General features: G+C 41.5%; 21 protein-coding genes and 1 long non-coding RNA gene across 38 annotated transcripts; 8 read left to right on the top strand and 14 right to left on the bottom strand.

Annotated features, from left to right (window-relative positions):
* Positions 1-2,099: 2,099 nt before the first annotated feature.
* On the bottom strand, positions 2,100-7,045 carry LOC101475170 (uncharacterized). The gene is made up of 15 exons (XM_004559545.6): positions 6,580-7,045; positions 6,348-6,424; positions 6,046-6,155; positions 5,037-5,180; positions 4,910-4,955; positions 4,731-4,793; positions 4,540-4,624; positions 4,340-4,426; positions 3,871-3,936; positions 3,644-3,724; positions 3,461-3,517; positions 3,315-3,368; positions 2,902-2,982; positions 2,515-2,599; positions 2,100-2,415 (listed from the first exon to the last, which is right to left on the bottom strand). Exons 2-15 carry the CDS (start codon positions 6,403-6,405, stop codon positions 2,359-2,361), a joined length of 1,074 nt encoding a protein of 357 aa, XP_004559602.2. The 5' UTR covers positions 6,406-6,424; positions 6,580-7,045; the 3' UTR covers positions 2,100-2,358.
* Positions 7,046-16,084: 9,039 nt separating this feature from the next.
* ppap2d (phosphatidic acid phosphatase type 2D) lies at positions 16,085-32,254 on the bottom strand. Its single transcript, XM_004559544.6, has 6 exons — positions 31,638-32,254; positions 21,526-21,683; positions 21,061-21,350; positions 20,901-20,958; positions 17,846-18,022; positions 16,085-17,629 (listed from the first exon to the last, which is right to left on the bottom strand). Exons 1-6 carry the CDS (start codon positions 31,843-31,845, stop codon positions 17,525-17,527), a joined length of 996 nt encoding a protein of 331 aa, XP_004559601.1. The 5' UTR covers positions 31,846-32,254; the 3' UTR covers positions 16,085-17,524.
* Positions 32,255-38,722: 6,468 nt separating this feature from the next.
* Positions 38,723-43,322, top strand: LOC105941098 (uncharacterized). The gene is made up of 4 exons (XM_012921363.4): positions 38,723-39,537; positions 40,788-40,838; positions 41,316-41,382; positions 41,629-43,322. The coding sequence occupies exons 1-4, from the start codon at positions 39,421-39,423 to the stop codon at positions 42,000-42,002; spliced, it is 609 nt and encodes a 202-aa protein (XP_012776817.2). The 5' UTR covers positions 38,723-39,420; the 3' UTR covers positions 42,003-43,322.
* Positions 43,323-47,480: 4,158 nt separating this feature from the next.
* On the bottom strand, positions 47,481-50,485 carry LOC101474602 (TNF superfamily member 14). Its single transcript, XM_004559543.6, has 5 exons — positions 50,286-50,485; positions 49,916-50,126; positions 48,787-48,820; positions 48,634-48,699; positions 47,481-48,489 (listed from the first exon to the last, which is right to left on the bottom strand). The coding sequence occupies exons 2-5, from the start codon at positions 50,108-50,110 to the stop codon at positions 48,098-48,100; spliced, it is 687 nt and encodes a 228-aa protein (XP_004559600.1). The 5' UTR covers positions 50,111-50,126; positions 50,286-50,485; the 3' UTR covers positions 47,481-48,097.
* Positions 50,486-53,953: 3,468 nt separating this feature from the next.
* Positions 53,954-57,065, top strand: LOC101468316 (transmembrane emp24 domain-containing protein 1). The gene is made up of 4 exons (XM_014408887.3): positions 53,954-54,270; positions 55,245-55,342; positions 56,398-56,584; positions 56,700-57,065. Exons 1-4 carry the CDS (start codon positions 54,076-54,078, stop codon positions 56,916-56,918), a joined length of 699 nt encoding a protein of 232 aa, XP_014264373.1. The 5' UTR covers positions 53,954-54,075; the 3' UTR covers positions 56,919-57,065.
* A 124-nt stretch (positions 57,066-57,189) lies between these two features.
* dnm2a (dynamin 2a) lies at positions 57,190-91,746 on the bottom strand. 8 transcript variants are annotated; one of them, XM_076883268.1, is made up of 22 exons: positions 91,274-91,746; positions 80,539-80,612; positions 80,169-80,318; positions 78,812-79,015; positions 77,780-77,878; positions 77,525-77,685; positions 77,278-77,420; positions 76,923-77,058; positions 75,701-75,768; positions 74,860-74,998; positions 72,911-72,997; positions 71,104-71,174; positions 69,721-69,774; positions 69,434-69,485; positions 68,407-68,418; positions 66,080-66,190; positions 63,920-64,029; positions 63,680-63,791; positions 63,279-63,443; positions 61,858-62,081; positions 61,465-61,728; positions 57,190-58,050 (listed from the first exon to the last, which is right to left on the bottom strand). In XM_076883268.1, the coding sequence occupies exons 1-22, from the start codon at positions 91,432-91,434 to the stop codon at positions 58,020-58,022; spliced, it is 2,628 nt and encodes an 875-aa protein (XP_076739383.1). In that variant the 5' UTR covers positions 91,435-91,746; the 3' UTR covers positions 57,190-58,019. The 8 variants fall into 8 exon arrangements, with proteins under 8 accessions (XP_076739383.1, XP_076739381.1, XP_076739382.1 ...); XM_076883266.1 differs by lacking the exon at positions 57,190-58,050 and adding an exon at positions 58,625-61,143; XM_076883267.1 differs by lacking the exons at positions 57,190-58,050; positions 68,407-68,418 and adding an exon at positions 58,625-61,143.
* LOC143418382 (uncharacterized) lies at positions 65,383-66,371 on the top strand. The gene is made up of 2 exons (XR_013098380.1): positions 65,383-65,426; positions 65,853-66,371. It is a non-coding gene; the product is annotated as an uncharacterized LOC143418382 (long non-coding RNA).
* Positions 91,747-91,899: 153 nt separating the features above from the next.
* qtrt1 (queuine tRNA-ribosyltransferase 1) lies at positions 91,900-96,895 on the top strand. Its single transcript, XM_004559539.2, has 9 exons — positions 91,900-92,223; positions 92,343-92,411; positions 92,524-92,662; positions 92,776-92,970; positions 94,526-94,664; positions 94,966-95,041; positions 95,140-95,249; positions 95,578-95,662; positions 96,366-96,895. Exons 1-9 carry the CDS (start codon positions 91,945-91,947, stop codon positions 96,516-96,518), a joined length of 1,245 nt encoding a protein of 414 aa, XP_004559596.1. The 5' UTR covers positions 91,900-91,944; the 3' UTR covers positions 96,519-96,895.
* A 1,235-nt stretch (positions 96,896-98,130) lies between these two features.
* On the top strand, positions 98,131-141,384 carry kcnt2b (potassium sodium-activated channel subfamily T member 2b). Of its 2 annotated transcripts, none has more exons than XM_076883265.1 (30): positions 98,131-98,740; positions 113,712-113,791; positions 114,521-114,623; positions 114,877-114,939; positions 115,668-115,716; positions 116,105-116,164; positions 118,258-118,332; positions 118,593-118,676; positions 119,153-119,247; positions 119,959-120,139; positions 122,370-122,534; positions 123,822-123,958; positions 124,496-124,559; positions 125,521-125,629; positions 129,898-130,006; positions 130,156-130,212; positions 131,742-131,894; positions 131,973-132,226; positions 132,587-132,911; positions 132,986-133,091; positions 133,170-133,342; positions 133,821-133,892; positions 133,977-134,111; positions 134,207-134,318; positions 135,048-135,146; positions 135,246-135,329; positions 135,412-135,540; positions 136,083-136,428; positions 139,602-139,686; positions 139,785-141,384. In XM_076883265.1, exons 1-30 carry the CDS (start codon positions 98,652-98,654, stop codon positions 139,900-139,902), a joined length of 3,711 nt encoding a protein of 1,236 aa, XP_076739380.1. In that variant the 5' UTR covers positions 98,131-98,651; the 3' UTR covers positions 139,903-141,384. The 2 variants fall into 2 exon arrangements, with proteins under 2 accessions (XP_076739380.1, XP_076739379.1); XM_076883264.1 differs by having other exon boundaries at positions 135,045-135,146.
* Positions 141,385-144,714: 3,330 nt separating this feature from the next.
* On the bottom strand, positions 144,715-151,995 carry trim35-12 (tripartite motif containing 35-12). Its single transcript, XM_004559534.5, has 6 exons — positions 150,231-151,995; positions 149,729-149,824; positions 146,503-146,733; positions 146,399-146,421; positions 146,184-146,302; positions 144,715-146,034 (listed from the first exon to the last, which is right to left on the bottom strand). The coding sequence occupies exons 1-6, from the start codon at positions 150,768-150,770 to the stop codon at positions 145,475-145,477; spliced, it is 1,569 nt and encodes a 522-aa protein (XP_004559591.1). The 5' UTR covers positions 150,771-151,995; the 3' UTR covers positions 144,715-145,474.
* A 142-nt stretch (positions 151,996-152,137) lies between these two features.
* gipc1 (GIPC PDZ domain containing family, member 1) lies at positions 152,138-157,887 on the bottom strand. Of its 2 annotated transcripts, none has more exons than XM_004559535.5 (7): positions 157,672-157,887; positions 155,505-156,073; positions 155,221-155,406; positions 154,876-155,056; positions 154,066-154,178; positions 153,903-153,984; positions 152,138-153,813 (listed from the first exon to the last, which is right to left on the bottom strand). In XM_004559535.5, the coding sequence occupies exons 2-7, from the start codon at positions 155,802-155,804 to the stop codon at positions 153,662-153,664; spliced, it is 1,014 nt and encodes a 337-aa protein (XP_004559592.1). In that variant the 5' UTR covers positions 155,805-156,073; positions 157,672-157,887; the 3' UTR covers positions 152,138-153,661. The 2 variants fall into 2 exon arrangements, with proteins under 2 accessions (XP_004559592.1, XP_004559593.1); XM_004559536.4 differs by having other exon boundaries at positions 155,505-155,811.
* A 2,855-nt stretch (positions 157,888-160,742) lies between these two features.
* Positions 160,743-166,087, bottom strand: dnajb1a (DnaJ heat shock protein family (Hsp40) member B1a). The gene is made up of 3 exons (XM_004559533.4): positions 165,507-166,087; positions 164,040-164,623; positions 160,743-163,928 (listed from the first exon to the last, which is right to left on the bottom strand). Exons 1-3 carry the CDS (start codon positions 165,715-165,717, stop codon positions 163,698-163,700), a joined length of 1,026 nt encoding a protein of 341 aa, XP_004559590.1. The 5' UTR covers positions 165,718-166,087; the 3' UTR covers positions 160,743-163,697.
* Positions 166,088-175,182: 9,095 nt separating this feature from the next.
* tecra (trans-2,3-enoyl-CoA reductase a) lies at positions 175,183-181,996 on the top strand. The gene is made up of 11 exons (XM_004559532.4): positions 175,183-176,071; positions 176,746-176,797; positions 176,976-177,020; positions 177,102-177,205; positions 179,739-179,854; positions 180,092-180,197; positions 180,328-180,400; positions 180,489-180,532; positions 180,622-180,679; positions 180,778-180,866; positions 181,168-181,996. The coding sequence occupies exons 1-11, from the start codon at positions 175,904-175,906 to the stop codon at positions 181,339-181,341; spliced, it is 1,029 nt and encodes a 342-aa protein (XP_004559589.1). The 5' UTR covers positions 175,183-175,903; the 3' UTR covers positions 181,342-181,996.
* Position 181,997: 1 nt separating this feature from the next.
* On the bottom strand, positions 181,998-190,743 carry samd1a (sterile alpha motif domain containing 1a). 3 transcript variants are annotated; one of them, XM_004559529.3, is made up of 7 exons: positions 190,115-190,743; positions 187,148-187,496; positions 186,659-186,798; positions 186,472-186,535; positions 184,705-184,783; positions 184,143-184,257; positions 181,998-183,899 (listed from the first exon to the last, which is right to left on the bottom strand). In XM_004559529.3, the coding sequence occupies exons 1-7, from the start codon at positions 190,475-190,477 to the stop codon at positions 183,753-183,755; spliced, it is 1,257 nt and encodes a 418-aa protein (XP_004559586.1). In that variant the 5' UTR covers positions 190,478-190,743; the 3' UTR covers positions 181,998-183,752. The 3 variants fall into 3 exon arrangements, with proteins under 3 accessions (XP_004559586.1, XP_004559587.1, XP_004559588.1); XM_004559530.6 differs by having other exon boundaries at positions 186,659-186,795; positions 190,115-190,741; XM_004559531.6 differs by having other exon boundaries at positions 186,472-186,532; positions 190,115-190,738.
* A 3,538-nt stretch (positions 190,744-194,281) lies between these two features.
* prkacaa (protein kinase, cAMP-dependent, catalytic, alpha, genome duplicate a) lies at positions 194,282-214,849 on the bottom strand. Of its 3 annotated transcripts, none has more exons than XM_004559527.3 (10): positions 214,054-214,849; positions 202,856-202,917; positions 201,662-201,790; positions 201,033-201,131; positions 200,841-200,923; positions 200,631-200,757; positions 200,419-200,514; positions 200,133-200,255; positions 198,630-198,794; positions 194,282-197,443 (listed from the first exon to the last, which is right to left on the bottom strand). In XM_004559527.3, the coding sequence occupies exons 1-10, from the start codon at positions 214,097-214,099 to the stop codon at positions 197,318-197,320; spliced, it is 1,056 nt and encodes a 351-aa protein (XP_004559584.1). In that variant the 5' UTR covers positions 214,100-214,849; the 3' UTR covers positions 194,282-197,317. The 3 variants fall into 3 exon arrangements, with proteins under 3 accessions (XP_004559584.1, XP_023008711.1, XP_004559583.1); XM_023152943.3 differs by lacking the exon at positions 214,054-214,849 and adding an exon at positions 211,727-212,769; XM_004559526.4 differs by lacking the exon at positions 214,054-214,849 and adding an exon at positions 206,263-209,199.
* Positions 214,850-215,384: 535 nt separating this feature from the next.
* asf1ba (anti-silencing function 1Ba histone chaperone) lies at positions 215,385-219,716 on the bottom strand. Its single transcript, XM_004559524.3, has 4 exons — positions 219,332-219,716; positions 218,610-218,725; positions 218,304-218,480; positions 215,385-216,129 (listed from the first exon to the last, which is right to left on the bottom strand). Exons 1-4 carry the CDS (start codon positions 219,438-219,440, stop codon positions 215,938-215,940), a joined length of 594 nt encoding a protein of 197 aa, XP_004559581.1. The 5' UTR covers positions 219,441-219,716; the 3' UTR covers positions 215,385-215,937.
* Positions 219,717-224,833: 5,117 nt separating this feature from the next.
* Positions 224,834-230,125, top strand: crb3a (crumbs homolog 3a). 4 transcript variants are annotated; one of them, XM_076883261.1, is made up of 6 exons: positions 224,834-225,103; positions 225,314-225,544; positions 225,632-225,725; positions 225,996-226,200; positions 228,984-229,030; positions 229,112-230,125. In XM_076883261.1, the coding sequence occupies exons 4-6, from the start codon at positions 226,059-226,061 to the stop codon at positions 229,319-229,321; spliced, it is 399 nt and encodes a 132-aa protein (XP_076739376.1). In that variant the 5' UTR covers positions 224,834-225,103; positions 225,314-225,544; positions 225,632-225,725; positions 225,996-226,058; the 3' UTR covers positions 229,322-230,125. The 4 variants fall into 4 exon arrangements, with proteins under 4 accessions (XP_076739376.1, XP_076739378.1, XP_076739377.1 ...); XM_076883263.1 differs by lacking the exon at positions 225,314-225,544 and having other exon boundaries at positions 225,632-225,719; XM_076883262.1 differs by lacking the exon at positions 225,314-225,544.
* A 1,457-nt stretch (positions 230,126-231,582) lies between these two features.
* tubb4bl (tubulin, beta 4B class IVb-like) lies at positions 231,583-234,346 on the bottom strand. Its single transcript, XM_004559520.6, has 4 exons — positions 234,174-234,346; positions 233,281-233,389; positions 233,041-233,151; positions 231,583-232,950 (listed from the first exon to the last, which is right to left on the bottom strand). Exons 1-4 carry the CDS (start codon positions 234,228-234,230, stop codon positions 231,893-231,895), a joined length of 1,335 nt encoding a protein of 444 aa, XP_004559577.1. The 5' UTR covers positions 234,231-234,346; the 3' UTR covers positions 231,583-231,892.
* A 1,343-nt stretch (positions 234,347-235,689) lies between these two features.
* On the top strand, positions 235,690-240,172 carry LOC101468718 (zinc-binding protein A33). The gene is made up of 6 exons (XM_004559519.4): positions 235,690-236,311; positions 236,515-236,610; positions 236,702-236,932; positions 237,017-237,039; positions 237,364-237,482; positions 237,579-240,172. The coding sequence occupies exons 1-6, from the start codon at positions 235,919-235,921 to the stop codon at positions 238,115-238,117; spliced, it is 1,401 nt and encodes a 466-aa protein (XP_004559576.3). The 5' UTR covers positions 235,690-235,918; the 3' UTR covers positions 238,118-240,172.
* Positions 240,173-240,444: 272 nt separating this feature from the next.
* On the bottom strand, positions 240,445-241,410 carry LOC106675061 (G-protein coupled receptor 183-like). The gene has a single exon (XM_014408863.3). It carries the CDS (start codon positions 241,408-241,410, stop codon positions 240,445-240,447), a length of 966 nt encoding a protein of 321 aa, XP_014264349.3.
* A 6,794-nt stretch (positions 241,411-248,204) lies between these two features.
* Positions 248,205-249,170, bottom strand: LOC143418270 (G-protein coupled receptor 183-like). The gene has a single exon (XM_076882796.1). The coding sequence runs from the start codon at positions 249,168-249,170 to the stop codon at positions 248,205-248,207; it is 966 nt and encodes a 321-aa protein (XP_076738911.1).
* A 10,302-nt stretch (positions 249,171-259,472) lies between these two features.
* Positions 259,473-261,486, bottom strand: LOC105941095 (G-protein coupled receptor 183-like). Its single transcript, XM_012921354.3, has 2 exons — positions 261,317-261,486; positions 259,473-260,468 (listed from the first exon to the last, which is right to left on the bottom strand). Exons 1-2 carry the CDS (start codon positions 261,398-261,400, stop codon positions 259,476-259,478), a joined length of 1,077 nt encoding a protein of 358 aa, XP_012776808.3. The 5' UTR covers positions 261,401-261,486; the 3' UTR covers positions 259,473-259,475.
* Positions 261,487-263,394: the final 1,908 nt, after the last annotated feature.

The raw sequence follows: 263,394 nt of genomic DNA, 5'->3' as shown, positions 1-263,394 counted from the left end.
CAACATTAGACAGCCTTTAGCACACTCCAGAGCCAACTACACATTGTGATCAGCTACATCTGTCAGGTATGACACACTTAAGTGTCTGGGTTATTGCAGCCCATTTACTGCAGCTTCTCTTAAGCCCACTTATCCCCAATGTGTGATCAGTGTTCAGCTCCTACTGAGCTTTGTTTCCTGACTGGTCATAATCCTTTTCACAGTGAAGACCCATTGGTGAGTAATATCGAATGATTATGTGCATCCATCCATAATTATAACATATCTGCAACTTTACCTTGGCCGTTACAGTATGATGTAAGAAAAAAAGGTATGTCGTACATGTATGATGACCCACCCCCAACCAGTCCACCCATCTGCCCAGCCCCTACCTCGCTCCTGTCCTTTCAGTGAAACTCCCTGAGAGGGGGACGCTCTAAAGCCTTGACCATTCAATCACCCTCTTTTCACTGTTGCTACAGTAACACTTTCACACACTAACATATCAAACACGAGCAACAAAGCCTCTAACCCTAGCCACATTCACTTCCTGGCACTCAGTCTGTCTGAAAGGTAAAAAGAGGCTTTTTCAAGGTCATTGCACATTTAGAGAAGCTTAAAATAGAGTCCGATATTGACAAAACAAGACTCACAGCAGCTGTCAGCAGATCCCGGGAGATAGAGAAAAGAGATGTATTAAGTTCAGTCTGAACTGCTCTGTGTTCATGCGTTAGTGTAATTACTACCATACATCAAGCCACAGGGGCAACCAGTTGTTTAAGTGCTGTAACATACAGTATATAACACTTAAATTATCAAGTGAAGTGCAGCGCGTTTAATATCCCAGTAGTGGTTCATTACAAATCAGAGCACTATGTTAGAAAACAGTGTTCAGTCCAAAAAACCCACAATGACTGCACTGCCACAGCACTGTGACGGAGGCTTGATCTATTGAAGAGCATGTTTAGCTCCACCCACAGTTACGGATCATAGAAAGGTCATACGTCTAAATATATTTTGATGGTGATGGAAGTTAGAGCAATCTGAAATACACAAGCATTAACTGTGTTGCCATTACTCAACAAAAGTAATATAACTTGTAAATTGCTACCGTTACCCCAGTGGCACAGGACTTGTGACTATTTACTGCCCCCTTGTGGTTTAATGCTGAAAAGTGTTGCTTTGAATAGGAAACCAGGAAAAAACACTCAATGAAACAGTCAAATCCAAGTTAGAATTTATTTCAAACTTGAAGGACAAGAAAAAAATTTTTTTTACATGAATGTTAAGGCAATTATCACACTTAAACTAACCTATGCAAAAATGACAATAGTTTTTCCAAAAAAGGGAAGAAACTTATAATTTCTGATTAAAATGTGCAGGGAATTAACTAATGCAAAATAAGCTATTATTCAGAATTTGGGAATAGATGCATGCAATGATAGTAGAGGAAAGGAAAGCTAACTAATATAAACTCAAAAAAAGAATATATATAGAGAGAAAGACACAGCGCAGGCTATGCATTATGATAATTATCATAATAAAGCCACTAATTATAATCATTTATAATATAATATCATTTAATTTTTGGTGGGGTTATACATATTTATATGCACTTTAACAGTATACTTGTATTATACCATTATATATCATGTTATTACTTATTTATTATATAGATAATGTTAACATAGTGTTGTGCCACTGTTGTATATGTGGTATGTTTTCTAGCATCTTGGTCCACCCATCCTTTGGTCAAGTCAAGCTGTTAAAATAACAAGTAAGAAATCTCCCACTGTGCAGTATTTTAAATTAATCTACTGCCTTCTATTTTATTCATCAAGCCATAATGTAATTGTTACTTTACTTTTACCAGTTTGTGCCAGTTACTGCAATTATCTGGCAAATAATTATTGCTCGTCAGAAAAGAACGACCCTAATGAATATTATCTGATCGGCTGTGTTGAATTATTGCCTAAATTTGTTTATGCAAATGAAAAAAGATATGCACATTAAATACTTTTAGATGTGATGTAATCACATAACACAGTGAGATCATATATATATATATATATATATATATATATATATATATATATATATATATATATATATAATTTTTAATTTATTTATATTAGTTATTTTTAACTAATATTCAGCTAAAAATATATTGCAAGTTTGTACTTTGCAAAAAATATTGTAGGTTGACAGTAATCATTTAAACAAAATGCTGGACTTGATCCCAAAGGTAATGCAAGCAAACATACATATAGTGTGACAATGTCTTATAATAATTATTATTAAAATAATATATGCATTATTATTATTATTATTATTATTATTACTATTCTTATCATCATTATTATTATATTGTTGTTGTTGCTATTGGTTACTTCCTGTTCCTACTTCTTGTATTTCTTGTGACTCCACGTCAGTGTTCTGCAACAAAAAAAGAAAAGAAAAAAAACATCTCTTAAGAACAACAAAACAAAGAGAGGATATAATAAAAAAAAAGTACAAAGGAATCTTCCTCCTCACCGGTACAGCTGAGCACCTGCTGACTCCGTCTCGGTCAAAGCCAGCCTTGTTCGCCAATGGTCCGGCTTCACCTGTCATGTCAAAACTGGAAGTGTTGGAGACAGAAAGAGAAGGAATAAAGACGTGAACCTCTTCCCAGTTACAGCACAGCTCACTTTCTGAGTGGGTGTCAGACAAGCTCTGATGTTCAGTCTGGCCTTTTGACATTTGGGATGTGTAGGCAGAGACCTGTTAGTAAAGTTAGTCCCGACAGTGGAACATATAGCAGCAATAGGCCAAATTAAACAAGGTATGAAGGAGACTGGAAATTGGAAAATCACACAGATTTCTTCTCAGTCATAGTTACTATGTGAGAGCTCAGTGGCAGCGCAAGCAAGCAAGTCTCACCGTTTACTGGTTAGCAGTGGTTGTCCTTCAGTCTCATCATGTTCTGCACGATTACCAGCAGCACCTCCAGTGTCCAGTTCGCTGAAGATGAAGAAGCATTCACAGCCATTATCAAATGGGCGTGATAAACCCTCAGGGTAAGCTACTCAATTCTCTATAAAGTGGTGCATGTGTACGCATAAATGTTGCAAAACTGTCTGTTTTTTCATCTTTATTGCCGTTGGTTACATCGTTTTATAAACGCATGATGGCATGCAGTTTAAATGTATGCTGGTTATTATTTTTGTATGTTACTAACACCTTTGATCATCATAACATGCAAACAGCCTGAACCGAAGCTATTACAATCTCTTAAGATCTAAAACAAGAAACAAAAATGTGTTCTGCTTTGATTTAAATCATCACAGACTTACCTAATGTTTTGTCCTTTGTCGCTATTCACCCCTCCTGGTTCTTTCTTGAAGTTCCTGAAGGAGATAGGGGTTATGTAATAGTACACACTGAAGGGAAACATAAAAATATGATAGAAACTTGCACCCAACCAGAGACAAAAGTGTACCTGTTCATAGAGCGGTGATGAGAGATTCTGCTAACATTGTGGGTACTGATGTCTCCACTGCAAAACAAATAATAGATAAGGATGCCACAAGAAAAAACAGCATTTACTTGACATAAACCTCAAGAACAAAATAGGCTCTAGGCACAATAACAAAAAAAAACAAAACCCAATTCTCATTCTCACTTTTTAGTTAGCTGAATTCTCTCTGTGCTCAAGTTGCGGTCCACGCTGGGGGATTGAGGAGTATTGACAACAGCCTCAGTGCTATGCAGACAAAAGTAGCTTTTAGCACATTAGAGTCTAGACTTCACATTGTTATAAGAAAGCACAGACACAGACAGTGTCTGGACTGAAAGATTAAAAAGAAGGTTATAGTGGATAAAGTTTTAATGCTAAAGTGTCAGGCTAACCTTTGAACAACTACACATTCAAGTGCAGTGCCTTGCTCATTATCTATACGCTGTCCAGGGGGAGCTCTGCAGAAGAGAAGAATGGCAAAGAATAAATAACAAAGTATCAAAGAACAATAAAAATACAAAACAGAAGCAATAATTAGAGCCTGATAGAAATTCATTGTCACCAAGCTGTGGTAAAACGTCACTTCCTTCATCGGGTCTTAAAAGAAGCATTTTCTAAATTAACACCGGTGACATCAACGGGCATCCAGTTTAAATGAGTTTATTTAACATTAAGTGTTAAACAAAGTACAATGATTATTGTCAATGATGTGGCCCTTTTTAACTTTTAATATTCATTCATTTTTATATGTTAAGTTGGAGGCACTGAAGGGGATTTAACTACCTGTAACACAAATACATTCACATACTTTCTGGTAAGCAGGTAAGCTGAAACATGCAGTATGTTAAAAGTAAGACAGACCTAGTTTCTTGTCCCTCTCCTGTCTTTTGGAGGCAAGTCAGTAGGTACATTATAAACCCAGAAACACTGGCTTCACTGTGCTGCTGCCTGAACAAAAAGAAGCATAAAAAAGTTATTAATCTTTGCAAAACATTATATAAGTTAATCTGTAACATGGCAATAATAATTTGATTTTTTCAGGCCAAGGCCATAGAACTCACTCCAGATGTGCTTTCCAGTTGTGGAGAAGAAGACCAATCCCAATTATGATTATGATTATCCCTAGAATGGCTGGCAAAATGTAATCTGTATTAACACAAAACACTTGAGTTATAATTCATTCACATCCATTTATAGTACTAACAACAGCTATGCAATAAAGCAATAAAATGAGCACACGGGATCCACTCACAGATGAGGGTCGGCAACGCCTGTGACTCGTTGGGATCGGTCTTAATTGGAGCTGTGACATCAGCTTAAGAAAAGGAGATGATTGATTTGTGCAGTATATTATGTAAACATGAGGCATATTTTTTTTTAAATTTGAAAACATTTATTAATGTATTCTAGTATAAAAATAGGTTGCCTTACCGATAATTTTGAAATAGGTGCAGTGTTCTTTGACAAAAGGCTTTCCCTAAAAAGAAACAGAGGAACGAGTTAACATTTTAGATTTACCCCTAAACAGGACTTTCTCTGATTTAATTCATACAAGTACCTTCCTCAATCCATCAGGAACTATGCTTTGAATTGTGATGTCTCTGCACTTCACTGTCGTCACTGAGTTGTTGTCCATGTGTACAACTTCAGATGACAACCTAATGGAGGGTGGATTCCGCAGTTCAGCATGGCCAATACTTGTCTGTTGGGAAAAGAAAAAGAAATAAACGTCAAAGGTGGAAAGTAACAAAGTACAAATACTTTGTAACAAAGTAACAAAGTACAAAATACTTATTACTTATATTATACTGTTACAATTTTCAAGTATACTTTGTGTATTCATTTTTCTGACCCCTTTTTACTTTTACTCATTACATTTTAACACAAACATCTGTACTGTCCACTCCAAACATTTTCAAAACAGGCTTGTTACTTTACGCGTAACACATTTGAGGGAAATTTTTGTTCCCCAGCACTGCACACCCACAATCATTAAACCAGTCTGATGGGAAAAAGACAATCATATTGGTGTAGCTATCACACAGGGATTTGGGGAAGACATATATGCAATTTTTGCATCATTTATAAATCTACTGGACCTTAAATTAGAAATGTTGTGATTCTTTTCTCCTCACTGCGCCACTACAAGCGATTTTAGGGTTCCCCCATCTCCCGAATCCCACTGTAATCCCCGACTATAGTCACTGTTCTGTTTATGTATGGAGGCAAAATAAAAAGAAAAAAAGTTTGCATTCACATGTACTAATATTTATTTATTTATGTATTTATTTATTATTCAAAGACCTGCGTTTATTTTCTTACTATGAGTACATTTGACACTTATATTACATATTTAACACAGATCTGTGTATTTCTACAAAACCAAATAATATCTGTACTTTTGCCCCCTCTGATGAAAGTTTCGCTGCCTTTGTACGTAAAGTAGTGGTTTACACATTCACTTCGCAAGCTTGGGGGCTCGGCAAATCAAATAGATCTACCTGTTGTGGTGTAAAAGGGAGAAGCCTAAAGTGCTTTCACTTAAAGTCTGAAAGAGGCCAACCTACCCCGTTGTCGTAGACATAAATCTTACTTCCCTCGGGAAGTGATCCATGTTTGAACGTGAATCCACCGAGGGTTTTAATGTCGGCACAAGAAGCATTTATCTGATGACATGCTGCGAGACAGTAATTAGGGAACCGTAAAGTTAATTGTATTTTAAAGTTAAGCAAGAAGAAAATGAAAAGCAAACGGAAACATTAAGTAAAGAACCAGGAAACGATGACGCAGATGTTGCGAGAAGAAAAAAAGAGTGAAAATAAGATATTGGTTATAAAGAAATACGTATTTACAATGCTGCATCACTTACCTAATGATTTCCCGGTGAAGAATAGAATTGGGAAAATCAGGCAGCTTCTAGTAAGCATTTTTCGAAGACAACCGAACCTAAAGCAGGAAGTTCGTACAAGGAAATTTGAAAGCTCAAAATCGAAAATTTAACCAAGGACAACTATTTTTAGAGTTAATCGCTGGCGGTGCCTTAAAATACACACAAAAATTTATAAAGGCCAGACGGGGCTTTTTGTATATTAGACACGTACCTTCAAAAAATCTTCTCGATCGCTTTGTGTAAAAAAAGGAAGTTCTAATCGACCGGTCGTCCACTTTTACACTTCGAACAAGACTGTAGGCCAACTTTAAACCACAGCACAAGTTGCCATCAAGTGCGAGATTTACCAAGACTCTGTCCCCACTGACTTCAAGACAAGGAAGCTCCTTCTCTGAGACAGCATGCAAAGCATGTAAGGTCGCCGAGGACTAGTGAGTGTCAGAACCATAATCCAGGATGAAACAACAAAGATCTGTGAGTGTTACAGGAAGATGGCCACAACTGATCATGCGTTTAGTGAATACCTCAAACAGCAGAAACCTGAAAAATAAGGAACAGGAAGTGGAACCATCATGGGTGGACAGGCCCCTGTATTGCATCACCATTCGAGAAATCCCACGAATGGCACGAGAAAGCTGAACTGAAAGACAGCACAGACACGCCAATCATGGCAGCATAGGAACAACCTCTACAGGCCGTAATGATATATGTAGCCAGACCAGAGATAGCAACATCAAAAAGGAGGAACAAAAGGAGCTAGGGAAATACCAAGGGCTGAGAGAGAACTAGACAAGATGTGGAACATGAAAGCAACAGTGACCCCAAAATAAGAAAGTGCTCATGGTCATGGTATTGAGATTTCCAAAAAAAAAAACAGAGGGGGATTTGTGTTTCTAAATATATGCAGTGATTGAGGGGTCTAAGGGTCTTCTTCTGTGTCTGAGTGTAAAGTCAAACAACTTATAGTTCAGCTAAAGGTGTTAAAGCGTTTTTTTTATGTACGTATGGTTATTTTTGAAACTTTTTAGCTCTTACTAACCTAAAGTATCTGTAGTATCTGAGTCATTATTCATTGGTGAAAGTGGTAGCATTCAGTAAATAGAAGGACATAATATCCCAGCTTGAAATTTGATCTCTTTGGGACCATATTGGAACTTATTCCAGCCCAGAAGTGACCTGAGACCCTGGGCTGAAAAACAAAAATCTAAACAAAACAAAAACAGACCAGCAAGGCAAATTGCATTACTTGGTGAAAAGGTTGTGTGTGGTTAAAAAAAGAACCTTGTAATTTATGTTGCAGATCACTTTCTTTGAAACTGTGAAATATATAGTCTCAGTGGAAGATGCACTCTCTGAGTGCCCTTCTCATTTGTAGTTTTGCACACTAAACACAAGGGGAGGCCCTAGCCATGTGGGTCAGACACACTGAACAGCCTGTCGTGAAGTGACATGAAATCACCACAGAGGGTTACTTTCATTATAAACAAAGCTGAAAAACATAAGACATCAAACATAATTGCTTACATGTTGTAAGTCAGTATGAGTTCTGTATTTTAGCAGGATGCTTTTACCATACAAACGGATACATTTGAAAAATTCGTGGCTAAAGTTATCCTAGTGTAATCTTTGGAAATTGTTAGTGGATGGAGTCCTCCCAACATATTGGAACCATGAGACAACAGAGGCCTCAAAAAGGCCCCTGTCATTTCACTTTCATGCAAACACACAGAGACACGGTGCAAAGATAAAGCAGAGGCCGCCATGGTGCAGCATGCTTCATTTGCACTGCATCTTCTCTGGTCCACCGAGAAAACACAGACTGTATTCTGTGTCACTCGATACGGGCCCCTCTCTCTTTCTCTCCCTCCAGATCTGTCATCTTCTACCATCTCCTAACCTCTCTTTCACCCTGCTCCGTTTATTACACGGCAATAATTCGCCAGCATATTCTAGCAAATTTCAAAAGCACTGTGGAGTTTTCACCTTAAACATAATTATGACATTGGCTTCAGTGTGGAAAAATCTAAAGGGACAGTGAAGATGAAGAAATTTGCTTATTAGCCAGTTTGGCGTAACTAACTAGCTTAACTCTGCATCACTCTTCATCACCTCTTGACTACATCCTTAATGAATAAAGATGACAGCATCATAGCGGGCATGAATGAAAGAGTAAATGAACTTGGCTCAGCTCCCTTTGGGGGGAAATGTGTAGAAGCGAACTTGTCCAATCATCTGATCCATTTCCCGTAAATATCAAGTGACAGTGGGAGGGGTTGGATATTCTGCTGTCCCTCTATATCCATGGAGCCTCTGCATAAACACAGCAGAGCAGAGATGACGCAGGACAGCCTGCAAACGCACACAAAGCTACAAACATGGCCATATGACACGGGTTTGCTCTTACAAACATCATGCATCTAGGTCTGACATCTCACTGAATAGATTCCAGACAGTTAAAATGGGATTTTTAGTGTGAATCAGTGATTACAGTACTGCTGCTTGAGTCATCTGACTGCCCGTCTGAACTTTTCCCTTCTTGCTCCGTTCATAAAAGCCGTGATGAGAGATAAACAGCTTTCATCTTGCTGCATAAACTAAATACCATCTCTTCTGTTCTGTTTTACCTCTTTTTAGCAGACTGTTTTCAAGAGCAAAAGAAAAGGTGCAAATCAGCCTAATTAAAATGCAGTTTATTATTCTAGACCTCGGGTTAAAACAAAATCTGAGCACACTATGGGGTGTGTGGTGTGAATTGTGGAGTCAAAGCTGAGGCAAAGCGACATCCCAAGAATCCTGAGTAGGTCTGAAACAATAGCGCTGGCTGCTCAGTACCCCACTTGTGTTTGCATAGTTCCACAACGGTTTTAAAATACCCCCACGGTAAACCGAAACAGTATATACTATATAGACTAAGAGTAACTGCTTTTAAGACAACAGTATCATGTTCGCAATCTTACTAGTTATATTAGCCAATCATAGTTTAAGATCACAGACATCTACATGGCATTTTCCATTTTCCTGGGTTTAAAAGGGAAAGCAAAGAGTCAGCAGGGGTGTATTCACATAAAATGGCAAAAAGTATCATCTCTTATTCTCAGTGCAAGACCAAAGGAGAGCAAAGTTTGGAGAACTAGCATGTTGCGCTGGGATTGCTGCAAAACTTTAGTCTGTCCATTTGGCTCAGTGTGAAGCCTGAAACCCCCACTGGGACAGGTTTGATATCACAGAAGGAAATCTGCACACTGCCAGCACACCAAACACCTCAACATCAACACATACTCCCCTACAGAGAAATATGTGCACAAATATGACATCCATCTCGTTATTTACAGTGTAGTTATGTATCACTGTGCTCTGTAATACACAAGCATGCAACGAGGTTACATAATGGCACTTCAAAAACCAACAAATGAACAATTATCTAAAGTAAATTTGCAAATCTAAACAAATATTCTTCACATGTGAAAGGAATGAAGCTGTCACTGGAATATATGACTACGCTTAATCACAAGGCCTCACACAACGTTCTGCACACCCAAACCCACTTTCTACAATGTGCGCATATTAAAGCCCCTTCCACAGTCAGCCAAAACCACAGCTCCCCTTTGCAGAGTTTGGTAAGATCAGGCACAGCAACCTGATCCTACTGAGAAAGTCTTATAAAAGGAAGCAAATAAAATGATCCAATAAAAAGCACCTCTCCTCCACACTGCCAAACCTCATATATCTGGCAGATGTTTGCTTACATTTAAATCTCAGCCTGAGGGCCTATCAGTATTCTAATACAAAAGCTTAGTGGACCTGCGTTAGGCTATGCCACGCAAAACAGTCGCAGCACAGCATGCTATGATGCACAGCAGCTTTTGTTCACATGGTGCTGAAGCACATGTTGCGCAACTTGGACAGGCTCTATAACTGCAATATGTTTTCCAGCCAAATCTCCTGAGAGGGATCGCTGTCAGAAAACAAACCCCTGTTTGAGGCATGGCCTCCAGTTGAAGTTGTTCAACTCCTGCTTTTCTCTGTGTACTTCTCTCCCATCCTTATTCTGTGTATTCTTCTCCGCTTTCCCTCTCAATCCACTCACTCGATCTAGTGTCGACTCTTTGCTCTCCTTCTCCCCTGTGTTTCTTTTTTCTGCGCTCTTCATTTCCCCCCCTTGTGATTCGCTGCTGGGGTAACTCAGGATTCTTAGTATTTGGCTGGGCAAACCCAGGGCAAGCGTGTCTTGTTACAGCAATCGAGGCTTTCTGATAAAGCTGTGCATTGTGAAGGATAATCCCTCAGAAACAATCAGGATTTTTATATCCTGCCCTCTGTTGTTTCTGTAGTCTCTCTCTCACACACACACACACACACACACACACACACACACACACACACACACACACACACAACGTCACACACAGCATCCGTACATGCACATAGTACAACACATTTCACAAACACTACCATTTGTTCTGAGACACACACGCACAAGCACATTTACAAGCACTGGCATGCACTGCACATTAAATGGACTCCTGAGAAAGTATGCAAGAAATTCACATCAAATTACCCATTCGGTTAATTTTGTTTAGAAGCTGCTCTCTGTACTGTTCCCTGTGATTCACAACAGTATCCAGCCTTTCTTGGACACACTGTGAATGGAGTATCTGGGGTCGGGGATTTGTAAACAGGGGGCTGCTGGTTTGCTTTAAAATGTCAGTTAAGTCCGTATGTCTATCAGTGTCATGTTTGGTTAGGCCAGCTCTTGTGTAGCTGTTCACACTTGGCTGATCCTTATTGTTAAATAAGCAAAGCCTTGTGTTTGGCTGTGCTGCGGATCAGCGAGGCACTCACCTGAAAAACTGGAGAGAGAATGGAGAGTAGTACAGCAGAACACTACATAGAAGGCACATTTTAAACCATTTAAAGTTTCTCATTAAAACCAGTGTGCCACTTGGCCATTTTCACAGCAGCTACTTTGACACGTAGCAGCTTAAAAAGCCCACATTAACATTAACAATGGATACGTGTCATTTAGATGCCTTACTTCCAGGGCTCTGGTACCTTACCGGGATATTCCGATTGAGTGGTGCTGCCATTTGTGTTATTAGTTCACCTTTGAATTTTCTCCTCTACATGTCAAATATTTATGGTGGGGAAAAAAAGCCAGTTTTCACTCTTAAGTTTTATGGTGTTTGAATAGCACTCAGTTCAGTGAAATCCATGAAAGCAGGTGATTCACACCTTCAACAAGTTAAATGTAACCACATTACATTTTTAACATTTTTCAACGTGCCACTTCTAGCCAGTTGTTCAATGTCTAGACAGGTAGATGCCTCTGTGATTCCTGGCCTGGGATCATCTGCCTGTCACTGCCATCAGTCCTCATTTTCCAGCAGGAGGTTTTTTCTCCTGGCTTTTCCACCGCTGTCATCATCTGCCACCAAACCAAGGGGAAGGAGAAACATAATTATAGGACAGAGGCAAAGAGCAGAGTTGTAACTGTCAGACTGACACTGTTCGACAATTATATGAAATAACTGTAAACAATCCATCGTAAAAGTGCGTGCAGTCCATCTGTTGTCCGGTAGTGTTGGGGAGGGAGGAGAGGAAAAAGCTTTCATTTCAAGAGATGCTTGAGACACAAATTACAAAAGAAGATAAGACCATGCGACAGATATGATAATGAGTCACTGCTGTTGCTGAATATAATATCAGCTTCTTACTGTACTCTAATGAGTGTCCTCAATCTGCCAATTATACACAAGCTTTCCTTGGCAAGTGATGCTAGTGGATCAGTATTACACACACAAGTTACTCACAAGCTCACCTCAGTCATAACTAGGAATTAGAAGAATATTGCCTGTGTGCTTGCTCATTAAACTAGTGGCACTAAGCTATCATCATACTTACATGCACATAAAATAGATGAAAGGATACACACATACACACTGGGGCGCGAAGACAGAGAGGCCTACACTGTACTTAGCAGTTTCCTGAGCACCAGCGAGTGCCTTTCATTTGCTCCCTGAGGTACTGCAGAGCTGCGTGACCTCAGCACCTCAGGTTTTTAATTTTCACTCGTACTGTCCACACTACACTGCTTCACAAATAGTGTAATTCTTTCTCTTTACTGTTTAATCCTGCACTGACACATAGTAATCCTCTCGTATGAGATAGTTTAACAATGTTCTTCACAGAAGCCACATTAAGTAAAATAGAAGGTGTAAGGAGTCTATGGTGGATTATGATAGCATGTGTAAGGCAAGGAGTGAGTCATGGCCTAAATGAGCTTTTAAAAACAAGCCAATGTGTGTATGTGTAAACAAACCGAACTCATACAGAGATATTATTGCATAAATGAAGGCAATGACGTGATGTATATTCCCCCAGCGTGTTTTCTTCACACCAAGTGATATCTCATGTGAGACCAGCTCCCTAGACCTGTAGTGGTGAGGTATAACATGCATCCAGTGTTACTTAACTGATAAATGAGCTGTTGCATGATTCCACTGCGCGTACCAGCAAAGACTGAGTGTTATGTCACCATCATATTACCGCCACTCGCGAATGTGCGTGCTGCAGGAGGCTGAGCGTGTTGACCTTGAAACCCAGGATCCTCCTCCCACCTTCCCACCTCTCTGCTGCGGTCGTCGTCACTGACACCTCACAAGTCTCGACTAATGTTTTTAGACGAGAGATGTTGTTTTTACATTCCAGTCTGTCTTCAGGAACCAAACACTCATCCACACGCACACACACTCACTTAGCATCCCTCATTCTTCAGGCTGCAAAACAAAACGGTTGGCTATCTCTATTGACAACAGGTCTTGTCTCGACCCTGTTAGATAAGTTTGTTTTATTGGAGAATGTTTTGTCAAAGTCCACCCGGCTTGTTATGACTGTGAGCTAGATTTTTACATGTCAGATTTATCCATCTAGAATGGGCATGTACTTTAGGTTTGTTTTATAGATGACACAGATAATGAGAAACAATCCCTGGCTGAAGACTCCTCCACCTCAGAAAAGAGAAGCTCCAGGTAACCAAGGGCATCCTAAGCTTAACACTAAAATGAACTCAACACACATTACGATGGGTGGCCTTTCCGATGTGTTGTGCTCTTTTAACTCTTCCTTGCTTTTGCGAAGACAATAATATGACCTTTAAAATGGTAAATAGTGGCTTAAGGGCAAGTTATAAGCTATGCGTATAATAATGCAGAGACCACATTGCTGCTTTTGAACAAATATACGTATGAGGAATCCCGTGTTCATTTATTATTTAGCAAAGCTAACAGGAAAAAAGGGTCTCAGTAGGCAGGAGCTTGTTTTTTGACTCTCTTTTAATAGAGCCCTTTATAAAAGTCTCCATGTGTGGTTACCAGTTCATATAAGCTTCAAAAAATAGTGAATCTGAGCTCCAGTGCTGTATAGTTAGGTGCATAACAGTGGCAGGATGTGACAAGGGGTGCTATCTTCATCAGCCGCCACGATTACGCTGATCTCGTCAGATATTCCATGCCTTATCTATGTGTACATATGTGCCTGACTGATAAATAAGGTATGCATTTTGCTTTCATGCATCAAAGGGAATGCACACTAACATAGGTTTTCCCATTTGGGAGTGATTGCACCCAGCTGTCCACCTGTAGGTCCTCATTAGTACTTTGTGGATCAGTTTAAGTGCTGATTTCTTAGCTCACTCAGTGAGTCAACGTGGCTGGGCACATCTTAATCCCTGAGGAGCACAGAGAGAGAGGGAGAAGAGAGGAGAAGCAAGACAATTTATCTAAGTGGGAACAGGCAAAGTAATGTTTTTCATAAACTCACATCAGGACATGATGTGCCTAATGGCTACAGCTTGTGCATTCACTCACTGTCATTACTATAGGAGATTTAAAAATGCGCATAGCAGCGAGGCTGGGGGGAGCAGGCCTGAACTCAAGCACACTAAAGAGCCCATTAATCCTTTTTAATTCTATTAAGAATTGGACTACAGCTGGATAAGAGGCCAGCGGAGTTCCAGAGACTAAGTCGGTAATGCCTCGGAGACGTATGGTAAATTACTAACGAAAACTCCTATGCAAGGAAATTTCTTTTCCTCTTTACAAACAGTTAAGTCAATTTTCACTCCTAAGCAGCTTTTACTTTGTAGTAAACAAAGACAGGTTACATTAGTTCTGTGAAAAGAGATATTTCGTATCTCCATTAGGCGCCAAGGGCTATTTCATCACTTCAAATATGGGCCCATAAAATTTGGATAATCTACAAATTTCTTGACGATGTTATCGTTGTCAGAAAAAAAAACAAATATGATAACTTTACTCCCACGTGTACTCTATTCCTCTCACACAAAGAGATACGCAGGTGAGCTACGTGCCTTCCACAGCACGCTTATCTCTGTGTTGCTGAGAATCAGCACCGCCATCTGCACTGCTATTTTTGCTCCCGTCCAATTTCACAAAAATCATAATCTTATCAAGGAATTGCCCAAAGTTAAGTATGAGGAAGAAGGAAAAAGTGGTTTTAATTTTCTTTCACAGTCAAGCGTGTGGACAATAATGGCTTTCACCTGTTGAGATAACAGTACAAATACCACGGCCAGTCGAAATGAACAGTGCTGACCTACTGTGTGCACAATTGCGGCAGTGCAAATAGCGAGGCCCTTCTGACCGGACCTCAGTAATGTGAACACAGAGAGGAGTCTGCCTCTGCTTGTTGACTCCCATTCATTTCCATTAGGGCTGAAGGGTTACCGAGGAGCAGGCCAGTAACAGTGTAAACGAGATGTCATGTTTGACAGGGCGTGTAAGCTCAGCTCGGTCACACACACCTAAACGTTAGACAATAACAAGTAGTGAGGCAGACAGACAAGGAGCTGTCACAATACCACAGCCATATATGTATTGCTCAGGAATAAAACGAGGCTTCTCAGTTACAGTCCTATAAAACAAAACAGGCCTGAAAAACGGGATCACATTTGTTCCCACCCTGATGCCCACAACCATTACCCTTACTCTCCCCAATCTACCAGCCCATCTGTTCTGCCAACTGCTCCGTTACGCTTCCCCCTCATTACTGGACCACTTTTCCTGCTCGTCCCCTTACCTTATCGTTATGCACACAGACATTACTGAAGCTCTCGCTTCTTCTCTCTCTCTCTTTTGCCCTCTCTGTCTCATCTGAGCTGCTTTTTTCCCCTCCCTAAGCCTCGAAGTACATTGGAGAAAGAGAGTGAGTGAGTGAGTGAGTGAGTGAGTGAGTGAGTGAGTGTGTGAGAGAGAGAAAAAAGAAATCAAAGAAAATGCCTCAGACGCCCTGACCTGTATCTGGCTAAGCATCTCCATGGTAGCATGACCCCCCGAAACAGCCCATCATGCTCCACTGCACTTGAAAAGGACCGAGTGCAGAGAAGGGGCAGAACGAGGAAGGGTGTGAAGGAGGAGAGAGAGATGAAGGAAACTACGAGGGCACTGGAGTGGAAGCTTCAAAACCCCACATGGTTAAATCACTTTTTCTGTTAAATGTTTGTTTTATTTTAGCTCATGATTTCCTCACCTCCACACCATGTTTGGTATCCCCCGCGTAAATAATGAATGCCCATATGAGGAAAAGGCTAAATGGCTTTTTTTTTTTAAAAACACTGATACATTGACGTTCAGTATGTGTAGGTGTGCTAGGCACTTTTCAGTCTGCTGAAGCTAAACATGAAAAAAAGACAGAAGAACTTTGAAACATTCAACATTCGATGGTTTAATGGTTTGGTTTTCTTTTGAGTACAGTGGTTATTTCTGCCGCTGTGGCATTCACAGACAAATCAAACAAACAAAAATATCTGGGAACACAAAAATATATATAGCTTTCTGATAACATCTGTGGCTCAGTCTAGTAGTTACAACAGGTACAAGAGCAACTCTCTGTACCCGATCGACAAAAACGTAAATACAAACACTTACATAAACATGTAAAAACGGTCCAAAACTTGAACTAATACTTGAAATTCTGTGGTTCTGTGGTTTATAAAATGAAATTGCTATTTACATTCAGTTTGAATAATTATCTTTTCATGAAAAGAATATAGTGTATGAGTCAGACATTAACAAAAATAAACACTGATTATTCAAACTTGTGATAAAATATATAATATTGATTATAATTAGAGGGTTCCACTATGTTCAAGTGCTATTAATAAAGACGCACAGGAGGACCGCTGGGATCGCGGCTGCACGGCTCCTGTCTGAGTGGCATAAATCAAGGTGCAGCTCAAGAGTTTGGAGTCCAGGGACAAAAGGTCAGAGGTTACAAAATTCAGTCAAAACCTCCACCTCTGAGACACAGTCAAAGTGGTTAGTAGCAGGAAAGTGGCAGTGAATGGGAAGAGAAATTACCTGGTCAGATTGCTCCCAGTCACTGACTTGGTTACTCAAAAGAGAAAGATGGCATTCTATCACAGCTCAAACATTGTTGTCCTTTGCTTACATGTGTTTTATCATGTAGTCACAGTGGTGTAGGGTCGACTTTTTAGGTTAGTGGCACGTCGTGCGACTGAAGGCAAAGATCGTTAGGAAGCCTGTGCTTGTTCCGTCACTTTGCACAGAGCTGTCTTTACATCTGAGGTCCGATGGTCTCAGTTAACAACTGCTGGCTCATGTTTTCCAAGCTGAGCAAGGAATCAAAAACCAAAAACCGAGGCTGGTATTTTCTCATCTCTAACCCGTGACCAAAGGGTGACTGGCTCGGCTTTGAAAGCTAAGCAAACGCACTTGCCAAAGCCCTCCATACCAGAAGAAAACAAACTAGCTTTCAACTTTAGCAGCTTCTACAACTTATCTTGAAAAATAAACACTTTTAATCTTTTTTCATATATAAAAAAATATTTCTAATATTACCACAAAGTTTGTTCCACTGGACGGGTTTGACTTGTAGTCTTGTTGCATTTATCTTATGTCTATATGTGTTAGATGACTGTATGTTTGCGTGTATATCAATATACCAAAAGTATAAGCAGGTTAGATTGTACTCTCAATATTTTCTTAGAATGATATCCTTTCTTCTAAACTAGTTCCTCAGTTCTTTGTGCTCCTCACCTGTGCTATCTACTGCTCTCCCTGTATTTCTGCAGTTCACTTCTCTGATCCTCCGATTCCTGAAATGACTGCATGCACCTGCTAACAGACAGTTTGCTGGCTGGACAGTGGACTCTCCAGGGACATGCTAGTGGGAGACCTGTCTGGGCGGGCGCAGGGCTTAAACATGGTGGAGATATAGAAGGCCTGCAGGCACAGACAAAAAAAAACAATTGTCAGGAAAGACACGCAGACCACAAATGCTGTCAATCACTCACTGTTTATAAACAGAGAGTGGAAATTGAGGGAGAAAGCATAGTGTTTGAGCTAACACAGTCAGCAGAAAGCAGCGAGAAACAAACCCTGCGAGGAAAAGGATAACTGGTATTCAGGCCATTTAGACAACAGTGAATTTTAACATACCACCCAGTATGCGGTGAGCCCTCCTTGAATAAAGCCTGTAAGGACGTCAGTGGGATGGTGACGGTAGTCTGAGATGCGGCTCAATCCGGTGTAGACAGCGATCATTACTAAGAAGAACTGTATAAGTGGGCGCAATAGCCGAGCTCCTCGCCACGACAGCCGTGCCTGCAGGTAGAACTGCAAAAAAAGAAGATAAATACCATTATTATTTTCACTACTAAGTGAATATATGGCTATGGGCACTTATGTGCTAATGTATGCCCCCACAAACATAAATTTATGGTTATGTCTAATGACTGAAGTTCTATAAACTAAGTGGAACATGAACATCCATTTAATCTGCTGCCCAGAGGGGGGAAGAGAAGTTTGGCATGGTTTCATTAGCACTTTTTAAACCCAACTTCCTGCTTTTGTTCATCCTCATCCCGTGCATCAGCGCTACAGTACAGAGGTCCTGTTTGTGTGCGTGAAAATGGGGTCACAGGTCGAGCTGAATGCAGATGCAGGGCTCGCTTTATGAGGTGGCTGGAGGTATGTCTGAGTCAAACAGCCGCTGGGGAGCATGTGGTCTACATTACTGCTGGCAAGCCGATCCTCGCTGTCTCTCCTTTTCCTATCTTAACTGAGGACAGGTGTCACTATTCCTGCTGTACACACAAGTAGCTGGCAAGGTCATGGTGGCGTGTAGCTGCAAGTCTGACACATTCTCACTAGGTTGTCTAAGCTCTGTCAAATAATTTGTAAGCAGCAACTTCTGTGTGTGCGTGCTTGTGTGGAGAAAAAAAACACTAGGTTTTTGTTTTAGTCACGCCACTTCTTCCTTTCAGTTCGCTACCCTTTCATTCCTCTCAGTCAGTCCCACAATATTCATCCCTTTCTTTCTCTTTTGGTTCAAAAAGGAACATTTTGCTGTGGACTTGTAAAAAAAAAACTGTGCAGTAATTATGAGCCACCCCTCATTTCTTTATCTTTTGCTAGGTAAAGAAGAAATAGATGTAGTGATTTGTTGAAAGATAAATTGATATTTTCTTTATTATTTTTGAACATAGCCTGAACTCTCTTGGGCAAGCTTCCCTGTAATTTCTTTAAGTAGTCTTCAAGAATAGTTCTCCAGGCATCTTCAAGGATATTCAAAGCTCTTCTGTAGCTGCTGGCTGCCTTTTGTTCTGTTCTCTTATTATTATTTTTTTGATTTGCTCTTGTGAGGTCAGTCTATGACTGACAGTGTTCCATTGTGAATTTTTATATCCAGGTATGGTTTTACTGCACTGCATTGTCACACTGAAAAATGAAACGACTGCCAATCAGATGCTTCAGAAACAGTATCCAGCGGTGAGTCAAAATCTGACGTACTTTCTTCATTCATATTTCCATCAATGCTGACAAGATCCCCAACGCCACTGGCTGAAATACAGCCTCAAACCATGACAGAGCCTCCACCATGTTTTACAGATAGCTGTAGACACTCACTGTTGAACTTCTCTCCTGACCTTCTCTGTATGTACTCACAATGACTTGAAGACGTGACGTTTTTGTCTAATTTAGCATACTGGAGCATTCTCTTCCCGGTTTCCTTCTTGAAAGCAAACCTTCCACTGAGACTATCTCTAACAAGGTTTCAGCCAACAGTAGGTGGACAGGGCCAGCTGTGTCTCTGAGGTACTGTGTCAGGTCTTTGCTGGATTTCCCCCCCCCCCCTATTCTTAGGACATGACTTTCAAATACTGCTCATCTGCTGTAGATTTCTTTTAGTTTTTTTAGGCTTGAAACTTCGTATTTTGTCTTCCATTTATCTAGTTTCCTCAAATATTTTAAGGAAACAGTGTACACCATGCACAGATATGTAAAGTTTTTGAGCTAAATGCTCTTTGAGAATCACCTTGTTGGTGCAACTGTTATTTTTCCCTTTCGAACATATTTTCCATAGATTCGGTTAAAGAAATGGGAAGAAATTATGTGTTTTGTCACAGGCCGTTAGTAGCAAAGTACCTAAAAATATAATTTATAATTGGTTATTTGCTAGACTGTGACTAAGATAGGTGTTATGCTTGAACAATTCATAGGTCAGTGTTACAGTAAGTGGTCTGACGAACAACAACAAAAAAATCTTTCCTCTAGTCCCAGACAGATGGACTGAAGTGAAAATGAAAGAAGACTTTCAGAGAGTCTGGAAAACTACTGCTTAAGACAAAACAAAAATAACAACCTGCAAGTCTGGCTCTTTATAACTGAAATATACAGAAATAAGACACAGCACTGTACAAATAGAGAAGGTTTTCTCCTCACTTTGAGTTTTGAAAAGCAACAAATTATTTTCATTCATCTCAGATGAATACAAATATTTATGTCACCTGAAAACCATTAATTAGCAGCTAGCGATGATGGTTATGTGAAGTATGTGAACGTTTCATAGACAATAATGTGCTTTTGTCTCCCTCTAACTGTCACTTCTCTCTCACAATGCGCCCATGACTACAGGGCAGTGTGCTGTGAGAAAAAAATGAAGAGATGGGGAGGGAGGCTTGGAGGGTTGAGAGGGTGTCTATTGCTGAAAGAAGCCTGTCGATCTCTCAGCAGGCATATTCAGCTCTCCCCCCTCGACTAAATGAGACCCACAACAAGGCCTCCTCTGTCTGCGGAGTCTCTTCATCTATTCATGTTCCCTGTGGAAAACATTCTCCCTCATTCTCTACCCCACTCCAAATCCTCCTCCTCCCTATCTTTCTGTCTCACCAGCCCTTTTGGTTGGAAGCTGGCTGCCTGTAGAGAATTGGTTCTCTCAAAGATCGGGAACCGTGAATGTATTTAACAGCACATGGCTTGGTGTGTCTTTCCACATGTTCAATTAGCATTGTTCTCGGCCTCTAGGGGCTGGTGTTGTCTTTAAAAACTGAAAACAAAGCAAGAACTGTAATCTTCCTCTGATACTATAAACACTGGGGTGAATACAGTAATTACACAATATGAGCTCAGGTGTATGTAGAGGTCAACTTTCCAGATTTGTTCGCCGATAGACTGGGTGTGTTTGTTTGTTTGTGAAGCAAAGGTGACTTACTGCCAGATAAAGCATTGTGTACATCGCGAAGGAAGCATGGCCGGAAAAGAAGGACTTCCTGAAAGAGAAGATCCATAAACGCAGCCAAATGTTACACATTAACTTGGGTTTCTGTATACAGCACCCTGAGAAAGCAGATAATTGCACATAAACCACACACCTTGCCTCCTCCTCCAACTTCTTCTCCGCACTGCAGACTATGGACTCTGCAGGGACATAGATGCCTTCCTTGCAGTTAATGGATGCATATGTGATGTTGCACACATCCAGGAAGTTGGGTCTCAGGCGACCTACGCTTAGCTTGGCCATGTTGGTGAGAGACTGACCAATACAACAGCCAAACAGGAAGCTTCCCAGTTCCTTGTACAGGCATGACACATAGCAGTTTCTAACAAAAGCTCGTGAGTGCACACCTCGGAAACGCACACGATAGCATTCACCTACAGCGATCTGAAAGAAACAAAGACAGGAGACAACTTTTAACTTGCCATACTGCCCGGCTGAACAAATACTGTGAAAGTATGTTTGTTTTACTTTTAAGCAAACACAAGCACATTTACACTATAAGAAGATGATGATAGCTTTAACTCACTGTCCTTACACATAACATCAATTACTGTCTTACCGCTACACCAGTGATGGCGATGCCACCAGCGATGAGCAGGCTGTCGGGGATGGCCTCGGTCGTTATGTTGGGATAAGTGATGCTGGGGTCTCCGCAGAAAAAGCCTCGTTTGTAGGGAGTCACAAACTTCATCTCGCATGCAAAAAATGGGATGGAGGCTGTGGGGGTCGGGGGGGGAAAAGGGAGTGGAGGCAGACAAAAAAACAAAACAAAAGATGGCTTGATGAATATCTATGATGTGGTCTGTGTAACAACGATGACAAATAAAAGAGACAGCGCGATACATGGACAACGGTACTGTCTACTCATATGAAAATGGCCTAACATAATAAAGGGGGGTAGCATTAAAGCGTCAGTCATTTGGTGATATGAGTTCCAGATTCCTGGGGATCAGGGAATTCCACACATAGCTGCTTTCAACATGGGAGCAGGGAGAAGGAGAAGGCTGACAGACATGAAAAGATGTGAAAAAATGGAGGCAGCATGACAGTGGAGAATTCAGATGAGGAAGGAGGAAGAAGTTATTGAGAGCATGTTACACAAAAACATCAGTGTGCTCAAAGAACACAATAAAGTCACTGTGTATTGTTAAACAAGTATGTTTTCTTCAAGCCAAAAGCAGTGACTCACAGTTTAATCCAGCTTAACTTATATTAACAGCTGTCTCACATTATGTTTACTGCCTGGTCACTAATTATAAGAATTTACGCTATCAGGTGAAAGTGGCCAAGGTCTGGTTTGCTTAGGTAAACATCACCACGCAGTCTCATGATCAAAGTTCACTGGGGAAAATTAGCGTTTTAACCAGTTTTTAATGACGAATTGGAAGGTGGTGATTGTAGCTCCACAAACGAGGGCTGAGCTGCACGGCTTTTGTTCTGCATTGTACTTAACACTAATAGCCAATATCCCTCTAAAGTCCCAGCATGCTCCATTTCTCTGTCCCTTATCCCATGTCCCCTTGTCACTCCATGGAATGCAGCGAGGACATGGGACTAATCATTAACCTCTGTGCCTTTCCCTATCATCCCAGGCCTGCTTGTTGGTTGGAACGCTCCCAGGCCAAAACACTGCTCCTGCCAGAGAATCTCTCAGACTACGTGACTGAAAAGAACACAGGATACACATTTAAAACCAGGCCAGAAGGATTCTCACTCAAACACATAAACAAGGGTCTGAAAACATTCCTTTAATCATGATAAATCACCAAATTTTGAAAGAAAAGAGTGGGAAATGAGTATTTGATGAACAGCAGGTAGCTACAGTTTGTCCACTTTGAGATCTGCCAAAACTGGCTCCGTATCAGCTTTAACCAAACACAGAGTCAACTAAACTCCCATGCTGTTCATTCAACCTTACTGAACTTACTGATAGGCACGGGAGACGTGATTAAGGCTGAAATACAGTAAGACATAGGTCAAATGTGTGTGTGTTAAAAAAAAACTCTGCAGTCAAAGTCAAGCTGCCCTCCCAGAAAGACAAAACAAAGACTAAAAACAAGCTCGCGTCCATGTATTTCATGAGATGTTACGGCAGGGAAGGAGAGAGGGAAACATCCTGTAGACAGATAGCAGAGCCTGTGACGCCAGCACACAGAGCAAACGCCTCACATCTGACCCCAATCTCTCACTCATCCCATCCAGATAACACATGTACAGATTCTTCATATGGAAATTCAGCTCACTGATGTGCCTCATATAACATGTTTTGCTAGTAAAATAATCTATTAGAACATCTCCTTCTTCTTCTTCTCCTTCTATCTTGTGGTTATCCTAGTGAGAGTTTACATTAGCTAAGATCAATGGAGTACCTGTGTTTGCTTTTGTGCTAATTGGTAGATAAATAAATAACCTCAATGAGAGTTCATGTTTGCCTTTGTGTTACCTGCATGAAATGCATCTTTTTGAATCACTTGATCATAATACCCCTATGCATGTCATACCCAAGTGGAGACGTGAGGTATTTGATTCCACACCCAGATTTTTTTCTCCAGTACAGTCAGCTCCTTTCAAATAAGTGTTATGCAAAAGCCCCAACATAACAACAACAACAATCCACTAAAATAAAACGCTGATGACATTTTATAAGGACTTTTAAACTGAGAGAGACATGCTGTGTTTGGGGGTAATCAAACACTGATGATACATTTTAGCATTTAATAATGAAACAAATACTTAAAACAACAACAAGTACTATTTTGTGTTGAACAGGGGCTTCTTTTGACCCTTTCTGGTTTCCATATAATCCATTAAAAGCCCCTCATCTGATTCCAGAAATCAGTATTTTGTTGTATTGACACAGAGATAATGGTGAGAAGCTCCATTAAAGTCCAAACACTTATACTGTAAGACTTTTTAAAGGCGAAGGAAGTGTCACGTCAGTCAGAGACGGCTTGTAATGCTTCCCCATTTTTGCATGCAATAATCACTAAACATGACAAAAGTGGTTTAGTGGTTTAAAAAGCTCCTTGATAATATCACAAGAGAAAAACTGAGCAAACATACTTGAAACCACATTAGTTATTTAGTTTGTGAACAATCCTAAAGAAATTACAAGCTCCTATGTCACAGTCAACCTCTATGCTTTACAACTACATTCAAAATGTTTTCACAACATGACTGAAAAACACTCCACAGACTCTCACTTCATCTGTCAGGCAGCTGTGAGCCAACCTCTGCACCTGGCCAAGACATGCTCAAAAGAGAGCCAGACCAGGAAGGCCTGCAAGAGCACACAAAAGGAGGCAGAGGAGTGGGCTGGCTCCAAGAGCCAAAATGTGCTGCTCACTGGGCCTAACATTCAAAGCAGGAATGCTTTCAAATAGTCAAAAGGATAGAAAGAAGAAGGGGAAAGAGGAAGGGAGGAAAAGAGGGGATATGTGCCTCTCTCTGAGAAACTGTTCTGGTTCTAATTTACACATCTATGACCACAGCCCAGAATGAGCTCACTGTGAGAGGGGAACAACAACAACCAAAAGCAACAAAATAAAGAAATAAAAAAAACAGCAAATGAAAAAAGTGGTTTAAGGAGGAGTGCAAAGAAAAGAGGGCAGATGGTAGGAATTCATCGACATACTTTCAAGTCATGTTGCTCAACATCTACTGATCAATTCATTGTTGGACTGAAAGCTAGGCTGCGATGCATGGCCACAAGGGCGGAGAATTGACAAATGGGTGTGTGTGTGTGTGTGTGTGTGTGTGTGGGGGGGGGGGGGGGGGGGCAGTAAAACTGGGGTGAGAAAAACTGGAAAGATGGAGCCAAGAGACATGCAGCAAAGGTTCCTCTTTAAAGAACAGCAGACGGAGGCGATTAGTGGTGGTTCTGGAATGTGAGGGTCAGAGATCTGGGCTCTGATGGGACCCGCTCTGTAAACACGACCCCGCCTCAACAGGCAGAATACCCCCCGACACACATACACATTAAAAAAAAAAAAAAAAAAACCTCACTGAGATGCAGACAAACCAAATCCACAGCCGCATAGATTAACAAGACAACCAAAACACACCGCAAAAAAAAAAAAAAAAACACCTGGAAAAAATTAACCAACCATGCCAGAGCCATGAACCACAGAAAAACCCCCTAACGATCCAAAACACAGCCATTAATGCAGACACCACAATCACTATCACAGAGCTAAATTCACTCGTATGGATGCTGCTGCTTCTATCACTAAAAAACAGCCTGTGTATACTCATGGATTAGCATGACATATCCTAAAGCTATCTCCAAGCCACAGTAATGGTCATCTGTTTCCATCACACTCAATAATATTTGACTGCACAGGCCTCTTTCTACTTTTGCCCTTTGATAAAGCTAGAGGACAGACTGTTAGTGACCTGTCAACATAGAGCCATGTGGCCTGCAGGACCTGGGACCGGGATGAGCGTGGCCTGTGCAGCACCCTTCACGGGTGGTCCACCCACACTGAGCTCTTCACCAGCTTGCATGTGCCAGGAGATCACAACTAAATTTTAAGGTGCTTATTTACCTTCAAGTCAACCTTTCAAAAATAATAAGCCAGTGAACTGTATCGCGCAGTGTTGGAATTTGAATCTCTGCGAGGTTCATAATCCCCAGTAACAACATTACAAGGAAGCAGCGTGACGGCATTCCTAGTACGCTCATAAATGGCAGTCTGCAGATGGACTGGGTGGGTTTTTGCAATTATTTGTGCAATAATGACTGAAGCCGTCTTCATAAGATCTGTTATTTCATCTAATCCCTTCTCAGTTTGAGATCATTACAGGCAGAGTTGAGAATTTGTACCTGAAACAAAAGACTGTTTTAAAAGTTAGTCCAGAGAGAGTCTGTGCGCCTCACTGCATAATTCTCTATCACACAAAAGAACAAACACACACAGGCAGTTGTACTGTAGGGCAGGTAAGTCAGCAGGTGAATTCATTCGCACCAAGGCTGTGATTATTATTGGCAACCGCGGATGGCAAAAAACTCAATTAAAGTGCAGTGTGTGTATGACAGGTACATCCTGTTCTTCCTTGGTGGCCCAATCCAGGTAAGGGAGGAATGGGGGAAGAGTAAGTGTTAGCCTCCTTACTGACACACACACACCCACACACACTCTTTTACTTTCCCATAATTGGCTGGATTGTTTTGGGAGATGGGTCTGTTTTGTCTGCCCTGATGGCGTCGACGAGAGATTTTTAAGTGAAGAACAAAGGCGGGCTGAGAAGCCGCAACAGAGTTTTGTTAACCATCTGCTATCATCAACATCTGCTGCAGCTGGACTCCACACACACACACTGTTTAAGTACACCCACTGCTTCATTTATCAGCCCATACCCAACTCATTAATGTAGGCAAAAACAGGGGCCCCAGAAAGAAACAGTCGACCGCTCAAAGTACCTCGCTGGCCAAAAATGTTAATATTTATGGAGGTTTAATGCACTACATTAATAACTCAACACAGAGCAAATGCAAACCCTACGTCTCCATGACCATGAAAAATAAAACACAATGACGCTTAAAAACTTAGCTTTTTCAACTCCTAACAGTGCACCAGGAGATTTCTTGCCTGCCCTTTCCACTGTTACTGTTGCCACTAGCCAGTAGAGACATGCTTCCCACAGTTGCTTCTGTTCTTGCCACACTTCAGTGCCTTGCTTCCTGGAGCCTGACTCTGGAGTTCAGGGCCGGAGCGGGGAAGTTTGAAGCAGTCTGTCTGTCTGTCTGATTCAGTAAGAACATAAAGAACCCGCCACTGTGGTGCATATCTTGGAAACTTTAAAGAGTTCCCCAGTGGTTTTTGTGGCATGAAGGTAAGGGCGTGCATTGTGAGATGAGAGCTGCCAGTCTGCAATGTGAAAATGACACAGGATTTTGGGTTAGACTGCTGGAGAGGTATTTAGCATGGTACAGCATGATTGCGGTGGCACTCTATGGATGGAAAAAGTTCAAACCTGCAGGGCTGTTTTGTCAGAGTGTTCGGATTTGCAGGGGAATGTGCTGTTAGGACAGTCAGAGCTTGAGATGATTAAGGGAGGATGGTCTCCAGCAGGTGAGATGAGACACACTGATAAAATGTACCCGATGATGGGTAACTATGCAATGGCGCCAAGAGGGAATGTCTAAGTTTTCTTATAGGGAGACAGACAGAAGACAAATCGTTAGTTCTAACAGACGAAAAGGCGGAGTTACAGCCTGTATTCGGAGTCAGGTAGACAGTCTTCTGGTATCCTCTCCAGGCCCATTGGAGCTAATGAGCGCTGAGGATTAGAGCGATACACACATCTTTATTCGCTCATTATAGCTAATACCTATGGACCACCCTGGGCACTTATGGAATCGTCATCTAGGAGAAGATTACAGCTCTCATTAAAAGTACATTTGAAGCTATCTGCTGTCTGAACATTTCCTATCTGGTTCTGAGTACTACTTCCTCATTGAGACATAAACAGACAGCTGTGTATAGGATCCCTCGAGCAACCAAGGGTTTGACCCCTGACCCCTACTGTAGATTCTGCCTCCTCAGTCTTTCCGGATCTTACTCCCCTCTCCACCCTTGGGGCTTTTCCTTCATTCAAGTTCTTACTTGCCCCTCAGCCTATAGATACGTGGGACTTAGTCGATTCCAGCGTGCTAATGGGTGAAGGAAGATGTACCGAGAAGTGAAGTGAATAGGCCCATGTGGTCTGTCTGAGCAACAGCGCACTTAATGGATTCCTGTAACTCTGCAGCACTGTCAAACGGGAAGGAGATGCATTAATAGACTAAGAGGGGACAGAAAGCGAAATCAGTTCTTCCACTAGCTAATGATTTGACTGAGCCATTTTTAATGGCGCTCCATCTGTCAGCCGCAGACTGACGCCAATGTTTTCCTTAACTTCAGAGAGTCAGGGCCTAAGACGCACAGCAAAACAAGACCGGCAAATTTGTCAACAAACAGCAAGCACATGGCAGCTGTAGTAGGGTAGTTAACAGCGATGACTCATACACATACAAAACACCCACACCCACACTTTTACACATACGCACACAATTTAATATTTCGGCGCCTATACACAACTGCACGCTCTGACATGTCAGCCTTTTACTGCCTGACTCACTTGGCAGCTTTCTCTGCCAAATAAGTATAACCCAAAATCCTCTAACAAAAATCTGACACCCGCCCAAAACACATGGAGACGTAAAACACACTCACACGCCTCACTACATCAGTGGGACACCTTTGGTCCCAAAGTAGAGCTCGGCTGAAGAAAAGATAATAAAAAGAGAAGAGGATATAAGCGGATGTAGGGTAGAAAGAGGCAGGCCTTTCAGTATTCAGATCACTTAAGTAGATACCAGTCATCTTGTTCTGGCAAGCTGCTTCATGTCTTGACACACATACAACAGCAATCAACTGTTTCCAGCTTTCTCTTTCTATTGTACACAAAAACACAATCCATGTAAACTGTATCATTTTAACCACGGCTATGATCTTTTGCATTTCAGGCATGTGTGAAAATGGCATAGCTCTGTAATTAACCTCTAGAGAAAAGTCGTGCCTCATAACATTCTTTATGTTTCACTTATATTGTATGAGCTTTTGTTGTGCAGCAGGCTACTCAAGTGCTGTTTTCATTCAGTTACCCTTAAAGAGAGTTACTTTATTATGGCGATGATAGAGTCAGGGCCACCTGCGCAGGAGGGAAATAGCAGCATAGTCTAGAAGTCTTGTCCCTGCACGCTCGTCAGATATGACAAAAACCTCAAACCTCCTGACATGTGCGTGGCTGGGCTCTACATAGTACATGCAGCCACAGGGTGAAAAATATTGTCATCTCTCTTTGAGTCCCAGTCCCAGCAATAATGCATGCACACACTTTAGCACACAGGCAAAGACTTGAAAACAAATTGCAGTTTGCAAATCACATGGAACTTACTGGCACTGAGCTTAACCAAAACAATCCATCTCTGTCAGGCATCATGTGCATGCCCGAACACCCCCATAATCAACACTATGATACGCAAAGTACAACAATATTAGACAAGCCTGGTGTTGAGAAAGAATCAGGTCAGGTAAACTCAGCCAAAGCCTCAGTTAATGAGTTCAATGTCACCACATTCCACAGACAGATTAAAGCTCATTCAACACCACAACATACTAGTTTCACGTTGCCACTTCAAATGTGAATTAAGCCCTAAAGAGACAGCGATAACCTCAGAACATTGCAGAATCCCTCTTCAGCTGATTGCATAAAGAGTGGCGGTGCTTCAGGGCCAAATTCCACTTTTACAGTTGTGAATGAGCCCCTTTAAAGGATGAATAATGCTGGTGGGTCAACTGTCTGAGGGAATCTGATAAAGGCACTTTTAAGGGAAATTTTGATTAGTCAGACATATGAGGGTCAAGAGAAATGAAGGGTCCAATTCATTTCCAACAATTGATGACATTCAATGCCAAATGCCCATAGATGAGTCAATGTCGGGCTTCTGCGAGACAGATACAGTCAGGATGGAGTAATCCAATAGCCCATACAGCACTGTATGCAACAATAGGGGGAAATAATGCCTTGTACTGTAAATTACATCTTATTTCAGGACATTTGATTGTTATCTGTGACATATAATAGCTAGTGTTGTGGTCTCACTGTGCTTAATAAAACTGAAAAAAAAAAAAAGACTCTACTTCTCAAAATCAGTAAGATAAATCTCTTTAATCACAAACTCTAATACCTTGTGCCTTTGCATTATTACTGCAAGTCATTATTTGAAAACGTGTAACAGTATGTTCTCAGACACGTTTGCTGCCAAAGTGTACCAGGAACATATCAAAGAATCAAATCAAACCGGGACTTTAGAGATTGCTGAGCTTTGACTTGAACGTTTTAGTCCAACAAACTTTATAAATCCGCTCAGCTGTGTTCAGCTTGATGCCCAGCAACACAGGCTCAGAACTGTTATCGGTTCAGACCGGGGCTAAGAAGGGTCAGAGCACACAGTTTTTTGAGAAAGCTAGTGGCGTGCTTGGTTTATGTCTTAGGGGAAGAACTGAGAGAGCCCATTTCCTATACTTTCCTGACTGATGCTCAGTTGCTAGCCACTTCCTAAACCCAGAACAAAGCTGCAGAAAAGTGCACAAACTAAACAGCTAATAGTATACCTGCAGGGGTTAAGAATAACATAGTACAGAATAGAAAAGTGACTACCTCGACCTGTCATCGAGTTTGCCAGGCAGATTTAACGGCCAAGCCTGAGACCTGTCGGTCTGCCTAGACGGGTTTTGGCTTCAGTTGCAGCTGAAACACTAATTCACACAACACTGGTGCTCCCGTCCCTTTCGCAGTCATGTGAGATGACGGCATGGAATTTATGAATTATGTATTATTACACAAACAAACAAACTCTGTGTACAAATTTTAGGAGGATTTCTACTAATAGAAAGGGGCTGAAGTACAGTTAATGAAACAATTACAAGCAAAAATACCTTTCTGAGGTATTTTACAAATTTCAGGTAGAAGTAGAACTCTTTTTTTTCTTCCTTTAACTTTTCTATATTCCCTATACCCTTTGTGGCTTAGCACTGGCCCTGAAAACAACACAGAAGCATTAAAGTCCTTAGATATGGTTCATTGCATCATTAGAAGAAAAAACATGTGATTCGGTTCTACTATCTTTAAAAAGGTGGCACTAAAATCAGGCCTAAAGCACATGTCAACATGCATAACAACCTTTTACTTTGATTCTGAACAATTATAACTCTTCAACTTGAGTGTTTGAGGTTCTGTTTGTTCTGCTGCATTGCAAGTTCAATCTCACGCTGGCCATAATAAGTAGATTTTAAGAATACACTGAGAGAGTATTCGACCAATCTTAAAGCACTTGGAAGAACAGAATGACAATTTGTTTCCCTTTTACTGAATGAAAGCAATCTGGACAATCACGTTATAGCCTGAGTTAGTGACTATTACTGCTTTTATCGTTTATTTGATATGAATCTACTGCCAGTTTGTTTTTCTCCATAATAAGTTAACTTTTTTGGGTTGTGATTAGTATCTCCGTTGGCTCTCATTTCTGTGTTGATTGTGGCCTTGGCAGTTTTTGTTTCTTGATGTGAAGCTTGCTAGTTATATAAGCAAGGCTTCTGTGCACACTGTGGTGAATTATTGGCTACAAACAGTAAGCTAACCCTGAGAGAGGCTAAAGAGCTCTGCATAGAGGTAATTCAGCACCAGATCATACGCACGGGGCACGTTTTTATCCTTATTCCCACGTTCTTCTCCCGGGAAATTTGAGAGTTACCATGGGAACTGATGAATTCCCGGGACAACTCAGCTGCTGCCAGCTGAGCCCCCACCCACATTTCCCCCGGTTCTTCCCTCCCTCCTACCCCCACGTGCATGTAGAGGGGACCGAGCTGAAGTTTTCTGCTCCAGTCTGAGCAGTTTCCACTTGACTTCTGGAAAAATGCTTTGCAGCTTCGTTAACTTTAACAAATCCCAATCCAGCGTTGGATAGTTTGTGCTTTTTTGCCCCTTGTCTGAAACCAACTTTGTTTATGACATTAGGGAAAAAGCAAATACAGAATTCAAGAGTCATTAAAACACTGATCTAGGTATTTAAAGATTTAAAATAGTACACTTGTTAAGTGAAATAGTAACACAAATTCTTACCAATACAAAGGCACAACACATCCAAACAAACAAGCATCTTCCTCTTGGTGCAAAACGAGCTTTCCACCTCAGGTTGGGTGAGGAATTGTTTCCCAGCTCCGTTCTCCCTCCCTTCCCCGGATCCTCCGCTGTCAGCTAACCGCCGCTGGAGCTCCTCATCCTGGGGGAGCATGCTGCTGTGAGTACCGGTGGAATTTAACTTCTGCATGTCTCTGGCTGGTTAAAAGTTAATGACAACTTGTTCGAATGTGGTTCCAGTAAGTCCTTTACGTTTGTAGTGGCTGGCAAACGATGAAAATCCCAAAAACTTTAAGTCCATCCGTCGTCGGTGCGCCAAATCATGTCAACTAAAGTTTGACAGCAGGAGACCCTGGTCAAGCAACCGGCCGCGAGGTGAGGTTACGTCGGTCATCCAAAGGCAAGAGAGAGGGGGGGCGAAGCAAGGCAGGAGAAAACCAGACAGAGGAAAACAAGCATCCGACTAAACCGAGTCACAACAAACTTCTACCGCTGGAGCGTGCTCTACAGACTACTTTGAAACGTCCCGAGCGAAACATGTATGCAGCAGCGCACATTAATGGAACTTCAAAATAAACCCCGTGACTGCTCCTCCTATCCCAAGTCGAGTAGTGCTGATGCGTTTAAGTTGGTTATTTCCGGTATGTGGTAGTGGGTTTGACTTTACGCATTTTGTTGGGGCAAGGAAAAAAAAACTTAGAAAATCAATATGTAACGATCAGACTGGAGCTTGCTAACAAGTTCGATCCATTTGACCTCATGACCGGGTACATGTCCATGCCTTAAACTGCCTCGCCAGTGTCAGGACGTGTCCCACATACAACTTCTGGAGTTCAGAGGACATGTGGGTTGTTGTTGTTTTTTTTTAAGAGTTTGTTGTTCAGAAATTTTACACAATCAAAACAACAAACCAAAACCAAACAAAACGAGGGTATAAATACATTCCATAATAATGATGTGTAGTGTGTCCTTGTAGAAAGTAATCTTATATCCTTTGTTGTGATGACTTTTTAATGGCATTTTTATTGCACTGAGCCTTATGCCTTAATGGGCACACGACTTCCTCACTATAGAGCTAATTTAATTTCCATAATATTGACTGCTGCTTGATTGTCTGCCAGACCACTCAATAAAACAATCTGAAAGCGTGATATAAGTCTAGTCTTTGCCCCACTGGCATAAGGGCTTTATGAAATATCATGATATTTCATTTGTTAATCCAAAGCTGTATAGGTCATTTGATTCCTTTCGTTATTAAAGCGTTTGTTCGTTGGAGGTATCCTGCCACCTGCTGTAAAGATTAAAGTACTACTGCTTCGCCTCTGAAAAGTTCATCAGCTTTTTTAAATTGATACTTTAAGCTATTCATCCATCTGCTGATGCTCAAGCTGTTATTTCTATTATGAATTATTCGTCTACCTTATTCATTAGTTATTAGGCTTTGAATGGCCAAAAGCACCTATTGTAATTTCCCATCTAATATTCAAAATCTCTCATTTTCTATAGCGCAAACGACCATCAGCCTGATGGAAATGGAGACTCCCTTTTTTTAACTGAAAACTGAATGTTACCTGGAAAACATACAAGCACTGTTTTAATATTTCTCCACTTTTTATGCTTCTTTCATTTTTTTTACATACTGTAAAAAGTAGACGTTAAAGCCTACCGTGAGACAAAACCTTGAAATCATTGATGTTCAGATGGTGCATTAGTGCATTCATAGGGTTACAGGTAAACAAATATATGTCACCCTTGTTTTTTCTGACTCAGTTCTTTTATTTCATAACCTTTGATGCATCTGCTGGGCAAGTAAACGGCACAAAAAGTTCACGATATGGATCTAAACTGACTTTTGGATTAGCAGGTTAACCCTTATTGTCTAGGTAAAAGCTTTGCACATTTGCAATGAGCACCAAAAGCTAGATTATAACTGCATCACATATCACTCATTGCTTCATTTCAAAAGCCTTCCAGTAGTGGTCATTTTTATGGATGTTTTCAGAGCTCTTTCATTTTTACTGTTTTTTTTATTTTTGTTAAAAAAAGAGAGAAAATGTGTGTTCATATTTGGATAAACTTTTTAAGAAAAGGAAAAATGTCAATATAGGAGTGTGGTCCCAAATAATAATGGATTATCTTGTATTTTCCATAATTTTTTTTAAAAATCTGCTAAATCTCTGTAAACTAAAAATGTGGATCAGTCCATCGATGCATTTTCTTAGCTGCTTATCCATTTTACAGCTGCAACTTATCCAAGTTGTAATTAGTCCATGCTCACATTCACACCTACAGTACTTCATCACCTTCTTGAGTCACCACTAATTTCTTTATTTAGTGACTTACTGAAATATGAAAACATCCAAGGAAATACAATATATTAGGCAAAAACAGAGTTTGTACAATTCTAATGAACTTGAAAATCAACATTATGTATGTCCTGAACTCTCTTTCTTGTAATTTCTTCCATTTTAAGTGGAAATGAAAAAACATCCCAGGCTACACGAAGGACATTCAAAGCTCTTTTTTTGGCGCTGGCTGCCTTTTAATCCATTTTCTGTCATCGTGATCCCATGCTGCTTCAATAATGTTGAGGTCTGGGCTCTGGGGAGGCCAACCTGTGACTCATAGTGTTTAATTGTGTAGTTTTCTATCTATGAGTGCCTTTACTGCACTGACAGTGTGTTTGCAATCATGCTAAAAAAAATGAAGTGGTTGCTAATCTGAGACTTTCCAGATAGTTTTTTATCTGCTGGATTAAAACTCTGATGGCACTTTTCTGCAATTCCATCAGTTTTGAGAAGATCCCTGACAGCACCAGTGTTGGGAAAGTCACTTTGAAAAAGTAATTAATTATAGTTACTAGTTACTTCTTCAAAAAAGTAACTGAGTTAGTAACTGAGTTACAAGATTCTAAAGTAATTAATTATTTGAAAAGTAACTATTGCATTACTTTAAAAAAAATGTTTAACCCTCTGGGGTCCAGGGTATAATTGGCTATTTTTAACTACTTTTGATGTTTCCTCTACATTTCACCTTTAAAAACTATTTACTTTGCCTTGTTTGGTATCATCAGCACAACCTCCCATGTCTGAATTTACAGTTATGTTTTCATTTTGACATACTGTATTAACACAATTGATCTAAAATCAGACAAAAAACATAACATTTGAGTAGAAAAAAGTTATATTTTTTACTGTAACAACCACAAACATGTTTAATGAATCATATTTCATCACTTTAAATACAAATATAAATTGTTCAAGTTTTACAAACAACAAAGTTATTTGCAGCCATTTACCTTTTACCATTTTTTATAACCATTTCAAACTGCATTCAATAAGATGCCACACAAATTATTTGTGCCACTCCAAAAATTTCTGTCCACTATAAAGGAGAACAGCACAGCCTGATACCTGCGGGTCTGACAGCAGGTGTATCACTCCTGTTTTCTACCTGGAGACAGCAGTCGCCTCATTGTTCTGACACACAACACAAAACTATCCACAACACTACACACTAACTACACAAGACAACACATTAACTACACGCTCCAAACACGCTAAACGTCACACATCTCTCACATCTCAAAACTCAGTCTCTTTCTTTTTCTGCTCTGTATTTCTCGCCATCACTCCTAAACCTTCCCCCTCTTCCTAAACAACTAAATGTCATGTTGTCATATCATTTTTGATTGGTCGACATGGTGCATTTTTCCACCAACACGAAAGGGCTGTTTTTTGTTTTGGTTTTTGGGGGGTTTTTTTGGTCATAAGCAGAGAGTGCTTGCTTGCGCTTTTCCTTAGACAGTAAACGTGATGAAACTATTCAGGAAAAAACACGCGTATGTATTGTTTATCATGACTCTGGTTTTGCGTGGCCTATCAACACAATTTATAAACTGGTATCTATCACCTTGTTGCTTTGTCTTTAAGTGGTCATGTGATTGCCTTACCACGACTACTTTATTCTCCCTCAGTCAAACAGCAGCACTCATTGGCTCCAGGTGTTGTGCCAGAAGCTACTTCCGTGCAACTGATATAAGATGCAGTAAGCTGAAGACAGCTTCAACCTTCTGTTTGTTGAAAAATAGTAACGCGACCACACAGCATTTTCTTGTTAGTAACGGTAACGGCGTTGTAATGATAGAAATAGTAATTAGTTAGATTACTCGTTACTGAAAAAAGTAATGCCGTTAGTAACGCCGTTACTTGCTAAAATGTAGCCCCAAATCATGACAGAGCCTCCACCATGTTTTACAGATAGCTGATACTCACTACTAAACCTCTCTCCTGACCTCCTCTGTACACAATAATGACAACTTGCACAAAAATTACAAATTTGGGTTCATCGCTCCATAAGACCTGCTGCTGCTGATTTTCAGTGCAGTTTTGTGTATTTTTGTATACCTCAGTCTTCTCTCCCTTCTTGACTTCCATTGTTCATCTGCTTTAGATAGTTTTTTTTAGGCCTGCCACTTTCCTCAGATGTTTTAAGGTAGCAGGGTGACTGTTGGAGGCAGAACTTCCTGACTGGACGGTTGGTGGTCTGATCTTTGGCAGTCTGCATGCCAAACTGTAGCCAAAGTTGCTCTTTGATGCGTTCATTGGTGTATAAATGTGAGCAACCAGTCCATTTACCATTTACTGCACACCATGGCAAAATATTCCATGTTTTTGCACAATAGCTGTTTGTTAGTGTAAAAACACATTTTATGCCTATCAAACTGTGTTATCAATTGTCTGTGTCAGAGATTCAATTAAAGAAAAAATGGGGGAGAAAGTAAAAGAAAGATTTAATTTAAGATCCTGTCATATAGAAGGACTGGGCTGAAAATAAATGAAATGAACCCTAAAAGCCTGAAGAAATATTTCCCATGACTAACCTTCTACAAATTAGAAGTAAATCTGGATCCTTGGAAGTAAAATACAAAGAATTCAATACAATACTGCACAGCCAATCTTTCAACCACAACAACAATCTTTCAACCACAACCATATTTTTGAACTCGGAAGAAATGGAGTATTCAGAGAGAAATGAAAGAAAGCAAAAGGAAACTGTTTCTCTATGTTGAATTGTGTATTTTCTGTGGGAAATTCTACAGTGATGCAGTAAAAGTAGTAAAACCCCATCTTCAGTTGTCTGGAACACAGTATCACAGCTTTGCATTTACTGTAGGACAATAATCATAACTACTAATGAAACTAAGTACGAGCTTTTGTTAGTCGTTTAACTTTTTCTTTCCTTTTTGCTGATGGTCTCAGTTTTGTGCATTTTTGATTTATGGCCACTAGATGGCTGTAAGTCATCATAAATCCTCCTGAGACCCAGAATAAAATTTTGTGATATTTAGATTTGACAGTCACATGCTACAGCAAATGTTGGAACTGGAAGGAGAGTCTTACTTAGTCAGTTTCATACTTAGTGCTGTCAGGAGATGCAGGTGGAGTGGGGTCTGATCTTACAGCAAGAAGGTGAAAGTTCAGAGAAGGATATGTAAACAGTGGACGGCAAAATAATGACACAAAGTCTATTACTTGTAAGCTAGGGCTATGAAGTTGTGGGCTCAGCAGATTTAAGCTGTCTTGCTGTATTCAGTTAAGAGAGCTCTTCAAGATGTCTCTTATCATTAACACCAAGAACATTTGTTGTTTTGATGGACTGCCTAATCTTAAAGAATCTGTCTTATTAGTTTCTATTAGCTGAAAACAGGAAACAGTAAATTCAAATCCTGTGTTATCTCAGTCATGCCGTGAACACAGATATGCTGAAGAATGTTTTTGCCTTTCATGTATTGTTTAAGCTGAATTCAACTGATAAAGACAAGACACATAGACTTTAATGCTTTTTTCCTCATAAATGTAATTCATTACAGAAGTGAAACTTTAAGTGTGTGTGTGTTTTCTAGAAATCAGAATGCCTAAAGATTTCAAATCCAATGTGGCAGTTGAGAAACCACACCAGACAACTTCAAAGCCCTCGCACAATATTTCTGGAGTGCCATTATTTTGCCCTGACTCAGACTCCTCAAAGGCTGGTATGTCTTCCTCTGAGCTTTCACCTTCCTGCTCTAATGGCTGGCCTTGCTCCACCTCATCTCCTGACAGCTGTAAGTCTGACTCTCCTTTCACAGTTCTGAGTAAATGTCCTTTTCTCCTCGTCCTGCCCTTTGCTTCCTGAAATATTAAAATAAGTTCAGGATGTGAGGCAGTAAGACCTGCTGTCCACTACAAAGGGCACTGGATAACACTTTTGTTCCAGAAGGGTTAAAATTGCTATACAATTCTAAAATCACACTAAATCAAAGACACTCAAATAGAAGAAACAAACAAAAAAAATCACTTTGTCTCCTTTGTGGCTATAAAATGTGGAAGCTGCAATTCTTGTACAAGAAAATCCATGTGCTCTGTTAGCCCAGCTCCCACAAACATAGCATTGATAAGATCAGAATGTGACATAGATTGTATGTGCCTCAGAAGTTGTACTGTGATTTATCATGAGTTGCGCACTTTGTTTTGGCTTATGTTTTGGAAAATAGTGAATCATCAACAATGCAGAAGTAAGCTAGTTGCATTGCAGAAAGAATCATTGCTTTCATGTCATCATATTCATCACACAATGAGAGACAGCAGGGGTTTCTCACTGTCCTTTAAACATGCACATGACTCGATACTGCTGACTCCTAAAAAAAAAACAATTGCTCATCGGCTTTCCCCATCTTATCAAAAGAAAAAAAACATAACAATCTCTTGTTCCTTTTTTGCTTCTCATAATTTCATTTAACTAAAATGTATCCATGTAACAAGTCTGGGCATGTTGTTTACAGCTCTGTTACTTGACCATTCCCAGTCATAAACACCGCATGCATCATTTTTTCTGAGTGATTGAGTTTGATGACGCATACCTGAACCAAAGCCCATCCTGTTTTTGCTGCCATGAAACTTTCCCCTGTCAAAGTACAAACAGAGAAAGTGAAACCACATTTACTGACCACAAGCAGAATTTAGTTGCAGGTGGGAATTTTTAAAAAGCGCAAATAGTAAACAGCTCATCACAACATTTTTAGAGTTCCACTGCTAAATTTTGCAGTGACATTCTGTTATAAGATCAGACTTAAGATAAGTTGTTGATAAGTCAACAATATGTGGTTGAATTATGTTGCGACAGTTCTTTCTTTTATATTCAGTTTACTATTTTTATCTCTGGTTATGATGCTTGCGTCAGTTCCAAACAAATATTTTTAAGGATAAACTGTAACAGAGGCATATTGTCATGTTGGTACACATCTTTACCCTTCCATTTTAATATTAGTGGAGAAATACACATAGAAAAAAATCAGCAAAGTAATGATTTTCAGTGTTGTAATAACCACGAAAATATCCTAAAATTTTCACTTTAACAGTCTCTTCATAAATAAGGAAGTTAAGAACACATTTCAACATATATTTATGTCAAAGTTTCACTCCTTCCTTTTCTCCCAGCTGTCAGTATTGTTCCTGTCTGTGTGACTTGTGGTGAGTAGGAGAAAAGGGCCAGTCCCTTTAGAGATATAGATATAATCTGGCTGTGTCTCCCTTCAGTAGCATACAGGGGAAAGTACCATTTGGATACTTCAGATACTTAGGCCACACAGTGAGCTCAGGAAGCGAAGTAACACATCAGTGCACAGCAGAGGAAACTCAGGACTTGTACAGTCGTCGTTTCTTAACATCTATCTTCCTGCGTTCCCCGGGCTAAGAGCGCTCCGAACCCTGCTGTTTGACTGACGATGCCGGAGCCTACCCAGAATTTACTGATCCGTATCCTCGTGTTGTGGAACACCGTAATCACCATATTCCTAATTGTGTTCTTCGTTCTATACTTCACAGCAGGACATAAAGGCTTGGTGAGAACTCTTTGAATAATACTTTAACTATAGTGATTAGCGATTAGACAAAAAAAGGTAACTTCTTTTTAAAACCGTTAGTGTAGCATGAACATTTTTTTGAATAATAACATGAACTTCAGAAAAAGTCAACATCTGTGCCGTACATCTGCTCTTATTTGTGGTTTTGGTAGTAGCTGGTAACTGGTGAGAAAGACACCTATGCCTGTGGTCTACATTTGGTTACAGACCCCCGTCATAACACCCAGTCACAGCTTTCTCATAATGTTCAGTGTTTTTGAGTTAAGTTGGTTTCCCACAGAATAAAATAAGATACAGTAATACAGCACCAGGGATGCCTTACTTCATTCAAAACACAAGTTTATTACTGGGAGAAAATATAAGTCATTTGAAGTTTTATAGAAAATAAACATATTTAAATGTTTAAACAGTGAAGAAGGCATCTTATTGACAAATGATTGCCTAAAAGAAATTGGATGACATCTGGTGCTTTTGTAGAACTATGTTAACCCTCCTGTTATGTTGGTTTCCAGGAACACCAATTATGCTCCTGGGTTCATTTGGGCAAATTTACTCATCCAAAAGTGTCAGAAACACTGGCATTGATTATTTTACAATTTTCTTTTATAATTGTGATTTTTTTTTTCATTTTCTGTAGTGATGCAGATGACATGTGACATCTCTTCTGTTCTGGGTCAATCTGACCTGCAACATAACAGGAGGGTTAAAACATTACAATAGTATGATCATTTTTTGAATAAATTACACGAAGGGCAGAAAATAATCAACATCTGTGCCGTACAGCTGTTCTTTTTTGTGGTTTTTGTAGCATAGCTGGTGAGAAAGACACCTATGCCTGTGGTCTACATTTGGTTACAGACCCCCGTCATAACACCCAGTGACAGCTTTCTCATAATGTTCAGGTTCAGGTTTAGTTGGTTTCCCATAGAATAAAATAAGATACAGTAATACAGCACCAGGGATGCCTTACTTCATTCAAACGCAAGTTTATTACTGGGAGAAAATATAAGTCATCTGTAGTTTTATAGAAAAGAAACATATTTAAATGTTTAAACAGTGGAAAAAGGCATCATGATTGCCTAAAAGAAATTGGATGACAGCTAGTTCTTTTGTAGAACTATGTTAAAACTCACAATTGCACCTAAATTTCAGAGTTTCAGTCAGTTTCCACCCCGAAATCCTCTTACAGTATTTAGTATAAGCACTTTTGTTTCCTTTTCCAATCTTAGGAAAATAGTGCTGTAGAATCATCCAAAATTTCCTCCACGGAAAAGAGATGGGTAAGCTATCCATCATTTCTAAGATTTATTCAGAGTTTGTGTTTCTCTCCTGACTTTTGTGTTAAACATTCACCCTCTGTCCATTTTCCTTTATTTCATGCCACAAAGACGTCCTGCTGATGTTACATGTATTTACTATAAGTACACATGTTTAGTAAGCGAGATAGATGCTGCACTATGTATGTCAGATTAATTCCATTTCTTATGAGTTACGTATGTCTAACCACTCTCCTCCCCTCTTGGAGGAAGCTCAGTGACGTCATTGCCACATTCGGGGAAATGCCACTAAACTCAACTGTTGTCTCTTCATTTTCCTTCTGAAGTTAGTACACAGTCTATGCTGTAAGCTGCTGTTGTCTCACGTTGAATAAACTGCAGCCTCTCTGGGCCTGAGTGTGTGTCCCTGGAAGTCATGTTTGCACCACATTTACTGTTACTATTTTGAGAGTGATAAATCCCTTCTTCTTCTTTCAACAGACAACCACCGCCCCCTCTAGCCTCTCCTCAATTACAGGAAAAATGCTCAGCTTTAAGTTTGAGGAAGGTAATGTTTTTCTTATTTCAATTTATTATCTGCACTTAAAATTTATCATATCCCCATTCAAATATTGCTGTGTTTATACTTTCTTTGTCAGAAGAAAAAAAATGTAATCCCATGAAATACATACAGTCAGTAAATAAATGAATACAGTCAAATGTACTTTACTTCAGGAAAAAAATTTGATTTAAAAACTGAATATAGAAAAAACAAATTTAGCATCTATAGCAGTCTATTTTATGTCCTCCACAGATGAAAGTGATATAACATGGAGTCCAATTCGTTCAGATAAAACCCTGATTTCAAAAGTCAACAATGGCCTGAGCACGAACGTGGATGGATACTATTTCCTAAATCTTCAGGTTACAATGGATCCCAGCGTTTCAGGCTGTTCCACAGCAAATCGATCCACTGTGGAGCTGGTGAAAATACAGGACGGCACAAAAAAAACTCTCCTAATGGGCTTAATTAACAAAGAAACAAACACCACAGGTATTCTCAGCAAGGTAGTGGAGTGCGGTGCTGGAGCAATACTGAAAGTCAACATTAGTAACTTATTACTCAAGTGTGTTGATAAAAATGAGAGTAAAACTCACCTGGGTATCATCTTCATGCCACGGCTTTAGATGTAAGTTCATTATTTTTGGCATAGTGCACGACACCTTTCCAGCTTTGGAACCCACACTGAAGCAAACCTAGTCTGAATCTTGTTGGGTGTACTTGTTCACTTTGGATGGATGGTCTGTTGATCGCCAGATTAGCAATTTACCAAACAATTTCTGTAAAAGATGCATAAAAAAAAGCTGAATTCAATAAGAGGTTGGATGAAAACCTCGTCTCTTTTTACATTCCGGTCTGCAAAAAAAGAAAGAGCTCACCTTAAACAGGGTTTATAATGATCCAATGATGTTCAGTTTTGTAAAGTAGATATAGCAGACTGGGTATTGGTCTCAGGTTGTATCATCACTACAAAATCACACTTGAAAACAGCGCAATGTATGTAATGTATTGTGTATTTAATGGATTAGAACCAAAGCTGGATTGTTTTCATTGTTCTCAAATAGCTGTTTTAAACAGAAACTTTGAAGCGTTGTTCAGAATTGACAGATCTCACTTGAGCTTTGCATGTTTAAAATATCTAGTAGTTGATTTCAAGAATTTATTGTGCTGAAGTGTCACATTTTTCAGCAGGAGATTGCTTTTGATGTTTGCACAGATTATACTTTCTAATTTCTGATTCATTTCTTGTTTTGTTAACATTGTATGAATTCTGTATTTAAGTTTATTTATTTATTTCTCGCAACAAAAACCATGTGCAGCATATGATTTAGACACATAATGGATGTAACAAAAAACCCCATGGCAGGTCAGCTAATAATCTATGAATGTTTATTTTCTCAGTGATAATGTTTCACAGGGTGTACCAGTCACAAACTGGTAGTGAGTCACTGGAATCTATGTAGAGAATTGACTTTGTTTGTTAAAAGAATGTAATTCATATTTGGAAAGAACAAAGGTGTAGTTTTGATTTACTTGACCAATAACATACTTGAGTATTTCATCTCTTTAGTCTAAAGATAAGTGTGAAATGACTTGATAAGCTCCAGACATCCTTGACTACATGTACTATACATTGTGACACGTGAAAACACAAGTCGCAGTGGTTGTTGCGGTAAGTTTCATGTGTTTGAGATTTGAAAGAAATACTGGGTTTTTTCACTTTTTGTAATTTTTTTGATGTTTTAGTGGAAGAGGAAGCTGCTTATGCATTTGAAAAGATTTCTGTGAGACCTGCTAAATGTCTGTGTTTAAATTTGACTTTAACCATTGTTATGAAAAAAATAAGAGTACGTCTTAGTTAAAAATGTTCACTGTCTTTATTGTATTTGATGTGACTGTAAAACAAAAACAAACTCAATATGAATCAAAGGACACGATAACAGTGATCAAGGGCTTTTGGGTTTGAGTCATTTATGAGACCCTACATATGAAAGTGAGAGGTCATGAGTTAACATTGGATTACCACATAATCACTAATAGAAAGATACAGCGGGACCCTCCCTGTCTATATGCTGTCGAAGAATATGTCCTCTTGACTCTTGACAAAGCAAACAGAAGAAATGCTTCTCATACAAAGCATTCAAAGTCACATCCAGTGACCTAAATTGCAGTGACAGAGATACAGTAAAGCAGCAAAAAAGGTCACTGGAACATTAGTCATCACAGTCAAGAGGCACATTTTCCAGCTTTCATTTGAAAACTTTTGTTTTCCAAACCTCAGCCACAAACGAGTCCCATATCTCTCAGTGCTCTGTCAATTAGTTGTTGCTACCACAGCTTTCGATTGCAGCGAAGAGGTCCAGGATGTAAAAATTGATAGCAGACATAGCAAACTACCACCCACTCTGTCTCTTTTATTAGAGGCCTTAGATGCATTTGCATGGGTTGATTTTGGTTGCTCCCTTCCTACTGCTTTCCACTGCCCAATGTCAAGATAATAAATGGTGTATCCACACAGAGAAAGTGTATAACCTCTACACATCATTTTTGCCCAGACATCATGGAGAGAACTTAGACATTAGAAACATGTTTACAGCATGCACTTTTTGAATAACAATCTTCCAGTTTCTTCTTGTAACCCTTATCAATATGCCACCTCTTACAATAAAAGATTTGTCAGACTAGAAAATGTCTGAAATGAGTAAGCTTGTAAATCCAGTCACAGCGGTTTTTTTAAACTTGAATCAAAATGATAGTGATGTCAAATCTTTAAAAGTTCAAATATTTCTCACTCACATATTTTTCCTTCAGCCTGTAGTGTTAAATAGCCATGTAGAGTATTGTGTGTGGGTTACCCAGTTTTGGATATATACACTACTGTGCTACAAGAGTGCTATGCGCAGACACAAATTTCTGATATTTAGCAAAAGACTAAAACAATAGAAGAATTTTTCTTGTTAAAATTCAAGTACAGATCTCTTGGATGGTTACCGCCGCACAACAGGCATCATTATTTAACAGCTAATCCAATTAAAATTCTACTAAAGACAACAATAGCACAAACACAGTGGAAAGGTCACGTTTAATAGCAGAGGTGAAGCCTAACCCACACACACACAGGTCAGTTACAGCTGTCTGTGTCCAGCGGCTGAGCAGCTCCTGTATCTCCATAAAGCTGTTATTAATTAACACTATCCACACAGTTCTAGACCATTTTTGAATCAAGCTGTAAATATGGTGTTTTAAAGCTGCAAAGTTGGGTATTTTTGATCTGATCAACTGCAGATTTTTGATCTGATCATCTGCAGAGGAATGGTTTATTTAAAGAGTTTCGTGAGGTTTCAGAACTCATCATTGTACAGAAACAGCATAATTGAAGGTCATGAATGAATCATATCTATCTAATGGATTCCAATTGGAAAGAACATATGATTTGTTTGCATAAAGGGACAGTCCTCTTCACACACACTTCATACACTAAGGTTAATTATGGAGTTCCGCAGGGTTCCATGCGAGGATCAGTTCTGTTGACTTTATACAGCCACTATCATTAAAAAGCAAAGGGTACATTTTCACTGCTATCCAGATGACACCCAACTTTATCTGCCCATGAAGCCAGATAACACTCACCAATTAGTTAATTGCAAGAACAACTTAAAGACAAAAAGACCTGGATGATCTCTTATTTCCTGCTTCTAAATTACGGCAACTGGTGTCTAACTGGATACTTAGAATGGCATTACCTTGGCCTCCAGTAAAACTGGGAGAAATTTTAGAGTCGTTTTACATCCTTCAGTGTGTATATTGAGCTAATATGTAGGACTGTTTTTTTGCATTTGTGCAATATCTTTACAATTAGAAACATCTAATTTTAGAGTGATGTTAAAAAACTAGTTCATGCATTTATTACTTCTTGGCTGAACTACTGTAATTCGTTAGGACGGGGCTCTCCTAAAATCTCCCTGAAAAGCCTTCAGTTGATCCAAAATGCTGCAGTAAAAGTACTGACAGGGACTAGAAAGAGAGCATGTTTCTCCATTATTGGCTTTTCATCATTCATTCTCCTCATATACCAGTTCTAGAAAAATCAGGCCCTGTCTTACCTTAAAGACCTCATAGTACCATATCACCCCAATAGAGCACTTCAGTCTCAGACTGTTGGCTTACTTGTGGTTGCTAGGATATTTAAAAGAAGAATGGGAGGAAGAGCTTACAACTTTCAGGCCTCTCTTCTGTGAAACCAGCTCCCACATTGAATTTTAGCAACATTTTAAGACTATTTTCAAGACTGAGGTTAAAACTTTCCTTTTTGATAAAACCTATAGTTAGGGCTGGATCAGATGATCCTGGGTTCGTCCTCAATTATGTTGCAATAGGCCTAGGTTCCTGGGTCATTCTCATTATGCAGTGTTACTTCAGCTCTTTTGTCCTGTCTCCCTGCCCCAACCTCCAGTCCCTGACCCTCCATGAGCCTGGTTCTGCCAGAGGTTTCTTCCTGTTAAAAGGGAGTTTGTCATTCTCACTGTTGCCAGGTGCTCATAGCTGGTCCTTTGATTGTTGGTTTATTTGAAGAGTTTTAGTCAGGCTTCAGAACTCTGTACAGACACAGCATTAGTGAAGGCTTGGTGTTTTCTGTGTTTTTGCAGGGTCTTTACCTCGTGATATAAAGCAAACCAAAGTGATTATTGTTATGATTTGATACTAAAAAACTGATCCCTAACTCCAGTGGATGAGTTACAGTTCACCCCACTCAAAGTTTTAGAGTTGTTCTGAAGAGGGGGGAAAGCCCCCACAGAAGCCCAAACTGTTATTTGTACCAACACAAGGGGACAGCATTTAGCTGCGGACTGTTTGCTGTGCTCCTCTTTCAGTTTTGCTTTGCATAAAAAAATATATTCTCCATAAACTATGTTGTGTGATTTTAGCCAAAAAAAAGGTTCAATTTAAGAGGCCATTTTTGCCTTATTTCAAGAGTTGATTGTAAAAATCAGCAGTGCTCAAGAGATCAATATCTCACACAGACCTGCTTTATAAATGGAAAATGTTGATTTCATATACGGAAGTGTAAAGATTTTGGTTCATGTCATAACCGGTGATAGAGTACTCTCAGCCCACACAAATTCTCTATACAAGTCATGCTTGGCCTCGAAACTACACAGCTGATACAGCTCGCGCTGCTGCGCTACCGTCGTCTCTCACACTTCACAGGTCAGCCAGCGCTGGAAGATCATGACTCACACATGTGAGACCAGAAGACTTGAGCAAACATCATTCAGCTCATGGATAACTAAACTCTGGACTGGAGTTACACTTTCAGCTCTCAAGTGTGTTTTCCCAATTTGAGTAATCCATACTTGGCTGAGGGAAAATTAATTAGAGAAATCACTCAGCCTACACACCCACCCATAGAAACACATACATGCACATACACATATTCATTCACATACACTCACACACACACATGTTGCTTCATTTTCACCAGCCATTTCTCTCTGGGTCTGGGGTTGGAAAGTGAGTCAGCCAAGCAATCTGCTGCTATCACCCCCCTCCCCCCGGCAGCCCCCACTACCACTTCCTTTTCAGTTTACAAATATACAACTCTGTGGGTGTCTTCTTCGAACACACATAGATGAAGGGAAAGTATAACAGTGACTGCATGGGACATACAAAAAAGGGGAAAAAGAAAAAAGCTTCAAAGAGCTTCTCGTTCGCACAGACCTTGTCATGGTTGCACGTTGTGCCGAGATGTGACTTGAAAAGAAACTATGTAATCTACTGAAAAAAGTAGTAAATAGAAAAGTAAACCAACAATGAAGACGTTGACATTTTTCACATCCACTTTAAACCTTTAAAAAATAAATAATGTTGCTGCCAGTATACATTCAGGTGAGAAGCAGCTGACATGATGACACTTTACTTTTTGGGCCATTGTGGTATTTAAAAAAAAAAGTTCCTCCAGTAACTGCTGTGTGGTTGGACTGAGTGGGCGACAACATTTTTAATACAGAGACCACTGAGCCTGTATCACGGTCTCACCTTTCACGGCAGGAAGTGAATACACTTCCCTTACTGTGCATGGCTAACAAAAAAGACCAAACCAAACAGGTCTTTTAAATTATTATGTGTTTATTTCATTGCACTGTATGACTTAATGTATATAAATACAGAAAAATGAGCTTTTTTCTTTAATAATAAAAAACAAATTCATAAATAGTGTGCAGTACGTGTTACAGCAAGTAGGAAAAAGAAAGGTTACAGTCTTATTTTTGATATTAGTATGAACACTCAGCAACAATCCGAAGTTCAATCTGTGAAAAATTATATATATATATATATATATATATATATATATATATATATATATATATATATATATATATATATATATATATATATATATATATAAGAAACGAACTGTTAGAAATCATATTTTAACAATCAAAGTTTTGTTTTAAAGCAAATACACAAGCATATAAGCATATCAAATTTCCCTGTTGTCCGACTGTTCGTTACACTTATAAAACAAAGTTGAGAGTTACATCTGCAGAAACAAAGCTGTCAGCACAGCCCTGCACTTTGCAACGTGCAAAGGCACAAAGAGGATTTGACACTTGCCTTCCTTGCGGTTACGGACCTGCTTTTTCATGTCAAAGAGAATCACAAACCCCTGAGAGGACTTATAGGTTTTAATTTACTCTCATTTAGAGCCTTTATGTGGCATCTATATCATATAGGCACCAAAGACATTCTCAGAGGGTTTGTGGCGTACAATTTTTGCAGTGTCACTCACGTCCACAAAAATACCATCATCCTTATAAAGGTGAAACACTCCACCCAGGTAACTGTTGGATTGTGTTTTTTGACTGACTTTTGAATGTGAAGGATATTTCCTGGACTGCAGGAGGGTGATATTCCCTGAATACCTGTCAGTATGCATGCTAATACGGTGCTGAAATCCGTTGCTGTCTGAGAAGAAAACCTTGGAATAGACATAGTAATAACCCTCTTTCTCAATTTTAAGCTCTCTGTCTTTGTAGGTCATTTCATAGAGGAGAGGGTCTGCATTCATGCTCCATGCCATTTTGTTTTTTGCATGAGCTACATCTTGTCCATCTGAAAAATATAAGAACAAATGTAATCATTCTAATAAAATAAAGTGCAAACATCACACTGTGAAGAGCAATATGTACTTAATTATGCATCTTGGTAATAACTGAAACATTATGTTTCTGGCAGTTAGGGAAATGCTGTTTTTACCTGTCAGATGTGCAACCGGTTTGGAGGGAGGAATAGCATAACTGGGTTGTTCAGTGGCAGTTGTAACTGTGAGAGGACGAAACATTATTTATCTAGTGTGGAATAAGTAAACGGAAGGTGCTCGTCATCTGTGTCTAAAGTGCTGAGACTCACCTCTGATGAGCTTAGAGATCGATTCTGAGTCGGTCTGCAACGAAAACGAAAGAGGGTTAATGTATTTTTAATGTGCATTTGCATTTTTGAGCGTGCACATGTAGATGCGTAGATGCAATCGGCTCTTGTGGATAACAAAGTTGTGAAAATAGAAGTTTAACAATATTAAAATGTAATTGTAACAGGCATTGTTTTTCTGCAGAGAATGGTAGGACAGAAGAAAGTAGATTGCTATCATGATACCGGAAGTAGACCACTTCCTTTTTGCCATCATCCCTTGTTTGTACACTGTGCACACACTCAAAAACGCCACTGCTGTTATTCTGTTCTATAATACGTGACAGCTACACAGTGCATCAGTGCTGTACAGGAAACTGACTCTGTATGTCCACCGCCTCAGAAAGTATGTCTGCCCCCTCCCCACATGCACGTCATTAAAGTTGTCCGTAAATGAGCTGGACTTTAGAGTACTTCTCCATGTGTGCTTGGCCCTCTTCCCCATAATAGTGAAATAAATTCATGATCAGCAGTTTTTACTGAAAATAAATTCATCTCAGCAGAATTTCTATCACAAGAGCCCCTGTGTTTGCGTCACAAACCCTTCCAGATACCCAGACATACATATTGCATAAAGAATCTCTGCAATAGGATCTTCTCTAAGTCAAACTGTTATTCTATTCTATTCTGTTGTGGAAATTTACATTTTTAATAACTTTCTCACATACAGCTCAAAGTAATCTACATTTTTATGCCTATTTATGCATCTACATGTTTAATTATGACAATATCAATGATATAAAACAAAAACTCAGGTTTAAAGAAAATCAAGACCTGTAGCAATCTGCTGTGACCTTTAACCAAACGCATTTCTGATTACAAATACTTCTGATTGAGTGAAAGTGTTATTAAAATGACTGACAGAAAATATGTAGGAGAATACTGTGAAAAAGTACGAAAAGAAAACTGGAAGTGAGAACACTGTGGTAAACAATGAATAAACTCTTACAATGAAAGCGAGATTCAGAGGCGTTGAAACAGATATTTAATGGAAAAAAGATCTACCGAGACAATGAGCTAATAATAAATCATAGAATGAAATTGCAAAAGGTACAGAAATGGTGATACTTACATGTTCGGCCTGGTAGAGTCCATAGATGAAGCATGCTTCTATGACCATGCCGCACAGCGCCACGCTCACCAGCATGAAGAGCAGGATCTGAGCCACCCCGGTCTTTTTTCGCATCTGGATCAGCCTGGGGGGCACTGGAGGCCTTGTGGCATGGGTGTCCACCACACACACAGAGGGATATTTAATCTTCTCCATACTTTCTGGGTTTTTTCTGTAAATGGAAAAGAATTCAGTGAGGCGCTCTCACTGAAGTAGCTGCTGCTACTTCAAAAAGACAGTAAAGACAGAGAGACCTGAGAGACAGGCAAGTGTGAAGAAGTTTCAGAATGGGTGGGCTTACTTCTGGTTGGTTCAAGTGGAGCAAACTTACCAGCAATCAGAGACAGAAGTCTTGAGATGTATCACCAAAGCACCTTTGAGAGCTTCCAACGTGCACTTGAACTGCACGCACCCAAAGGATACTCCGAGGTTATGTCACTCTTTCCAGTGTAGTCAATAAATCGTTTTTGAAGTGTCACGGTTGAAGGCGACATTCAGTGAGTGGAAGACCCAGAGCAATGCATTCTGACCTCCCCATTTACACCCTCCCACTTCAGTGCAGCAGCAGTGCAGAATGTCTCCAGTCCCACTTCCTCCCTCGTTAACACTCTCTTTGGTCTGACAGTTACAGTAACAGACCAAAGTTGTACACACATGTCCTTTGTCACTTTAAGCACATTTGTGAAAGACCCTAAAAGGTCACAAGCCACCTTAAGTAATGGGTTTAAAATGTATATATTTTCTCCCAAGGCTTGGTTATTTTACGAGAAAGTATTTTGAGGTTTAAACAGTATGCATATTCCATCCAGTCAGTGCTGGTAATACGTAGCACTGGTTAATATAATTTTTCATTATCTTCACTAGCATCTAATTAGTAAACAGTTAGCATCCCATTGGTTAGCAGGAAAAAGTCGTTTAGCTTCTACATGAGGGTGATAACAGTCATGGGGAAAAAAATATGCACACCCAATGCAATTTGTTGGACGCTTTCCCTACAGATAAACATTTTATGCTTGGACACAGGGGAAATTAGTTAATTTAAAAAATGTATAGGTGTAATTTTCCACCAATCTGTGACATAGTCTTAGCGTAAAATGCAAGAACATGTCATTTCAATCTTGCCTTTGACTTAACTTTCCACTTCACTTCTTCTTTTTGAGTGATTCCTTCTTAAGTCGTTCCTTGGTGTAAAGGGCCATCGCTGTCTTAAAAGTCCACTCAGCTTTGGCACAGATGGCCTCATGTTAAGCAGAATGCAGAATGAATTCAAAGCTGAATGGCAATGGCAGAGAGCCGTTTATCCCCCAGGAAACAAACAACCACAACACAATAAAGTTTCCATCAGTATGTGGCAAAGCTGTCCTTGGTTGGTCTGCTGTTAGTGCTGCTGAACAACTCTAACTTTGATTTGTGTCTCCAGAGCACAATATTCCAAACGACCTGTAAGGTCATTGCAAACTGCTGTTTTGCTCTAAACAGCTGCAACGGTTTTGCAATGTAGGTCAAATGTGCAATCTCTGGTTGATTCGAGATGCATGCACTCTAACCCTCATACCTGACCTACAGTTCCTGTAATGGCACTTTATAAAGTGCCAGCAAGAAGAACCCTATAGGGTTCTTGCATCAAACAGTTTGTTCTTGGGATGATGTGGTGGACTAGTTTTTGAAAAATCGACATCGCTTTTTTAAGACTATACTTATTTTACCTAAAATAATTTAGGGATTTGTTTAAATTCTTGCCAGTCTCATAGGTAAAAAAAATATTTTTTCTGAAGGCCACACAAAGCTTCTTTTTTTTTTTTAAGATATGGATTTAATAGTGGAATTTCTTTCAGTTATTTACCTACTTCAATTTTTGTTAAATGTCATTAGAAGCACCACCTTCCCACTCCACCACCCACCCTTAGGGGGTGGAGTGGGTGTAGATGAGTGTCAGGGATGATTCTTGACAGAAGGATAGCGGCAACAATGGAAGGGAAGGTTTACAAGATGACAGTGAGACCTGCTATGACAGAGTTAGAGAGGCAGGGCTGAGATGGTTTGGACATGTCCAGAGAGAAGCTTAATGGATGGAATGAACGGAGTACATTAAATGTATCAATATTCACCATTTAGAAGATCCAAGAAGGTTAAAACTCAGTTTTAGTGAGATGTACTTTGTCACTGAGGCTTCAGTAGGTGAGGGGCTGGACAATTTCACATTCTGATGAGAAAAGATGTGATGGACATACGGGGAAAGACATTTTACCAGCTTAGTGCTGAAAAGGATTCCCGACCTTTGACCTTGTAGTGGACTATACACGTAAATATAACAAAGTACAAGATTACTGTTAAATACTGTCACTAATACAGTTCCAGCATGTCCTACAACCCAACAAATACCATCATCATCATCAAATACATCCTCAATTAGATTAGACAACATTTCTTGTAAGAAAATGGCAGATGGAATAAGCACAGAGCCGAGGCTACTGTTTGGAGAAGCCCTCAGAGAGGACTGATGGAGGCTCCCTGACGAGGCAGATCCCCGTAAACTAATGAGAAGCCTGAGAAATGAGAAATGAGAAAGGGGAAGGAAGCGTGGGGGTACATCCTTTCAATAAAACTTCTGTTTAAGCATGTTCCAGTGATCTACCAGCTGCTTGGATTGTATTAGCATATTAGTGTATGAGCTTACCATACCATCCTTTTAAAGTAATGTGTGTGAAGTGGTTCTGAAATATGCTAGTAATGGACAATATGATGAAGTGGTTTCCATTTGATCATTCTAAACACCTGCTTAGGAATACATGATTAATGATGATTTAATGTGTACATGATGCAATGAAAGTGAGAGAGCAACGATGCAAGGTGAATCATAGGATGAAAATATATATATGATGACAAAAGTATGACAAACAGAAACAAAATATGACACAGAGCACTATAGAGGAAGTGAACATTAATTTGAACTTCCTTTAATGCTGTTTGTCTGCTGACCCAAGTGGACCTAAGACAGTTTAATTAATTCCTAATAGCAGTGGTAAATGTCTTTTATTTGTCCTATCATTTTCACATCTTCACTTTGAGTGTTTCTTGGGAGAGACTGGCGGGGGGAACAAGCACAGATCTAGGCCTGAGACTGTGGTTTGGGGAAGGCCTCGGTGAGGACTGGTGGCAGATCTCCATCTACCAATGAGAGGTGTGAGAACTGGGAAAGGAGAGGGAAGGTTGGGCAAGAAAAGTCAGAAAATAATGAGCTTTTCATACTAAGATTTTATTACTCACTCTGAAAAGAGAGAAGTCACATTTAGTCACATTCAGTACAGTATTACATAATTTTCCTTTCTTTATCTCTTTATTAAATTAAGAAAAGTGTTTGTTCAGTCTGTCGCCCTCCAGTGATTTGTAAATTGGCACTTGCTCTGTGGTTTTGGGTTTCGTTGATTTGTTTTGGGGGTTTTCTTCTTCTATATATCAAGAATAAACTAATAAAGTGACAGAGAAATAACATCACATAGTCTCTAGGCTGTAAATAAATGATCTTCCATTGAAAGACCGTTCAATGGAAATCACTCAGCAACATTTTCTGTGAACACTAAGCTCAGCAATCATGGACCCAGTCTCCACAAACTCAAAACTTTATGATACAACGTATATTTATTTATTCATGAAGTCATCATAAATCATGTTTGTGCCTCTTTTTTTTAATATCAAGCCTGCTTTCTATTCTTTTTTTTTTTTATCTCATCAACAGCTCCACCTAAAGGAAAATGTCAGGTAGTTCGCCTACAACGTTAGTGATCTTACGTGTGTAAAAACCAGAAAATTAAGAGAAAGGGGAAATGAAATGTGAAAAACATAGCACTTTTGTCTTCGAAGAAATTTTGTAGAATTTTTTTTTTTTTTTTTTAAACAAACCAATTACTTCATGTCAGCTTTGTCAGCTCTGCTGTTCAGACCGCAAAGCGCTATTGGTCGCAACGGTGGCTCCACTCATTGAGCTTTTAAGGGAAGCGGTGCTATCTATTGGCTATTCTCCAACTGTCAGAGTGCGAGTAAGCAATTAGAGATATGCAGAAAACTGTGTAGCAAATGTGTAACAAGTGGCTCATAGTTGGTGAAAGTAGAATAAATGGACTATGCACTGCCACCAAAACATGATGACTGCGTCTGCACAGCTGTGTTTGCTGGCATATTTAACTCTGACTTTGGGATTGACTTTGGGTTTGGGCCCAAACAAAAACATGGGGTTTACGTTCCTCTTACCAGCTGGAAGCACAGAGTGTTTTTACCAAAGGACGGCGATGAACGACAGCATGGAAGTTGAATACCAGGTGAGTGGAAACTTCTCTCTTTGGTGTTTGTCTGTACACGGACAGTTTATTCTGATGTTTGCTTTAGCCGGAAAAAGTTTGTGTATAATATGTAATCAAAAAACAAGAAACGTGTTGGACTTTGGCATTGCATAGAGAGAGATAACAAAACCACTGGTGCTGCAGAAGCCATAACACAGAGGGGGAGCAAAATAACCCACAAAATGATTCATCTATCTTTATGCATTATCTCCCCACCACCCACACACACACACACACACACACACACACACACACACACACACACACACACACACACACACACACACACACACACACACACAACAATGCATAAATCCAAAGAAACTTTCATTTCAAAAATTCAGAATAACCTTTGGTTAACTTCCTATAATCAGACCACAGTTAGTATCGCGGTCACTCTGTTACTGCAATCTCTTTGCAGCTGTGGTGGTGTGCTGGTTCTGAGTCATGACTCTTTATGTCTCCGTGTAGCATTAATGCATTCATTTGGAAACCTAAGTCACAATCATTAAACAACATAACTACACCTTCAGTATCCTTAAGTTCCAGTCCTGCTTCAGAAGTAAACATCTGACAAAATCCTTTTTTTTTTCAGTCAGTCACTGATAAAATTCATCAATTTCCTATCTTGGGTGTTAAACTTGTCTGACCCTGTGCTTTTCATTAACTAGTGGGTTATTTAGGTGCTGAAATAAACACTTTTAACTGCTGAGAACTGTGTGGCTAGAACTCAGACAGTGGGATAACACGTGAGCTAGGTTGTCGCTCAGGCTACTATCAGGGTTCTAATTTGAATTTCAGGCAGCTGTTGCAAATGAACCTGTAAAGTAGAGAAGCTTCACATGTAAGCTGCATGTCTAGGATGAAAAGAAATGAGCTGTGTTAGTGAATTCTGTGTGATTGTGACTTCAAACCTTTGCAAATACTGACTTCAATCCCTGTTTTTGTTACAGGTGATCGCAGGGTCAGGTCTGGATGTTGGGTTTATCCTCCTCTCACCCACCGGACATCGGCTAGTCTCTGACTTCAGGAGGTCTGATGGTATCCACATGTGCGTATCTGTTCAGTCTGAGATGAGCAGTCTCTCTTGCTCTTTGGTATTTCTATTAAAAAGTAGTTAAACAAATGTACGTAAAGAATGACTTAGATACACCTGTTCAAGTTCTTTTTAATGCAAATATTTGATCAGCTAATCACAGGGCAGTAAATGAATGTGTTTAGGCATGTAGGTATGCTCAGGATGACAAAGTAAGCATCATTTTGGGGAAGAAACGTTATTTAGGTGACTTTGAATGCAACACTGTTGTTGTTCCCAGATGGGCTGGTCATAGTATTTCAAAAACAGCTGATCTGCTGTGATTTTTGCTTCATTTCAATTCAGTTCTGTTTATATAGCTCCTTCATGACCACTGTCATCTCAAGGTGCTTTAAATTGTAGGCTACAAACCCTAAAATGATTTTAAAAAAATTTAAAAAGCAAGAAAAAAAACCCCTCACAAACATAAAACCATCTTTTGGGTTTACAGAACATAATGTGTCCATCTTCCGATGGCTGCTTCTAGCAGGATAATATGCCATGATGTCACAAAGCTGTCGAACTGGTTTCTTGAATATGAAAATCAGATCACAGTTCTCAAATGGCCTCCACAGTCACCAGATCTCAATGTAATAGAGCTCCTTTGGGATGTGGTGAAAGGTGAGATTCACATCATGAATGTGCGGCTGACAAATCTGCTGCAATTGTGTGATGCCATCATTTTAATATGAACCAAAATCTCAGAGGATTGTTTACAGCGCCTTGTTGAATCTGTGCCTTGAATTAGGCACTTCTGGAGGTCAGAAGAAATCATTCTGAAGGCGCCTGTTGTGATTTTTGCTATACAAATCTGAACTGAATTAAAGGGAAGAAGGTCTAAAGTCTACCTAATAACGTACATTTTAGCGGACATTGCGTTTTCAGTAGGAGAAATTTTTCATCACAGTTTTTCGCAGTTGTCCAGATAAACTCTTTCTTGCCCGGATGATTGAATGTGTATCAAGACATATACAATGTGGGAGATTCATATCGATCGGCCACCTGTCTTCAAAATGTTCTTTTTCCTGTAGGGTGGATCCCACAGTTGATGGAGACTACCGGTTATGTTTTGACAACAGCTTCAGTAAAATGTCAGAGAAGATGGTGTTTTTTGAGGTCGTCATTAATAATCAGAACAGCAAAAACGGAGGCCAAGATGATTGGTTAGAGACTGTAACTTCAGACAGCATGGTGGACTACAAAATGGAAGACATCAGGGTGAGAGCAGAAAATAAAATTATGCATGTCCTGGATCTAAATTTACTCTACAACTGGTTATCATATCAGCGCCATTCGTTTAAATCCACTTAATGTCTTTTTTGTCCCCCTCCAGGCGAGAATGGACTCTGTGCACCGGCACCTGGAGAAAAGCCATCAGGTCCAGGCCATGCTGAGGGCATTTGAGGCGAGAGACCGCTACCTTCTGGAGGACAACTTGTGGCGAGTGTCCTTTTGGTCCTGCGTAAACCTGTCGGTCATGCTCACTGTTGCTGTTGTTCAAATTTACACCCTCCGACGCCTCTTTGTCAACACCAAGCAGGTCCGCACATAACAAAACCATCCTTACCTCCATCGACGAAAGACTAGCAGAAAACACTCAACTGACATGGGAGCTGAATTTAAAGGAATAGTTTACATCATTTTAAAAAGCTGGTTTTTGCACTGGATTTTTTTTTTAATTGTCAAAAACTGTTCCCTTTGATGCATTGTGGAAACCACTTTCTGCTTTTGTGTCATCCCTGAAATCACATTTATAGCACAGTAGTGGATGCCTGTAGCACCGGTATTTGTTAAAAGTTTCATTAGGGAAGCTAGAACGTCAGTTGTTCTCCCTTGAAAGTTTATTGAATTACAAACACTACATTTGGCACATCTAGAAACTAAGATTATCAGAACACCAAAAAACTAATTATCAGATACGTCACCTCATGAAAGCGCATGATGAAGCTTTTTAAAAGCTTTAAAAACAAAAAAACAACAAAATGATGCAAAAGAGTAACTGTAATAAATAAATATTTATAATCATAAAAAGAAAAGTCCCTGATTAGATTTACTATATGACAGTTAAATATTACACAAAACAATAACAGTCAGGTGGCTGGGGAAAAAGGCATCAGAGTCACTTGTTTCATGCAATTGCACTTTGTGGTACTAAGGTGGAGAAGTCAGTAAAACCAGGTGTCTATTTTTATAACTGTGAGCAGTTACAGACTCTGCCATGAATCATTTTATTGTGGTAATGCTCCACCACTTGAAAGGCATTCTCTCTTTTGCATCACCGAGCAGATACATGAAAAATTATAATACAATTCTCCTGCTGCACTTTGTGAGTTGGCACCAGAACTGAAATGATACAAAACAAATGCTCTAAGGTCTTCTGGGGGATTGGGAACAGAGAACTGAAAGTACACCATGAGATTTCAAACTATTTCAGCTTTTTGTGCCCACAATCATTAGTGTCATTATCCCAAAGAAAGAAACAAAACCCTGAACCATGCCACTCAGTTTGAATTCTTCAGTTAGGCTGCAGGACTGTAACAGCGTTATTGGGAGTGCCTCTTTGTTTTGATGAAGTGAAATTAAAACGTGCTCTTCTGCTCCCATTGTTGTCATTGATTGGAGTCATTTCACATTCACTGCGGAGCGGCCAAGGTCACTGCTGGTTTCGACGAGGGGCCGGGCGCCTGTTCAGGAACAACTGACATTAATCTCTTGGTGACACGCAGTAAAGAATTGCCGTTGACATGTTAACCCTTCAGGATCCAGTTATCAAAACAGCAAGGACACTTGTACTGTGGCGGGTGCCGGCTGAGGGATAGAAGGACCTTTTGTTTAAGCAAAGGGAAATACTAGGGAAGTGCATTTCACATTTGAATTTTAAATACTGCCTGGAAAAATCTAAATACTAAAAGCAACCTTTTATCTTTCATCAGTGTGAAAAATGTATGATTATATCTCAATTTAGTGTTGCAAGAGAAAATCTGAGAAGCTGTTATTGGAACATGATTTGGCCCACAGAGAAACAATGATTAAAAGTTAATGTTGCAAAAATGTAGTGTTCCTGCTCATCACCACAGGATTTGTCAAGATGCATTTCTGCAGGCTGTTAAGTAGAAGGTTGCCATAGGAATATGGGCTTGTTTTAGCCCGAGAGAGGGAGAGCGAAAGCAAAGAGAAAGGAGAGGACCACCAGGAAATGCTCTATACATTATCTGAGAGAAAGAGAGAAGACCACACAAGACACAAACAGACACCAACCACCAGAGCCAGTCCCTTTATTGTACACAACACCTCTTTATTTACTCGCCTTTCTAAATCCGTTCATGTTGTTTATTCAAATCAATTAATTGCTACAGAGGCACTTGACAAGGTTTGAAGAAAAAAAAAAAAAAAAAAAAATGTTTGCAGGTTGTTTCCAATCCCCGTCTTCCAGATCCGAGAGTTGGGTTCGAAGAAAGATGGGTACGTCCATTAGGGAGAAAGGCAGTTTGCTCACAGCCCACTATATGACAAGCCATTTACAGGTTAGCCTTCCCAAGGGCAGGTCTAAGTGACAATCACAGAGATTTAAACTCTAGACCAATAAATATCTGTTTTAGTTGTTTAAAATTTGTGTACCATGGGGAGTGTGGAAGATCCATTATTAAAGATCTTCAGTAGAAAGACCGGATAGGAATATTTTATTCTTCCTGGTGCTGTCACTGAAAGCCAGACCTTGAGAAAGGAAGAAAAGGCACATTTTGTCTCAAGAAGCAGTGGTTTGGGATCTTGCTGCATTTTTTTTTTTTTTTTTTTTTTTAAAACAGCTTTTTGATTTGTCAGTCTGGCTAATTAATCATCTTTCCTTGATGCAGACTACCATCTTAGGGAGCTTCTCTTGACAGGATGTGCCTTTGTAAACCACAAATCCCAGCACCTGCTCACCACTACTGATCAAACAAAAAAAAAAAAAAAAAAAAAAAAAAAACAGAAAACAAGTGCCCAATGTAACTTCCAATTTCCCCTTAAAGACTTAAAAATATATATATATATTTTTTTTTTATTATGGTCAAATACGTTCAAAGAGCAATCAAAAGATCATCATCAAATAATCACAGCTGAACCAAGTGCACGTCCAAGTTTAGACAGATAATCCCTGTAGCAAAACCCCAAGTAACAGTCCAGGCGAAGCTGGGGGGCTGAGTTGAACATACCTGTACAGAGATGATACAATTGCTACCAAAGCATCAAAAGAAATGGGGGAAAATAAAAAATAAAAAAAATGCCCAGATTTTAAATAAAGCACAATGAAATAATCTCTTTTCCCGCCTTTATTGAAGTCTAATCTATGAAATGAGTGCTAGTGCTTTCTTTAATTTGATGACTACCGTTGTATTTTGACATTTTGGGCTTGGATTATGATCGATAGCATGCTTTGTCATGTACCCTATAATAAAATGAGAGATAAGCTAACTCCCCAGAATAGGCCAGCTATATACAGGATCATTTTATGCATGGAAGCATAAGTGAGAGAAAATTTCCTTGAAAATTAAGCCCAGACAGAGACGTAACATCTGATCTATACTTAATACCACCTTTACGCTCTGAATCACAGATCTGTCCACACACCCCTCAGCTTCATCAAGTTTTATCCTCTCCGAGAGAAAACTGTACCGTGTGCGCCGTTCTATTTAAATCCGCTAATCCAGGAATTAACTCTCCTCCAAGGCTGTAGGCCTCACTGAGGTATGACTGAGACTAGAAGGATTAAAATTCAAGACGTGATCATCTCCAAAATAGTGGAGAAAGCTTCCCAGAAAGTGCAGACAGCATCCATCCCACCCCTCCCCCCGGACTTTTGTGCATAGTGTTATGGTAACAAGCTACAGCATCCCCGCTATGAGTGGCTTAATGTAAGGCTAGGCGGTTAGAAGTGCTTGGATTATAACGGTCAATGAATAACATTTCATTGAGGAAAATAATAGTTGACGGAGGAACCGAAGCTATTTCTCTCAGTGTCAAACAACCCTGCTCTGTATCTTTTTTTTTTCTTTGTTTTTACACTCTGTTGAGATTAAGATTTCATTTTAAAGCTACATGTATAACTGTCATTTAAAAAGGACAAATTCACTCAAATAAAGCAACACAAGGGAAGAAAAAAAGAACAGTGATAATAAGCCATTGCTTTTCCAATATGAAATCAGGAGACCCGAGAGAACAGCTGGTTATGGGTGTATATTACAAAGACTTGAACGTCCAGGCTCATTTTGAAGGGGAAAAAAAGTAGGGCGGAGGGGAGAGAAAAACCCAGCCTGTACCAGTTAATAACTTAATAAATGTACTTCTGCTGAGAACCTTGCCAGGAAATAAACTGTAAAGGAAATTAACCAGTTATTACATTTAAAAAATATTGAATCTGACACATCATCTCCTAATGACAGAAGCTGAATGCATCTCACAGATGAGCCATTTGTTTTCCTCTTTTAGAGCAGTCAAATGCAATATTCAAGTGGTTAAGGGCTTGCTTTCTTTCCTGCGCATTTATAAACACATTATTAGCAGCTTATTAACATTGCTTGAACAGACATCAATGCGGCTGGATGTTGCATGTTATGCACTACTATCAGTCAGCCCCTCCCCTTGAGCCCCCGCCCCTGCCTATATTGTGCAGATACACACATCCACACACAAATACACACACTCTTAGGTGGACTCGGCCACAGGTCTAGTCTAGCAGGGAGGGCTCAGCAGGGCGAATAATGGTGGGCCGGTGAGAAGGAGCACCAGGGGGTCTTCGGCTGTAACGAGGAGAGAAAAACCAGGACAAGAAGTGAGATGTGCTCTCAAAGAGGCAGTGAAGAAACCAAACTTCCCAAACAGAAGCAGAAGAGAGAGAAGAACGGAAGAAGAGTGACAAAGAGAAACTTGAGACTCAGGAAAGAATGACGCATACAGAAATAATAGGTATGTATACAAACGACAGACAAACCACAAACCATGCCTGGAACTCTCGAAAGAAACACGATGATGTGACGTCAAAGACAAAGTGTTAGAGAGTCTGTGCGACAAAAATCACAGTAACACCTTCCACGCATTGCTGGTCACATCATAAAACTTACCTGGGAATATTGGGAGGGACACGAGCAGGCCGGGAGGGGATCTGTGGGGGTGCACTGAAGGGATCCTGACTGCTATTGAAGGCATTGATGGGCGGGCCTGGGCGGGAGGGGATTGGGGGTGCACCAAAGGCCGGGGAGGGATTGAGTGGTGCTCCAAATGCAGGGGAAGGGTTCAAGGGAGGTCCTGGTGTTGGTCCCCTCACAGCAGGTGGACGGCTGGGGGGTTGGGATGATGTAGGAGTTGGCCTGCGCTGAGCGGTCGGACTGAGAAAAAGTTTAGTGCATGACAAACGGAAAGGAAAATGAAAACCAACACAAAGATCACATGAATTCTCCTGTGTGATTAGAGAAAGAGTGTTTCAACTATTACATTCACACCCCGTTAACCCTCACCTGGCTTCCTGCATCCAGGAGTCATTTACAGGTGGCGGTACTGGGGTGGAGATTGTGTTGGCACTGATGTCGCCAATAATGACCAGTGCTTCCTTGAGTGCATGATACATGCGCAGCATTTCGTCTCTACGCTGGGCCTGGTCAGCCGACTCCTCCATCAGGATGTTCTGATCCCCAGATGAATAGAGGTAGGCCAGAAGCTCTGAGTGGATGAAGTCCTTCGCCTATAAGGAGGACATATTAATCAAGACAGAATCTTTAGATATGGAGCAGGAAAATGGCTGTAGTATGTGGTTCCAATTAATAAGATATTATGGGGTTAATACTTACTCATAAAAGAAAAATACGCATATATCTGTGACCAAAAATATTTGAAAGTCTTGGCAAAAGAGCTGCTTACTAGACAGTCGTGTAGGAGTTTGTTACAAGTGTGTGTATGTGTAGTTGCTGGACTGCTAGAAGATGTCAAAGTAGGCTCACTAAAATAATAAATCAGAATAAATGGACAGTGGGCAAGTTACTGTGAGGATGCCTCATAAATTCTCTTAATTGCTTCAAGTTTAGGAACTTGTGTCAAAATAAAATGCACGACTAATGCCAATAACAAAAAACAAGAAAACTAAAAACTGTTCTCCATAGTTCTACAGCAAATACACTTAGTACTGTAAGTACAATTAAAAGCTTGTTTTAAGAAAGACAACGATCAACAGAACTAGTAAAAAACATGCTACGTCCTCCCACAGTTCACAGAAATACACTTTGAGTGCGTAGGAGGGATACTGTGTGGAAGTGCAATATTTTAGGACATGCAGAGTGTTGCAATAGTACATGCTCTCATTTAAAGTTTAGGTTGAGATACAGTTACTGTTGGCATTTTTCACAGGACATATCCTCACAATTAGGATCCGCTTTAACCAGAAACTGTGCTTGAATGTATTATGCACTGTATGAAGTGGCTGTCATAGAGAATCTGCAGAAAAGAAGCCAATTAAGCTCTAAGTGAAATACAGTGCAGTGTTGCAGTAACAGACCCAGAACATGCAGACACTGTCGGGATATATATTCTTCTCATATTGTATTTCCGATGGTTGAATAGTGCTGGAAAACACCACACCTTTCAGGCATTACACAGTATGGGTGTGGGCACCAACTGTTTTCTGCAACTATCAACCGATTGAACCCATTTCATGGTGCAACTGCATAACTTTGTAACTTAAATACGCATGTCACTTCCCACAGTATGGCCCACCGCAACATGATCACTGCTCCGTCAGAGAAATTGCACACTGCTATGCCCAACTTATAAAAACAAACCCTTCCCCCCAAAAGAAATTTTCCAATGTGATTGGATAACTCTACTTCTAGCGTATTTCGAGTCTAGTCAATTACTTTGGTCTGGTGGTGAGAACTGCTGAACTTACGCTGTTGATCATGAGATGCATGATGGTCTTGGGCACAAGATCTCTGATAGATTTGTTTATGATGCTGATGTACGAGTCCACCAGGTTGCGTATGGTTTCCACCTGCCGTTCCAACTGAGGATCCATGGAGAATGTATCTGCAGGGCAAGGCTCTTCATTCTCCTCCTTAACCACAACATCAAAACACAAAACAGCAAAGATGAAGCAGAATTATAGCCTACACACATCTACTTCCTGTAATAGGAGCAGATATGAAAATTCTCCTGAAAATGTAAAGAGAGAAAAAGCGCTATAGAGTGTTTATAGTTGCACAGTAAGTCCAAACTCTGTGCTTGATTATGAATGCTTTCTGGTTCTTTAATGGAAAAGAACCAGTCAAACAGAAATACTTTGTTACATACCTGGTCCTTTTCTGGATAAACTCCAGCCCTGAGGAAAGACGCTTTCCAGCTGTCCACATCGTCCTGAGTATCACATGCCAGTTCTATTTGGCGAAGATCCTTGTACACGTTCCTGTAGAGATAAATAAGTGGCTGTGTGTAGCCTCACTCCAATACACAAATTCATGCACACACAAGGAAAAGATAGGCCTGCAGGAATACCGGTCAACAAGTACGGGTTTTATTATTAACACGACTGACCTCTGTTCAGTGTTGAAGATTGCAAAGATGTGCTTTGTGGACATAAAGCCTTTCTCAACATCTCTGAGCTTCAGGTTATCCAAGGGAAGCATATACTTCTTTTCTTTTTCCTAGCATGAGAAAAAAAACGTTTTTACACACGACACAAAGTAATAATAACAGGCAAACCTTGAACATATAACAGAGAACACATAAGGACTTCTACACAGTGCTGTAGTGAAATTTTTTAAACCTCCCAATAGTCAAGACATTTCTCATGATGTGAATAACATTTACTGAAATTTACAAAAGCATTGAAAAACAAATAAAATTCAAAAATAAATTTCAGAGTCAAGTTTTCAGAAAATGACCGATGGTACTAAAACATATGAAGCTTTCCTCAAAGCAGACTAGTAGAAAAATTATTCATCAGGTTGGGATTTTATAGAGAGCCTTCTTTGTCCTTAATGGCATCAAATTTTTCTGGTATTCCCCCCAAACTTTGGAGGCCTTTTCAAATTCTAATTTCTCTGTGGGAAACAAAAACCCTTACTCTTTTTCAGTTCTTCATTTGCTTTCTTTAAATACCACAGAAAATGTTCTCTGTTTGAATATTTCACTTAACTCAAAAATGTTACTTATAGAACTTCTAAATGATTTGATGTGTAACCCCTACATACTATGTAGGGTCGAAGAGCTCTGATTTCAACTGTAGGCTGTAGATGAAAATCACAGAGCGTTGCTCTGATACTTCGACACCAATGAGCAGACATGATGGAATGCATTTCCTCTGTGTGGACGACCACCAGGCTGGTGGGATGAAGAAATGCATGATGAGTGTGAGGAGGAGGAGCATGAGGGAGCTCTAGGGGGATGGGGTGCCAGCTTTCGCTGTTGAGCAAAGACATCTGGAAGCATTTATGTCTGCACAACCACAGAGAGCGGGGTGCAGGCCCAAGAGTTACATCACTCAGTTCCTCATGATTCCCCGCCCTCACGACACATACACACTCGCAAAAAAAGAAAAGAAAAAAAAAAAAAAACAGGGGCTAAGTCTTTAACTGCACGTGCAAAGACAAACAAACAGACAAGCCTGACTAAAGCGAACAAATACATAAAACTGAACTTTGTGCGTGTGCATAACGACGCACTTGCACAGATACACCCAATTCCTAAATCATTTAGGCTGACTCATGTGAACAAGTGTCTACACACATGCACACTTGTACACACAATCACCCCCTCCCTCTGCTCTGGCCCCCGTAACCCAGTACGATTTCCTGCAAATTCCAAAGTCAGATCCCGGCTGGAACATTTCAGCCCGCCTGCCACGTCAGTTTGCCTCCACCATCGTACCGCTCCTTTCTCTTCGACTTTTCACAAAAGGCTACCAACGTGAGGACGCCCTTTCAGTTAACGTTTGTGTGTGTGTGTGTATATATTTTAAATGACTTCTTTTTAAAAAAAAATAATAATAATAATAATAATCTTGGTGGAAGAATGGATACAACTAAGGACGATCAAGTGGGTGAGCAATGTGATGATTTTTTTTTTATGAATTTCATGCTATTAAAAGTATTCAAACTTTCATTTTAGTTAAATCAGTTAAGTCTGATCATTTTAAGTTTATCCATCAGGGCACGCATGCTTCTTGGAGTGAACATTTGTCTCCTTTCCTTGAATTCGAGACTCAGTACATATCTTTTCTACAAAACATATTTAGACACTGCTGTTTAGCCAAGAGGGGCTGGCACGAGTCACTCGCCTGAGTCACTTTAAACATATTGTTGTAATGGTTAAAATGTTTCATGTAATGCTGCATTTTCACACAAAAAACTTAAATTTTAAGTTTTCTGTTGTTTTAGTAATAAGCAGTTCCTATATACACGTGGCTTTTTCTTCATATGTATGATTACTGAGATAATATTTACTCTTTGTGTCCTCGGTCCTACAGTTGCAGCATGCAGACGTAATGACCTCTGGGTCCTTCCTCCCATCAGAGTCCTTCTCACCCCTCAACCCCCACCTCGCCTGCCCAGTGTTCAGACTACCTGTTCATCAGGCTGCAGCTGAACAGTAGTCTGCACATTGGTTAGGCTAGGCTGGGAAATGACACCAAATCCTCATTTGGGATAGTTTATATTAGCAGCAGCGTCTTAACCACACAGCAACTCTTCTCACCTCCTCATTTTTGTACCAGGACAGGGACTCAGCAGTCAGGACAAACCAGTATTCCTTGGAGCCTCCTTTCATGATGCTGATGTTGATGGTTAGCCAGCCTTTCCTGATCACCTGTATGGTCAGGAGAATATGACGGAGAAGGGTTGTAGGGAGAGAGGGGTACCAGGAGGATTGAGGGAAAGCTTTAACAATGAGGTTCATGCACTGGCGAAATGTGGACCCCATAAAGTTCCATTAATTATGGGATTTAACAACAATAAAACCTTACCCGCTTACCTGCTGGGCCTTGGTATGTTTGTGTTTTTTTCTTTTTATGTACATATTAAACATTGTACCTAAACAAATCTAATTTACTTAACTAGGTATCACAAAAGAGAGAATCTGAAAATGCTAAACTATGACAAAATGGAGTGACTAAAGAACAGAAAAACATGCACATTTATCTAGTATATACACATGTAATATGGATGACTATATACAAAAGCATTACAAGGTTGAAAAGAGGGATGTAGGCCTCATTGTCTATAGTCCACAGTAAGGAAATGACCAAATGGGTCCTGATAGTACCCACAGCATGGCTGCTCTGATACAAAGTCAAAAACCAAAGGTCGACGGTGGTATGTTAATGCCAGCGGGTCAGTAAAGCCTAGCCTATGCACTGAAGTTAGAGAGCAGCATTGTTAATGGGTTTAGCTGAACTTTGAGAAAAGAGTGTTAATTACTTGATTTTAAAAGAAAGAGGTAAAGAAGGAAAAGTGATTTGTAGCGAAGGAGATTAAACACAGAGCCAAGCAGATGGACGGAGTTAGCAGAGATCACAAGCGGAACAAAAAATTTAAAAGCAAAGAAAAATCTGAAGTGGAGAGCTGGAGAGGGAATCAATTTAGGAAGAGTCCATGCATTATGGAGAAACCAGTGTAACCATGGTCTCTCCATTTTCTCACACAGAGCTTCATGCATTTCAAGTGCAGTATGTGAAACTATCTTAGAGAAGTGTGCTTTTTCGCAGACTGCATCTAAGTGGAAATGTCCATTTCAAAACCTGCTTTAGACCTCTCTCCTGCACTCCTTTTCCACCCAGGAGAGGACTGGAGTGAGCAATGGGAAATAAAGGTTAATTGGTTCAAAAGCGCCAACATAAACATGGGAGAGGAGTTAGGAATGCAGAAGCTAGTCGTGGTAGTTTGCCTTGGCATGAACATAACGTAACTTTTCAGAGCAATAAAAGGACTTAAATCCAGAGGATTTAAGGCAGGTAGAAATACTGCTTCCTGTTTTAATGTAAGCTTGCATAAGCGATGTGAGGATTTCACAGGTGAGATGTTCTTGTTTCTGTAGTCAGTTAAATCTAAATTTTTGTGATGCAATGGTTAATTAAAGGTGTTAGATTACATCAGAGTCAAAGGAAAGAAATTCATAGGATTGGTGTAAAAAAATAAAAATAATGACATTTTGAATTTGTCTTGTCAAATATTAAAAAAAGAAAATCAAAATGACCAAAACCCCCAAAACATTTCATTTAATTAAAGAAATCCCAAAGTCATAATCAATCATAGTACAAATACAGCTTTGATTAGTAAGAAGGTATCTTTTAGAATGTAATGAATTTAATCTAACAACCAATCCATAAAGGAAATGAGTAATTATTATTATTATTATTATTTGTTCCACTCTCAATACCCATTTTGTCCCCAGTGACACTTCGGATGATTTCCACAAGGCAAACTTTTGAGTCACCATGCATGAGGCAGCAGCAGAGGTAAAAACCCAAGGACAGGAGAACTGACGCCTCCACGGTTACTGGTGGAAGAGTTCCTTGTTATCTTTCTCTGGTCCTTAACAGAGAGAACAAAGCACTGCCAAGTGCCAAAAGCCTTTATGGGCACAAAATAATTCATATCTTTTTCATATTATTCAATAGAGAAAATGTTAGTAGCAACCAAAATGTAGAATTAATGACAATTACTGTCATATTAAAGTGATGAATTACAGAAGTCAATGTGCTGAGTGTTACTCTAAAGATAGTCCAAATTACTGGACTGCGTGCTGATGTCAGAATTGTAATTGATATCACTTTAAGTCAGTCCTGAGACTACCTTTTCCTCGTAGACCTCTCCTAGTGCGTCAAGCTGCAGAGAGGTACAACAATTCATTATGATGAAAGTATAAAGTGCTATTTGCTATAGCTAGCTGTTTAAACAGTTATTTCATAGCAGCCTGTTTTTGAAGCCTAACTATACCAGGTGACCTTTCTGTGATGGCCTCAGTTCTTCTGCATGAGTTACCCCTACTGCCCCGGGCAGGGTGTGGGTTTGAGGGGTACTTACCAGAATCTCACCCTGCAGTAACAGGAGGGGGGGAGGGGGGAGATTAAAGCCAAAAAAAAAAAAAAAAAAAAAGGGGGAGTAGTATAAAATCAAAGCCAAAATAAATAAGGTAAGGAAGCAAAGAAATGAAGATGAAGGACAAGATGTAGGAGGAAAGAGGAGAAGAAGAGGAGTGAAGCAGTAATGAGGAAGGTTGAAAAGAAGATGGTAAAATGGCAGGAATGACAGTTTGAAGGAAGTGCACACACACAGGAGGAAAACAGAGGAAATCCATTTGGCAACCAGAGAAAGGAAGATGAAGAGAGAGGAGAAAGAGGTATAGAGAGAAAGAGAGAGCAAGAGAATTACATGCAATTAGAATTACTTCAAGTATACCACAATTTGGTTATGTCATATTTGTTGCTCAGTTGATAGGTGCAGGATCCATGCACATTCTGTATTCTGTAGCAAAGGATGCTTGTGAGTTAATGGGAAGGCAAAACAATCAATATAATTTGGGGATCAATTGCTACTTTGCTTCACACCATCATGCCTAGATCACATGCAAACAGCAATTAATAACAGCCAGAGACAAATGCTCGTTAAAAATAAATAAATAAATAACAATAAAGCAGTGAAGCAGGGTCTTCTTTAAGTTCACTAAGGCAACTCTCCCCTTACTGAAAATGCCATTGAGGCTAATTAGCGGGAATACAATCATATTAAAAATTGCCTCAAATACACTTTACAATTTAAACAAACTTTTCAACAAAACACTGAATAAAATAGAAAAGGAGAGGTACCAGCTTTGTAACAATATTGGCAAAGACCAGCCAGTTGAACATGAGGATTAGAAAAGATTGGGACTGGATACAGTCAGTGTCATTAACAGTTAGGTAGGTCAAGATAGATTAATGGCCAAGGGTCTTTATCACTGCTAAGTTATGTCAGGTATGCTCACTAGGTTTATTAACAGGTTGGTAATGGGAGGCGTCAGTAAAGGAAGATTAAATCTGGGATTGGTGAAAAGCTGACCGAGCAAACATACCTGGTTCGGTATGGCCCTCTTCTTGTTCGCAGCCGTGTTCCTCTGCTGAGCACTGTCATCACATAAAGAGATCACAACACACCTTATACCACATCTCTAAAATACACAAGTATTCACAAGTGACTTGTGTGGGTTTACCTAAGATGTTCATGGCGTCATTATTATTGAACCAATACATACACACATGGATGTGGAAGTAGGCTGGGGAAGAATTTGCACTACATGGGGACTATAATGGTCTTACAAATGCTATAAGACAAAACCCTCAATCTTTTCTGTTTGCCCACCTGTTGTTGCCGTACACTGGGGAGCTACCATCATCCAGCCTTCTGTAGTCAAGACTGAAAGTGATGTCATGAGAACCGTTAAACAGCCCTTGCTTACCGCCGACAAGTTTCATCAATCCGCTTGCCATGCAGAGGATAAACCTTCACACACGCACACACTCTGGGGCTTGCTTTGTTATTGGTCAATGAAACAACCCACACAGAGCAGGGAAGCGTCACTCAACTACATGCTACTGTAACTACTATGCTAAAAAGAACACGAATTCAACCACAAACTGCTTAGGGATATACCACAAACGCAGTGAACACTTTGCAATGTGCAAATTAGTTTCCAGTGCACAAAAGCATCTAAAGTCAATGCAGTAAAACGTCAGCACTTTCTCTCTTCATTGCCAACATAAGTAGTGTTTATAGTCAAGCAACCGAGCATGCTTGACTTTGTTTGGAGGCTCAGCAAGTAATGCTGCATGCAGTGGGGAGAAGGCGGCATCTAAAGTGACCTTGATCAATGTAACATCCACTTTACTGAGAGGGAGAGATATGTGCTAAATGACTAATTGGCATGCTGCACACTGAGGCACAGTAGTTTACAACATGTATGTAATTATAAGCTGGAGCTCTGCACTCAATAGTCCAAATCATCCAACTGCAACCCTGTAAGCTTGCTAACATCCAATACCATCAGCGGGAGGTAACACGGATGTTCGGTTTGGCTTAAGCCGCCTACTTTGATTTGACACAAACTAACACTTTTTGTGAAGTCTTTACCCACTCATCGACTTGCTGTTGACTCCAGTAATCTTTACCCCATCTATCGCTCCTCTGCTTTTCATTGGGACTTCTCCACAACCATGTGACTAGAAACTAGAGAGCAGAAACTAGTTTCTCTAAAAATGCATAATTACCTCACTCTCCAATTTCAAACCAAACCAACGGGTTTGCTCTCTCATAGTTAATCAGTATACGACACATGCACATTCTACTGAAAGTGTGCAGAGCTGTGAGCCAGACTGCTGTGTGCGTGCCATTTATATGACAGACGCCACGGAAAACTATGGAAGGGAAAACAAGCTACATAGTGCCTTGGCTAGCATTTTCAGACAATCATCTATGGACACAAACTTATTATAGGAAATGACTGGAATCAGGAGCAGTGCAGTGATTGTCAAGGGTCTAAAGTGAGAGCTGGATTGCATGCGTATTGATTGCTGAAAGTTATCGTATTACATGTCTTTTCTTTTTAAAAAAAAAAAAATCAATGGAACCACACGTTCGGACAAAAGGCAAATTAAAGTTCATCAAACTTGCCCTCAGTGAGACACTTGTCACAGACAGCAGGCTGTAAATTGGGCTGGAGAAGGTGGAGGTGAGAGGGGTACTTACTTAGCAAAGCCTATGAAGTCCTCATGGTTGGTGTTGATGTAGGACAGCTCAATGTCAATCAGCAGCAGAACCTTAGCAGAAAGTTATGATTAAGAGGGAGAGGTCACAATTAAACACCAATTACAGTGAGCACAAAATAGAAAGTCTCCCTTGTGATATTACACACTGAACAAAAATAAACCCTGACATTTAAAACTAAATTCACACAGTCATTGTGATACAGCCCATCAGTACTGCATTAGTGATGCAGTGGAGTTGAGAATAGGAATTTCAGCTCAACTTGTTTTGATTTCTGGTTAAAAGTGTTGCTACCAGGACTGAAACTCTAGCGTGGACAATTTAAACCTGAAACGAAATAAATACGTTTTTCCTTCTCTCTCAGAAGCCAGATTTCTGTGAAAATTTAGCAGAAATGAGTCAAATTAACAGGAAGTTGGAATATATTTAAAGCACATGTGGCCAATTAAACTTTTTTCCCCTGAAGATTAAAGAGATTAGAATCTATGTTGACTCATTTGGTCAAACTATCAGTTACAAATTCACTTGCAGCACTAAATACCAATGATGACTAGGACTACACACACACACACACACACAGTTGCAAACCTTATGGAAAAAAAAAAAAAAAAACCTGATAATGCATGCAGTGTTCTAATATACAGGATATAACAGGCATCTGTTTTTTTTCTTAAATGTATGCATCCACCTGCAGCTCTGATAACCACAAATATGAATAGACTTGAGACAAAACATTTTATAACATGGTTGTGCGTCACTGGGAAGAATGCATGCAGACACCAAGAGGGCAACTAGCATAGCATGACCTTAAATTACCGATAAAGAATTGCAGGGAGATTAAGGGTGTTTTTAAAAAGGAAAAATGTGCTTCTTCGTGTTTCAGATGGAAGATCAGCAGATGTAGAAACTAAAAATGCTCGATGAGTCATTGATACAGTTAATGCTAGGTGTTAAAATGTTAAGGTCAAGGTCAAATTTATTTATATAGCACATTTCAAACAGCCGATGCTGCACAAAGTGCTTAACAATATAAAAATGGTATTAAAAAGCAACAATGTAATACAATAATAACAGTAAAAAACAACTATGAACTTCTTCACATTACAAACTATAATATTTATTAATTATACTTATATCATAACTTCATGTGTCACTCCCCCCCCCACCCCCCCACCTCCTCGTGCGCTTGGTGGCTCTGGGGTGCGTGACTGGGCATTTTGGTGTGTTTGCTGGCCTGCCCCCTTGGAGGGTCTCTGTCTTTCTCCCTGTCTGTCTCTGTCTTTCTCTCTGTCAGCAAAATGGTATATCTGTTTGTGTACCTCCCTCTGTTTTGTCTTTTTGGTGCCATGTATCATCAGTGTGTGCTTTGTTACAGAAACAGCAGTTGGAGACCCAGCGTGTCTGTTTACTTCACTCTCGACCCCCCTCCCGATCCCATTCTTTGCTATTTTTTCCCTTCTCTCTTTTCTTTTTCTAGTTCTCTGCTTTCTTCTCTCATCTTTCACCTATCTGGCCTTTACCCCCAGTCTGCTCCAGCGTAACAACCACAGGACATTAATATGAATAATAACGTAAATAAATAAAATAGCATACACAGTCTACTGTGCTCTACTTGGGAAAGCAAAAATATGTTCGGCACAACAAAGAAAAAAAAAAAAAAAGTTTGACAGGACAGGTTTAAAAAAAACAAACATACAACTACTGGACTGAGGTTACACAGGAACTGTAGATGCATTTTTTGCATGTGAAAAATGATAACTAATGTTTAATCAGCATGCCAGCATCTCACCTGGTCCTTGGCCTTCCCTTCTCTTTCTCTGACATGAGTTGTGACAATTCTCTCAGTCTCCTCTCTCAGTCTGGGGTAGGAGTTGAGCTGAAAGGCAACAAAAACACATAACTGCGGCCTTGAACTGAGACACATGCACACTTACATGTGAGCTTGAGCTTAATAAGACTTACCAATAAGTATCAGAGAGAAACAGGAGTGAGAAGTGAAAATAAGTAGGAAACAAAGAAAAGGGAAAGAGATAGTCAAGTGACATTGCAGTGTCACACATATCCAGGCAATCACAATCCAGCACACGCACATAAACAGACTTTAAAGCCACAATGACCGTCTGTTATATAAGGTGGCAGAATCAGCCAGAGATGACTTCACAAAAGATCCAATTTTGTCGCACTCGATATTTGTTGTTGGCATAATCCTGTATTTTTGTGAGTGTGTGTAAAACAGTCGTCTCTAGCTGACTGTAGTAGTTATATTAATGAAGACTGGATGAGAAATAGCAGGGTGGGTGAGGCAGAGAAAAAGACAGGGACTATGGATGCCTGGGTAACAGAGCAGATTTTTTTTTTTTAAATCATGTCTTTAGATGCAGAGCCTTCATCTGTCCACAAGATGGTAGTGTAGAGTTGTTGCTATGGAAACGCTTCATTCAAGCTGTCACAGCACCCACAGAGCCCTTAGGGCTCTGAATATCATCTCAGCTCCCCCACCCCGACTCACATTGTTCCCTTTCCATCCGGTTCAGCAGATAACAGAATGTCAGTCTGTCATGTGGGTCAGAAAGGGAGCAGCGGTGGGCTCGCCTCTGCTCAGACAGACCAGAAGCAATGTGGAGGTGGGGGGGAAAAAATGCTCTAATGAGCTGATGCTTAGGTCCAGCAGCACGTGGGAGACAGCTGGTGGAAATTTATAGTTGTGTTTAATATTTCAAATGTGAGCAAATCTGACGCGCCAAGAAGATGCCAAATGGCGTGGCAACTTCTAAAAGTACGAAGACGGCAGGGGGAGGATGCACACATTCAATGCAGTGGACACAGATGGTGTGGTGGCAAAGAGTTGTCTGGAGTTGATTTCACTGGGGTGAAAACTCGATGACGGTGATACACATTTACAAAGAAAATGAATCCCTTTTTTTAAATGCCATCTTCCTGGCTGGTGTGTCCCTGGTTACCTTAACTGCACACTTCATGACGAGTGCGGTGAGCTCAGAAACCACCAGGTCCACACATTTAAGGCTGGGCTCTTTGAGTTTGAGGATCTGCTTTTTGACAATCGCCTCGAAAGCCAGGTCAGGGGTGAAGAGCCCCGTTCTGAGAGGTCATTGGGTCGATTGAATTTGGTTAAGGAGGTAGAGAGACAGCAGGAGGCAGGAATTGAAGAAAGAAAAATTGAAAAGAGAGGAAAGGGAAAAAAGAGGAAATAAAAAGAGAAGTTGTTGTTCAGTTAGTCATTTCTAGGCACAAACAGACAAAACCAAGCAGCGGTTAAAGACAAGCTGCAGGTATACTTCACATCCCTTCCTTCACTAGCTAGTCGCTCTTAAATGAGGTGAATATGGTGATGACTAATGCCAAATTTGCACCTTACAGACCACCCTATATTTCACTGGCATTCTGCATCGAGTTGTGAGACCTGCAGCTTGTCCAGGAGAGACTTGAGATGTTCAGTCCAGAAAACATCTCTTATCCACAACAACACGTTACCCGTCACAACACTCCAAAACACGACAGCGCTGCCTGCACACAGAGCTCATGGGGCTGGGTGAAGCCAGGGCAAACTGCACAGAACTTTCCTCTTTATCCTCCTTATAAACACTGGTAGCTTAGCAGAGGCTTCTCTACATCTTCTAAGAAGATGCTAATGTCCTGTGTCAGTTCACCCTCTGGCACACCCATGCTTTCCCCCGCCCAATGTCTCTGGGTCGGGAGATGCTGGACCACCTGCAGTACCTTGTTGGTGCACTGCCTGACTGTGTTGATGAGCTCCTGAATGACCAGATCGATACATTTGAGACAGGGCGTTTTCAGCTTAACGATCTGCTTTTTCACGATGGCCTCAAACGCCAGGTCTGGAGTGAACAGTCCCGTTCTGAGGATGCACAGAGAGACAGAGGCACAGCGGCAGACAGATGGGACAGTTAACAGAGATGTTGGTAAAAAAAAAGAAATAAATAAAATAAAATATAATTTATACACACACACACACACACACACACAGATGATGAGACACCCCCCCCCCCCCCCCCCCCAAAAAAAAATTTAATAAAATAAAAAATACTAAGTAAATACTGACAAACATGACAGGAGAAGTGGAGATGAAGTGCCAAAGACGGCCGAATGTGCGTATAATTAAAAACACACAAGGACAAATGAGATAAGACAGACAGAAGATTTTCATTAAGGAATACACAACAACACAAATGCAGCTAATACAGATACATGTAACACAAAATCGCATTATAACCGAATACTTTGGCAGGCAGTAACAAAAAAAGGAGTGGGTGGCTTTGCAGTGAGGAGATAAAGGGATTGAAAGAACACTGAGGAAAAGTAGAAAAATTTAAAATTCTCATACAACACTTACTGAATACACCAATTTTAATTGGTACTTTTAGTCTATGATTCCAAGGCTTGATTATGGAAATTTGAATTGCAGTAAAATAAAAGCTCTGATGAAGGGAGAAAATCAAGTGTGTGGCTACAGCAGTATTTAAGGTTGAAGCAGAAAAGAGGCAATTATTGAGTTTCTTTTTCGAAGGGAGGAGGATGTTTTTTGTCCCATTCCACTTGCCTGACACCGTGGACATTCTTGATTGCATGGCTGATTTCTCGCCGTAGCTCCTTCTCATCAAAAACAATCTGGATAAAAGAAAAGATATAAAGTTGTTTTGGGGTTTTTTGTATGTAAATCAAACCTAGAAGCCAAACTTTCCAAGTACATGTTGATCTAAATATGATTGATTCCCTGTGTCCGACTTAGGGATGGGTATTGATAAGATTTTCACGATTCCGATTCCATTTTCGATTCTGTTTAACGATTCAATTCTTTATCGATTCTTTTTAAAAAAGGAGAACACTGAGGTCAATTACCTTAAAACTTTGTTTTATATATTCTCTTTGAAGAAAATAGAAATTTAGGAGTAACATGGCCTTACAAACCCAACAGTGAGATCTTAAGAGATCCAGCCTACGGCTCTTCAACGGGGTGTCACAGGGTCCCCAGGAAAAAGAAAAAAAAAATTGTAAATGTAAAATAATAAAATAAATATTCTTCTGTAGCAATAACAAAGTATAACATAAATTATTCTGTAGCAATTACACAAGAATATCCAGTAATGTCCCTGCCTACAATTAAACACATTCACTTACCGAAAATCGGGGGCATCTGCTGTGGCAAATGGATGCATGACATTTGTATATCCTGGCCTGAAAGGAGACGCTACCGGTAAACTGCAATGAGAACTGCCAGCATCTGAGCCAGCCAGACTCTGTCTCTCTCATCATGGTCACCTAAATGCAGCGCACAGTAATAGTAGGTTTTGTAATAAGGCAGATCTCACTAACATAATATGCACTGTTAGTTGATTATTTACCTGCCGCATTACCGTTACCGCTGCTGGGTTGAGATTCACGCGTCCGGAGCGGAATTAAAAACGTGACATTCATTTAAGGTCATCGCGTGTTTTGTGAGCAAATGCTTTTGCATATTCGTAGTGTTTCCTCCTTTAAATGAAATATCTACTTTGCAAGTTGCCCTGTTGACATCCGTTCTCGTAAAGTATAACCAAACTTTTGAGCATTTGAGCCGCCATGTTTCCTGCCAGGTAAATGACGCTCCGCAACGTGGTGACGTCCTTCGGGACGACTGGAATCGATAAGGAAATCGTTTGCAAAAATGGCAAACAATTCTTAGGAATTGAAACAGTGGGAACCGGTCCTCAACAAGAACCGGTTTTCGATACCCATCCCTAGTCCGACTGCTTGTTTTATGCATGTTATGCCACAGTACTAACCTTGACCAGTTCAAAGGGGAAGCGCTCATGAAAGAGGCGGTTGATCTTGGCACCACCCGAAAGCTCATTGGTGTCCACCTGGTCCCCGGAGCCTTCAATGCACTTCTCAAAGTCCACACCAAACTGCTGCACCATCCTGATGAAGGACACATGTGGCTTTGTGAATACCCTGCTTGCTGTTCATTAAAACAAATTTATCTGTAATAACAGCACTTAACATCAATGGTACAAAAAAGTGGTATTGATTTTAAGTAAAACAGGCATTTTATCACAACCTTTCTACTTTTATTTCAGCACAAGATAATTAATGATGCTGTTTGTATTTCTCTCAGGAGAAATATTAATTTGCACGTACTGCAACAAAGCCTTGGTCTTCCGTGTCGGGTCATCTGGACGGAAGTTCTTGTACTCCTCAACCTCCTTCTCTAGGGAGAGAAGCTGACTCTGCAACTTACTGCGCAGACCAGGCAGGGTATCCCTGATGTGGTTGGTCAATTGCTATGGAAAAAAAGGTAGCCTTTTATTTTTAGGATATCGGTGGCATGGCAGAGATAAGATAACATTTTTTAAAACAAAATTTAAAAAGACAACCACTAGCAAACCTGGTTAAGTGCTTTCTGTAGATGTGGTGTACCCATGCGTTCTGCCATGTGTCTATAGGCTGGGTGAGACAAGAAGAACTTTCTCTCAGCAGCCAGAGCAGCACGAATGTCTTTCCTCCCATCAATGTCTTTCTGACTGCGGTTCACCACACCTATGTAACCTACACACACGCACACGCACACACAGAGTCATTCCAGGTGTAAAATTAAAGCCAAGTAAATGCATATTCCTGTAAGTATGTGCATAATCCTCACCCCTTCGCAGTGGCAGAAGTTTATTTTCAAAAATATCCTTCGCATCTGTCCCTTCGTCCATCAGATCCAGTTTTGTTATAACACCAATGGTACGCAGACCTGCACATAATTAAGTGTAGTTATACAAACGTTCAGAAATGTGATATTTGTAACCAACATGGAAATAAATTCTTATGATTTACAAATCTCAGAGTGATATTTCATTCAGATAAGACTATAAAAACATGTTATGTGTCTAACTGGGAAAAGGTACTAATTTAAGGGAAAAAAAATAAAATTAATTTGATGGCAGCAAATGTCCAACAACAACAACAACAACAACAACAACCTGAGACAGGGCCATGTTTACTACGGTGTAGGATCCCTACTTTGAACTTTTAGGAATTCAGATGCTCATCAGTCCTGGGTCTTCTTTACCATATTTTTGATTTAATGATACAGCAAATGTTTTTAATTGATTTGCCTGACCTCAGAAAAGTTTTTCACTTTGCCTCAGTCCATTTTAAATGATCTTTGTTTTGTGTTCTATTGTAAATAAAATATAGGTTTATGAGATTTAAAAATCATTTCATTTTTTTAAGTTACATTTTACACAGCGTCCCAACACTTTTTGGAATTGGGTTTGTAACCATAGTTCACTACACATTTCAAGCAACTAGTCAATGTGCTCTCCATTTACATGAAAATTAGGGGATTTTTGTGTTATTACTTTAGTGAGGTGATGTTTGTGTATAACTATGTAATGATACTCAAATCACATGTTATGTGTAATTAAATCACAAATCCTGGTAACTCCAAACAGTTCACAACAATACATATTACATCAGTGTCTTTCATCACTGGCAGAGGCCTTTGGCGAAAAAATAAGATGTGGAGACTTGCTCCACACTAAAGTGCAGATGAAACAGGAGTAGCAGATTAAAGGTAAGGTAATAGGCATCATAACATGCAATGTTAAAGTGTATTAATTAAAACTTTGGGTTTGGAGGCCTGCTCTTTGAATGTTAGACTACTACAAAGATGCACGCTTACCCTGTGGGTCCACCTCCTTTGCAATCTTCAAAGCATCAGAGTTGGCCAGATCAGTGTTGGCAGGAGTGACTGCCAGGATCAGACAGCTTTCCTTGGTAATGAATTGCAACAGCATATCCCTGATCTGGTGCTCTATGTCTTGTGGCTGATCTCCTACAGCAACCTTAGTCATTCCCGGGAGGTCAATCAGTGTCAGGTTCAGCACTGAGTCATAGAAGGACAGAAGTCAACATAAATCCTAAACACATATTTTTTTTCAGATGAATTAAAGTAGATAATCAGGTTTCTTGAATGGAAAATAGGAAACACCCATACATATCATTGTTTGCTCAAGTAAGGTGTTATTTTTAAGTTCATTAGGACTAAGCACTGACACTGGGTCAGTTCTATTTATTAATACTAGCTAGGCCTGTGACACGTTTTAAAAATTCTTAATTCTGTATTATTTTAAGGGTTTGGTAAACACGTCACACATTAAGAAGTACAGATAAAATTGTAGGCAAGTCCTAAACCAAAAAGGATATCCACCATTTTGAAGTCAAGAGTAAATTTTAGTGCCATTTAGTAACCAACTCAAATGCACACTGTCCAATCTGCTCCACACTAGGCATTCTTGATAAGACTCCACGCATAAATACAACTAAATGCCAATGCCAGGCCACAGTCAGAGCATCATGTACCGGTAACAAGAACAGACATTGTGCGCAAAAGATCATTCAATGTACATGATATTTTCATTGTGGGTTCTACACATGATAAAGGGCAACATGACATATAATTGGTGTGTTGTCCATTACCAACTAGAGGCACAAGAAGTGATCTGTAACTTGACAGCCCTGAAAACATCTACATGCATGCAGGAAATTGCTGCAGCATTCCCTGATTATAGCACACCATCTCAGCATGCAAAGTTGCAATAGCCCTGCAGCTTTACTTTACATTTTGTTATTTACATTAACATGGCTTATCATTCACATGGATGCAACAGTGACTTTTATTTCTTTCTACAGCTGACCCAAAGGCTTTTATTATAAGAACCATCCAGCAATAAGAGAATGACCTTTGGAAAGCTAATTTGTAAAGTTCAAAAGTGTGCTGTATAAATAAATTAACCTATCAGACAGTACTGTGCTAAAACAATGATCAGTTTTAAAGAGAAACAGAGGATTAACATTCACACTCACAGTATGAGCAAAATGCACCCTGAAATAGAATTTATGGTCGTATCTGCAATGGCTTAGAAAAAAAAAGGGTGTGGGGGGGTAATGGTCTTAATATGTACATGAGAGCAAAGAGTTTTAAAAAATGATTTTCTGGACTTTGTGATTAAAGTTTCAAAAAGACTTGTGTCCATTACCGTGTGGGGAGTACACCCTCAGGTTAATTGGGATAGGAGAGATGCCTTTGTTGGAGCCTGTTATCCTGTCGGTCTCTGCCTCAATTTCTGCCCGCACTTCATCAAAATCCACGAACTTCTTTCCTTTGCAGTGCAAGAATTCAGCATATTCTACACACAGTGACAGGGTAACGTTTACAAGGGAGATGGGGAGACAGAGGACAAAGGGAACAAAAAGGAAAGGGAGAGCGAGAGAGAAAATATTAAATGGATGAAAGCAGCAAATAGAAGACAGTGTGCCTAGCTTGAGGCATTGTGACCGAGAGGCCATATGCAGGGCAGCTACAAAAGGAGATTGGGATGTGGCTGTGTACAGGACTGACATACTCACCTGCTTTATTGTTGATCAGCTGCAAAATTAGAGGTCTGCGGGTCACAATGCCTGAGCCACGTGGAAGGAAGTCCCTGAGTGAAAGAGACAGAGAGAAAAAAATAAAAAAATAAACACCAGATACTTTGTAAAGGTGACACAAAAGACATAATACAAGCAATCAAGATGAAAAGAAAGAGACAGGAAGAAAGAAAAAGTTACATCAATTCTTTACTGCACTCAATGTCCATTTCCCCACTGTTTGGCCTCTGGTAAATTGATGGGCACAGGAGAATTTCACGCCTCCAACTTCACTCACAACAAATTAAATGTGACAAAGTCATTTTCTCTCATCATTACAGCAAGACAGACCAATACAGGCAAACCCACTGCTGCTAGTTAGAGCTGGGCGATAGAACGATAACGATATGTATCGCGATATAACTTTTACTCGATAGAGAAATTAAGCTATCGCGATAGACCTCGCCGCTCTTGTCCTCTTAAAATAAAAAAAATAAAAAATAAAAAAAGGTCAGCCAATCCAAACTAAGTAGCGCAGAGCCGAACCAATCACAGCCGCAGCGTCACGTCGCGTGACTTGTTACGTACAGCACAAGTGCCAAGCCGCACGTGTGTTTGTTTGGGAAGCAGCCAGCGGGTCATGGAGGAAATGAGTGTGCCGACTAGAAAAATCAACCGAGCGTGACCGAAGAGAAAACAGATGATGGTTCCAATGCCGGAGAGATTGTCGAACGGAAGAGCCATAGAAGTTCCGTAGTGGGAAGGTATTTCGGCTATTTCAAGTCTGACAGAAAACAGAGTAGCGTGCACTGTAAATTGTGCCGAAAGCAAGTCTGGAAATACAATAAACTGGTGCATGCGTCACACTGTGCGCCACGTTATTGTTTCGGTGAAATGAATTTCTACAATACTGTTACTGTTAATTCTACTCTCTGCAGTGTTTAAATGCTTACATATACACACAGTTACTGTCCCTCCACACATACAACTCTGTTCTGCTTCTATGCCGCAGCTTTGTTTACTTTTTCCCACCGAGGCTTCTAGACTTCTGATTGGCCAACATTTCTGGTTAGGAATCTAGCGCCACCTGCTGCTTTGGCATGTTCATAGCAGCGTTTTCCTTCATTTCTGCCTTTATGTGTGGACGGGATTATTTTTTAAAACGAAAACGGAAAATCTCCGTTTTCAAAAATACCCGTGTACGTGTGTACGTAGCCTCAGTCTCTGACTGGAAGTCATTCGGCTTTTGTCAGACTAAAGTAACTGTTAAAACTGTTTGAAAAGCTCAGCTATACAACAAGGAGAGATTGAGAATTTCCTTTTAGTTCTCAGTTTATTTGATATTGACAAAAGTTAGTCAGTTTTGTCTGTTCTTCTGTAAAACAAACTAAGATTTATTTTTAGAATTAATATTTTGTTTCTAAGTGGAATTGACAATTTAGTCTGTTTCGTTTGTTCTATTTTGAAACTTAAACGCTTTAGCGGCTGCCTTTTGTGTAGTTTGCAATATTTGCCTTTATTTATCTGAAAAAGTCTCATGTTCCTTAAGTACATCTACCCTGTTGAACTTATTATGGGAAATAAATATTTAAATAAAAACAAGCTGCTGATTATTTCACATTTTACTTGTGAGCAACGGCACATTTAAATCTTACAAATATAGTTATTTGGCTTATATCGTGATAGATATCGTTATCGCCTGAAATGAAAAAAAACATATCGTGATATGAAAAAATCTCATATCGCCCAGCTCTACTGCTAGTATGAGCAAAATGCACCCTAAAACAGAATTTATGGTCATACCTGCAATGGCTTACACAAACTTCATTTTTCAATTTATGGATCTCCTTTCATAATGAACCAAACAGCGTGTAATTATAATGCCATCTAAGAACAGATCCCCCAGGACGTCCACAGACAGTGATCCTTAGAACACAATGAAGGCACCTGTGCTTATCTTACCGCTTTAAATGCATTTGCGATTCACAGTTCAATGGTTTGCAAACAGTTAAACTAATATTTGATGCAATATCTTAAAAAAGAAAAACAGAAAAAAAAAAAAAAAAAAAAAAAACTAGACAAAGAGGAAGCACACATTAAACCAGTAAAGTCTCACAAAGGCTTCAGTGTGTCCTCAGTAAACGGAGGTTTTCAAAAGCTTTGAGTCACTATGTCGCAATTAGGCTAAGAACACAACTTTGAGTCCCCAACTTTCTTTGTAATATTTTTAAATGCCAGCATCGACCAATAACCAGCTAAGCTTTTATTGTAACACAGGAAACAATGTTTTATCACTGAAGCACAACAGCTTTGGAGAAATTTCTAATTAGATTGTCGAGTTCATGGGCTACAATTTAAAATTTGTTGTCTGACAAGAGAAAAATATGACTACAGTTTCAGTCAGAAATATTCAACCTGTAAAACCTGGAAAAACACTCTAGTGATGGGATTCATATTTTATGAAAAGATTAACTAAAACCTTGATGCTCCACTTAGAAATAGCACCGATTCGGAAGATAAAAATTGAATAGAGCGTGGCAGAGTACAAAACGGATAAAGAGACTGGATTAAGAGAAGATACCATTACTTGACTTGTCAAAAACAAATTATCCTGAAGTAAGTGCATTAAAAGCTTCACGACTAGCATTAATACTTTTAAAACCAAAGGTGGACAGGCGCCACTCTAAATGTCTGAAAGTGTGATGGCAGGGAAGCCAGTCTTGACAAGACCACCAGCAGGTCTCCTGCTGAGATATCACATAAGCCCCAAGACCAAGCACAGATGGACAGGCTTTATAGCTAAATCTTTAATTTTCATGGAGTTGGTAACTGTGGAACCTCGATCCCTCTCAAAGCAGATGAATAGGCTGAAAGACTGAATTTAAAAATAAATAAATGATAAAAATAAATATGAATCGACTAGCTCAGCCCTATGACACAGACCACGCCAGATACCCACAGAGAGTTGTATGGTTTACTGAATGCAGTTGTAGGTTCAATAAAATTATGCAACTTATCATCTGTATCAATAGTTCAGCAATTTTGGAATACATTTATTCTTCACCTCACCAAATAGTTTTGCCTTTTCTTCAACATCGAGAAAAGTTTCCCCCTGTAACATTTAAACTTGTGTATAATGCTTCCAGCCGTGTCTTGAAACTTTTTGGTGTAACAAGAAAATCTTTTCACTTCTGTTGTATGTTTCTTTTATGTTTAAAACTCAGCTTGAAGATGTGCATAGGCGGTGCATTTATCTGTATTACAGCTAAAGAAAATTCAGTGTTGTTATGATTATCCAAAAGCTTACTTCAATTCCAGGGGAGAAGATGTGTGGCAGCAAAGCTGAGGAGGCAACTTTGAGTTTCGACTTTTTTCCTCTGTAATGATGTCTTATGTTATTCTGTCTTGTGTTTTTCGCTTTTAGTGTGCTACATAGCTTGTGTATATAAAATGTCTGGAGTTTGTGTTTTGTAACATAGCAAAACACCTTGTCTGGAGTCAATCCCTTTCTTCTGCTGGTTTATCTACATGAATATAACACATTTACATAAGGCTGCCTTTAAGTCCACCATTACCACTTTCTACAGCCACTTGGATAACTCCACAAAGTGTCAGTGATGTTCAAAGCAGGCCAAATGGCTTGTCTTTTGGTTGTCTTTATGCACTTTTGGGCCTTCTTTGAAAGTGAGTTAAAGAGATGAGAGCCATTCTATTTTTGTTTTGTCTTTAACATTAAATCCTGTAAATCTGTTATGGTAGATGCCAAACACAAAACTATCAACAAATAAGTCACCATTGCATGGGCTTCCTAAATATGAACACGGCAAGGGACAACAACTGCAGACGTTAAACTTCATTGTATTGATTTTAACTGAGCATCATCACAAGTTGTAACCATGAAATAATGATTTTTGTTTGTTAGGGTCTTACAAATGTTGGCTTTGGATGTGCAGTTTTTTGACAAATGAAGAAAAGCACATCTCACACTATGGAACATAACATCCTGTTCAAAATTTCGACTGAGTAACATAAATGTAGTTTCACTATCTGTAAACCACTTGAAAAACAAGCCATTATCAGATTCAGATCTCCGGCCTACAGTTTCAGCTAGCAGTTGTTAGATTTTGTGTCAATGCCAGCAACATGTAATGCTTTTCCCACACTAGGCCCCAGGTCGGAGAATAGGTTGAATAGGTGCACCTACAACTGGCTTTCATCATGCCAACTGCAAAATGTAATGCAGTGCATAAGCTTTAGATGACAGCAAACAAACAACGGGTGCAACAGTGCACAACTGAGACACCAAGCTTATAGGAAACAACGAGAAGTTACTCAGTTACCTTTTTTGTTCCTCTTAAAGTGACAGAGTACCTATGGAATTTTTAACCACATGGATAACCCTGCTTAGTCAGCCTTCAGATAAACGCCTCCACCCAGTTTTCTGCAGACCCGTATAAATTTTGAATGTCAAGTCTGCTGCCCTACAAACATACTACATCTGGTGGTAATCAGTATTCCCAGGCCAGGAATACTGCTAGAAGTGATGAGTGCGTCACTAACCCACATCCTCTTTTTCTTCTCATTACCAGGCCTACATGTCTAAGGGCCCTGTGGATGAAAGCAATGTGTCACCCACAGGATAAAAGAGGGGAGCTTCCATACTACTCACTGCTTGTTAGGCCTAGACTGTGATCAAACAGTGGGGAATATCCCAAACCTTCTCACCAGTTGACCAGGGGTCAGCAAAAATCCACAGGTCAGTGGTTCACCACTGGTGCTGTGTAAGGCAGAAAGCTGTGGATCAGATTTAGAGAAAAAAAAAAAAAAAAAAAAAAAAGGAGGAGAGAGAAAAAGAAGAAAGCCACTTTGTGCGTTTCAGGTGTGACAAGATTAGATCAGATGTGGAAAATGGTATGAAGAAGCTGTCTAGGGAAGCCAGCAAGCATTGGTGGTAAAGGATACTCTCCACTGACTTCTCGGTAGTGAAATCCCATCTTACGGTCTCTACAAGTGGTCACTGGTAAAAGATCCACAGCAATAAAATAAAGTGCCCATAATGTTTGGTTCAAAGTGCTCTTTTGAGGAGACATACAGCAAGGACAGAATTGAGCCAGTCAGTCTGCGCAGACAGAATTGGATAAACTGCAGTGACATATTGAAAAGAAGCAAGAGGCCAGGGTTCCATTATTGATGCGCTGTAAATGATAGAAGAGGCTGAGCAGCTTGTGTATCATTTGATGCATTATGCATTGCCAAGCAAAGAGCATCAATCCATGCGCTGCCCTCCCTTCATTTGAACACAAGAGAAAGCAAAATCAAGAGTGACTAGGGAAGGGAGAGAATGAGAGCCAACTCCCCTCCCCCTGCCTGCCAGCCCCTATACCCTCTGCCTCTTACAAACAGGCAGAGCAACCCTGTCCTCCTTCTCCTCATGCCTATACAGGGCTACAAAGTCTCCTTTTCAAGCATACAAACCGAAATGAAAAATGCTAAAGTCACAGCAGGTCCTCCCAGGATGGCATAGCACACAAAAAAAAAATGTGTTTGTGGTTTGGTGGGACTTCAGGAGGTCTCTGGAGTGGCTATGAACATATAATTATGGCAATCCACATTCCCGCTCCGCAGTTTGTCAATGAGAGCACGAAGAGCCATTGCCAGGCAGCAAAGTCTCCTGAAGCACTACCAAAATCCAACTGCTTAGTGGAAAATCCCTTCACTCTCTGCCACTCAACTGAGTGTGCTCCTTCTTCTTTGACTGCACTACACAAAAGCATCCATACTTCTGCTTGAATTGCTCAATAATTCCCGCCATCATGCCAGAGTACTTGCAGAAAGGACAGCAAAGCTTGACCATCAACCTTGAGTGAATAGGTTTTATGTCAACATGGTCATATTTTGATAAATGTGCCATGAAATCAAAGCAGAGCAATGTTTAAAATATTTTATCAGATCAAGACAAAGTTCTAAGCTTCAGAGAGTTTCTGACAGTTTCACCTATTCTTGGGTGTTTGTGACGTGTACAGGATATAGTTGCTTGGTATCCAAATTTGCTATTTGTGAAGGGGTAGCTAATCAGAAGAAAGTCAGTTCAAAGGAAGGAAGTCCTTGAAGATAGAGCTAAAGTAGCTTGTTTCAGATGGCGGCTGAAATGAAGAGCTGCACAAAAGGAGATAACAACAAAGCCACTCTATTCTAGTGAGCATAATAGGTCCCCTTTAAACTTAACTGATCAAACACTTAAAAAAAAAAAAAAGTCTGTTTTTGCAGCGTAGTTGCCACAGATCTGATAATAACCTCCGCCCAGGCCAGCTTGCACTACAAGATATGACGTCTTTGCGCCCAACTGATACAATGAAATCACAACACACCAAAGCCAAAACAGAGACATGGGTGTGATCAGCATCTCTGAACTGAAAATACTTGCACTGGTTCATAAACATTTCAGTAGAGTAACACACACAGAAAGAAAATTTGCTTATTATTCAAGATAGTTCTTAACTACACAGATTACTTTTTTCTTTGTAATACCTTAGTATATCTTCTGGTAAGGACCAGTAAATTAACTCAAAGCAATACAGACTATTTTTTTTTATTTTTTCACTTGTATTTTTATATATATATATATATATATATATATATATATATATATATATATATATATATATATATATATATATATATATATATATATATATATATATATATATATATATATATATATATATATATATGTGTGTGTGTGTGTGTGTGTGTGTGTGTGTGTGTGTGTGTGTGTGTGTGTGTGTATATATAACTCTGTAACTTCTGTCGGTGCTGTGCTTTTTTGGAAATCGAATTTCCCAGAGGAACCCACCCGAGGGATTAATAAAGTTCTATCTAATCTATTGTAAATATTTATTTAGTCAATCAAGTCAGTGTTGCAGTAAAACCTGAGGTCACTCATTAAGTTGGCTGGGTGGATAATGTAATAAGATTAGATGCGTACCAACAGACTGAAACACAAGCTACCGTAATTGTCGGGCTATAAGCCGCTACTTTTTGCACAAGCTTTGAACCCTGCGGCTTTTAGTCAGGTGCGGCTTTTCTATGGATTGTCCGTGATTTTTGTCATATCATAAGACGATTTGTTTTGTGTGTTCCGCTGTTGTACGGCACTACGTTGCCTGGCGGAAGGATCGGGGTTCAAGAGTGGTATGTTAGTCACATGTCCGTCCGCCAGGCAACGTAGTGCCGTACGAAGTAGCGCGAAAAACAAACTTCAAAGTAGCGGTACGCGTTCAGCGGGAGGCGTGGATGATGAGCGGCGATAAACTTGCGAAAAGCAAGTTATGCTCAACTCCACCGGTGGATTCTGACAGCGTGGAAAAGTGTGAAAACATCCACGATCACCAACGGATTTTGAAGGGCTGGACTGCTGCATGATGGAGAGGAGGACACCGCCACGGCCCTTCAGAGGGTGTTCGACTCTGACACTGACAACGAGGATTTCTTTGGTTTTGAAAGTGACAACGAAGGAGAGAAGCGGAGAGTGGATGACGAAGCCATCCTGAGCCTGTTTGTATCCGACACTGGAGGAGAGGACTTTGGTGGTTTTAGTGCGCAGGAAGAAGAGAAATATGGTGGTGAATGACTGACTTTTCTTCTTGTTAAAGCTGTGTCACTGCACCTGAGCCTAAAAGGTAGTCCGAATCTATTTTTCTGGTGTGCTGTAGGTTACTGTTATGTACTACATGTGCAAATATGTACCTATAACTTGTTTTTCAAAATATTAATAAAAGTGATGTCTCCAAACAGCCATCTCTTTCCTGACAATTCCCTTTGTGCATATTCTCTTACATATGATAAGTCAACATTGAAACACCTGCGGCTTTTAGTCAGGTGCGGCTAATGTATGTACAAAACAGGATTTTCCCCTGATTTTAGCTTGTGCGGCTAATATTCAGGTGCGCTTTGTAGTCCGGGAAATACGGTAATTTATTAAACAAACTTCTCCCCAGCAAGAATGTGGATCAACCACGCAAAACATATTTGTCTTCCACACTAATGCTGTTGAAAGCAGAGGCCAAAAGAATAGCAAGTTAGGTCACATGATCCCAAAACCAGCCCAACGTTTTCCCTCTCCAGTGAAACCCGGAAATCTAAAGCAGAAACCAAGCAGCATCCGACGTGCTTTTTGTGGCGGTCAAACATTTGCTAAATTAACAGTGAGGCGGTGAGGTCACTTGGCACCTGTGGATCATGACATCAGCATGAAGTTCAGGTGAGAGAGAGAAAGCGAGCAGCTTTTACAGTCTGTGGCAGAATCATCACTCCATTGTCCCAGTTGTTTTCCCAGCAATAAGTGACACTGTTTCTATTGTTGCTGGTACCTCAAAAGGGGGGGAAAAAAACAAACAAACAAAAAAAAACAGAGGGATTATTTTCATCCCATAGGACACAGATATGAAGCCAGCCTTTTACACACAACATGCACCTCACCAAAGATCTCAGTCACTGGGGAAATTACAGATCAGCCATTACCGAGTGTAACAGAAGCTCAGTACTCATGGTGAAAAGAAAAAAGAACACCACAAAAAAAAAAAAAAAAAAAATTAAAAAGGCGAAACCACAGAGAATTGCAAATGAAGTTTTCCACAACACCATTACACGCATCATTTTCATCTGCTTTGAATTTTTTTTTTTTTTAAATGAGTAGAACACATGGTACAAGGTTTAGGTATCGGTTCAAACAAACCTTTTAGTCAACAATGACTCATGAGTTTGCCCAATGCTTTAGCAGTGTACAGCAACTCCTAAAGTGTGCCTAGCCTGACTTATTTTACTACTCTAAATGATCTGCACAGCAGAAGGAAATTAAATTTTCCCCAAATCAACCACTGATCTGTTTGAATCTCAGGACACCTATACGTAGCTTTGCCAACATACAGGTTTAGCAAGGGTTTTACAAGTGAAGTTAAAAAACAATTCAACATGTTCCTCCATTTGTTTCCAGTAGCCATGCCTCACAGGTGCCAAAAACAACCCAGTGTTAGCATCCCAATTGTGGTGTGTGGCTCACAGTGGCACTAATCCTGTACACAGCACTAATTGGATAATCAACAGTCCTCATATGGTTGTGTTTTTAGGTGTCATTTTAAAAATCAAGAAACAGCTGTTACATGTCAAAATGCCCAATGGAGGGAACAAATTCCAAGATCCGTGCTTCGAGGTTGAAGTAAGATTGTTTCAGCTGGTCAGCCCTCATTAAATTCACCCACACAGCATCAACATGCAAACAGAGTAAATGGTGTTCTTTTCAATATTAAGCACACCTTATGAAAGGTACATGAAAGTGAACAGCCTACAATGCTACAATAATTTGTCAGCACATGGATGTATGTTTGCCCTGTAAACACGCATAAAGTGGAAAACCAGCACGATAGCAAATCACGGTCACCATGAAATGTCTCAAGTTAATTGCTGCCGATTTGTGTTGAGTGTTCTCCCAGCACAAAGTCCCACTCGTCCAAATTACTGCACACTGAGTGGAAGTCTAATCTGCATGCATGTTCTTGCCCGAGAGTAGTTACAACATGCTCTTGTCTCCGTTTTTATAACCAAAAGCCTATGTGCATGCCATCTTGATAGCCAATGTGCCTTCTCCAGTCTGCCGACCAGCCTGCATACATGTGTGGGTTGGGCTACACACTGATTGTCTCTCAAAGGAGGTGAAATCCTGTTAAACAAGCTACTACAGAGCAAACTTGTTATGTTTCTTTTTACTGCAGGGTGATCTCACTCATTGCTGTTGCAGGCGACAACAACAAGACCAGCCTGATGACAATGATAGAGCCAGTCTGGTAAGGAGGACCGTAGATTAAAAGCAATGCATCTCAAAAAACAGTAATGTCAAGTCTGTTTCTATAATTTCTAAACGTTGGCCAAAAACAGAAACAAAAGAGGAAGCTGGTAAGGGAAGTTATGTCTGCTATGTTGAGGAAATGTCAGCACTGTAAAGAGAGACAGTCTGCTTTGAGGTCAAAGTTTTGTGTCAAAATGCAATAAGTAGCTGTAAAAATACAAGTTAGGTGACTTTCTGCCTACACTGCGATACCCCTTTTATTCCATACACCTTGCCAGTTACCATCCAATAAAACTCCCTCCCTTGTAAAACAAACAGTCATCCCTCCATCTTTTAAATTTGTTGGTAATATAAATTCTGCAGGACTCTCAGGGTGTGGCCTGTAGTTATCAATATGAGAACAAAAGGGGGAAAAGCCCATTAAGCTAGATTACAGGAAAGATTACGTGCACTAAGGTCTATTGAAAAAATGGCAACCCAGAACAAGCCTTTAATCATATTAAAACATATTGGGCAGGACAAACGAATTTATCAGCAAATGCAAGACAACAGTTGGTGGTCCAATCGAGTTGGGGAAGAAAAAAAAAATTGTATGAAGTAAAGAAAAGAGAGAAAAAGTAAGCTTCTTTTTAAGATCGTAACACAAATATCACACTACATAAATACACAAGAACAGTATGTATCTGAAGTTGTTGAATCTACAGCGCAAGTGCGTAAATCAATATTGACGTTACGTTCTGGGAAAGTGACGTTAGCTTAGCTTTATGCGACTGGCATTTCCAAAAGTACCGTACCTCCCAGACCAAAAAACGGGCTGTTTGACAACGTACGACCAAGCATGGCCTGTTAGAAGGGCGTAACACTACACTAGCTCATTTAACACTTATCACTTACCTGCCAACGAAATTCTCCAAAACCGAGCTTTTTCCAGCGCTCTGCCCACCGACCACCGCGATCTGAGGAAGGTCTAAATTACAACTCTGGCCAATGGAGCTGAATGCGTCTTGAAGCTTGTTGATGAGGGGAATCAGGTCTTCCATGCCCCGGTTCCCCATGGCTTCGTGAGCTTGAAGAGCCCCTTCAATTCAACACAGACCAGAGGCTAATGCTAGCCGCGCTAGCGAGCTCAGTAACGTTAGCTTAGCAGCAAGGTGCTCTCGGGTTACTCTAGAGTGCTAAAACCCCGCCTCTTCAGCTCGGGCTTTTATTCACTTTTTGAATACTTGTGCGCTTCCCAGTAATGCAGTTCACACCAATATCATATCGTATAATAACAAAACGCCTCAACTAAATACCCAGGCAGTCGAAACGGACGGAAAACTCGCAAGCAAAACTTCCTCTACACAAACACCATCCGGTCACAGAAGATGACATCCTATCGGTGCCGGTTACTATAGCCCCGCCTCTCTTGCACAAATAAAAGCGGTTTATTGGCTAATGTTGCTGCCGCTTCACCAAACTTCGTTTTGATTGGACGTCTTAACGCTCGAATCAGATAATTAATTTCTAATTGGTCGTCACGATTGTCAGTTGGAGGTCCGTTCATGTCACGTGATCGGTAAAACATGGCTGCCCCCATAGAGTGTGGGGCTCATACAGAAACTATAGAGAACAACATGTCCCTAAAGAAAGCTTTGTCTCCTCTCTCTTTGCGAATTGTTGCTGAATGCCCAGTAACTAAAGCGAGAGCCTGTGATCTAATACTGCCGCATAGCACCGTTAGCACCCCGGTTTTCATGCCCGTCGGGACTCAGGGGACCCTGAAGGGAATCACTGTGGATCAGCTGGAAGATCTGGGATGTCGGATTTGCCTTGGAAACACATACCACCTTGGAATGAGACCGGTATGCAGGTTTGCTATAACGCAAATTTAATTTTTATCTCGTGTTTTACTGGGCATAAACCATTTGTTGACGATTTCATGTCAGTTTTCTTGTGTAAATGTCTTTTCTGCTGCCTAAAGGGTCCCGATTTGATTGAGAAAGCCAATGGTTTGCATGGGTTCATGAACTGGAAGAGAAATCTTTTAACTGTGAGTTTAACTTCACATTTTATTTGTCATACGTGGATGACAAATAAAAGTACAACATGTGACTGGAAACTTTTGTCTTAAAAACCACGAGTTCCTTTTTCTTTGCTCACAGGACAGTGGAGGGTTTCAGATGGTGTCTCTCGTCGAGCTCTCCGAAGTTACGGAGGAAGGAGTCAAGTTCAGGTCCCCCTACGACGGCAAAGAAATCTTACTAAGTCCTGAGAAGTCTATCAGCATACAGAACAGTCTGGGTCAGCAAGGAGTAAAATAACTGACTCAGCATTAACCAGCAGATACTCTGAGCTTTCGTCAGTATTTCTGTGGCTGACGGACAGCACCTCCATGTTTCTTTGTGTTCTTCCAGGGTCAGACATCATGATGCAGCTGGATGACGTGGTCAGCAGTACTGTGACAGGACCACGGGTAGAAGAGGCCATGCATAGATCCGTTCGCTGGCTGGACCGCTGTATAGCAGCCAATAAAAATCGAGACAAACAAAACCTCTTTGCCATCATTCAGGGAGGATTGAATGCAGAGCTGCGCAAGGCCTGTCTAGATGGTAAAAAAACAAACAAACAGAGGCTGATGCTGACACTGAGATTCCTTTAATGATAAATATATTTTGGCTGATGTGCTTTACAAACGCACATTGATATAAAGGCTGAAATTTGACTGTTAAGTCCTTTAAGATCCCCCGTTTGTGATCTAATTGATCTAAAATTGGCAGGCATGCTGGAAGAAAAGCACACAGGGAAATGTTCTTGCTTTTTGATGGTACTATCTTATATATTCAGACAGTATGTAAGTTAGGTTAAAGTGGGGGAATTATTAGTTTTGTTTATCACAAACTATCAGTGAAATGTGAAGCTGCTGATGCATCCTCACCACTGTCTGCTCAGCTGATGTGCCCTTTGCTACATGTGCTGCAGAGGATATGTGCTGAGTTACAGCTTCTCGAAGAAAACAAAGCCATATTAGACATACGTGGGGTGGGCTAAAATTTGGCACTTTTCGTGGCACTATTCACTGTATTTTTCCAGCATTTTAGAGCTGAAATAACTTAAAATACAGAATATAGTCACATTAAATTCTCCGAGCTGAAAAAACACACTTGGGCTGTGTTTAAAAAAATCAATTTTACACCCGTTCAAATGTCAGAAGTCAAAATCAAATCTCATCTTTTTTCAGCTTGTTTTTTTTTTTATAACCTGCATTTGAGCATCAATATCAGAGAGACATAACAGTTTCAACACCACAGCGTCACCAGTTAATATGTTGTTAATATTCTTGTTAATCAAGTTAATCTTGGTACCCTGGGTTTTTTATGTTTTCTAATAATTCACTGGAGAAAACATCAAAAAAAGCACATTTGTGTAAACTGCACAGGGTTATATTAATACATGAGTTGGGTGTCTGGTCAAAACAAGTTACAGCAAATATATTTACCTAAATTTTGATACCATTTTCTAGCCATGATTTATTCTTTGTCAAATTTTCTAATGTCTTAAAAAACAGTATATCCACCAATATGTACTTTAAGAACCTAAAAACTGGGAAAACATTTCTTTTGGAATAGCTTCATAACACATACCAAGTTTTTTTTTTTTTTTTTTTTTTTTAAACAAGGAAATCTGTTGCTTCTAAGGAGCTCAGGTGGGAGGCACTTACTGGATTTTATTTTATTTTTTTCCATGGACTTACATGACTATATGCTGATGACCACTAGATCTATAATGTGCTGATACTGGTCAAACTTAACTTAATTAATATGAGTGGGTCTCCATTAACTAATCTTGCTCTTTCACTTTCTTCATGTACCGATATTGAAAATCAAGCTGAATAATTTCATCGTATTTATGAAGGCTGAATACATGCTAAAATGCCTTGATCACTTTTTCCTCTTACACTTATTTCAGTAAGTGGAAAAGTGGCAGCATTAACTAAAAAGTTTACATGTTTCAGTCTATTGAGGAAGCTTATGTGAAACAAAGATATCAGGGCGTGGTGAGGAACTAATCCGAGTTATTTAAAGGGCCATGCAGTTTGGAAAGGGCATCAGAATTCAAGATAAGGGATCAGACTTTCACTTAAGATATTGTTTCTTCTTCCTGTAGAAATGACTAAGCGTGATGTTCCTGGTTTTGCCATTGGCGGACTGAGTGGAGGAGAAGAGAAGGATGACTTCTGGCAGATGGTGACACTAAGCACTGATCACCTGCCTCGGGAAAAACCCCGCTATCTCATGGGTGTAGGGTATGTTTACTGGTTTTCACTGAAATCCATCATGAGAACCTGGTTGTTTACCTCCTGAGCCTGGTTCTGCCAGAGGTTTCTTCCTGTTAAAAGGGAGTTTTTCCTTCCCACTGTTGCCAAAGTGCTTACTCATAAGGGGTCATATGATTGTTGGGTTTTTCTCTGTGTGTAATATTGCAGGGTCTACCTTACCATATAAAGTGCCTTGAGGCGACGGCTGTTGTGATTAAATAAAATGTAATTGAATATTGGCTGTGGTACATTTAACCACGTAATAAATTCACATGGTCATGTGTTGTAGGTATGCTGTGGATCTGGTGGTATGCGTCGCCCTGGGATGTGATATGTTTGACTGCGTTTTCCCAACACGCACTGCGGTAATCCGTCTTTACCTTTTGAGAAATCGCATTAGGATCCACAACTGACTTCAGATGTATTTCATTCTGTTCTGACAGTCATGGTTCTTTTCTCTCAGAGGTTTGGCTCTGCCTTGGTGCCCTGGGGAACTCTCCAAGTGAAACATAAGCAGTATGCCAAAGATTTCCAGCCCATAGACCCAGACTGCCAGTGTCCTACCTGCAAGAAGTAAGTCAGTTTGCCAAAGCATTTTCTTTACTGTGACAGAAATTGAAGCCTAGAAAGTTCTTTTTAGTGCCCTAGAACAGCTCTTTTAGCCAGCTGGCTCTTATTCTACCTGTTTTCATTTTATATTTATTTATTTTGAGAAAATTAAATCTAGATAATAACATCTTTGAAGACTAGCAAAAATAAGTCCTTTGGCATCACTTGGTCTAAAATGTCCTGCAGACAAAAGCAGAGTGTTCTGTGAAAGGAGGAAGCTCAAAATCTGGGTAGGCGGGGGGTTTATTCAGCACTTAAATAATGTAAATAATGTCTGCATTTCCTCTTTCAGGCACAGTCGAGCTTACCTGCATGCTCTGTTTAAGAGTGACACTGCAGCCATGCATCACATCACTATCCACAACATCGCCTACCAGGTCAGTTCGAGCAAAATCTTCTATGACTGACAAAGTACAGGTTTCTTTATTTTATTCTGACAGTTTTCTCATGTGCTTCAAAGCAGGCGACATACTAAAAAGGCACATGCATGGAATAAATCTGACGATTAATCAGTTTATTATTCTCCTGTATCTGCCATCTTCAGTCAATAAGCTTGAAGTGCGACATATTTTTCACAGTATGTTTGAAAGTTGAATTTCTCTGGCAGAAATATGAAGAAAAATGTCTATCTTTTCAAATTTATGTGACGTGACGATACCCTTCTCTCAGTGATGGCTATTAAATCCTTCAGTATGGTTTGTGTGGCAGGGGCACAACTCGTTTTGTTGCTTTGACATAATCAGAAGCACAAAAAGCCAAATATTCTTACAGATATGTCGCCAAAATGGGTGTTAGGAAATCGTAACCAATATAATCCAATCGATTACGCATCCTATTTGTTTGCTGGTTCTTTTTTTTCTTTTTAAGCCACTTGTATGGTGGTTCTGGAGTGTCCAGGAGTGATGGTTGATGGTTAATGCCTCATTAACTTTTTAATGGATCGCTGCAAAACATTAACATACTACCTCAGAGGACACTGACCTGTAGCTGACCTTGTGCACAGCAGAAGATCATTTCCCACTGCAGATCAATAAGAATCGCATTATTTTTCCTCAGTTCATCAATCATTTGTCTTTGCAGCTCACGCTGATGCGCTCTGTGAGAGAGAGCATTGTGGAAGGCCGCTTCCCTGAGTTCATACGGACGTTCATGAAGCGACTGTTTCCTTCTGGTGACCAGTACCCCAGCTGGGCTGTGGATGCTTTAGCTTCTGTTAACGTTACTTTGGACTAGAAGCTGGGAGATGACTGTTCGCTATTCATCTCAACTGACAGATTTTATATTGTTTTAAATGACTTTTTTATGGCTGATTGTTTTCTACTCTTTGTCTGTATTTGTATATGAATTGCTTGTTTTGTTGGCGGTGAGGAGAATGGCTTTTGATCTACTGGAATAAAGCCGATTGTCCCTTGCAACAGGCTGCTTTACGCAGCCTCTGCAGATTGTCCTCAGAGTACACATTATGGTAATGTTAGACTGAATGCAGTTTAAATGAGGTTTGAAACACATGAACTATTTCCTCTGATATCCGCAGACAGTTTTGTGTTGTTACCATGGCTACACAGCCAGGCTCACCCACTTGAAATTAAATATTTTTGCCTTCCTGTCAACCTCTTTAATGTTTTAATGGCTAAGTGTATTACAGAGGTACCTTTTTTTTTCCCTTTTACCAAAGGCAGAGTAATAGTCGACGTGTATATATTCTCAGCTTTTAACTTTAATTTTAACAGACAAATTGTTGTCAGCTGTTTGCAAAGATGAATGAAGATTGCTTCCTGATTGGCCACCAGAGGGCGAAATGGATACAACTACTGCAGGCTTACGACAACCTGAATATGTTTGTGCAAGTTTCCTAATTGGGGAGAAAGTTAATCTGTCTGGAAGCGCAAAATAACAAACATTTACATTTAGATGAGTCATTTGAGTTTACAAACGCACTGACGCCAACGTGCTTACAATCCAAGCCCAACATCGATCAAATCAACCTTAGGTGGCAGTAAACCTTTTGACGTTTTGGTTTTGTGTGGAGCCCACGGAGAGGCTGCTTTATCAATATTAATCCATGAAAGTTAATTTGAATAACACCTGTTGTCTGCGGCTTTGGGTCAACAGGCCTCTTAAGCACCGTATTTGAATTTCATCACCTCTTCTGTTGTGACCAAGAGTTTCTACAAGATTAAACCCCTAAGAGGTGAAGTGTGACCGACTAATATATAGCACAGATGTTTGAGTACTGATTGAAACTGTAAAGCGGTAAGTTTGAAAGCTTTTATTCCCTTAATTACATATGTGTATTGATTATGTCCATTAAGGGAGGATACAGAATTCAAATGGTGGCCTGGATTCCCATTTTATTTATTTATTTAAAGTCTGTGATTAATTGTGTGGGTTTTTTTTTTTTTTTTTTTTTTTTTTTTTTTTTGTATCTTCTGCTTTGATTGGGTATTTTGAATACACTTAGCATATGTATACATAGTAAGAGAGCAGCAGCACTCAGAGCTCATTTGGTAAGCCGTGTAGAATCGTGTTAAGTGTCTGGAAATGAATATGCACGACCAAAGCCTTGCGCTAAATAAATTGCTCTCATGTATTTTTAAAGCAGAGCAATTCCCAACATGACAAACACGTCTCCTGATTGAAAACAACCAACAGCTGATATTTATGAAAAGAATAATACTGAAGAAAACTGTGGAAAACTATAGCGCCGAAATAGACTCACGACTGAGATCCGCGCTGGTCTCTACAGTGCAGTAGATATTTCTGGGCATCACGTGTGCGTATGTGTAACAGTTTAATTATTATTATCGTGGGTTACAGAGATCATTATCGTTCACAGTGTAGAGCAGATGTGGACGGAGAGAGAGCTTATTGCTGATTGAAAATAATATTAAAATCACAGTTTTTGTCGATGTTTATTTTGGTTAGACTAAGGGGAGGGGGGGAAAGTGGCAACAGCTTCTCCTCGACGTTTCTTTACACATTTGCAGTCAGTGCGTCCATGTGGAGCTCTGGGAGGGAGGATGCTGGTGTTAAAGAGAGACAACCAGTTGCTCTCCAGCTGTCACAGAAAAGTGGAGCCACCCCTACCCACCGACGGATGAACGTCTTCGACCTGTTGCCTCAGTGTGAAGAAAAGTAGAGCTGCATTGTGACGGGTGGCAGAGAAGAGAGATGTTTTTTCTTTTTTTTCTGAAGAAGGACGAATACGGTACCATGAGGTGTATCAATGTGTTCGTTACTGATTTATGTTCTGAATAGCAGAAGGAAGAGGAACTGAGTTGGTTTTGGAGGAGATCACCTCCTCGCTGTGGAGGTGCGGTTTGCGGTGGTATTTGTCTCTGTCTCTGGGTTTTGAGGAGGGGGACCATGGTCGAACTGGAGAAGGAGGTGCTCCCGCTGCCCCCTCGGTACCGGTTCCGAGACCTGTTGCTCGGGGACTGGCAGAGCGACGACAGGTATGAATGCAGCTGCTTGTAGCGTTTACGCACGGCGCACCGAATCCGTTGCGCATCAGTACAACATCAGAACATTATATCACTGTGTCTAGAAAGTACTAATTTCTTTTGCACCGCCATCAAATCACTCTGATCTCAACAGATCAGGTGCATGAATGTCTCGGAGAATTTTATGGTCAGCTTTGCAGTTCTGTTTAAAGGGCGCTGCTGCAACAGGTTTTCTCGTCTCCCTGTGTGCGCAGAGGCGACTGGTGATAATACTGTTAAGACAATACAGGCAATATGAAAGCATAGAAGAAAACATATTTTAAAAGACACCTTAATCTTAAGTTGTTGTTTTTTTTATTCTTTTCGTGCAAGAGGCGCGTTTGTGCAAATCTACACATATAAAGTGTTACAAAATAATCCTTTGATTGAATTCAAATGAGAAGAATTAAAGAACAGTTACAGCAAGGAATGCCTACATTGGGCTATTCCCTTTTTATGTATTCCCTAAAGCCCTCGTTTCTGAGATTTACAGTGAAACATCTGCCACCTGGGTAAGCAGTTTCAAATGGTCTCCCTCAGTAACTAGCAATTAACCTTTGCTTACTCTCCAGTAGATTTGATGTGCTATATATGATATGCATTGCTTAATTCTACAATTTCATTATGCTGGCTAATGGAAAAGCTTAACCTCCATCGTGCCTGTATTTCTTGTTGCTATGTGGAATTGAGGCCCAAAAACCCTTACGTGTGGGCTTGTGTGGGTGTTTCAAAACAGATTATTGGGGAAAGTTGTTATTAAAAACGCAGAGGACACGATCGGTCAATATTTAAGCATTGCCTGGATTTATAACTTGTATGTTTGGTCTTCTGTGGCCCTGACCTCTTAGGGCTCTTATTCTGAACAGCTAAAAAGTCTAAAAAGGCCTGTTCTCTCTGCTCCCAGCCTTCTGTAATTTGTCAGCTATTGCCCTAGGACAAATGTTTCAGTGCAGTGTGACCTCAGTCACCAGATTAGAGAGGTTATGATGCTTGTTTCTTAGAAGTCTATGAGACACGAGGACCCTTTTATAGGTCAGATACCTCATCTTCTATAGGAGAGGGGGGGAAACAAAACATCCAATGACAATGCAGTAGGTAATTTAACCAAAATGAATCTTTCAAAAGCCAAATTAATACACAGCTGAAGTGTGGATGTGAATAATTTGGTTGGAAGGGCTGCTGAGACAGTTGGAGAGGACTCTGTGTATGCTGGTGCCACAGATGTGCTGTAATAACTCGCAAACACATGATGTTGATTGGCGTTTCAGGAATATCCTTTAAGTGCCTTGGACGACACACAGGTACTGATTAATGGTGTGTGTACTGTGCATGTTATTTTGTCATTTGTCAGAGCTCTAGTGTCTGGCACACACACAAGCACTAGCTGTTTACCCACTGCCTAGATAATGAGCTTTTGTAAACAAAAAATACCTCCAATGTCTGTTTTTGCCACGCTTCATAGATTTCTCTTAGCATCCGCACGCCGACTTACACAAATGAAAATGAAAGAGCAGTCGAGTGGAGGGTCAGCATGCTGATCTCAGTTCCTCATTGGGAGCAAAGTGAGAAATATGACTGATAGTGACAGAGTTTTCCTGCTGTAGGCCATAAATCTATAGAAGTAGCCTCTGCACAAACACCCTAAATAAATAAGCAGACACTTCCCTTGGGCTCAGGTGCACAGATAGCTCTGTACAGTATGACTACATCCCCTAACTCCAACATATTTTCTCACATCAAAATGTCAGTGTGAGTATGCATAACTTATCTCCTTGACACATATGGTACAGTGTGCTCTGGAAAAACATGCATTACTGAGCCCTTTAATCCCTCTTCTGTCACCCTCCGCTGGCCTTTCCCTTTCCTCCTCTCTTCTGTTTGCATCGCTCTAAGTGTGTGTTTCCACCATCCCTCTCGTTTCTGATTGAAGTGCCTTCAATACCGTGTAGCCACCCCCCAGACTGCTCCTGTAACTCAGTCGAATAGATTTTACCGTAGCCACCAAAAGGTCCTCAAGTTAAGAATTTCTAGCAGGCTTTTAAAGATGGGAATCGATTTAATAATTTATTTCACACACAGGGATCTGATCTTTCTGACTATACATTTATCGGTGTGGTGCATGACTCCTTTTCTGTCTACCCCTGCTGGTCCTTCAGTTCGCTTCATGTTCGGCTTAAACTGCAAACATATCAGATTTTGTCTTGACAATTCAGCAGTGGCTGCATTTTCTTTCCTCAAATTGGAACAAGCAGTGAATAAAACGGGATAAGAATTAAGTCCAAGACAGAATTTGAATAGGGGGTCGGCTGTTGAAATTTTGTTTGCCGCAGCCAATTATTGTTAGCTCTATCGCTCCCATAACTCCAAAACCTAAATCAAGATTATTTCTGGTGACTGATCAATAATTAAATGTGGGTCATTTTGTCATTTGTGTCGGGAGCGAAGACGTAAAAACATTTTATTGCCACTCTTCTGTTTATATGGTTACCATTTATATTTTTTTTGGCAGCGAGTCAGAGGCTTCTGTTTAGAGGAAATGCCAGATGACTGAACAATTAAATACAGATCTTTTGCAGGCTGGCGGATTTTGCCAGAGTAAGGAGCTGTCTTGTTTTTGCTTGAAATGAATTTGATATTGAGTCCTGTAACTGATTAATTCATGGCATGGTTGTTATCACTAATCAAAGATTTACAAAAGGCTATGATTCTTTCACCCAAAATGATATGCATTATTATTCTAACATATTTTATACATTTTGAAAGTACATTTTGCTGTATTGCAGAGCAATACCGGTACTTTTTTTTCCTCAAAGTTGCTAAAATGGCCAACATAGAAGCACACATAACTATTACACTTCTCCACTTCTATAATTAATTTGTTTTAAAGGTGAATTAAATACAACAGTCTCCTCTGCTCCACAATAGAAATCCTCAGTGGGAGCTTATGTCTGAGTCCTGGATTACCATACAAATGACAGGCTTTTGTCCTTAAAACAATTTCTTATTGGCTGTCGCCTCCACATCTTCTCTCGCTTAATCTCCGTCTCAGTCTGCTCTCCTTTCTCCTCGTGTCCCTATTCCCCTTTCTTCTCTCTTAATTCTTCCTGTCAAGTCTTAATCTAGTAAGGCCAACGTGGCGCATGATCCATCAATACTGTCAATATTCATGTTCCAGTTAGTTTTACTGTCCTTTGATTTGGCACTAAGGTGGATTCCAGAGTCCTTTAGTGTGTCATTTAGAGCCCCTGTAAGGTTCATTCATATCTTTCATAACTCAGATTATAAAGCTGATGACTATCTCTGTCCAGAACTGTGGAATCAGAGATGTATTATGCATCATGGGTATCTCGCAAGCCAGAACTGACATAAAGCAGGCTCTTGGCAATAGATGGCTTTTATGATAAACAGTCACTTGAAAAAGTGATATCTATCAAATGTATGCCTGGATGAGAGAAAGGAGGTGAAGAGGGAGCTCATCACCTCATTTATGAATCCTGTACGTGTCTGCACATTTATTTCTGGAAAATATGTAAAGTGAACTTAGAAACACTTTGTTAATGGAAAGTAATTGGCGGGGTGAGTGGGAGAAGGGGGGGGGGGGGGGGGGGGTCTGAATTGTTAATGGAAAGCTTGGAACATAAAGTGAAGTGAGCTAATAAAACTAAAGCATCAGGTCTCATGAATTAATTTCTATTAATTAAAAAGGTGTTCCATAAATGACACTCTAATTAATATAGGAGAACAGGATGGGTTGCATGTGGTACAAACACAGAACTATTTTAGAACAAATGACAGGGTATGATTGGGGGAAAAGCAGGGTGTATAGGCAGTCTGAGCATAATTCTGCTGTAAACAATATTTTGAACATGAGCCGCTGCTCTCTTTGTGACAAGGCTGTCTGCACAACAGGGAAGACGTTACCTAAGGCAGAGTGAGAGACATGAGAGACATTTCATTTTAGTTGCAGTGTCATAGTTTATCACAGTCACATTTTAGTTTCTTTTTTGTTACTGTAGCAACCCCGCATATATATGTATGTATATATACAGAACCTGTCAGCATGGATTCTGGTACAGCGGTCAGTTAGTGTCAGCTTCAAGCGGGTGTTCCTCAACACCAAGTTGCAGCTTTACTGATAAAATGCTGAGCGGGATTTATTAGAAACTACCTCTAGAATTTGGAGTGGAGAGGATGGAATGGCCTCCATGAAGGTCTGACCTCAATCACTCTGAACAGTTGTGGGATCAGCTTGGGCATGCTGTTCATGCCAGAATGACCAACACACCCACACTGGCTGACTTGGAACAATACTCTTTAAAGAATGGGATGCCATCCCACATCAGTGTGTTACCAAGCTGGTGAGCAGCATGAGAAGGCGGTGCCAGGCTGTTGTGGCTGTGTATGATTCGTCCACATGCTACTCAGGCCTCTGTTTCTTAAATGAAGAAATTGTTAAATTACCAATATGCCTTGTTTCTCCAGACTTCAATCATCCAATCCAATAAATAACACAAAACAAGTGATAATAGTATAATAAGCTGTTTGCCATTGGCAGAGAAGATTTGGCAAGTTTTTTGCAAAATCTTTGGAAATAGACTCTCCAATGACATGATGGGTATGTGTGTGTGTGTGTGTGTGTGTGTGTGTGTGTGTGTGTGTGTGTGTGTGTGTGTATATATATATATATACACACACACACACACACACACACACACACACACACACACACACACACACACACACACACACACACACACACACACACTCACTTTGAATGTGGTATTATTGTTGGTGCCTATTGGCCTGGTCTGAGTATCTTCAAAACTGCTGAACTTTTGAGAATCTTCAGCAGAAGAGCATCTCTGGATTAAACCTTAAATGGGCTAAAGCAGCAGAAGACCACACTGGATGGCACTCCCGGCAGCTGAGAATGAGAAATGAGTGACCCAATTCCTACTGGCTCACCAAAGTTGTCAACAGAAAATGGAAAATACTTTACCTGTTCTGATGAGTCTTGGTGCAAAGAACATTTAAAAATGGATGTATGTTGCCTTCTATCAACAGTTTCAGGCTGTTGGTTCCCTTTTCTGATTACAGTCTGGCCTTCATCTAATGGCTGCTTCAAGCAGGGTAAGGTGTCATGTCGCTAAACCATCAGAATGGTTTCTTGAACGTGACATTGAGGTCACTGTACTTAAATGGCTTCCACAGTCACCAGAGCTCAGTCTAACAGAGCACCTCTGGGATGTGGTGAAACACGACATTCACATCATGGCTGTGCAGCCAACAAATCTGCAGCAGCTGTGTGAGGCTATTGAGCCAATATAGACCAAACTCTCAGAGCAACACTTCCAGCACCTTGTTGAATGTGTGCCATGAAGAATTAAGGCAGCTCTGAAGGCAAAAGGAGGTTCAAGATCTGCATATTAGTGGTTCATTTCAAATTAATTTCTAATCGTTATTCTCCTTCAAAAAAACTGTCATATTAAAATGAAAGCAGTTTTGGATCTATAGATGCATATAAAAAGAAACTCACAGTCAGCTAAACCTCAAAACCACTTTTTGATTTCTTTCTAGATGTAAAACTAATATAGTAACATAGTAATAGTAATCATATAGTAATTACAGAGGCAGTTTCTGCTCTGGTTTATTGTATTTGATATGCATTTTTTAACACTATTGAAAGAAAATGATGGCAGTTTCTCTTATGGTCATCTAGATTCATGGTTATTTGTTTTTATTTGTTTTTATTTTTTCCCCACCGCTGGAGCTTAGTAACCACAAGATTGAATTCCCTAACCAGCCTTTCAGTTTTAGATGAGTGCTGTCAACACTTAAGTGCCTTCCTGCTGTGGATGCTAACACAGCCATAGAGCTGACTAGCATGTGCCTGACCGCTTCTGGGCTCTTGCCGTGTTTGGATGTTGCTGGAAGGTCCCATGGCATCAGAGTGGGGGCAGCAAGCTGTGCTACACTATTGTGGGAGATCACAAATGCAGTTGTCCACTGATTGAAGCTCCCCTATTCCCAAACTATGTTAGCTTAATACACCTCAGGAGTTATCTTTGAAATCCAAGAAGCCCCAGGGACACCAGGAACAGTGAAGAGAGATGATTCCTCTCATGTTTCACTCTTCTTTGCATCTCACGTCGTCTTCAAAGTGGTTATTTGGCAATAAAAAAGATGAATATCTTATGTTGACATAATCAAATGCTAAATGTCTGAGCATATCTGAAACTAAAGTAATCTTAAGAGACTTGGGAGATAGGATGGCATTGCGTGATTTTTTTAATGACTTGCATCAATTCAGCCTATATTTTGTTTCATGATAAGAGAAATTAATGTCTCTCTTTTTTTTTCCTTTTTTTTTAGTGAGGAAATAGTGCCAAGGCAGAGGAGGTGCATTTCTCTAAATTCAACCTTTAAAATGAACCATCATGTTCTGTTCTTCCTTCAGGTGAACAAAACAGACTGCATCTATGTGTCAGCAGATCCTTTAAGCAATAAGCAGCAGATGATAATTTCAGGAAAGGGTGAGGTAAGATGACTACACTAGGAAGCAGCGGTGGATGATGGCTGAATCATGCGTACAGATAATATGTATCAAATGTTAATCAGTGGGAAACCAGAGTTTGCTCAGGAAATGGTTCAGACCAAAGACTCCAGTGCTATTTTCTTATTGTCAGTATGCTTTAAATTACCTTGCACATTTCTTGTAAACGATGGCCCCTTTGCTCCTGCTGTTCTTTGTCCTGGCAAATATCTACTGAGAATCAGTCATGGCACTGACATGTGTGGATTCTTTTCCCCCTCAGTTACAGAGTGAAAAACAAACAATAAAAAGACAACACTTTTAAAACCTCAGTCATAATTGAATGATAATTAAAGCGTAGCTTTTTGTTCATTGGAGTGGTAAAATCAATTTCACAACAGCTATGATTGGTATTTAGAAAGAGGGGCAAAACGGAAACGGCTGCATCTTTTATATCATTCCTCAGTCCGTGTTATCTCTTGCATTGAGGTCTTAGAGAAAAAAAAAACCTTTTAACCACAAGAAATGGATTTTCATTTAGCAAGGATATGGACACATATTCTCATTCCAATCTCTTCTGTATTCTTTTTCACCTCACTTCAAAATTGTCAAACACATGTAATGGCTGCATCAATGGGAACACCTTCCTTAAAAACCTTTACGCTGTATGTGTGCGCTGCTCTCATCCTTTTAGAGATTAAAAGCATTTTATTGATTCTAGCACTTCTTCTGTACGTCTTAGAGGTTTGAGGGATGAATTGACAGTTTTAAACCTCTTCAATTGTATGGGAAAATAAATGTGCAATGATGTCTTTTATGGCCCGCACTTGCCCCCAAAAAGCTGCGTAACAGCCAAGCCTGTAAATATCAAGCCAGTCGTGTTGCTGTGCTATGAAACACAAGCACAGTCTGGAGGATCTGCTGCCAGCGTGTCTGTGCCAGACACCACGGGACACCCCCAGAGGTTCCTCATCTATTGCCCAACAGGTCAGAGCTTTTTTGGAGGCTTTGATGTTTTGGCTGATCTGTGTAAATGTCACCTGCGTTTGGAAGTGCTTCAGGACTATTAATTGTCTGCCAGGACGATCATTTGCTCTTTGCTTAGCACTGTAGTTTTATCTGATGGACTCAATTTGGACTGATCAAAGTAAAGCAACTGTATTTATTAAATACCTCATGGGGGGGAAAAAGGTGTAATTAAAGGATGCATCTGTGGCCTGAATGGATGCACAACTTGTAACCTTTGTAAAGTGTTTTTACTGAGAGTTGTTCAGGTAAAGTAATGAACAGGTGCACCTGTAGTTTAGCAGCTTACTTGGTTTTTTTAGTCATCATGTGTCTGAATTATGCTTATGCCAGTAAAGCTAAATTGAATTGGACTGGATTGAAAAACCCAGTTCCAAAGAAAAAGGGGGGAAAAGCCATCACTGACCTTTTACCCAGCAGACATCTTGGCTTATCACAGTAGGGAAAGCACAGGTGGAATTAACAATGGCTCGGTTCTCTTTAGCATCCCACTAACTACGGCAGCATGCATAAAAGCAGCACCTCCACTAAGTAGAACTGAGCCATCAATAACACACCCGAGCATCCCTGCTGTGACACGAGGACGGAGCAGCCGAAGCTGGATTAACTCAAACCGACTGGCACAAGTGTCCACGGGCTCTCTCCTCTTACAGGCCTGTAAAATACAAAAGGTTTTTATTCATTCGTGTACATAAAAATTATTAACTTAGCAGGAGTATTATCACTGCCATTGAAAATGATCATTATTTACTCATTTAATTCATGCGCAGATTGGAGTCTGCTGTGAAAAGGTGTGACTCACAGTCTCTCGTGTGCGCTGGTAGCCATAGTCCTTACAGTAGGGAGAAAAAATGTGGTATAATAAGACTGATTATAATCGCTGGAACATCAGCTTGACAATTTGAGGAAAGATTTGACTGTGGAAAAAAAAAAAAGTCTGTGAACTACAGAATATCTAGTTTCCACCCTTCCACCCATTGCTTTAATGACAGCTTGTTCTCAGTCTGGTGGGACTCCACAACATGAGATAACCCATGTTATCCTAGCATGAGCTCTCATTGTTCTGGAAAGCTCTTTCCTTTTTATACTTATTTAACCTTTTTTTAAGCAGGAAAATGGGACTCTTGAGGTTTCAAATCTCTTCTGCAAAACTCAGCAGCTTGTTGAGATGCTGGGATGTTTGGCTTTTTTAATATTTAGGTGCAGCTTTAACCCTCATCCTACTAACATATCTAACTGGCTGGAGTCTTCCTGGGGATTTCTTAGAGCTTTATTATTGCAAAACTGAAATCTATACTTTCTTTTTTAATCCGAAGCACAATCCACTGTATTACTTATTATCCTGGTGTCACTTAGTTTTCAGTCATTTTAAGGAAACATTATTTGCTTACTTATTTGAAATTCTGTCAGTAAAGGATTATGAGCAGAATCTCTGACAAAGGGCTTTTTTTCATTGTGCAGGGACTGAACAAACAACTAAAATTAGCCAAAGCTAAACATACACTACAGGCAGCTCTAGCATACAGTTGCCACATGCATTGCTCAGGGCATGTTGGCATGTGACAAGAGGAGCAAATAGTTGCTGTCGTCCTGTTTGAGTTTTCAAACAGATTTTCCAGCCGAGCGTTGGTCGGTCACATCAGCAGGTGGATGTTTCCTCACTGCTGCTCGGATTGGGGCTTGCAATGTAGCAGCATCAGCTCGTCTATTCTCCAGCTGTTTCATGTAGCCTTGGTGATGTTTCCAATATTCTAGTAACTTCCAGTCTGGGCGATTCCAAATCCAGATAATAAATGCAGCAATGGAGTTTTTCTTCTTTAAAATGCCTGGCAGAGTACTCCAATCCTTGATACTGTCCGATGTTTTACTGTAAGACTAACTTTATATGAGGTAGATGTGCATTCTATACACACTATATAATCAGCCAATCACATGACAACATCTTAATCTACTGAGGCCTATAAACGTGCTCAAGACAGCCTGCTAATATTCAAAGAAAGTCAATTTAAGTAACTTTGAATTTGGCAAGTTTTTTGGTGCCAGGTGAGCTGTTATAAAGAGTTCAGAAACTGCTGATTTATGGGGAAGTTCCTACACAACCATCTTTAGGATTTACAGAGAATGAGTCTAAAGTAGAGATAATATCCTGCGAGGTACAATGCTCTGGGTGAAAATACCTTATTGTTGCCAGAGATCAGAGGAGAAAAGCCAGACAGCTTTGAGGTGATAGAAAGGCAATCGTAACACAAATACACACAATTTAAAACCAAAGTATACAGAGCAGCATCTCTGAATGCACACACGCTGAAGCATATGGGCTACAACAGCATAAGACCACACCCAGTGCCAGGGTTTCAGCTAAGAACAGGAAACCGAAGCTCCAATTCACAAAAGTGGTCCTCAAAATTGGAAAAACGTTTTCAGGCCTGAATGAATTATGACCACATTATGACATGTTATTCCAACAGTATAACATGAAATCATCTCTAATTGGTAACAGCCTCTACAGTCACCAGAGCTCAATCCAGCAGACCACCATTGGGATGTGTTGCAATGGGTAAATGCACAGTGTATGGTAGTAGAACAGGAAATTCTATCATGGATGTGCAGCAGTTGTGTGGTGCTACATGTCAATATGGGAATAAATATCTGATGAATGTTTCCAGCATCTTGCTGAATCTGTGCTGGGAAGAATTTAAACAAAAGGAGGTTCAAACGGTTACTATCATGGTGTACCTAATAAAGTGTCGGACGAGTGTATAAATGTCATTATATGTTATTGACTTTCATTGCAAGCAGCTAGTGTAATTTTTTTTATGTGTATTCCAATGAAAAACTCCCCCTCTCGTGTATTAAAGCACATTTTAATATTTTCTTTGGACTTAATTTTCCAAAGGCATCATCTTTTCATTCATTAAACATAACAAGCTTTGATTTCCCTGATAGAATCTTTGCCTCGATTACTTTATTTTCCTGCTTGTTCTCTGTCACTGGTATGACTATTATTTCAGAGTTTTAGTGTGGAGGTCGTAATGAGCCTATGTTGTGCTGCTTTGTGCGCATAGATTTGGGTTTCTTTAGTCTCTTCCACTGTGTCATTAGACGGCCAATGCTGTGTCATTATGGAGCTCAGGCATGGGTGGAAGCAGCAGGAGAACGAGGTTCAGCTCTCTTTCTCTCTCTCTCTCTCTCTCTCTGTGTTTCTCAGAGATCCTCCTCCGCATGTCCCCTTCTGTCTGTCTGTCCATCTGTCTGCGTCTGTTTAACTACATTTATCTGTCTGTATTTCAGTCCTCCCTCTCTCCCTCTGCCTCCCCGTCACACACGTCCATGCAAATGTGAAATCTCTCCAGGCTCGTTTTTGTTAAGCTTCTTTAGTCACGTGCTCTTGTTTCCAGCTGTTAAAGCTGTTAGTTTTACTCCAAAAGATAATTTTCGCTGGTTGTAAATAATTAGCTTGATCAATCAACGTTATTGAAGGAGCGTCAGAGCAGAGAGTGAGAGGAGAGGACCTCTATGGGAGTTTCTCCCTCATGATGAATCTCGCTGTTCCCCAGTTCAGTGACATATGTTATTTTCTGCACAACATGAGCCAAACCAGTTTTCCCCCACAATTATCTAATCGTTTATTTTCATTTCACTTTTTTAGAAGGCCTTGGGGCGGGAACGAGGCTATTGCCCAGGGGTATCATCGTGATGTGATTGCTTGTCTTTTGTTTTGAAATAATGCTCTTTATGAGTTTTTAATATGTTTTTCTCCTCCACCTTCCCCTTAGATTAAAGTTCCCGACTTTCAATCTATCCTACGGCTCAAGTCTTTATTGGGCTATATTTCCACTTTACTTTTCATCCTCTATTGTACACTCAAGTGGAAAAGCTTCTGCTTAGAGAAATACATCAAGGCTAGAATGACCTCTGAAATTATCCTCTTCTCGTCTCACAAAATATGAAGAGGCTTTGAGGACTTTCTGGAATGAATAAATACTCAGATGGCAGGATTTAAGAACGTATGTCACCTAAATTGTCCTAAGATGAGAACAAACAGGCGATAAAAATGTTTTGGCGCAGGAGAGCAAAACACTGTCACCGTCAGATCTTAAAGTGCAGCCTGAGATGTATGTGGTTGTAAAAGGCCAGATAAGTTCAAGGGAAAGTAAAAATTTGAGTGTTTACCTTTTTTGTTATGAGGATGATAACCAGGAACTTGGCACAGTGGAGCTTTTCAAAAGAAGCCCCACTCAAGAATGTAAGAGGAGCTGATGTTTACTAGAATATAGTGTAGCTTTAGACATAATCAGAAAGGTTACTTTTGAAATATGAAAGCAATGCAGAAAGTGTCTTAGATGCTGTTTGACCAATTTTAATTAACCCGTGTCTCATGTTTAGTTCCGGTAAACCTGTTTTCATTGTTTACCAAAAGGAAAAATGACACAATTTATTACCATTTTGAACCTCAGACTTCTTGTTTTTGGCTCATTTCCTGTGACAAACGTATAAAATAAAACTCTTTCAATGACTTTATACACACACATTGACACTACACGTGTGGTTTTCGGGACTACACTGATTCCGTGTACCTTTGTCCACACTCTGTCCTCCTTCTACATGGCCTGCTGTATGTCTGCAGAAACCATCTGTAGTTTGTCACGCTTTGTCCCTGCTGCAAATTGGTGGTGGGACACAATAAATAAATAGCTTTGCCTGAGTTGTTACTTATCGATCAGTATTTATCATTTATTCATTGTTGGGACTAATATGTAATATGGCATGAACATGATTCACTTCTAATTTATTTCAAAGAAATAAATTTCAGTAGGGCTAAGAACCCTTCCTTTCAAGATCAACACGTTTTTTTCCCTACCTGTTAGGATGGTTAGGTCAGGATTATTTTTTCAGTTTCTAAAACATTTTATCAAAAAAAAAAAAAAGAACAGCACTTTTATTCATAAATGTTATCTAACTGAGGCAAATTCCAAATATTAACCACTAATAAAATAAACATCTGTTAGTTTTTTTTGTTTGTTTGTTTGTTTTTTACATAAATTGTTGTTAAGGGGTGTATTGATTTAACACGAAAATGCAGTGGGTCCACCAGACCTGCCAACACTAGCTGACTGGAAATACTAAAAGTGACCCTTAAAAGATGGCAAAGTGCACAGTAATGTGACCTGACACTGGATATAAAACTTTAACCACAAATAAGGTTATTGTAGAATAGAATGCCTTTTATTGTCACTAAACACATGTACAGCTGAATTATCCAGTCTAACACTTTATAGTAGCCATTGTTAATAATGTGGAATATGTTATGTTAATTACACTTTAATTACACTTTATAATAGATTTTTAAATATAAATTTGCATTTCTTAAATAATTATTAGTTACTTGCTGAGCTTTGGATTGTTTTTCCAGTCAGTGCCAATCACAGGACAAAAAAAATAATATACTCTGAAAACTGGTTACGTATTTTTATCGAGATTGGTTCTTTCATTTTTGTCCAAAATGTGGAGCTAGGGTACTTTTTATCATGACGACACGCACCTCCCAGAGTTTTAAAGAGAATGTAAGTTGGCTAATGGGTGGAGGCAGCAGTCTACATCCAAAAATTCTAGATAGCAGTTAATGTACTTTTTTTTTTTTTTTACATACTAATTAGTTTCATTTTCACTCACCATTTAGATTTACAAACTAAAACAACTTGTCTGTGGTTTAGGAAAAAGACTTTGATGCTCAAGTGGACCCAGTAAATTGAAATACGATGCCAACAGTGCCGTGCCCAAGTGTCCACCTTTGAGGAGTTAGACAGGATACACTTATAATACAGTAAAACCTTTACTAGAAAACTACAATAGCATTGTAATCATTAAAAAATACACAGTGTTGAACTCTCACTACATAATATCGTAAATTGTAACATTACTAACGAAGAGTAAACATGTTATAATTTGTAAAACTAACTGTTTTTTGTTTTTTTTTTGTTTTTTTCAACAGTAAAACTAACTGTTGACTAAAGTTTAATTAACTAACTACACTGAGTTTGACTCCACAGGGGGAGACAGTATCCATATTGCAAACAATACGGTGCCGTTGCACATCTCTGGGCTTTCGCGAGCCCGTGCTCATCTGGATTTCTATTATTTTTGTGTGTTTTTCATCATGTATGTGAAAGCATTATTGTCAGCAATCTGCTCAGAGCGCAGGGAACCGTCGACAAGTTGCAGCGGGGCCATCAGCTCCGGTGGCTGAACACTTTCCACAAGTGTGTGTTTGCTCACATGTGCTCATAAGAGAGGCAAGGAAAAAGACACTGAATTCTGCGTTGCCATAGTAACAGAGACGACAATTACACCCCACCCCAACAAGCCCCCCCCCCCCCCCTTTGCTGGGAAGGTGTGTAGTTTTATCTTGATTTGTGTGCACCTCATGGTGGTATAACGTCACTCTGGAACCCCGGGAAGGCTCCCCCACAACCTCTTCAACCACCGCCACCAATGCCGTCACCTCTTCCTCTTCCTGCAGACAGGAGAATAGACCACAGTTGTTCTGCCTCTCTTTCATCTGCCTGTGTTGTGTGAGACCACCGGCGTGCCGGGCCTGGCGTTTTTATCCTCGACCTGAGTCATCCACTCTTCCCTCCATAGGATGAAAGGGGAGCTACTGAGAATTCTCCCCCGAGGTGGTCAGACAGGAAATACAGTCTATGTGTGACAGTGCCTGATTATGTGTCTGTACACATGTAAGAGGTGTCTGAAGAGTGGCTCTTCATCATATCTCTCCACAAGAATCCATGTCAGATGGCCACATGAATGGTCTAATAATACTAATGACCCAGTTGCAGGTGTGTGTTTCAGGGCCATGTGTGTACAGTAATGTGTGTGCGTGCGGGCCCCTCTAACAGGAGGGTGCCAGAATGAAAAGGGAGAAAGAGCAGTAATTATGGCCTCCCATGTTCAGCAGAAACATCAGAGGGAAGTAATTTGTTGCTCTATATTTAATCAGTGGAGATAACGAGAGTGACTGCAGCTGTCTGGGCCTATGGGCAGGCGGACAAGCAGGAACATCATTTCCTCCAAAACCCATTAGTCTTTAATGCAGCAGTCCACAGCATCTTATTTACATACTTTTCCGTGGTCACATAATCATTATCACCCTTTCTATGTCGAATTTGTTCAATTGTGTTGTTTTTCTTCATCACCTTTACCCTGTTTTATCTCATAGCACTTCACTCGCTTCCTCTCATCTGTCTCATGACTTGACTCCAGCTATTTTATTTCCTCAGTCACCTGAAGCAGTTTCCTAGTACTTTTCCTCTGGGTTCTCTTGTACCGTCGTTATCTCCATTTGCCTATTACTGACTCTGCCCATCTCTCCATCACCTCTCTTAGGGTGCAGGTGGAGTTTTATGTGAACGAGAACACTTTTAAGGAGCGCCTCAAGCTGTTCTTCATCAAAAACCAAAGATCCAGTAAGTTGCCCGTGTTCGGGATCACGCTTTCCCTGGTTGAGTGAATTTCTTGTCTGCTGTCTTCTTTTTTAAACCACTTGTTCAGCTGAACACGTGTTTCGTTTTAATGTGTGGTGTGCTGCCATTCTTGCTCTGCATTTCATCACCAGTTATTCAACTTGTCCACTCTCTGTGCCTGCTTAAAAGTCTGTGTAGCGGGTTTGATTATCAGTGTGCTCATTTACAAGGATGGTGTACAGTAATATTAATATTTCTACATTTCTACTGAATACACAAGTTGCTTTTTGGGGGGGAGGTAATTGGCTTATTGTGAATTATCAAGGGGTTGTTTACTAGTTAGGCAATATACTACACGCGTGCACTTCAGCTACATTAGGCCAAGCATTGTTAGTCCTAGCCAGAAATGCACATTGAAAAGATGAGATGAATCAACTTTCAGAAGGACTTTCAAGCTTTCTGGTAGTGATAATTAGTGGTATATGAAATACTCCTAGTTGCCCAGAGGATTTATTTCTTAAGAATTTGTGTCATGTCTTCATTGAAGCTTTAATCGTAACAGATTCAAAGAGCACTGCACTGCTTAAAAGAATCCTGCAGAGCTTTATTCGGTGTCACATTTTTAAATCATGCATCAAGGATATTGATAGCATTGAATAAATTGTATCTTCATAAATTCTGCCGTATTGGTGTTGTCTTTGACTCGCTGACTATTTCTTTTTCGAACTGCAGGTCTGCGAGTGCGAATGTTCAACTTTTCTCTAAAAGTGCTGAGCTGCCTCCTCTACATCGTCCGAGTCCTGCTGGACAACCCGCAAGAGCAAAGACAGGACTGGTGAGCAATATGGCGTGAACGATGGCTCAACTGGGTAAAAGAAGGTTCTCTGATAGCAGGAGCAAAAGCAACAAGTCAATAGAGGGGACAGCAGTGTGTATGTGTGTGTGTATAAAGTATCCCGTAACTTTATGGAGGAAGAGAAAAACAAGTCTGGAAACTGAACCGTTTAGTGGCTCAGTCCAGTTTTGATGAAAGCTGCTGGGATGAAGACGTCTTATTCATGCTGTTCATGTGGTTTTACCCCCTGCAGTGTGAGCGGAGTTAACTGCACCAAACAAAACACGTCATCCCGTCCATGGAGTGAGTTTGACTGGTAAGCATGCAAGGCTTTAATTAGGAGTGATGGCTTTAGCCTGCAGAATAGGACCATGAAACCATCCTGGGATACTTTGATCCACGACACCAGCTCTCCGGCCGGAAATGTTGTATAATGCAATCAATGCGACTTTGCTTAACTGATGCAATCCACAATGTTGATATTAAACATTACTGATCCACCTTCGTTTATCACGATTCAGCTGTATGGATTACCTGCCAACATAATATGCACGCAGTGCCTGTGCAGCCTAATCAACAGTGATCTAGTGAAGACAGAGTATCTAATATACAGGAGCAGAGAGAGAATCCAGGAGGTGTGTTTGGACCTGGGGCCTTGCCCTGTCTCCTGCTCAGGGACCTATTGATCTAATTGGTGGCTGATGACACTGGCTAAGCTCTGGCGCCAAATGAATAAGGAGCCTGACTCAGTGAGCTCAGGAAAGGGATGGGCCACCTCCTGCTCCAGGCAGTAGACTTGTAGCATCGTGCCAAGCAGCCTTAAGCCCAGGTTCTTTTTTTTTTCCTCTGGGGGAGTGGGGGGTTACTTTCCTTTAACCTCATACAATATGATAATTATCCAGTTATGATGATTATACAGTATTATCAGCACAGTTTAATTAGTCTAGTGTAATTTTAACATTGTCTGCCTGTTTTTTTTTCTCTTTCTTTGTGACATCTGTCTCCTCCACTTTGCATTCTTCCCTTTTTTTCCCACCTCTGCAGGAAGCTGATCATCTGGGTTGACAGACCTCTACCGCTGTGGGCACTGCAGGTTAGATACATCTGTAACATTCCCATGTAAACAAGGCCTCCATTTTTGTGTCTGATCACTTCTGCATGCACGAATGCACAGAAGTCAAAATATCTGCGTATGCTTTAACGGCTTATTGCCAATTCAATTTAGGTCACATTATTTCAGCTCATTCTTACTTGACATATATTTACAGTTACAATGTGGTTACCCACACATACATATAAATGTACATCAGACACCAGGCTGTCTCTTGCTTCACTTAAACCTGTTCCTTCTGAAGCTCAAACATCAGCACACCCACTGATTCCACCCACGCTCCCCATCTCTGCGACTCCTAATTTCTGTGTCTGCTCTCCCTCTGTCTGTTTCTCCACATTACTCTCTCTCTCGCTCTCTGTTTTTGCAGGTGCTTGTGGCTTTCATCAGCTTTTCGGAAACTATGTTACTCGTGTATCTCAGCTACAAGGTGAGCCACTCACACGACCCCATTGGCCAGCCTGTTTGTGGTGGTGTATGTGGGGGATTTGGATGGATTTCTGATGCTTGATGGTGGTGACTGTCCACTGGACATTTCTGCTGTGCTATTAAAGTTGAAGTGATGGTATTCTGTCTTTCAACCATAGATCATTTTTACATTAATTTTTAAAAAAAGAAGCTGAAGCTTACAAACTGTGACCTTCTTTGGCACCTAAAATCTCTTTAGTGGATTAAACAAGATTATCTCAATTGATAAAATGTCCTCAAATGAATATTATTTACACCTGCTGTAATTTTATTTGGGTGCCACAGCTCTGCTTTGGGAGCTTTCCTGCTGCCCCTAAATGCTAAGGTGGGGGCAAAAAACTCCATGTAGTCAATGTCCATTTGCTAAAAGTCACAGTCACATAGTCACAGTCAGAAGCAACACGAAAGGAGGATCTGTGATTTGAGGTGGGTTGCAAAGTGGCTTTCAGATGAACAGCAACTATGGCGTGGCACCCTCTATGAGATATTCCCCGGATGTAGAAAATAATATGGTAAATGAACTGTTTTCTATGCTACTACTACTACTACTACTACTACTACTTGAACGCTTGAAGCACTTTATATAACTTGTCTCACTGACCCATTTACACAAACGTTTATGCAAGGACTCTTTTGAACATTTTACATCACTCTGCCTTTAATCATCAGTTATTATTAAGCTGTGTCTGTCCTCCACAGTGTGTCTCCTCCCTTCAACCCCAATCATTTGCTGCACCTCCCTGAGCCTGACTCTGCTGGAGGTTTCTTCCTCATTACAGGGAGTTTTTCTTTTCCACTGTTGCCAAGTGCTGCCTCATAGGGGGCCGCCTGATTGTTGGAGTTTTCTTTCTGTTATTTTAGACTCTTTACCTTACAGTATAAAGTGCCTTGAGGCAACTGTTGTTGTGATTTGGCACTATATAAATCAAATTAATTTGAATTCTATTGAAGTAAATTCACACTCTTATGAATGCATTGTGAGCAGATCAAACCACCAACCTTCCAATTAGTAGACCACCTGATCTACCTCCTCAGTGACGTCATACCCTGCTTGAACTAATGCTATACCTGTTTTGCTGGTAGATTGAGTAGTTTCCATTTATGGTATAATTGAGCAATGAGTAATTAATTCAATTACTGCTGTTGTGCAACATGCATTAATTGGCACAACTCTCACCTTGGCAACGTGCACGGATGTACCCTGCCACTGTCTGACATCTGCAGGTATAAAACAAACCAAGAATCACCAGCTGGAAGCAGCAAACCTCATCTCCTGCTCAGTTGTTTGTTTGTGTCAAATTCTGGGTTGTAGTCATTTCTGGTGAGTTAATGTGACCTATCGAAGGAGAAGTCTTTTTCACCACCACTCTAGTTTTTTTTTTTTTTTTTTTTTTTATGTCATTGCTGTTTAGGGTAGTCCCTGAAACAGGAATCTCTTTTAGAGAACCAAAAGCAGATTTTCTAGGTACACTCTAATAAATTGACATTTTTTGTTCTCCTTTGATGCTGCTCCTTTGCTCTTGCATTTGGAAAGAACCTCAGAGCTCCTTGAGGCTTCCTCAGCATTGTCCTGTTATGGACACATTTGAAGCACTTTTGGGGAGGACCGCCCTTCTCCAGGCAGAGGGAAGGCAATTCATCAATGTGTGTCTGGATCTGAAACTATAAGCTTATAAGGCGCTCTCTCTGCAGATTGCTCTGGAGGCTAGAGACCTTAGCATTTAGAGCTGACTGATTCTTGTGGACATAGCCTATGCCTGTCCACCTACACTAGTCAGATTCAGGTCAGCCATATGCAGGCGGGAGAGACATAAAAACAGCTATGGCTGACATCTTAATTGAGCAGAAAGGCTTAGTGGAAACTGAGTAATGCTGCTTCCTTCCTCAAAAGACAGTCATACAACCCTAACACACACCCCGATTTATTGTATGGTGCAAAAGCTCATCAATTTGTTCCCCTGCACTTTGTGGTAACTGGGCCTGTTATGTGTTAATCTCCTAAGGTCGCCAAGACAATGGAGTTTCCTGACCCCTGTGTGTGGTTTGTGTTTCCAGGGCAACGTTTGGGAGCAGGTACTACGTGTCCCTTTCATTCTGGAGATGATCAGCGCTGTTCCCTTCATGATCACTGTAAGTGGAAGGATACGCATTACTGAGCACTGACGGCACGGGGAGTCTCTGCAGGCAGCCATTTGTTTTGGGCTTCAAGCACTGTAGTCCCACCCACCTATGAAAAAAAAAATCACACATCACTATCCAGTACCTGAAACCGTGAGGATATCCCAAGATGCACAGAACCCCCTTTACTGCCAGAGACCATGATTGTGTAACATATGAAAACAGAGCGATAAGAGCTAAGTAAGCCTAAGCATTTCTTTTTCTCTCGACAGGTGATTTTGCCATCCTTCAGAAATCTCTTCATCCCTGTCTTTTTAAATTGCTGGCTGGCCAAGCATGCTTTGGAGAACATGATAGTAAGTGGAGCGCAATGTCCCTGTCCATTTTTTTTCATCTCAGCATCTCTATTATGCTATTTTGTTGGCATGCAATTGCCCCCCTCTGTTTCCCATTTCAGCTCACCAGTTTTATCTTAAACACTCTCCTACAAAGGTAAATCAGTCAGAAAACCTTTATAATAATAACATGGATTTTATTTCCTGAGGCACTTAACATTCCCTCCCTCAGTCAGTCCAATGACATCCAGCTAACTAAGGCTGCTTCACATTATTTGGTAACCTCCCTCTCCTGCTGCTTTTTATATTCCAGCAATTGGCAATGCCTATCTCATTTTTAGTGCATTTCAATATTCCTGCTTTTTTTTTTTTCATTTAAAGTTGTCCTGCTGTCCATCAGCTACATTTCATCCTCGTTTTACACTTGCACAATGCAGCACTTAGCTTGTTGTCATTTGCATACATTGACTCCTATCTGTCTCACCATCTCTCTGCAGAACGATCTCCACAGGGCGATCCAGCGGACGCACTCAGCCATGTTTAACCAGGTGGTGATACTTATCAGCACACTGGTCTGTCTCATGTTTACGTGGTGCGTACCCTTACTGCTGACATTACACTGAGAGCTGGGGCCAAAAAAACACAGGCAAAAAAAGGACATTAGATAGAGGTTGAGTGGGAAGTGAACGGTGTCGCGGCCATGGATGGAGTGAGAAAGGAAAAGAGGGCGAGATTGACGACCATTAGTGTGATACATGCAAAGGCAAAAAAAAAGAGAGAGAGAGAGAGAGAGTGAGAGGAGAATGAAAAATGCAGCCACTGGAGCTAAGAGAGCGAAAGGCAGAGAGCAGAAAGGTAATCGGTAACTGTAAGAGTGAGATAGAGCTCTGAGATGACAACTGGCAATTTCTTCAGTGCACTGGAGGATGTGGCAGCTTGCTGGTGTGAAAGCCTGAGCTAATCCAGAAGTTCATTCACACAGTATCTCCGACCATTTCCGGGTTTGACATTTGCCTCTTGACTCATCTGTCCCTTAAAAATTATGATATTATGCCCAGCCAGGAGTCGCACACCTATTCATTTTAAAGTATACCATGTTCGATAAATGCACTCGGGCGTGCATTCACTCCCATTTCCACACATTCAAAGTCACACATATAGGCACAGGCGCGAAAAACAGTTATCTGTGGATATTGCCCCTCCACGAGCGCCCATACCTCGCCGAGTGAAGCAGGTGCCTATGGCTTAGGTGTGAAGTCTCTATCTCAACGATGCCCGCTCCTTTTTCTTATTCTCTCATCAGCATTTGCGGCATTCAACACCTCGAGCGAGCGGGCAACAACCTGACCCTGTTCGACTCGCTCTATTTCTGCGTGGTCACCTTCTCCACAGTGGGGTTCGGCGATGTCACCCCACAGATCTGGCCCTCGCAGCTCCTGGTGGTCATCATGATCTTTGTGGCCCTCATTGTGCTCCCCATCCAGGTGAGAAGTGAAAGCGCTAAAGTTTGAGTGCAGAGCAAGTTTAAACAGCACTCAGATTAATTTAAATAAAAGCAGCGGCGGCAAAAATCATTTCGTCCATCTCCATCAATTTTTTTTCAAGCGACCAACAGCTTCGAGCTCTCCTTCAGTTTGTAGTGAGGTAAAAAATAAGAGATAAACTAGCCACAGATGTGTCTAAAACTCATCAGAAATAAGTTAACATTTTTCTTGGTACACAACACATAAAGTCTTCCTACTTAACACTAATATTTTTTGTGTTTCCCCCCCATCACACAATAATGTGATGACTCACTGCAGCCTACATAGATTTGCAAGACTATTTTTATTCAGAGAGCAACAAGAGTGTCTTCCATACTCACTCAATTCCCCAAATCCCTCTCCTGTCATTTAACTGCTCCGCTGAGGGAACCTCATGACAGAGAATTGGAGCAACCGTTTACCAACACACACTCACACAAACACACTATTTGTACAGCGACTGATAAAAACACCCTGACAAATGCACTTGTCCCTCTGTATCCTAACAGTTGTCTCTCATATTTGTGTAAAGCTTTTATCCCTGAGGAAGCTGCACTAGCTGTTTGTCTCCCGAAAGACTCGAAGGCGAAAATATGATAAATTTCCACTGTGTATATACTGTACCTGCAGTTAGGAGGTTTTTGTGGGCAGGAAATCTCTCACGCTCTCACTACTGCTACACAAGTGATGACGCTACAAATTGTTGCTAACTTTTTTTCTCTGTTTTTGGTGGCATCAAATAAGCAGACACACACTGTACTGTAGGTGTAGGACTGCATCCTACACAAGCATGATCTCACTATTTTTATTATTTATCTGTGTTGTTTTGTTTCCACGAGCAAGGGCTCCATGGTTGCAAATAACTTCACAAATCATGACCATAAAGACAACTTTGGGGAAATTTGCACTTGCATGCTGTTGATTACTGACGTGGTTATCATGTCATCCTCTTCGGCCCCTCACTCTATCTTTCATCCATAAATACCTTTGACATTTAGAAACTGGCCCACCCCTTTGCCCTCTCTCCACAAACGCAACTCCACCCCCACTCACTCTGCGAGTGTGAGTGTGTCCTTCTGTCTGACTCTGATCCTGCCATGACCAGACTCCAGGTTGCACAGGAGAGCCGCAGAGCACATCAGGATTCAGCCATCGCTCTGGTTCTTATTGCTTCCTCTGTTGATTTTTCCTGTAACTGTCCCCAACAAACAATAAATCCACCTCTCTTGCCAAGACATTTTGTGCAATTTTGAGCCTCAAAAGAATCATTATTGTAAATACCATTAAAATAAGAAGTCTGAAATTTAATCCAATTCTCTTGTTTAAAATTCAAATTGCCCAGCGTGAAGAAAAATCACTATACTTTTGTAATAGAGTCTAAAAGAGGACAAAATAAAACACATTTGTTGTAGCTGGATGATGCTTTTACCCTTTAATAAGCCGACATTATCTCAACATAAAGGTGATCACATTTATCTGGGCCAAAATGATTAGTTCATAGAGAAAAACTGCACACTAATGAAATATGCCCATTGAAATCTGATAGATGTAGGTGTATGGCCAGAAACATCGGAGATTCATTGTGACTGTGGCTGATAAACTTAAAAATCATGAAAATATGTGTGTTCAGACCAACAACAGTATCAACCATGATTTTGTGGAGAACTGCTTACATGGAGTGAGACAAAATTGCATCATGATAGTTCTTTCTGGACCTGCTGGAATCACCGGGGGAACAAACGGGATAATAAATGCTCCTTTTCTCCCCTCAGACTGAATGAAGTGTCAGGTGTAAAATAGCTTGTTATTTTGCTGTGGAAATCTGCAAGAAAGTAGATCACTCTTACATCTGTTAAAACCTCAAACTACCCATTTATTCGCACAACTTTCCAGAGCTCAGACAAAAAAAACAACAAAAAAGTCTCTCTGTGGAGCTCTCTTTAAGCCTACTGTTATTTCCATGCCCTGCCTTCCCATGCTAATATCCTCTATCATGTTCCATTCATTCGCTATGCTAAACTAACTTCCACCTGTCTTAATTCCCCTCAAACACTCTCCCTAATCACATGGAAACACTATATAGTACAAGGCATTGTTTTCTTTTCATGTACCACCTGGCTCCTCCCTGTATCCAGGCTAACTTAATCCAGTTTCCATCTGTTGAATGTGATGGATGTTTTTCTCAATGCAGTTTGAGCAGCTGGCCTTTCTGTGGATGGAACGACAGAAGTCTGGAGGAAACTACAGCCGCTACAGGGCACAGACGGAGAAACACGTGGTTCTGTGTGTCAGCTGTCTCAAGATCGACCTCCTCATGGACTTCCTCAATGAGTTCTTCGCTCACCCCCGGCTACAGGTCTCTCCAAATGGCTTTAAGTAGGACAAGGGGGAGGTTGGGGGCTCTTGTGTGTGCACATTTGTTGTCTGTAATGATCCTCTCCAGGTGCCAGGTCGACTGAGTTTAAGGCAGAGAATGAACTTTTCAGTAGGAAAAATTAAACCGCTATCTTATTCATTTGAATGAATGTGTGCATATTTATTTGTTTCTTTGGGGGTTATTTTGATTGGTCTGCTCCACAGGTGGGGTTTAAAGGGAATAAAATATCTCTCTAAATATCATCTATAGTTTTGGGGCTAAATCTAGGACTCTACCAGGGTGGCTTTGCGTTATTCACACTTTTGTTGTTTGAGATAAGCAGTTTTTGCACCTGTCCACTTTATTCTTAATGGCTTTTTCTGCCCTGGAAGCAGTGCTTCTAGCTCACCTCGCCACACTAAGGTGACCATACAAATTTACACACAATACTCCACAATGACAAAGTGAAAAGAAATTGCTTGAACTTATTGCAAAATGTAAAAAACAACAACAACAACAACAACAAAAAATAACATGTACCAAAAAGTATTCACGGGCGCCGCTACTTTGGGGAGTTTCTCTCGATCTTCTTTGCTGAACCTCTCAAGATCCACCAGGTTGGTTAAGGTATAAAATAGGGAACAAGTGAAACTCTGTGAATACTCTCTAGATGTACTATATAAGGAAATCTGAGCAGTTTAGCACAAAAGTAGGAAAAACAGTTCCATATCCCCAAAGGTTGATCCTGTTCATCTGGACATAGTGTTTTCAGTGGGAGAAACAACCTCACAGCCCATTGTTCCTTCAGTGGTGTTAGTTTCAATTACTATGCAAATGTTCTGTTTATAAGGTCGGGGAAACTTGCAGTCAGCTGAGACTGAAGACTTAGATGAGCCATGAAAACATTTCTCAAACTAAAAACATTACGTCCAGATGAACTGAATCAACTTTTAGGGATTTACTTACCTGGCTGATTGAGCATGCGTCAAGATGCATTTTCCATAGTTTTAAATAGGCCAACTTCATTAATTTGCCTCCTTTGATAAGAGGATCCAATAATGTAACAGTATATATATTATGCAGTGGTTAGTGTAGCTGTGATCTAATTAATTTGATGTATTTTCATTTTTTTGCGTACTTGGAAATTTGGATTTCATTCATTAAAACATTTATAACTAATTAAATTCCAATTCAATGGCAAGCTTGACAGCATTTCCTCAGGTAGTGTTACCTAAATATAGGTTATAATGTAGGTTAACACCCGTTCCCATGTGTTTGTGTGTGTAGGACTACTATGTGGTGATCCTTTGCCCCGCGGAGATGGATGTCCAAGTTAGGAGGATCCTTCATGTCCCCCTGTGGGCCCAGAGAGTCATCTATCTGCAAGGATCTGCCCTCAAAGACCAAGACCTGATGAGGGCCAAGTGAGTCACTGAGTCTGAAGTAAACTATTATTATCATCACATCAATCCAGCCTTGAAAAACAGAAATCCACAACAGACCTGAGTTTAGACACCTCGAAATGAAAGGCCCTCGCGTCTGCAAGCTCGAACTCGCAATTAATACCTGTAGCACCTTCAAGCCTTTAAGTAGCAGCTGTGATTGCGGTTTGAGTCATATTGCATATTGTTTGGCCCCTGGCTTTTGATAATACAGACGCAGCACCCTAGGCTAGCTTCACAGAGAAAGAAAAGAAAAAGGAGCACAAGCCTGTTTGTTTAATCTCCCCATCTCCTCGCCTCCTGCTATCTCATCTTTAAATGGCGTGGGCTTGAAAGACACATTGGTACATTTGTTGTTCTATTGTCCCACTTTTTTCCTCTTTTATCCTCTCGCTCAATAACATGACAACACCCTCCTTCCTGTGTTTCATGGCTTCCCCAATTCTCTCTCTCTCCCCCTCTCTCTCTCCCTCTCTCTCCGGCACTCCCAATGCTACATGCTGTACTAACTCCCTCCAGGATGGACGATGCTGAGGCCTGCTTTATCCTCAGTAACCGGTTTGAAGTGGACCGCATTGCTGCTGTACGTGCCTCCCCACTTTCCTGTATTGCCACAACTCCTCACACTGCAAAACATCAGTATAACCAGACTTAGCAAAATAGCAGTTTTCTTTGGTAGCAGCTTTTTATGACTTGGCATTCATTTCTAGCTTGATTATTTCCCCTAACATGTTAATTGCAGTGCAAAAGAACTAAAACTGAGAATAAGAGAAAAACGTGCTTGACATTACAGAGCAACTCTTTAATATTCATATCTTGTAAGCTGGTGTATTACTAGAATAATATCACTATCTCATTTTTAAAATATCAGCGTTCAGGCAATCGAGCATGACTCTCTCATTTGGACTTTTCAAGGTCTGCTAATTGTTAGCACACCTTTTCATGCATCACGAGGCTGACATTTTTACATTTCCGTGAAAATCATCAACAAGTTTTTACTGGAGAGCCACGAGATTTGACACGGAAGTTATTCTTCCATTAACATGCAGCGACGATGCCCTTATTTTTCACCCAACTGATCCGTGAAGTTGAAATTTCAGTTTAGCCATTTCTTTGGTTTGTTGTTAGTACCCGCAAACTGACGTGCCTGTCAGCCACGGCTACTTTGAGTTTTTTCCTTGTTACTAAATTCTAGCAAGATAACCTTTTAGCTCAGAGCGCCGCTGTGTCAGAGTGCAGCCTCGCGCAGCTTTAAACTCCTGTTTTTCCTTTCACTGACTTTTCAAAATTTCTCTCAGGGCTAGTCTTCTTGAGCTCCCTCTCTCCATGCTCTTGCCACAGCCTGTCATAAAATGTCAGTATTTTATTACTCTGAGATGTTGCACGGACCATTCAGTTGCTGCATGCAATCAGTGCTTTAAGGGGATTATTATAGCCGAGCTAATGATGGGTTTCTTTCTCTTTTTCTCCCTCTGTTGCACTCTCACGCTCTCTCTCTCTGCCACTCCATTTATCTCACTACTCTCTGTTTCTAATTTTCTCAGGATCACCAGACCATCCTTCGAGCATGGGCGGTGAAAGACTTCGCTCCAAACTGCCCCCTTTACGTCCAGATTCTCAAGCCAGAGAACAAGTTCCATGTCAAATTTGCAGGTGGGCAGTGAGTGTGAAATCAAATTATTGGTCATTTGAATGCAGCTACTATTATTTGATCACACCAGGATGCAGGAAATAATGAAATGGTACCTGATGGCATTGACTCTACAAGTCTCTCTAGAGCTCTAATGGATGAAAGAGCATTCTTCCAAAATGGTATTCCCTCATTTAGTGGACGTCTAAAACATCTCCCACGGGTTGATGTCTGGTAAAGGCAAATGGACTGCTTCTGATAAAGAGCTTTTCTTACTCTAATTGAGTACTCAAAGCACTTTATACAACACGTCTCAGTCACACACACTGTTTATTTTTACTTTGGCTTGCAGACTGGGAGCAGTTAGGGATTAAACCACCGACCTTCCAGTTAGTACATGACCTGCTTTACTTCCTGAGCCACCGTCACCCCGAGGTCATAGCATATGGTAGCTATTCAGAGACCCCTCACGCTCTGTGGATGCTGGCACTGTCATTCCGCTCACCACCACCTCACGCCCCCTCGCTGTGGGGTTCAAGTGTTCAGGTTTTTTTTTATATTCATCGTCTGTGTGTGTTCTCTTGGTCCAATTTGACAGTTGATTTTGCCCAATAATGTGACTGGAATTGCTTTGTCACCGGTGATGATGCGTAGCTGTCTAAAAAGACAGACGATTAGGTAAGCATTTTTACTTTGCTTCCGCAGAGAACATTATGCTCATTTTGGAAAGTTCACCACAATTTTCGAGTGTGCGTCAACAACTGTCGTGCTAAATCTGGATCCTTTTTCTATCAGCGGGCTGCAGCAGCAGCAGAGCTCTCTGTCCTTTCCTGCTCTAAAGAAGTGCCGGACAGATTGGCACAGCTTGGCTTTAAGCCTTCTGAGGGTTTCTGTGAGTTTTTACATTGCCTTTTGGAGAGCTTCCCTTCTTCTCCGGCTCAACAGAAGACGCCAGTCAATCATCTGTGAGTGAAAGAAGAGGACCCAAACTCTCTCTCTCATTCTCTCTCCCACTGTTTCTATCTCACTCGGTCGCTAGCTCACCCTTTCCTATCTCACACATCTCTCTGCCTACAGCCCTGGAGAAAGTCAGACTCAATTCTAGCTTACCGCCCTCATCCCAGCTGTCTCTATCAATGATTAATGTTTTACTTTGCTACCTTGGCAAAGAAAATCCCCTTCATTTGATGAGGTCTGCTGTTAAGCTAACCTGGCAGAAGAGCTCTTACCACAGGCAATTCTCCTGCAGCGCAGGTTCAACTCCACACTGGCACAGGCAGACCTTGTTGGCCTTTTTTATAAGCAAAAAGATAAATTCATGAGCTAAGCAGTGTGAATCTCCCGTTCCCGTGCTGAGAGTTTAGCTGCTGTAAAATCTATGACTTGCTTTGAAGTGTTATTTCACATAAATCCAGTTTAAAAATCCTCCTTAATCATTTCAAAGTATTGATTTAGTACTGGGTGATGTGAGTATTGTATCAAATATTTAGTGCTGAATACAAAATTCTTGAGTTCTGAGTAGGACTTTAGCCGTATACAAGGTACGGCTCTTCAAAATAAATCGAGTTTAACGTCCTCGAATCCTCAAGGCCTGGTAGATAGACTCAGAGAGCAAATAGCATGCTGTCACATGCGCATTACTGTAAGTACAGATGCTCTGTTTTGACACTACTTAGAATAGACTCACTAAGCAATAGTGTGGGAGGCATTAATGAGCAAGAGATACAAGATTTAATTTGATTTGCAAAAGTGAATTAAAAACAGCTCAAGGTTCATTATAGATCTGTGGGTATGATGCTGGAGCAGGCCAGGAAACCCCTGAGGTATCTGAATAATAATAATAAAAAATTGGATCCAGACTGTCCAGGTTTTTGTTTTTAATGACAATAACCAGTTTCCCTAATTAGCACAACTTATTGTAGCCGCATGGTGTTGATAGCAGCTGACTTGTACAAGCAATAAAGGCCGACTGATTTAATTAGCTTCGCCGGCCGACCTGTGGTCAGGTTGTAATTGCACTCTTGCAGGGAGAGCCAATAGCCACATTTACATACAGATATGCACATTTGCACAAACAGGATTACACCTTTAATGCCTCTCTGTAATAGAAAACCAAGACCTTCAAAGTCAGCATGACAGGAAGCAAAAAGTGTGTCCTTATGTGTGTTTGTGCATGTGCGGTGTTCTAGTGTCAGTAATTGGTTTCACTCCTGGTCTGGGTCTAGGCACCTGAAGGAGAGAGGGCAGCAAGGAGGGCCGTGCTTGAGGGTAGAAAACTGGAAGCGAAGGGGCGGTGTTGAGGAAAGGTGCGAGAAGGACACTGGAAATTAAATATTGGAAAAATAAGATTCAGTTTGATGCATGGCAACCACGTCCGTGCACTGGGAGCTGGGGAAATGTGTGTGTGTGAGAGACTCAGAGAGAGAAAGAGGGAGGAATGCATGTCTAACAATAATGAATACTGTTCCTCTGTAGAAACAACATCAGTGTTTTTGTCTTTGTGCTCAGGAGGCTTCAGATGCTTGTTGCTCTATAAAACCTTCTGCTTTGAAAGGACTTCACAGGCAGAATAGCAAGATCCTACAGTGTGTTTGTTTGTGAGCTGCATCATGATGTGTTGAGCCGAAAGAACACTACTTCTCTAGCAGAATATTCACAATCAGCAGTTTCAATTGTTACGTCTCTCACCTGCTCAGCCTCTGGCACACACATACACACAAACACAAAGTCTGCTACTTTATCACAAGCTGCGTTTACATCATAGCTGGCCTCCTGTTTCTCACAGTAGCGGCTGAGTTGAGTCGGGATCTGACATTTCTCACCGGTTATTCAATGATACAGTGCACAAATTGTACTTTAGGACCTTAACATGCCCGTGTGCTCACCACTGTCGATAATGCAATCAAGAATTACACAGCAGGAGAAATGGATGCTCTGATTGGCTTACAAAAAACATTAATCGCTCTGTTGGTTTTTCTTTCAAAGAGGATGCTGAGCAGCAACAGGTAAACGAGGCACCGTCATCTGCGTTTGCTCAGTTTGGCTCGCTTGGCACCCAGGCAGCACTACGTTAAGTGCTCAATGACGTGAGTGGAAGGTGGCTCAGTGGGGTTGACACTGAATCACCGGCCTGTTGCCAGGTCTCACCCCCACCCAAAAAACCCCCAAAACAAACAGAAAAAACCGAGCAGCGACATAAAATTGATCCCATCTGAGTCAACGGGGACGGTGACAAACGTCAGGTGACATTTAGACATATTCCAATGTGAGATAGTGACATTTGATTGTGCGCTCGTGTCCTTTAATGTTAAGGATAGAGCCACAATAACAGTCTAATATGTAAAATGCACGCTACATTTTGCGTGTTTAAAGGAGAGGTAAAGTAAATAAAACCAACAGTTTTCTTTGGGAATATTTATTTAGCACAAAGTTCAGTGAAACTCCTGAGTAGCTTCCATATTTATTTAAATGTTCTTTTTTAGTGTTTTGAGCAGATAATTAAATGAACATCAAACTAAACTATTTCTGGTTAGCAAAAAATTAATAATAATTTGAATGAATGTGTTGCATGCAAAGAAAAAATGCTGCAAAGTTGCTGCTTGCAGCTCCTTAAATGCCTAAATGTGTTGTTTGTGTTTCATGTAATTGTCTGATGAATATCGTTGAGTTTTGAAGTGTTAGTTGGATAAACAAAACATATTTTCCAAGCACTGGGTTTGGACTGTGTGCACATGTGGTGGGAAAAAGGTTAATTAAGAAAAACTGCATAATTCAAATGAAAATATTCCTATTTAATACGTTGGTCTGATTATTAATCTTTGACCCGGATCCATCGATTTATAGACATTTGACCAATTAAAGGAAAAAGTTCAACCTTTGACTCCTGAAGTGAGAGTTTGTGCTGTTGTGGTCCACATTTGGAGGTAAGGGTCACTGCAAATCAATAAAAGAAGCTGTTGTGAGCAATCACTTTTATCTTCCAAGCAGATAATACCCTTGTCCACCAGGCACGAGGCGTCACTGAGTGTTTTGCTGCTATGTTACATGCTGGTAGAAGATGGAGGAGAAGATGGTTAGGGCATGTGCAGAGGAGGGATAGATGACATACTGAATAGATGATGATGAATGTGAAGCTGCCAAGCTGGAGGAAAAGAGGAAGACCACAAAGGAGATGACAGAAGAAAGCGATAGGGTCAGATGGAGCAGGCAAAAGAAGAAGATCAACTTTTAAAAATAACAATGCGATTTGCAGATGCATCCTTTGTCCCTGTTCTCTTTTTTGTGCTTACAGACCATGTGGTATGTGAAGAAGAGTTTAAGTATGCCATGCTGGCTTTAAACTGTGTGTGCCCTGGTACCTCAACTCTCATCACTCTATTGATCCACTCCTCTAGAGGACAGTGAGTTCACTTGTTTTCTCTCTTCCTATCGTTCTTTCGATTTAACTGTCCACAGTACGCTGTTGCAGTCTCGAAATTCAAAAATGCAGTAAGCAGTCAAACTCGGCTGCGTCGCGTCTCTTCACTGTCACTCATCTTTATTTTTCAAGAACGGCGCACCAAGAGGCCTTCAAGCAACGTGTAGGAGCCTTTCAAGCCCTCAACAGGTAGTTTTTTTTTTCCCACGTTTGTGCTCAAGGTTATCCCAAATTCTCTGTCAACTTCCACAGTTTGCATACTGTGCTGCAGATAGCGCTAACTTCCATTGTTTGCAAGGGAAACGTGAGGTATGAAACAGTGTTTGTTTACATGGTTACGCATGAAGTGGAATGTTTTTGCTCTTAAGTTTTTCATAGTTTTGCCTCCGTACAAGCTGTCAGCTTTAATTCAAGACATTTTACAAACATCTGGATTGTTTGTTTGGGGGTTTTTTTTTTAGGAATTTTCCATTTTTCCAAGGCTCAAAATTAATTGGACAAAATGACATATTTTAGATATAAGGCTTTTTTAATGTTTGGGTGAAAATCCTTTGCAGTCAAAGACTCTAAAACCCCTGGATATCACCAAATGCTGTTTCACCCTTTGAGATGCTCTGCTAGACCTTTACTGCAGCCACCTTCAGTTGCTGCTTGTTTGTAGGTCTTTTTGCCTTCAGTTTTAATGCAAAATACCTGAAAAGCATGCAGTTGTCCAATTAATTAATTTTGAGCATCTGAAATTGTATGCAGGTGTATAAAAATGGCTGTAAATACTGAACAGTGTTGCATTTTGTTTTGCAAAAGCCCTTTGAATTAAAGCTAAAAATCTGGACTTCAATCACATCTTGATTGTTTCATTAGGAATCCATCATGGTGGTGTGCAGAGGCAAAATTACCACAATTATATCGATCATCTCAAGGGGAAACGCTACACTTGAGTGGGGTACAAATATTTTTTTTTAATTGCGAATTTTCACAGATGTTGTGTTCAAATATTTCAATTAGCTGTAACACCATTAAATATGTGCAGATTTGTGGCTAGGCTATATGTTTTTAGCATTTCTTTCAAAACAAAAACACGAACTAATGAATTAAATGAAAAATGTCAGATAAATAGCTAACACATTACACCAGCAGCTTCTTATTTAAAGCTTATTCAAATGTTGCTCACACAAGTGAGTGCAATAAACATATTTTTCAATTGCAAAAAGGCAGAAAACATTTAACAGTTCAGCAAAATGGTTCAACATGCGAAAGCAGGGTGTTTCATAAGTTTGCATCTATATCTGGATGTGATGCCATTTGCAACAATGCGACATGACGAGGATTTGTCCTCCTCCTCCGCTGCCTTGCACTTAGTTCCTGTAAACTGTAAATTTGCTATAACACTTTTTTATGTAATACGGTCTTTGTTGCAAGCCTCCCACATTCACACTGCCCCCACACCCCTGCTTCCTGTTATCACCTCTTTAGCCTCCGCGTCTTAAGCCGTATCCCCCTGTGTAAACTGCTGTCCTCCTAACTGTGCGAATGTGTTCATCTGGGACCTATTGTTCAGACAGCCTGGGTGTCCATGCGTGCATCGCTGTGCTCTTGATCAGCGGCTCTGACAGAGATATAAGATGTTACCTCCTCAGCCTTGATGGAAGAGCTGGATGTTTTGTGTAACATGTTTTAAAGGTCAGTCTTTCCCCACATGGCCAAATGTTTCCTCGCAGGGAGGGCGGTGCATGCTCGGCGGACCAATGGCACCGCACCTACCGACGGTGCTCGGCCAATGAGGTGCATCACATCCGTCTGGAAGAGAGCAAATTCTTTGGGGAATACCAGGGGAAGAGTTTCACTTTTGCCTCCTTTCACGCTCACAAAAAGTAAGCAATGATCTGCAAAAGCTTTTAAAGCACATGACGTTGCACAATTCAGAGCTGATCTTGTCTGTTTGGCTGCAGGTATGGGGTGTGCTTAATCGGAGTACGTAGGCTGGACACAACCAATATCCTGTTAAACCCTGGTCCGTGCCACATCATGGGAGCCTCTGACACTTGCTTTTACATCAATATCTCCAAAGAGGAGAACTCAGCATTTGTCAGGGGCCAAAGGGAGCCATCGTGGGGTGGCACAGGAGGAAATGCCAGGGGAGTGCACCAAAGCATCTACCATGGACTCACCCGCCTGCCAGTCCACAGTATCATCGCCAGCATGGGTCAGTCAGATGGGCGCCGCACAAAGACTGTGTAACATTTACACACTGACCTTCTGCTTGCAGTTTCTGTGTTGGTCAAAAATGCAAACCTGTTATTAAACTGTCTTAGAGAGTAGCTCAGTCACAGCTGCCAGAATTATGCACTCTCAAATTTGAAATTTATCCAAGAGATTAAAACAAACATTCATAGCATTTGAAGAGGAATTACCATCTATTTTATTATGGAGTAAATCACACTTGACAAGAGCAATGATGCCAGAAAACTGTGGTTTTACAAACACACCACCTAGTGGACAATGAGGAAAACTGCTGATCTACACCTGAATCCATGCTTAGATCCTCTGTGTGTGTGTGTTTTAGGCACAGTTGCCATCGACTTGCAGGACTCCAGTGACAGCAGTCCAGAAGGCCAGGATGCAGGAAGCGCAGGACCTGGCAGTGGGAGAGGAAGCAGAAGCAGCTCCAGAACAGAGACCGGGGGTGCCAACACCTTGGCTCTTCCCGCCATGGGAGACTCCACAGAGGAGAGGCGACACAGCATCGCCCCTGTCCTGGAGCTAGTCGACGGCGTCAACAACCCCACCTTTGACCTTCTGGGAGACCAGTCCGAGGACGAAGGAGGAGAAGAAGGCAAGGAGGACAGTGACAAAGATGAGAGAGCCCACTGGTGGGGTCAACACTGCGAGTGAGTAGAGTGATTTAATGTGGGAACATGTGGAAGTGGGTAAGTTCAGAGATAAATGTGGGCTTGTGCTGCAGGTGGGTGAAGGGATACCCGCTTAACTCGCCATACATCGGCAGCTCGCCTGCACTGTGCCACCTCCTGCAAGAAAAGATGCCTTTCTGCTGCCTGCGCTTAGACAAGGTATGAAATTTAAATGGCTTGCTCTCTCTATTTTCTACGCTGACATAGCCATCATCCTCCATCACTGCTCTTTTCTAGGCTTGTCACCACATCCCTTTCGAGGATGCCCGCTCCTACGGCTTCAAAAACAAGCTGATTATTGTCTCTGCGGAGAGTGCAGGGAATGGTCTGTACAACTTCATTGTGCCGCTGCGGGCCTACTACCGACCGAGGAAGGAGCTCAACCCTATTGTGCTCCTGCTGGAGAGCATGTGAGCGCAACATCTCTATTATTTCTTGTGATGCATTGGCTGTTATTGGAAACTCAGGCTTCAAAGTCAGCATGGTGGTGAGCTGCGTCTCATATACAGGTTGCAGAGGATGGCAGAATGAGTCCCTCTGTAAATAGCAAGTGGAGGAGAAAAACTGGTCACGGCGAACATGATTTGTGGAACGCTGAATGCTTTCAGGACAATGCTCTCCACAATCCTGTGTCGTGTTTTGTGGCTGGTACACAAGCGCAGTTGGCCAAATGAGAGTGGAATCCAATAAAAAGGCAATAAAAAGCTGAGTCACTCCTGTGTAGTGCTGTTATTTTCAGCTTTATCTGCAGGCTGTTTGGTTGTGCCTTATTTTTCAAGACTGAGTGAGGAGGGGTCTGTCACTGTGGGAACGTTAGCTCTTTATCATTGTGTGTATAAATCTCTACCGGTGGGACTCTCAAGTCTATTTGTGTTTTGATTGGTTTAGACCCGAAGCAGACTTCCTGGAGGCAATCTGCTGGTTCCCCATGGTGTTCTATACAGTGGGCTCTATCGACAAGTAAGACAACCCAAATCTGCTTGTTTCTTTATTTCTTTATTCTTATTTTTAGCTTTTTAATCGTCGTTCCTTCTCTTTCCACAGTCTGGACAGTCTGCTGCGATGTGGGATCACTTTTGCCGACACCATGGTGGTGGTTGACAAGGAGAGTTCCATGATTGCTGAGGAGGACTATATGGCTGATGCAAAGACCATCGTCAACGTCCAAACACTGTTCAGGTCTGCTTTGCCCAAACTTGTTCTTCAATCTCACACACTAGCTTCAAATTTTAATATCTCTCTCTGTGTGTCCTTCTCGTTTCCACCCCTGTCAGGCTGTTCCCAGGTTTGAGCATCATCACAGAGCTCACGCACCCGGCCAACATGCGCTTCATGCAGTTTAAAGTCAAAGACCACTACTCTTTAGCTCTGTCCAAACTGGAAAAGGTAAAACTCCATATTTTCTTTTACTGTCATTTCCTTCAATACAGACCTTATAATGGGGAAAAAACAGCATAAGGGGAAAAAATTGGCAGTGTGAAAGCCAATCTTTAGTGTGCCTTTCAAAATAAATTGATTTGCAGAGCTCTTTTGCCACAGCTCCTCTAATGATCCCAGAGTAAAACGTGTGATTGATCGTAAGCTTGTGGTTTTTGTTCCTTTCACCCATTACATCTTGCTTTTTTTAATATCTGTTGTTGTTGATAATGTTGTTCTCTGCGTGAAAGCTAATGAATCCCCCTTGGGCATCAATAACATCAATCAACAGAGCAGTAAATTAGTCACTGCTTGAAGTCTTAAAATGAATTTCAATACAGAAACAACAGTGTGATGAGGTAAATTTACATTTCTCATGAACGCCATCGGCTCACAGTTGGAAAAAGGCCTTTAGTGGATTTCCAACCTCTTTTTTTTTTTTTTGGTTTGTTTTGATTTTGCTATGCATGGTGGGAGTTTAATCCAACATTAGATGCTAGTCAGATGCAGAGGAAAGTCTAATGTGGCCATGAGAGTGAATGTCACTTTGTCAGCGCTAACTTCAAGTCAAGGAAGCTTGATTTCATAACAGCTTAATGAAGTTAGATTTTAAAAAGATTGTGGTGATTACAGTCTGTTGTTTTATTGCCTTTGGGACTTGTGTAATCCAAAAAATGCTGTGTGTCTGTTCTCCAGAAGGAAAGGGAGAAGGGGTCTAACCTGGTCTTTATGTTCCGCCTGCCCTTCGCTGCTGGGAAGGTGTTTAGCGTTAGCATGCTGGACACTCTCCTCTACCAGGTTTCTCAGACAAACTCTTACTGAATAACAAAGATCCTTCTCCTGAGTGTGCCGAGTGTGATCTATATCTACTGACTTTTTGTTTGAATGTTCTGCCAGTCATTTGTGAAGGACTACATGATCTCCATCACCAGGCTGCTGCTTGGTTTAGACTCCATGCCGGGATCAGGTTTCCTCTGTGCCGTAAGTAGCGACACAAGGAGCTCAAACTGTGTTTGGACTGTAACTGCTTATGATGCTGATTATTGTGTTGTTTGTCATCTAGATGAAAATCACAGAAGACGACCTGTGGATCCGCAACTATGGCAGGCTCTACCAGAAGCTATGCTCGTCCACTGGAGACATTCCCATAGGGATCTACCGAACGGAGGCCCACAAGCTTCCGGTCTCTGAGGTCAGCGGCTCCTCTTGTTTTGGTGTTGTATGGCTAAGAAATTGCTGACTGTCACTGCAGTTACTTTAATCTAAAGGTTATTAGATTGCATGCAATGAACACACTTTCTGCTTTTAAAGAGTTTCCTCGCTATAAAAAAATCAGTCAGGAAATTTTCCCTTTGGATTAGTTTAAATAGAAGAATCTGTCTTGATGCTAATCCTGTTTGTTCATGTTATGAAGACACTGATAGCTGTGAAGACAGTTAGAGCTTAGTTTTGATGTGTTTCCGCGAAGTGAAACAGACATAGTTGAATGAAATCTGCATAGTAAACATGGCGCTTTGGGAACTGAGAGCTTTGCCAAAAAACACTTGTGATTACATTCAAAGAATCTATCTTTTATTCATCATTTGTTTCTAATAAGATAAAGTGTTAATCCCGCTTTGCTTTGAGAAATCAGAAAACAGAACTGCCGCAGAACTGATTTAATGAGACCAGCGTGATAACAGGTTTACTTCACATATGAGGAAGTGTAAGCTTTTGCTTGTGTGTGGGTCTCAGTCCCAGGTATCTATCACAGTTGAGGACTACGAGGACACCAGAGAACCCAGGGAGCCCCTGTTATCCCGGACCAGCGTCCACCGGAACTCGACATCCTCGGAGCCCATTTCCACCTCTTCGCACTCTTCAGACCACCCGCTGCTGAGGAGGAAGAGCATGCAGTGGGCACGGCGGTTGAGCAGGAAGGGGGGTCGGAGTTCCAGCGGGTCCAAAGGGGGACCCGGCAGTGCGGCAGAGAGGATCAGCCAACAGAGACTGACTCTTTTCAGGCGCTCAGAGAGGCAGGAACTCAACGCGCTGGTGCGGACAAGGATGAAACATTTGGGCCTTTCTCCAAGTGGATTCAGTAAGTCTGCAGCAATTTGTGTAGGAATCTAACTGTTCCTGCTTTTGAGTGGTGGATGTAGCACACACAGACGGGAGACAAGTAGGTGTCAGGTCACCGTGTGCTACTAAAACAGCTTTAATGCATCTTGGCATCGATTCCCCAAGTCTGTAACTATACTAAAAGGACCAGAGGCTGTATGTAAAAGGTGGACACAGCTTCTGTAACAAGCCTCAGTCTGAGAAATTTTTCCAACACTGTCTTTGTGGTGTGACAAGTGAGGGATGGATCAGACTGAGAAACGGAGGTACACTGCACACCTGTAAGCTTTCATAGTGGAGCAACATGGCCACTGGATCTCCTTCACAAAGGGATCAAACATTCAGGTTTTTTTTAAATTCAGTATTTTTGGATTATGTAAGCGTTTGCCTTACTTTAAACTGCACTCAGTGGTTAGTTTTTTTTAGGTGCACCTTTTCAGCTGTTTGTTTACACAAATATCTAATCAGCCAATCACATGGCAGCAAGTCAGTGATTTTAGGAATGTAGACATGGCCAAGGAAGTGCTGAAATTCAAAATGAGCATCGGAGTGGGAAAGAAAGGCGATTGAAGGGACGTGGAATGTTTGTTGGTGCCAGGCTGTGTTTTGAGTTTCAGAAACTGCTGATCTGATGGGATTTTCTTCCACAAACATCTCTTGGGTGTACAGAAAATCACCAGAAAAAGAGATAATATCAGCAGTTCTCTGGCTGCTGTCCACACCAGGTCCCACACCTGTCAGCTAAGAACAGGAAACGCAGGCCACGGACTATCCAAATTTAGTCAACAGAAAATTGGAAAATGGTTGATTGTTCTGATGAGACTTAATTTCTACTGCCACATTTTGATGGTAGAGTCAGAATTTGGTTTAAACAACATGAAAGCATGGATCTATCCTGTCTTATACCAGGGGTTCAGTCAGGCTGGGTCCCTAAGTACCAACTGAGAATCATTTAAACACGACAGCCTATCTGAGTATCGTTGCTGACCATGTGTATCAGAATAGTGTTGCTTCTAGCAGGATTACACTTAATGTTACAAAGCTCAGGTCCATCTCAAACTGACAATGAGTTCACTGTACTCAAATAGCTTCCAGAGTCACCAGGTCTCGATCCAAAAGAGGATGTTTGGGATGTCGTGGAACAGATTGTTGAATTTATGCTGGCTTAAACAGACTACTTGCAAAGCGTTCTTAATAAAGTGGCAGGTTTATAGTTGACATTTATAATAAGTAGTTTCTAATGTTTTTTTTTCTTAATTATTTACAAATAATTAGATTAAACTAATATTTTCAAGCCTTTTTACAAATAATGTGAAAATCCTCCGATTGCATTTAGGGCTGCTCGATTATGGCAAAAATGATAATCACGATTATTTTCACTGAAATTGAGATCACGATTATTTGACGATATTTATTTAACCCTTTAAGATCTACCATAGAACCAAGTCCGCCAGAGCTTATAATATTTTTTTTACATGCTGTAGTCCCATTTGTGGGAGCATTTCAAGTTGCTATACATCAATACAACTGTTATAGCCCATATTTTAAAAATGTGTATGTATTAAGTCCATAGTAACTACATTAATTGCAAAAAAGTGCAATAAACTACAAAAAAATTGAAAATCGTTTTTGTTTTTTTTTTACATATATTTCTACTTGGAGAAATTTAAGAGGCTTATCCCTCAAAACTTTAAATACAAAAAAGTTGCAAAAAATAGTTTACAACAACAGGAAATTTATTTTGAGTGTCTTCATAGTTTTATTTTTGGAGATACAGCAATTTTTATATACTGCAGGAAAAACAAAAAAACAATCCTATGATGCAAATTTGCAAAGAATGTGCATGTGCATCAAAATAAACTATTTCCAGCAGTGCAATTCGAGTTCTAAGGCCTACAAGTAAAAAACTACATTTTCCGCGAAAATGACGTCACTTGCGATAGTTCGTGTTGACATCTTTTTCAATGTGGGAAGTGTTAAGAACAGCTGATCGATCGGCAAAGCGTGTTTCTGGAATATTATGTTTTTGTTCCTGCAAGCGCTTTTTATGCAATTTTTGCAAAGCTATATGTGGAAGGAAACCGTGACCGAGGACAAGCTGATGGCATAAGATGTAAGTACAACTCCTCTGGTTTCATATGGAAAAAAATTTATTGTGCTAGCTTAGCGGTTCAGGTTCTACAGGGATTTAAAAATAGTTATACAAAACGAGCATGCTGCTCTGACCGGCTTTAAAGGGTTAACAATAACAATGTATTGAATAATGACTTTAAAAAATAATATAAAATAGTGTGCAAATACTGATAACAGTGCAAATGTTTGCAATAAAAGAAATAAATGAAAAATGTAAACTTTGCAGTGTTGCTCTGTGGTGCAGCTACGACACCATAGCAAAGTTTACACACTGTGTCTACTTGATCCACGTCTGACTCCGCGAACCCATAATGTTTCCACACCACTGAAGGTTTTTTTTTTTTTTTTTTTACCTCTCTTTTCAACCAACGGCAGTCCACTCCTCTCCAAATAACTTCTGCTTAGCTTTCCGAGCTTCCCTCGGGTCCTCTTAATTGTTGTGACGCCTGTTCGAAATGCAGAGCAGTGCGCTTGATTTGCCACACGGAGCAGCGCGAGAGTAAAGCATGAGGGAGGGGCTAATAATCGGCTCAGTCATTTTTAATGATCGTTGAAAGCCCAGATCGTAATCGTGATTAAAATTCGATTAATTGAGCAGCCCTAATTGCATTTGCACATTTCAAATTGTTACATAATTATTTCGAATAATTCCATAATTTACGTATTTCTGTGACATATTTTTAACATTTTGTTAGCTGTTTATCAAAATTAGCTACACCTAGACCGTCTGCATGAATAAAAAAAAACACATTAATACGCTGTAATCATCATTGTAATCATACCAGCCTTTTTATTTTTTCAAACTTCTGCTTCTACTTAAGCAAAGTATCTGTGTCGCTCACCCTAATGTTTACTATCTGTGACACTGTTTGGACTTGTGTCCATTTTTATCCAAATTCCTGTCATGTGACTCAGTGTAAGATAAAGCCTATTCTGCATGTGCGGATGTAGCACGGCCTGCTGTGTATCCTGTGCCTACTTCATTTCCTGCCTTACTAATCTCTTTTCTTCCTGTGTCAGACGGGATGACAGACCAAGGGAACAGACTGTCATACATCCTCATCAACCCTCCTCCAGACACCAGACTGGAGCTCCATGATGTTGTGTGAGTATACGGCAGCACACTTTTAGTGCTATAAGTGAAACCAGCACTAAAAATGACAAATACTACTGTGGTCTATCTGTCCTCTGTCCCATCTCCAGGTACCTGATCAGGCCAGACCCCCTCTCCTTGGTACCTAATCAAGGGAGCAGCAGGAAGTGCAGCACCGGGCTCTCAGAGAGCCACAGGTTCGATACGCAGGACAGCACCCATCTGTGAAGGACAATGAATAAATAAATAAATAAAGACAGAGAGAGAGAGAGAGAGCGAGAGAGACTAATGTACTGTCCAAAACACTGCCCGAGAGTCAAACGACACAATCACGAAGAAGAAGCATAATTTATGAAGTGGTGAGATATGAGGGGATACAGCCAGATGGCACACAGCCCTCATATTTCCTCCACATTCAGTCTCAGCAAACCCAGAGGTGCCAGGCATGCATGGACCTTTTCTATAATAGGAATGTATTATTTATGCACCTTCCTATTTTCAAAGCGGAGAGCTGCGGACACAGAAGTGCATTTAAAGATAACCTTTACGTATTTATATCTGTGTACGTGCATGTTATGTACTGCATCATGTACTGTATGTATGTCTGTGAGTATGTATGGCTGCACCGTGTGAGTGAGTACGCGTGCGTATGCTTATGGATCGAAAGCAAGACACTGCCAATTTCAAACCCGGACAGCCAAAGGAAGCTGCTGCCAAATGAAAGTCAAGGGATGTGTTGTTATGTCCTTTCCCGTGTTGTCACACTTTTGTCGTTCGACGTATTTCAAGAAGACACCACAGTCTGCACCCCTCCCTCGTGAGATTTTCTGGGAGGGGGTCGTTTTGGGGTTTTCTTTTTGTTAACCTCTCGCTCACACACTCAGTTTACGCTCACCAGCAGCGGAGGAATCCAAAGAGCACCAGTCTCAATAATGGACAGCAAGCTTATATCATCAGTGCAGGGCATTCGGTCACACTGTTGTCTGAGTTTCTCATAGTTTTTTAAATATACATATGCGAGTCCTCTCTGAACAAATCGGACCCACATTTGTTGTTTTTCTTCCCGAAACCTCCCTCTGCTTGTGTCAGTGTCAGTGTGAGCCGTCCTGCTGCCAGCTTGCTTTTGCTGACACGCATGTTAGAGAGGCAGGGGACGGACAGAATAAAAGGTACAGAGACTCCAGTGTCATGCCATCCAGTTTACGACGAGCCCTGCAAGAAATACGACCATTGTGAAGCCTATAAACATCAATTTGAGAGACTGTCCGTTTTGAAGCTAAATTATAAGCCTCACAATATATATATTTTTTGTTGCTATATTTATTGCACGCTGCTATAAATATCCACCTTCACAAGACATTTCTTTAGGTTTTAAACCTATTGTGCAATTTGGTTTCCGAAGAAGATTATTCCTCTCAAAACAAGTGAACGGCGTGCTGTTCAGATCACTCTCCACACCCGAGGTTAATTTTTTTCCTCTTTTGAAGAGTAAATCATTTGTTACTGTGGACGTTTATGCCGTTTGTTTATCAAGGATTTGCAAGCCTCTGTAAATCTTTTGCCAGATATTCAGAGTGCGCCGTTTCACACAGAAATGGCGCAATCATGTGCCGGGAATACAAATCCCTGCCAACACCACTGCTGTAGCTTCAGTGCCATTATAACAGGTGGAAATATGTATATATTAAAGGCATTCCATACAGCTTGTCATTGCTTTGTTGCTGTTTTTTTATTAGTTTGTAATGCCAGAAACGGAATCTAAGGGCTTAACACAGTTGATGAAAACTACTTGACATCAGTGCTTTCACATTATTTTCTTATCTAAATGAATCGTTTAATTGTCTGACAGTCTTTTGTGTGGTTTACTGAGCTCACATTCAGAAGCTATTTTTGCTGTGCTACATCAACACTGTGCATGAGTCACACTAAATGGCCCTAAATCATCTACTGTAATGTCACCGAGCTCACGTACAACTGCATAATACTGCTGCATGTGTTTTAGTAGTTGGTCTGCGCACCCATATGGCTTACATAAGTCTACCACGGCCCCTCGTGTCTGTGCTGTTAGTTAAGTTAATGTGGACAGTGTGTTTTTAACCAACGGTCATCTCACTGGGTGAGTTCCTTTCTTTTCATAACCACGAAGCCCTTTGTTTTCATTGCTTTGCACATGTTGTTCTTGTTGGGCTTTGGAAAAAAAGACTAACACGAATCACACTCCTCCTCATCCTCCTCCTCATCCAGCATGTTTTACACGTTATCACCATCATCATGTCTGGGTTCTTTTATTTGCCATTATATGTGTCTTTTCTTGCTCTGAAGTTTATTTTATCTTGGAAAAGCCTCAAAATAGGGCCCCTGTGCACATGCTTTACTTGTCATATTGAATGGATATTATGCAGGCATAGCGACAGAACAAACATGGGTGTGTCCAGGCTAAAGACTAAACAGTCAGCTGAGGCTGAATGAGAAAGCTTAAACTGTGCAAACTGAGGCAGAGGAAATGGAGCTTCAGCCAGTCAGCATGCTTAACACTGGAGACAACAGAGGACCCCCACCCAGTGAGAAAACTGTTGCAGGAAGTCAGATGAATCCACAGCTGAGGTAACAGCCCTAAACCTTTGTGCCACTTTATAGGAGTCGCAGTAAACTGCTCCCTAACTGTAATAGAAAATGTGTTTAAAATGATGTCACAGGAGATGGAGCAAAAATGCAGCTAAGACAAAAAAAATAGTATAACTGATGGATTGCATCTTGTGATTGTTTACATTTCTTTCTATGTATTTACAGACACAGGAAACGGTGACAAAAGAAGCATCCTGTTGTCCAACTGAGTGAGGGCACTACAGCATCTGTGTTCAGAAGTTTACATACATGAATATCTTGATATTTTTGTTTTTTAATGGTTTCTTTGAACTGTTTTTTTTCCAATGTGGGATGTAGTCCAGAAGCCTTCAAAACCAGTTTTGATGTGAATATATGGATCAATGTTCTTCTGGGACACCCAAATGTGTTTACATGTCAACAATCTAGCTGTTGGTTTGAGGTGACGTCGAAGAATTTTGAGGTAGTCCTCCTCTTTCATTATTCCATCCACCTTGAATGTTCCAGTGCTACCGGCAGCAAATGGCCCTCCATGGATCAGACTTGTTTACACACTACATTCCACAGATGCTCACTTGGATTTAGATCTGGGGAATTTGGATGCCACCCTATTAGAGCACTTCGCTCTCGCTCTGCAGGCTTACTTGTTGTTCCTAGAGTATTTAAAAGTAGAATGGGAGGGAGAGCCTTCAGTTTTCAGGCCCCTCTTCTGTGGAACCAGCTTCCAGTTTGGATTCGGGAGACAAACACTATCTCTACTTTTAAGATTAGGCTTAAAACTTTCCTTTTTGCTAAAGCATATAGTTAGGGCTGGACCAGGTGACCCTGAATCCTCCCTTAGTTATGCTGCAATACACGTAGGCTGCCGGGGGATTCCCATGATGCATTGAGTTTTTCCTTTCCAGTCAGCTTTCTCACTCACTATGTATTATTAGACCTCTCTGCATTGAATCATATCTGTTATTAACCTCTGTCTCTCTTCCACAGCATGTCTTTTATCCTGTCTTCCTTCTCTCACCCCAACCGGTCGCAGCAGATGGCTCCGCCCCTCCCTGAGCCTGGTTCTGCCCGAGGTTTCTTCCTGTTAAAAGGGAGTTTTTACTTCCCACTGTCGCCAAAGTGCTTGCTCATAGGGGGTCATATGATTGTTTGGTTTTTCTCTGTATCTATGAAGCGCCTTGAGGCGACTTTTGTTGTGATTTGGAGCTATATAAATAAAATTGAATTGAACTGAATTGAAGTCAGCTTCTCAAAGTCATTATTGTGCTCCTTTTTATGGTCCAGTTGTGCCCATTGTTGGGACGGGTCAGCACGGGCTACACGGACACTGGTCTGTGCTATGTAGCCCTATACACGACAAACTACGATACACTATGTATTCTGACATCTCCAGAACCACCATTAACTTTTACAGAAATTTGCTACGTTAGCTTATCTCTAGAATTGGACCAAATGGGTCAGCTTTCACTCTCCGTGTTTATCAGTGAACCCTGGCTCCCCATTGTCCCTTCCTTGGACCACTTTTGATAGATACTCACCTCTGTGGACTGGGAACACCCCACAGGAGCTTCAGGTTTGAAGATGCTCTGACAAACAGCCCATTTTCCCTGCTTGTGACACATCAATTTTGAGAACAAAGTTCATTTGCTCCCTAATAAATCCCGCCATGATGAACAAATACTGAGTGTTATTCACGCTACATTTTAGTGGTCATGTTATGCCTGATCATTGGATGTTCTCCTGTTATAGTCTGTACATACCAGGGAACAAACAGGCCCCGCCTCCACCACTAGCCCACTGTTCTGATATTTATCTGACTGTTCACTATTGACCGCCCCTGATGCTCCACTTTCTTTCTTTCTCTGTCAGACGCCACTGACCTTTGTTGCATAAAACAGTACACCCAGCAGGAGGTCTCCCTGGTGAACACAGTGGGTCTCAACCTGCTGATTAACAAAGCAGGGGTTCTGACCAAAGGCCCCCTGCAGGGTGGCAGGCTAGAGAACATGCAGACTAAAGTCCACAATAATGTTGAGCATCAAAATAAGGACTGAGGAGGATAAAATACTACATCTAAAGCTGTCTTGTATTTTTTAAATTAGAAAAAGCAGACTTTAACTCTTGCTCCTTCTGGTCCTCATCATTAGATTGCATTTCCCCTTTAGAAGAAGATCTAAAATCGCATGCATCATCATCCCTACCATTTCTTTTTGCAGCATAAAGGTAAGTGATCTGCCACCCAAAAGCTTGATCTTACTAACATGTAACCTCTGCACTGACATTTTTGTACCAGCCTTCTCCTCTCCGACAGAAGAGGACAAAACAGCCTTTTCAGTGTCGCAACCTGGCAGTTCCATGTGTGGAGAAGAGGAGATCAAGTTTCCAGTTACATCTTGTATAAAGGACGCAATAAAATAATGTAGAGGGACAAGAGTGGTCTCAGAATATGATCATTTTATTAATTAAGGACAATTACCAAGCAATTATGTTCAGCATTTATACAAACAATGGTTGCGTGTATGCGTCATCATTGCATGGAAAACAAGCTGTTGCAGGAGTCACTGTACAAAACTTAAAGACTTAAAGACACACTTAGTCAGATAAACTAAAACTGTATAATATTTTATAAAACAGTTGTTGCAAAGCCATTAAATTCAGAATGATCACGTATGAAAAAAGTCCAGGTCAGATGAGTGAAAGTGTGTGTTCTAATGATTATACCGGCAGTGAATGACAGATCTGTGTCACATTTGAACCGGGCGGGGGGAAAAGCAAAACTTAAATCATCTGTGACACTCGCATGAGGTTGTTTGTGTTTTTCTGAACTAGAAGTGAAAATAATTGTGTTCCAGTGTGAGGAACCACTAGGGGGATATTGATGTTCATGACAGTAGGCAGGAGATGCTTAGTGTGACAGCCTGCCTGGCTGAGAAGTATAATGGAGCCTTGCTGCATAATTATTGCAACTGCGTCCCCTTGTTCACTCTAAAGAGCCTCTTTTGGCTTCGTAACCTGCAGTCAATCACTAAATGAACCCAAGTGAAATAAACCAATTACTGCTGTCATCACTCAGCTTGTGTCGTGCTCATTTTACCAACAATCATGCACTGACATAATTTGCTTAATCATTTGATTCACACTTGGGTCATATAATGAATTTCAATTCTACTGATGTCCTTTCTAAGGTCCTCACTAATCACCACGTCGCGCTGTTCCACACAGCCACCTTGGCGGGGCAGATTTTAAGAGGTTTGGGGTTGTTTCCGTTGATGTTAGCACCAGGGCAGAAGAAGGGGTACAACTTCTGAGTGAAGAAGTCATTGAAAGTGTAGATGGGTGTCATATTGACAGGGTTGGAGAAGATGACCTCTCCAGAGTCGTAGTCCAGCTGCACCCTTACTCGAGTTAGCTTCCCCTCCAGATGCAGCGGGGTGCTGGGCCTTGTCATGGCTGAGTACTCCCCCTCAAAGTATGAGATCATCCAAAAGCCGCCCTCGGGACAGCCCGAGATGCGGCCCTTCCTGTCAATGGACTCTTTGACCACCCCGAGCATCCACTCCACTTTGTCGCCCACCTCTACCTCCCAGGCGTGACGGCCTGATGTAAAACCCTCTGAGCCCAGAACAAACACAAAATGACCAAACCGTTCAGGATTGTCCGGGAGTTGCTGCAGGGATCCGCTGTTGGCCACACTGGTCAAATCCGAGGTGAGGGATAACCAGGAGTAGGCAGTGTTAGGATCCAAGGTGATGGGTGCTAAAAGATTACACATAGTCGGTGATTAAGAAGAAGAAAGAAATTTGAGATACGTTGAACTGTTTAAATGCAAAGATCTCTAAAAGAAAAAAAAAATCTTCCTTGGTGATGTATACAAGAATGTGTCACAGAGTCACGTGAGTTCTTACTGTACTGAACCAGATCCACCATTTTCTCCCACACGTGGTACTTGAGGGAACTGACATGCTTGGCCACATTTATAAGAGCACCTGAGACTTTTTCTGGATTCTTGGGTAGGATCTGTGCTCTGTGAGAGGTAAAAGAAACACAAAAAGAAAGTAGTGCTGAATCACTAGCGTTGAAGCTGGCATGACGCTGCCAAATACTTTTTTAAACCTCCTACCTTTTCTTTGTGTTTGTATAATTCTGAAATAAGGAAAGAAAGAGTTATAAGCAGTGTGTTTCGTGGCATGGATGTGATGCGGAAAACCGTTAAGATCTGCTCACCTGAAGGAAATTAACATCACTGGATGCAATCTCGTTCTCAATGGCAATGACAGCATGGGAGAAGGTGAGGATATCTCTGGCGATGCTGTCAGACTTCTTCTTCACTAGCTCTTTCTTCTCCTTATCGTCTTTCTGCAGAGTGGCCAGACGTTCCTCCTCCTCCCTCCGGAGAAACTCCCGCAGCTCCTCAAACTCCTCTTTGATCTGCTTTTCTGTGGCCTGAGTCTGGTTCTACACATGGGAATATGGATCAATGTAAAAATTCATTTCTAGTCTAATTTTCTTTCTTTATCCATACTTCCTCAAAAGGGACTTGAGGTGCAACCCACCAGCTCATACCAAAACATAATGTCCCAGAAGTGTTCTGTTGGATTTATGTTAGGCGAGAGTGAGGGTCAGTCAGTGGTATCAGTTCCTTCGTGTTGCCACTGCCTAGTCAATGGTGCCACTCCCTAAACATGATTGTTTCATCATGACATTCACACCAGTGGGCTGCTGGAGGTTATTTCGTAGGACTCTGGCAGTGCTCATCCTGTTCCTCTTTGCTCAATGACTCGGCCTCTGTGTGGAAAGGTTTTAGGAATATCACAAACTACAAGCCTAAAACCCCCCACTCCACTGATGACTTGCTCTTGGCCAACACCCTTAACGACTTCTACTGTCGTTTTGACGAGCCATCAGGCAGCCTTCACACCTCCAACGGCCCCAACAATAGAGGCACTTTGGACACTAATTCCCCCACCTCTCCCCCCTCCATAGAGCCATCACCACCTTCAAACCGTTCACCTACAACACCCCCCTCCTCACCCCACACAAAAGAGGATTTCACACCACCTCCTCCCACCACAACTCTTCATATTCATGAAGCAGATGTGAGGAAGCAGTTTAAGAACCTGAATGCTCGGAAAGCTCCCGGCCCAGACGGTGTGTCTCCTGCCACCCTCAGACACTGTGCAAACGAGCTTGCCCCAGTGTTTTCTGGCATTTTCAACTCCTCACTGCAGGCATGTCATGTGCCTGCCTGCTTCAAGTCCTCCACCATAATCCCTGTCCCCAAGAAACCTAGGATCACTGGACTAAATGACTACAGACCCGTGGCTCTGACATCTGTGGTCATGAAGTCTTTTGAGCGCCTAGTTCTCTCCCATCTCAGGACCCTCACGGCCCCCCTCCTGGACCCCCTGCAGTTTGCATATAGAGCCAACAGGTCTGTAGACGACGCCATCAACATGGCCCTACACTTCATCCTGCAGCATCTGGACTCCCCAGGAACCTACGCCAGGATCCTGTTTGTGGACTTCAGCTCTGCCTTCAACACCATCCTTCCAGACCATCTCCGAGACAAGCTTTCCCAGATGAATGTGCCTGATCCCATCTGCCGGTGGATCACTGACTTCCTGACGGACAGGAAGCAGCACGTGAGGCTGGGAAAGAATGTCTCGGACTCCCGGACCATCAGCACCGGCTCCCCTCAGGGCTGTGTTCTTTCTCCCCTGCTCTTCTCCCTGTACACCAACTGCTGCACCTCCACCCACCAGTCTGTCAAGCTAATCAAGTTTGCAGATGACACCACCGTTATTGGACTCATCTCGGACGGGGACGAGTCTGCCTACAGGAGGGAGGTTGAACGTCTGGTGTCCTGGTGCAGCCACAACAACCTGGTGCTGAATGCCCAGAAGACAGTGGAGATTATTGTGGACTTCAGGAAGCACACAGCCCCACTCCCCCCCATCATCCTGACTGACACCCCCATCACCTCTGTGGACTCATTCCGCTTCCTGGGTACCACCATCACCCAGGACCTGAAGTGGGAGCCCACCATCACCTCCGTCATCAAGAAAGCCCAGCAGAGGATGTACTTCCTGAGGCAGCTGAAGAAATTCAACCTGCCAACACGGACGATGATGCAATTCTACACCGCAATCATTGAGTCCATCCTCACCTCCTCCATCACCGTGTGGTACGCTGGAGCCACTATCAGGGACAAACAGAGACTGCAGCGTGTTGTGCGCTCTGCTGAGAAGGTGATTGGCTGCAGACTCCCATCTCTGCAGGACCTGTACACCTCCAGGACATTGCGGCGTGCAGCTCGGATCTCAGCTGACCCTTCTCACCCTGGACACAGTCTGTTTGACCTGCTCCCCTCAGGCAGGAGGCTCCGGTCCATTCGCACCAGAACCTCTCGCCATAAGAACAGTTTCTTCCCCTCTGCTGTTGGACACATGAACAATAACCATATGACTGTCCCCGCCACTAACACATGACCCTACGCTGTGTTCACTGTATCATTCCATGTTTGGCACTGATCACCACCTGCACTCATGTATATATCTTTCTACGTAGCACTCTTAATTCTTACTCTCATGTATATATCTCATGTATATCTCATGCACATATCTTTCTACGTAGCACTTTTAATTCTTATTCTCATGTATATATCTCATGTATATCTCATGCACATATCTTTCCACGTAGCACTTTTAATTCTTATCCCTACTTTTATTTTTTCCATGTCTATTTAAGTGTTATTTATGACACCATGTTTGCACTGAAGCACCGCAGCAATTTCCTAATGTTGTAAACCTGCTCAACATTTGGCAATAAACCCCATTCTGATTCTGAAACGAGCAAATAGCGGTCCTGCTGACAGGTTAAGGACTTTCTACGGCTCTGTCCACCTCTCCTAGAATAACGTCCTCTCTCCTGGAATCTCCTTCACGCTACTGAGACTGCGCCGGGAGAGACAGCAAACCTGAAAATGGCACATTGATGTACCATCCTGGAGGATCCGGACTACCTGTGCAATCTGCACAATCCGGGTATTGCCTCAAGCTACAAGTAGTGACACTGACCCTAGACAAATGCAAAACTATTGAAAACCAGAAAAGAATGGAACAAATGTCAGTGGCCTCCACTTTTAAAACCATGTTTTTGGATGGTTGTTTCACTGTTGCCCATCTAGAGTACCTGTTGTTAATCTAATTAGCACCAAGGCAACTGAAACTGACCATCAACCCTCTCTGCTACTTAACTGACCAGATCAGTATCTTGGAAGTTTATCTGATTTGATGTTAGACATTAACTTTTTTGAGAAGTATATTTCACCTGCTCTGAGACATTAGCTGACATATTTACACACTTAACATTGCACTGCTCAACTTCAGTCACTGTTACGTCAACTTCAATGTCCTCTAGTGTTTCGTGGTATCTGAGTGTTTATTGATACCTTGATATGCACAGTTGTGTCATCACACTCCTGCTTGGCTTCATAGAGGCAACGCAGGTTTTTCTTCAGAGGAATCAGCTCATTTTTCAGCTCTGCCTGAAGAGCGAGGATAAAGAGTCATATTTATCTTATTGTACATTGAACAATGTTAACAGTTTTCTCAGTTTGCAAAAGTATCACCTTCTTCAATTTGAAAGCAGTAAAGTGACATTTTCAAAGGAGGACTAAAAGGTCAAAGGTAGTTTGCTTAAATGGCAAATAGTTCAACTGTATTTATGTAGCTCCAATTAAGAATAGCAGGTGCTTATTTCATAAGGTGAAAACCGCATACTATACAAGAGAGAGCTCCAATTATTATGTGAACCTCTATAAGCAAGCGCTTGGTGATAGCAGGAAGGAAGAACTCCCTTTTAACTCCTTCCAGCATAACAAGGATCTGTGCGGAGTAGACATCTGCTAAAGCTGGATGTGGGTAACAGGAAAGGGAACAAAAGTACAATACCTTAAGATCCTGAGCACCTTCTTCTATGGGACACACTCGATGTCCGAGGTGCTTCTTGGAGGTGTGACACACACAGCACAGGACTTCAAAATCATCCAGACAGAAGAGTTTGAGAACTTCCTCATGTGTACTGCACTTAAAATCTACTGTCACTGCTTGTTTCCCTGTATCACCAGCCCCAGTTCCCGCTGTGGCTCCCCTGCACCCGTGCTCCTTCAGGAAGGTTTCGGCCACATTCTTCAGAGCCAAGCTGACTGTGGGCTCAGTCAGCGAGCACTTCCTCCTGCAGACAGGACATTCACGCCTGGCCTTCTTCTTGTTCCAGAACTGCTGAAGACAGGCCCGACAGAAACTGTGGCTGCACTTGAGCACTACCGGGTCCTTGAAGATTTCACAGCATATAGGACAGGAGAGCTCATCTTCCAGCATGGAGCCTGACTGTGACGAAACAGCTCGAGGTCGCAGGAACGAATTTAGCTTAGAACTCTGAAAGAAGGTAAGCTTTAAAGGCTGGGAGGAAGCGCGTGGGCGCAACGCCATGGTTCTTGATGTAGGGTGTGTGGGAGGGGGAGCTGCTGTCTGTAAGTACCCTGCAGGGAGTCCAGAGAGCAGTCTGGACACAGTTTATGAGCAACCAAGGTTATAAAGCAACAGGGACTTGAAGAACTTGTTTACCTCGCTTGTAGTAAATACAGGACATGTCACCACCCCTCATTTGTTAGCCTCAGGGAAGCTTAGGAAACTGGACACAGTCCAGCCTATTGAAAATTCTTCTATGTAGAAAAAAGGTCGTAATAGTGAACCAAAGTTAAACTTTAAGCTTTTACCAGGTAAGGTAACACTTACCTGGTAAAAGGTCTGTTGTTCAAACTAGAACAAAGACATTGTGTACTCACAAACCTCGAATAAAAATAAGCTTGAAGTATAATAATAGCAAAACAAGTAATTTTGCTATTATTGTCATTCTTGGGACCCTCTGGAGCAGGTGATGTGGCGAGGAAGGCCAAATCCAAGCCAATTACAGATATAGTTTTTACTCAATTATTATGCATAACCCTATTTCTCTGTTCCTTTTATTTATGTATTTACTATTACTGTCCTTATTATCATTATCTTTGTTATTATTAGTCATTCTTATTTAGTTATTTATGACATCTCTCCATCTATATCTCCTCTCAGTAATATCATTTTCTAGAGCCTCATACATCACCATGTCTGACATTCATAGTTACAGAGGACATCCTTGCATGTGCAGCGCGCACACACACACTCTTGTTACTCATTTCATTAAATACAATGTTTTTTTCCTCATTTGTACTGTCATTGTCTCATCTTCATGCTTCAAATTTAGTGTCACGTTTAACAAAATATTTATTGTTAATTGCAATTATATTTGACGTTTGGTCTCATAGACTTTCTTTGCACTTTTTAGTGAGACTTGGCCTGTCTGCAATGTTTGAACTGCAGTAACTCATCTGAAAATCCTATTAAAGAAATGCTGAAAAAGCCCCTTTATAAAGTGGCAGGAACATCGGCGGCTCTTCAGTTTGTCACCTCCCTCCATTGAGGCCTGTACGTGACCTCGCTGAGCTTGACCAGCACTATCATGTTGACCCAGAGAGATCTTATTACCTGCTGACACCTAGTTCACTGTCTAGTTAAATGTCATTTATATTTCAAGAAGACACAGGAGTGAGAAGAAACACAAACACAGAAAGTGCTCTCGGGCACGGTTTCTCAGAATCTTGGAAAAGACTACGGGTTTGTTGCAGTTTGGTCTCTTTGTTTCACAATAGTGGCTCAAAGTGTTGAATAAACTCATCCAAATCAAGATTTTTCAGACCAGACGCCACGGGGCAGTTTGTTGTGCTAAGTTGATGAAAGAAGAAACAGAAGGACGGCTGCTGTGTGGATGTTATTGCATTATATTTGGACACTGACACCGGTGTAATACAAAGCCATCAAAATAATGTCTTCTCCTTAGTTTTACAGTATTCTAGCATCATAACCCATTTAGGTATCCATGAACTCTGAAAGAATCAAACAAAACTACAAAATAGCTTCATACATTTGGATATACAGAAAAGGCTAAACACCCAGAGTTCTTTAAGACGTGTGTTTACCTAAACCAAGTAGCTGGCGCAACATTGCCGCTGTATTTTTTTCCTTTCAGTGAACAAACGACTGCAGGAGATGAAACTCATTTGGTCCCATTCTGCTTCAAGTGTTCTCATTTTTCAATCGCACGCACCAGAACGCAGACTTCTAACAAAGTATATAAAATGTAAGAAATAAGAAGAAATGAAGGCAGATCTATTGTCTTTTCTTTTTTTTTCTTTTTTTAAACACAACTACTCCAACTCATCACTTCTTTCTTCTTCTGTAATACTGCTCTCCATAATAAACTGCAACACAAGTTTTCATTATTCGTCAGTTATGCAAACCTTGTTTTAAAATAGACATCACGTCACCTCATATAAAAAACACACCGGCTATAAAAAAATAACAAGTCAACACGATCCACAAGCTGGAGACCGCCGTTCTTCTCTTTCTCCTAGCACATACTTCAATGAAAGTAAATGAACACTGATTTTCTCAAACACTGTCAAATGTGTGAAAGACAGTCTGCACGGTTAACTTCATTACATCACGGAATGTGTTAACAGTAAACAAACACCTCTGGTCTTTTTAGTCAGGAGCTACAATTTACTATGACTTCTCTCCGAGAACACTCCTTTTACCTTTACTTAAAAAGAAAAGAAAGAAAAAGAAAAAGGAAAACCAGCAAAATTCATTATGAGGAGAGAAATGTAACAGCACATGCTTGTAAAACTGATCCATCACAGTAACATTTAGTGTTTCAGGACGACACTGTACTTCAGGGAGACCCATGCTTGTGCAATAACAGAGTCGCTCAACAGGTACAGTGTAATCCATGCTCACTTCCGTAGTTGGTTTACAGCGCGTGCAACACAGTGCAACAATCAAAAAAAAAAAAAAAAAAAAAGATCCATATCAATCTCCTCTGTGTCAGCCTCTGTTTTGCCATTTCTCCCATTTTAGAAACCTGCCCCGTGTTTGGTCCACTGCCAGCAACTACAACAATGACATGCAGGTTCATGTGACGCAGTCGAAGGAAATGCTCGTTGGCGTGCTCGTATTTTCTGGGAACAGCTGGAAGACAAATAAAAGCACTTTGGAAGTCATCATAGTCACCTTCCTCTCCCGTTTACTGGATTATCCTCATTTTTAAGGATGAGTCTCCCAAAAACAAACAAAAATAAACAGTACAAACTCAAAAAAATAGAAAGAGTGCGCAGTGGAATAAAAACAAACTCATGACGGTAGTGTTGTGGTTTTCTAGTAGTGCTCAATGTTGTGGGTGTAACAAGCACACACGCAAAGCAGGTCGTTCTGCTTCGGTTCTGTCGTTAAACCCGCCCGACCTTAGCGTCTCCGATGGCGCCCCACACATCGAAAACAAACTCATCGGGGAAGGCAAAGTCTCCCAGGGTTTCATCTAAAGCCTCTGCAAACTCATCCGGGTTCTTTTTGTCTTTTCCCAGCTCCACCATGGTAGCCGCTGAGGGGAAGAAAAAAAACATAAGATCTTTTTTAACTCACATCACGCTAAGTGAGACACTCACAGAGCCATCGGGGACTCACACTCACCCAGCTCGCTGTCTCTGATGCCCATATAACTCTCGAGCAGGTCATCCACTTTCTCGATGGCCTTTTCCTCAAATGCAGAGGGCTAGAAGAGCAGCAACGGGACATTTTATTTAAACAGTACAACCACCAGTTATTAGTTCACAGGTCTTGCAGGCATGCTCACCAGCTCCTCCACAGTGGCAGGCCCTTTAGAGCGAAGACGAAGGGTTCCTCTGCCGGTCCCCAGCTGAACCCCTGAAGCTGACCTAGACCCACCAGATCTCTGGCTAATCATGTCTACAAAACAGAATTAAACCTTTTCAGAAATAATTAAAGATTTCTCCTTCTGCTGCGGCAGTCTTCATCCTCTTTATTACTCTCTACTTATTACTCCGTGAGCTGGAAAACTGAAAACGTAGTTCGTTTACCACTCTAGGTTTCTGTTTAGGACATCTGATGTACTAATAAGGATGTTATTAGCACGATGAAATATATATTTGTAAGAGAGCAAGTGAAAAGGTGGGTCCAAGACGCAGACCTAGAATCCTGGCACAAAAACAAACCTGTACACCCTGTGGGGTTGCTCTACATTAGAAGTGTCAAGTCACTGTTCAAAATAACCTTTATTTACCTCATATTAGGCCTTGCCACAGCCAAAAACTTCAATCCTTTGTCTAGAACTAGCTGTTTGACCTGCCCTCCCCCTCGCTCTAAGCCAGCTTTCTTCTGATTGGCTACCCCTCATATGTAAAGGATGTCTCTTCCTCAGTGACATCCTACAGATCTAAGGGTACAAAAAAAACCCTCAATGTGTTAAGAGCAGGCCGAAACCAGACTGTTTTTTGGGGGGAAATATGCTAATGTAATTTTTTAAAAACATTTTTATCCAAATTCCTACCATATAAAACTATATATCTATAAATGATAGGAAAAAAGGAAAGCCCTAACAGGTCCCTTCAAACTAGGTTTTCAAGCATCTTCTTCCAGCACCTACCAAAGGCTTTAAGAGGCTCCACCAGCTTGATGGTGAACTCCTTTCCTTTGGGAAGCTCCTTCAGCATCTTGGCCACTTCGTAGTGTCGACAGCCAATAAGGCGGTGGCCATTAATCGACTCTATCATATCCCCCACGTTGATGACCTGGATCTGGTGGATGATGCTGCCCTCACGAATCCTCTGAAAAACCATCAAAACAAAAAAAAAATCCAATTCACTATTAAGCTCATCGCTTTCTCCCTACAGCAAGTAATTGATTCACTTTCATTCCAGGGTCACGCCTTTACCCGGTGGTGCTTGAGTCAATAAAAAAACACTTTCTCCATCACTTAAACATTCCTCACCTTGATGAAAGCGTAGCCGGCTCCATTATCAGTGATCGTCAACCCCAGCGCATCCTCGCCTTTGAACACCTCTATCTCCTTTCTCTGGCCTTTAATGTGGGCAAAAATAAAGTCCTCTAGCCCGATCTGACCTCCCAATAGTTTATCCATGTCCACCTTGTGAGTGTTCAGAGTGCAAAACATAACCTGTGAAGGAAGACAAACATCAGGTAAATTCTGCCACAAGCATATCTGGAGCAAATCTATAAATCCTCAAATCCATTAATGTCTGCAGGAAGGCTTACCTCTGACGGTGGTATCCCAAAAGCCTCGCCAATCTTGGCGTAAAGCTCCCGCACGTTACTGAAGCCCTCGATGCGGCCTGTGGGGCTGCCGTGAGCGAGCTGGGTGTGGAAGATGAGGCGAGGCCGCATGCTGTTAGGTGGCGGCGGCAGGCCTTCGGAGGTGGCGCCTTCTCCCAGCCCGACGACCCCACCATCGATGCCTTCCATACCTGGCACATTGAGACCCGCGCGGATAGGCTCCGCTTCCTCGTTCTCGACCAGCGGGGACGCCTTCTTCCTTCTTCCCAATCCCAGTGGCATAGTAGTCCTATGAGGGGTTGCAGAGGGAGAGGAAGGGAGGATGGAGGCAGCTCTGGGGAGTTATGCTACAACTTTGACCAACATACACCTGCTCAGCTAAATCAGCTGCAGGTCTGCTGGATATGTATGTCACAGTAATAGTGTTGTCCTCTAGACCAGCTTGAGAGCCGTCTCAACCACGCACTGTATGGATTTAGGAATCCACACATCAGAGCAGCTCACATAGCTGGATCTGTCAAGTCCAGCAGCCTCCAGTGGAAGGTTTTCAGCTGTAAAACAAGAGACAAAAAACTCTTTCTTCTTTATACATGTACCATGGATTGTACATACGCAGTGGCATGCAAAAGTCTAGAGTCACAACTTATTTCTTTATTTTTTGTATCCAGGGAGCCAAAATTTCTTGTAATCTTGCACATTGGCTGGGTTTTTTTCTGTAATTTACAGTCAAGTCCTTGGTTCTGACTATTTTCAGGGGGCTTTGTTTTGTTTGTTTATTTCTTACCCAATTAACAATAACTTGTGAATCATTTCAAGGATAAAAAAGGCACAGAACTTTAGCAAAGAATCTGTTTAAAACGGTCTTGAGGCACTTTGTTAAACACTGCAGCAGCCTGTCACAGAAAACACAATTTGTTCCCATTTCTTTAGATACATCTATAAAGAAGATAACACAGTCTGACAGTTATAAAATAGTATCCTTGCACAAACAAGGTGATTCTCAAGGAGCTACACGCCAAATACTTGTCATGTCCTTAGAAAATAGGAAAAAATAAAAAAATCCAGCAAAGACCTGAAATGGGACCTAAAGACATGCTGAAGCTTCAATCGAGCCATCTACTGCTCAATGAAGCCTCATCAGAAATAGTCTCAGTGGAACAGTGGCTGTCAAGAAGCCATTCTTAATGAATAGAAACAGAAAGAAAAGTCTGGACTGAAATTCAATGGCATATTTGACATTTTTCGTTCAAATCATCATCGATAAGTATGGAGGCGGCCAGGAGAGAGGTACAACAGTGAATGTCTACGGGAGTTTATGGCTGCAAACTGCTGATCTTGGCAAAGCGGATGGAATTCTGAATCCAGAAAATTACAATCAGAAAATTGCAATACAGTCTGGAGTGTCTAGCTGCTTTCATATTTCAGCATGACAGTGATCCCAAAAACACAGCAAAAGCAGAGGAACACTATCAGTCATGGCCTGGCCTCCCCAGACCTCAAACTTTAATTACTGAAGCAGGGATCATCTTGACAGCCAACATCCAAAGAGCCTGGAGAACTATTCCCACAGACTACTTAATGAAAATTACATGAAAGCCACACTCGCCTAAGAAAGTTTAGGCTGTGTTGAAGAATAAACGTAGTCATACAAAATACAGACATTCAAGCTAATTATACAAATTCTGTTTTGCCTTACATACTGTATTTCAATGGGTGTTTGCACATGTTTCAATAAATCACTGCACCCCTTCTCAATTTCCCAAACAAAATATAAAGAAACGAGGGTTGGCTTGAGACCTTTGCACAGTACTGTATAAGCTGTATAAATTGCTTCTTCTGAACACTGTCTACACATTATAGCTTGAACATTCATTACATTAGAAAACGCTAACGTTAGCTGCTAGCTCCAAGACGCAGTCAAACATCTTCCACTTGTAGCAACACAAATAACGAATAACAGTTAATACTCCAGTGGCCACTTAATCAGTTATCAGACAGTTATCAGACAGCTCATGAAACATGCAGCTGAATCTTTGACTGGCAATCCCCCATGTTAGTGAGTTACACCGTTACTCTTTCTCAAGATTGATTAGCTATCTAGCTAGCTGAATCAAGATCGCAGTAAACATGGAAGGCGAGTCATTCTTACCAGAGCACGAGTTTCAGCCAACTATCGTTAGCCTGCTAACGGTGCACTCGCAAATGACGTTACAGCTATACAGACAGTGTTTAATATTTCTTACTTCTGCGTAACGAACAGGCTAAATTGGCCTATTAAGGTTTAAGGGTACAGTGTATCTGTGTGTATGTGTGTCGGTATGCTGCTGTAGAGTTAGCTTAGTGCCAGCCCAACAGGGGTGGAACAGTGACGCATTCAAGGTTTCTCGTAAACACCAACTTTCCCCAGAGCGACTGCTTCATAGTCCGGATTTTAAAGTTTAATCAAGAAGAATAAGAACGACATGAGTGTAAAGCAATGTTTGGTTAAAATGTAGTAAAAAAAATCACATGGATATGTCTATTAGAGGTCTGCTATTTTGACATTTTACAGGATCTTTGAGTCGAAGTTACATCATTACTGTCATTAAATTATATATAAATGTGTACTGTGAATGTATGAATATTATGAAGCGTTTCTTTAGTTTTTACGAAACGTTTGGATGCCGTTGTCTTCTTAAACTTTTGATATTGTTGCTATTTCGCTTATGAGCGCTGATAGCTGTGAGCATACACCTCCCCCTGGAGGCCAAAATCATTTACGACAGCTGTCAATTATAAAACTTTAATTTTGAAGGTTCTTGCCGGAAGCATTTAGTGTTTCTGACGCTGACGTTTGTATGTCTAGTTCCTCGATGTGTTCTTTACAGGCGAACAAAACAAGCCCTGTAGAAACCTTTTCTTTAACAGCTTGGATGTATTAACTGGCTGCTTATGGTGTCCTTGAAAGTGACACAGTTTTTTTTTATTCGTGCATATGATATTTCCGACTATCGAGGCAGACAGACGTATTTCCGCTTGCGGTCTTCAAAATAAAACCAAGACTGCACAGTTTTAACCACGAAATTGCTATTTTTATCTGAATAGAAGATATCTAGATGATATCTAATCTGAATTCTGTTCATTTTTACACAGTAAATAAAAAAGAGACAAGGACACTTTAATACAACGGGAATAATTACATGGTTTCTTTGAACAATTCAAATAAGACTAATACAGAAACTTATTAAAAATCCCAAAAAGTTGATTCTGTTCTTCTACTGAAAACGCTACTTCCAGATGAATAGAATCAATCTTTTGGGATTTACTTACCTGGATGATTGAGCATGCGTCAAGACCTTTTAAAAAAATGTAAAATAGTCCATTTGAAGAGTTTATCATAGCACAAAAGTAACACTAGTGTGGGTCACTAATATTCTTATAGTTTCTGACAGTGTATCTGTCTCTGTACTTCAATACCAATTACCACAATTTGTTCATGTAAACAGGGATTCTTCGTCACATAGAGTTCCACAGGGCTCTGTGCTGCGACCAATACCTTTTACCTCATACATGTTTTCCCTGGGTAACATCTTTAGAAAACACTGCATGCATTTCCATTGCTATGCAAATAGTACCTTGCTGTATTTATTTATGAAACCAGATTAGACAACTTGGTTCGTTATACTATAGGCATTCCTGACCTCCAATTTTCTACTTCTTAATTGTGACAAAACCTCAGAAACCTGGTGTCTATGTACTCTGGATGACATTATCCCTCTACAGCATGACTTTTTAATTTTTGGGGAATAAAATATTTCTCCCTATTTTGGGGGAGCTTTAGGGTCCCTAATAATATATCAATCATAAAATTTGACAAACCTGGTCTGGGCCAAAGGGCCGTCATTCATTGCGGTATGTGGGCCATCTGTAGGTGGTGTGCAGCCACGGGCCAGTTGTAGACACACTGCTGGCCCTGTGCTGGCCCAGAACAGTTTGAGCTCTGGCCCCAGATGTCAGCCTAATGTGTACCTTAATCAAGCCATGCAATAACAACATGTGCCAGAACATGCAAAACAGTGCAAAAGTAACATGCCGAAACTCTGTTCAGACAGTGAATGGACTGATTTTTATATAGCGCTTTTCTACTCTCCCAGATTACTCAAAGTGCTCTATACAACATGCCACATTCACCCACTTTTGCTTAACTGAGTGCTTCCTAACTACATTCATACACATTCACATTCTTGACATGCAGACTGGAGGAGCCAGGGATTGAACCACTAACCTGTAAAATAGGTTAGTCCATAAACATGTAAAATAGTGATCTTTATCTTGCCTCCTAATGGAGATGTCTCTCATGTAGTGTAAGGCATGAAAATGTGGTTTGTTGCCTCAGGGCAACGCTATGCAGTGGAGGGTTAAGTTAGCCTCCAGTAACACTTTGAGGAACCTGGTAGTCATTTTTGAAGTATGTCTGACATGCTGACAAACTAGTTCATGCATGTGTTATTCTTAGATTGGACCATTGTTAATCACTATTGTCAGGTTGCTCTGAAAGATCTCTGGAGAGCCAGTTGATCCAAAACACTGAAGTGGGAGTAGCAAAAGGGACTAGAACACAGACCGCCTTTCTCCCGTATTGGCTTCTCTTCACTGACACTTTGTTAGTTCTAGAATTTAAACTAAAATATTTCTTCTTGCACACACACGAGTCTTGAATAACTAGACCCCATCATAACCATCTCTTAGATATGCTGCCATAAGCTCAGGCTGCCGAGGAACTTCCTATGATGCAATGAGCATTTTTTTTTGCCATGTGATTTTATCTTTTCTCTGAGATAGTTTGTTTTCTCCTCATCTCTGCGAATGCCTCTTTTCTTTTCTCTTTCCCCTCACAGCCGGCTTCAGCAGATTGTTGCCCCTCCAAGATCCTGTGTCTGCCAGAGGTTTCTTCCTGTTAAAAGCAAGTTTTTCCTTTCTACTGTCACCACATGGTTCTTTAAGGGGGTTGGAAGGGGTCATTTGATTGTTGGGCATTTTTCTGTAATATTATTTGGTCGTTAACTTGAAATAAATTAAGCCCTAAATTTAAGCATAGTCCCTCTAAACCAAAATGTATGAGGCTTGCTAGATAACGTGCTGGATACAGTGAAACCTGAGAAAAGATTTTAAGGGAAACTGTTGTTACAATTCAGCTATATAATTAAAACATTGGACAGTAAGTGAGGCAGTATTGGCCAGTTTGGTTTGCCAGTTTCTTTATTGTGGAAATGCTAATCATCACAGCATAGGAAAGGCCAAGTAGAAATTTCCATATTTCCTATTATCAATTCATAAAACTTTTGTTGTTAAAAATCAAAGGCTTCTGAATCCCAACCTGAGAAATTTCAAAACATAAACGAGGTAAACAAAAAAAAGGATCTGTTTTCCTTTAAAAAGAAAAAAAGAAATCATTCATTCTGTAAAAAAATAATAAAATAAAATAGAGAGAAATTAGAGAGATTACACATCTCTACATTCACGTTACACCATGTGCAGAAGCAGGACGAAGCGGCAGTTCCTGACTATCATGAGGTTTACTTATTTTTCTCTGACAGTCACACTGATACTAAAATTACTAATATTCACTAGCTTCCATCATCATCACAAAGACTGTGTCTTCAGGATCGTCACCCAACTGTGAAACTACACAACACCCGATTCTGTACACGCTAGAGTGAAAGCTGTCTGGCACAATAGACTCGTGATATAAGACAGAATGATCAAAGGTTGCAGGCCTTTAAAGCTGGAGGTTAAACTTCTTTTTCACATCGTCATGTGAAATATAACGGCAGCACATTTCATATCATTTTTACAGGTTGGATAAAAGAAATTATAAACACACTGGCTTTTGATTCAATCTGCAATCAGACAGACACCATTAGAAGAACAAAAAGGATGAATTAAACCATCACAAATACATGACTTCTGTATAAAATATCAATTTCTCTGTGCATTTTAACAGGGTATGAATGCAGTCAGGTTTTGATCATTTTCAGTCATGTGACAGGATACACACATGTCCTCAGCAAATTTTAAGACACATACTTACACACATATATTACAATAAGATAGGGACAAATGTTTGGCACATTTTTTTCTCCAACAAATATTTTACATGAGCAATAATTTGTGTGTACTTCTGGTTAAACAAGAGTTTGGAAAAGTAAACATGTGCCATCTTTACAACTGCAGAAAAGAAAACTCCCTATGCCTTTGTTGTCCTCCATTAAAAATCTGGAAAATACTGGAGGTCCATCAAGGTGCATCTTATTATTAGTAGTAGCATAAGTTAATTGGCCTATCTCCAGATATATTAGCATTGGGATATAATGCTTTCTGATACTAAACAGGGATCATTTATAGTCTCACTCCATTTTTACAATAATCTGCAGCACATGAAACAGAGCAGCATTACAGATGAGCACAGTGTAGTGTGGAGACCTGTCAAGTCTTCATGGTACGTTGATGACTAATTTTATTAAATGCCCTGCTGGAAAGTTAATAAACAATGACCCCATCATTTTCTCTTTAAATATACCCCTAGCATAGTGTATGTACTTACACCAATCAGGTGCACAGGTACCTCCCCTTTGACCTGTCAGATACCCTCTATGTAGTGAGGCCTCTGCCACGTTCCAAAGATCAACTGAAACCTAAAGGGTTTCGAGGCCGATGTGACACCTTGGGAAGAAGACTGGCCACAAGTGGTTGAGCTTGGGCTTCAGCAATGGTAATGACCGAGGGACTGGCCGCTGAGTCCTAGTCATCCCCGACTGCTTGTGCAGACTGTCGCTAGGTGAAATAACCTACAATTAAGGTGCTGCACAAAACCCTCCTTGTCAACGCTCAGATTTCTGCTTTCGCCCATTGCTTCTACACAAGACACTAATTTGTCTGCAAGCATTCGCTATCTAACCATGGAGCAGTAGTGAAACTTGCAACGCAAACCAAAAATGGAGTGCACTCACCTCCAAAGCAAAACCCGTGTTTTACTACAAAACTATTATGTTTCAATAGGTGCAACTTTTACTCCATTTCCATTCTGCTCAACAAGCAGCTGGCAAGTGTTTGCAGACAAGTCAGCATCACCTCCCTTTGGGTGATCGTGGAAATCTGCAGGTGATATCTCTTTGCAACCAACTTCACCCAGCAACCACTCACTAACCAGACTGGGAATGCACATTTTTCCCTAGCGACCTTTGGTTGTTGGCGGGTCACTAACTGGCCTCTAGGCCTGCATGATAGGGGCTTTAAGTGAGTGTTACATGTAATAACATCCACATGAATGTTAAGTCTCACTTCACCTTTTAGTGGATTTAAAGTTGTGGCTGACAGTTTTATAATTATAAACAATATCATCTCATTATATATATATATATATATATATATATATATATATATATATATATATATATATATATATATATATATATATATATATATATATATATATATATATATATATATATATACACACACACACACACACACACACTCCATAAGAGTCGTACTGAGCATCAGTCCTGGTAGGGCTCTACTGTTTTCAGCCTTGAGAACACTTTAGGTGTATTTTTCACAAAGCTTTACATTATAGCTTAGTGTAAACGACAAGTAAAACACTGAATTTTATTTATCAATGAAAAAGAAAACTCTATTAACTCCTAGTAAGACCAATACTGCTACAGATATCTCAAAAAGTTTCACCTTTCAAGACCCGCACAATATCTAAGCCTCAATTTTACTTAATGGAAACCCAAATCATGTCCTATGAGTAATGAAGTTTTAGCCACATTCATGCATCAGTGCACTTGCATCAGGGAGGTATTGTTAAGCAGCTGGCTATGTGTTACCTAAAGCACTCGCACAAAGATCTGCTATGTTATCAAATCCTCAGTTACTACAATAAGTTTCCCAGTGCTGCAATTCACTGAACATTTAAAGAACACCTGTTTGTCTTTCTGCCTTTGTCTCCTTCACTCAAAGCCAAAAAATAAATAAATAACAAGCTGGATTCTGGGTTAAAGATACGGATTTGTTGTTCAGGCAGTAAAATTAAACCCCACTGAACCCAAATCTGCCCTCAAAAGTCCAGGTAGTACACAGGACAGTGCTGCTGGAAATGCTAACTTTTTGGGGATTTGGAGTCATAACATGTCACAGCGGAAGAATCTGCTCGAGTGTATCGCGTGTGTTTTGGGCCAGTTTGTCTGGGAATTTAACAGTGAAGTCCAGGATCATGTCACCTCTCTTCTCTGGGAACTTGGACAACGGCAGCCCCTCGCCGCTTATTCGCTTTTTCGTTCCGGGTTTGACAATGTCTCTAGAGGTAACAGTGATGGTCCGGCCGTCCAGTGTGGGAGCTTTGACCGTGCAGCCACACAATGCCTGGAGACAAAAGGACTGATAAGCAGACATCCAAGTGCTCGGCCGAGTTTTGATTATAAGCATCTTTAAAAAGATAAACTAGCATGATTAATGTTGGAATGATTATCTTACCTCTCTAAGAGATATTTTTGCAGGATAAACAATATCTGAACCCTCTCTTCTGAACACCGGGTGAGGTTTGTCTTTGACCACAAACACCACATCTGCAGGAATGTTGGTGGCAGTCTCATCCCCCTCCCTGGGAAAGGTGATTTTCGTCCCCTCCTTCCAGCCACGCTTAATGTCCACCGTTAAAATCTTATCTTCGCTGCGCATGGTGCAGCCGTCCGGATTGAGCCTCTTGCGAGAAATCTTCATCTTTTTCGTGCAGCCCGAGAACACCTCTTCCAAGCTCACCTTCAGCTCGTGCACCACAGGCGGGTCCTTCTTCTTCTCGTGCGCTCGGTGAACTCCTGCCGGGTGGGTTTTGAAAGGCCGGTGAAACCCACCCATGCCGCCCATTCCTGGCATGCCAAACGTTGCGAAAGGGTTGTTGATGTCCACGTCGTCTTCCCCGTCCTGGAAGAAGAAGTGATCGAATGGGCTGCGGCCACCGAAGAACTCAGCGAAGATTGCGTGAGGGTCCCCGTGGAAGCTGTAGTTGCAGCTTTGACCGCCATGTCCTCTGCCTCCAGTGTCAGCTGAACCCTTTAATCCTGTTGAAGAAGACAACATCGCCAAGTATTTAAAAAAGAACGGGAAATATCACTGTCATATCAATGTTTGAAATAGCATGTTTGTTTCGTTTTTACTGTTATTTTTTATTTACCCTTTGATGTCTGGGAAACTAAGCATTCTTTATATAAAAATTGACTGCAAAAAAAAAGAGTTTTCACTGCACCATCACTGGTGCAAGTCAACACATAGTTGTCTTAACACAACAGACAAACACTGATCACTGCTAATGACAAGGTAGTTATCAGATGACATCAGATGACAGCCACCTGATTATTGATCTTTTTGATCAGCTTATTGGTGCTCATCTGTTGAATAATACCTCGGCATTACCGCTTTAACACTTATAACACACTGACCTTAATTCACCCTATATTCACCCCTATGATTTGAATCAACGTCTAAAGATTGCAAACAAACAAACAAACTGACACAAAATATTTACTACTTGCAAGAAGTAAATGCTCAGAAGCTAAAATATTTTTCTGCTTCCAGACATCTCAAAGTTTGATCTCTGTCCCTCCCTGTCCATGAGGGTGTGGACAAGGACACCAAAGCCTGAAGGTACAAATCATTTTTTCAAAGCCACAATAATAACAAGAGAGAGGCACACCGACAGGACGGGCAAGAACTTGCTGTTTCCAGCAGGTTCTCCAGCTGCACCCTATTGTACACCCAACTATTGTCAGATAACTGCTGCAGAAAGACCCCAGAAACCGCACTGAGGAGGATGCATGTGTACATCGATTAGATTGAGAGAGTAAGAAGATGCACGTTTTGCTTTGCATTATTTGCAGAGGATTAAACTCGGTAAATGCAAAGGCTGCAAAACTTCGTGCAACCCGGGGGAAGGAGTTCGGTTACCTTCTTCTCCAAAACGATCGTAAATGTCCTTTTTCTTGGCATCACTGAGGACGTCATAGGCTTCGGCGATCTCCTTGAATTTGTCTTCAGCTCCAGGAGACTTATTCTTGTCGGGGTGATAGCGCAGAGCCTGTTTTCTGTACGCCTTTTTTATCTCATCTTCAGATGCTCCCCTGGCTATACCCAGCACTTTGTAATAATCTTTACCCATCACACCGGCCGGTCGGCACTTCTTTCAATTGCTTTTGTTTGTTCAATAGCTTCGGTTTGACGTCGATAAAACACCCAGCATGCCTCGTGTAAAACGAAGCACAGGTTACCGGGATCCAATGTCTCACCCCGCCGCCGCAGTTGTCCCTGCAGCGGGCAATAGTTCAGATCGCCGTCGGGGTGCTCCTCCAGAAAGTGTCACAGCCCCCACAGCAACTTTCAGCTTTGACCCACTGGCGAGGACGAAAATGTCACCTAGCCTGCCCGCGTTTGCGTAAGTGTGTCAGTATGCCGCACTCGAAACCTTGCGAGGAAACTTCTGGAAGAAGCTGATGCTGCTGATGTGGGTCATCTCTGCCGAGTCAAGAAAATTCACCCCCGACAACTTCCGGTTTCGCTTGAGCTGCGCTGGACGTTTTCAATTAAATGTTTAAGAAACTTGTACTCGAAACCGGGAACCTATCGAGGCATTTATTACTGCTTGGATGACTCGTGTAAAATATCCGCATTTTAAAAGCTCTTAGCACTTATTATTATAATATAAGTGACATTCAAGTACGCATGCGCAGACTACTTAGCAGCGTGAGAAATTTTTTATACTATCGAGTAATTTTTTACAAGTTTCCAGTTCCTCGCTGTACTATAACGCAGGGAGGAGAAGAAATACCATAGGGTAAAAATAAAAATAAGAAACTACGATGACTAGACACACACCGACCACATTTTAAGCATCAAACTCTCCATTTCCTGCTTTATGGATTCGCGTTATGTAACAATTTATATTAATAATAAATTCATTTATTGTTGTTATTATTATTATCTTAGATGTGTTAAAGCAATATTTCTACAACAGCTCTTTATACAAATTCCCTGCACTTTCAAAACATGATGCAACATGATGCACGGATTTTATGGAATATGGAATATTGAATCTGGCTTGTGAATTGTACCTTTTAAATCTAAACACATGCGTATAGTTAACAAATAGGCCATAGCACAGGCACTTAGGAATAAAAATGAAATCAAATAAAGTGCAATAGATTTTAAAGTGAATGTCCACAGATCAGTCTAATAATCTTAACATCATTGTTATTGCATTTCAGCAATATACGCTGCATGTAAGTTAAAGGTAATAGTTGTGATCAGACGTTTGAATACATTCATCACGGGAGTGAATGCCATGGTAATGATTGTCCAGCATATAACTTTAATGACTTAAAAGAAAAAAGAAAAATACAAAACAAAACAAAAAAACAAGAATTGCACGAGTTTAAATTTCTTTTGGATTTTCTCAGGGTTAAAAGGAAAATCGATTAGACCGTTAAAGAATAGCCCAGGAACCACCAACGCTCAGCCTGCCATGACCTGGAAACTCCAGCATCACTGTCCACAGTGGAGTGAGTTTTACATCAACATGGACAGAGAGTGTGCCGATTGAGAAAGAAGCCCTGCTCCAAAGTCGACTAAAATTTGCAGCTGCCCTCATGGACAAGCCAAATATCATCTGGGGAAGAATTTTATCAAACAAAACAAAAAGTAAGATATTTGGAGACAATGACAAGAGGTATGTTTGAAAGAATAAAGGTGAGACTTCTGGCATATAAAGAAATATGCCAGAAGCTTGTTGATGGGCGCCAAAAACATATGATCTCGGTGCAACTTGACGTGTAACCAAATATTACGGGGGTGTTTGTGTATATATCTGTATATATACTTTTGACCCTGTGCAGATTAGAGAAAATCCCCAAAAATTCAATCTAGTGCACCGAGCTTTTGTTTTCTTACAGTCATTAAAAAGAACAGTTCGAAAAAATTATTTAAAGCCCCAAATTAACACGACATTCATGCCTATGAGTCTATGTAAAAGCTTGACCATAACGGTCTCGAAATATATTTTACATGCTCGTCTTGATGGATGCCCAGACTCTACAGCTTCAGCTAATGCTGACATTCCCCATAAGTGCAAAGGGGTGTCTTGCTTTTTCAAGATAATTTGACAGGATCCGATGTGGCTAAATTAACTGTTCATGTTTGATGGTGCATATATAGAAAGAAACTCTTTGAGTTCAATTATTAAGTGGTTTCACTGATTATGCAGTGCTGTGTGATAATTACTAGAGGACACATGCTAAAATACATACAGGACTGAAGGGGTCAGCATTGATTTTCCTGCTGCTCACTGCCTGACTCAGGAAGAAGTGCTGAAGGTTTTTCACATATTCACCGGCAACTTCTCATTAATCAGGATACAGCCACAGAGATATGCATAGAGCTAAATCAAAGGCTTTTTGACTGAGTTTCCACAAAAACAAAAAGCCTAGGGGTAATATGTTTCACAAGAGTGCAATGGATTGCTTTCACAGCAGTAGAAACAAAGACAGTGAATGAATGATTATAAAAAGCCCTTTTATTCTCATTGCATGAAAATCATTTTCACAATCATTGTGAAAAATTATAGTGTATATAAAAAAAAATCAGCTCAAAGCCCTTTTACATTGCATCTTTTCATCTCACGTTACACAGGGAATAATGAGGATATTCAGAAGAGCCTTTTGATAACCTAAACCGATTGTAGCTGCTCCACAAATCACTGTGAAGGATCACAACAACGTCACAAGATCAGATCTCAGTGTAACCACCTTGAAAAAGAAGCAGGCCCAGATCAACACATAAATGAGTTTATTAGCATGAAATGGATTACAGTTAAGCTGGAATGTGTCAAATCCAAGACTCAGAAGTGATCTGGGAATGCACGCGTACTGCTGCCTGCTGCCTGCTTCTGCCCTGTGGTGCTCTTACTTGTTATAAATAGAACATAGACTATAGCAGTGTTGGGAAGGTTACTTTTAAAATGTATTCCATTACAGAATACAGAATACATGCCCCAAAATGTATTGTAATGTTCACAAGAACCAGACGGTTGGGGTCTCAGTTTGTCCGTTTATTTGGCACATAAGCCAGCGGATTGTTAACTCAGGGGGAAGCGCTCTCGAACTCCCCCTCTCTTCAGCCTGGCACACACACAGAACAACCAGGTCCCACCCACCCCTTCCTGTACACCACAACCAAACATGAATCTTAAAGGAACAACAACAGTGTGCAGAGATCACCAACATGTCACTGTACAATAACACTTAACCATCGTTACACTGCCCCCCCAGCAATAAGTTCCTCGTCCCCGAGGGAACGACACAGTCTCTGAGGCGGGGTGGTAGCCTACGTTCCCTCCTTGACCTCCTGAGGTGGACGCGGAGCTTCGGGGCTTTGGGGTGGAGAGTCCGAGGGAGGGGAACGCAGCCCCGGTCGGGGGTCCCTCTGAGCAGGGTCACGGACGCTCTGTACACGTCCCTCTGGAAAGGAGGGGAGGGACTGCCCTCTGTAGGGGGCCATCCGGTCTCTGTGCAGCGCTACTATCCTCCCCCTAGGAGGCAACTGCACCCTGTAAACAACCTCCCCTACTCGCTCTAGGCCGCTGCAAGGCCCCACCCAGCTGCTATCCAGTTTAGGACACCGTCCCTTCTTCCTCTTTGGGCTGTAGACCCACACCAGCTCCCCTTAGTGGTGATGTCGTAATTCCTCTTTTGGCGCAGGCCTGCCTTCGCCAGCTGCTCTCGGGCGTAGGAATGTGCAGAATCCAGCCGGTCCTGCAGCTTCCTTGCGTAGTCCCGGCCCGGTGGTGCCTCTGGCACGTCCGGGGGCTTCCCAAAAGCCAACTCTGCAGGAGTTCTCAGCTCTCTCCCTAACATGAGCAGGGCAGGCGTACATTGGGTGGAGTCCTGTACTGCCGACCTGTAGGCCATGAGGGTAAAGGGAAGATGGTAATCCCAGTCCCGTTGGTGTTCTGAGGTAAGGATGGCTAGCTGCTGGGCCAGCGTCCTGTTAAACCTTTCCACCAGCCCATTGCTTTGGGGGTGAAGTGGGGTGGTGCGGGTTTTCTTAGTCCCAAGGCATTCACACATGGCAGCAAATACCTTGGACTCAAAGTTACGCCCCTGGTCACTGTGGAGGGTCTCTGCTGTTCCAAAGCGGCTGAACATCCCCTCCACTAATACATCAGCGACCGTCTCAGCCTCCTGATCTGGGATGGCGTATGCTTCCGGCCACTTGGTAAAATAGTCCATGGCCACAAGAACATAGCGGTTTCCTCTGTCTGTGCGAGGAAATGGGCCCATGACGTCCACAGCTACTCGCTCCATTGGGGCTCCTGCTGGTTGCTGCTGAAGCTGAGCCCGGGACTGGTCCTGTGGCCCTTTGTGTGAGGAACATGCATCACAGCTGCGGCAAAAGTCCTCCACGTCCCTCCGCTGTTGACCCCAGTAATAGCCCTGGCGGAGGCGGCGGAGAGTCTTGGAGACCCCAAAGTGGCCGGAGCCAGTGCTCCCATGGCAGGCTTCCAGCACAGCTGACCTCAGCGACCTTGGCACCACAACCTGCCACCTCTCCTCCCCCGTGGCAGGATCCTTCCAGGCACGCTCTAACACCCCCTCCTTCAGCCTGAGAGCTGCAAACTTGGCCCATAGCCCCCTGGTACAGATGGAAAACCCAGTGACCTCATCCCAAAGGGGTTGCTCCCCCTTCTCCAGCCACTGCAGGACCGGCAGCAGGTCCGTGTCTTGTTCCTGCCGTGCCCTCCACTCCGCTGCATCCACCATCAGAAGAGCCCTGCAGGCGAGCTGTGCTGCTCCGTCTATTGTCGTGAGTTCCCGCTCTATTTCCTCTCGCTTCTCACAGTAACGGCAGCCAGCTGCAGCACATGGGCGACGAGAGAGGGCGTCTGCGTTAGAATGGTGCGTCCCTGCTCTGTGCTCCACAGTGAAATTGAAGGCTTGGAGCTCCTCCAGCCAGCGAGCCACCTGTCCCTCTGGCTCCCTGAAAGACATCAGCCACTGAAGGGCAGCATGATCAGTTCTGATAACAAATGCTGTGCCGCACAGGTAGTACTTAAAGTGTCTCACCCCCGCCACCACAGCCAACAGCTCTCGTCGTGTGACACAGTAGCACCGCTCACTCCTGTTCAGGACCCGGCTGAAGTACGCCACCACCTTCTCCCCTTCCGGCCCAACCTGCGACAACACCGCTCCCAGCCCCACATTACTTGCGTCAGTGTCCAGGACAAAAGGCAGGGCGGGGTCAGGGGGGGCAAGGACTGGAGACTCTGTCAGCGATCTGCGGAGGGTGTCGAACGCCTGCTGACAGTCCCGGGTCCAGATGAAGTCACGGTCCTTCTGCAGCAGGTGGAAGAGTGGTGCGGCTATGGAGGAAAAGCCCTTCACAAACCTCCTGTAATAAGACGCCAGTCCTAGGAAGCTTTTGAGCTGTTTCTGGTCTGCTGGTGTGGGCCACTCGGTAATGGTGTGAATTTTTTCCTCCAACGTGCTGATGCCCTCACGACCCAGCTTGTGGCCCAGAAACTCCACCTCCCTCCTCATGAAGTGGCACTTGTCGGGGTGCAGCTTCAGGCCTGCAGCTGCCACCCTCTCCAACACTTGTCTCAGGGCATCCAGGGCAGCATCAAAGGAGCTCCCGTGCACTAGAAGGTCATCCAGGTAAACCAGACACCGTTGCCGTGGGACGCCAGCCAGCACACTGTCCATAAGCCTCTCGAAGGTCGCAGGAGCATTGCAAAGACCAAAGCTCAGGACTTTGAACTGCCATAGTCCCCTGTTAGTGCAGAAGGCTGTCTTCGGTCTGGATTCCGGGGACAGTGGCACCTGCCAGTAGCCACTCCGCAGGTCCAGGGTGGAGAACCAGGAGGACCCGGCTACTAAGTCGAGAGACTCATCAATCCTGGGAAGGGGGTAAGAGTCCTTCTTCGTCACTTTGTTGAGTGGTCTGTAGTCCACACAGAAACGCATCCTAGGACTTTTTTTCTTAGGCACCATCACCACCGCGGAGGCCCACGGGCTATCAGATGGCTCTATGATGCCCGCCTTCATCATTTCACACAACTCTCTGTCCGCAGCCTCCTGATGAGCCAGGGGCAGGCGGCGTGGGCGCACTTTAATAGGCTGGGCATCCCCGGTCTCAATGACGTGCTCTACCAAGTGTGTCAAGCCAACATCCCTTTCTTTCAGGGCAAAAATGTCACTAAACTCTTTTAGTACCTGCCATAGACTCTCTTGCTGCTGTGGAGTCAGCCCCTCACAGTTCTTTGACCAGATACTCCTCACTGCTAAGAGCCTCTCCTCCTCCTCCTCCGCTCGCTGTTCTGCTGGCGGGTCTGCAGCGGTCTCTGCGGTGGAGGTGGACGCCGCGGCAGATGCTGTGCAGACCGGGGGAGGAATAAGCGGCACCTTCTTCCCATCAGGGGTTACGAGGAAGCCTTTGCCTAAGTCCAGTACACCGCCAATGGCTCGTAAAAAATCCAGCCCAAGGATGCAGGCGTCCTGCACGTCAGCCACCCAGGCAGCATAAGACACACCGAGGTCCCCCACCTTGAACTGGAACACTCCCCTCCCTCTCATTGGGGCCAGATCACCGGTCACAGTCTTAAGTTGCACATTAGTCGGTTGCACAGCAGCTCCGGTTGGGACAATATCGGGTCGGACCAGCGTTGCATTGGACCCCGTGTCCAGCAGGGCCGTACAGGACACCCCCGCGATCGTCACTGGAACATGGCAAAGCCGCCAACCTGGGTCCAGCCCACAGCGATGGCCGCACCGGGTGGAGGTGGCGGTGGTGTGGGGATGTCGTTCTCCCAGGCCCGTGTACTCCCGCCTACACGGGCCCGTGGGCGTTTCCCTGAACCGCTGCAAGCTTGGGGCACTGCCTGATGAGGTGTCCGGGTTGTCCACATCCCCAGCAGCTCTGTGGTCGGCGGTGTGGGCCAGCCCGAGGGGAAGGCGACTGCAGCGAAGCCGCCTGCACCAAACTGCACAAGCCCGCTGGCGTCTCCATCTGTTCCACAGGTGCTGACACAGCCCTCACCACGTGTGCGTCATCAGCGCCCCCAGAGGATCCTGCAAGCATCTCCCTCTCCAACGCTAGCTCCAGGGCTGCACTGAGTGTGGCTGGCCGAGCAAGCTGAGTTTGCATACGGAGCTCTTTAGGGCTCAGGGCCTGCAGGACTGGTCCCGAGCTAACTCCGCTTGCACTGATGGTGGCATGCTGTCATACGCCCTCCGGCAAAGGCACTCGATTTCATGGGCCAAAATGCGGAGGGGCTCGCCTGGCAATCTGCGTCTGTTGTGGAACTCCGACCTCAGCAGCACTGGTTGGTTATACTGCCCGAAGCGCCTCTGAAGTGCTCCGACCAGAGCATTATAATCTCCCCTCTGCTCCTCGGTCAGCAGCAGCAGGCATGCAGCTGCATCCTCACACAGACACAAAGCCAGTTGGAGAGCTTTATGTTCCTCAGACCAGCCAGCTGCGACAGCTAACAGCTCGAACTGTGCGATAAACACTTCCCATGGCGTCTTGCCGCTGAACTTAGGCGTTTTTATATTCGCTGCAGCTTGCTGGGCGCCGCCATGTTTGTTTACATCACGTGACGGCGCGCCAAGCGAGGTCGACTCCTTCCCGCCGGAATCGCGGCCGCTGTGCGAACAGTTCCCGAGCCTAGTCAAACCTGGAGAAAATCCAGCCTCGGCAGACAGCCGCAGCGCCGTTTCCCTCACTCCATAACCATATCCAACTTCTTAATAGCAATGAACTGGTCTGCATTGGTGCATCATATCTTTATTCTCTTCCCCCTCCTGCCCCCCCCCCCCCCTCTTTCTTAAATAGATAACTATCATATCTGATATCATATCTCACAGTACAATAATATTGAATGGGTTGCATTGTTGTATTTTGTCATGTTTCTCAGGTCTTTGTCTGAATTTCTACGAACATTATTGCTAAGGATTGTCTTACTGCATTGGAGTCACACTGGGTTAAATATGTACACTTGGGTTTTAAGGGGTATTTATTATTTTCTTCTTTTTTTGGGGTTGTATGGAAGCCCCAAACGCAATTTCATTGTTCTTGACAATGACAATAAATAAATAAATACTAATACTAAATACATGGGCGGGCGAGCGCGGACGAACCTCCCTCTCCTCCGTCTCCTTCTTAATCTTGCCCGGCAACATCCTCGTCTCGTAACGGCAAGCGTCGCCAGCAACAGGGTGTCGGGCGTTCTGGGGTTCTTTTTTCTTTCTTCACTTCTGACACCAATGTAACGTTCACAAGAACCAGACGGTTGGGGTCTCAGTTTGTCCGTTTATTTGGCACATAAGCCAGCGGGTTGTTAACTCAGGGGGAAGCGCTCTCGAACTCCCCCTCTCTTCAGCCTGGCACACACACAGAACAACCAGGTCCCACCCACCCCTTCCTGTACACCACAACCAAACATGAATCTTAAAGGAACAACAACAGTGTGCAGAGATCACCAACATGTCACTGTACAATAACACTTAACCATCGTTACAGTATTCTGTAACGTATTCCGTTACGTTACTCAATGACAGTAACGTATTCTGAATACTTTGGATTACTTAATATATTATCATGCTTTTTACAACAACGTGAATGTACTATTGCTGTGTGATTTATTACTATTACTGAAGGTCCGCGACTCCGAGCTGTAGTAAAGGGACCTCTGACTAATACGGCGGGGTCCCTGTCGGCTCATAGCCGAAAAATAGCTTTACTTTGTTGTGTGGGTCAACTTTTCTTGCGAGAGACAGAGAGAGACGTTGAAAGACTGCTCCAACGGAACTTATTGTTTTCGGAGGAAAACACGAACACGGTGTACAGTCGAGTCTTAATAGCTTACTTACAACTGGGCTCGTCAGGCACTCTTCTTGGCTGAAGTGGTTATTATTATATTTACATGCTTCCAGCTCCCGTTTTTCCTCGATGACAACTCCAACCTTTCCACTCCCCTTTTTCTCTCTCCCTCCTCGCGCTCACAGACCCATAATTTGTATGGCAGTCCATTCTCCCTGCAGCACGGACTACACTGGCCATGATGCTACATTCTTTAGAGCTATGCTTGTAGCATTCTGCCTGTTAGCTTAGCACAACAACAACAACAACAACGAAAAGGCGCTCTCTCACCCAGGAAACACACAGTCGCAGAGAGAGAGAGAGAGCGTCGCCCTGTAACCATGGCAACCGTAGCGCTGCCGCCTGGAACAACAGAACGTAGCTGTCAAACAAAACCCAAACAGTCCTGACCCGCGACAAAATGAAACAGGAAAGTACCGCAGTGTAATCCATTTATTTCAACAAAGTAACTGTATTCTGAATACCACCTTTTTAAACGGTAACTGTAACGGAATACAGTTACTCATATTTTGTATTTTAAATACGTAACGGCGGTACATGTATTCCGTTACTCCCCAACACTGGACTATAGATATGCAGCTGGCTATTTGCAATGATGAGCTGACCCAGTGCAATGAAAGGCATCTCTGATGTTCTCCCAATCAGCATTTTTATCACCCGCCTCTCAAAACAAACCCCCTTGAAGTGTTTCAGAATGTGTTCGGCACACAAACTGTGACCTGACGCAGGCCCTGAATAAACAGGTTTGTCTTTGTTGTGGTTTTTCAGAACGAGAAAACAACCCTCACAGGTGGTTTGGGGGATAGAGGGATGTGTGGGCATGTGGAGATCTTTCATCTGACTGATCAGGTTTTCAGTGGGACCCCTCACTGTGTGACCAAGCGAGGAGCAGAGCGGGGAGCAGATGTGTCTTATAGGTCTAATGAGAAAATGTTGGCATCTGTCACCGGCTAAGGTTGTACTGTATGTGGCTTCCCAAGGTTACCAAGCCGGAGCAGAGCAAATCAGGCGACTTATATTTAGCCTCGCAAATGGCGCGCTATGGATTATGTCTTGGGCCTCTCCAGTTTCGTCTTCAGTGCATTTTGCTGCGTGATGTGGGGGCTGTGGATCTTGAACAGGATTCTGTTCAGGTGAAGAGCAGGTCTACTTCATGGTTTTAGACTAGCTCTCCTCCGACTTCTGCTCAGTGCCATTGCCTCAAGTGTTTACGGTCACTCCTCTGTGGAAGAAACTCCGAAAGTGGAAGGATATTCACTGAGTCTGAGAGACACAAGAGACTCTTGAACTGGACTAACAGCTTCTCTGGAGACGAGCTGGTAGCTGTTACACATACCAGTGGAGCACAACCAGCGTCACTGGACATATCACAGATTATTTCCCCACGCTATTGAGGTTTGGGATCAAACAGTGTCATGGATGTGCTCGCATTAGAGGCAAAGAAGGCAGATGCACTAGAGCCTGAGAAGAAAGCCGCACCGAGGCCAAAACCAAAAGCCCCCAAAAAGGCCAAAAGGATTGTTTACTTTGAGGTGGAGATTGTGGATTTAAAGACAAAGGAGAAGCTATTGCTGCTGGACAAGGTGAGTGAGAGGATGCCAAAAGGGTCTTTATTTAATTACACTCACCTTTTATATTTAGCTTAATGATTTTTTTTTAAAAAATGTTAACAGCCAGCAGATCACTTTGATTGCAGCCACATAACTAAAGTCCTATTTAAAAGAAAGGCCTCGAAACATTAGCATGCCATAGAGTGGATTGATTTATCACCTTGTTCTCACTCCTCTGAAAGTTTCATATTTTATACATGTTAAGTCTGTGCTGCAAGCGGCAAAACCTGATCTTACTCTGCAGCGAAGCCAAGAAAATACAGAACGGTTGCTTTGAACACATGGATGCTCTTTAAAGATAATCATCTGTTTCACAGTTTGCCCAGTCGAGTGCAGCCATTATCAGTTATGTTTCTATTGAGGTTGCAGTTAGGAGGTGAGAATTCCCTCCTCATCTGACAGGAATTTTCTGTTTCAGTTACAGCACATGCCCGCATCGCAGATAGGCTTGATTAGTAGCTAGTGTAAATGTTACAAGCTATGTCCGTAGAAGGAGGGCTCATAACAGAGTCGACGAGCCTGACAAGTTTCACAAGGAATCAAAACAAAATTGATCAAGACAGCAGGAATGATTTCAGCTTTGTTTTTTGTGCTGCTGGTAATAACACAATCTTTAACAAAATTTATTTTTTTTATTTTGATTTTAGGTGGAGCCAACTGCCACTGTTTTGGATATTAAAGCTTTGTTTCACAAATCATGTAAGTTCATCCTGCACGACATCCAAAATGACTCTTGCTGACTTTGCTGAATCCGAATTACATTAAATCTGGTAGCGATGTTCAGTACAAACACGAAAGCAGCTACAGCAGTGAGACACTTGGACCACAAAGAATCTCTTCAAAATACTAATAGTAAAGTTCCTCCCCATTTTGACAGATCCTAAGTGGTATCCGGCCCGACAGTCCCTACGCTTAGATCCAAGTAAGTCTGCCACCTTTTTTGTTTTTAAAGCATTTATCTAGATTACAGAGCAGGTCGTGATGGTGACTGTTTTTGTCTCAGAGGCAAAGTGTCTCAGAGATGAGGACATTCTCCAGACACTTCCTGTGGGAACCACAGCCAGCTTTTACTTCAGTGACCTGGGACCCCAGCTCACGTGGGGAACTGTAAGTCCACCTGTACACAGACACACAACATTTGGATTTAGTGTTGTGTGTCAAGTCATGAACACATTGCTCTGTAATGCCTCTGCTCTGGGATTTAAATATACTCTAAAGACTCATAATTGTATTAGAAGAAAGGATTTAATTCTCATGTTTGCACAATTGGCTTTTGGATATGACTCAGCCACAGCTGGATTGTTTTTAATCTGCTGACTATCACTTAAAGAGAACTGCTTTTCAAAAACTGCTTTGCACTTATTATGCTAAAACATGCAAACCCCTCGACACGATCTTTTAACATTCTTGCACTTTAAATATACAAAGACACCCTTTCACCCACTCAATAACTCTTGAATATAAATATCAGCCTACAGTGACAGGTAGAGTTGATTTGCTGTGGCGTCCCCCCTGCACTACCCCCACCTCTTGCACTGCATGTCCTCTGTCCTAGGACATTTAATCTCATGGCCTCATTTCCCCCCTGAGGCGTTTATCCCTCCTGACCACTCACTCCCGTTTCATTGCTGCTCTTTACTCACCCATGCCCACCCAGTCTTTTCATTCCCCGTCAAACCCTGAGACAATCTGAGAAAAATGCCTTTAGTCTGATGCCAGTGTGGGTGGACGAGCAGCGATCAGAAGTAGCTACCAGTCAGGCATGCTGAGCCAGGCCTCCGCCGAAGGTGCTGATTCGGGGATCTGTTTCACAGCTGTGTCACTTGATCTTAAAGCGGGTGTTACAAGCTGTCCCAGTATCTCATCTGGTCTATGCGTACATACTGAATATGAGGAGGAGTATTACTGTAACTGATTTGTTCCTAATGCTTAGGTGAGGTAGACAGACCTTTTTGATCCATGGTGGCTTTAACAAGTGAGACTGTAGAAACCAGAGCCACGCTGGTGTCAGCTGTTAGTGAGCTGGTGAGCATGTCAGGTGTCAGTTGCATGTTCTCCCTGTGGCATAGGGTTTATACCGACAAACTATCATTCTAAATGGATTTCAGTCAATAATTAGGCTATGTTAATTTCTGTAATTTGAAAGCTACCAGAATTTATGGTACTGAGTTAAAAGCATTTAAAGCTGTAGTCCTGGTATTAACTTATGCAACCCCTGATTTGTTTTTAACTTTTCATTCATCGACAGGTCATATGTTGTTATGATATCATATTATGATAAATATACTAAAGTCACTCTATTAGATACACTTTATCCCAGTAAAGGGTTTGGACCCTCTTCGATCTTCAGAACTGCCTTAATGTTAATGACAGAGATTCAACAATGTGCTGAAAACATTCCTCAGAGAATTTGGTTCATTTTGTTGAAACAGAGCCACACGGTGCAGATTTGTCAGCTGCACATCCATGAAGAAAAGTAATGGATTCTGAGTTGTTCAAGCTATGTTTAAGAACGCAGTTTGACCAAACCTTTGTGACATGATGTGTTATTCTGCTGTAGTCCATCCGCTTCAAGCTTCAGTGTGTTGGGTGTTCAGAGATTATCTTTTGCATACCTTGGTTCTAACGAGTGGTTGAGTGGCTGTTGCCTTCCTATCAGCAGGAAGCAGACTGGCCATTTTCATCTCATCTTTGACATCAGCAAGGACTTTTTACCCAAATAACTGCCACTCACTGGATGTTTTCTCTTTTTTTGGACCATTCTGTATAAATCCTTGATATGGTTGTTATGGCACCAGTTTCCGAAATATTCAGACTAGCACTCTGACACAAAAAACAATGTCACATTCAAAGTAGCTTAAATCACTTTTTATCCCATTCTGATGCTCAGTTTGAACTTCAGCAGACTGCCTGGGGCATGTCTACATGCAAAAGTGGATTGAGTTGATTCTATGTAAGATTGAGTATTTATTAGGGCCACATTAATGAAAAAAACATTAACGATTATTTTGAGAAAAAAGACGAAATGTTGAGATTATCATTTTTGTTTCAAGACAAACTACCATGTTTGCTATACCCACTAAAAAATGCCTTGTTTAGATGAGTTAGTGAAACAAATTGATCCGCCGTCTTGTGACACAACATACATCCTCTTATTGGACCGGGGTGTAACCATCGATAACCTTGCATCTTTCCAATACCAGCTATTTCATTTTGTACAAATCCACTCTTGTGCGCTTTTCCGTCTGATCCGTCTGAAATGAGGCCCTAATATTCCTTCGTAGGCTATATAAATGTAACTGGTTGGTTAGATATTTGTTGAAAAGAGCAGGCAAACAGGTGTACCTAAAGAAGTGGCCAGTGAGTATAGTAGCATTTCTAACATCCAGCTGGAACTCTTCACTTCCAGCCATCATATCCCACTAAACCATCCTACTCCTGCTGCCAAAGAATGTAACTGATTATACTGAATAAAATGAAAAACAGGCCAAGATAAAATACTGCCAAACCACATTTCTCCTTTAATGTGTGCATTTTTTTAATATGTGCAGCTTTCCACACAAATCCCTTAACTGGCCCTTGGTCACAAAGCTTTGAGAACCCTTGACTTAAAGCACATGTGTCTCCTCACTCACTTCAGGTGTTCCTGGCAGAGTGTGCTGGCCCGCTGATCATCTACTTAATGTTCTACTTCCGCCTTCCCTTCATCTACTCTCCAAAGTATGACTTCACCAGCAGCAAGCACTGGATCGTACAGTGAGTGTCGGCTTTCCCATGTTTTCAGAGATCTGTTGTGATGTTGGTGCAGTGTTTCACACAATCCCGGGCTTTGCACAGACCCCCCGCCTCCCCCGTCAGCATGACAAACAGTTGGGAAGCATATTGCTATGTTGACACTGAGTCAGCGCCAAGTGTAATGGACTGCAGCGGGGCGATGTATTAATCACAGCTAAATATGTAAGTGTGTCTTTGTGCTTGTGTGTCTTGTTGCAGTTTGGCCTGCATATGTCACTCCTTCCACTACATCAAGAGGATTCTGGAGACACTGTTTGTCCATCGTATCTCCCATGGGACCATGCCTCTCAGGAACATATTTAAGGTAACTGTGCTGCACATTAAAAGCTTTGTGCATTGTAGTTATTACTTTGTTTGGGGTTACTCTTCTTAGAAATCTATGTGGAGCAATATCTAGACACTTTGACTTATAATAGTCCTGCTTTCTATGCCAGAACTGTGGCTATTACTGGTCTACTGCAGCTTGGATGGCATACTACATTAACCACCCTCTCTACACCACACCCTGTAAGTGCTGACCACTTTCATTCTCACTTTAGCTCATCAGTCAATGCCAACTTCTATCTTAATCCATTTTTCTGTGACACGTCAACAGATTACGGGCAGCAGCAGGTGAATGCAGGTCTTTACATTTTCCTGGTAAGCTTCAGCTCTCTGAGAGTCACCTTCCACATTTTAAACCCACCATCCTGTTGAATGCTCATTTTTGAATATCTTTATCCCCACAGTTCTGTCAAATAGGGAATTTTTCCATCCACGTGGCGCTTCGTAACCTCAAAACACCAGGTGAGCGTTTTGCAGCAATACGTGTGATTTTCAGTCTCCTTTTCTTACTGATTTCCTTTTAAACGCACAGTGCAGTTTGAGTTTACCCTTCGTTTCAGGCTCCAAAACCAAGAAGATTCCTTATCCAACAAAAAACCCCTTCACCTGGATCTTTTGGCTGGTCTCTTGTCCGAACTACACATATGAGGTAAGCCCAAATCAAACTCCATATTTCGGTGAAGTTCACCCTTTTTCCTTAGGTAGATGAATCTATAACATCCAGTATTTATATATTTATTTAAGGGAAATTTTCTGGGTCTATGCTCATTTTGGTGTTATTAGTATTTTTTAATGTTACTCTACTAGAACGCTAAAGGTTAACATTTCATTGTACAGTGCTGCATTTTATCCTCGCAAGGAAAGATGCATTGCCACCTGGTGGTTATGTTCTGTAACTGTACCATCATTCTCCATGCACTGTGTGTGTGTCTGTAACTTATTACTCACAGGTCGGCTCCTGGATCGGCTTCACAGTGATGACCCAGTGTGTGCCTGTGGCTTTCTTCACTCTTGTGGCCTTCATCCAGATGACGGTTTGGGCTAAAGGCAAACACCGCAGCTACTTAAAGGAGTTTAGGGATTATCCCACCCTGCGCTCCTCCATACTGCCCTTCATCCTGTAGATCTAAGCACAGGCAACAACAGCTGCTACACCCATCCAACTCCTCACTGGTAGCGGTCCTTTTTAAGGGCCCATGCATCCCCCTGGATGTCAGGGACTGTGCGCTGAGGTAATAAGGAGCGGCATTTACAGTGCTGGACTGGTAACTGAAGGACTGTCACATTGAAAGGAAGCTAGTGAAATGCAATAAAGTCTTATTTTAATGTTATATGCAATCTAGAAGATAAAAGATGTCCTTTTTATTTATTCTTTTTATGTGTTGCACAATATTCAAAAGTTTAAAAAGAAATCGTAGCTTTTATCAGCCCAATCAGTGAAATTTTATCAAAAGTATTCTTACTATGCAGCCTGGAGCTGAAAATTTGGTGGTGTCACGCAGCTCATGCAATACTCTACTTACTGACCTTTATACTAACACTGTTCTCTTATGAAGTTTATTCACTGTTATGAATTGTGTTTCCCCTGAAGGCGCTTTTCACACAAAGCTGAATTTGAAGATCAGATGAGTGAATTTGTTACTGAAAAATAGATATTTTTTGCAGGGATTTCCATCTGTAGTGTAAGGTTTGTTTACATTACTTTAAGTCACCGAACCAATGAAACAATTGCTTTTCGGTGTACTGTTGATTTAAGGGTAATAAACGCTCACAAAACAACTTAGCGGAGACACGAGTTTTATTTGCAACTCCGCAAAAGTGTCTGTTGTGTTACAGATAAAACGTGGAGGGAAATACACTGGAGATGCGGACTACATTATGTGGAATGTTACAATTCAAGTGGCTGGCTTAGATCAAAACACAAAGAGAGACGAGACAAAATTATAAAGGAATAAGAGAAGATAAAATATTGCATTTCATCGAGATATCTGTTTGTAAACAGATTCTGAGCAGCTCCGTTGAATGTCTCACAATATATTCAGTATTACAACAACATTTCTTGCAGGTTTATTTTGTGTATGTGTAAAAGCAAGTTCCTTTAGGTTGCACATATTCTGGTCACATCTATTTGCAATCGTTCCCCAAAGTGCAACTGTATTGTTGGACCACAGTCATTTTTAATTAAGACAATACAAGGAAAAAAAACCCCAACAAAACAAAACAAAAAAAAACCTCAGGTTGTAGCATATCAGCTCAAGTGTTGGTTATATCTCCAGCCCCTTTCAGACATGCACTAGAGAATGCCCTAAAGAGCAATAACAAATAGACATTGACACTTTGTTCCGGACCTGATTCGCAGTAAAACATTCCTCTGCGATGCACGTGTGCCGCGGGCCTCCGTCACTGTTGCGGGTGTGTCTGAATGAAATCGAGAGGAATATTAACAGGAAAGTGGCTTACGTTTGAATGACAGTGCAGTCGCTTAGACACCAATGTCACATATCCCATGTCTGAAAAGGGCCTCAGTGTTATAAAAGGTACTGAAGAAATAATCCAAAACAGCAGCTACTGGTGGCAATGATAGGTTAGGAATCAGACTCTGCTGATTAGGGCTGCACCCAAATACTCGGATATTTATTCATCGTGTAGGTGGAACTTTTTTCTTTCTCAATGTGGAAAAAACACAAACCCATAAGATCTGAGCTTGAGTGCACAGCATCTGACTCTCAGCAGTGATTGTCATGCTTTAGTTCACCTCACTGCTGCTAATTAGTGACTTTCATACCTATTTAGCAAGTTAAAAAAAAAAAAACTATGAAAAGTACTGGTTTGCAATGGAGCTCTAGCTCCCATTGTTGTCCTGCTGTTCATTCTCTCTGCACAGCACCTGTCAGATGATGCTTTGGTTATAAAATTGTCAACTATTCACTGCTGATTATCAAGGCTTCAAAGAAAAACAAGATATAAAGGGCAGCCCTAATAATGCAGGTACTTGGATAGTCTGACTTCTCCAGCACTCATCACATGAAATAAAAAGAAATTAAAGGGGGGGAAAAAGCAAACTGCACAATTGCTGTGCTTTGTTTTCTGTGATTAACAGTTTCTGGGTAAACAGAATGTGTGGTAACAGACACAGAGGGGACATCCAAAGCTGCGACAGCACTGTGTCCACAGCCATGTCTGTGTAGGTGGTCCACTTGGTTGGAAGGCTTAAACTTTTCACTTTCCCAGTGTTTTACTCTTGCAGAAAGGTTGCTGCTGCACCGCTTTAAAACACTCGGAATGCAGCGGTCTCTTCCCTCCATAACGGGGTTGCAATGAGTGAAATGAAAACCATCTGAAAACTAAAGACCGTAATGAGAGGTAGGACGACTGTGTTTCAGTTTCTGGTCATTCTCACAGTGAAAGTCAATTCCACCGAAACCCTCCACCACACACCCTCTACACATACTGTATATGAAAGTGGGCAGTAGTGAGAGGGGGCGCTAAATGGAAGTTTGAGTCAATGCAGCAGTCTGCCATGTCAATCGCCACTTCAAAGGTCTTCGCATTCCAGGAAATGGGTCCTCTGCAGCACTTTTACATGGCGCTCGTAGATTTTGAGGGCAGGGCCGAGTCGGATGGACAGCCCGGTCAATACGTCACTACGCTGCATCAAAAGAAGAGACTTCCCATCAATTTCCTGCAAAAGAGGGAAAAGAATTTAATTAGAATTACGCTTGGGTTTCTAAAGATATGCTTTGAGTATTTAACCCAACGGCACCATTCTTCAGTTTTGAACAGTGCAACAGACTCATAGTGTATATACAGAGCCTCGAAAAAAATAATACATTAAAACAAAATCCATGAAGTGATGGAGTATGTTAGGTTTGACTCTGATGTATGAGCAATGCTCTCTGTAGCAGCTCTGTACCGCTGCACTAACCTGTGTTCGAAAAGCGACAGCCTGCTCGGGAAATCCTGCAGCTGAGAAATAACTGGCCACATCTGCCACAGTCCACTGCAACAAGTTCTGGCTCATCTTCTCCTTCTTCACAGACCTGGTGGATTACAGGATTTAAAAATAAATCAAGAAGAGTCACAAAACCTCAATATGGCATCCGTGTGCAGGTAATGTCTTGTTTTGTTTCATTTTCAAGCTTTTACATGACCCACAGGGTAGTTTACTATAATTATTTTAAGTGCTGTCCCTCAGCAAAGGTGAACTGATAATCTGGACAATTTGCCAAAAAGTGTGGGCCAAACACCATCAAGGACTATCTGCATGCTGAGCTGAGGCTGGCAGATTAAATGGCTGACAGGTAATTATGGCTAAATGCTCAGATCCTGCCAGTTGCTGTATTTTGTGTGTGTGTGTGTGTGTGTGTGTGTGTGTATATATATATATATATATATATATATATATATATATATATATATATATATATATATATATATATATTTTTTTTTTTTTTTTTTTTTTTTTTTTTTTTTAACAGGATACTCACACGTCATCCACTTTACCACCATTCAGAAGATTGTCATCAGTTGCTGTTAAGGATGATGTGTCTGCCTTCTTAAATGTGCCTGTTGACAAACAGAAATCACATTATAATAAATGTAAAAATTCCTCAAATGCAGATGATATCTGCATCGACCGCAGGGCAGCTCATTCATAAAAAGTGAACTGAACCTGAGCTCTTATGAGTAACAAACAGAAAAAAAGAAAAGTCTTAAAATGAAAAACAGAGCTCTAACTTATCTTCTTCAAGGAAAAAAAAAAAAAAGCAGCTCCAGTTTTAAATGTGCAAACTCATTCCGCTGATATCCAGCAGAGCGATGTTGGACCAGCTTCTTGTAGTCATACTGGGTTGTCTGCAGTTATGGTATGTTTTTCTATTAGAGCTGCTTCACACCTCAGTAAGGTGAGGGCTCGGTGAATGAGTGTTGATACAGCCCCTTATTACACCGGACCACTTTCACAGGATGCTGGCAGGCCTGCTGTCATACACATGATGCATGACGAGGACGCAGCCATGTTTTAGATGGGTACCGCTCCTCCAAGGCAAACTCCATGCCAGCTTTGCCACTGTGCATTGTAAGTGTGCAATGTCTCACTTAGGAAAGAAAAATGCAGGTTTCACTTTGATATTCAGGCATGAGTAAAGTCACTGACAGATCCCTGAAGTAATAAAACAGAGAACAAAATAAAGTAGGGATCTGCAATGATCACTTTTAGATAAAGATTGGAGACATTAGATCCTGGCTAAGCCCATTTCAGGATTAGTTAAATTCAGATTTAGATGACACCCCACACATATGCAGTTTATATCTATGTGTCAGATTTTGTATTACTGTAGGCATCGGTTAACAGCTGGCTTGCAATGTAGCTTATTGGGTATTTAGCAGTAAGAACTACCTGTTTTAGGTGTTTTACCTTTAGGTTTCTCCCTGTAAACACAACAAACTACATTCATTTTTACACACTAAAGACCTCCACTAGCATCTACCAAGAATGGAAGCCTCTGTCTCTTCTGGACAGAAACTTTAACCCTAAAAACTGACTCAGATCCTTAGTAAATCTGAAAGTTCACTGTTTCCCGCAAACACAGATTTACTAGGAATGTACCAACATATCAGGTTCACCTAATGATCGTCATGGGCCTAGATGACTTAACAGTGGTGGTGAAGAACATATATTTGTCATTTAACATCTTTTGTTTTGCTGGCTAAGTCTCAAGTTAAAGTGATAAAAGCTGAAAGACTTTAAAACGAGATTTCTGTGTTTTGCCCACCACAAAGGATGGAATAAATGTAATCAAATTTAAGGAAGAATGAAAATAAGAGCCCACAAGATATACCTGAATCATTAATTGATTATGTGGTGGTAATGTAGTCATTTTTCTTCATATCATGCATCTGTGGACAGTCTAAAAATCCCATCTCTACAAGTCAGTCCTGACAAAGTGTTGCAATGACCTCTAACTAGATTGGGTACTAGCTGAACAGCAGGTAGCAGCACACGCTTGTGAAGCAGTCAAAAGACCGTAAGCAATGCTGAAGGCAAGTACTGGTACAAAAAGCCAAATAACAACCAGAATGGAGCCTTTATGCCCATTATGTTGACATTTAGTTAACCTCCTTAAGTTCCCTTTCTATTAGAAACCATGTTCCAAAGTGAGAGAACGATTCGGTGGTCAAGCTTTGCAAAAGAGATAGAAGCTGCAAGCCTGCTATACAAACACAAACAAACAAGAGAAAACTATGTAACTCACAGTTGTCAGATAGCAAAGGCAGTGTTTGTGATCTCCCATTAGAAGCATTCCTGGTCTCATCCTGCTGGTCAAACACGAGAGAACAAAGATGAATTCAACATGACAATGTCAGGTAGGAAGCAGAGGGATCAAAGAAGCAGAGGACAGATACAGATGTTAGTCACAAAAGGAAAAAACAGGCCCTTACCGGCCGTGCTGCTGAGTCTGGCACCAACTGGTCAGACGAGACGCTTCTGTCCTCCACCTTGCTTCCATCATCTTTCTTTACGTTGTTTACAGCGCAGGGGGCAGGAGCTACAGACTGGGCCGCTGGCTTCATGGCCACTGCTAACACAGAGTGGGCCAATTAACACCAATTATACGCTGATTATCGTCCACATCTGACCTGCCAAATTCTACTTAGTCTAATAGGAGAAATTTATGACAGCCAAATGGATGAATGCGCCTCAGACTGGATCATCACTAAGCTATGAGAATATATTATTTTCCCCTGCATCTCTGTGTCTGGCTTACATTACAGTTGTCACTGTCAACATCCCACAAATAATTACACAGGTGTTTAAAAGCTCCCATCGACTTCTTTCATATCCAGCGCAAAGCTGAGCGTAAGCTTGCACATAAACTGATATTAGAGTGCTTTGTGCGCACGTTGCTCTGTGTGTAGCACCGTGAATACCTTTGTCTCTCTGCATTCCTGGGTGCTGGCGCTCTGCTGGGCAGACGGCAGAATCATAAGCCCAGTCATTGTGTGCAAGGGCCCTGGGGCTGGAGGGGGGCAAGGAGTTGGGCCTCTCACCAGCCTTCTGGAAAGAGGCACAGTCCAGAGCGGAGCCAGGGCTGCACCCGGGGCCGGGCCTAGCGCCAGAGGGAGAGCAGGGAGCAGAGACAGCTCGCACGGGGGCACAGTGCACAGTGGCATCTTCATGTGTGTGGCTGGGTGAGGGTCTTTCCTGCCCATCCCGGCTCTCATCGCCCCCCTCCTCGTCTGCATTGCTGTCTGTGTCCATAGCTATAGAGGTGTCAGCCTGGAACACAGGAGCAGAGGGGGAAACGTGATTTCACATTTGCACAGAAGCTTTCTAGATGTTTCTAAATCTTCATTTGGATGAGAGGGGACAAAAAGCAGGAAGAGACATCAAGTTGTTATTAGCAGCAACTTAAAAAAAGCTGCTGAGCCCGACAAGGTTGTAAGGTATTGTTGGGAACACTGAGAGGCACTGATTGTAGGCTGAGGGTATCACATGAAGGCAAGCTCGTACTGATGTCGCAATTTGACCGCGGTGGTGGTAAATTATTGCCTTTGAATGCCTCCGTCCCTTTCCGCGGTACAGCGTTCACTCCGCAGAGTGCGAGCCCTCCCGTCACAAACATGTACCCCGCTGCATTAAAACATTTAAACACAATCTTGTCTTTTCTTTTTTTCATGGCAGCTAAGAGTTCTCACGAACGCACACATTCCTTTTGCTGGAGCGGTTCGACGACGGCGCCCCGAGTGAAAAATCACGCCGTGTGCGACTGCGTGTCCGAGACCCAGCAGTCGAGCACATGAGCGCACGAAAGCCCGCCCCGCTCCTGAGGAAAGAGCCGCTTGAACGGCATTCAGCCGTCGCACTGCATTTCTCACAACTTTCACCGAGGCACGGTCACAAAAACATAACGCCCCTGGGGATCTCAGCCCAACATGATTTACATCTCGGCTCACAAACACTCAGAGCCACCGACGTACTCTGTGCGTCCCCGTGTTTTTTTTTTTTTTTTTTTAAGAGGCCTACTTGATTGATAATTTTAACACGCGAGAGCACAAAAGGGGCCGATGGGAGGCGTTTTTTGTTCATGCTCTTGTTGTTTTTCCTCAAATTTCCTCCAAAGTGCGCATGGAGTTGGGAGACGCGGTATAGACCTTGTTTTTGTGTCTGTGCTCTTTTTGTAAATAAGGGTAATAGTCAAATGAAAGAAAAACAGAGAGCTTTCCAGGGCCGAGCCGCTCGCTGCACGGCGGACCAGTCGGAGATAAAAGCCGAGCTTTAACTCGACGGACAGCCCTCCGATCAGAAAGAGCAGCGGACGACGCGATTACCAGTCTACTTTGACTTTGCGTCGGGTCAACGATTTACAGCAAAAGCGACTGGACAGAAAAGAGTCACACGAATGAGTCCGTTATCGGACACGTCACTGTCTACATTTGACCCCCTCGTATGCTGGCAAAAGCTGGTTAACACCCCGCAGAGGGGTCTGTTCAAAGCATTCACGCATAGTCGGTCTTGTAGCAACACACACGCCTTTCACAGAACAATTTGATCTCGGCTTAACCCAAATCGGACGGGCGCATCCGCCATCTAGCGCCGGACGAACAGTTTGCGGTCGCTTTATGTTACTTCAGCTTTCTGCCGGCTCTTGCATATTTCAGAGCTTTGTGGTGCTGATTTTCCTCCTAAAATACTGTCGGCGCACAGCTGGCAGACACAGAGACGAGATGTCGCCACTGTACGGGACGTGATGAGCAAAAAAATTAAAAACCAACAACAACAACAACAACAAAAAACAGCTAACACCACGACGTTGGACGTGACCGGGCTTGGCAGTGCGTCCGATAATGGATCTAGGGGTTCGACTTCAAGCACTGCGTCGGCAATCGTCCATCGCTCGAAGAAGAAACGCAGTTTGGTGAAATGAAGTGATTGCACCCACAATGTAACTACTTTGTCACCGCTTGCAGTCGATTTTGTGTCTGTTTTAGCACACTGCACATTGCGATGGGCATATTTTGAAGTATAGACCGAGGCTAACGGTGGAAATCTAGCCATGGGCGGTCAAAAATATGATTGAGGACACGGCTATAGCGACACTGTTTACAACAGCGGGCCCCGTTTGTTTCCCTGGCATAAAACAACCAAAAATGCAACAATGACCCACAGTCCCCCCGTCAGGTTCCTACATTCGCAGTGTTTGAGACTTTTTTTCCACCCCCCTCCTCCTCCTCCTCCTCCTTCACCCACTCCCACGTTGACAGAGAATGAAGAGACACACATCCAGACTTACGTTTCGAAATAAAATTCCCACCAGCGGGGCACAGTTTTCATGCCATTATTATGAAAGTGCACTTTTCTCAACTTCCGGGCTACCTCAACTGTCATTGCGGAACCTTAACAGCACCCCCCTCCCCCTCCCTCAACGCCGAGTTTGGGGCTTGAAAAGCGCTTTCTGCTGCCGATAATGGAGGCTCGGGTTGTTGCGGACGAACAGGACGGTTCAACTTTTCCCCGTCCCGTGTTTGCGCTTTCACGCCGTCCATTTAAAGCGCTTTTAAACTGTCGCGCTGTGTAAAAAAGAAAGAAACAAATTGTGCCACACGCTCCCTTCACGCGCACCTTCAGTTTTTTTCTCTTTCCCCCTCCCCTTCTCCACCTCGGCAGCGCTCGAGCGAGGTCCAACCGCCGCTCCCCGTCTGCGGCAGTTTCGGGTGCACTTGCAAATCACTCCCCTTCACCGTCCCCCTCCACTCCCTTACACACTCTCACACACACGGCAAAACATGTTTTATTTTTACACACCAAACAGTGGTCGTTCAATCCCCCCACCTGTTAATTTTCTGTGAGGTGACATGACAATGAAAACGTGCCTCCTAGCATCAGCCTCCACATACCTCCAAATCCTCCTCGTCCTGGTCAGCGGGACCGAAAGCGCTGTCCCCGTTGCTCAAGTCGGAGTGACTAGCTTCTTCCACGGCGCTCCTTCTCGCAGCCGCTGTTAACGACACATCTTCTTTTTTTCTGCTTCTCCGCTGAACCTTGGCGGCGTTTCGGTACGAAATGGAGCCCTTGTAGTTAACTTTCAGCACGGTCTGTTCTTGGATCAGTTTTTCCAGTTCTGCGCAGGTTCGGTCGGGCTCGGACCCGTGTCGTCTCCGGACCATTCGGCAAATCCTCTCCAAGTCCGGCCGGGCTTTTCGAGACCGCAGCGAGTCGATAGTGTCCAGAATCCACTCGCGGTACTTGGATTCAGACATCTTTTCTGCTCGCTTGCTTTGCTCTCTTTTTTCCCCGTTTTTTTTTTCGTGCCTCAGTGCGTCAACCTTGTGCGTTACACACGGTGATTTTCGTGAGCCGCGGTCCGAGCCCTACTGAGAAGCGGAAACCTCGCTGTACGCCTCCTGCGTTTGCGTTTGCGCTTAAGGTGGAACGAGGGAGTTAGAGCGAAAAGTTTTACTCGAGAGGCGTTTTTAAGGTGGAATATGCAGTCCTGAACGGGAACGAGCGCCCGCACTCGGTATTAAGTGTGGTCCAGTTGGTCGGAAAGGTAGCTTTTTGTTTATTGTTTAAGATTAACACAAACTGGCAACAACTATTATTATTAGTATTATCGTTCAACCCTTGATTAGAGTAAACATCCTGTCACGGAAATAATTCTTAACACGTGATCCAGTCCTTCGCCTAGCTTCGCAAAATCAAATCAAAGCCACAGACCAAACTGAGACGCCCCCTCGATGCCTAAATCTTAAGTAAGAAATAAAGCATTGCACAAACAGGCAATACATATATTTTTATAAAAAAACAACAACAACAACAACAACAAAACCCACAAATTACATACAAGCCGTGCAGCCATCAAACACTACACAAGTGATCTGAATATACAAATGATTGTCAATGGTACATTCTCCTTTAGATTTACAGTACAGTGGAGGAGTCTTGAGCTTCCCTTCACGTTTTACCTAATATTTTGCTGGGAAAGTGGTAAAGAGATTAAGCAACTTATTGAAACATGTCCATACTATTTGGTATGACCACCTTTATTTGTCAACAAAGCCCAAACTCTCTTGTAAGTCAGGAATAGTTCTCCAGGCTCCCTGAAGGACATTCAGAGCTCTTCTTTGAATAATGGCTGCCTTCTTGTTCTGTTCTCTGTGCAAATGATCCCACGTTGCTGGCTCTGAGAAGGCCAGCCCAGGACTGACAGTGCCCCATTGTGTATTTTTCTGTCCAGGTATGCTTTTACTGTATTAGCAAGTGCATTTGGGTCATTGTCATGTTGAAATATAAAGCCACTATGCTGACCAGGTGGTATTGCATGGTGGATTAAAGTCTGATGGCACTTTCTGCATTCATAAGAGCCCCCCAACACCTCTGGCTGAAATGCAGTCTCATACCGTGGCAGAGCCTCCATCACGTTTTACAGATGGTTGCAGACACACTGTTGCACTTCTCCCTTGACCTTAAGTGGATTCATCACTCCTTAAGAGCTTTTGACACTGGTTTTCAGTCCAGTTTTGTGTAAGTTGGCATACCTCAGGATTTTCTCCCCGTTTCCCTTCCGTAAGAATGGCTTCTTGACAGCTACCCTTCCACTGAGACCATTTCTCCTGAGGCTTCAGTGAACAGCAGATGGATCAACTGAAGAGCCAGATCTGTCTCTAAGGTCAGGTCTTTGATGGATTTTTTTCTTATTACTTAAGGATATGACTTTTCAGATATTGTTCATCTGCTGTAGATAGTCTTTTAGGCCTGATACTTCTTCTATTAGCCTCAAATTTAAGACACACGGCTCAGAATTTTGAGATATGCCAAGTTTTCAGCTAGTTGCCCTTTAAGAATCACCCTCTTGGTGCACAAATACTACCTTATGCTCAAACTGTGTTATCTTTGGCATTTTTCATAAATGTAACAAAAAAAACATGCTTTTGCAATATTGCAACAAGCTGTTAGTAACAAAGTGCCTAAAGACAATTTAAAAAAATGGTTCTTTGCTAAGCTGTCTGTGTAGCCACAACACAGGTTCATCCCTCGAGTTATGTGCATTTTTTAATGCTTGAATGATTCATAGGTCAGTTTGAAGACTCTTTTAAAAAAAAAAAAAAAAAAAAAGAGTGAAAAAGCAGCCAAAAAGCCAAGAGAACTTTTGCTCAAGAGCACTTCATTGCAATTTGTTAAAGTTTGGCTCTTTGGAAGCAAGATATAAAGAAATGAGGGGTAGCACAGGGCTTTTACACAGTACTGCACCACCACAAAAGCTGTTTCAGTGATTTATAGTTTTTACATTATAGCTTACAGTATATATGTAAACTTACATCTTGGTAAGGTTTTGGGGTCACCAGCTGCTGCCTCATAACGTCAAAGCACCTTGTTAATGTTTCTGCACCATTTCGTGAAAAGATATCCTGATTTGGTGGCGGAGAGCATTGTTAGTTTATTAATCTCCTGTAGGCATTAAACTAAGTCAGGAGTCTCTCAGCCCATTCAGTGACCCTTTCTGCATTTTAGATAGGGTGGGGTCCTTGTCATCCTGAAAGAAACCACCCCCGTTTCATCATGGGATCACTTAGGACAAATCTGTATTGATTTAAAGTGACCATTAGCCCCTAAGAAGACATCATAGGCTCAAACTATGTCACCCACAGCTTAACAAAGTCACCAGATACCCTCAATGAAAAGGTCAAAGTTTAAGGTTTTTCCATTTAATTAGTCACTCATCTGCATGTTCTCCATATTTACAAATATGCACTAACATTTTTCTTAATGTAATGTGTAATGTAATAACAGATTTACTCCATGGCTTTGTATTTTTTTTAATGGAAATAGTGCATTCATAATGATGGCTCAGGTTTCTAGGCCTTTAATACGTGCAAACATATGCGGACCACTGGCCAAATTGCCCACTTTATTTTACACAGCGAGTCATTCCAATAGTTTTTCATTTGTGATTTGAGGCTTTTCTTGATTTGGAAATTCTGAATCCCTTACTCCTTCGCAGATTGCTTTAATCTTTAAGAAAACAACTCACAATTTTTTTCTCCCCTCCCTCAGTCAGTGGGAAAAGCTTCAGCTTGAGCTTCTTGAAAAAGTTCCATGGTGGATTATTGTGGCCAATATGCAAGCCATTAAAAACAGAAACGTTATCTGAGGTCCTATTATAAAAACTCAGCATCTGAAGCATGCAGAGCAACATCTGGATAGGCCAGACTTGTATGGAGAACAAAAAGCTCAGCTCTTTGGTCATATTTACTGGAGATACATATATAGATCTATAGATATCTATACATATATATTCAGAGAAAGAGAGAGGGAAGGAATTGCACTGATGAAAAGAACACCTTGGGGCTGGGGATATTGTGCTTTGGGGTGGTGTCACAGGAAACATTGCATGGATAAAAGGGAAGAAAAAAATTTCACTGCCTATCAGCAAATTCAGGATGCAAATGTCATGCGATCGAGCCAAGGAAGTGCAACTGAAAAAGTGGCTGACTTCTGCAAGACGACAGCGATCCACACATGAAACCCAAGCTGAAGCTTTTAACAGCACATGCCCACAAGTACTTTTTATTTCATTAAATAAATCAAAGTGGCAGGAGTGCATTAACATGTGGAGAATTCATTTTTGATGCGCGTTTGCTGCAGGAGTCGTATTTATTGGTCTTCAGTTCAAAAATCAACAAAAATATGCAATTCGCCGCAGGGTGCCAAACCCTTTTGCATACAACTGTATGACTTATGCAGATAGATGCAAGTGAGGAGGAGGAAAGAAAGAAAGAGGGGGAAGAAAAAAAATAAAAGAGTGCACTATGGTTGGGGTTACATTTGGAAAAGGGGTGCTGGGAGCTGGTTGGTAACTGACACCATACTGTGACAGGATGAACACAACACTGCATTATTCAATTGCGCCTGCTATCCTCTTAAACGATTCACAATAACAGACAGGACGGTGGAAATACAGCATCTGCCATCACCTACCGGCATGTTTATTTGTCTTATCCAGCTGTTACCCTACAACTGCTTTCTGCGAAGTAAAGAGAAAGTTTACATATAACCCAGACATATTAGTCTTAACAAGTAAAACTTTATTGGAATGATACATTTTGCAAAATATTACTTTATGTATATATATTTTTAACATACTCATTGTGTTCTAAGGGTATCTGTCAAGTTCTCCAGAAGAGGGTAAGATAGTTAAGACTGTCGAAGGCAAGGATATACAGTATTGTTTCCCAAAAGGTACAATAGACTACACAATCACTGTACCCAGGTCATGAGGAGAAAGATTAATGTTGTTTTTGCTTTTTTTTTTCCTCTCTTTTTCTGAAAATACAATTAGAAAATATGAACGCAAAACATCTCAGATGTAAAAAGTGTTATGTTTGAAAGAAGTGTGTGTGGAAACTTGATGAAAAGAGAAGGCAGACGGGAGAAAAAAAAACCTTAAGTAGCACAGAGCAGTTGATAGCTGATAGAAAAGTGACAATACGTCTTGTATTGTAAAGAAAAAACAAAGTGTGATGCTTCGGTGTCTGAAGTGGATCAAGTGGCGTTGCCTTCTACCTGTCGACGGTTTAGTCATCGCTGGGTAGAAAGGCATTACATGTGCCCTCTTCAAAACATTACAGTGTGTATTAAAGGACTCAAATATTTAGCACAAATGAACTGTGTGGCCTGTGCTTCACTGTGTTCAAAAGGCTGGACAGCTTGGTTAGTGAGCAACTTTACTGTTTAGTGTGATGCTCAAACAATTCCCCCGAAAAAAGGTTAACCAGCAACCAGACCGTTAGCTGTGGAAACAGTGCTTTTTCAAACATGTCTAAGGCCCAGAGGGAAGTCTTCTCATTGGGCTGCTTTACCACGTGCAAGAAAAACCAAACCTGCCAACTAAATGTATTTTAAAAAAAAAAAGAAAAAGAAAAAGAAAAACCCCACACACATCAGGTTTCCAAACAGCACTGAAACTTCTCCATTTCAAGACATTCTCAAAAAAAGGGGAAAAAAAGAAAGAAAAAAAAAATCATCCTGCGATTGATCTCAATCGTATTAAGACACTGCCAAAAATGATCACTCAAGCCAACTGAAATCAACTGGAGCCAAAACCCCCCAAAACATTCTAAACATGTCATGTTACACGACTGTATGACAAAGAGCTCGATGCACATCAAACAGTTCACAGAAACTTTTCAGTGAGATGGACAAGGTCTAGCACCTAAGGCCTATGTATGGATGGCAGGTGGGCGACAGCGTTAAGTCCTTCAATGAACCAAAACATTGTGTTCACTCAACAAACCAGCAATAAGATTTGGTCTGCGATTGTCTTGCATCCATGTAAAGAAACTTGGCTGAAAAAAAAAAAAAAAAAAAAAAGCTTTAGGTTTGCTTCCTTGGTTTTAATTTGTTACAGAGAAAGCTGGAAAAATAAAAGAAACAAAACACTCCCAAACCCAACAGTTCAAAAAAGAAAAAGAAAATTGGTTGGACTGTAAATCTATGAAGGTGTTGCATGTAGGGAGAATTACAAAAAGGGGAGGGGTGGGGCAAAAAGGTCAGGGAAGAGGAGAAGCACAACCCCGGTGACAATTATCTGCAATCTGCTGCCCTACAACTGAATAATGACTCAAACCCAGAAGAACTTTGACGCATTTAACTGGGTCTTGTTCCCAATCCATCTTCCAATAGAGCACTGACTGTCCTTTTTAATGTTAAACATTATTCGTGATCTCAGGTACCTCGGCACGAGCAAAGCACAAAGCTCTGCCGTCTTTCTTTAAAAGTGATATTGTACAAAAATAACATGCACATGTTGTTGAAACCTTTTGCTACTGTTTTGCGTATTAAAATCCACCACCATCAGTCACATACAGGAAACTGCATTTTTCTCAGTTTGCAAATTTGGCAGAATTTATATAATATCTGTTTATTTATAAAATCTTAAAGTCAGTTTCACAGCTATGAGACATAGACATATGTTGAAAAAAGATGGATATTTCATGTTCTCTATCTTATATTTATATATATCAATATACATGTATAAATGTACTATGACTTAAATAAACAATAGTCAAGAGTGTGACCACAATGTTAGCTGCTGCTAAATCACAGCTTTTTAAACCCACCCGTGAGCACTAAATAACACACAAGCACAGAGATCGACATAAAAAGGACAAAATGATCACTGATAGGATTTTTTTTCCTTTTAAAATGCTCTAATAAATTCAGCTAAGAGAAAGACAGACTTAAATGCAGACCTCATGTTTACTTCCCGCGGGTCCCTAAACGAGCAGGACCGCAGTGAAGTTTACTGTGATAAATCATTTTCACTCTGATCAAAGAGGTCGCCGCTGCTTCAGCGGCAAGCAGCAGAGTGCATCAACTACCCAATAATCATGCCACATTGAGCAGACAAAGGCAGGTGCAGAGAGTTTTTCAAGCTTTCAACCAAAACGGGAACGAGGGCCACCGCCACCGTAGCCAAAGCTCTGCACCAACGCTTTTGACACAGTTTTCCAACCAGTTGGCATTATGATAGGCACTGCTGTTGGACTTGGTATTGCTTGGACAGATTCGGGATGGAGAGGTGGAGAGGAGACCGGGGGTGGGGAGGAGACAAGATACAACGATCACTCTTAGAGAAGCTTGAAGAGAGGGCCCGCTCAGGGGGAGGAGGGAAGAAAAAAAAAAAAAAAAAAAAAAAAAAAAAAAGGAGCTTTAGCAGATTCAGTACCTTAACAGAAAAATCAATGCCTCAACCTGCAGAGACTGAAAACATGTCATTTACACCATCAGAAAGAAACAAATCTAGCTGAACAGCCACAACCTATGCCTGTTCTTGTCAAGCCCCTGGCACAAAACACAAGAGGGATAAATAAAGTGTAAAGGTAACAGTTGAGAAACAATCAAAAAGGCAACACTGCTGGTTCTGTTGGATCTTTTATCACTTTGCCTCCGTCTTTCCATTTGGGGGGTGGATTTTACATCGTTTTCCTCATCACATATAAGCAAGTTATCAGTCCACTTTAGTGCTTTCTGTCCTCAGACCCCCTTTAACTTTCTAAATCCCTGCCTCTCTCTCATAATATCACCACCGTGGTTGGTATCTAGAACTCAGCAAACTCCTTTGCACACTTCTCTGTGAAGGAGACTCTGATTTCTTCTTCGTCGTAGTCATCAAAGTTGCTTGTATCACCAGGGCCTTTGCACTTAGGAATAAAGGGAGCTTCCACCTGGAACGCAGATGGGAGACAGACGCACAGACAAAGCGGTTAAAGTGTAACTTCAAATGCATTATTCGATGAAACACTCCTACATTGATATTTGTGATGTTTGTCTGATAATCAATCTGTGAACACCCTGCAGGATCATCAGTGTAATCATGTACTTTCCCAGATGCCCATATTTGAACTTAGGCTGCTTGATTAAGGCAAAAAAAATGCCATAATTCTGGTTATTCAGCACAATTATTCATTCAATTAACATTAATCAGTTATTTGTCTTTTTGCAGGGAATCCACATTAGCTTTAATCAAACTGAAAAACAAATAGAGGTGAGGTGGTGGGGGGGGACAGGTTCACCTGTCTGTGGTGTCAGGTCTACCTATAAAGGCAGCTGCCCTTAACATACGTTTTATGCAGAGCTATTCAAACTTTGTAAAATCCTTTGACAACTTTAACTGTGAATTAGGAATTAAAAGCTACAACTCAGGAGCTCAAACTTGTATTTGTATTCATATTATACTGACAAAGGCTGAACATGGGTTTTCAAATTAGGCGCAGTGCTTTTGTTTTCTGCAGAATCCACTTTTTGCATGAAGGAAAGGGGAAAGTACTAAAACCTTTGCATATTTTTCCCCATTAACCTCCACTGAAATACCCTCTGTACACAGGCAGAACACAGGGAAATTATCCGCAGTCACAAAACACACCTAAGCTGACCGAAATCTCATTAAAAGCAGTTTCGTTTTTAAGGAAAGAATGTAATAAGGAATTTTCTCCATTCCTTCAATTGTAAATACGAAGAAACACTTATAAACATTAACTGTATATAAAAGATGGGTGTAGCTACCATAGTGACAACCATTGTTTGGAGTATTTTTTTTACGTTGCCATGTCAAGAGGTAGCATCGCTCTAAAGCAGCCCCTGCTTTTTTTTAATATTACTGTAAAAGTCATAATAATGTACAAAATGATCAACCATGTGATTGCCATGTTCTATAAGACATGAAACTAGTGATTGAGACCATAAATTCTCAATCATCTGTCATTTGCCCACAGATTTAAATACAATCACCACCTATTGGTCATTAGAAAAACAGCTGGTCTGAGGGACTTTTACCCCGACTCCTTTTTTCAGACCCCAGACTATGTTTATATTTATGTTCACATTCCTATTGCATGAAAGCTAACCTCTTACCTTCCTCTGGTAGATGGCAATCCAGTCGGTGGTGGCAAACCACTTGTGGCCCTTGATATCATTGACTCCATTCCTGAGGTTGCCAAAGCGCTTGGTCAGGTCCACTTGCAGCAAATTTCTCAACAGATCTTTCAGGTCTGAGCTGAAGTGGGAAGGAAAGCGAACCTGCAAACCACAGAAAGCAATCAGAGTCTTGTTCGGAGTGTGTTCTCAGGCACGAGGCTGATCATTTTGGGGGAAAATGTCTTATTGTGACTTTTCTGACGTAAGAGTTCAACTTTAGAAAATTAAGCTAATTCAGTTAAAGTTTAACTGAAGTGTAATAACCATTCATGGCTCTATATTCTCATGCAAGGTTGAAATTGTTTTTATATTTGGTTTGGAATAAACTATTCATTCCTTCCTCGTATAATCACTTAAATACACTGCGAGACTCTAGACCTTCAGGTGGAAAATCACACCCACCAACATGTCTACAGAGAAGGCGCTCTAGTGGCCGTTTTCAATTTTCCATGTCATGTGCATTTCTCAAAGCAGATACATTTATATTTTAATCAATCCTCCATGCATAAGAGCTTGCATTTTAGTATGGCCCAAAGTATATACATATATTGATTCTTCTCATTTTGCTAACAAGCATTCTTGCATCCTCTCTCCTCCCCCCCCCCCTCCCTGCTATCATGGAAGATCTAAGAATCATAAATGCACCTTGAAGAAATGAGGAGCCTACTGGAAGAGCAAAAATGCAAGGAAAACCTGATGTATCCTTCTTTTTCTCTCTCTCTTGCTATGAGAAGCAAATGTGATAGAAAGTAATATCAGTAAGGGAAATAAGAAGATGTGTCTAGCATAATGAAAAGCACCCCACTCTCCTGTGCTTAAAACATGCACCTACGGTGTTAATGTACCTACGACTCAATACAGTGCCTAAAAGACTCCTGTGTAGACATAAAGAGCACAGAGACACGGCTTAATTAAATTTGATGGTTCTCTGGTTGTGAGTGGTTGTGTCCATTTGTTTCCACTCTCCTTTGAACCTTCTGCTGCACGAGACATTTGTGTCTAAGGAGTTGCTTCCAGCTAGTTGTTCTTTTGCTTTTCTCACCACTGTTGAGACCATACGTGAAAGTCAGAGATGACATTTGGGGCTATAAACTACACATTATATTAAACAGTTTTACAGAGGAATCACTTCACGCATGACTTCTTTCTACTGCAGCTCGTGCTTTGCGCTGTCCTGTCTGCATTTGATTTTATGAGTTTTGCGGCGGCTCATAGAGTCGACATTAACTTTTTCTCTTGATTCATAGACAGTATTTCTCAGAAATAATAATTGAAAAGCTAAATGCGTTATTTTATACACTTTTCAAATCATAAAGGCTAAAGGTTCAAATGTAACAGTGTGTATTTGAAGCAGTAATAGGTGGTAAAAATGAGTCCTTAGTTGGGGATAAGTGCACAGTTCTAATGCCTACACAAATTTTTCCAGGTAGCCAAACTCACCTTTCCTGATACAATCTTTTCGTAAATCTGAATAGGCTGGTCTGCAAAGAAGGGTGGGTAACCAGCAGCCATCTCGTATATCAGTACTCCCAAAGCCCACCAGTCCACAGCTTTGTTGTAACCCTGAAGAATACATGAGAAACAAAGGGCATCAAACATGTCCGCTAACAAACACTTCACACTACAATTTTCACAGGAAACAGCAAAAAGAAAGCTGTTTCACAGTCTAAAAGCTGATGAAGCAATTGCTTCCTAAATTTCCCCTGTTAATCTGCTTAACACTTACTTTACTGAGGATGATTTCTGGCGCCAAGTACTCGGGAGTCCCGCAAAGCGTCCAAGTTCGGCCTTTCACCCTTTTTGCAAACCCAAAATCTGTTACCTAAGAAACAGAATAAACAGCCCTTAACCGCTAGTCGCATACGGGGAGAGCACTTTTAGAGACGCTAAGCAGCAAATGTTGTTGATGATGACTGAATACAAACATGTAACCCATACCTGTATGTAACCTTGCTGGTCAATGAGCAGGTTCTCTGGCTTCAGATCTCGGTAGATGAGATCCAGCGAGTGAAGGTATTCGAAGGTCAGTACAATCTGCGCTGCGTAGAAGCGGGCGTGCGGTTCACTGCAAAAACAACATACGAGGCTCAATACTTAAAGTCTGGGAACAGCACATGGAGGCCTTTCATCAGAGTTAACACAACTCACCTGAATCTACCAATCCTCCTTAAGTGTGAGAACATTTCACCCCCAGGCACGTACTCCATTATCATATACAGATTGCTGTTGTCCTGTAGTGAGATGAGGAAAGACTTACTGACACGTAAAGCATGCACGCATAAACAAGCCGGCCAAATTACTACAGATAAACAACAGAAGTGGAAGGACACAAATGCGTACCTTAAAAGAGTGCTCCAGTCGCACCAGAAATGGAAAGCTGACGGCTTGGAGGATACGCTTCTCATTCAGTGTGTGCTCTATCTGCTTCAGCTTCACTACCTGTGAGGGATCAGGACATAGAAAGGTAAGAAGGCTGTCAAAAAGAAAAACAAATAAACAAACCCCCCCCCAAAACAATGATTACATCTCAGGACAGATTTCGATAAATTCAAATAACGCTGTGGAAAAGTAACCAAAAATGCACAGTATGGAAAAGGCCAATCAGAATAGCTGTGAGCAGTGTCGACCCATCGCGTAGTTCCATTTCTACGACGTGCTTGTCAGGCTACCCACAGGGTTTCAGGGGGTTTTGCAGTTATGATGTAGTTATGGTGTGAATTTCCCGAAACTTTGACATGTAAAGCTAGAAAGTGTCTTTTGACACTGGAAAACGTCTAAACTTCAACGTGACCTTCTGGAAATTCCAAAGCCAGTATTTGTAAGAACATATGAGAACAAATGGTTCATACAATCTTGGTATAAATGTTTTTGTACAAGGGATGATATGATACAAGCCAGAGCACCCAATTGAGTCATATTTATTTACTCTCCAATATACTCTTGAATTAGCTTCATCAAAAATACCGTACCTTCTGTTTGTCAAGTATTTTCATGGCGTAATGCTGACCAGACTCTTTGTGTTTCACCAACATGACTCGACCAAACGAGCCCGTGCCTAAAGTCTTCAAACGCTCGAAGTGATCCAACGCCGCAGTTTGCTGGGAGACAGAAGACCATGCCAGTTAGAGAACGATCACAATCTGTTTGTCCTTACAAGCCCCACATAGTTCTTTGCTAAACCTGAACTAAAAGGCCATCCCATATCCGTAACAAGATATTTTACTATGAATCGGACATATCGTCTTTTGTTTGAGGCACACTCATGGTGAACTTCTCTGACAGCATCTAAACATGTCGTGGCTTCGCTGCTGATTAAGTGACCTTGTTAATTTTCCATAAAAGGTGCTACAGTAATCTGAGCACATCTCATTCAACACAAGTCTGAATGCATGCAGTTACATTAAGGGGCAAACACGTGCAGTTGCACTCGCGTGCCTCTGTCTAAGCAGCTCGGTGCGCTACAGAATGCCTTTAAAAGCAATTACATGTTCACATTTAAAACTTAATTTCACCAAATCTCTTCTAATTATATTAAGTTTGAGAAAATTGTCTATGATCTATCTATGCTGGTCCCTCTCTCTTTCTCTCTCTGAGTCAGGGGTGGGTCGTTCGCTGTAGCACCCTGCGCGACACAGAGATCATGCTTCTTCTTAACAATGGCAAAAATGGACATTCAAAAGCGTGGTCGCAGTTCACAAGAGTAGGTTCCACATCGAGTCCTGCAACTAGTCTTAAGGGGAAAAACTGCACATGGCCTGTAGCACTCTCAGACACCGTTTTCGTGTCTGAAAGTAGCCCCGAGGAACATCTGCATAAGCGATCCACGTCTGGATGACAGAATGCCGTCTCCTTAACAGCCTGATAAATCCAGCAGGGTTATATATTCTGCGACTGAAAGTGGCTGTCAACTGTATTATTACACACATGCCCAGCAGAGGGCGAACTGCCCTTAAGAAATGAATGGGCTTTCATTAGTTTAGGGGCAGGCCTATTTCCATGACACTGGCTATCTGAGTAAATGAGCGTAAGTAACATTAATCAAGTCACGATTCATTGTGAAATATACTAACAATACAGTGCCTCAACACAACTAAAACTAAAGCATGCTACAAATAACAGAGTGACACAGTAATGAGGAGAAACTAAATTATGTCTCATCTCACCTGTGCTGGATTCTCCCATTTTTTCAGAAAATCTTCTTTGGCTTTGGCAAGAAACTCCTTCACTGCAAAGAGAAACAAAATTCCCATTCAGAGAGTTTTCACCCAAACCTAACTGAATTTAATAAGACTTTTATAAGGATATTGAAGCACTGGAGAGCAACATAACATGCTTGTGATGACTGGATGTCTGGATTTATCAGCTGCTGCCAGCAAGCAACAATGAAAGAGAACAAGCGAATACGTAGCACATAGTTAAAGTTGTCAAATTTGTAAATTAAAAAAAAAAAATGCTATAGATGACCTTATTCACAGAATAGAGAAAATAATACAACACAGCAATACTTAATAGCAAGACACAAATGAACAACAAAGCCAAATTGAAATAGTAAAGCTTTAAATAAACTGGAGTCTAAACGAACTTCTATTCATTCTAGTCTGTTCTTTTTTTGTTCTTACAACTAAGTGATCAATTTCAAAGAATTCCAGGTTAGTTTCATTAAATCAACATTTCTGCCATCAAAGAACAACTTTGAGGTATCACTTCAGGCTTAGACTAAACAAACTCATCTTTTGAAGCCTCAAACGTCTTTGACTGCACACTGGAGAATAATGGAATAAGTAAAACGATATAAATCTGCATATATTTACAAATTCAATTTGAAAATACTGCTCAAAAGTCTGGGGTCACTTTGAATGTCCTTGGTGAAAAAATCTCATAAAACCTGAAGCTGATGAGAAATCTTGAAAATGATGATTCATGGAAGACTAATGGCAACACAGGCGTAAAGAGACTCATTTTCTGGCACACTACCATCGGGAGTCATGTTTCAAAGAGTCTTTGTTATATAAAACAAGTTTATCATGTTAAAGGTTACGCAGATCACGTCAGCGCTTGAACCCAAGCAATGCAGGACTAAGACTGATATTGCTATCAATATTTAGTGATTTAAAAATCCGGTATATGGATTATATTGACCAATACTTTTTCTTTGACACTTGTTATGTGTAGTTATGTATCTAGCAGTTTACATTCTGTCCCAATCGCCTCATTGTTGTTTGTGGTGTTCCAAATATGTGCTGGCAACCAAACAGCTGCTCTCTGACAGAAACTATGCCACATCAATTCATGTAAAATGGTAAAAGGCCTTTCTCAATTGCTTTTAATATTTTTCGAATGTTCATTTATCTGCCATTAGAAATGCAGAAACGAATAAATTGCTAATACCGAACACTGATAAATCAGTCAGGATGTAGTCAGCAAAGCCGAAATCCGCCTCTGCGTTTGAGTTTGTCAAAACGACATTGAAATAAATTTCTTTGTGTAATAAATTAAAGCTATTCCGTGTGGGACTTCATTTCCAAGACACTTAGTACACGCTTTTGTATGAGGACCTGTCGTCCAAACCCCAGTGCAGTCTTATAGTAGTATTTAATGAAGGAAATAAGCCACTCAGATCAACAGTTTTCAGGGTTTTCCATTAGGTCATAGTACCTGGTACCGGGTACTTTTTTAGTGACTTCTCAGGTGGGGTTCCAAGCAATCCGAGGAGGTACTAAACTGTGACGTCAGATTTCATGCCGCTGACTGGCAGCTCGTTAGTGTCACCCATGAGAGCATCTTGTTTACGAAAGTCAAAAACGCCATTTTTGAAACCCGCCAACGAGGGAAATGGCTACAAAAAAACAAAACAAAAAAAAAAAACAACCCAGTGATCCCCGAGTCTGATGACAAGCCACAGGTATATTCTTGTTATATTCGCCCACCTTTATTGTAGTGTTCGTGTCGCATGTTAGTTACGTCGTGGGATTGTAATGGAAAACCAGTCGATCCGGGTCGAATCGTGGAGAGTCAATCCGAGTAGGTACTAATGGAAAAGGGGCTTTAGTTTAGGACTTAACTGAGAAAGGTAAGTACATCTAGAGAAACAATCAGCTGCACACCGAGTCCTGGCATTTATCCGTTAAGAAAGTCATTTTGTCCTGTTCTCAGGGAGTAGTACACACATTCATATGAAATCTTCAAGGTTTCTTTATCCTGCATTTAACAGGCTGCCTTTATCAGAACAAGAACACTAACAAGTTTTGGTAGAAGCATGTTTATTTTTTGGCTATTTTAGGACTCCAACCAACTAATGACAGTCATAACACTTGCACTCAGCTTAAATGGATGGAGATGACTTTTTTCTTTAATTAAAAAAAAAAAAAGAAGAAGAAAAAGACATTCCTAAGTGGTATACGTTTGAGTGGCATTGTAATCCTGTGGACAGACTGTAACAACTTTACACACACAGTCATATGAAGAAGTTCTTTTCCCCCCTTATCTTTATGGGGTTAATCTCAGTGCTCTGTGGGAACATGTAGATAACCAACCCTTCCTCATTCTTCCTTAGTGTCATTGCACCGTGCACAGCTGCTGAGCTGAAGTGTGCTATTTATACTGTTAGTACTGGAAACAGAATGGTGACAGTTGTAGGCCGACAACTGCTTTAGTAAAATTGAGTCCACTTTTCTGTGTTGCTGTTATTACAAAAACATAAATGAAGTGTGGAGAACGACTCAACGACTTTTAACGATCAGATTATAAGCTTAACAATTTTGACATCTTTTTAAAAGAATTGAATTCAAGCGAAAGCTAATTGATAGCCGTTACCTTAAAATCAATACTAAAACTACAAAAATGTACAAATCTCTTAAAAAAAAAATGTTAAGGCTTAAATGATCATGTGGAATTTCTGTCTGCTTTGGCGATCAATAGAACACAACAGCCTGGGGCACAGTTTAAATTAAGCCAGTCAACTGTCAATAATGAAAGTGCTCGGTCGTTTATTCATCAGCTTTGTGATACGGCTAATGTCCTTTTGGAGTGATGTCGGAATCAGAAAACTGAAAATTAATTATGAAAAACAAACAGCTACCTACTCATAAATGTCTCGTGCAAGCATTTGTGCATCTCTCTCTCTCACACACACACAAACACAAACACACACCAAGAGAAAAGCTTAATTCTCATCTAGCAAACATCATTTCCTGCAAATTCTCAAAAGACCAGCAGCTCCAACAATTGGATGGGAGCAACAATGGCAAAGACTAAAGTTCCTATAAACATGTCAGGAGCACTGTGGCTCTCAGAGAGCAATGGAAGCAGAATGGTCACCAGGGAGAAAACATTTCCTGTGAAAGTTGCACAACTTCCACTTTCAAGCAGAAAAAGCCATTACTGGAATAACTTGGAACTGCGCAAAGGAAAGACATGGAAAGAAGTTGCTGGCAGCTATATGGACACAGCAACAGGACTGGTATCAAGGAGTACCAATGGAGATACAGCTGATCAAAATAAATAAATAAATAAATAAATAATTTTTTTTTAAATCCATGTTCTTACTCTCCTGTAGCTCCAAATTTCTTACCATCTGGGAGGACTATGGGTACCTCTGGTGCTGCAGCATCTGCCGAGCGCGACCCCGATTCACTTGAGCGTGAGGATGACTCCCTCTTCCCTGCATGCCTTCTGGAGCTCTTCCTGTCACACATTAGCCCTGCAAAGTCTCCCCTATACTACTTCTTGGCCTCTTCCTCACAGCCACTGACTCATGACCTATCCTCCCCCTCTGACAGCACTCTGGTCAAGTCAGCAGGCCCACACATCCACAAAAACCCAGCCAAAAGTCCCTGCCGGCAGTCTTCAGTCTTTCCTGTGACTTTCACTCTGCTGGAGACCAAGTTCAAAAAGTAGCATCCACCTCCAGTGTGCACTCATAGTATGGAGAACAGTGCTGCTCCCGTTAGACTCGAGCAGATCAATTGGTCCCTTGCTTGGTTTCAATATTTATTCTGTACACAAAGTACTCACTGCTGTTCCCTCTCATGTCTCTCTCTCTCTCTCTCTCACACACACACACACACACACACACACACACAATATTGATCTAAACAGGGGCATAATCATCAGGGGGAGGGGGCATAAAACACTAGCTGGTATATTTATCCAACCCAGAGATGAAGTCCTATGGAAAACTAGGCCTAAGCAAGTACCCTTGAGATGAACTAGACACATCTAGCAGCAGCTAAAACTTTCCCCAATTAGCACAACCAATCAGATGTCACTGATGAAAAACTTTCAGAGATGATCTGGGTGTTTCAGAAACATAAAAAGTGGCACTCTCAGGAGACGCTAGCAAAACAGGAAGGCACAAACCACAGTGAACCCCCCTCCCCCACCCCTGCCCGGGACACACACACACACACACACACACACACACACACACACACACACACACACACACACACACACACACACACACACCCACCCCAAAAGCACCAGAGTCTGTTGTTTAGTGCCAGGGTTGAATTGATCCTCCAAAAATCAATCCCACATCTCTCCCCTGGGCCTCACTGCCCCACTCTGACGCAGGAATAGAGGGGTTATATTAGGGCGAGTTGACCGACATTAAACCGCATCGCGCGCCAAAATCAGGTGTGAGTCTACACCAGGCCTTGTTCAGATAGCATACAAGCCTTTGTGGTGAATAAGAAAGCAGTAAATGAGCAAACAGAGCTGTATGTAAAATGGAAATGAGATCAAATGCTTGTAAAAGGTGAGAACTCGGCTTTTAGCCATGAAATGAAAACAGGGAGGGGACAAATACTGACAAAGTCATGAATGTGGAGTGTTTTACCATCTTAAACAGAGCAGATGTGTTAATTTACTGACCAATTCAGGAGCAAGCGAGCTGACAGCCAGTCATGAAGTGTGGGATCAATCTTATTTTCATGCATGATATACATTTTTGCCAAATACTGCAATATCAGAGAGACAAAACAAAACAAAACAAAAAACATTAACGGACACAAGGAGCACCCTGAAGTGTACTGAGAGGGAAGCTGCAGTAAAGGTACTAACTCTGACGGTTCTAATCATGAGACGCAAAAACTAATAGAAGCCAACCTAGCCAGGAAGCATAGCAATCTGTTATCAGCAGTGAGGACAGTAAAGACAGATGAAAGTTGAGGAAAATACAGCAGCGATACTCCCAGAGAGGAGAGGAGATGTGCCCGCCGTTTAGAGGTTTTGCAAAAGGAGACTACTTCACATTTTGTCATGTTGCTTCCGTGCTCTGAGATTAACCATGGGTGGAGCTCAGGCAGCTCCTACACACATATAGACAGGAAACTAGGTGAGGCAAAAGCAATGCGTTACCCGAGGCTAATAAGTACTTTCTTTTTCCTGGTTACAGAATGTGTGCCACAAAATCTGGAAAAGTCAGTCAGAGAGGAGTTGGTTTTAAAGCTAGCTCATGTAGCTGCTTACTTTGTTAAAAACAAAACAAAAAAGCAAAAGAGAGTAGCATTAAAAGCATAAAAGGAAGAATTTAAGACTAATAAAGTCAGTACAAGAGGAAATTCTTTGTTTAACATGTGATGTTATTTATATACGCGTTTCATATATTTTTACAGTCCTTATAGGAAGTAGTTAGTGTAAAGGACTAAAAGGACTGGAGTCCTTTGCGTTCTGAACTGTCACCTGACTGTGGTCTTCTGCTTCAAGGTTAAGCGTGTTTAGAGAAGCTCTTCTGCTTACATTGGTTGCAACAAATTGGCTATTTGAGTAAGTGTCATCTTCCCATCAGCTCAAAATGCTGGTCTCCTCTGACCTCTAGCCTCTCAGTAAGGCATTTTCACGCACTGCCACTCACTCAATATTTTCTCAATTTTTCATACCACTGTCTGTAAACTCCAAAGATGCCTGTGAAGGAAATCCCAGTATATCAGCAATTTCTGAAATACACCAACATCAACCACCTCGCCAATGTGAAAGTCACTTAAAATCACCTTTCAGCTCTAGCAGATCCTCCTGACCTCAGTCTAAGGCTCTGTTAATGAATTTGCAGGAGGTGGTAATGGCCATGTTTAAACGCCTAATAAATGTATTAATTAATTACCATCTGATCGGTTGATTACATATTTGCCTCAAAAAGCACTTTAACAAGTATGCCCAATAAACTGGCCATTGAGTCTATATAGTTATGCCACCCAGGTATTTTCAAGTACCTTTGCACTCCAATGAATGTCACATGCAGGTAAAATGTCTATAACCATCAGCTTCATTGTGTAATTTCAGCTTGAGAACTGCTGCATATTTCAATCATCCATGGCAGACAAAATTAAGCAAGTGAAAATACCCCACATTTTGAGAACAGGTATAGGAGATTTTGTGATGCATGCATGCTGCTGGATCTCAGGGTTATTTAGCAGCGAGTGTCAGTTTGCCGTGTTATCAGTTTAGTGCTCTAAGCTTGCCTGAGATGTCTGATTGGCTTTCAACACTGAGGTCAACTGATAAGCAGTGCAGGCTTACGACACACACAAAACCCCCCAAACAACTTTAAGCATTACACAAATCAGCTGCATGCAGAGCAGGGGCAGGTCATGAACCCCACAGATATTTATAGACGGAGTTGTACTTGTATTGAGTGCTACCTCATTATATTGTCATAGTCAAAACACACACAAGCACACAAACATCCTGTGTCATAACTGCTTAACTGACCAAGGTTTTGCTCATATTTACAGGACCCACTGATCACCCATTAGCAATTTTTTTTCTTACAACAAAATGCTCACATACTTTAAAAATACATGCAGTTTTTGACCCTTATACTATAAGTTGCAGCAATACCTCTCTTCAAAAGGACTATGCATGACCAGTCATCTGCATGTTTAAATGTTGCAGCCCTTGCAAGTCGCCACCAGAAATACTACTCGGTCAAACATCATCTGATTAATGAAAAGCATTAATGGTTAAAAGATGCTCTCATCATGCCACCCACCCCTAACATGGTCTGCAGCTCAGACAGACGGCTGTGGCCCCTTTCTCTCTCCCTCTCTGTGATGGGAAGTTTTAAACAAGCGAGATGTTAAGTAAGCAGATGACAGCTGCTGAACCAGTGCAGTGCACACTTTGATGTTGGATCTTAATGGTCGTGTATCGGCTGACGCCAGCAAGGAAAAAAGGCTGGTAGTGCAAGGACTGCTAACTAATCTGACTGTGTGTGCGTGTGTGTGTCTCAATGACACAATGTGTCACACATTTCAGCAACATTTACAACGTGATTTGATTGTCGAATGTTGATTTGAAATACATATGCAAAGGTTTAACCGACGTTTAACCTCAACCGTTTGACTGTGCTCGATTTATCTTGCGTTTTCATGCGTCCATGGTTGACTAGTCTGCTTTTTTCTCCTGTTCACGAGACTAGTAAACTACTCGCTACTCAACTTTTCACCCTGCCTCTAATTCTGCTCGTGTTCCTTTAACGCCTTCCCCTCCCCCCTCCACTAAAAATCCAGTCTCCTCTCACTAGTGAGCAGGTCCAGCAAAAATGAGATAACACCGAGCTACGTTTGCTTGCAAGCACGAATCCTGACACTTGGCAAAGACGTAGAACATGGGCAAGAGGAAAAGAGACAGGATGAACATTTTTAAAACTGCGAAATAGGGCGTTGGCATTGGCCTTGAGTGTCGAGGACACGCCCTAAGACACTTTTAAGTTCTCCGCACGTGTATTATCTGGGGATGCCAGCTTAGTTTAGGTTGCTCTGTAGCATAAAAGGTACAAAGAAAACAACAATTAAACCCGGTCCTTATTCATAAGTCTCCAATCTGTGTTAAAGATTTTCATAATTTCTGATTTGTTCTCAGTATTATCATTTTGACACAGCCCTGGCTTGTGGACACATCAAAGATAGCATTTTGCATGGCTGACGTTAAGAGAGTTTTTTCCTATTGTTATCGGGACACTGCCATCGTAAGTGAATTACAAAGCATAAAGTTAAATCATAAATCAGTTTCTTAGACAATGCAACAATTATGATTTTACTCTTGGCGATCTGTGTTGAGTAAAGTACTCAATAAAATAGCGATAGTACAAATCAAAATCCATTTGATTTTATACAGCAAAGTGTACACAATTTGAACACAATCACTTGGGATAAGATTTAAGATCAAGAATATTTGGGGGGGGTTTTTGTTTTGTTTTTTAGATGGATGCTGAAAGTGATTGTGCTTTAAAAATGGGCATGAAATCACTTAAAACCCATCTAGGCAACATAGGTTTAAAAGAAAAAAAACTTCCAAAGCTGATGCACTTATGACACTCTGGATGTCATGTAAAGTAACTTTCACAAAGCCGTTATGTAAATATGTTGCAGGGTGATGTTATTAAGTTACAAAAAAAGAAGAAAAAAAAAAAAGACTGAACTGGCCAATAAGGCTTTTTGCCAGTTCAGAAGCAGCATGTTTTTCCTAGTGAGAGGGAATAACTGCCTTATAAGTAGACTTGGCTGAGTTTTTTTTTGTTCATGCACAAAAAAAAAACAACAACCTTTAAACCACACTAACGCAAAGCGAACGTTTTGCAAAGCCCAATGAGAGCACTTTAAGTGTGAAGGTACAGAAAAATGTCTTAAACTAGAGTCAGGAGGACAGTGACAAAAGCATAAGAAAGTCAAAGAATAAAAAAAAAAAAAAAAGTTTATGTTGTGTAGTTTTAGCCTGAGTGTTTTGCTGTGCAGCACAGTGCACAGAGAACTGCCCCCCTTTTCACTGTAACTATAAAAAAAACAAGTGGTAACTGAGCAGACACAAATATCAGGGTGCTCTGCTCTGCGGATGTATTTTTATACATGAACGTTAGACACTCAATCGCCCAGTTCAAGAGATTAATTTAGTGCAACATTATCGAGAAAACACAGCTTGGTTATCTGTCAGACGTTTCCCCTCTGCCTGTGAAGGACTAAGCTAAAGGGACATAGCATGAGCTACAGCTCCACCCCTAACCCACGCTACTGCCCAGCTCCAGAATAAAAACTCACTCCAGTTGCAAGCCTCTAGCTCCTCCTGTGGTCGGTCATGTCTGCCTTCTCCACTGCCTATGTCCCCTAGACAGGGTCCAGCTCGATGAAACAGCCTTCCTGCCAGCTTGTGAATTACAGACATCACACAATGCTGGAGGGAAGCCAGCTGATGTCCCGTGTAGACTTTTAAAAACTGCTGTACGTCCCGATATTTTACCAAGGAGGAATTCCACAAAAATGCTCAACTAACGTCGTCTTAAAGGCCCAAACTTTAAGCTATCCTTGTATGGCTGTTTAGTCTATAGAGCAGAAGAGGCGATGACCAACTGTGCAGAGCCTGGGCTGGAACTTCCTTGCTCCTTCACTTCCTACTGCTGTTCACTTGTCTGTCCGCCCTGCTTCTTCCTGTGGGTCAGCTCTGCACAGCAGTTCAGTGTCTCACTTGCCTGCCCAGCCTGGAAAGTTCGGGCGCGACACGTGTTAAACACCTGGACCAGCTCTCAACACTGTCCTTCCATTTTACGTAGGAAACAAAGGCGGCTGCCATGTTGCCCTTAATCTCTAGCTGCTCTGTGGAAAATGATGCTTCTGGGTGTGGCCTTTCAACCCCTTGCCTGCACCTGTCTCTGTAGATCAGACTGATAAAGATGTGAAGTATGACAAAGTATGAAAAGACCTTCCGGCAGCACTGCCTCCTCTGTCAATGTTTTTAACCTACTAATCCGTCAGTTTCCTTTACGTCTACAACCCTGAGGAAAAAAAATTAAAAATCTTTGAGCCAGGGCTCTTGAAAGCCTTGGCCTTGTTACATGGGTAACAGTACAGTAGAGAGCCTAGAGGCCATTCTTCACACTTACTCTCTACCAGCAGCAAGGAGCTGACATTCATTTAACAGGTACCCGTTCAGACTTTGCACACTTGAGCGTCATTTATGGTGTTATGGAAACATAAAACAGTGTCCTCTCAAAACTTTTCTGCAACCCTGTGATCCAGACTATTAAAAAGGAACTTCAAATGTTTTGACTGAGTTATTTTCATAAGAAATTAAGTCGTTTTTAAAAATACTTATTATTGTATATGATTAACATTTCTTTGGGGGTTTTTAATTCTACTTTTGTTGAAGAACTTTTTTATAAAAACAACAACAACAACAACAAATATATACTAGACAAAAACAAACAAATAAGATGGTCCAAGATCACCTCTTTCTCCACATTACACAGACTCTGTGACGCATACAAGTGCCCTTGTTCTAAATGCCGCTCATCACATGTTGTTCAAGAGACTCCTCAACTCCCAACTTTGTGCCTGCAGACAAATTGCCCTCATGCATCATATGACCCTGTCCTGGTGGCATTATTTTCCTCCCTCCACTGATAACAGTTATTTTTGCTCTATGAGAGTCACTGCATTAAGATCTCACTCATCACTTAATGTAAACATCCTAATGTAAACATAACCTCCTAAGACCCGAACTCTTCCACGGCATGCATTTTTAATTTCTCTTTGATATTTGGGCATTTTTTAACCTTATTTTTGTTTTTAAGAAAAATAAGAGCCATATATGAGGATATTCATTTAAAAATTTGATACAACAGTAGCAGTATAATGTACTTGTAAGTGGATATCAGGCCCATGTAGAGCAAAATTGAGTATTTTGGTCTAAATAACCAAAAATATTATGTCCACATATGTGAACGACAGGTCCTAGGAGGTTAATGTAAACATCCAAAGTAGTATGTGCATCTCTCCTCTGGCTTCAAAAACAGAGAAGAAAGTTTTATTTTTCTGAAGCGATTCTAAGAAGTGCACAAGAAAGCAGCTGCACAGTGGGCTTTGTGTTTGCGGTGTTATCGTCGGCTTTCATGACCTGATGTGAAGACCTAAAAAACACAAACCGCAAGGAAACCTATGACTGTTGTATGAGGCCAATTGTTGTCATCCTCACTGGTAACTCTGAATATAACCTCGGGCTCGCAGTCACGAGCTTTCCCACAGGATGAGCAGAGAAAATGAATAACATCCCCTGCTGTTCCGATGAGTTGACCGTGGCCTCACAGTAAAACAACTTTGGCTGAAAGTGTATGACAGTGTATGAGGTGAATGACCACGGGTGGGTGTCCTTCGTGGGTCTAGGTTGACAAACACTTCTTCATATTAGAGAAAATCCGTTGCAGCATTTTAATGTGGTCTCATTATGGATGCACAGTACAGATGCTAGGTTGTATACTCCATATGTACCTGTCATTATGGGAAACAGGAAATGACTATAGCAAAACGATCTAAGGGGCAGACGGCATGATCGGGCTAGCTGCTTCAACTTAGAGGTAAAGGGTACAACTCACCGCTCTCCATCTCATTGCCCTTCTTTGCTGTGGGCGTGTTGCCCATGATGGCAGGCTGATGGTGGAGTCCCTTGGCTCGGAATCAGTTTTCCTTTGCGAGTCACTGAGTATTGTTACACCGTTAACGCAAGTCACTGGACTCAATGAAGCTGACAGCTAGCTACTAGCTGACAGCTATCATTATTGACTAAATGTAAATGTAGATCAAAGCAGTACTCTTCCGTTGTGACTTCAGGGAAACTCAGAAGACTGCCCCAAGCGTTAGCCGCTTCAAGTTAGCTCAGCCTAGCGCGTTAGCTCGCAGAGATAGCCAGCGGATGTCAGCTTGGTAGCGTTAGCTCGTCGATTTCTCCAGCAAGCACGGACAAATCAACTTGTCAATTAGTTGTTATTTATTTCCACAGACGGCTTGGTTTTGTACCAAAAAAAAAAAAAAAAAAAACCTCAAGTCCGGGCACAGATCGTCGAAAGCCACTTCCGTCTGTCTAACTAGCAAGCTAAAGTTAGCTTCTGAGCGTTCCTCGCAGTCTGGCCTTAACTAACCAGGTACTCTCTCAGTGTATGCAGGCCTTCTCACTTGAGACCTTTAAAAAAAAATGTCCAGTATAGTCGGGGTTTTTTTAACAATGGCGCTTATCCCACTTGATTTCTCCTCATTCGTTTCCAAAGAAGCCGTCAAGTGCAATGGTTTCCTGGGACCGACCACCTGATAGTCGATTCCTCAGATCAACAGACCCCTTCCATTAATCTTCAGACCGCAAGGGAAACTCCAGTCATCCATCCACCCAGGCCCGCCTTCGCCTGCCTCTGAGTGGCCCCGCGCACAGACAATTACGTGCGAGGCGTAGCTATTCGAGCGCTCATTGGATCAGCATCTACACATTGAATCATTGCATTCATGCGATTCGACTGTCAAGCGACTTCGTCCCGCCTCCCGGACTTGCCAGTAGCTAAAATGCCAATAACAGTTACCGCGTCTTTCGATTTTGACTGCAAATTAACAGCTTTTCTTTATTTATCTGAGAGATTATTGTAGCGAAAGCAAATCAGATGCTTTTGCAATAATCCTCATATTTGCAGTGCAATGTTTTTCGTTTCTGTGGCCTAGCCACCCCCTTTACCATAGCAATCTGTGATTGGTTGTGACGTTAATACATACTATTTTTAGTAAAATGTGAAAATATGAGGGGATACTCACACTTGTATTTGTGATACTGCGCTTGCAATATGATAAAAGTGTGGAATATACTTATAAACCTAGCACTTGTTACCTATATCTAACAAGTGGAGATCGAATCCAAGTAATTATTAGAAACCCACTCATACAGATATAACAAATTCACCGTTCTTTTATTTGGAACACAAAATTACAAAATAAAAGGAGGAAAAAAACCATGAAGCGATATAAGCCATACAAAACTCCACAGTCAAATGGGAAAAGTAAGTGTAAGTGCACTGTGAACACAAATACAATGGCAGATTATCAAACTGCAATTTAATTGCCTATTGCTTCAGTGCTGAAATCTTCATAAACAGGTACAAGTCCATTGTGCACCAAGAAAGGAAGTAAGGTGGATCATTCAACAGCTTTGTTACGTTTCAGTTCCGTTTTATCGCTTCATATTTGAGGTTTCCTGCAATATTGCTTTCAACACTGGAAAGAACTATCCAACTATAAATAACACTCATTCCAGTCAGACACTCATAATCTTCCTTGGAACAAGTGCTTGTTTGAAACCCAGGGTGAGAACTCATGTTTGAGAAGGGCAGCTATAAGGCAGGGATGTGTACACATCCTTTATTCCCACTTGAATGTCCATAGGCATTGTTCAAAAGTAAGGTTTCGGGCTGTGAATCGTCACCTTTTTAGGGCAGGGGCCATCTTTATAAGCAGTCCATAGAGTTATCTGGGAGTACACCCAAAGGTGGGGCCTTGCCAGGGAGACAGGATGGCGGGAGCATGGAGTTTGAAGAAGGATCCACATTTTCACAGTCTTCCATTCGCTCTGTGCAGCCTTCCCAGTTTATATGGAATCTGGTGACACGTGGGTTTGAAGCTAGAATATTTCTCTGCAGCTGAAAAAGGAAAAACATAAAAATAAATTCTTTGCACAAGTTCTTTAGGAATACCTAACACAGCATCCTTAATAGAATCATTTGGACCACAATTTAAGGCAGTTTTATTTCATCTTCATCGTGTATTTGTGTTATTTCTGCATGTCAGTGTAAATAACATTAATATGACATTAATTAATGTTCATTATACTAGTGTACGCTAGTGTAACATTTAAGACCAAGTGTGATATTAGAAGTGTACATGAACATTAAAAACAAACAAAAAAAAACAAACAACTGTATCTGGCAGCATTTGAAAGTCTTTACCATTTACCCTGACTACTAATTGATTTTCTGTTAGCTCCAACATCAAAACAGGCACGCTGCTGGTGTAAATGCATCTGACTCCATGTGCTCTCTAGACTCAGGGCAGGAAAGAGTGAACCCAGTAGTACAAAGGCACAGTGTGGTATTTTTTTTCTTTCTTCACAATAGCTAATCACATAAACTCACACAGGAAACAAGAACTTTGCAACTCTAATCGGAGTAAGCTGTTTAGATATTTTTTTTGCATTTGTAAGTGAAAGGTTTTAATCACAGATGTCAGCCACCTTAAAAATTTGACACCTTCAATCAAAACCCTTTGCTATGACCACAAATCTCACAGTGGCACAGAATAAGCCACTGAAGGAATGTCATAATCGAACTTTCACAACGCTTTTTGTTCCAAAGTGCAAGCTTTGCTGAATTAAAGGCTTCAACTTCAGGGCTCCAGTAGTGCACCATGCTGCTCCATATGTATGGTAATAGTTGCAAAGCGTATCATATATTTCATTTTCAATTAGATATTTGATTAATTTCTGCATAAAAAAAAGTAGGGTTGATTTTTACAATAAAATCCCATTGAAGTTATCTGCAAATACAATGTAACTCTTGCACTAAGCTAATGTAGAACAACAAGTCTTCTTTGGCAAATGAGATGGTTCAATTTCGAGTCACTCAAAGTAGATAGTGTTCTTTTAAAATGTTAAAACACTGTCACTTGCTTCACAGGAAGTGTAGTTAGTCCTGTAAGGATCTCCAAAAACTACACATCTCTTGGGCAGGAAGGGAAAAGATAACCATTAAATGAGCGCAAATGAGCTGGAAATGTAGTCCAGACTGGTCCTACATGGAAGACTCATCAAAAGAAACCTTACCTGCAAACTTGTCATACAAGTCAGTAGTTGACTTATGCAAAAAAACGCCACACTTGTTTTGGAAACAACTGCTGTGGACATATTCATATTGAGCTTTATGGTAGCAAAGATATGTCTGTAGCAGTATTTTGTAATGAACAAAACACTATTAAAAATGGGTGTGGAAAAAAAAAATCTCCTTTAGGATCGTTTTTGCAGCACAGTAAATATTTCAGGAAATGGAGGAAATAATCGTAACAAAGAATCAGCAAAATCTTATTCAAAATGCAATTCAGGTTTAGAAAATAAAGGTTAAATGAGGCCAGCCTTTACAAAGTATACCAAAGCCTACCTATTTGAAGTAATGAAAGTCCAGTTTGTGTAAAAAGTCACTCTCCACTGACTTGAGCATTATCCAAAATATCTATGTAGATGTTAAACATTTTCTGTGTATAAAATAAACATCTGTGATTGACACAAGAGCAGGTGAAAACGCCAAAATGAAATCAGTACTGCCGTAGTATGCTTCTTGTAAACATTGGCACATTACCTCTGCAATAATTATGAAATAGTTTCCATTTTTGGAAATTCAATAATTAATAGTAAATTTTCATTTAATAACATCTGAAGAACTAGTCATTTTTGTTTATTTCTTCTTTCAATTACAACAAAAAATGTTGTAATCTCTGAGTGGTACCAAAAGACTTCAATATAACTGAGCGATGGTCTGCCTCCAGTGCATGCGTCACAATGAGTGATGCATTTCTCATCAAAATTTTCAACTGTCAACCTAACAGGCCAGTGAAATTCAGATTTATTTCCAAAAGGGACTAATTTTAGATTCTCAGGGTACTTAGGTCTACTTCAAATAGCCAAATGACCTGTGGTGGTTTTTAATTTGACTGCAATTATAAATGTTCAGTGGAAATAGGCCTTTACCGTGTAATTTACACCAATAACATTCAAAATAGACAGTCGTGGTAGCATTGCATCTCAGAAATCAGTCATGATCCTAACCTGTGTGTAGTCTGGCTTGATTGGAGGATTTTCACGCAGCTCTGGGTCTGTGTATTCGTTGTTCACATAGTAACCAATGCGAATGAACTCTTGGCTGCGGTACGTGCAGGTAATGAGCACTACTGTAACACCAACTGCATCGCTTTCAGGAATCAATCCAGTGTTTGGGGCATCCGCCTGATAAACAAGCAAGCAAACAAACAACAACAAAAAGCTATTAATATATGTGGAGCTCCACTGCTGTTGTGATTTGGTCAGATTAGTCACAAATAGTGACTACTTTTTCTGAGTGTCAATTAATTATACCTGAAACACAAACATGTGTCTCCCAGCAGGTACTGGGCCAACCAGCACCGAGTCGAGGATTTGGTCGTACTCTTCACTCTCTGCTGAGCCGACATAGATGATCTTCCACTCCAGGTCTATAAACAGGAAATATTACAATAGAGTGCTTCATTAGAAAAATATGATGTGACAAAAACATTATTTTTTTGTTAAAAAATGAGCCTGTTAAGCAAAGAACTGATCAGCTGATGAACAGATGTAAACATGTAGGTTAATGTGCACAATGGTTTTTAATATTTCAAAAGCTTTATAAATTCAGTTTGGTTGTGTGCTCGTACAAAGAATCTGTCCACATAAAGTTACACAAAGAAATGCAAAAAAAACAAAACAAAATTTTAGATTTCCATCCTTGAATAGAGCTATATTTTGTTTACATTTTTACGCACAAACATTAAAACGTTGGCTAATTAGCACTGAACTTGTTTTTTATCCCTTAATGGAAACAATAAGATTGCTTTACCATATTCATAAGTACCACAGGACGTGCGAGAAGCGTCCACTCTCCTTGTTATAGCTTTAAGCCATGCTGTTATGCAACTTTAATGTTATCTTTAAGCAACGTTACCCTTTACACTTCAACAAAAAGTAGTTAGCTACTACAGCTAATACTGTGTAGCTGTTAGCAGATTTATGTTGTAGCTTCACACAAGCGATAATGACAGCTGTTATGCAATGGTACCAACCTTCAGCAAGGTCCTCCATACACTCAAAGGTTATTTCAAACTGAAAGGGGTTTCCGAAAGGACTCGGGTTGTCTAGGACAGCCACATTCAACACCTGTACCTTCGCCATATTTTCTGGAGCGGTAAGAAGGGGCAGTTTCCCGGGGAACCTTAAAAAGCAACACTCTCGCAACACAAGCGGTTACCACAATTATTATGGATCACACACCTGTGCTTTCACGAAACGCAGGCCTTACTTATAGGACTAGGCTCACACTACTCACCAAAACAATATTTCTATCATTCAATTGCTCATAAATCTGGGAATAAATTGCCGCTCTCCCGCCGCTTTGACTGTATTACCCAGGTTTCAGCGCGTCTACGGCAAGCTGTACACGCGTATGATGGAAACAGAGGAAAAGGGTGGCCTCGATCAAAAGGAAGGAAAAGTGCCTCTACTGACCCCTAGTTGCACAACTACCAAAGCCCGAACCCACAATAAACAAGCTACAGATTGATTATTGTTGTAATTATTTCAACCACAAACAAAGTAAATCAGGCTGGAAGTATTTCTGTAACGTGGCCTCAAGCTCTGATGTACCAACTCAGTGCCTGAGGCATTTTATTGGTGCTGTTAATGACTGCAGTTCATCACAAATGCTTGGGCAGGGAGGTGATGAAATTATCTAAAGTATCTAAACTTTATGGAGTCACACCCAGGATTGAGGAGTAGTGAGTTCGTGCCATTAAACTAACAGATTAAGTACATTTTGCAGGGTTTCATCTGCACCTATACCAGGTACCAGCATAGTGATTAAAGTGTTACATTTGAAACCCCTTTGAATGCAGAGAAAATCTAAATTTGTTTACAAAAAGACATGGCATTCATTGCAATCTCTATCCCCAGGTAGATTCTTTTAAGGACAGGTTTATAGCTACAGAGAAGCAGGGTCTTCAGTTCACTGGTGAAAAACATGAAATCTAGCTCTAATTTTTAAGCTTTGAATCTGAACTCGTAAAACTTGAATATGTGAGGTGTAGTCAGAAATCAGAGCTATATACTATATATTCACACATTTTAAATAAGCTGTTGCATGCAGAATTTTAGAATGCCACAAAGCAATACTCTAATCCTCCCACTTGGCCCATACAAAATATTTAATTTTTTTAATAAAACAAAATTCACTGACATTTTTGCTGGCATGCAACTTTTTTTCCAGCTTGCAACCCCAATACTGAAAAGGATAAAAACAGAATGCAATTGCAAATACTTAAATTGAGAAAATGTAGCATTTTAAGAAAGATATTGGCTCATTTTGAGTTTGATAGCAGCAATATTTCTCAAAAGAAGTGGTACAGGGCCATGTTTACCCACATGCAGCAAACCCCTTATTTTAACAACAGTCCATAAACATCTGGAAACTGAGAAGACCAGCTGCTAGAATTTGGGGAGGCGAATGTTCAGCAGTCCTGAGTCTTCTTTGTACTCTTTGTAGTTCAATTTGGGTTTTTGTGTTTGGATTGTTTTTGTTTTGTTTTGTTTTGCGTCTGTCCATTTCCATGACCTTTGACCCAGAGAAATATTTCTGGATCTTGTTCACATGTGGCATCTTTTTTCCATGATAGAGCTTTAACCTTCATTTCTGGATGGTAAACTGTGGTCATGGCCATACCATGTTGAAGTGTTCCTGAGGCCATTCAGTGACTTCCATGATAGCAACATGCCTGATAGAAACATTTTAATATAGTGACACCCGAGGGCACAAACATTAGAGTTTTTCTGTTTTTTTCAGAGATTTCTCTAGATTCTCAGACTCTTCTGATGATGTTATGTACCGTAGGTGGTGAGAGATTCCAAGCCTTTAGGATTTGACATTGAGGAACATTATTCTGACATTGTTCAATTATTGTTTTTTGATTTTTTGCAGATGGTTAAACCATCTGCCCATCTTTACTTCCGTGAAACTTTTTATACCCAGACATGTTCCTGACCTGTTGACAGTTAACATAATTAGCTTTTTTGTTGTCCCCTTTCCAACTTGTGTGAGAGGTGTTGTTGCCATTAAAGTCAAAATAAGTTAACATTTTTCTTAAAATGGTACATTGCACGTGATATGTTTTATGTTCTGCTGTGAATAAAATACACATCATTGCATGCTTTTTTTTCTTTACATTTTACACAACGTCCTGACTTTTTCAAAACTAGGGTTTTATTTTAATATTTCAAGATTTATCTTCTTGAAATATGGTAGCGATATATATAGACATAAGGGTACACATTAATATAGATTGAAATAATAAAGACATTGCCTGCATGGGAGTATATGTTGCTCTAAAACCTCTGTATACCTTTCTGCATGTGTAAGCTTCCAATTCCAGTGGCATGAATGAACCTCCACACTATCAGACATGCAGGTTTTTGAACTGAGCGCTGATAACAAGTCAGATAAATATATAAATCTCCTTGACATTTTTACATTCTGCTATAGCGTATTAACTTCCAGTACATGGCAGTTTCATGTCTTCGCAGCAGTTTCACCAACACTGATTCCAGCCCAGAAAACATGGCCAAGTGCAACATTTAGACAGATGTTAAATCAAATACGTTGCTCTAAAAACAGTGTACCTTTTAAAATCATCATTGAATTGCTTCTCTCTTGCAGTTTTATTATGTATGTTATTAATTACTGGGCTGTCACTGTAGGTATTTATATCAGCTTACATAAACTATTAGGCTAATGAACTTGCTTACAGAAGCTTTCTTTAGTAAAATAAACTTCCTGATAAAACTAACAGTGAAATATATAACAGTGACTCCAATAAAAAAGATACTGTTTTACACGTAATGCTCATTTATTTGACAACAAACACACACACACAAAAAGGTGCTTGTTGCACCCTTTAGTGGTCACTACTAAATAAGTAGAAAACAAGACACCAGAAGAGCTATTTGTTCTTAATGTTTCTTCTACCGCCATATCTGGTCTGCAATCAGCCTAATGTCCAACCAAATTGTTAACGCAAATAATCTAATCAGTCAGTTAGCTCAGTGCATTTGACTTTGAACATGGCAAGCCTTGCTGCCAGCTTCTGAGAGTTTCAAAAACTGTTGATATGCTGGGATTTTTCTGCCCAACCACCTCTAGAGTTTACAGAGAATGGTCTCCAAAACAGAAAGTATTGAATGATGAGAGACTTCTTTAATCTCAAGCTGAGTCTCAGGGATAAAATGCCTAGTTGTTACCAGAGGTCAGAGGAGAACAGCCAGTCTGTTTCTAGCTGATGGGAACAGTCACTCAAATAGCCACCTGTTACTTGCTGAGACTGTGATTCACTCAGGCTCACCTAAATTGGATTCGATGAGTCTTGATGTCTGGTGAGACATTCAGATGGGTCACAATGTGATGTGAAAAACATGAAAGAACCATATTAGCAGTTCAGGATGTCATGGTTGTGGGGTTGTTGAACGTCTGGTGTCCTGGTGCAGCCACAACAACCTGGTGCTGAATGCCCAGAAGACAGTGGAGATTATTGTGGACTTCAGGAAGCACACAGCCCCACTCCCCCCCATCATCCTGACTGACACCCCCATCACCTCTGTGGACTCATTCCGCTTCCTGGGTACCACCATCACCCAGGACCTGAAGTGGGAGCCCACCATCACCTCCGTCATCAAGAAAGCCCAGCAGAGGATGTACTTCCTGAGGCAGCTGAAGAAATTCAACCTGCCAACACGGACGATGATGCAATTCTACACTGCAATCATCGAGTCCATCCTCACCTCCTCCATCACCGTGTGGTACGCTGGAGCCACTATCAGGGACAAACAGAGACTGCAGCATGTTGTGCGCTCTGCTGAGAAGGTGATTGGCTGCAGACTCCCATCTTTGCAGGACCTGTACACCTCCAGGACACTGCGGCGTGCAGCTCGGATCTCAGCTGACCCTTCTCACCCTGGATACAGTCTGTTTGACCTGCTCCCCTCTGGCAGGAAGCTCCGGTCCATTCGCACCAGAACCTCTCGCCATAAGAACAGTTTCTTCCCCTCTGCTGTTGGACACATGAACAATAAACGTACGACTGTTCCCACCCCTAACACATGACCCTACGCTGTGTTCACTGCATCATTCCATGTTTGGCACTGATCACCACCTGCACTCATGCATATATCTTTCTACGTAGCACTTTTAATTCTTCTTCTTACTTTTATTTTTTCATGTCTATTTAAGCGCAATTTATGACAGTATGTTTGCACTGAAGCACCGCAGCAATTTCCTAATGTTGTAAACCTGCTCAACATTTGGCAATAAAACCCTTTCTGATTCTGATATTTTCTTGGCACAGTTTAGGCCCCTTTGTGCCAACTGCAGCATCGTTTAACTACCACAGCCTACCTCAGTTTTATTACTGACCATGTCCATCCCTTTATGACCCTTGTTACGGCCCTAGCAGGGCCTCTTCTTGAAATTTCCCTTGTGTGGGTGTGGTCTTCTCTCTCCGCCTCCTCCTCTTTTGTTCCTCCCACCCTTCTGTCTCTTTTTCACTCCGCCCTCTTGCCACGACGCACCTGCTGTTCATTACCCCGTTAGGCACCTGGACCCAGTCAGCAATCACCTCTTTATTATATAGATTATATAGGCTGGGGAAGAACTGTGTGATGCAAGTGGTTTTTCCCTATGGCTCTACATTGTCTTTTTAGATGTTGGAAAAGTCCCAATGCGTGTTTGTCCTACCCGTGGTTTTAAGTTGAGTGAGTAGATGGGCATATAGGCCTTGGAAATGTCTCACCGTGGTGAGGAGTTCAGTTGAGTGAGAAGTGGGAAGTGCCTCTTTGTGTTGTGGAGTTTTTTTTTTTTTTAGTTGTTTCCTTTGTTGTTTTTGATCTCTTCTTTTCTTTTTGGCCTTATTGATACAGCGACGTTGCTGACTCTTTGTGTTAAGATTATTTGCAATAAAACCATATTATATGCTAAACACCTCTGTCTGCTTTCCTTTTCATTCTGTTCTGGACCCATTTGTTACCGGCCACCACACTCACAACTCGAAGAATTCCTTCGTGGGGACGTAACATGCCAGCAGGAAAACATGCCATGTTCCCAAGTGCAGATCATCTCAAACTGGTTGCTGGAACATGATAATGAGTTCACTGTACAGGAATGCCGTCTACAGATTCAACAGATCTCAATATCTCAATAGACCACTGGGATGAGGTGGGTTTGTGACTCAGTGCCACAAAGAATTAAGAAGGCCCAATCCTGTACTAGCAAAGTGTACCTAATAAAGTGCCCAGTGAGTGTATGTGCATGAAAAGACAGGGTTATGCCAGTAGTTAACTTTCTCATGCCTTATCTGTCCTTTCTTTAATAGATAAAACACTCTGAATCACATGTCAAACTGTGGTTACTGAACGTTATATTACTGAAACACTGTTGCAGATATTAGGCTACATACAAAATAGCAAGGGGCACCTCCTCAATGTGAGTCACTGCTGTACTATAAGAGTAATTTTCCACAGCAGGTCTGTGCTTTTCAGAAAACGCTTCAGTGCTCTTACAGAGTGTCCACACGAAACTCTGACTAGCACAGATTAGGCCCGAAGCAGACTACATTTTCTGTGCCCCTCTTAGTCTGAAAGGAGAGATTAGGAGAGGATTAGAGCCCACTGGACCAGCTGGCCTCCAAATTCATCCTTAAAATATCTCAGGAATGTCGATATCCTTTCTCCTGACGGGAACCGTAAAACCTGACGGAGGCGCTGTTTCATGCAACGCCATCAGCAGGTTGCTGCTGTAGGTAAGAGCTTCACAGGGAGTAAAAACTACGGCTAAAGTTGTGCAGATTGGAGCAAATAAGGCAAACCTGGCATCTTGTTATTATTATCATTATCGTTAATTTTTTAGAAACTGAATGAACTTTGGAAGGAATTTCTGAATATAAATATTATTGCATAAAGGTGATTAAAAGCTTTAAGGTCTGATTTTTTTTTTTTCCTGATGGAAACAGGATAGATCGGCGCTGCTCTGCTTTAGCAAAGTGCGCATTTTATTCTACTTTGTACGCACAAAGGAGGTTCTGTTCGCCCCGCTGCAGGTAGATAACTGTGCTCAGGTATTGTAACACGAAACTCAACCACGTGACCAATGGCGAAGTGAGGAGTAGACGAGGGGAAAAAAAGAGCTTTAGATGAAAGACCAACTCATAGGACAGCCGAGGATGTAGTCTCGGGTACTTCAGGTAGGCTTGTTCTGATAGAAGTCGGCTGAGGATGTTACCTGTACTTTTCACCCGACTCATATGTGTTGCGGTTTCATTTTTGACAAGGTGAGGCGGAAGCAGTTGACGCGTAAAGAATCAACCTGTTCGATGTTCCTCGTTTTGCCTCGACCATCTGGAAGCAGTCGGATGAAGGGTGTGTGTAAGTCTTTGAAAAGAATCACGTTACAGCATATTGTCATTTGATAGTGTAATGATGTTTTTTTAGGAGGTATTAGAGCTGTGTTCTTCTGTTAGGCCAGTAAAAATATTATTGCGCAGGTTTAGAGGTGATTCAACATCAGGCTGAATGTGACTCAGTAGTTGTGGTTTTCTCTGCCTGACTCAGCTTGAGATTAAAACAGTCTATCAGTGTCTGAGTGAACTGGAGAGGATATTTGCGTTTGCACTGCTGATAGTTGTGTGTCTTTAGCTGTTCATATGGAGGCAGTAAATCCTCACGGCGGCTGTCTGTGAATGAAATGGACCCAAGCTGATGCCCCGACTGTACCAGTCTGCCCCCATTTGGCCCTGCTGGTCACGGGTAGAGATGGCAGCGTGCCTGGATGTGCTGACCATACCTGGAGCTGTGGTTGGGAGTGTTTTACTGCTGGTGCTGAGCAGTAATCCTGTGTGGGGTGAGTTGGAAGCCTTCCTCAGCACTCCCATACAAATAAGCCAGCCTTTTGACCACACCTGTGCACACGCACACATAAAAAACCTATTGCATCCTGTGATGACACATAAAAAAACTTAGGAAGCTTTGCTAAGAAACTGTGAAACATGTCAGCACTGCCTAATAACATAAGACTAAGATAAGAATTTATAGGAACAAGCTCCCCATTGAGTGGGAGTAATATACAAAAAAGCAATTTTAAAGATGTTGCGGTGCCGTGTAAACTAATGTCATGATTTAAAAATCATTTGAACTAGATTTTCACACGATACTGAACATCTCGCAGAGTCATTACAGCTAAAAAGGAGAGGTGTTTTGTACTATAAGTGCAGTACAAAACACAGTATATCTGATGGGTATAGTTACATTGGGGTGGGGGACTGTTGAGCAACTGAAATCTCCTATCAAACAAGAATGAGAGGAAATGTGATTTCAAAACTGCAGCAATTGTTCTCCTCAGTTCCCAGATATTTTAACTGGTAAATGAAGGTGATGCTACACAGTAAGACACAGACCCCTGTCCCACTGCTGTGAGAAACTGTTGCATTTGTCAGTTTGAATCCTACTTTAAGTTGTGAACATGGCTGCCCCCGTCTGTAACGTTTGTTATCAAGTCGTACCTTTGTCCTTGGCAAGTTTACTATTTACCCAAGCAAATGATTGACTCAGAAACTGTGGGGAGGGCTTAAGTTTCCAAAACAAAACTTTCTCATTAACACGATTTTTTGAATGATGAACACACACACACAAAGAAACACAAAGAAACAAATAGATTTGAGTTGGGTTTTTTTCTCACATTTCAAAGTAGTGTGCTGTTTGACTCAGCTAATTGTGACTGCGGTATACCGTGCATTCCTGAGCTTCTCCTCCTCCCTATTCGCTCTGGTCAAGAAGCTCCAGTGGGGCTTTATGATGTAACTGAGTAATCACATGGCTGCTCACAGATGAAATGGCTGGTAGCGATACTGGAATGCTTACAAGTGTCAGGTGCTTAGAAAGTGGACGAGGTTGAAATGAACTTCTGCTTTACTGTGGTACTTCCTCTTATGTGCTTTTCATTACGCATGTATGTATAAGGGTAGATACAATCATGATAACATGTAGAAGCGATACACTTTTCCTCTTTTAGACATTATTTTTGACACTCATGTCTCTGTCGTGGTTCAAAAACAGTTTTGCACTTTACTAAGAAGCCAGCTTTTCAAGATCCTTTCACATTCCTGCATTCATCTGCATATGAATGTGTCAAAAACTTTGGTTACATGTGAAAATTATTCTTCATTCTCACTGAGAGTTACATGAGTAGCTTTAAAAAAAAAAAAAAAAAAAGTACGGTATTATACTTCTTTGCAAAGACTGGAACTTTCAAAAGTCTCCCCCAGTTGCCAGGAAACAGACTCATTACTTTAAATGTTATGAGTGCACATTCACACGTGCTTGTAAGTGGTTACTCTGAAAGTTTAAATGCATTTGCCAATTAAAATAAAAGATCTTATCTAAATACAGAGAGCCCCATAATATTTAAACACATTTTAATTATATACATCAGTTTACATACAAAATGGAGTTTTTAAATGATGATTTCATTTATTAAGAGAAAAAAGCTGTACAAACCTACATGGCTCTATGTTAAGAAATATTTTTAACTCATGAATTAACTGTGATTAAGCACTTTTTTTCTTGTGGGTGGGGGGGACTGAGTTTAGAGCCATTACTCAAAAATGGTGAAAACTTGGAAGAGGAGTGGTTGGCCTACAAAAATTACTCTAAGACCACATTGACAATTGACCCGCGAGCTCGCAGATTAACCCAGAACAACATCTAAAGAACTGCAGGCCTCTCTTGCCTCTGTTAAGGTCAGAGTTCATGATTCAACAATAAGAAAGACAAAAATGGGATCCATGGGAGAGTTCCAAGATGATAATCCACTGCTGACCGAAAAGAACACAAAGTCTCACATTTGTCAATAAAACATTTTGTTGATCCCCAAGACTTTTGGAAAAAATATTCTGTGGGCTGAGGGGAAAAATCACCAACGGTCAAACATGGTGAGGGTAGTGTGATGGTCTGGGCCTGCTTTGCTGCTTCAGGACCTCAACAGCATCTAATTGATGGATCCATTGATTTTACTCTTTACTGGAAAAACCTCAAAGGAGTCTATCCGACCGTCAGTTTGTTTGAAGCTCAACTTGGATTATGTAGCAGGACAATGATCCAAAACACAGCAGCAGGTTCACATCTGTATGACTCAATAAAACCAGAAAACAAAAACAAAATAAAGGTTTTGGAGCAGCCTAGCCAAAGTCCAGCCTTAAATCTGATTAAGATGCTTCAGCGTGACCTTGAACAGTGATGTTCCTGCTGAGAAACCCTACAATGTGGCTGAATCAAAAAAAAAAAATGCAAAGAAGAGTGAGCCAAAATTCCTCCACGGCAATGTGAAAGACTCAGTGCCAGTTACTGCAAACACTTGATTGCAGTTATTGCTGCCAAGGCTGGCACAGCCAGTTATTAGGTTTTGGGGGCCATTACTGTACACAGGGCTAGATAGGTTTGGATAACTTTTATAATCAATAAAATCACAATTTAAAAACTGCATTTTGTATTTACTTGGGTTATTTGTGTCTAATATTGAAAATTGTTTGAGGATTTGAAGCATAATAAATATGTTAAAACATTTTTTGGAAAGGGAACAAATACTGTTCCACTGATATAACATTCATTATGTTTCGGCTCCTTTCACAGGGAATATGACCTTAAGTGCAAGTGACACCCAATCTAATAACACTACAGTAAGTGACAAATATTTTCAAGAACAGTAAATAACTTTGGTATGTAATTAGACTTTAAGTGTTATATTATCCTGTTTGCAGGGACCCAACATCGCAGCCATTGTGGCCCCTACAGTCACCTTGGGAGTGCTGGCTATAGTCTCGGCTTTTCTCGTCTGGTTGTTCTGCGTGGTCAAAAAGAAGAGGCAGACCGAAGGGACGTACAGACCCAGCGCTGAGGAGCAGTCTGGTGCACGCAGCATTGCCGCACCGGATGCACTAAAATTACCAAAGGAGGAAAGACTCATTTGAGGTTTTGTGGAACACCTTGTAAGGACACAGGCTGCAAACACTTGCACGGCAGCCTTCCTGTGTGACGAGGCTCTCAGATTGGGGCTTGACCACTGAGAGAAAACTGTCTCCAGGTTTAAGAGAGGACAAAGAGAGATCTTTGAAACCGTACAACATGATGCATTTTCTTGCCGCTCCATTTCAACAAGCACTGAATTGTTCTTGCTTGGTAAGCCGAAGAGAAGCGCCCAAAGGGATTTTTCTCTGACTTTTAAGAACAACTGAACATTTCAAAGAGGTCTAAATGTTTATTCTGCACAAGTTAAAAAAACAAAAAGCTACAGTATTTTATCGCCACTAATGATTTTAGTTTAGCGACACTTCTTTTTGCCAGCTGCCTTAAGTCCTAATTACTTGCTGGATTTGATTCTGTCTAAAATTTCAATGCAAAATCTGCTGACCTTTAACCTCAAACGTTTTGCGTTTTTAGTCAATCGCATTTGAAAAGGAAAGAGTTTCTATTTATGAGTTTAATCAAAAGATCTTATCCTCGTGAAAACTAGTTTTTTACAAAGCTGCTCTGAGCTAAAAAAAGAAGTCAGGTTATAACTAGAAATCAGAAGCAACTGTTTACACTTGACATCTCTTTGAATAACAACACTAATTTAAAGACAGGCCATCAATAATTCACCAGATCATATGTATAGCACATAATTGACTGTAATCAAGTAGAGATGTTTTACAATGTCACCACGTGTTTATTTATGCATTTGTCAAATAACTGAATATTTGTTTAATATTTGTGTAATTAAACTTTACAAAGCATTTAAAGTCTCACGAGTCCTCCCCAGGTGGATCAGCAGCGGTGTTTATGTATAAAATCCAAGTAAAAATAGGATATAGGGTGCTGGTTTAGCTGGGTAGGTAGAGCAGGCGATCTATATGTTGTAGGTCTTTCCTTCTTCTGTCCACTGTCCTGTTACGCAAAAGGCTAAAAATAACAATAAGGAAATAGCACATGCCTGAAAAGGCTGAGCAGCGATGGAAAAAATGCAAACAAGTCCACAAGTCCAATTGTATGTATTAGTGTACAGAGGCTGATGATAAAATAGCTATGCAGATAAGCATTTTCAGTAACCACAGAGTGTAAAGTTCAGGCTCTCGGTGTACATGAGAAAAGCACTGAAATGCTCGACTCGTTAGCCTGTAGTAAAAAAGTTGTTAACTGTATGATGCAAGGAAAATTCACAGGGTCACTTTTTTCATAATTTTTTTTAAATGAGCAGGTCTTTATGTCTTATTCCCCACACAAATGTGTATCCTGGTTTTCAGTGGCTTCTGCATGTAAATGACTCACGGAAACACGCAGTCATGTGACGTCAGCATTATCACTGCGAGGAAAGAAGGTTCCTCACATACAGGCAGATCAAGTTGGTTAGATTTCAAAGACTGGAAAAAAAGCTAGTGAGACACGTGTCGAAAGACCCCAGAACAACTGAATGACTTAGTTGAGTCAGAAATTGCAGTCTGAAAGAAGATGATCATTAGAACCTTGCACAGGAATGGACTCAGATGTTGTAGACCAAGAAAAACTCCATTTGTGTAAAAGAGACACCTTCAAGCCAGACTGAAGTATGCTACAGTAAGGACAACCTGGAGAAAGATTATGCATACTGGAAGCACATCCTTTGGTCAGATGAGATTAAACCCTTTTGGCCACAGAGCCACTGCTTACATTTGGAGAAAGAAAGGTAGAATTTAGAGACCAAAGAAACAGCATCCCAACAATGAAACACGGTGGTGGGAGTATTATGCTGTGTGGATGCTTCGATGTGTCTAGGACTGAGAATCTTGTCAAGGTGGAAGGACTCATGAAGAAAAAATGATATGGGAAGATTATGAAAGAAAACCTCAAGCAGTCAGAAATAAACAGAGTCTGGATGCAAGATATATCTTCCAACACTCCTGATCACCAAAGTGAATGTTACTGACTGTCCTACACTTGAATCTCATTGAAAATCTATGAAGTGAAGAACATTAAATCTGGAGAAGCTTGAGAGATTCACCAAACCATTATGTATATTTAGGATAATTCTCTTAAAGAAGTATACATCCGGCAGTGTATTAGTAAACATTGTGTAGCACAAGTCCTTGTAGCTATATGTTGTAGAATAGACTTGCTAACTAGGAGTTTTAATGCTGTAAGGTGAAGAGAAATCTTGGATCGCACGTCAAATTAATCAGTAAAAGAAAACAAACAAAAACCCCCAAAGAGGCATTAATTTGGCATTTAAATTAGATTTTATTCTTTCGCCAGTTTCAAGGCTTCACAGTTAAAATCACTTGCTTTTGACTTCGGCAAGGCAATGACAGGACAGATGTGAGGATGTCAGTAGTTCAGTGCATTCACGACATACAAAAACATTTGAACCAAAAACTTCACTAGCACCAGTTAACACCAATGTCTAACACTAGAGCAACAGTGATCTGTTCAAGTGTGGCGAACCATTCAATTCATGATGGGGGGGGGAGTGAAAAGGGGGGGTAATGGGCGAGGTGAAAGGAGCTCAGGGAGCCAGTTGCGCGGAGGTTTTATGCAACTTCCTCCTCTCCCTCTTCCTCGAACTCTCCTTCCTCAGCGGTGGCATCCTGGTACTGCTGATACTCGGACACCAAGTCGTTCATGTTGCTCTCGGCTTCGGTGAACTCCATCTCATCCATACCTTCGCCTGTGTACCAGTGGAGGAAGGCCTTACGACGGAACATGGCGGTGAACTGCTCGGAGATGCGCTTGAACAGCTCCTGGATGGCGGTGCTGTTGCCAATGAAAGTGGCGGCCATTTTGAGGCCACGGGGTGGGATGTCACAGACGGCGGTCTTCACATTGTTCGGGATCCATTCGACAAAGTAGCTGCTGTTCTTGTTCTGCACATTCAGCATCTGCTCATCCACCTCCTTCATGGACATGCGACCTCTAAAGACTGCGGCCACGGTCAGGTAGCGGCCGTGGCGTGGGTCGCAGGCAGCCATCATGTTCTTGGCATCGAACATCTGCTGAGTGAGCTCAGGCACAGACAGTGAGCGATACTGCTGGCTGCCCCTGCTGGTGAGCGGGGCGAACCCTGGCATGAAGAAGTGCAGACGGGGGAAGGGCACCATGTTGACGGCTAGTTTGCGGAGATCGGCGTTGAGCTGGCCAGGGAAACGCAGACAGGTGGTCACCCCGCTCATGGTGGCGGACACCAAATGGTTGAGATCTCCGTAGGTTGGAGTGGTGAGTTTGAGCGTGCGGAAGCAGATGTCATAGAGGGCTTCATTGTCAATACAGTAGGTTTCATCTGTGTTCTCTACCAGCTGGTGGACAGAGAGGGTGGCGTTGTAAGGCTCCACCACGGTGTCAGACACTTTGGGGGAAGGCACCACGCTAAAGGTGTTCATGATGCGATCGGGGTACTCCTCGCGAATCTTGCTAATCAGCAGGGTGCCCATGCCGGAGCCAGTGCCTCCGCCCAGAGAGTGAGTGAGCTGGAAGCCCTGGAGGCAATCGCAGCTCTCAGCCTCTTTCCTCACTACATCCAGAACAGAGTCCACCAGCTCTGCTCCCTCAGTGTAGTGGCCCTTGGCCCAGTTATTTCCAGCTCCACTCTGGCCTGTAGTCAAAAATATTCCAATTTATAATGTAAGATGCACAGGAAAGACATAGCATAGTATGCTCGATTAACAAAATTCACCCAGCTTACCAAAGACAAAGTTGTCTGGTCTGAAGATCTGTCCAAAGGGACCAGACCTCACCGAATCCATCGTTCCAGGCTCCAGATCCACCAGGATGGCTCGTGGAACGTATTTTCCACCTAAACCAGTCAAAAGTGAATGAACAATATAATTCCTTGTAATTTTAAGAGGCACGCTGGATGTGATGTAAAACAGAGATATGTATGCGAATCAGTCTGTACGGCAGCAGAGGTGAATCTGCAACCAACCTGTGGCCTCATTGTAGTAGACGCTGATCCTGTCTAGCTGCAGGTCGCTGTCTCCATGGTAGGTACCGGTGGGATCAATGCCGTGCTCATCGCTAATCACCTCCCAGAACTGAAACAAAACAAGCGTGGTAGGAGAGGAAGGTGGGATGCAAGTTCATTCCAGTTACGTATTTGCTGATATACTTTTAATTACATTTCTAGAAAGCTTAGTGTGTATTTCTGGTGCATGTAGAGTCAAAAGAGCAGTCTATTAGTCTGATCTGGCAGATGGCAATAATCTGAAAAGTAAAAACGTCTTTGGTGCCATATAGCCAACAAGATTAATTATACTAAAGATATAATCCATGCCAGTGTTAAAATGATAATACTGCAGTTTGATTCAGTTTAAATTTAGACATTTTTTTTCAGAAGCAAGTGGCTGGAAAAGAATCAGGCAAAAATAGGTCATAAATATGGAGGGGGAGGGGCGGCTGCTCCTACATCTACAATAAGGTTTCATTACTATTCTAGTCAATCGCTGATATACTCGCATGGGAAATTCGACAAAAATGTAGCGATATTAAATGTGAGTTATGCATGGAATTATTAAAGCATAAAGTCGCATAAATCTTAATTTCTTAATTTCTCCTGCATATACCAGTGCATGAATCAGTCTTGTCCTCGGTGTGAAACCCTGCACGGAATGCCAATGAGCAAATCGTCTGTGGATTGATTCTCCCTCTCTCTGGAATGTAATGAGCTTTAAGAAGAAAATACGCCGCACAGAGTTTGTTCTAGAGAATTTCTGGAAGATGGATTAGGGGAGCTCCTCTGAGTGCCTGCATGACAGCCGGCACACGGCTCACCGGATTGAAAAAAACCGAAATAGAGCAAAAGAAATCAGAAAGAAATACCTTGGCTCCAATCTGGTTTCCGCACTGGCCGGCCTGCAAGTGCACAATTTCGCGCATTTTGGACAGGTGGGTAAGAGGACGGTCGAGTAGGAGACGGGAATCTGAGCAGAGGAGATTCACAGGATGATGGCTCCTGCAGTCGATCGTCCGGGATTTTGTTGCACCGCCTCTAAGACCGTCTACTGGGCTGAAACGGTGGTGCAACTTGACGTCATCGCCATGGCAACCAAAGACTGGAGGAGAGAGGGAGGAACCAAAAGCGGTGGAAATGGCGGATAGGATGCGAGGAAGCTGCATCAGGTGTCAATAGGTCGTCTCGTTATTCTCACGGACTCAGTGACCCCACACCCCCAAAAAAAAATATTCACATGAAACAACACCAGTCATCCAGCTGCCTTAAAGTGATATGTAGAGACTATTTGGTACTTTTGAACGCATTAACTTGATGTTATCCCCCCCCCCCAAAAAAAGGTTAAAAAAAGCCACATCATGATTCCCTCCATAATATCAGTGCTTGACCCATTTCTGTCTGACCCAGGATGGCTTTTGCCGTGCTTATTTTTATCTTCATCTCGTGTGGCTGAATATGTTTCTGGAACACAATTCATGGTTTGCACACAAGAAGTAAAGAGGAAAAGCAGAAACATTCACGTCAGTCTGAGGCCTTACATGTCTGACGTTTTAATATTAGTAAATATGTAAGCCTGTGGCCTTATGAAAATGCACCAACACAGTGCAGGCATTATTGAAAAAAAGAAAGCCAGTTTTTTAAAGTTGCAGTTACATTTTGCACAGGATATCATGGCTACCTGTTTATATATAAAGATCCTTTCATTTTGTTATACATTGGATACATCTAAAGCTTCTTACAGAATAATTGCTGCCTTCTCCTCAGACTTAAACCGTACTAAAAGTACGATTTCAGATGAAATGCTGTCTGCATTTAATCTATTTTTGGCTGCCACCTATTTTATATTCTGCCCATCTTGAGCTGCGCACCTTTTTCTTTTTTCTTTTTGAAGATCGTAAAAGGTGTCTCTTTTATCATTTTGTACCCAGCACGTTAATTTTCACAAGTCTTAAAATGTGGCCTGCTGTCGTTGCTGACAGCAGGTTTAGCTTGTTTGTGTCGAAACTCAACAGCTACAAGAGCTAAGCCTTACTATGAATGGAAACATGGGGAATGAGGAGCCACTCAGTTCACCGATGTATGAGTTTGGATGTTGTTTTTTCCCCTTTTTTTATAGTTTGATTTTTTTTAAAACTTCCCAGTCTGTAATTGAATGGTGAGTTTTTAAGTATGCAGATTAAGGCCAGGTAAAAACAAAGGTTTGCTGGTGGGATGGGCTGTCAACGCTAAAACAGTCACATCCTGAATGATTACATTCCAGACCTGCTCTGAGTTACCAGCTACCCTCCACCATTCTTCAACAACTAGCCAATGGGGCTTTATTTCCTGCTTTCCAGCTATGCTGCATGCAGGCTCTTTCTTTTTTTTCAGCTGCTGCATGATTCATGTTACTCCCACAGTAGACATGCACAGGAAAAACAGCATTTGGAACTTCATGTCAAGAACAATAGTTAAGCTGTCCATACGCTTTAAGGCTTTCTGGGGACAAGTTTAATTAGGTGTGATAATGCTACTATGTTGTTGCTGTTTACCGTGGAGTCATTAAGGACTTAAACTCGAGGACTTGTTGGTTGGAGTTGTGGATTTATTCTATATACGTGACGAGCTCTTGGCCATGTCACTCCCAGAGGAGGATCTTACGTGCCCAGTGTGCTGTGACATTTTCACAGACCCTGTTCTGTTGTCATGCAGTCACAGCTTTTGCAGGGGCTGTCTAAAACATTGCTGGGACACAGGGATACGAGAGTGTCCAGTTTGTAGGAAAAAAGCTTCAAAGTGCAACCCTCCATGCAACTTGGCGCTAAAAAATGTTTGCGAGGCTGTTCTTCAGGTCAGGAGGCTGAGCTCAGTGGAAGGGGAAGACAAGGTGAACTGCAATCTTCATGGAGAGAAGCTGAAACTCTTCTGCCTCAATGACAAACAGCCCATCTGCGTGGTGTGTCAGTCGTCCAAACTGCACAAGACCCACGACTGCTCGCCTATAGATGAGGCACTGCTGGACTGCAAGGTGAGGGAGACAAACATAGCTATTGGTTATCTTAACAAATTCTGCAGTTTGCTTTTAAGGTAACACCTTATGGTAGAATGCTGCTCCACAAGTCAGGCCTGAATGTAATGCACCCTTTCAGGGATTAACTCAGATCTGCAGTACCTAAAGTACTTTACACATTAAATTTGGTGTCTGTTGACTGAGGCCTGCTTTACTTCCAGGACGAACTTGCTTTATCCCTCAAGAGCCTGCAAGAAAAGCTGGACAACCTCAAAAGAATTAACATGCCGTCCAATAACACACTAATGTGCATCAAGGTAACCTGTGATGAGCTGACAGATGTTTCATATTTGTCAGGAAAATATGCCTGACCTAATAAAAGAGCTTGTGATAATCTCCCCCCCACAGAGTCAGGCGCTGGAGACACAGAAAATGATCAAGAACCATTTTGAGCAGCTGCATCAAGTCCTCTACCGCGAAGAGTCGGCTAGATTAGCTGCTGTGAAAAAAGAGGAAGAAGAAAAGATAGCAGGGATGAAGGAGAAAATGAAAGAGCTTTCAGCTGAGGTGACGTGTCTTACGGAGACCATCGCCATCATACAGGAACAGCTGAAAGAAGACGATATGGTTTTGTTGAAGGTTTGTGTTGTCCAATTTGAAGCTTATCTCCTTATTGTTTGCAAAAAGCCTCTGCCTTAACATGTTTTTTTTTCTCTCCCCCAGAATTTTAAAGACACACAAGACCGGTAGGTTTATTAAAAGGCAAACAAAAATGTGTGCAAAATATGTAATTACCTATTAATGGTCTGTGTCATTTTTTTCTTTTTCTTTTTTTTACATGAGTAGAGTGTAAAATGTTAAGTTTAATGGGATCTGTTCAGACTTGATTGGTATACATTCAGTTTTTGCTAAGCACATTTATCTTAATCATTAATACTTGAATAAATAAACCTTTGATTTGATATATGTCAGTTGCATTTTACCCCCAAGTTATTGTTTCATGTTTACTGAGATGAAGAATAATTTCAGTGTCACATATCCTCAGTGTAAGACATCTGTTGTTATCACAGATGTAAAAGCATAGTGCTTGGTTCAGAGAACATGTCTGGGCTGCTGATTGATGTGACTAAACACCTCTACAACCTCAAGTACAGAGTCTGGGAAAAAATCCTGGACCATGTTGATTATAGTAAGTATACCTAAATATTATTATTCGCTTTTACCTAAGAATTGCACAACAAAATATTAATAGATCATTGTTTTTGGCACATTTCCTGTCTTTTAGCTCCCATAACCTTAGATCCAAACACAGCACACCCTTGCCTCATCCTGTCTGACGATCTCACTTCCCTGCACTACTCAAAGCAGCCCAGTGTATGTCCTGACAACCCAGAGCGCTTCCATATGAGCGCTGAAGTGGTAGGCATGACCGCACTAGGCTCAGGAAGTCACCACTGGGTTGTGGAAACAGGAAGTAATCATGACTGGCTCCTGGGTGTTGCCTCCATGTCTGTACCGAGAAACACAGAGATCTCTGCCCGGCCCAAGAATGGCTTCTGGACTTTATGTTTCCGGGATGGAGACCTGAGAGCAATGGCCTCCCCACCCAGCCTGCTGACAGTTTCTAGAACACCTAAGCAGGTCAAAGTTCAGCTCGATTACAACAAGGGAACGGTGTCATTTTTTGACGCCACTGACAACACACTCTTATATGCATTTACACACTCCTTCACTGAACCTTTATTTCCATATTTTTATACACAGAGCAGTCATCCATTGCGAATACTGCCAGAGAGGGTACTTGTCACAATGTTGCGGCAATAAGTGGACGACTCATTTATTCTTTATCAAGCGAGAAAATGTAATCCCGGGATGAAATGAATGTCAAACTATCAAAGTGGGGAGGAGTGACCTGCTGTAATGTTACCACTGAAGCAGTCATTTTACTGTAATGGGAATATTGCTCCTTCTTCAGGCTTGATGTATACTCACTGGACACTATATCAGGTACACCTTGCTAGTACAATGTCGGACCTCCTTTGGACTTCAGAACTGCCCTAATTCTTTGTGACACAGATTCGACAAAGTGCTGGAAATATTTCTCAGAGATTTTGGTCTATGGTGACACAATAGTGTCACAGTTGTTGCAGGTTTGTCATCCGTGATTCAAATCTCCTGTTCCAACCTCATCCAAAAGGTGCTCTGTTGGATTGAGATCTGGTGACTGTGGAGCTAATCTGAATACAGTGACCTCACTGTCATAAAACCCAATTTAAGAGTATTTGAACTTTGTAATATGCTGTAATATCCTGTTGGAATTGGCCATCAGCAGATGGGTACACTTTGGTCATAAAGCCCTTTGAGCGCTCCAGTAGAGTAGAAGTGCATTATATGAGAACCAGTCCATTTACCATAAAGGGATGGACATGGTCAGCAACAATACTCAAGTGGGCTGTGGCATTTTAACAGTATAAAGTGTGCCAAGAATATTCCCCACTGAACCGTTGAGACAATGCAGGATGGACCCATGCTTTCATCTTATATTAAATTCAGATCCAACCATGTGGATGTTGCATTAAAAGTCAAAACTCATCAGACCAGGGATCATTTTTCCAATTTTCTATTGTCCAGTTTTGTTCAGCCTGTATGAACTTTAGCCTCAGGTTCCTGTTTTTAGCTGACAGGACCTAATGCAGTCTTCTGCTGCTGTAGCCCATCTAATGTGTGATTCTTTGAGTTGCTGCTTTGAACTGAGAGGAAAGGCTTACTGATGCAATATAATCCCTTTTCTTTTGGACCATTCTCTTTAAACTCCAGAGATAGTTGTGTGGAAAATTCCCATTAGATCAGCAGTTTCTAAAATACTCACAATATCCCATCTGGCACCAACAGCAATCCCACGTTCAAAGTCACTTAAATCCTTTCTAATTCTGATGCTCAAGTTGAACTTCAGTAAGATGTCTTAACCATGCCTACCTACCCAAATGTATTGAACTGCTGCCATTTGATTGGCTGATTATATATTTACTTTAGCAAGCAGCTGAACAGGTGTACCTAACAAAATGTTCATTGACTGTATGTGCAACAAAAGCTAGAAGCTGGTTAGCTTAGGACAAAGATGGAAATTTCTACCCTATCTTTATCTAATGTACAAACATAATATATTTTGGTTAATTGATTTAGTTCAAAACCACAAGTATGAGAGTAACTAATAACTTTACAGGGGTAAGTAGTGTGGAATAATAACTTTCCAGAGACCCCATTAGCTCCTTGTTATAAAAACCCTTTTAAAATGATGAACTGTAAACTTTACAATCACGCTTTATGTTGGGATTTAAAGAGGATGATATAGCAGGTCTTAATTATAGGTTATAGAGGTGTTGGAAGACAGATTTAGTTGTTAAGATGGCTTTTTCAATTGGTTTGTATGCCATGTCTGCTTTATACATTTGAGCATGGCATGAATGTTCACTCAGTAGGAAAGCAAATATAGATCTGTATAAAACACATTTAACTACATTTAATAAAATCATATGTAGTGTTTTTTCCCTGTAGTGGTGCAGCTGAGTTTTTGGTGTGTGGCAAACACTAACCCTTGTTAAAAACTCACTGTTTGACTTATTCATTCATTATTATGTTGGAGAGGTATGTGGGGAATGTATACACCCCGTCCTGCACCATGCACCTTGAGAAAGACATCACACATGAAACAGATAGATGCTCCTTTTGCTATCAGTATGATGCTGATTGGGATTCTGAGCCTAAATGTCCTCACAACCTCACCACAGTCACTGGTCCACACATTCACTGGAAGGATAAAGTTTATTGATGTATTTTGTCCTCACGGTGGCGCCAAAACACAATCAAATAGTTCACATGTTCCTCATAGAAATTCATCACATTATGAAAACATGAAATTAAAATGCTTATAATTTTAACATTGTCTACTAGTTGTTGATTAATTATTGATTCAATCTTCGATACAGATTTCTTTCACTGATTATGAAAAAAATGCATTCAAGTAAAACGTAAACTGTGAAAAAACAAACAAACAAAGCAGGACTTTACACTCAGGATTTGACTCTCACAGTTGCAGACAATTATTTTTCATAAATTTTAATATGTGTGTTATATTTTTATATTTTGTGAATCTAAGCAGGTGGGTTTTGCTCCTGTGGATTCTGGTTCTTCTCTGGGTTGAAACAGGAAGTAATCTTTTTAATGCAGGCGTCAGAGAGGAAAGGCACCTTCTCTAGACGAGACAAGTAGACAAGGGGCTGGATTGTGCTGCTGATGTTCAGAAAGGCAAAACCCGCGGGCTGCACGTAGCAGCGAAACACATCAGGTGAGTAGTAGTCCTCAAATGGAAACAGAGCAACAAGTGGCAGGTAGTTGAACACGATGATACACAGGATAGAGAGCACCATCTTGAAGGCCTTCTTTTTCATGGGGTGCATTGCATCTTTCCCTGCACCGGTGGACTTCTTCAGTGCCCACAGGATGCTTGCGTTACACACCACCATCCAAGTAAATGTTGCCAGTACCTCACCGGTGAACAACTTTTCAAAGTTGGGGAGTCCTCCCACCATCTTGGCTGCTGAGTAGGCAAAGGTGAGGCAGAGCACCAGCACTGAGAGGCCTAACCTGTACTTGAAGTGTTTAAGTTGCCCAAAAGCGATTGGAAAGAGTACAGCTACAAAGCGATCCAAGCAGATGCAGGAGAGGAACAACGGACCGCTGGTGTCTTTCACGCCAAAGGAGAACTTAATGGCTGACCACACCTCTTTGAGCTGCCAGAGGTAGACATTAAGAAAGCTCACAGTCGTCATTGCACCAAAGTAGGCATCCATGAAGGCCAAGCAGCCCAAGAATATGTCTGAAGTGGAGGGCTCTTTGCGATTGTGGATGAGAATAGCAATGACGAGTAAGTTGGCCGGGATACCCACAATTACATTGATGCACTGCATGGCCAGGTCAAAGAGAATGGCCTCTATCAGGTTTTCGCACCCATCAACTGCACTGAAGGATGTTGCCGTGCTGTTTATGAATGCTGTGGTATTGAGAGGCAGCTGGGTCAGGATGGATGTTGAGCTGAGTGATGAATCATTTGTGTCCATGTTTGTGCTACCACAAGAATCAGCAGTCTGATGGGAGAGGAGCGAGAAGGATTATTGAGCTACTTCTGACCAGTCGTAGAAAACAGCAGCTGATACCACTGAAGCCATGCAATTATTAAAGTGTTTTGGTTTCTTTTACATCTGTGAAGCCACAGCCTGTCTGTTAATTAGAATCCCTGCTTCTGATCTGCTGAGATTCATCTTACAAGTAGAGATAAAGTAGCTCCAGAGACAGTAAAAACATGTCATAAACACCGTCAGGGCTTCTCCTTATCTGTTATCATGTTATTGTGTCTGTGCGGACTCTCCTCTGGGAAACGTGACTCCCCCTAGGAACATGTAACTCACTTAAGAGAGTCATTCTAAAAGCACCACCCTTTCACAGAAGGATAAAAAGGGCAGTGATTGCCAAATTAAAATGGAAAAGGTCATATTCTGTTCAAGATTAATGTAAGTAATGTCAGTGGGAATTTGGTCATTTCTGGGAGCTTTTAAAAGCCCATTTCTGACATTTAGCTCATCTTTAAGCTAATTTCAATATAGAAGAATGATAACTTGGAAAATGAATTTTATCAAAGGTGGACTGATGGAATAAAAACATTCATAAGCCACAAGCTTAGGTTCTCCGTCTTTGGGTCCTAAAAGAAGATTTTTGATGTTTCTTCTGCAGTTTTTTTTGATGAATATCAGGTTTTGTTCTGGGCTTCGGGAATGTTTGCAGCAGCTCGTAGTCAGCTTGATTTGAACAATGTGAATGTTTTGTTTCAAATGGAGTACACCTGAGCTACCTCAAGTAATGGACTATAATAAGCCAGAGGCTGTGACTGTTCCTTGCCATCAAGGGAACTGTTCTGCTATAATACAGACCTTTCTTGAGCTCTGTTCCTTAGTGGGCAATGTTTCTGACGTGCTTCTGCTGCAAACACTCCGGTGGGACTAATCACGGGAGGAGTAATCTTTGGCAAAGATGCTCGTCCCTGGAAATGTCACATCTAATCAATTGTATATTTCTTTGGGCAATCACTGGAAAATGAAGTCTATATTACAGAATTTACAAAGAACACATTTCTGAGGGTTTAATCAGGTGTGGATCACAGCACTGTACTGATGTTGATTTGCATTTTTAAAATTCTGATGAGGTGATTTTTGCTGATTATTGTATTGCACTGCATCCAATAATGCATGAAAGCAAAGGCTATTAAATATTTGATTTTGAAATTTTGATTACTTCTATCATGTTTTATGAAAACTCATATTGTAATTACCCACCAAAAATTATTTTTTCTTAAAAAAATTTCAGATTTGTCCTTTGCAGAATTCTAGTCACTGTAGATAATTTCATATGTTTTTTGCTTTACAGCTAAAACACGCAGAAATGCTACCGTTTGTTATTAAATAAAGTCACTCCATGCATAACGAAGATGAAGATGAAGATGTGCGCAATGTCAAACGAAGAGAAAGTAAACGGACCTCTGTCTATTTCTCACTTTGATAATTTCTTGCAAAACAGAGTTAACCCCTCATCCCTCAAATCTGAATTATTGATCTGTTACTTTAATATATGGTTTGGCATCTGTGCTCTTATCAAGGACAAATACTGAGTGAAGCAGTCTGATTAGAAACAAACTTCTTGAAATAAAACCCATGTACAAAATCACATTGGCCTTTGAAGCATTTTAAAGCATCTCAATGTTCTACTCACCTGTTTGAATGATTTCTCTAAGCTGGGCAGTAAGTGTGACGCTGAGTGTGTTACAGGTGTTCATTTATAAGTTCTCTGAAGTGTCGTGTATTTGACGCCAACCAGGGGAGGTTCTGTCTGACATCATGAGGGGCTGACTCTTCAGTAGAGAGACTGTTGTGATGAAGAGTTTCTGTATTGTGCTGATATTTTTACATAAGCAAGAAATTTGTGAACTGTGCCAGAGGTTATAGATAAGCTTGCCAGTGTCAATTTTCTTTGACAGGGAGCATCACGGGACCAGTCTGATGATGCTCTCTGTTCACTGGGAGCGATGAATGCTGTCCTCAATCACTGAACACAAGTGCAGGAAAACATCAGCAGTCGAGAGCAGATCTAAATTGTGTTTGCTGGGTTTTAATGCATCAGTGTCTCACTCATGTAGCTGAAGAAAACAGCTAGTTTAGATTCCCAATGGAGTGCTCATCAGTTACAAGTGAAGGTGAAAAAAGATGTGGCAGGTGCATAAAGCCTGTGTGTGTGAGAGTTATGAGTCAGGATGTACTGGGACCGAATGTTTCACAGAGCGGTTAAAGTAGAACCCAGTGTTCTGTTTCCATGTGAAGACAAGAAGGAAAACCCACAATGATCCAGAAGTGAGGGAGACAGAGAGAGAAAAAAAGGGGTGGGATTTATTTGCATTACTTCTTTTTTGACTAGGGGGACAGCAGAGGATCATTGTACCTGTTTGACAATCTATCCTTTCCACCTTCATCTATTACATAAATCTTTCTTCCTCCAGATGTGACCATCAGTTTCACATTTATACATTTACAAAGTAAACACAATCCTATGATGGCGAGCTTCAGTCTTTGGTATTAGTCAGAATCAGGCCTTAGCATATGTCTGCCAAAAGCAAAATTATTAGAAAAGTTGCTACTGATATTGTGCAGAAAACCTAATCACAGCACCATCAACAGCATGCAACACACTGTGATAATTAACATAATTAAAATCAAATAGCAAATGTGCTTTGGATGCTATGCATGTGAGATATCAGCATTTTATTGTCTTATTGTGGATTTAAACCGTGATGTAACATGTGTGCGTACAGAGGAGGCAGAGACTGTCCACAGACATCCAGCTGTCTCCAGTCTCATCTGCATGAGAGAGATGCAGGTAAATTCCCACCAGTACATACACCCACTTACTTGCACACACACACACACACACACACACACACACACACACACACACACACACACACACACACACACACACACACACACACACACAGAGTTGTGTTTTCATATCCTTGTGGGGACATCTTGTCATGGCTGACAGATGGATTCACATGCAGACAGAGTTCTGGTCAGGGAAAAATATATATAATATAATATAATATAATATATAATATAGATCTATTCCTACAGTGACTTGGGAACTGGTCTGGGGCTATGGGGGGGGAAAAGCAAGGTAATCCACTCATACCCTTCTTTTCAGCACAATGGATTGGAGAGGCATGACTTTATTTGGGACACATGAAAGACGTTGTGTATTTTCATATTATGAGAGAGATTAAGGCAAACAGAAACTGGGTTAACCAGCGCTGCGATTTCAAACAACCTGATGAATGTTGATTTGAGTTTCTTAGATTCAGTATGAAGAGGTACGTAGTGTGTGGACAACTGTACCTTCTGACCGATGGTGTATTCTGGAGCGGGAGTTTTATGCCAGTCGGCATGTTTGTTGCATTCTTTGGTGCGTAACAATGCCACCTGAGTGGCCCTCCAAAGCTGGCGAAACATGCAAAGGTGAAACTGGACCAAAGGAACAAAGTACTCACCTTCCACGGCCAAGAACGGGGGGGCTGATACCCTAGGGAGTACGCCCTGTAGCCGAAGACTTCAAGCTGTTGTGGGTATACTCCACCCCGGGCAATTGCTCGCTCCTGATGGTTTGGTTGGAGGCGACGATGCAGTGAAGCATAGTCTTCAGCTCCTGACTGGCGTGCTCCGTTTGTCCGTTGCTCTGTGGTAACCAGAAGAGAGACTAACCTTTTCTTCTAGAGGTGAGCAGAGTTCCTTCCATACCTGAGAGGTTAATTGAGGTCCATGATCCCATACTATATCCTCCGGGATGCCATGGAGGGCGAACACGTGGTTAGTGAGCTGCTGGGCTGTCTCCAGGACCGATGTGACTTTAGGAAGTCCTACAAAGTGAGCAGGTTTAGAAAACTGATCAGCAACAGTCATTATTGTGCTGTTACCTGCTGACGGGGGTAGGCCGATGGCGAAGTCCACGTGATATTAAACCACGGCTGAGCTGGTGGTTGTAGCAAGCCAGTCGGTGGTTGATTCCCCAATTTGTCTCGGGCACATGTAGAGCAGGTGGAGACATATTCCTGAGCATCTGGTGACAAGGTGAGTCACCAGAAATAGCGCTGGATGAAGGTAATCATTCTGTTTACTTCTAAATGGCATGTGAAGCAGGCGGTATGAGCCCAGTGTGGCACCCGGGAGTGGACGGTGGACGGAACAAAGATTGCCCTGCGAGCCCTCCTCCAGGATCCGGTTCGGCTCTTAATCTCCCAAACGGCCAACTCGATCTCCCATGTGATTGCTCCAATAGTGCAAGTTGCTGGAAGGATGGGCTCAGGATCCTGTTTCTCCTTGTGCGTCGAAAACTGCCAGGACAGAGCGTCCAGCTTCACATTCCGGGACCCTGGCATGTATGTAATTGAGAAGTTAAAGCGGATGAAGGAAAGAGCCCATCTGGCTTGCAGTGCGTTGAGTCATTTTGCTCCATGTAAGTAAGCCAGGTTCTTATGGTCTGTCTAAGCGATAAATGGCTGAGCCATGCCCTCCAACCAGTGCCTCCACTCCTCCAAGGCCAGTTTGATTGCAAAGAACTTCCAGTCTCCCACATCATAGTTGGGCACTGTAGGAGAGAGATGGCGAGAGAAAAAGGCACAGGGCCATAGCTTACCATCTCGTTGCTGGGAGAGGGTGGCGCCGACTCCAGAATCCCAGGCATCCACCTCCACGATAAACTGGAGGTGCAAGTCGGGTTGTGCCAGGATGGGTGCAGGAGCAGTTCCATTGCGCAGTCATTCAGCCTGTGGGGTGCATAATGCCCGAACTCGATCTTTACGAAACACTTTGGCCAGGTCGCGATAGACCGATGGCAATAGAGAAAGATCTAGGGGTTGGGAGACTGGTGGCAATTTGAATGCGGAAGCGGGGGGAGTGGCAGATTTAAGACAGTTCATGTGGCACTCCCCCCACCCAGACGTGCACGTCTTCTTCCAATTAATATGAGGGTTATGTTGTTGCAACCAGTGGTGACCTAAAACAAACGGTGTTTGAGGAGCTTGAAATACAAATAAAACTGATGTTTTCTGAATGGTTTCCGGATTCAATTCAATTCAATTTTATTTATATAGCGCCAAATCACAACATAAGTTGCCTCAAGGCGCTTCATAGATACAGAGAAAAACCCAACAATCATATGACCCCCTATGAGCAAGCACTTTGGCAACAGTGGGAAGGAAAAACTCCCTTTTAACAGGAAGAAACCTCCGGCAGAACCAGGCTCAGGGAGGGGCGGCCATCTGCTGCGACTGGTTGGGGTGAGAGAAGGAAGACAGGATAAAAGACATGCTGTGGAAGAGAGACAGAGGTTAATAACAGATATGATTCAATGCAGAGAGGTCTGTTAATACATAGTGAGTGAGAAAGGTGACTGGAAAGGAAAAACTCAATGCATCATGGGAATCCCCCGGCAGCCTATGTCTATTGCAGCATAACTAATAAAGTGAGGATGACCATACCTGGAATTGGCTGGGTGGTGCTATGAATTCGGGGGTAGGCTGGGCCAGGAAGGATGCAATTGACCCATCCTTCAAAACCAGGGACATTTTTTAGCCACATTTGGTGCAGCCTTTAAATTGGGCCAGCCGTCGTTGCCTGGCTGTGATGTAATCGGCCTTCGGTGGCTGCGGCCTAGGAATTGGGACTTACCTAATGTTAACAATGCACCCAAAGAGGTGGGCAATACCCGCATTGTCAAATCGTCCTTAAATTCATCACAAAGATTATTTAACAAGGTACCTCGCAGCACGTTCTCTCCCCAGTGAGTTTCTTTGGCCTGGATCTGGAAGTCAATGGAGTAGTTGGCAATGGTCTGCCGCCCCTGCTTCAAGTTCAGCAGGCAATGAGCCGCCGCTTTGGCGCTCGACCCCTTGTCAAACACACTCTTAAACTTTAACAGAAAAGCAGGATAGGTTATTTCGGGGTCGGCTCGGAGAACCACCTGAGCCCACTGCAGTGTGCAGTCGCACAACAAGTGAACAAAAACTGCAAGTTTTGCGCCATCATCTTCAAACAAACTCCTTTGTTGACAAAAATTCAACAAAATTTGCATTAAAACCCAGCACACTTTGATAGCTCACCAGTGAAGGGCTCAGGGGCAGGTAGGCAAAGACTCATAAAATCATATGTAGTGTTTTTTCCCTGTAGTGGTGCAGCTGAGTTTTTGGTGTGTGGCAAACACTAACCCTTGTTAAAAACTCACTGTTTGACTTATTCATTCATTATTATGTTGGAGAGGTATGTGGGGAATGTATACACCCCGTCCTGCACCATGCACCTTGAGAAAGACATCACACATGAAACAGATAGATGCTCCTTTTGCTATCAGTATGATGCTGATTGGGATTCTGAGCCTAAATGTCCTCACAACCTCACCACAGTCACTGGTCCACACATTCACTGGAAGGATAAAGTTTATTGATGTATTTTGTCCTCACGGTGGCGCCAAAACACAATCAAATAGTTCACATGTTCCTCGTAGAAATTCATCACATTATGAAAACATGAAATTAAAATGCTTATAATTTTAACATTGTCTACTTGTTGATTAATTATTGATTCAATCTTTGATACAGATTTCTTTCACTGATTATGAAAAAAATGCATTCAAGTAAAACGTAAACTGTGAAAAAACAAACAAACAAAGCAGGACTTTACACTCAGGATTTGACTCTCACAGTTGCAGACAATTATTTTTCATAAATTTTAATATGTGTGTTATATTTTTATATTTTGTGAATCTAAGCAGGTGGGTTTTGCTCCTGTGGATTCTGGTTCTTCTCTGGGTTGAAACAGGAAGTAATCTTTTTAATGCAGGCGTCAGAGAGGAAAGGCACCTTCTCTAGACGAGACAAGTAGACAAGGGGCTGGATTGTGCTGCTGATGTTCAGAAAGGCAAAACCCGCGGGCTGCACGTAGCAGCGAAACACATCAGGTGAGTAGTAGTCCTCAAATGGAAACAGAGCAACAAGTGGCAGGTAGTTGAACACGATGATACACAGGATAGAGAGCACCATCTTGAAGGCCTTCTTTTTCATGGGGTGCATTGCATCTTTCCCTCCACCGGTGGACTTCTTCAGTGCCCACAGGATGCTTGCGTTACACACCATCATCCAAGTAAATGTTGCCACTACCTCACCGGTGAACAGCTTTTCAAAGTTGGGGAGTCCTCCCACCATCTTGGCTGCTGAGTAGGCAAAGGTGAGGCAGAGCACCAGCACTGAGAGGCCTAACCTGTACTTGAAGTGTTTAAGTTGCCCAAAAGCGATTGGAAAGAGTACAGCTACAAAGCGATCCAAGCAGATGCAGGAGAGGAACAACGGACCGCTGGTGTCTTTCACGCCAAAGGAGAACTTAAGGGCAGACAACACCTCTTTGAGCTGCCAGAGGTAGAGATTAAGAAAGCTCAGGGGGGTCATTGCACCAAAGTAGGCATCCATGAAGGCCAAGCAGCCCAAGAATATGTCTGAAGTGGAGGGCTCTTTGCGATTGTGGATGAGAATAGCAATGACGAGTAAGTTGGCCGGGATACCCACAATTACATTGATGCACTGCATGGCCAGGTCAAAGAGAATGGCCTCTATCAGGTTTTCGCACCCATCAAACACACTGAAGGATGTTGCCGTGCTGTTTATGAATGCTGTGGTATTGAGAGGCAGCTGGGTCAGGATGGATGTTGAGCTGAGTGATGAATCATTTGTGTCCATGTTTGTGCTACCACAAAAATCAGCAGTCTGATGGGAGAGGAGCGAGAAGGATTATTGAGCTACTTCTGACCAGTCGTAGAAAACAGCAGCTGATACCACTGAAGCCATGCAATTATTAAAGTGTTTTGGTTTCTTTTACATCTGTGAAGCCACAGCCTGTCTGTTAATTAGAATCCCTGCTGAGATTTATCTTACAAGTAGAGATAAAGTAGCTCCAGAGACCATTCCCAGACAGTAAAAACATGTCACAAACACCGTCAGAGCCTCTCCTCAGGCTGTTATCATGTTATTGTGTCTGTGCGGACTCTCCTCTGGGAAACGTGACTCCCCCTAGGAACATGTAACTCACTTAAGAGAGTCATTCTAAAAGCACCACCCTTTCACAGAAGGATAAAAAGGGCAGTGATTGCCAAATTAAAATGGAAAAGGTCATATTCTGTTCAAGATTAATGTAAGTAATGTCAGTGGGAATTTGGTCATTTCTGGGAGCTTTTAAAAGCCCATTTCTGACATTTAGCTCATCTTTAAGCTAATTTCAAAAAAGAAGGATGATAACTTGGAAAATGAATTTTATCAAAGGTGGACTGATGGAATAAAAACATTCATAAGCCACAAGCTTAGGTTCTCCGTCTTTGGGTCCTAAAAGAAGATTTTTGATTTTTCTTCTGCAGCTTTTATTGATAAATATCAGGTTTTGTTCTGGGCTTCGGGAATGTTTGCAGCAGCTCGTAGTCAGCTTGATTTGAACAATGTGAAAGTGCAAGCGTTTTTAAATGGAGTACACCTGAGCTACCTCCAGTAATGAACTATTAAAGCCAGAGGCTGTGACTGTTCCTTGCCATCAAGGGAACTGTTCTGCTATAATACAGATCTTTCTTGAGCTCTGTTCCTTAGTGGGCGATGTTTCTGAGGTGCTTCTGCTGCAGGCCACAAACACTCCGGTGGGACTAATCACGGGAGGAGTAATCTTTGGCAAAGATGCTCGTCCCTGGAAATGTCACATCTAATCAATTGTATATTTCTTTGGGCAATCACTGGAAAATGAAGTCTATATTACAGAATTTACAAAGAACACATTTCTGAGGGTTTAATCAGGTGTGGATCACAGCACTGTACTGATGTTGATTTGCATTTTTAAAATTCTGATGAGGTGATTTTTGCTGATTATTGTATTGCACTGCATCCAATAATGCATGAAAGCAAAGGCTATTAAATATTTGATTTTGAAATTTGGAACACTTCTGTCATGTTTTATGAAAACTCATATTGTAATTACCCACCAAAAATCACATGTTTTTTAAATTTAATTTCAGATTTGTTCTTTGCAGCATTCTTGTCACTGTAGATATGTTCATATGTTTGTTTTTAAATAGAAAACACCTTTTACAGCTAAAGCACGCAGAGATGCTACCATTTTTTATTAAATAAAGTCACTCCATGCATAACGAAGATGAAGATGAAGATGTGCGCAATGTCAAGCGAGGAAAAAATAAACAGACCTCTTTCCATTTGTCACTTTGATAATTTCTTGGAACAGAGTTAACCTCTAATCCCTCAAATCTGAATTATTGATCTGTTACTTTAATATATGGTTTGGCATCTGTGCTCTTATCAAGGACACATACTGAGTGAAACAGTTTGATTAGAAACAAACTTCTTGAAATAAAACCCAAGTACAAAATCATTTTAAAGCATCTCAATGTTCTACTCACCTGTTTGAATGATTCCTCTAAGCTGAGCAGTAAGTGTGACGCTGAGTGTGTTACAGGTGTTCATTTATAAGTTCTCTGAAGTGTCGTGTATTTGACGCCAACCAGGGGAGGTTCTGTCTGACATCATGAGGGGCTGACTCTTCAGTAGAGAGACTGTTGTGACGAAGAGTTTCTGTATTGTGCTGATATTTTTACACAAGCAAGAAATCTCTGAACTGTGCCAGAGGTTATAGATAAGCTTGCCAGTGTCAATTTTCTTTGACAGGGAGCATCACGGGACCAGTCTGATGATGCTCTCTGTTCACTGGGAGCGATGAATGCTGTCCTCAATCACTGAACACAAGTGCAGGAAAACATCAGCAGTCGAGAGCAGATCTAAATTGTGTTTGCTGGGTTTTAGTGCATCAGTGTCTCACTCATGTAGCTGAAGAAAACAGCTAGTTTAGATTCCCAATGGAGTGCTCATCAGTTACAAGTGAAGTTGAAAAGAAGCTGTGGCAGGTGCATAAAGCCTGTGTGTGTGAGAGTTATGAATCAGGACGTACTGGGATTGATTGTTTCACAGAGCGGTTAATTTTGAGGCTCTGCTAAGTAGAACCCAATGTTCTGTTTCCATGTGAAGACAAGAAGGAAAACCCACAATGATCCAGAAGTGAGGGAGACAGAGAGAGAAAAAAGGGGGTGGGATTTATTTGCATTACTTCTTTTTTGTCTAGGGGGCAGCAGAGGATCATTGTACCTGTTTGACAAGCACAGCAGGTTCCCACAAGTAGAACCTGACGCTTATGGTAAATGGCCTGTATTTGTATCCGGTCGTTAAGTCTGACGTCACTAGCCGTCCATATATCCATATACCATATATGTCCATATATCAAACGATCACTATGGCATTACTGAGAGTTGAAAAACTGTCTTTCATCTTTAATAAAATGATCAGCGTTCTGCTCTACCAGGTGTAACAATTGAGTTTAACATCCGGGCATCCATGAAAACGGAATTTATGACATTTAACGGAGTTAGAAGTTAGCAGGAAGTTAGCTCGCTAGCTTCTATCTAAATACAATATAGCATGTCCTGACTGCAGGGTTTTGGAAACAAATTAAAACGTACAGCTCTGTTATCACTTCCAACATAAATGAAGACAGAAAACAGCAGTGACGTTTGTAGGGTTACTGAAGTTTGGCTAGCTGGTATATAATGATGTGCTGCGTGACCGCTAGCGACACAGCTATGTTAGCATAATATAAACAAGATAACTTTTTTTCCACTCGATAACGTGAGTGTTCTCGGTGGTCAGGAACAAATGTAATTGCATGGCAGGATGCTGTAAAAGGACCAAACTTCAGCCAGGAGAACAACTGAGATAATCCATCCACAATACGAGGTTAGTCATTCATATACTGCTGCATGGGCTGGGCTGTAGTTACATCCTAAGGTTTTTAAAAACTGAGCTTAAATAAATGATTAGCAGTAATAAAAGCCGAGGGAGGTCAACAGTGATCACTGACTGTTTTAGGAGCTTTTTGAGATTAAATAGAAGAAAATACATAACATAAAACATGTTAACAACACAAAAGCCATATTAAACGCAGACTACTTTAGGCCCGGAAGTAGGCTTCGTCACGTCATCACTGAACGACCGGATAGCGCTTTACTTAGTCCCTATGGACCCCAAAGTGCTTTGCACTACATACAGTCATCCACCCATTCACACACTGTTGATGGCAAGCTACATTGTAGAAACTGACAGAGGCAAGGCTGCTGGACACTGGCTCCACTGGGCCCTCTGACCACCACCAGTAGGCAACGGGTGAAGTGTCTTGCCCAAGGACACAACGACCGAGACTGTCGGAGCCAGGGCTCAAACCGGCAACCTTCCGATTACAAGACGAACTGCCAACTTTTGAGCCACAATCACCCCCTATCCTTCCTATCCGGTTGTTCAGTCTGACGTCACTAGCCGTGTCTGGGTCTAAACTCCGCTGCAGGTCCATATATCAAACGATCACTATGGCATTACTGAGAGTTGAAAAACTGTCTAAAGTCTTTCATCTTTAATAAAATGATCAGCGTTCTGCTCTACCAGGTGTAACAATTGAGTTTAACATCCAGGCATCCATGAAAACGGAATTTATGACATTTAACGGAGTTAGAAGTTAGCAGGAAGTTAGCTCGCTAGCTTCTATCTAAATACAATATAGCATGTCCTGACTGCAGGGTTTTGGAAACAAATTAAAACGTACAGCTCTGCTATCACTTCCAGCATAAATGAAGACAGAAAACTAAACAGCAGTGATGTTTGCAGGGTTACTGAAGTTTGGCTAGCTGGTATATAATGATGTGCTACGTGACCGCTAGCGACACAGCTATGTTAGCATAATATAAACAAGCTAACTTTTTTTCCACTCGATAAAAGTTAACGTGAGTGTTCTCGGTGGTCAGGAACAAATGTAATCGCATGGCAGGATGCTGTAAAAGGTCCAAACTTCAGCCAGGAGAACAACTGAGATAATCCATCCACAATACGAGGTTAGTCATTCATATACTGCTGCATGGGCTGGGCTGTAGTTACATCCTAAGGTTTTAAAAACTGAGCTTAAATAAATGATTAGTGGTAATAAAAGCCGAGGGAGGTCAACAGGGATCACTGACTGTTTTAGGAGCTTTTTGAGATCAAATAGAAGAAAATACATAACATTAAACATGTTAACAACACAAAAGCCATATTAAACGCAGACTACTTTAGAACCGGAAGTAGGATTCGTCGCGTCATCACTGAACAACCGGATTCTTGTGGTTCTGCACTGTGTCCTGCACATTCTTCCTGCTTTCTCTGCATCTTTCAAATTAAAACACTAAGCCTGTGCATCTCCAACCAAACCATTGGTGCACCAGCATAAGGACAAGTGCAAAAGAAACAGAAGAGTAACAAATGGAGCTTAAGCTTAAAAAATTACATATACAGTAGGGAATGTGTTTATGCAGAACCAAACAAAGGGGGGGGGAAGCAAGGTAATCCACTCACACCCTTCTCTTCAGCACAATGGACTGGAGAGACATGACTTTATTTGGAACACATGAAAGACGTTGTGTATTTTCATATTATGAGAGAGATTAAGGTGAACAGAAACTGGGTTAACCAGTGCTGCGATTTCAAACAACCTGATGAAGGTTGATTTGAGTTTCTTAGATTCAGTATGAAGAGGTATGTAGTGTGTGGACAACTGTACCTTCTGACCGATGGTGTATTCTGGAGCGGGAGTTTTATGCCAGTCGGCATGTTTGTTGCATTCTTTGGTGCGTAACAGTGCCACCTGAGTGGCCCTCCAAAGCTGGCGACACATGCAGAGGTGAAACTGGACCAAAGGAACAAAGTACTCACCTTCCACGGCCAAGAACGGGGGGGCTGATACCCTAGGGAGTACGCCCTGTAGCCGAAGACTTCAAGCTGTTGTGGGTATACTCCACCCCGGGCAATTGCTCGCTCCAGATGGTTTGGTTGGAGGCGACGATGCAGCGAAGCACGGTCTTCAGCTCCTGACTGGCGTGCTCCGTTTGTCCGTTGCTCTGTGGTAACCAGAAGAGAGACTAACCTTTTCTTCTAGAGGTGAGCAGAGTTCCTTTCATACCTGAGAGGTTAATTGAGGTCCATGATCCCATACTATATCCTCCGGGATGCCATGGAGGGCGAACACGTGGTTAGTGAGCTGCTGGGCTGTCTCCAGGACCGATGTGACTTTAGGAAGTGCTACAAAGTGAGCAGATTTAGAAAACTGATCAGCAACAGTCATTATTGTGTTGTTACCTGCTGACGGGGGTAGGCCGATGGCGAAGTCCACATGATATTAAACCACGGCTGAGCTGGTGGTTGTAGCAAGCCAGTCGGTGGTTGATTCCCCAATTTGTCTCGGGCACATGTAGAGCAGGTGGAGACATATTCCTGAGCATCTGGTGACAAGGTGAGTCACCAGAAATAGCGCTGGATGAAGGTAATCATTCTGTTTACTTCTAAATGGCATGTGAAGCAGGCGGTATGAGCCCAGTGTGGCACCCGGGAGTGGACGGTGGACGGAACAAAGATTGCCCTGCGAGCCCTCCTCCGGGATCCGGTTCGGCTCTTAATCTCCCGAACGGCCAACTCGATCTCCCATGTGATTGCTCCAATAGTGCAAGTTGCTGGAAGGATGGGCTCAGGATCCTGTTTCTCCTTGTGCGTCGAAAACTGCCAGGACAGAGCGTCCAGCTTCACATTCCGGGACCCTGGCATGTATGTAATTGAGAAGTTAAAGCGGATGAAGGAAAGAGCCCATCTGGCTTGCAGTGCGTTGAGTCATTTTGCTCCATGTAAGTAAGCCAGGTTCTTATGGTCTGTCTAAGCGATAAATGGCTGAGCCATGCCCTCCAACCAGTGCCTCCACTCCTCCAAGGCCAGTTTGATTGCAAAGAACTTCCAGTCTCCCACATCATAGTTGGGCACTGTAGGAGAGAGATGGCGAGAGAAAAAGGCACAGGGCCATAGCTTACCATCTCGTTGCTGGGAGAGGGTGGCGCCGACTCCAGAATCCCAGGCATCCACCTCCACTATAAACTGGAGGTGCAAGTCGGCTTGTGTCAGGATGTGTGCGGTAGTGAAATGCTCCTTTAACGTAGTGAAGGCCTTTTGAGCTGCTGGGTCCCACTGAAAAGGGATCTTGGGGGAGGTCAAATGGGTCAAAGGTAAGGCGATTTTACTGAAGTTCCTGATGAATCTGCAATAAAAGTTAGTGAAGACGAGGAACTGTAGGAGCATAAGGCAATCTGTGGGTTCTGGCCATTCCACAACCACTCTAACCTTAGCTGGGTCTGGCTTGAGTTCATTTAGTTGAGTTCGATTATGTAGCCCAAAAATAACATTTTGCACATGAAATTCACATTTTTCTCCTTTAACAAAAAGTCTGTTCTAAAGCAGCTGCTGGAAGACCTGTCTTACATGGTTATGTGTTCAGTTTCAGTCTTAGAGAAGATTAGAATAATGTCTAAATACACGAAGATGAAACGGTTGAAAAAGTCCCCGAGTACATCATTAACCAACGTCTGGAAGACGTTAGCCCGAACGGCATCACAAGGTACTCAAAGTGACCGAGATGTGTGTTAAAGGTTGTCTTCCATTTGTCAACCACGCGGATTCTAAACAAGTGATACGAATTAACGACTCGTAGGCCCGTAAGCCCCAGGAGCAGTTCGATTGCCCAATCATACATCCTGTGGGGGCATAATGCCCGCACTCAGTCTTCACGAAACACTTTGGCCATGTCACGATAGACCGATGGCACCAGAGAAAGATCTGGGGGTTCTGAGACTGGTGGCAATTTGAATGCTGAAGCAGGGGGAGTGGCAGATTTAAGACAGTCCACTTGGCACTCCCCCCACCCAGATGTGCACGTCTTCTTCCAATTAATATGAGGGTTATATTGTTGCAACCAGGGGTGACCTAAAACAAACGGTGTTTGAGGAGCTTGAAATACAAAAAAAAATCTGATGGTTTCTGAATGGTTTCTAGATAAAGTGAGGGCGACTGGTTCTGTAATGTGGGTGATGTCTGGCAGGTGCTTTATTGACAGAGTGGAAATCTGGAGTGAGAGTGGCAATGGCTCGATAATTAAATTGAAATGTTTAACGAGAGCCAAGTAAATGAAATTTTGTTTGATTGTGCCGGACACATTGCAACACAATGTGCCTCTCTTGCCACAAACCAAACACGGAGACCAGTCGACAGGCGAGAGTGGCCCAACTGCATGGGCTCCTCCTGATTTAAGACCTTCCCCTGCTCACGGAGCTCCGCTTGGGCTCCCTCAGGCACCATCTTGGATTGCTCCGAAGGCTCATGGGAGATGTAGTGCAGAGAGCTCCGACGGGCGCACAGATGATCATCATCTTTGATACACTACAGGTATGTCCCAATTCCTGGGCCGCAACCTTCGGAGGACACAGCCGTCGCGGTCTACATGGGCTGGGTCCTTCGAAGACCGAGAAGGCCAGAAAACACTGAAAAAAGCCAAACAATAACATTTTTAAGTTATCTAAGTGACTTATATATCATGTTTAACCTGAGTACCGAAAGAACATGGGAGGTCTAAAAACGATGTGCCGGGAGTCCGGTTTTCTCGCCGGCTTTAGTGAGCCTTGTCCTCCCAGTCAGCTATCTGGCTGGTGCGTAACAAACGTCTCCAGAAATGTCGGCGCACTTTTACAAATGCGTGATCTCTTGGTAAATCAAGCAGATATTTGAAGTTTACACAGCTACGTTCTCGCCTGAAAATACCTTAAAAGTTTATTTCGTGAGCATGAAAGAGTAAGAGTATTAAAACTAAGTAGCTGCCGCCATTTTTGGAAACTGGAATTGGCTGGGCCGTAGGGGGTAGGCTGGGCCACGAAGGATGCACTTGACCCATCCTTCATATCCAGGGAAATGAAGGAGGCATTTTTTAGCTGCATTTGGTGCAGCCTTCAAATTGGGCCAGGTGCCATTGCCTAGCTGTGATGTATACGGCCTTCAAGTTCATTGGGTACCTTATATACCTTATAGGTACCTTACATTAGGTAAGTCCCTAGGAACTGGGACTTACCTAATGTTAACAATGCTCCCAAAGAGGTGGGCAATACCCGCATTGTCAAATTGTCCTTAAATTCATCACAAAGATTATTTAACAAGGTACCTCGCAGCACGTTCTCTCCCCAGCGAGTTTCTTTGGCCTGGATCTGGAAGTCAATGGAGTAGTTGGCCATTGTCTGCCACCCCTGCTTCAAATTCAGCAGGCGATGAGCCGCCGCTTTGGGGCTCGACCCCTTGTCAAACACACTCTTAAACTTTAACAGAAAAGAAGGATAGGTTATTTCGGGGTCGCCTCAGAAAACCGCCTGAGCCCACTGCAGTGCGTGGTTGCACAAGTGAACAAAAACTGCAAGTTTTGCGCCATCATCCTCAAACAAAAAAAATCAATGAAATTTGCATTAAAACCCAGCACATTTTGATAGCCTATAGTAAATTTAGTTCTTTGCATTCTTTTGGCAGCGAAGAAAAACACAGCTCAAAGTGGTCTAACTCAAAAAATGATCTTTAATTTTACATTTTCCAGAAAATGGAGACTGAGCACAGAGACTGCGGAGTCTGACTGCGGTAGCAGCCAGGATGGTTATATTATGCAGCACGTCACACACACACACTCAGTTTACTCAGTTCCTCTTTGTGTGTGAAACTTCCTCTTTTCTCCAGTTCCCCTGTCTAAGGTCTGTTGGCAGGGCAACTTCTCACCCTTAACCTAGTTCTTGTCTCGTCTGAGCTTAAAATACAAAAAACAATATAATCAGACAATAAGCACTAAGAATATATATTAAATATATGACACTCACCAGTGAAGGGCTCAGGGGCAGGTAGGCAAAGACTCGAGGTACCTGGTTCTGGGGCGGGAGGAGCCGGCTCCACCATGGGCGCTGCCGCTCCATCCGAGGGAGGATTGGCTGCAGGTGCTGTGCTCTCCCCGCTGGAGAGTGCGGGGAGAGAGAGAGCAAAACATACACAAAACCTGCAACTATCATGAGCCAGCCGGACCAGGACACATCTAAGTGAGTCTCCCTAGTTGCCCTAACCAAACCACATTTTGAGTCAAAAATGTCTTCAGATCTTTGGTCCCCACAAAGATTGTTATGCAAACACTTTTAAAATGGTGAACTGTAAATTTTACACTTAAGCATTTTTCCGGGATTTAAAGAAAGGAAGAAATAACACATCCTATTTATAGTTTTTAGAGGTGTTGGAAGACAGATATTATTGCTAAGATGGCTTTTTCACTTGGGTTGTATGCTATGTTAACCTAACTGTGTGGTATTCTTGAACATACCAGTGTGCTTTATACATTTGAGCATGGCATGAATGTTCACTCAGTAGGAAAGCAAATATAGATCTGTATAAAACACATTTAACTACATTGAATAAAATCATATGTAGTGTTTTTTCCCTGTAGTGGTGCAGCTGAGTTTTTGGTGTGTGGCAAACACTAACCCTTGTTAAAAACTCACTGTTTGACTTATTCATTCATTATTATGTTGGAGAGGTATGTGGGGAATGTATACACCCCGTCCTGCACCATGCACCTTGAGAAAGACATCACACATGAAACAGATAGATGCTCCTTTTGCTATCAGTATGATGCTGATTGGGATTCTGAGCCTAAATGTCCTCACAACCTCACCACAGTCACTGGTCCACACATTCACTGGAAGGATAAAGTTTATTGATGTATTTTGTCCTCACGGTGGCGCCAAAACACAATCAAATAGTTCACATGTTCCTCGTAGAAATTCATCACATTATGAAAACATGAAATTAAAATGCTTATAATTTTAACATTGTCTACTTGTTGATTAATTATTGATTCAATCTTTGATACAGATTTCTTTCACTGATTATGAAAAAAATGCATTCAAGTAAAACGTAAACTGTGAAAAAACAAACAAGCAAAGCAGGACTTTACACTCAGGATTTGACTCTCACAGTTGCAGACAATTATTTTTCATAGATTTTAATATGTGTGTTATATTTTTATATTTTGTGAATCTAAGCAGGTGGGTTTTGCTCCTGTGGATTCTGGTTCTTCTCTGGGTTGAAACAGGAAGTAATCTTTTTAATGCAGGCGTCAGAGAGGAAAGGCACCTTCTCTAGACGAGACAAGTAGACAAGGGGCTGGATTGTGCTGCTGATGTTCAGAAAGGCAAAACCCGCGGGCTGCACGTAGCAGCGAAACACATCAGGTGAGTAGTAGTCCTCAAATGGAAACAGAGCAACAAGTGGCAGGTAGTTGAACACGATGATACACAGGATAGAGAGCACCATCTTGAAGGCCTTCTTTTTCATGGGGTGCATTGCATCTTTCCCTGCACCGGTGGACTTCTTCAGTGCCCACAGGATGCTTGCGTTACACACCATCATCCAAGTAAATGTTGCCACTACCTCACCGGTGAACAACTTTTCAAAGTTGGGGAGTCCTCCCACCATCTTGGCTGCTGAGTAGGCAAAGGTGAGGCAGAGCACCAGCACTGAGAGGCCTAACCTGTACTTGAAGTGTTTAAGTTGCCCAAAAGCGATTGGAAAGAGTACAGCTACAAAGCGATCCAAGCAGATGCAGGAGAGGAACAACGGACCGCTGGTGTCTTTCACGCCATAGGAGAACTTAATGGCAGACAACACCTCTTTGAGCTGCCAGAGGTAGAGATTAAGAAAGCTCAGGGGGGTCATTGCACCAAAGTAGGCATCCATGAAGGCCAAGCAGCCCAAGAACATGTCTGAAGTGGAGGGCTCTTTGCGATTGTGGATGAGAATAGCAATGACGAGTAAGTTGGCCGGGATACCCAAAATTACATTGATGCACTGAACGGCCAGGTCAAAGAGAACGGCCTCTATCAGGTTGTCGCACCCATCAATAGCACTGAAGGATGTTGCCGTGCTGTTTATGAATGCTGTGGTATTGAGAAGCAGCTGGGTCAGGATGGATGTTGAGCTGAGTGATGAATCATTTGTGTCCATGTTTGTGCTACCACAAAAATCAGCAGTCTGATGGGAGAGGAGCGAGAAGGATTATTGAGCTACTTCTGACCAGTAAGAAGCACAAAAAACAGCAGCTGATACCACTGAAGCCACGAAGTTATTAAAGTGTTTTGGTTTCTTTTACATCTGTGAAGCCACAGCCTGTCTGTTAATTATTATCCCTGCTTCTGATCTGCTGAGATTCATCTTACAAGTAGAGATAAAGTAGCTCCAGAGACAGTAAAAACATGTCGCAAACACCGTCAGAGCCTCTCCTCAGGCTGTTATCATGTTATTGTGTCTGTGCGGACTCTCCTCTGGGAAACGTGACTCCCCCTAGGAACATGTAACTCACTTAAGAGAGTCATTCTAAAAGCACCACCCTTTCACAGAAGGATAAAAAGGGCAGTGATTGCCAAATTAAAATGGAAAAGGTCATATTCTGTTCAAGATTATTGTAAGTAATGTCAGTGGGAATTTGGTCATTTCTGGGAGCTTTTAAAAGCCCATTTCTGACATTTAGCTCATCTTTAAGCTAATTTCAATATAGAAGAATGATAACTTGGAAAATGAATTTTATCAAAGGTGGACTGATGGAATAAAAACATTCATAAGCCATAAGTTTCTCTGTCTTTGGGTCCTACAAGAAGATTTTTGATTTTTCTTCTGCAGCTTTTTTTATTGATAAATATCAGGTTTTGTTCTGGGCTTTGGGAATGTTTGCAGCAGCTCGTAGTCAGCTTGATTTGAACAATGTGAAAGTGCAAGAGTTTTTAAATGGAGTACACCTGAGCTACCTCCAGTAATGAACTATTAAAGCCAGAGGCTGTGACTGTTCCTTGCCATCAAGGGAACTGTTCTGCTATAATACAGACCTTTCTTGAGCTCTGTTCCTTAGTGGGCGATGTTTCTGACGTGCTTCTGCTGCAGGCCACAAACACTCCGGTGGGACTAATCATGGGAGGAGTAATCTTTGGCAAAGATGCTCGTCCCTGGAAATGTCACATCTAATCAATTGTATATTTCTTTGGGCAATCACTGGAAAATGAAGTCTATATTACAGAATTTACAAAGAACACATTTCTGAGGGTTTAATCAGGTGTGGATCACAGCACTGTACTGATGTTGATTTGCATTTTTAAAATTCTGATGAGGTGATTTTTGCTGATTATTGTATTGCACTGCATCCAATAATGCATGAAAGCAAAGGCTATTAAATATTTGATTTTGAAATTTGGATTACTTCTATCATGTTTTATGAAAACTCATATTGTAATTACCCACCAAAAATTATTTTTTCTTAAAAAAATTTCAGATTTGTCCTTTGCAGAATTCTAGTCACTGTAGATAATTTCATATGTTTTTTTGCTTTACAGCTAAAACACGCAGAAATGCTACCGTTTGTTATTAAATAAAGTCACTCCATGCATAACGAAGATGAAGATGAAGATGTGCGCAATGTCAAGCAAGGAAAAAATAAACAGACCTCTTTCCATTTGTCACTTTGATAATTTCTTGGAACAGAGTTAACCTCTAATCCCTCAAATCTGAATTATTGATCTGTTACTTTAATATATGGTTTGGCATCTGTGCTCTTATCAAGGACACATACTGAGTGAAACAGTTTGATTAGAAACAAACTTCTTGAATTAAAACCCATGTACAAAATCACATTGGACTTTGAAGCATTTTAAAGCATCTCAATGTTCTACTCACCTGTTTGAATGATTCCTCTAAGCTGAGCAGTAAGTGTGACGCTGAGCGTGTTACAGGTGTTCATTTATAAGTTCTCTGAAGTGTCGTGTATTTGACGCCAACCAGGGGAGGTTCTGTCTGACATCATGAGGGGCTGACTCTTCAGTAGAGAGACTGTTGTGATGAAGAGTTTCTGTATTGTGCTGATATTTTTACATAAGCAAGAAATTTGTGAACTGTGCCAGAGGTTATAGATAAGCTTGCCAGTGTCAATTTGCTTGACAGGGAGCATCACGGGACCAGTCTGATGATGTTCTCTGTTCACTGGGAGTGATGAATGCTGTCCTCAATCACTGAACACAAGTGCAGGAAAACATCAGCAGTCGAGAGCAGATCTAAATTGTGTTTGCTGGGTTTTAATGCATCAGTGTCTCACTCATGTAGCTGAAGAAAACAGCTAGTTTAGATTCCCAATGGAGTGCTCATCAGTTACAAGTGAAGGTGAAAAAAGATGTGGCAGGTGCATAAAGCCTGTGTGTGTGAGAGTTATGAGTCAGGATGTACTGGGACCGAATGTTTCACAGAGCGGTTAAAGTAGAACCCAGTGTTCTGTTTCCATGTGAAGACAAGAAGGAAAACCCACAATGATCCAGAAGTGAGGGAGACAGAGAGAGAAAAAAAGGGGTGGGATTTATTTGCATTACTTCTTTTTTGTCTAGGGGGGCAGCAGAGGATCATTGTACCTGTTTGACAAGCACAGCAGGTTCCCACAAGTAGAACCTGACGCTCATGCAGACATGACATGATATTTACAGTCTATTAAATTCCCCAGGAGCATCGCAAATCTATCCTTTCCACCTTCATCTATTACATAAATCTTTTTTTCTCCAAATATGACCGTCGGTTTCATGTTTATACATTTATAGAGTAAAAACATTCCTATGATAGCGGGCTTCAGAAATTCTGGTTTTGATGCACCAGCTGCAGATCCATAGTTCTGTTCCTATTCTTGTGGTTCTGCACTGTGTCCTGCACATTCTTCCTGCTTTCTCTGCATCTTTCAAATTAAAACACTAAGCCTGTGCATCTCCAACCAAACCATCAGTGCACCAGATTAAGGACAAGTGGAAAAGAAACAGAAGAGCAACAAACGGAGCTTAAGCTTAAATAATTACATATACAGTAGGGAATGTGTTTATGCAGAACCAAACAAATCCACAATAAAATCCAATGCAGGACAAATTTACGCCAACTTAAT

Source organism: Maylandia zebra, linkage group LG4 (genome assembly GCF_041146795.1).
Source record: "Maylandia zebra isolate NMK-2024a linkage group LG4, Mzebra_GT3a, whole genome shotgun sequence".
Lineage (NCBI taxonomy): Eukaryota > Metazoa > Chordata > Actinopteri > Cichliformes > Cichlidae > Maylandia > Maylandia zebra.
The sequence above is the reverse complement of the archived record's forward strand: the minus strand, read 5'-3'. Positions and strand labels throughout refer to the sequence as shown.

Excerpts from the sequence above, each read along its gene's own strand:
- LOC101475170 (XM_004559545.6), bottom strand. The coding sequence starts at position 6,405 with ATGCTTACTAGAAGCTGCCTGATTTTCCCAATTCTATTCTTCACCGGG. Across the intron at positions 3,725-3,870 it reads GAATGTGTAGTTGTTCAAAG|CACTGAGGCTGTTGTCAATA; the intron begins GTTAGCCTGACA and ends TTGTCTGCATAG. Across the intron at positions 3,518-3,643 it reads AGAATTCAGCTAACTAAAAA|TGGAGACATCAGTACCCACA; the intron begins GTGAGAATGAGA and ends TTTGTTTTGCAG.
- ppap2d (XM_004559544.6), bottom strand. The coding sequence starts at position 31,845 with ATGCAGAAGTTAAATTCCACCGGTACTCACAGCAGCATGCTCCCCCAG. Across the intron at positions 21,351-21,525 it reads TCGCCATCACTGGTGTAGCG|ATCGCTGTAGGTGAATGCTA; the intron begins GTAAGACAGTAA and ends TGTTTCTTTCAG. Across the intron at positions 17,630-17,845 it reads GGCTCACCGCATACTGGGTG|GCCTTCTATATCTCCACCAT; the intron begins GTATGTTAAAAT and ends CTGTGCCTGCAG.
- LOC105941098 (XM_012921363.4), top strand. The coding sequence starts at position 39,421 with ATGCCGGAGCCTACCCAGAATTTACTGATCCGTATCCTCGTGTTGTGG. Across the intron at positions 39,538-40,787 it reads CAGCAGGACATAAAGGCTTG|GAAAATAGTGCTGTAGAATC; the intron begins GTGAGAACTCTT and ends TTCCAATCTTAG. Across the intron at positions 41,383-41,628 it reads CAGCTTTAAGTTTGAGGAAG|ATGAAAGTGATATAACATGG; the intron begins GTAATGTTTTTC and ends TGTCCTCCACAG.
- LOC101474602 (XM_004559543.6), bottom strand. The coding sequence starts at position 50,110 with ATGGAGAAGATTAAATATCCCTCTGTGTGTGTGGTGGACACCCATGCC. Across the intron at positions 48,821-49,915 it reads GACTCTACCAGGCCGAACAT|ACCGACTCAGAATCGATCTC; the intron begins GTAAGTATCACC and ends TTTTCGTTGCAG. Across the intron at positions 48,490-48,633 it reads ACCGGTTGCACATCTGACAG|ATGGACAAGATGTAGCTCAT; the intron begins GTAAAAACAGCA and ends TATATTTTTCAG.
- LOC101468316 (XM_014408887.3), top strand. The coding sequence starts at position 54,076 with ATGCACTGCCACCAAAACATGATGACTGCGTCTGCACAGCTGTGTTTG. Across the intron at positions 55,343-56,397 it reads AGGTCTGATGGTATCCACAT|GGTGGATCCCACAGTTGATG; the intron begins GTGCGTATCTGT and ends TTTTTCCTGTAG. Across the intron at positions 56,585-56,699 it reads ACAAAATGGAAGACATCAGG|GCGAGAATGGACTCTGTGCA; the intron begins GTGAGAGCAGAA and ends GTCCCCCTCCAG.
- dnm2a (XM_076883266.1), bottom strand. The coding sequence starts at position 91,434 with ATGGGGAACCGGGGCATGGAAGACCTGATTCCCCTCATCAACAAGCTT. Across the intron at positions 74,999-75,700 it reads AAGAATGTCCACGGTGTCAG|AACGGGACTGTTCACTCCAG; the intron begins GCAAGTGGAATG and ends GTGCATCCTCAG. Across the intron at positions 69,486-69,720 it reads CCAGTGTACGGCAACAACAG|TGCTCAGCAGAGGAACACGG; the intron begins GTGGGCAAACAG and ends ATGTGATGACAG.
- qtrt1 (XM_004559539.2), top strand. The coding sequence starts at position 91,945 with ATGGCTGCCCCCATAGAGTGTGGGGCTCATACAGAAACTATAGAGAAC. Across the intron at positions 92,412-92,523 it reads GGAAGAGAAATCTTTTAACT|GACAGTGGAGGGTTTCAGAT; the intron begins GTGAGTTTAACT and ends CTTTGCTCACAG. Across the intron at positions 95,250-95,577 it reads CAGTGTCCTACCTGCAAGAA|GCACAGTCGAGCTTACCTGC; the intron begins GTAAGTCAGTTT and ends TTCCTCTTTCAG.
- kcnt2b (XM_076883264.1), top strand. The coding sequence starts at position 98,652 with ATGGTCGAACTGGAGAAGGAGGTGCTCCCGCTGCCCCCTCGGTACCGG. Across the intron at positions 116,165-118,257 it reads TCGTGTATCTCAGCTACAAG|GGCAACGTTTGGGAGCAGGT; the intron begins GTGAGCCACTCA and ends TTGTGTTTCCAG. Across the intron at positions 130,007-130,155 it reads ATCCACTCCTCTAGAGGACA|AACGGCGCACCAAGAGGCCT; the intron begins GTGAGTTCACTT and ends TTATTTTTCAAG.
- trim35-12 (XM_004559534.5), bottom strand. The coding sequence starts at position 150,770 with ATGGCGTTGCGCCCACGCGCTTCCTCCCAGCCTTTAAAGCTTACCTTC. Across the intron at positions 146,734-149,728 it reads ACACAACTGTGCATATCAAG|AACCAGACTCAGGCCACAGA; the intron begins GTATCAATAAAC and ends TCCCATGTGTAG. Across the intron at positions 146,035-146,183 it reads GGTGGATCTGGTTCAGTACA|CACCCATCACCTTGGATCCT; the intron begins GTAAGAACTCAC and ends GTAATCTTTTAG.
- gipc1 (XM_004559535.5), bottom strand. The coding sequence starts at position 155,804 with ATGCCACTGGGATTGGGAAGAAGGAAGAAGGCGTCCCCGCTGGTCGAG. Across the intron at positions 155,057-155,220 it reads CCGGCTACGCTTTCATCAAG|AGGATTCGTGAGGGCAGCAT; the intron begins GTGAGGAATGTT and ends ATGGTTTTTCAG. Across the intron at positions 153,985-154,065 it reads CTGCCACTGTGGAGGAGCTG|CCCTCTGCATTTGAGGAAAA; the intron begins GTGAGCATGCCT and ends CTGCTCTTCTAG.
- dnajb1a (XM_004559533.4), bottom strand. The coding sequence starts at position 165,717 with ATGGGTAAAGATTATTACAAAGTGCTGGGTATAGCCAGGGGAGCATCT. Across the intron at positions 164,624-165,506 it reads CGATCGTTTTGGAGAAGAAG|GATTAAAGGGTTCAGCTGAC; the intron begins GTAACCGAACTC and ends CTTCTTCAACAG. Across the intron at positions 163,929-164,039 it reads CAAAAATATCTCTTAGAGAG|GCATTGTGTGGCTGCACGGT; the intron begins GTAAGATAATCA and ends TTTTGTCTCCAG.
- tecra (XM_004559532.4), top strand. The coding sequence starts at position 175,904 with ATGGATGTGCTCGCATTAGAGGCAAAGAAGGCAGATGCACTAGAGCCT. Across the intron at positions 177,021-177,101 it reads GTCCCTACGCTTAGATCCAA|AGGCAAAGTGTCTCAGAGAT; the intron begins GTAAGTCTGCCA and ends TTTTTGTCTCAG. Across the intron at positions 180,680-180,777 it reads TCGTAACCTCAAAACACCAG|GCTCCAAAACCAAGAAGATT; the intron begins GTGAGCGTTTTG and ends CCTTCGTTTCAG.
- samd1a (XM_004559529.3), bottom strand. The coding sequence starts at position 190,477 with ATGTCTGAATCCAAGTACCGCGAGTGGATTCTGGACACTATCGACTCG. Across the intron at positions 187,497-190,114 it reads AGGACGAGGAGGATTTGGAG|GCTGACACCTCTATAGCTAT; the intron begins GTATGTGGAGGC and ends CCTGTGTTCCAG. Across the intron at positions 184,784-186,471 it reads GCCTTTGCTATCTGACAACT|GCACATTTAAGAAGGCAGAC; the intron begins GTGAGTTACATA and ends GTTTGTCAACAG.
- prkacaa (XM_023152943.3), bottom strand. The coding sequence starts at position 211,850 with ATGTCTGTAATTCACAAGCTGGCAGGAAGGCTGTTTCATCGAGCTGGA. Across the intron at positions 201,791-202,855 it reads AATGGGAGAATCCAGCACAG|CAAACTGCGGCGTTGGATCA; the intron begins GTGAGATGAGAC and ends TCTGTCTCCCAG. Across the intron at positions 200,256-200,418 it reads CAGAAATCATCCTCAGTAAA|GGTTACAACAAAGCTGTGGA; the intron begins GTAAGTGTTAAG and ends TGTATTCTTCAG.
- asf1ba (XM_004559524.3), bottom strand. The coding sequence starts at position 219,440 with ATGGCGAAGGTACAGGTGTTGAATGTGGCTGTCCTAGACAACCCGAGT. Across the intron at positions 218,726-219,331 it reads TATGGAGGACCTTGCTGAAG|ACCTGGAGTGGAAGATCATC; the intron begins GTTGGTACCATT and ends TCCTGTTTATAG. Across the intron at positions 216,130-218,303 it reads TCAAGCCAGACTACACACAG|CTGCAGAGAAATATTCTAGC; the intron begins GTTAGGATCATG and ends TTCCTTTTTCAG.
- crb3a (XM_076883263.1), top strand. The coding sequence starts at position 226,059 with ATGCCCCGACTGTACCAGTCTGCCCCCATTTGGCCCTGCTGGTCACGG. Across the intron at positions 226,201-228,983 it reads GAGCAGTAATCCTGTGTGGG|GGAATATGACCTTAAGTGCA; the intron begins GTGAGTTGGAAG and ends CTCCTTTCACAG. Across the intron at positions 229,031-229,111 it reads CCCAATCTAATAACACTACA|GGACCCAACATCGCAGCCAT; the intron begins GTAAGTGACAAA and ends TCCTGTTTGCAG.
- tubb4bl (XM_004559520.6), bottom strand. The coding sequence starts at position 234,230 with ATGCGCGAAATTGTGCACTTGCAGGCCGGCCAGTGCGGAAACCAGATT. Across the intron at positions 233,390-234,173 it reads GAAACCAGATTGGAGCCAAG|TTCTGGGAGGTGATTAGCGA; the intron begins GTATTTCTTTCT and ends GTTTTGTTTCAG. Across the intron at positions 233,152-233,280 it reads CTACTACAATGAGGCCACAG|GTGGAAAATACGTTCCACGA; the intron begins GTTGGTTGCAGA and ends TGACTGGTTTAG.
- LOC101468718 (XM_004559519.4), top strand. The coding sequence starts at position 235,919 with ATGTCACTCCCAGAGGAGGATCTTACGTGCCCAGTGTGCTGTGACATT. Across the intron at positions 236,312-236,514 it reads AGGCACTGCTGGACTGCAAG|GACGAACTTGCTTTATCCCT; the intron begins GTGAGGGAGACA and ends CTTTACTTCCAG. Across the intron at positions 236,933-237,016 it reads ACGATATGGTTTTGTTGAAG|AATTTTAAAGACACACAAGA; the intron begins GTTTGTGTTGTC and ends TCTCTCCCCCAG.
- LOC106675061 (XM_014408863.3), bottom strand. The coding sequence starts at position 241,410 with ATGGACACAAATGATTCATCACTCAGCTCAACATCCATCCTGACCCAG.
- LOC143418270 (XM_076882796.1), bottom strand. The coding sequence starts at position 249,170 with ATGGACACAAATGATTCATCACTCAGCTCAACATCCATCCTGACCCAG.
- LOC105941095 (XM_012921354.3), bottom strand. The coding sequence starts at position 261,400 with ATGATTAGTCCCACCGGAGTGTTTGTGGCCTGCAGCAGAAGCACGTCA. Across the intron at positions 260,469-261,316 it reads AGGAACAGAGCTCAAGAAAG|ACTGCTGATTTTTGTGGTAG; the intron begins GTCTGTATTATA and ends CTCTCCCATCAG.